Source organism: Drosophila sechellia, unplaced genomic scaffold, assembly GCF_004382195.2.
Source record: "Drosophila sechellia strain sech25 unplaced genomic scaffold, ASM438219v1 2R_2, whole genome shotgun sequence".
Lineage (NCBI taxonomy): Eukaryota > Metazoa > Arthropoda > Insecta > Diptera > Drosophilidae > Drosophila > Drosophila sechellia.
In genome coordinates, this window is record NW_022611043.1 from 1,308,790 (window position 1) to 1,597,147 (window position 288,358).

Genomic DNA, 288,358 nt, shown 5'->3' on the forward strand with positions numbered 1-288,358 from the left:
CTATACTAATACTAATACTAATACTAATACTAATACTAAAAAAACTAATACTAATACTAATACTAATACTAAACTAATACTAATACTAATACTAATACTAATACTAATACTAATACTATACTAATACTAATACTAATACTAATACTAATACTAATACTAATACTAATACTAAATTACTAATACTAATACTAATACTAATACTAATACTAATACTTACTAATACTAATACTAATACTAATACTAATACTAATACTTAATACTAATACTAATCTAACTAATACTAATACTAATACTAATTACTAATACTAATACTAATACTAATACTAATACTAATACTAATACTAATACTAAATACTAATACTAATACTAAATACTAATACTAATACTAATACTAATACTAATACTAATACTAATACTAATACTAATACTAATACTAATATAATACTAATATAATACTAATACTAATACTAATACTAATACTAATACTAAAAAAAATACTAAACTAATATAAACTAAAAAACTAATACTAATACTAATACTAATACTAATACTATACTAATACTAATACTAATACTAATACTAATACTAATACTAATACTAATACTAATACTAAAAATACTAATACTAATACTAATACTAATACTAATACTAAACTAATACTAATACAAAAATACTAAACTAATACAATATAATACTAATACTAATACTAATACTAATACTAATACTAATACTAATACTAATACTAATACTAATACTAATACTAATACTAATATAATACTAATACTAATACTAATACTAATACTAATACTAATACTAATACTAATACTAATACTAATACTAATACTAATACTAATACTAATACTAATACTAATTACTAATACTAATACTAATACTAATACTAATACTAATACTAATACTAATACTAATACTAATACTAATACTAAACTAATACTAATACTAATACTTAATACTAATACTAATACTAATACTAATACTATATACTAATACTAATATAATACTAATACTAATACTAATACTAATACTAATACTAATACTAATACTAATACTAATACTAATACACTAATACTAATACTAATACTAATACTAATACTAATACTAATACTAATACTAATACTAATACTATATTACTAATACTAATACTAATACTAATACTAATACTAATACTAATATACTAATACTTAATACTAATACTAATACTAATACTAATACTAATACTATACTAATACTAATACTAATACTAATACTAATACTTACTAATTACTAATACTAATACTAATACTAATACTATACTAATACTAATACTAATACTAATACTAATACTAATACTAATTTACTAATACTAATACTAATACTAATACTAATACCTAATACTAATACTTCAATACTAAATACTATACTAATACTAATTATTACTAATACTAATACTAATACTAATACTAATACTAATACTAATACTAATACTAATACTAATACTAATACTAATACTAATACTATAATACTAATACTAATATATCTAATACTAATTTACTAATTACTAATACTAATAACTAATACTAATTACTAATACTAATACTTATAATACTAATACTAATACTAATACTAATACTAATACTAATACTAATACTAATACTAATACTTTTTAATACTAATACTAATACTAATTACTAATATTACTAATACTAATACTAATTACTATAATACTAATATAATACTAATACTAATACTAATACTTAATACTAATACTAATACTAATACTAATTTACTAATACTAATACTTAATACTAATACTAATACTAATACTTAAATACTAATACTAATATTACCTAATACTAATACTTAATACTAATACTAATACTAATACTAATACTATATTACTAATTAAACTAATTTACTAATACTAATACTAATTACTAATACTAATACTAATACTAATACTAATACTAATACTAATACTAATACTAATACTAATACTAATACTAATACTATATAATAAATAAATATAATACTAATACTAATACTAATACTAATACTAATACTAATACTAATAATACTAATACTAATACTAATACTAATACTAATACTAATACTAATACTAATACTAATACTAATACTAATACTAATACTAATACTAATACTAATACTAATACTAATACTAATACTAATACTAATAATACTAATACTATACTAAAAAATAATACTAATACTAATACTAATACTAATACTAATACTAATACTAATACTAATACTAATACTAATACTAATACTAATACTAATACTAATACTAATACTAATACTAATACTAATACTAATACTAATACTAATACTAATACTAATACTAATACTAATACTAATACTAATTACTAATACTAATACTAATACTAATACTAATACTAATAACTAATACTAATACTAATTACTAATACTAATACTAATACTAATACTAATACTAATACTAATACTAATACTAATACTAATACTAATACTAATACTAATACTAATACTAATACTAATACTAATACTAATTTACTAATACTAATACTAATACTAATACTAATACTAATACTAATACTAATACTAAAATACTAATACTAATACTAATACTAATACTAATACTAATACTAATACTAATACTAATACTAATACTAATACTAATACTAAATACTAATACTAAATACTAATACTAATACTAATACTAATACTAATACTAATACTAATACTAATACTAATACTAATACTAATACTAATACTAATACTAATACTAATACTAATACTAATACTAATACTAATACTAATACTAAATTACTAATACTAATACTAATACTAATACTAATACTAATACTAATACTAATACTAATACTAATACTAACTTACTAATACTAATACTATTAATACTAATACTAATACTAATACTAATTACTAATACTAATACTATACTAATACTAATACTAATACTAATACTAATACTAATACTAATACTAATAATACTAATACTAATACTAATACTAATACTAATACTATACTAATACTAATACTAATACTAATACTAATACTAATACTAATACTAATACTAATACTAATACTAATACTAATACTAATACTAATACTTTAATACTAATACTAATACTAATACTAATACTAATACTAATTACTAATACTAATACTAATACTAATACTAATACTAATACTAATACTAATACTAATACTAATACTAATACTAATACTAATACTAATAATACTAAATACTAATTACTATAATACTAATACTAATTTACTAATACTAATACTAATACTAATACTAATACTAATACTAATACTAATACTAATTACTAATACTAATACTAATACTAATACTAATACTAATACTAATACTAATACTAATTACTAATACTTAATTACTATATACTAATACTAATACTAATACTAATACTAATACTAATACTAATACTAATACTAATTACTAATACTAATTACTAATACTAATACTAATTACTAATACTAATACTAATACTAATACTAATTACTAATACTAATACTACTAATACTAATACTAATACTAATACTAATACTAATACTAATACTAATACTAATACTAATACTAATACTAATACTAATACTAATACTAATACTAATACTAATACTAATACTAATACTAATACTAATACTAATACTAATACTAATACTAATACTAATACTAATACTAATACTAATACTAATACTAATACTAATACTAATACTAATACTAATACTAATACTAATACTAATACTAATACTAATACTAATACTAATACTAATACTAATACTAATACTTTAATACTAATACTAATACTAATACTAATACTAATACTAATACTAATACTAATACTAAATACTAATACTTAATACTAATACTAATACTAATACTAATACTAATACTAATTACTAATACTAATACTAATACTAATACTTAATACTAATACTATATATACTAATACTAATATTACTAATACTAATACTAATACTAATACTAATACTAAATAATACTAATACTAATACTTACTAATACTAATACTAATACTAATACTAATACTAATACTAATACTAATACTAATACTAATACTAATACTAATACTAATACTTAATACTAATACTAATACTAATACTAATAATACTAATACTAATACTAATACTAATACTAATACTAATACTAATACTAATACTAATACTAATACTAATACTAATACTATTAATACTAATACTAATACTAATACTAATACTAAATAAATACTAATACTAATACTAATACTAATACTAATACTAATACTAATACTAATACTAATACTAATACTAATACTAATACTAAATACTAATACTAATACTAATACTAATACTAATACTAAATACTAATACTAATACTAATACTAATACTAATACTAATACTAATACTAATACTAATACTAATACTAATACTAATACTAATACTAATACTAATACTAATACTAATACTAATACTAATACTAATACTAATACTAATACTAAATAACTAATACTAATACTAATACTAATACTAATACTAATACTAATACTAATACTAATACTAATACTAATACTAATACTAATACTAATACTAATACTAATACTAATACTAATACTAATACTAATACTAATACTAATACTAATACTAATACTAATACTAATACTAATACTAATATAAACTAATACTAATACTAATACTAATACTAATACTAATACTAATACTAATACTAATACTAATAATACTAATACTAATAAAAAAAAACTAATACTAATACTAATACTAATAACAAAATAATACTAATACTAATACTAATACTAATACTAAATAAACTAATACTAATACTAATACTAATACTAATACTAATACTAATACTAATACTAATACTAATACTAATACTAATACTAATACTAATACTAATACTAATACTAATACTAATACTAATTACTAATACTAATACTAATACTAATACTAATACTAATACTAATACTAATACTAATACTAATACTCCGAAAAAAACTGAGCTCTGCCTAGTTTGTCTAGGATTTCGTTGATGTGTGGCATTGATGTGGGTTTGATTGTCTTGTCATTTAGTTGTCTGAAATCTACAACCACTTTCTCTTATTTGAAGCGTCCAATTTTTGGGGACCAGAAAAACCGGAGCACTCCAAGGTGAATGGCTTGCTCTAGGAGTTTGTTAATTTGGTCGGTTATTTCTGTCTTTTCTGAAGGACTTTATCTGAAGGGTCTTTTGTGTACCGGGACTTCGTCAGTGGTAGTAATATTATGCTTAACTATATTGGTGAAAGTTAATTTGTCTCCTTCCTTGTAAAAGATATTTGGGAATTGTTTGCATAACCTCTTGAATACATTTATATCTTCTGTGTTTATGTGTTATAGTCTTAGCATACTGTTTCCTTCTTTTTCCTTGTCCGAGCATATGATCTTTAATGTCGTTTATTATTAAAAATTCGTCTGTGTTTTAAGTTGTGTTTCTTCTATTGGTGACTCTAGATAGACTCTTCTCCGAGTAGTTTGTCACTTCCATGCAACTATAATAGTTAAGGGCCGTGTATAGACCTCCAATAATAAACATGTTTTCTGAAATCTTTTGGTCTTCACATAAAAATGTAACTTTTTGAATTGTAACGGGTAGCATTACAAATTTCTTGGATGGATTGCATAATTCAGCTTTTTGTTTTACTTTCTGAAATAGTGTCATAGTGAAATTGGGTGTCGTTAGGGTTTTTCTTAGTATGCTTATCACTCCTGAAATTTTATTTAATGTGTTCATCCCTATAAGACCGTCAAAATAGTTATGGAATTTGAAGAGTAATAATGGAAAGGTATTGTTACAGTTGTATTTATCGAATAATTTGATTCTAGCCATTTTGTTTACTTCCTGAGAGCCTAGGGATGTGTTAATTAAAATAGGTGTTTCTAGCGTTTGTTGGTTATGTTCCTCAATAAGTTCTGGATTAATGAATGAAGAAGTGGCACCCGTGTTCACAAGAAATTTTAGTGCTCTATTTTGACCGAAGTTATTTAATATATAAAGTAAGTGTGGACGCCGAAAAATGAATATACGCACTATATCTTTTAAATAATCTCACAATTCCTTTATTCAACTTTACTCTTCAAGCGCACGCCACCGAATGACGCGTCTCGCCTATTCCTCTTTTTCCTATGCTCTCTCAAGTGTGTATGCGTTTTTGAGTGAGCTATGTATACATTCTTATCTCTTAATGCTAGCTTATAAGTAAGAGCGAGATCACAATAATATTCTTATTCCTAACGGGGATATGATCTGCCACTATGGGCTTCATACCTAAAACTATGCTATTACATGGTACAGTGGGCCTTATGAGTGTTCATCCTACCACAACTCGGCCGTCCTGACTAGCTGATCCCTGATCATGGTTTACATTGATTGCTTAGTTGTATGATGAATTCTTTTACCTTATTTATACATATTTACATACTATATTAATCTGTTATTATATTGTTATTATTGTTTAATTGTGTCTTCGTTTATTTTTCTTGTTGCCTATCCAATGCTTAATATTTTGGATGCTCCAGACACCTTGGTATGGGTTACGAGATATCTGAAAACCTTCTACGTCTTTTAACAAGAATCTGTCGTTTCTTAATACTTTAGATATCACATATGGGCCTTTACACTTTGGAATCAATTTTCTAGAGATGCCTGCTGTACTGTCGAAATTTTTTACCATCACATAATCTCCTTTTTTGTATTCTGATGGCTGTCTGGCGGTCTTGTCATAATGTGTTTTATTATACGCTTGAGCCTTTTTTTGATTATTCTCAACTTCACTTCTAATTTTTGCCAAATCCCTATCTTCTTCAGTATTTTCTAATTCCTCTAGTTTTTCTCTTAATTCGTCTACTATTTTTCCTCTTTGCTCTAACCCAAAAAGAACTCTGCTTGGAGTTTGCTTGATGCTGCGGTGCTGTGTATTATTTAAGACGTGCTCAACTTTATCTATTACTGTATCCCAATATATGCCTTTCTCTGGCTGTACCAGTTTCGCTATCATTGGACCTAGGCTTCTATTGACTCTTTCAACCTGTCCGTTTGCTTGGGGTGAACCAGTCGCAATCTTCATATGCTTAACATCGAACTCTAAGATAAAGTCATCAAATTCCTTGGATGTAAAACAACTTCCCCTATCTGAAATGATGCATTTAGGCTTGCTGTATGCTCTAAAATAGTCCTTCAGGGCTGTAATGACTTCCTTTGTATTAGTGGTTTTTGTGGCGTATAAACGTACGAACTTCGTGAAACCATCGATGACAACAAAAATATGTTTTTTGGATCTGCCTGAGTCGACTGGGCCGTAATGATCGATATGTATTAGTTCAAACGGTTTGCTGCCCTTCGGAATGCAGTGTAGAAATCCTTCCTTGCCTGTCTTAGGGGAGAACGCAGCGCAACGCTGGTGCTGGGATTCCCTCAATGATGTTTTCCAGGAGCTCCTCTAGATCGATGTTGATGTCGTTGGCCAGCATCACCTTGTCCTCGAAGTAAACAGCAAATTTCTCATCCGGATGCCATTCGCGTTTTTGAAATGCATTCCTCAGTTCCCCTTTTGACATCTTGACCTCGAATGTCAAGATTAACTGTTCGCACAGCTGGTCGGTAGATTCTAGGATGCGTGTGGCGCTTGCGTGCAGCCAGCGCTGTGCGTCTCCTTTTAGTTTGGCAATTAGCAGCATGTGCATGCATCCGTCGTCCAAATTGTAAATTTTTCCGATGTTCTGAAACTGCGTGACCCAGTTGCGCGCACATAAGCTGCCGTCAAACTCCATCGTTACCTCTTTAGCCAAGGCAAGGGATGTTGCAGGAGATTCCAGAAGCTTGTTTACAATTCGACTCTGGTGCTGAACAACACTACCAGCGGTTTCTTTTCCAACACTGGTATGTCCCATATCGATGTTGTCGGCGGCGATAGTCACCTTGGTGCTGTTAACCTTGGCGTCGATGCTGTTAACATTGACGTCGGTGCTATTAGCGCATATGTTAACATTGTCGCGGTCTCCGTTGCTATCTATCTCGTCCCGAAGCTTTTTTAGAGTGGCTCTCTCTGTATCCACCAACGATAGCTGATCCAGGTCGAGGTTCTCCAAAGATTCTGACAGCAATGACTGCTCGTCGAACGGGATCGCGCGCGTGTCTCCACCCTGTGGCTCTTTCTGCTTTGGCCAGGCTGCAGCTCCATCCAATTCCTCCACCTCTTCTGTTGCTGATCCGTTATTTGGCGGTGAATCGCCACGCGTTTCTGGGGAAATGGCCTGCAGACGCACTATTAATTCCGCTTTTGTGCCGGAAGTCTGGCGTCCCAGAGCTTCCAACCACTTCTTTAGTTGGGTCACTGAGAATTCATTCCATATAATGTCAGGCATAGTGGGTAATGACCACTTCTGATGTTGTGGACGCCGAAAAATGAATATACGCACTATATCTTTTAAATAATCTCACAATTCCTTTATTCAACTTTACTCTTCAAGCGCACGCCACCGAATGACGCGTCTCGCCTATTCCTCTTTTTCCTATGCTCTCTCAAGTGTGTATGCGTTTTTGAGTGAGCTATGTATACATTCTTATCTCTTAATGCTAGCTTATAAGTAAGAGCGAGATCACAATAATATTCTTATTCCTAACGGGGATATGATCTGCCACTATGGGCTTCATACCTAAAACTATGCTATTACATGGTACAGTGGGCCTTATGAGTGTTCATCCTACCACATAAGGAACCTCCAACTTAAAATTTTTCTAAATATCACGTCTGTCCGACTAGGCTTTTAATTGAAAATTTCCGTAATCAATATTGTGCAGTTCTTGATCATGTGTGGTTTCTATGTGGTTAAGGTGTGTTTGTCTTTGTTGTCCCGAACTTCCGTAATTTCGTGGGTATTGATTGCTTTTGTCATAGTGTTTCCTGTCCTCTTCTTTTGGCATAATAGCCTTTATTTTGGTATAACTTCTGTCGTTGTCTCTGAGGTTGAGTGATTTAATGTTTGATCCCTAGATCTGAAGTTTCTATTAAAGTCTGGTTTCCTATTAAATCTCTCGTCTCGAGGTCTGTCGTATCTACGAAATTCTCTCCCATTATAATTGGAACTGCTTGGTCTTGAACTCGGTGTTTGTTTAGACCATTTTTCTCTCATAAAGATATCCCTTTCCATAATAGCCACATCAAAGGCTTCCTGGAGACTTCTAGGTTTAAAAGTTCTGACAGTAGCCCCAAGTGGACCTTTAATGCCGTGTATAAATGTGTACTAGCAAGTCTTCTCAAACGATTCCTTTTTAAATTTTAGGGCTGCCCTTTCTATTTCTGTGTTTTCAATGATTCTATTGTATGTTGCTCTGATGTCTAAAATTCGTTCATAGAATTCCTGTAGTGGCAACCTTTTGTGAACCAGTTCGTGTAATTCGAAATTTAAATTTCTTCACTTCTTTTGTGAGCGAATTTCCCTATTAAGGTTTCTCTGATGTCATCCCAGTTTAATCCTATGCCTGCTGATATTAATAATTCATTTGCTTTTCCCTCTATTTTGTTTCTTATTGCTCTCAACAAAAACTGACCATACGGAGTTTTATCCGTGCCTCTTAAGAGAAGGAGGATTTCTTCGACATTGTTTATAAAATCATTTACGGTAGCTGGATTTCCGGATACCATCCGGAATATTCAGGTATAGACAAATGTCTTGAGGGGAAATCAGAGGTAGTGGCGGAGAAAACTGACTTGCCCCCGGTGAAGTATTCATTGTGCTTGGTGGACCACTAGAGGGAGGTCTAACAATAGATTGTAAGTTAATCTGATCTTCCCTAAAGTCTGATGTACTTGCACTCAAACGAGTCCTACTTCTAGTTGCAGGAATGAGGTTTTTAACCTTTGCTATCTTAGACATTTACTTCCTTTACAGAAATCTTTTAATCTTTAATATAGTGTTGTTTGTATGTTTATGTTTAAGAGTGTTTACATCTTAAATATATGTGTGTAATATTGGGTGTGATTTTGAGTTTCTAATTTGTTGTGCGGGTGTTTCTAGGTTGTTAATTAATTGTGTGTGTATGTGTACTCTCTCTTCTCATTCCTTTTCATCATCATTTATTTCCATAGCGAATACACAGAAAGACTTGTAATTAACAATTAATCTTATAAACCAAGTAAAAAAAAAAAAATTTTTTTTTGTTTTTTTTTTTTTTTAATTATTTAAGTTTGAAAGATAACTTTGTTGCCGCATTGGTTATTCGCCCTGAACAAGCAATTTTGGGTAAATCAATTTGTAATGATTGAGAGTCAACCACGTCACGAGTGCCAATTGCAACTTGTTCGAACATCAACCCAACCGCTCGACACGCCAGTGCATCGTAACTGCTGAGCTGCACTCGAACTTGTACTCGATCGTCGGCAATCTGTTCGAACATCAACCCAACCGCTCGACACGCCAGTGTATCGTAGCCGTTGAGCTGCTTTCGAAATTGTACTCGACCGTCGGCAATCCGTAATTTGGTTATATCGAACTCAATTTACATGCAGCCAAAAGGTCGAGGCCAACTTTCACACAGGTTTGACACGGTTCACTTATTATGCTCCAACCAACGAGCCTCAACCACACACTTGTTTGATCTACATTTTGATCTACAACATTAATGTTCATTTTTTAGATTCTTTGATTTAAATCATATCATATTTTAACATATACTGAACAATGTATTTGTTCTATTTGAACTCATACATTGGCAGACGCCTTCTTTTGTTTTTGATATATTCTGACCAATGTATTTGTTCTCTTTGAACTCCTACATGGTCAGAAACTTTTCATTTTTTTTTTATATTCTGACCAATGTATTTGTTCTATTTGAACTCCTACATAGTCAGACACTTGTTTTATTATTTTTTTTATATATTCCGACCAATGAATTTGTTCTATTTGAATTCCAACATGGTCAGAAACTCTTTGTTTTATTTTTAAAAAAATCTCTCGTGTAATTTCACTGTAGTATATTATTCCAACATGTCAATTCTTGCGGTGTATTTTTTGAACAATTAATTTTATTTGATAATTTTCTTTATTTTGTGTAACTTGTATGTGTATTGGCATTTTGTTCTCTTACTCTACTCACTTGAATACAACTATGATGAAGGGGAGTTGCATTAGTCTAGTTTCCGACTGCGCCAGTTACGATATGATAGTAGTGATACACCAGGTAAGCAATCAGACGACTACGGTTAATTCTTTTACCAGTTAGCTGCAGGTAAGACAATTTCCAGGTCTCCAAATAATACTCAGTTATGTAGTTTAATTATTCAATTCAATAGTTTAATTATTTAAGTAATTTAATTATACAGGTCAATGTCTAGAATGCTTTCTGTTCAGAAGTTTGCTTAAGACTGAATTCTAATATAAGAACATAATAATATATGTATACTATGCTTGGTGATCGCGAATCTGCTGATCCATCAGATTTGGGGAATGTCTCCGATTTGCTGAGCTGTTACCGCCGACAATGTTGCAACATGAGAGTGCGACGAACTAGCAGCTCTGGTGTGAGGGTTTTAGGGAGACGGCGGAGAAGAGTTGCTAGTAGTATCTCAAGTTTCTCCTTACTTCGTATAGAATAGAATGTATCCTCCGTACGTAGTGCCTGATTTGATTCTGGCACTCCTTTTGAGATTGCTCTGTGAAGCCTAGCGCATTCACATGTGTCTAGCTCTTTTCTTAAAAGCTTGTAATAATTTCTTCTTTCTCTTTATTTTATACCCGTTACTCGTAGAGTAAAAGGATATACTAGAATCGTAGAAAAGTATTTAACAGGCAGAAGAAAGCGTTTCCGACTATATAAAGTATATATATTCTAGATCAGGATCAATATCACGTCGATCTGGCCATGTCCGTCTGACAGTATAAACGAGATCTCAGGAACTATAAAAGCTAGAGGGTTGAGATTCAGCATACAGGTTCTAGGGACAACGACGCAGCGCAAGTTTTTTGTTATTTTTTAGTAGTATTAGAAATTGATACCGTTTCTTGAATCTTGTCCAGTTGGTTCTATAGGTTGTAAGCTCATAAATGCGCTCGATTTTCTGTGGCTGGTGCATAAGCATAAGAATGATTGGAAATCTTTAATGATAGCAAGATCACTTAAGTTTCGCAGCTTTTTGAGATCTGCTAGTCAGTATGGCCAGCTTATTTTGCGGCTTGATAATCACAATAACCAGCTGCTTTCCCGTTGTGGTTTCAAGACCAGGTGATTTACATTGTAGTTGCCAAATGCAGTTATTCTCTAACCTAGTGAATTAAAGAATTCCAAACAAATTCTCCATAAATATTGGGAAGCGAAGTGTGGAAACCGGGTGAGAAACCAGATTGCAGACTGGAGACTTATTGAGGTGGACTGCAAATATTATATTTTTTGAATCTGTTAAAAATGTGGTGTTTAATGCTAATCCCAATATACCGGTGCCTGCATGGGCCTTGCCATCCGGGTGATTTGTGGAGTAGAACTGATATCCTAGAACTTGTTTGTGAGGTGAGTCAACGTTATCATTCAAAAATTGTGCAAGTTCAGGCTTTTTCTGCAAAACGCCGTTAGCATTCCGCATATAAATTCATTATTTTCTGGTGCCGCAGGGGGTAAATCTCCCCAGTCACTCTGGTTGATTCGCTAGTTGGCCGGTGGATGAATATCCTTTTACTCTTCCGCGCGCAGAGGCGTAGGGTGGTGAGATCTAGAATGATTATGTCGGGAAGACATTTGGCTACTGGCCTAAAGACTCAGTAGTAGACTCAATAGCTAGCTATTGTAAAATAAAGTGATTAACGACAGGTAGTCGGAGTTATTGTTTCATGAGCTTGTGCTCTTTATTCATTGAATATCCAAAACGAACTGCTTAAAAGCTAACAAAGAAAAGGCTTCATAGCGGCCTCTGTCAATGTGCAGAGCCTTTGACGGCTATGTGCGAGCTTCCGGCCAAATGCTTGGTCAGCAATTTGACCGGTGCTAGAGCGAGGACGATCGGTCCGGTGAACACCATTATACATTGTTATGGAATCATGTTGACTAAGATGACACAAGCAACTGTATGAAAATAATTTGATTGTTCATGAGCACTTGCATAGTTTTGCATGGACGTTATGAACTCTAATTCTTTGCTGGTGCGAAATCTATGTCGGTTCTAGGCCGGTTGACTGTGGCTACAGGTAGTCATGCACATTTATATTTGTCGACTGAAGCACTGTATGAAAACCCTTGGGTTATCTGTGGCAGACGACTTAGCTCCTGATTTAAGAACGCTAGCAAAGGAAATGCTAGGGCTTATATTAAGGTTGGTAGAGAATGGCATACTATATGAAGTCTGAAACTGAGAAGAGACAACATCTCATAGGTAAGTAAACGTATCTACAATTTAGGTTTAGCATCTACTTGGGCATTAATTCAAGTCTTAAGCATGGACAAGTCTGTGACACTTTGTTTACCTGAATCGTGGATGATGTTTGTTCCTTTAAATGTTTGTCACCAGGTAGATATCGCAGGGGGATCAAAGATTGTGTCTCGTGTCTATAGCTTGACTTCTGTGCTCGTACCGTGACATCACCGTATACTTGTAAAAGGCTTTGAAATTGTTAATGCGAGAGTAATTTCTCACTGAAGTGCTTGCTGCTGTTTAGTAAAATGGCAAATAGTACAAAAGTAGCCCACAAATTCCTGAATTTTTCGCTATTTTGGACGAGTTTTTTAATCTCACTTTAAACACTTTAAAAGTAAACGCCAAATTATTGAGCCGAACTACTGTTTTGAAAACAATTGTATTAAACTGTTATACCAAGTTCTGCTTTTTCGATATAATTTAAATAAAAAATTTGGAAATTTAAAAACTTGATCTAGGTTTTATTTCTTCCGAAACCGCGGGCTGTCAAACATCACAACACTATTTTTATCTGTATTATGACAATTTATATTTTTTATTGTATTTCTAGTCATTAAGAACATGAAGTACTTTAAAAACATATGATTTCTTTTTAGGATAGTCTAGTAAAAGAGCCTTTGCAATTTCTGTAAGATTATAATTTAGCTCGCTTTGCTTTTGAGATAGCTGTTGAACTGTCAACTCTGAACGGAGCATTACTTGCTGTGATTTTAAAGTATTAAGCCTTTTATAAGCTTTTGCTCTCATCTGTTTTCGTATTATTTGTTCCAAGTTTGCATGCTTAGCTAATATTCCTTCTTCTATTCGATCCTGAATGTTGACATCCTCCTTAATGATATCGTTAAGATCTGACTGAATTCTACGGAGCATATAAATCATACGTTCAATTTTATTAATGTCATCAATTAATTGCTTTTCCGATAAAAACGTTATTTCATTACTTATGAGCTTAGTCCTATTGTGAACTTCATCAAGCCTAACCTGAATTTGAGAAGTATTTTTTAATTTCTTAAATTTGGCTTGTAAGTGCTCCTTGACCGATGCATTTACAAAGATTTGTTCACGATGCATAACGCAATGTTCTAGATCCAAAACAAGACTTTCCTGTGCTCGTTTAAGTTGACTATATCTTATATTCATGCGGTGTATTTCAGTTTTCATAAGACCGATTTCACCTTTTACAGAGCGCTCTAATTTCGCCCATTTAATAGTTTCTTCGATCATTTTGTATTTTGTTTCCCACGATAATGTTTCCCTATGGTTATCTATTACAAGATCTTTGTGAAGTTCAATTTCGTTTTGTAGCTCAACAATTTTTCCTTCCAATTTAAGTATTTCCAGCTCAGCAATCTACAAAAAAAAGGGATTTATACAACGAATTAATAAAGCGTAAAGTATACCTTTAGTTTTTGAGTTTGCTCAGCCTGTTCGTGGTCGAACTCACTCTCCTCTACATCATGGTGAATCCTTTTTTTATATATCTTGTCGTTAAGCAGTTCCAATTTCGATGTAAATTTTTTAATAAATATTTGTAATTCCTTTGCTTTTCTATGTGATATCTCCAGCTCTTGGTCACTTTTTAATGACTTTTGCCTAATAATGGATAGTTCTAAAGCAAAAGAAAATAATTTATTAGTTGGATTATTTAAAATTCAAAAATTACGGTAACCATCGAAACATAAATAAGAAAAACTTATTGTATTCAAGAAGTTGACGGTTTACGATTGCAGATCACTCAACACCTGGTATCTAGTCTTGAGGTTTATCGCGCTAGTTACGAGTGCCTCCGTTGGATCGGGGGTCCTCCTTTCTCTACTCTTTGTTAGTTGCTGCCCAGGCACTTTAAATAAATCAACTGCTCGGTTTGGTGTCAAGATCAAGAATGATGAAAGCTTTATTCTTAATGTATACGCACGGGCAAGCAGCAGTGCTTTTGATCCCGTTAGTTCTAGATAGCGAGTCTAGACGAGGACGTCGCGATTACGCAGTGTGTATGTGTGTGTGTAGTTTCATGTTAATTTCAACGTCGAGAGCGTCGCCACCACTCAGTATGTGTGAATATGTGTGTGTGTGTGTGTTCATGCCGATTTCATCATCGGGTGCAACAGAGTTTCAGGTAGCGGGGGACGAGGCTATGCTGGCATGGTAGCTCGTGATCAATATATATATATACAGCGTTGGCACTTTGCTGATGTCGCCTACCGGGCGGGCTTCATAGGCGGAGGTGGTTGTTGAGGGGGGTTAATGCTGGGCATGGTAACTCCTCCCCCCCTAGTGTGGAGAGATGGCCATAACGAAGGGATAGCCGACTCGACAACGTGAGGTGTGTGGGTGGGTTGCTGGGTAAAAATCGTTTTCTGCCTTTTACAGGTTCGGAGACAGATCACAAGTATTAGTACTATGCTCAATGCAAGGTACGTAGCGGTAAAGTATTGTTGAGTTATGTAGTCCATTTTCCCGGTTGTTGCCAATGCCTCCAGGTGCAGTTTCGGAATTCTCTTTGGCATGTAGGTGTTTTTGATTTGTGTAGTCTGTGTGTTGTACTTAAAAATATGGTATATGTGTTATTGTGCTTATATACTTTTGTATACGTGTACCTATATGTTGTGTATATGTTTAGTGTAATAATGTTTTAGCTTAAATAATAAGGTGTAATTAAGTAATTGTAATCTTATATATAGATAATCTTAAAATGTAGTGTGTATTTATAATATGAATCCGTTTGTTTCTTTCTAAGTAAGTGTTGGCTCCAATGTTTGACTGTAATATATTATGTACATTAGTAAGTATAAAAAATTTATATTCAGTTTGTATAAGTAAATGAACACATGGCAGTAACACAATCCGAAGTAGTAAGTTGAGTGTATTTGTAATTTGACAAATGTTTCTCAATTGGGAACATTCGCGAACAAGTATATGGCTTTTAAGGAAAGGTTCAACCTGACACACATAGTGATTTTATTACTGATTTATTGTTTAATTTCTTTCAATGTTGTGGTCCCGGTGCCTTTTCAGCGATTGATGTACACATATTCGGCCACAACATTGAACTAGATTTATTTGTTTTGCTTATTTATGTATGGTCCCGGTGTCTCATCAGCGATTGATGTACACATATTTGGCCATAGCACTGAATGATGTTAACTTTTTATGTATGTCATAAGTGATCCCGGTGCCCTTTCAGCGATTGATGTGCACATATTCGGTCACTTTGAATGTAAAGACATTTTTTTTTTATGTGTGATCCCGGTGCCCTTTCAGCGATTGATGTGCACATATTCGGTCACAATAGTTTGTAATTATACTGTATGTCACTGTTGAACTTGTTTGTGTGAAGTTTTTTCCTTTTCTTCTCTTTTTTTGAGAACCATATATTTACACTTGGCTCCTCAAACTTGTGTTTTTTTTTTTCTGCCACTTGTTCACTTACTTACCCGTTTACAGAAGTGGAACGAAGAACGTGAAAGGCGTTGTTAATCCTTTTAGTTCTAGTCCGGCTGCGCCAGTTACGAGTGCCTCCGTTGGATCGGGGGTCCTCCTTTCTCTACTCTTAGTTAGTTGCTGCCCAGGCACTTTAAATAAATCAACTGCTCGGTTTGGTGTCAAGATCAAGAATGATGAAAGCTTTATTCTTAATGTATACGCACGGGCAAGCAGCAGTGCTTTTGATCCCGTTAGTTCTAGATAGCGAGTCTAGACGAGGACGTCGCGATTACGCAGTGTGTATGTGTGTGTGTAGTTTCATGTTAATTTCAACGTCGAGAGCGTCGCCACCACTCAGTATGTGTGAATATGTGTGTGTGTGTGTGTTCATGCCGATTTCATCATCGGGTGCAACAGAGTTTCAGGTAGCGGGGGACGAGGCTATGCTGGCATGGTAGCTCGTGATCAATATATATATATACAGCGTTGGCACTTTGCTGATGTCGCCTACCGGGCGGGCTTCATAGGCGGAGGTGGTTGTTGAGGGGGGTTAATGCTGGGCATGGTAACTCGCTCGATCAATAAGTAGACAGAGATTTCTTGGATATTTTTTCATTTATGTTTTTTTCGATTTGCAAAAAAACATTTTGCCACGCCTACTCAGACGCCCACAAGCCGCCCAAAACTGCCACGACCACATTTTGAAAAATCTTTGTTCTTCTTTCATAATTTTATTGGTCTTTTAAATTTCTATCGATATGCCAAATAAAATTTGCCGTGCCAACATTTTTAAAAATGTTCCGACATTTCTTCGTTTTATTCATCGTCTTGCCAGTTTCTATCGGTATACCAAGGTTGAGATTGACCATACAGATTCTAAAGAAACAGCGCAAACATGGGCCATTCATGTTGCCCAATTTCGAAAATGATGGGTCTCACCTGGTCAAGGTGAGTAACGGCTTTCTGATAATCAGGGAAGATTCCCTTCCCTCTTATTCCCTCTTCCTGCCACTACTGGTCCGTAATTGTCGATGTTCAAACGGCTTCTCTTATTTTTTTGTTCACAACCGCCATTTCCCATTTCAAAAAGCTTGTGCTGATTTCTCTCTAATTCTTTCTTAATTTTCTGTATTTTTAAATCTATAGGAAGAATTAGAGAGAAATTTTTTATAAAACTTCTGGATTAGGAACATAATAATAAGAAATTTTGACATTGTGTACTTTTTTTAGGAATTGGGAAGTACGTAAAAGCATAAAAACCCTTGTTATCTGCTATAATTCATTTCTTAGTGATAAAAAATCGCAGGTACTTCTTGACTAGTCTTATAAACACAATGCCATAGGCATTCTTAAAAATTTTAATTGCACTAATGGATTCACAAAAATTAAAATTTATATTTTCCACTTCGTTTTCCTTATTAACTTCATTTAATTTTTTCATCAATTGTCTCACATTCTGCTAGCTTTTCCTTAATCGTTTTATTTTCTGGAACAGTTAAATTGTCGAATATTTTTTTCTGAACTTCCTCATATTCTATAACAGTTTCACTGGGAATCGCAATTGGCTACAACGGCAGTTGCTAGTTTTTGATTCTTTTACCAGATATTTTAACCATATTATACATGTTTTCATTAATGCCAAGGCTTGCTAGATTCATGCTCAAACCATATTGGTTCATAAAATGTCTCATTGATTCATTAGCGACGACAATCATCTCAAATTAAATTGTGTAGCCAAAGCTGTGCATCACTTTTCAGTTTGGCAAGGAACAACATTCGTAGGCAGTCATCATTTAGATTATGGATTTGGCCTTTGTTTTTAAGGTAGTCAACCCAGTTGCGTGCGCAAATATTCCCTTTGAAATCGGTAGCTTCCTTGGCATAAGATAATGAAACTGCTGATCCGGCCCTGGTAAATTGCCTCTCTCCATGATTGCCGTCAGCGTTGCCACTCGATAAATTATTTATTGGGCTCTCAGTGTTGCCTTAATTGTAACCGTTGCCAACTATCTGCTTTTGTTGTATACGTCTTGCTGCTGTTGTTATTGTATTGCGCCAAGCGCTTTCGCCCGTTGCAACTTGTTTTGCTGGGTATTAAGTGCTGCCCTCAGTTGTGTGATGATTCTGAGAAGTTAATTTCGATCTGGAATATTCTCGACAACGCCTTCCTGTGCCGATTGTTTTGTGGTTTTTTTTTCTCTGTAGCTTGGTCCCTTTGTTCAGGCAATATTTGCCTAGATGAGCCATAAATTCAGCTTTAATACCTCGGCTTGGTAAGCCAAACTGTGAAAGCGACCTTTTTAATTGGGTGACTGCAAATTTTTTGAGATCAGCCGGGTTCATTTTGTAGGTTTGACCATTTCTGACCTTGAAGTACTTCTACTTTATTTGACAGTCTAGTCCAGAATGCCCCTTTCAGAACGAACCTAGATTATATTACATAGGCGTACCATAGTCATCGTGCTGTATAATAATATTTTACCGAATATATCGAAGGCATTGAAATGGGTTCACAGCTAACAATTCTAGGAATACTATTTAATCCAAAACTTCTAAAGCACGACAACCTTGGTAACGTTAACTTTAGAAATTTAATGAACATAAACACTTCTGCCTGGTATAACACCGCTACTAACGAAATATTCCTAATGTCTCATATTCCAACAAATACACTTGAACAGCTGACTTTCCTTATCTCCCCTTACCACAACAATAATGGACAAATTATTTATGAAAATATAGAGGGCAGATTTTATCTACACAATAATAATGTTTTAAAAACCCAAACAAAGAGTATTATAAAAGACTATTGCATAGTCTTTCTTTAACACGAACATGCAACTTGTACTTTCCAGAAATAACGTATGCCATTTTACATTCAATACGTAACCTAATATACTTGTCGCGGATCGAATATTGTTATCGATAGGCTAGTTAGTATTTTTGAGAAGTCCGAATGTGGAAGGATTTGTATAAGCCCATATGTGTCTGTGCACATTGATTTTCGCCATTGTAAATTGCCGGGAAAATTTAGCTTTTCATTGTCGTGTAAGAGTTGGAGGACACACTGCGGTGAGCTAATAAGTTAAGTTAGTTGCAATTGTGAATCATTGAATTCTTCCAGAATAAAACGTGTTCTACTACCACGGATTAGTCTGCCCTTTCTTTCGGGAACCAATGCGTGGGGTAGCCGTTTAAGGCAACTCCATGTGACGCACGACGACAACCTTTTATTCGCAGTCCTAGGCCGACTGCAGGGGCAACTCGCGCTGGAATGACGGTTTAGACGGCCAGCTAGAGAGTTGCCGGAGCTGGAGTGACGGTTTAGACGGCCAGCCAGGATTTGTGTGAGCGCAGCCAGCGCTACGTACCGGCAGAGGAGTTGCAGCCAGCGACAGTGGCGTCGCAGTCAGCGACATAGAGGGACGCAGCCAGCGTCGAACGCCGGTACGAACGAGTCGCAGCCAGCGACAAGGAGACGCAAGAAGCGTCATTTGTGGAGACCGCAGCCAGCGGTCAGAAGGCGCAAGGAGCGCCAAGCATCCGTGGCCGCAGCCAGAGGCACGAGGCGTCAGAGACGCCATTTTGGACGCGCAGAGGCGCCGCCATTTTGGAGCTGGGGAAGATGCAGCATTCCCCCAGGAGGAGTGCCCGGCTGAACGGAGGGGAAGCCACCCCTATAACAACAGTGAGTCAGCAGCCAGCCAGTAGTAGAGCAGGAACTCGGACGCGGGTGAACATCACGGCTGCGTCGATTCCTTGCCCGGCCACTATGGTGACTACAGTAGCTTCCCAACCTAAAAGTACTGCTGTCACAGCTGCGAGTTCAGTACCGGAGGTGAACCAGCCCCTCGTGTTGGAACTCATGGGAAAGGATCGCAGCGTTGGAGAGGGAGCTGGAGAAGGCTAGATCCCTGGAAAGTGTGAGCACCGCCAATTGCGGTGCCCAAGCGCAGTTGGCGCCAACAGTGGAGCGTCGGGGCGGCCGCCATTTTGGAGCGGCCAGCCAATACCCACATCTAACGGAGAGACCTTACATAACGGGGTCGGGTCGGTGCCATACAACGGTGACGGTGCGAGCGGTGCGGCCTGCACGCTGCCGCCATCTTCGAGTGGACCGCCATTGCTAACGACTACCAACTATTTTGTGGAGCCACTGTGTGCAACAGGCACTGCGCAGCCAGTGCATGGACTCGTGCTACCGGGCGTGAGCATCCACAATGCGGCAACAGCATCGCCACTTGTCGGATCCTACGCCGCGACGACGCCGAGTGGAATCCGGGGAGCATATGGGCCAAGGAAGCTTCCGGACTTGCCTATATTTGGAGGGCAGCCCGAGGAGTGGCCGATCTTCAGCTGTGCGTTCGTGGAGACGACCCGAGCGTACAACTGCACGGACCTGGAGAAGAACCAGAGGTTGTTGAAGGCGCTGAAGGACGAAGCGCGCGAGGCAGTGAAGGCGCTATTGATTCACCCAGGGAATGTCAGCGCCGTGATGGAGCAGCTGCGCTTTAGGTTCGGCCGACCGGAGCAGCTTATACGCAGCCAGCTCAACAACGTGCGAGAGGTGCAGCCAATTTCGGAGCACAATTTGGCGAAGATCATTCCCTTCGCAACCCGAATGAGTAACCTCGCGGCCTTCTTGCAGTCAGGGAAGGCAGAGCAACACCTGGGGAACCCAACCCTCATGGAGGAGCTTGTGGCCAAGCTGCCAACGAGCAAGCGAGTGGACTAGGCCAGGCATGCTGCAACGATTGCGCCCTTTCCCACTGTAGTCCACTTCAGCGCGTGGTTACAGGAGTACGCGAACGTGGTGTGCACGGTTTTGGACGTCGAGGGAAAGGAGCCGAGGCGTCGACTTCTACATGCAAGCGTCGACCATAATGAATGCGATCAACAGGATGATCGGCATGGAGGTTGTCCCATCTGTGGAGGACAGCATGGAATATTGAAGTGCAGAAAATTTATTGGAGCTTCGCCACAGGAAAGGTGGCGCAATGTGAAGAGGCATCGGCTCTGCTTCAATTGCCTGCGAAGCGGGCACACGGCTAGATCCTGCTATACGCAAGGTGAGTGCCAGATTAATGGATGCCGAAGCGAGCATCACCGTCTGCTACATGGTGCGGACGAGGAGCGAAGGCCGCTGCAGCGAGGTGGCTTCAGACGCCACGAAGGGAACCAGCAGCCAGCAGTTTCCAGACGCAGCCCGGCCAGGAGGCCTTCGCTACGAGATGGTCACAGGGACCAGGAGAGGAACCGGCAGCCAGCCGTTCCCAGCAACAGCCTGGAGAGAGGAGCTCCGCGTGAAGCGGGAGCGCCCATGCAGAGGAATTTGAGCTGCGTTGACGCCGAAGGAGGCCATCTACTGTTCCGTATACTGCCGGTTACGCTGTACGGAGCGGGGCGAAAGGTGGATACGTATGCGCTCCTAGATGAGGGATCCTCCGTCACGATGATCGATGACGAACTACGAAGGGATCTTGGAGTGCAAGGAGAGCGTCGGCAGCTAAATATCCAATGGTTTGGAGGTAAGTCAACCAGAGAGCCTACCAACGTGGTGAGTCTGAAGATAAGTGGAGTTGGAAAGCCCACTCGCCATGTATTGAGAAACGTTTATGCCGTTTCGAGTTTGAGTTTGCCGATGCAGACATTGAGCCGACGAGATGACCAGGGCGTGCACAGGGATGCGCGTCTGCCGATGAAGCCTTACAGCAACGTGGTGCCGAAGCTGCTCATCGGCCTGGATCACGGACATCTGGGGTTGCCACTTAGGACGAGGCGGTTCGCTCGAGAGGGACCGTATGCGGCCGCAACCGAGCTGGGCTGGGTTGTGTTTGGGCCTGTAAGTGGGCAACCGACCACGCCGTCACCGAGGTCCTGCCTACTTGCCGTGTCAGTGGATGACGCGATGGAGAAGATGGTGGAGGACTATTTCGACATGGAGAACTTTGGAGTGAAGACCGCGCCGCCGGTCGCAGCCAGCGACGATGTTCGGGCCCAAAGGATACTCGAAGACACCACGGTGAAAGTGGGGCGTCGCTACCAGACGGGATTACTCTGGAAGGACGACCACGTTGTGCTGCCACCGAGCTATGAGATGGCGTACAGGAGGCTGGTCAACGTCGAGAAGAAGATGAAGCGCAACAAGCCGTTGGCGCAGGAATACGATCGGATTATAAAGGATTACGTGTCTAAAGGATACGCGAGGAGGCTGCAGCCGGAGGAGGTCGCGGTAAGGAGCGATCGCCTATGGTATTTGCCACATTTTGGTGTCGAAAACCCAAACAAGCCCGGCAAGGTACGGCTTGTGTTTGATGCTGCAGCCAAAGTTGGAGGAACCTCGCTAAACTCGGAGCTGGACAAACGGCCTCAGCACTATAAGCCTTTGCCAGCTGTGCTCTTTCATTTCAGAGAGGGAGCCGTCGGAGTCTGCGGTGTCATTAAGGAGATGTTCCACCATTGCTGATCCGACCCGAGGATAGATGTTCCCAACGATTCCTCTGGAGAGATGGCGACGACGAGAGAGATCCGGATGTCTATGAGATGAACGTAATGACGTTTGGAGCAGCCTGCTCGCCGAGCGCTGCGCATTACGTGAAGACTATGAATGCCCTGAAGTATCGGGATTCGGATCCGAGAGCGGTCAAGGCCATCACCGACTACCATTATGTCGATGACTATGTGGACAGTTTCGCTACAGAGAGCGAGGCTATCAGCGTATCTACCCGAGTGAAGGAGATACACAAGGATGCTGGATTCGAATTATGCCAGTTTTCATCCAGCTCATCCACCGTGGAGACGGCTTTAGGACCTGGTCGAGTCAAGAGCGTCGGATGGGGTGAGGCTGAAGAGAAGATCCTCGGAATGCGTTGGCAAGTAGCAACAGATGACTTCAGATTCAACGTGGAGTATCATCGAGTGTCAAGCAGCGTCCTGAGTGGAGATCGAGTCCCTACGAAGAGGGAATTTTTGAGCCTGGTGATGTCAACGTTTGATCCCCTGGGATTCCTGTGCTGCCTCATGGTTACAGCGAAGCTGCTGCTGCGAGAGATTTGGAGGCAGAAGATCCAGTGGGACGAACCACTACCGGAGGAGTTAAGCAAAGCCTTTGCGCTTTGGCGCAAAGAGATGGACGCCGTGGGACAGTTCCGATGTCCGCGCCATTATTTTGGGCGTGGAGCAGTCCGGGCCGTAGAGTTGCACGTCTTCGTGGATGCTAGTCAGGCAGCATTCGCGGCGGTGGCCTATTGGAGGGTCACATATGAGGACGACGACGTGCAGGTGAGCTTCGTGAGTGCGAAGACGAAGTGTGCCCCAATGAGAACGATGACGATCCCACGGCTGGAGCTACAGGCAGCAGTTCTTGGAACCAGGCTGATGAACACTGTCAAGGAGGAGCACAGTGTGGTCATCACGGACCTGGTGTTATGGACGGATTCTAAGACGGTGCTGAGATGAATCGGCAGCACCCACCGCCGGTATAAGCAGCCAGCTGGCCGGGGCCTGAGGAAGGAACTGAGCGTGTTCCAGATGCCCCTGATGAAGAAGAGATGCCCAGTGAGTTTGCATTAGTTGCGGCAGACGATTTTGTTATTCCGTTTCAGAGATTCTCGAGCTTCAGTCGCCTGCTGAGGACCACAGCCTGGGTCCTACGGTTTGCGCGCTGGTGCCGCAAACAGCGAAACGAGCTCGAGGAATACGGCCTTACTGCAGCAGAATGTAAGGCCGCGGAGAACCTGTTGGTCAGACAGGCACAATTGGAGTCGTTCCCCGACGAGATGAGGTCGGCGGAAACTGGACAGGACGTCGGTAGATCAAGCGACATTCGAGGTTTGGTGCCCTACCTAGACAAGGACGGGATTCTGCGAGCTTACGGCAGGATTGATGCCGCACTGTGCATGCCGTACAGTGCGAGGAGGCCTGTCACTGTCACACAGGCACAGTCTGACAGAGCTGATTGTGAGAGACTTCCACGCCAGGATGAAACATCAAAATGTGGATGCTACGATTGCGGAGATCCGGACAAAGTTCTGGGTCACAAAGATGAGGCGTGTGATGCGGAGAGTCATCTCATCGTGCAACGAGTGCAAGTTGCAGCGAGCGCGGCCGATGCCGCCGATAATGGGACCCCATCCGGAAGACAGACTGGATGCGAGTGGATGTCCATTCAAATACACAGGACTGGACTATTTTGGGCCACTGCTGGTGACTGTTTCCCGTCACAAGGAGAAGCGTTGGGTCGCCTTGTTTACGTGTTTGACGACAAGGGCGATTCACTTGGAGCTGGCGCATGACCTGTCGACGGATTCCTGCATAATTGCGATCAGGAACTTCGTCTGCCGTAGAGGGCCAGTATATAGACTGCGCAGCGATAACGGCAAGAACTTCGTGGGAGCTGACAGGGAAGCCAGGCGCTTTGGTGACGTATTCGAGATGGAGAAGCTTCAGAGTGAGTTGTCAAGCAGAAGCATTGAATGGGTTTTTAATTGTCCAGCGAACCCGTCTGAGGGCGGAGTTTGGGAGCGCCTGGTGCAGTGCGTCAAGAGAGTACTGCGTCATACCCTGAAGGAAGTTGCGCCGAGGGACCATGTATTGGACAGTTTCCTGATTGAGGCTGAGAATATTGTAAACTCGCGTCCGCTCACCCACTTGCCTGTGGATGCGGACCAGGAGGCGCCGTTGACGCCAAACGATCTACTCAAGGGAGTAGCCAATCTGCCGGATACGCCTGGATTGGATGCGTAGCTGCCCAAGGAGGGTTCTACGAGGACGCAGTGGAGGGTTGCTCGCCTGCTACGAGACCGTTTCTGGAGGAGGTGGGTCATGGAGTACCTGCCTACGCTTGTGCGCCGCGAGAAGTGGTGCCGCCGAACGGAGCCCATCCACCAGGGTGATATGGTCTTCGTCTGCGATCCTGCCTTGGCCCGACGAGAGTGGCGCAAGGGCATCGTGGAGGAGATCTACAGCGGAGCTGATGGAGTCGTCAGACGCGCTAAGGTGCGCGTGAACGACAACGGCCTATCTAGGACAATGATGCGACCCGTCTCTAAACTTGCAGTTTTGGATTTGAGTGAAGCGGTTCTTCACGGGGTCGGGAATGTCGCGGATCGAATATTGTTATCGATAGGCTAGTTAGTATTTTTGAGAAGTCCGAATGTGGAAGGATTTGTAAGCCCATATGTGTCTGGGCACATTGTTTTTCGCCATTGAAAATTGCCGGGAAAATTTAGCTTTTCATTGTCGTGTAAGAGTTGGAGGACACACTGCGGTGAGCTAATAAGTTAAGTTAGTTGCAATTGTGAATCATTGAATTCTTCCAGAATAAAACGTGTTCTACTACCACGGATTAGTCTGCCCTTTCTTTCGGGAACCAATGCGTGGGGTAGCCGTTTAAGGCAACTACATGTGACGCACGACGACAATACTTGTAACGTTGTATATGACTCGAAAAATCATAAAAATCAAGACATTTTTATTGAAAATAACAAAATTATAAAAGTATTCAATTGTGCAGCCTTTCAATATCAAATAATATTCAACAATACATTAACCTAATATTCACCAAACACACTGTAACAAAAGATAAGGATATATCACACCTAGAAATAAAAAAAAATAAAATGTTTAATAATAAGAGCTATACAAAAATTATAGATATATATTAATAATCCTATTGTATGTCTTTGCTAAAATTGCAATATTTTATTTTTATATGAAACAACAAACAACATTACAATAACCTATAACAAAACCGAAAATATATAAAAAAAATAAACCAAAATATTGAAATAGTTTAAGAAAAAAATACTGAATTAGTAAACAATGAAAATACAGTACCACAAATATACCCAGAAATAAACGCTTGACGACAAGGAAAAATATAAAAGGCGGAGAGTTTCATTCTCCATATAAAAAGCTTAAACCGATCTTTGAAAAGCATCACTTTGTTTGTTAAAATCGCCGCTCGAATTAGCTTCCGTTTACATATTTATATTTATGTTTATAATTAATTATGTGTAATATATATAACATTCATTATTTACATGAAACCATAATGAGAAAGCACTACTTTCATTTGTGCACTTAATCAACAATACATTTTTTTATACACATTTGTTTTTTATTATTTTTTAACCATATTTCAAAACTTTAGTGTGTTTTACAAATATTAAAAAAAAGATAAGATGGTGCCTTTAGTTTCCCAAAGTCCGAGTCTATTGAGTAATAAAAATTTATAAAATAAATTAAAATATGAAAACTGTTTATTGCAATAGTCATATCTTGAGGCAGAAAGTGCGGTCATAAGCACTCAACAATCATTGCCTTATTAATTTTTCACACGTCGCACGCAAATATTCTAATATAAAGTAATTTTAGACATGTATTTTGGTATATTGTGTACATAGATTAGAGTATTACTATTTCTACGCTATATTTAAATAATAATAATGTTAAGGCAATGCAAAACTATGGTTATTTATTAATATTATTGTGGAATACAATTATTAAATATTGTCAGAAAATATTGCATGAAATAAATAGGAACGTGGTTGTTTTCCTTTTATTTCTCTTTACGGTAAGAACAACTACACACTCTCGCTTTCATAAATCATCTGACGCTGCGTAGATCAAGTTTCTACATGGTGCGTCACATGATTCTACAGATTGTAGAGCCTCATACTTTGGTTGGGAGAGGTGTACTAACTGCATTGCAATCTTCCGTATTAAACTTTCTCAAGGCATTCATTATATATGCAGATTGACTGAGACATATCTGACATTAATTTCTATCAATTTTGATTCCGATAAAACATCGAACTTCTTTCAAATCAGTCATTTTAAATTTAGTTAGAAGTATGATTTAAATTCAGACATAGTTTCGGATTTACTAGTGACAATTATTACATCGTCCACATAAATAAAACATAGATATTATCTGAGAAATTTCCTTTATCTAAAATATAGATACAACGATCAACATTTAGATTTTCAAATCTAACATCTTTCAGCACATTTTCAAAAACTTCAAACCAGAATCTTGCAGCTTGTTTAAGGCCATAAATAGTTTTATTAAGATACAAGCTTAATAATGCATTCTCATCGCAATATGGCTACCCTTTTGGAACCTTAATGTTGATTTCATCTTTTAGTGTTCCATTCAAGAATGCTGTTTTAACATCCATATGATGGACTTGTAAATTGTATTGGTTTGAAAGAGCCAACAAAAACGGAAATCTGGAAATTCGTGCAACTGGTGCAAATGTCTTATCATAATCAGTCATATATTCTTGTGTAAAACCTCGTGCTACTAGCCTTGCTTTATACTTTACTAAGTTTCCAAACTCATCTTGCTTAATACTAAAATCCCATTTACAATCTACTATGTTTTTATTATTAGGCTTCTGCAACAAACTCCATTTTTTTTCTGAATGTGAATCAAGTTCTTGTATGGCTTTTTCCCAAAAAGATCACGAAATTCAATTTAATCAAATGTACTGGAAATATCATTTAAACAGACTTGAGTATTCATTAGACATTTTTTTAAAAATCTATACGATAGTTTAGGTTTATCTTTGTTTCTTTCACTGCGTCTGATTTCTTGCAGAAATCACCAGTTTCTATAACTGGATCGGCATTCTTTAGGCATGTGGAATTTTCACTATGTTGTACATTTATTCTTGAATCAACAGATTCATCATTTACCCCCATTGGTAAATCTGACTCCAGATTTTCTTCATTTGAGGAATCATCAACACTTTCAAGTTGAAAGTGTGTTCTTCATGTACCAACATTGACTTTAACATGTTTATATCATCCACGACAACATCCCTAGCTGTCATAAATTTTCTCGATTTCTCATTCCACAATTTGTACCCATTTGGTTCATAACCGACCAGTATTCTTTTAATTGACTTTTCGTCCAATTTTCTTTTCTGCTCTTTATTAAGTGCATATACTGTTGAACCAGATATTTTAAGATGTGCTAGAAAATGCAAAATAAAAATACACCAATTAAATGATATCCAGCAAGTGGTGTTGAATTTTTAGCAAATGACAAATTAATTTGATATTTAACTCTCGCTAGGAAATACAACAAAAACCTATAATTAATATTCTACAAACTCTTGACTTAATTCTATAACACCTGCAAACTTTTTTTATACATAAAAAACTGTCTCATGTATAGGGATACTGGGAATATTTCCTCACACGAAGAAGTCCTAGAACTTTTACACGGAAAGTGCCAAAAGTAAAAAAAAAAAAGTGGCAGTAAAAAATAGAATTGAGATACCGTCAACCAGTAGGGCAACAGAAATGCAGGCGGAACAAATTGCGAATATGGAGGCCGCCATAGCCTGCGCACTTCAAAGGCAGGAAGAACTGTTCGAAGCAAAACTAGCCACAATTATGGAGGAGTTAAGTTTACTTAAGGATAAAAAACCGAAAATCCAGACATTCCAGGAAATAGAATTGAATCCAAACATTGAGTGTAATGAGCCCCTTGATATGGTCCAGTCTGTTCCAGAATTTGACGGTAAACAGGAAATTTACGTTTCCTGGAGACAGACTGCAGCCTACAAAATACTTGCGCCTTACGAAGGTAGCAGCCGACATTATCAGGCCGTCCTCCGGCACACGTAATAAAACAAGAATTTGTCAAGACAGGGAGAATTACCCCTACTCAAATACTATGATGAGATAGAACGGAAGCTAACGCTTCTTACAAGCAAAACAATAATGACACACGACGCAGCCGCAGCGGCCGTCCTTAATGAGCAGCACAGGGATGACGCTCTACACGCGTTCATATCTGGCTTACAAAAATCAATAAAAATTGCCGTTTTTCCGGCACAACCGCGGGACTTGCCATCAGCATTGGCGTTAGCTCAAGAAGCTGAGTCAAGTAACGACAGAAGTATTTTCTCGGCCACGTTCGCCCGACATAACGAAAAAAGAGCCTATAGGCCAAACAACCAGAAACAGGCAGGTTGGAAAAGTTAGCAGTCATACGGCGAACCGAACCGAAATTCGGGGGTGATTAAAAACATCCCCCATTTTGTTAGAACTTTAAAGAGAACAAACAATCAAAGCGGTTCCTTTAAGCATAGGCCACACAATAGTGCAGGTAATGTCCAAAACCAACCGGCGCTAGATCCAATGGAAGTTGACCCTTCCTTCCGGTTCGAACAAACCACAACATGGCAATACCGACGAAGAAGATTATGACTCCGTTGCCCAGGCAAGCGCCATAGAAATACATTACACGTACGGTGGCAGGAGGAGAATTAAAACTATTACTAGATACAGGCACCTCAAAAAACTATATTACTCCACTCCTGAAAGGCGTCGTGGCAGCAGAAAAACCCTTTACTGTAAAGTCAATTCATGGATTTAAATGTTCTAAATACTAGTAACGGAAAAAATCAAGTTTGCTAGGGCGGAAAACGTTAACTTCATTAAAATTGATTATGAAAATCAAAATCACAAAGCCTTCGATGACCCAGACGAGGCATTACCATTCCATATAAATACTATCGCCACAATTAAATCAAATGGGGAGCCGGTATATTCAAAATCATACCCGCATCCCATGGGTGTGACCGAATTCGTCAACGCAGAGGTTAAACAACTTCTAGCGGACGGTGTAATAAGCCCATCCGAATCTCCCTACAACAACCCGACCTGGGTTGTAGATAAAAAGGGAACAGACCAAAATGGGGTAAAAAAGAAATGACTAGTTATCGATTTTAGGAAACTAAACCACAGAACAGTCGACGATAAATACCCTATCCCAACAATTGCGACAATACTGTCAAATATGGGAGAGTCAAAATTTTTTACGACACTTGATCTTAAGTCAGGCTTTCACCAGATAGAGCTGGCAGAAAAAGACAGAGAAAAGACGGCATTTTCAATAAACAACGGCAAGTACGAATTTTGTAGATTACCATTTGGGCTTAAAAATGCCCCAAGCATTTTCCAAAGGGCCATTGACGACGTCCTAAGAGATGTAATTTCAAAAATATGCTACGTGTACGTCGATGACGTCATAATATTCTCCAAAACAAAGGAAGACCACGTTAAGGACGTGGATTGGGTTTTAAGAAAACTCTTGGAGGCAGGCATGAGAGTATCCCAGGAGAAATCAAAGTTCTTCAAAAAGAGCGTTGAATACTTGGGGTTCATAATGTCGCAAGGGGGTCTACGAACCTCACCTGAAAAGGTCAAAGCCATAAAAGAATTCCCTTTACCTAAAACGCTTTTCGAACTCAGATCATTTCTGGGGCTAGCAAGCTACTATAGGTGCTTTATAAAAGACTTTGCGACAATCGCAAGGCCTTTAACGAATATCCTAAAGGGAGAAAATGGAAAAGCAAGCAAATATCAGTCAAGGAAAATCGACATCGATATGACCAAAGAACAGAAAGAAACGTTCAACAGGTTGAGAGAAATCTTGGCATCGGAAAACGTTCTGCTTTCATACCCAGACTTTAAGAGACCATTTGATTTGACAACGGATGCGTCAGGTTTTGGTCTAGGAGCGGTACTATCTCAAGACGGCCGCCCGATCACAATGATATCACGCGCCCTTAGAGATAGTGAAAAAAATTATGCAACCAACGAGCGAGAGCTCCTCGCCATAGTTTGGGCACTGAAAAACCTCCGAAACTACTTATACGGTGTAAAAGGGTTGCGGATCTTCACCGATCACCAACCACTTACCTTTGCCATCTCGGATAAAAACCATAACGCGAAACTAAAACGCTGGAAGGAAATTATCGATGATCACGGCGCCAAATTGGTCTACAAACCAGGCAAAGAAAATCTTGTTGCAGACGCGCTGTCTCGCCAAAAGATAAACGTTCTAAATGACGAACAGTCGGATGTAGCAACGATACACAGCGAACAGTCGCTAACTTACACTATTGACACAACGGACAACCCGGTAAACTGTTTCAGAAATCAAATAATAATCGAAGAAGGAAACAGTTTTTCGGTAGACACATTCATCTTGTTTAAAAGCAAGGTGAGACACATAATAAGGATTTCTAAACGAGAAAATCTTCTTAATGCATTACAAGACGTGGTAAATGCTGAAGTAGTTAACGCAATACATTGCTCCCTACCGATCTTGGCATTTATCCAGCACCGATTAGTTGAATTGTTCCCAAGCACCACTTTCAAGCATGCGAAAAGCTTTGTGCAGGACATAACGGATGCAACTGAGCAGAGAGAAATTGTTATAACAGAGCACAACAGAGCTCACCGAGCAGAACAAGAAAACGTAAAACAAATCTTGAGGGACTATTTTTTTCCTAAGATGCTACGGTTAGCAACAGAAACCACTTTGAACTGCAAGACCTGCTCAATGGCTAAATACAATCGTCATCCATCCAAACAAGCGGTAGCAGAAACACCTATACCTTCCTATGTGGGGGAAATCCTCCACATCGACATCTTTACAACAGATGGAACCCTTTTTCTTACGTGCATTGATAAATTTTCGAAATTTGCCACAGTGCAAACCATCGCATCGAGGGCTATTGTGGACGTAAAATCTCCCCTATTACACATAATAAATTTCTTTCCAAAAATAAGAACCATTTACTGCGATAACGAAAGATCCTTAAATTCCGAGACCATTAAGACAATGTTGCTAAATCATTTTAATATCACCATTTCCAACGCCCCTCCTCTGCACAGCACCTCAAACGGTCAGGTAGAAAGGTTTCACAGTACCCTGGCAGAAATAGCAAGATGCTTAAAGCTGGAAACTGGCCTAAATGACACAACCGAATTGATTCTGTTGGCAACCAACAAGTACAACAATTCAATTCACTCAGTAACTAATGAAAAACCGATAGAAATTATCCACTCGAAGTCTGCGGTATTCGAAGGAAAAATCAGCAGAAAAATTAAACAAGCACAGGAAAAGACCCTTGATCAAGTAAATAAAAATAGAACCTACAAGGACTATCAAGTTGGCGAAAAGGTGTTCTTAAAAACCAACAAACGATTAGGGAACAAGCTTTCCCCACTATGTTCAGAAGAAACCATAGAGGCAGACCTTGGAACCACGGTCCTAATAAAGGGGAGGGTGGTCCACAAGGACAATCTACGATAAACATCTTTGCAAGAGTCCTTACCCCGTTTCCAATCTTTTTATATCTTTTTAGGTTACGGTATTCCATTCTAATTCTTATACTAATAGCTGTTAAGACAGACGCGACGGTACGACTTAACGACTATACGAACGCAGACTACATCCCAATAGAGGACAATGAAATCGTCATCTGGGAATCGTACGGTCCCAACTTTCACCAAGCGGAAAATTCTTAACCAAATAGAGAGGCAGAAGCGGCATCGGCAGCGACGACAGCAGCAGCAACTGGTGGCGAAGGAAAGCCGTCGGCAAAACACCTCGACAATAAAATTAATTTAATAACATGTGAGTAGGCTTTTTGTCCAAAAGTTCGCTAATAAATACAGTCTCATGTGTTAGAAAATTTAAATAAAGAATAGTAAATAAAAATACACCAACCAACTAAATGATATCCAGCAAGTTGTGGAGTTGAAATTTTAGCGAACCACAAATTAATTTGATATTCAACTCTTGCTAAGAAATACAACAAATACGTATAATTAATATTCTACAAACTCTTGATTTAGTTCTATAACACGCGCAAAATTTTTTACATAAAGAACTGTCTCATGTATAGGGATACTGGGAACATTTCCTCAGACGAAGAAGTCCTAGAACTTTTACATAGAAAAGTGCCAGAAATAAATAGAATTGAAATTTCGTCAAACAGTAGGGCAACAGAAATGCAGGCGGAACAAATTGCGAATATGGAGGCCGCCATAGCCTGCGCACTTCAAAGGCAGGAAGAACTATTCGAAGCAAAACTGACCGCAATTATGGGGGAGTTAAGTTTACTTAAAAATAAAAAACCGAAAATCCAGACATTCCAAGAAATCGAATTGAATCCAAACATTGAGTGTAGTGAGCCCCTTGATATGGTCAAGTCTGTTCCAGAATTTGACGGCAAGCAGGAAAATTATGTTTCCTGGAGACAGGCCGCCACTGCAGCCTACAAAATATTTGCGCCTTACGAAGGTAGCAGCCGACATTATCAGGCCGTCGGAATCCTAAAAATAAAGTAAGAGGTCCAGCGTCTGCTGTATTAGCCTCATTTAACACGGTATTTAATTTTCACGCCATAATAGCGCGCTTAGACTTCACGTATGCGGACAAAACTCCGGCACACGTAATAAAACAAGAATTAAGTTTGTCAAGGCAGGGAGAGTTACCCCTACTCAAATACTATGATGAGATAGAACGGAAGCTAACGCTTCTTACAAACAAAACAATAATGACACACGACGCAGCCGCAGCGGCCGTCCTTAATGAGCAGCACAGGGATGACGCTTTACACGCGTTCATATCTGGCTTAAAGAAATCATTAAAAATTGCCGTTTTTCCGGCACAACCGCGGGACTTGCCATCAGCATTGGCGTTAACTCAAGAAGCTGAGTCAAGTAACGACAGAAGTATTTTCGCGGCCACGTTCGCCCGACATAACGAGGAAAGAGCCTATAGGCCGAACAACCAGAAACAAGCAGGTTGGAAAAGTTCGCAGTCATACGGAGAACCCAACAAAAATTCGGGGGCGATTAAAAAGAACCCCCATTTTGTTAGAACTCTAAAGGGAACAAACAATCAAAGCGGTTCCTTTAAGCAAGGGCCACACAACAGTGCAGGTAATGGCCAACCGGCGATAGAGCCAATGGAAGTTGACCCTTCCTCCCGGTCCAAACAAACCACAACATGGCAAAGAGGGCGGTCGGCACGGTCTCAGCAAAAAATCAACTTCATGCCGGAGGAAAACACCGACAAAGAAGATTATGACTCCGTTGCTCAGGCAAGCGCCTTAGAAATACAGGACGAGCTGGATGCAGAGGACTCCTGCAATTTTTTAGGGTAAAGTCCCTGCTCCCTTACATTACACGTACGGTGGCAGGAGGAGAAATAAAACTATTACTAGATACAGGAACCTCAAAAAATTATATTACTCCACTCCCGGGGCTGAAAGGCGTCGTGGCAGCGGAAAAACCCTTTACTGTAAAGTCAATTCATGGCTTTACCAAAATCGATAAAAAATGTATGGTTTCGGTGTTTAACGTAAAGACACCCTTCTTTATTCTGAACAATCTTAAAGACTTTGACGGTATTATTGGTCTCGACTTACTTAAACAAGTAAATGCGAAACTTGATTTTACTGGAAATGTTTTAAATACTAGTAACGGAACTGAAAAGATCCAGTTTGCTAGTGCGGAAAACGTTAACTTCATTAAAATCGACGATGGAGACGTTCCTCTTGCTATTAAAAACTCGTTCGATCAAATGATAGTTAAAAATCACAAAGCCTTCGCTGACCCAGACGAGGCATTACCATTCATTATAAATACTATCGCCACAATTAAAACAGATGGGGAGCCGGTATACTCAAAATCATACCCGCATCCCATGGGTGTGACCGAATTCGTCAATGCGGAGGTTAGACAACTTCTAGCGGACGGCGTAATAAGGCCATCCGAATCTCCCTACAACAACCCGACCTGGGTTGTAGATAAAAAGGGAACAGACCAAAATGGGGTAAAAAAGAAACGACTAGTTATCGATTTTAGGAAACTAAACCAGAGAACGGTTGACGATAAATACCCTATCCCAACAATTTCGACAATACTGTCAAATATGGGAGAGTCAAAATTTTTTACGACACTTGATCTTAAGTCAGGCTTTCACCAGATAGAGCTGGCAGAAAAAGACAGAGAAAAGACGGCATTTTCAATAAACAACGGCAAATACGATTTTTGTAGATTACCATTTGGGCTTAAAAATGCCCCAAGCATTTTCCAAAAGGGCCATTGGTGATGTCCTAAGAGATGGAATTTCAAAGATATGCTACGTGTACGTCGATGACGTCATAATATTCTCCAAAACAAAGGAAGACCACGTTAAGGACGTGGATTGGGTTTTAAGAAAACTCTTGGAGGCAGGCATGAGAGTATCCCAGGAGAAATCAAAGTTCTTCAAAAAGAGCGTTGAATACTTGGGGTTCATAATGTCGCAAGGGGGTCTACGAACCTCACCTGAAAAGGTCAAAGCCATAAAAGAATTCCCTTTACCTAAAACGCTTTTCGAACTCAGATCATTTCTGGGGCTAGCAAGCTACTATAGGTGCTTTATAAAAGACTTTGCGACAATCGCAAGGCCTTTAACGAATATCCTAAAGGGAGAAAATGGAAAAGCAAGCAAATATCAGTCAAGGAAAATCGACATCGATATGACCAAAGAACAGAAAGAAACGTTCAACAGGTTGAGAGAAATCTTGGCATCGGAAGACGTTCTGCTTTCATACCCAGACTTTAAGAGACCATTTGATTTGACAACGGATGCGTCAGGTTTTGGTCTAGGAGCAGTACTATCTCAGGACCAGGAGATAGTGAAAAAAATTATGCAACCAACGAGCGAGAGCTCCTCGCCATAGTTTGGGCACTGAAAACCCTCCGAAACTACTTATACGGTGTAAAAGGGTTGCGGATCTTCACCGATCACCAACCACTTACCTTTGCCAACTCTGATAAAAACCATAACGCGAAACTAAAGCGCAGGAAGGGAATTATCGATGATCACGGCGCCAAATTGGTTTAAAAACCAGGCAAAGAAAATCTTCTGCCAGAACCGTTGTCTCGCCAAAAAATAAACGTCATAAATGACGAACAGTCAGATGTAGCAACAATACCCAGCGAACAGTCGCTAACTTACACTATTGACACAACGGACAACACGGTAAACTGTTTCAGGAATCAAATCATAATCGAAGAAGAAACAGTTTTTCGGTAGACACATTCATCTTGTTTAATAGCAAGGTGAGACACATAATAAAGATTTCCAAACGAGAAAATCTTCTTAATGCATTACAAGACGTGGTAAATGCTGAAGTAGTTAACGCAATACATTTTCCCTACCGATCTTGGCATTTATCCAGCACCGATTAGTTGAATTGTTCCCAAGCACCACTTTCAAGCATGCGAAAAGCTTTGTGCAGGACATAACGGATGCAACTGAGCAGAGAGAAATTTTTATAACAGAGCACAACAGAGCTCACCGAGCAGCACAAGAAAACGTAAAGCAAATCTTGAGGGACTATTTTTTCCCTAAGATGCTACGGTTAGCAACAGAAACCACTTTGAACTGCAAGACCTGCTCAATGGCTAAATACAATCGTCATCCATCCAAACAAGCGGTAGCAGAAACACCTATACCTTCCTATGTGGGGGAAATCCTCCACATCGACATCTTTACCACAGATGGAACCCTTTTTCTTATGTGGATTGATAAATTTTCGAAATTTGCCACAGTGCAAGCCATCGTATCGAGGGCTATTGTGGACGTAAAATGTCCCCTATTACACATAATAAATTTCTTTGCAAAAAAAAATTTACTGCGATAACGAAAGATCCTTAAATTTCGAAACCATTAAAACAATGTTACTAAATCATTTTAATATCACCATTTCCAACGCCCCTCCTCTGCACAGCACCTCAAACGGTCAGGTAGAAAGGTTTCACAGTACCCTGGCAGAAATAGCAAGATGCTTAAAGCTGGAAACTGGCCTAAATGACACAACCGAATTGATTCTGTTGGCAACCAACAAGTACAACAATTCAATTCACTCAGTAACTAATGAAAAACCGATAGAAATTATCCACTCGAAGTCTGCGGGATTCGAAGGAAAAATCAGCAGAAAAATTAAACAAGCACAGAAAAAGTCCCTTGATCAAGTAAATAAAGATAGAACCTACAAGGACTATCAAGTTGGCGAAAAGGTGTTCTTAAAAACCCACAAGCGCTTAGGGAACAAGCTTTCCCCACTATGTTCAGAAGAAACCATAGAGGCAGACCTGGGGACCACGCTCCTAATAAAGGGGAGGGTGGTCCACAAGGACAATCTACGATAAACATCTTCACAAGAGTCCTTACCCCGTTTCCAATCTTTTTATATCTTTTTAGGTTACGGTATTCCATTCTAATTCTTATACTAATAGCTGTTAAGACAGACGCGACGGTACGACTTAACGACTATACGAACGCAGACTACATCCCAATAGAGGACAATGAAATCGTCATCTGGGAATCGTACGGATAATTGCAACACTCGATAAACATAACAACGTACGAGGACTACGCTGACCAGACAGAGACAATGACAAGGACATTTACAGACGACCAACGGACACCATTAATTATGACGGACTTGACACACATTCGCAAATTAAATTTGATCGGGACGACACTGAAGGTCATTGCCGGTACCCCCGACTTTAACGATTGGGAAGAAATAAAATTCAACCAAGACCAGTTAATAAAAACAGAAGAAAGCCAAACAGAATTAAATATCAAATTCCAAACACGATTGAATGAACTTGCAACAGCAGTTAAAAAAATTTCTAAAACTGAAACAGATAAAGAAACACACTTACTAGAGATCATTTTAGCTTAAAATAGAATTTTTATTACAGATTTAGAGAATAATCTTATGGGCTTAACCCTAAAACTAAACATTGTAAGTCCATCAATTTTAGACGAAACCGATATTGGCCAATTTAGAGACAGACTGCCTATTGACATTAGTCTAATAGAGCTACTAGAAGTATCTAGCATAAGTGTATTCCCAAATTCAGAAATTTTGCATTTTTTAATTAAATTCCCTAACCCTAAGATTAAATGTAAGAAAATTACAATCTTACCGGTCCAGCACAACAACAAGATCTTGAACTGTGAGGACGGAAATCTGGTAGCGGAATGCAGATACCGGAACATCAACATCGGGAACTACAAGACGACGGTCGGCGGCACTTTCTGCAAAGAACTGCTGATCGCGTACTCCAGGTGCAATTGCCCAGGTGCAATTGTCTCCCGCACGGAGCACGCGCGGAGCGAGTGATCGGCCTGACACAAAAGTGCTGACCTGGCCTTCTGCCAGCAGTTCTGCTGCGGAACAGAGGCCTAGAGTTGCACTGGGACCGGATTTTTAAGTTAGTTTTTAATCATACTCCGAGACTAACGCCTTGTAATTATAAATACGGGAATATTGTGACCCTCGCCCTAACGGGAGAGTCGTAAATAATTATAATTAAAATAAACCAACGACTTATTATTTATATACTATTATCAATAGTAGAGGGTGTGATTGGCCCACAGACATCGAAATGGACTACAAACAAAGGTCTCTGGATATTTTCTTTGTTTTTAAATTTATAAAAATTTAATCTAGATTGCTTTCCGTTTATACACATAGATCTTGATTTACTTCTATGCCTTTTGATATATTTATATCTTCAAATAGTACATTTTCTTTTATCTTTAAGGATTTGCACTTACATGACTCTATATTTAATGCTACAAGCGATACTCAGCACTATTTCTAACTTTTGATGAATATACTTTACTATTCATAGTAAATCTTATTATTGGTACATTGTACTCACATGTTCCACATGTGACTCTGATGCCATCAGGGTTGAACTCAACCGTTATTCCAGCATCTTGCATCTTCTTGACTGATAATAGATTATGTGGAATTTCTTTACAGTACAGCACATTCTTCAGCGTTATCTTCCTTCCACTACTGGTAAGGTTAACCACTCCTTTGGCAGTTGCATGTACCATATGTACTCCCCACGCTTTGCTTTCGATGGCAATATGATTTTGCACATTTTTATGTTCAGAAAACAACGACATGTCATTGATGAGATGATCTGATGCACCAGAGTCCAGGGTAAATTTTAATCAGGCCCATATTTTTGTTTATGTTTTCTTTTCTAATCATGAACGCAAAGGCTCGTTCAGAATTAGTTGTTGCGATTTGAGTCTGCGTCTTTTGTGCACTATTTTTCACTAATGTATTCAACAATTATGCTTTTTGCTTGTTTTTGTGCCTTTTTAATTTCAACAGTCACTATATTTTGTTCTTCAATTTCTTCTAGAAGCACTCTCACTCTATACTTCCAAATAGAGTATTTTTCCCCATCAAATGGTTTAATAATTCTTTTTGCCTTATCCATTTTTTTTATTAACCAATACACACAACTTCTAATCGATTTTGCTTTGGACTTGTCTTCTTAGAAATGCTAATGGTGACGGTAGAATAAGAAGAGAGAAAGAAGAAAAGTAACCCACGCCAGCTACGGCGCGACGTGGCGTCGTGGTTTTCGCGGGAAAGAACACTTCTGTGTATGTGACGAAAATCTTTTTCCATAAGTATTCAAATTATCCAACCCGTAAATATAGCAATCTGCCCCAGTTAATAAACAAATTTCAAACTCCAATCTCAGCAGCATTGACTTTGCCCTTGTATTTGTCTCCAACACTTAGGCTGCGACACTTAGGCTGCTCTTATCCTTGTAATTGTCTCCAACAATTAGGCTACCCTTACCATTGTTTTTGTCGCCAACACTTAGCCACCCGATAAATAACCAAAATTAAAGTAAACAGAATATCCACTTGGAGACCAAGCCATGATCAACTTATTCCGCTTCAATCAAACTGCATCAGTCAGCATATTTCAATTTCACAATGCTGTGAAATACTTTAAGCATAAACCTTTTATCCTAAACATAACTAAAAGTTCAAAAAGCTCGAATCAAAAGCTTCTGGCCAAAGATAAACTACCAATAAGTGTATTGTAATAGTATAAGTGAAAAAGTCTATCAAGTCTAGCTGCCGGCTTCACCAGGCAGCGAAGGTGCACTTCATAGCCTAAGAGGAATATTGTATTAGTTTTAAGAAGCAGTCGAGTTTTACAACTGATACGAGCTTCACGATAAAAATAAACGGAGCTATGCTCCAGAAAACCATCTAAAGGATTTTATCTATAACACTTTTCCTGATCCATACCATTATCACCCCATTCAATCACATTATCCACCCATGCGAACTCCACAACGAGGAATGTTCAACAGACCGTTAATGCAACAAACTATAACTAACAACCATAATCCCAACATTAAACAAACTATTAAACGTCCTAGACCAGCTGACAGCGATCAATCAAGAATGTCTATCGCCGAATTTAGACTATAAGATGCACTAGAATATGGACCACCAACTGATCCAAACTGTAATCAACACTTTTATGAATAAGAGTTCTTTGACTACAATTAATACCAAATCCAAGCTGACAGTAACGCCATCCGAACTAAATGAAAATATTTCTCAATCTAACCAGAATTTTCGGTTACCAGCCTCGGATAACACCAATACATAGAAATTACACACAAAGGCCATAAATACATACCATTAACATGATGAGAGAAAATATCTTTAGTGTCCAAATTCAAAACACTAAATGCGAAGTTTTTACATCTAACGGTGCCAAAATATTTAACAAGTCTATTACCTTACCTAGTAACAATATTGTTAACTAGCCTGAACAATTTTATCTACATGATTTCTCAGAAGATTATGATTTATTAATTGGCAGAAAATTACTCGGTGATGGACAATCCATTATTAATAATAAAAATTCAACAGTTTCAATTTATAATAAAATATACCCATTAGTTCATTCAGACCCAAATAAAAATCATAAAAAATGTAAAATACATTCAAAAACAAAAAATACCAATATCAGATGAGAAATTAATTCCGACTTTCATAAAAAAATTGATTTTAAATTGTTTCGATTAAATCATCTAAATGAGGATTAAAGTTCTAAATTAAAAATATTATTAAATAAATTTAAGAAACTTCAATATCAAGAAGGAGATTCTTTAACATTTACTAATATAATAAAACACGTAATAAACACAACACACAATTCTCCTATTTATTTAAAGCAATATCCACTTGCTCATATAAATGAAATAGAAGTAGAAAATCAGAAAAAAGAAAGGCTTAGGCAAGGATTTATTAGACAAAGTAATTCACCATATAATAGCCCAACTTGGGTAGTATCAAAAAAAAACTTGACGCTCAGAGTTGTAAATGAATTAAGGATGTTGAACGATATAACAATTCCAGATAGATCATTCCAGATCATCATAGATCCATGCCAAACATAGATGAAATACTTGGTAAACTAGGACAGTGACAATATTTTACCAGAATAGATCTAGCGAAAGGCTTCCACCAAATAGAGATGTACCCAGATTCAATTCAGAATTAAACCAAACCCTCTTAAAGTAAAATCTATAGTTTCATACCCAATTCCAACTAAAGTAAAGGAAATCACAGCATTCCTCGGACTAACCAGTTATTACCGCAAATTTATCCTTAATTACGCTGACATAGCAAAACCTCTGACACATTTTCTAAAAAAAGAAATGAAAATAGACACAAAAAAACAAAATTATTTAGATGGATTTGAGAAACTAAAAGCCTTGATAATAAGAGAACCAATTTTACAACTCCCCGAATTGGAAAAAAAATTTGTCCTTAGCACAAATTCGTTCTTTCCCAAAACGGTCATCCAATATCATTCATTAGCAGAAGACTTAATGAACACGAATTCAATTACAGTGCGATAGAAAAGGAGTTACTCGCCATAATGTGGGCAACTAAAACTTTTCGCCACTACTTACTTGGACGACAATTTGAAATAGCTAGCGACTATCAACCTCTTAGGCGGATACATACATTAAAAGAACCAAATGCTAAACTCCACAGATGAAGAACAAAATTACAAGAATCTCAGTTTACTATCTACTTAAGGGAACACAGAACGTAGTTGCTGATGCATTATCACGAATCAAAATTGAAGAGAATTATTATAGCAAAGACGATAGAAGTTAGAAGATAGAAGAAGAATAGAAGCTCACTCATTTAAGCTCATTCATTTAACAGAAAAACCAATAAATATTTTTAAAAAACAGATCATATTCGTTAAAACAGATCAAAATAAAGTAGAAAAGTCAACCTATTTCGGTAAATCAATTACTACAGTCATCTATGATAAAATGACAAGAGGAAGAGAAAAGCAATTTTTGCTTTACCATTTCATTTACAAATACATTACCATTTACATTATAAGTGATGAAGATTTTGAACTTATACAAACAGCACATAAATAAATCATTAATACCAACTACACAAAGATTAATCATAGTCTCGGTTTAATACAAAACGTGCATTAATATGCAGAATTCAAAGAAATCATATTGCAATCACATGAAAAACTCTTGCACCCAGGTATCCAAAAATGACAAAGTTATTTAAAGAAAGCCATATTATCCAAATTGTCAACCTTTAATTCAAAACATAATAAATGAATGCAACTTGTGTAACTTGACTATGACAGAACACAGAAATACGAAATTGCCTTTTAAAATCACATCGAATTCTGAACACTGTCGAACACTACATTGCACTACATTAGTTGTATTCACGTTTGCTCAAAATTCGTAACCCTTGAATTAAAACTAAGGATGAGGAACTAAGGAAAGAGTGTAGAAAAAAAAGTTTAAGAAAACGAAAAGTTTAATAAATAGAATAGAATCTGGCGTACAATGATGATGTTACTTGTAATATTTGGGAAGGCCCCCGCCCAACTAATTCAAATAAACAACATTGACACCAATCACGGCTATCTCCTTTTTTCAAGTAAACATATTCAAATACCATCAGCATTTGAACATCATTGCCTAAAAATTAATTTAACTGAAATAAACACTTTGACTACTTATTTTGGCAATAAAATACAAAACAACACAGACACACCCCGCATGTAATATCTGTATAATACATTACATAAAGAATTAAACTGAATAACTATTCACCAAAAACTATTCACCAAAAGCGTGGACTATTAAATGTAATAGGTTCATCTCTTAAATTCCTATTTGGTACACTTCATGAGAATAATCGAGCGGTGTTAACAGTGATAACATTTTAAGATACAGACGATAAAACACAATGACGTTGTAAAACTAATATCAAAAAATATTTTATATTATCATAACATTTATTATTATTGTACTTATTATACTATACGGATTATCAAAATATGTAACCTATAACCAATTTAAATTTTATATACGAAGATAAGAAAACAACCGAAAACAACAGAAAACAAATCAAGAACGGCCCCAAGAAATAGAAATTGAATGAAATCCATTATTATCCATTACAATCCCCCTTATTGTACCCAACAGCATCAGCCTATGCATAGTCTTCTCTTCTAGTAACGTAATCATGCCTTCCTCATAATTCACTTATACAAAAGATCGATCGCGGTGGTCCGCCGTATCGATTCCTAGTTAAATAAACAAACATTTCTCGATATTGCGCATCCACTCAAGCCGTAACCAAAACCCAGCCACTAGGCACGCACATAGCCACGTAGTACATAAGAGTTCTTTTTCCATATGTATGCACATAAGCAGAAGCAAGAAGCGCTCTCGCGCAGATCAAGTAAACAACCCACTAACCCAGTACATCTCAGATTTTCTGACACCAATTGTTTTAGTCTTAAGCCGACATTCAGTCAATAAAAACGCAAGGCGGATTCAATCTTAGTTCAAAGAAAGATAATTTATTATACATTACATTATACATTACTATATATTTGCAACTCAATGCATTTATGTGTGTACATGTATTATTATTGACTTTTTATTTTAGCTTGTTATTAACAATAAAATACCTATCCATTTCAATGCTATTTTGTGTCTGGGCCCATAACCTACGGTTATTTATTAATATTATTGTGGAATACAATTGTTAAATATTGTCAGACCAGCATGATATAAATAGGCACCTGGTTATTTTCCTTTTATGTCTCTTTATTGTAAGAACAACTGCACACTATCGCTTTCATTAATGCTCTGACGCTGCGTAGATCATACGTACACATGCGAGGCCACATACCACAAAGCTACAAATAGAATGTAGCTTAGCTGCAAATGAGCGACTCATCCTCTCTCTGTATATACTCTCTGCTATGCAGGACAGCGAGCGAGATTCAGCATAGATGCGCATGTGCATAGGTTCCGAAAGCGAATGATAATTAGCAACTTATTTACAGAGCGAACAGTAGAGCAATAGGCCACAAGTGAATGTGCGAGAGGGGAGGTTAGATAACGGAGACATTGCTGCACAGCTGTCTCCAAAGTTGGCATATTTACAAAGAACAAATTTCGGAATTGCTGGCTGTGTGACCCGATAATGTATATGAGTTGGTTTTTGTCTAATAATTTGAAATATTAATATTTTTGTCTTTATTTTTTGTACATATTCTAAAATTACTTTATTTTCTTTTTCTTGTATTCCATTCATGTTGTCCTTCCTCTGGGATCGTAGAGTTGTTCGATGAGCGACTACGCCAGTTACCTGGTGCGGACTTGCAGTTTGTATTTATAGTGTGTGCCGGGTCACGCAGTCGGCAGCATTAAACGAAACCAATTTTAATAGTTAAGATTAACGTATATCAATCATTGTTTTCGTTTTGAGCTTTTTTTTGTCATTTATCTAAAAAAAACGTTTGCATACAGTCATATCATTACGCTCATCGGTATACAGAGCGCTCGGAGAGACGAACTCTCAGCCTGCATACAAACGTTTTTCTCGCGCTGATGTGACCCTTTCGCTGTCAAAATAAACTACCAAGAACTAAGAACACGTTTTGAACAATAAGTGTTGTTATTTCAAAGGATAATTAAAAAGCGCATTGGCTAAACAGTGGGGTTGAATTGCAGGAACGGCTTGAGGTGTTCTTTTAAGATAAATACTGCATCTTAAGCTAAGCTAAATGTATCGAAGATTCGTTATCAACATGTGTAAACGATAGTGCCGTTGCAGCGGTTTTTCCCACTGTCTCAATTGTCATTTCGTCAAAGTGCTGCGCCGGCATTGCAACATAGTATTCCGGGAACAAAGTAGGGGTAACATGCATGTATTCGATACGGACCTGGTGACTTGCCACTTTTTAGGGAAGCGATCTTTTGCAATCTTCTGGTGCGACGGGCTGTATTGGCTCCTGATTATGGATGCCAGATGGATGGTTGGCATGGATCAAGTCATACCCTCTGATGTTAAAATGAGATCTGCGCCAAACTGGGATTCCGATACCATTCCAGATACTACCTCGAGATATTGTCAGTTTTTATAAGATCCTCAATTTTGGCTTAAGTTAACCAAAACCAGTGGTTCTTTGGATTTCCTCCCAATTTGAGTGTACAGATCCCTTACAGTGTGGCCCTGTTTGTTCAGTTCCTCTTTAATTTCAGCATTGTGCGAAGAGTGCTGAAGTCCCTCGATGAAGGGTGCGGTGTCTTAAAACTATTAGCTCACCATTCTGAATCGAGCGCGAAAGGAATGCCCTTAAGTGGCAAATGCAGATCAGATATCGGATGCCAGACAAGACCTCGCGTTTTTCGTGAAATCACCTTCATGGCCCCAGCTTCAATTAAGACTCCTTATAAGAAAAGACCAAGGTATGCTATAAAATGATGAAGTACGTAATGGTTTGGTTTCGGAAAGAAAGTTGTTCGTATATTGTTAAGTATATTGGAGTATTGGGTTGTGATTGTGCAGTGGCATCTGTGTTTTCTGCAAACATGAAGATGTGGCCATTATGTCGGAGAAAGGGATGCACCAGAGTATCTATTTTACTAAATATATGGTTTAGGTTGACGGTAGGGCCAATTTCCACAGGCACACTAAAAACACTTTATCCACCCCTCTGCAAACCGCCAAAATTGTCACGCCCACACATTTGCAAAATGTTTTCATATTTTTTTCATATTATGGTCGGAAACGCTTTCTTCGGCCTGTTAGATACTTTTCAGCGAATCTTGTATACCTTTTTACTCTACGAGTAACGGCCGGGGATCTGCATTAAAGTGGGTCGCGAGATCTTCGGATTTTGCAGAATGGAACGCCAGCCGATACGCTACGAGTAACGGGTATAAAAATTATATTATGCCCACAAATTAGAAGCGAGATTCCATTGTAAATAATTTCTGAGACCTAATTATAGTTTATTGACTTACGTTTCCGAGTGACTTGAATTTCATTTAGCTGATCGTTTCTTTTTTGGGACAGATTTACAAAATGATTCTGCAGCATTATCCAAAACTGCTGATGTTCACGAACTTGCAGTTCTCCTATGTGAATGGATTTTTCAAGCTGTTTAATCTGAAAAACATGTTAACCAATAAATAAAACACGATAAAAACTATAAATAGTCAACATAAAACGTATGAATAAAAAAACGGAAGTAAAAATACTTTAAAACAGGATAGAATGCTATACGGACGGACAGACATGACCAGATCGACTACACTATTGATTCTGATCAAGAATATAAAATAAATACGTGTTACAAACTTTTTAACGAATCTACTATATTTTCATACTCTAACGGGTAAAAAAAATATTACGTAGTGTGTGTTACTTAATCATTTAAGAAATTAATACAAGTGTTTGTGCCCGTTACTGGTAGGGTGAAATTGTATAATATATTCGTTAAAAACCGTGTATAGGTAGATGAAAACTCTTCCAGGTCGATATGATCACATCAAACGGTCTATATATTATTGTCAGCTTAAAATTATTCATGCCAATTTCCATTGACATGGACAAATAATTTGGCAAGACCCACTCAAGCTCTCCATAAATTAAGATATTAAGACCTGCCATGGCCAATGCAGTCAGAAAGTCTTAAGCAATAAATTTAATGGCCGATCTGAAAAACAGTCGCTTTCATACCGGCCGCTGCGTCCGAGATCTCGCCGTTCATACGGACGGATAATGCCGGATCTACTCAGATAATGGTGATTACGAGTAAGTCTAACTAATAAGACAGTTTTAGTAATTTACCTTTAAGTCTGTTGGATTTCCGGACGCATCGCCAAATAAATGATCCATTTCCTCAATTTTGCAGTTAATCTTTTCGTATAATTTCATTTTAATTTCAATTTGAATGTGTATCTTTTTTAAACCATTTTCCAACGTAGAAGATTTATTTTCTGCATTCTTTAATTTTGTTTTCGTACTATCATTATAGGCTCTTTCATTAAAAACTACGCATCTTAGTTTTTCAACCTCAAGCATTGATATTGACAATTGATTTTGAACTTTAGATAATGATAAATCGACATTTCGACGTTTTTCCTGAGATTTACCTAATAGCTTCAAACGGTAAGCGGTAGCCTTGTCTGTTATTAAGTGATCCTGCGCTAACCTTAAAATTGTTTCCTCAGTGCGAAACTTTTGCGTAAAAAATTTATCCAAGGCGATGTCTAGTTTTCGAATTTCTGTGAATAGATGAGTTCCCTCTCGTAAAGCATCTTGTAAATCAGCTTCTGTTGTATTCAAAAACTCTGGCAGGTCATCTAGCTTTGCTTGCATCTTCGAAAGAGATTCGCTTTCATCCTGACCTTAAAATAATATACAAGAAAACTGTTTAGAATAAAAACTTTTAAAGATAGTCTGTTTGTATAGATTCAGGAACTGTTAAAGATAGACGCTTGTATTTAATAATTGATGTTTAAATGCTTTCATGAATTGATAGATATTGGGAATATAATGAGAAACAAGTTAAAAACTGTTCAGAGTGTAGGCGTGACCGGTTTGGCGGCTTTAGGACGTTGTGTGGTGTGGTGTGGCAAAAAGTTTTTTGGCAAATCAATAGAAATTTGAACTGTGAACTGAACTTCAACCCCGACGCACGTGTTTTTGACAGAGCTCCAGTTAATATTAACGTTTAAGTGGAAAATTCAAGCCCAAGTGCAATCATCATATAAAAGCGAAAAAAAAGTGATAACAATAAACAAAACAAAAATATGAGCGCATCCGACGCTCAAGCTAAACAAAACCAAAACAACTCCTACCTCTCATTCACCCACATATCAAACTACACAAACAATTATCAAAGCTTACACCCTACGAGATGAAGGAGCGCGATCTTGCTTTCCAGCATTGGAGAGACCCAACAGTTACATTCAGCACAGGAGCGCAGAATGCGCGCCAAATTCATCTGCGAGTACACCAACAACAACTTCCGCTACACCAATAAACACACACTCAACTCTCCCGCTCACAGCAGTTACGCTCTCAGCTCTCCCACTCTCAACTCTTCCGCTCTCAGCAACTTCAGAAACCAACACCACAACTGCAGCAACTATAGCAGCAACAACTACAATTTGCTATGCTTCAAAGCCGATATGCTCTTCTTCAGCGAATATTATAACTCCTCTTTCCCATACCAACAAAACTTAAAACGTCACCGAGACAATCTGTCTCCAAACAGTTCCAAGGATCTCTTAAATAACAACAAGAAACACTCAAAGAGTACTGGCTAGCCGAGCCACACTCAAGCAACCGTTTTGAGCTGTTAGCACAAGATTATGAAAACGAAAACCAAACTGACAATGGGACAAGTGCAACTATAAATACGCAAATGCGAATTGAGCACAGAAAAGCAAAACCGCCCCCTATATATGTACAAAATTTTGAAAACATATACGCACTAACTACTGCTTTAAATTCATTGGAAGAAACACGATATGAACTAAAAGCACTGTCAACTAATGAAATAAAAATAAAGCCACTAGAAACTACTCACTATCACAACATATTAAGACTATTAAAAGATAAATCGACCAAATACTACACCTTCAGACCAAAAGACCAGAGAGGGTTTAAGGTAATTCTTCGTAACGTCCATCATGCTACAGACAAAGACGATATTATCAATGAACTAGCTCAGCAAGGGCATGAAGTTATAAATTTACACAACATCCAGACGACTCCAAACAACCATTGCCTTTATTCTCTATTGAACTCGAAATGAAAGACAATAATAAAGACATTTTTAAAATTGAGCACCTACTTCATTGCAAAGTAATCTTTGAGCCACCTCGACCAAAGCAAACACTTCCTCAATGTACAAACTGACAAAAATATGAACATACAAAAAATTACTGCACCAAAGACCCTACTTGCGTAAAGTGCGCTGGAAAACACAGCTTATCATTCTGTACTATTAACACAAGATCGTACAGAACAAGCATTAAATGTGCACTATGCAGTGAAAAGCACACTGCAAACTATAAAGGTTGTATGGTTTACAAAAGCACTTCAAATTCAAAAATACCCAACTCTTCGGAAAAAAGAAACGACACACATCAAACGACACAACACAGTACAAAAAATAACGTAGTAAGCTTAAATACGCCAGCTTTTTCCTATGCCGAAGTCTAAATAAAAACCAAGTAACTAGCCATCAAACCAACTCAACAACTCAACCTACTATTGTACCTGATAAACAGCCTTCAACTCAATTAGGCCAAACTGCACATAATGATTTTGACGAACTTAAACGAATGATGAAATAATTAATAGCCCAAATGACAAATATGATGAATATTTTCACGCTTTTATTATCTAAACTTGACAAATAGACATCTAACAAACGCCATCTGGAATGCTAACGGACTTTCACGCCATTTACTTGAACTAAAAACATTCTTAACTGAAAAGCTAATTAACATCACGCTCATTTCTGAAACACACTCAACTGAGAGAACCTATATAAACATACCTAACTATAATATTTTCTCTACTAATCACCCGGACGGTAAGGCCCATGGTGGTACTGCAGTATTAATTAAAAAAAGCATCAAGTGCATAGAGCTCGAGGGACTCAAAAAGGACTAAATACAGGCTACTACTATATCGACCTCAGACACAACGGGTCCAATAAATATATCTGAAGTTTATTGCCCACCTAAATTTAATAATACAAAAGACCAATACCTCGATTTTCTAAAATCACTGGGAAATCGGTACTTGGCAGGAGGTGACTAAAATGCCAAACACATTTTTGAACAGAACATGTAAATAAATATCTCTCTAAAGACAAACAACGAACTGGACTCTGCAATAGCATATTTAAATGACAACATCTGCAGGAACGCATATATTAGAGACAAAATCAGGCAAAAGCGTAAGCTTAGGAGGATATGGGAAAGGACTAGGCATACAGAAGATAAAAACAAACTTAATAGAGCAACACACGAGATCGAGAGAATTCTCAGGGAAGACAGAGATAATCGGCTTCAATACTACATTAGCAAACTAGGAACATCCTTATCTACAAATTATTCCCTGTGGAAAGCGACCAAAAAATTGACGAACTCAACTATACACAAGCCACCTATAAAAAGAAACAAAAACACATGCGCGTGATCAAACAAAGAAAAAGCAGACACTCTTAAAACATCATTTACCAATGACATGAACAACGCGTTGCAACGGCAATGCTGAGATTCCAACACAAATCACTAACTTAAATTGCGCAATTAAAACTATAACAAAGACAGAAATTAAATCTCACATAAAACAAATTAAAAACAAGAAAGTTCCCGGATATGATTTAATCGGAAGAAAAATTCTTAAAGAACTACCCGACGCTATAATCACCTATATTAGAAACTTGTTTAACGGAATCCTTCGATTGCAGTACTTTCCCAAAACTTGAAAGGTAGGCCAAATTAAAGCAATTCCAAAACCAAACAAAACCGCCAATACTGTAAGCTCGTACAGACCAATCATCTTATTACGTGTCCTCTTAAAAGTATTTGAAAAAGTCCTATTTAATAGAATCGAGACAATCGTAAAGCAAAAAAACCTAATACCTCCTCGCCAATTCGGCTTTCGGAAGCAGCACTACTACACAAAATAACAGACGATTTTGACAAAAAAAAATTTTGCTATGCTGTGCACTTGGACATTGCTAAAGCATTTAACAAAGTAAAGCACAGAGGACTGCTGCATAAGCTAAAAAATCTACTACCATATAACCTATATACCATACTTCAAAGCTATATAACGGACAGATATTTCTATATTAAATACGACAATGAATGCTCAGATATTATGCCAGTGTCAGCGGGTGTTCCCCAAGGTAGTGTGCTTGGGCCCATATTATACCTGATTTATCAATGATCAATGATTGCGACGTTCGCAGACGATACTGTGTTAATGTGGTCAATCGCGTGCAAAAAAACAGATGCAAATACACTACAACAAATCATGACACAAACAGTATCCTGGTTTGAGAGATGGGGTATAGAGATAAATAAAGACAAAACTCAACAAGTAATATACACAAAACGACAGCCCAAAAACTTTGCAATTAAAATCAATGACAATCAAATATTATTACACCCATATGCCAAGTACCTTGGACAAACTCAAAGCTATCATAGAAACAGCACATTCTAAATGAAATTAAATAAAAAACAAATTTCGACTACCTAACTGGCTAATAGGAAAACACTCAAAATTAGAATTACATAATAAAACTATACAATATACAAGCTGATAATAAATCCAAAATGGACCTATGGAATACAACTCTGGGGAACTGCCAGTAAATCCCACTTACAGCTAATTCAGAGAACGCAATCAAAAATGCTTAGAATAATCACAAATCCGAATGGTACATTAGAAACGAAGATATCCATAATGATTTAAACATAGAAACAGTCAACGAAACTATTAAAAAAAGAAGAGCAAAAAACACACAAATCAACTACTTAGCCATCAAAACTCAAACTTGAGACAAATATTTTTTTTTTTTTGTAAATGTTGGGTCATGCAGCCGCCAAAACTGTGCAGTAGACTAATCTCATACTTGTTAATATTTTAAGCCGAATTAGTCAGTGGTAGCAGTTGCGATGCCCATAGTGCAAACCGCTGTTCTCGCACGCATTTATCTGTTCGGCGCTCATTCCTTGTTGTTTGTTATCTACCTACGTTAAGCTTGGGCGCAGCGTTCTCGGCTGTCTGTCCCGCCAATTGCCAATTCGTCGTGTTTCGGAAAAGACTTAACTTAGGCCTTAGCTGCCTTAAACAATTCGAAAATAAACAGTGTCGTAATATAAACAAACTTTCTTCGGCTTTTTTATTATTCGCAACAGCTATTGAAAAAGCTCAATAGCTAAACAGTAAATGTAATTTTATTAATTGGAACTAAACAATGCCGATATTCCATTCCGTTGCCCACTTCTCGAAGGCCGTCACATATTCCTGTAGGCCCCTGGTTGCATCACTTATGCTTGTACTCCTGACAAATACCGATGACAGAGTTGGAACCAAGAAGATTAAAACGCAGAACTCCAACAGAATTAAATTATTAAATTATTAATGCGTATTCTTGCACTGGGAAGAGCCGCTGGTAATAAATTATAAAAAAATATCCAACAATTTATCAAAATGTAGGCGTGTCAGTTTCGTTCGGTTTTAGGGCGTTAGAGTGGGCGTTGCAAATAGTTTTTTTGCCAATCGCTAAAAGTTTACAAGACTAATAAAATTATGAAGTAATATCCATAGCGTGAGCGTGGCAAAAAGTCATTTGGCAAATCGATAGAAATTTAAAAGTCTAATTAAATTATGAAAAAATATCCATAAATTGTTGAAATATGTGGGCGTGGCAGTTGTGTGCGGTTTTAGGGCGTTGATGTGGGCGTGATAAAAAGTCTTTTCCAAAAAATGTGAAAAAATATGAACACAAAAAAAAAATGTAGGCGTGGTAGCTTTGTGCGGCTTTTGGGCGTTAGAGTGGACGTATCAACATAGCTCAACAAACTTGCGTTGCGTCTTTGTCTCTAAAATTTGTGTGCTGAATCTCAACTTTTAGCTTTTATAGTTCCTGAGATCTCGACGTTCATATGGACAATGGGCATTCGGACTTCGGACAGTCAGTGGCGCCCTCCCTTGGGAATTATCCCGGTTTGCTCTGGGATTACTCTTAAATGTCCGAAATATGTCCGATGGCCCAAGGCGGGAGAGGATTTGGAATATGTGTGAAATTATTAGAAACAGTGAGTTCAAACGTTAGTGAGTTAGAGTAGAGAGAGATCGATAAAAATTTACAATACTAATAAAAAATTTTAAAAAATATCTAACAATATTTCAAAAATGTGGGCGTGGCATTTTTGGTCGGTTTAGGGCGTTAGCGTTTTGGAAAACGATAGAAATTTACAAAATATCAACGCATTTTTTAAAAGTGTGAGCGTTGCACTTTTGTACGGCTTGTGGGGTGGCAACATAGGTCAACAAACTTGGGATGTGTCTTTGTCAAAATAATTGGAATGCTAAATCTCAACCTTCTAGCTTTTATAGTTAATAAAAGGAAACAAAGATTTTCAGCTAGAAATAGGAGATCAAGTCTTGCTAACAAACGAGACAGGTCACAAATTAGATTTTAAGTACACTGTACCAAATAAAATAGAAAGTGTAGAAAACAATGAAAATATAATAATATAAAAATAAAAACTAAAAACAAAAAGTACATTAAAATAGATTAATGCTTTTTTAATCATAATGCATAATATGACCATATATATATGATATATAATATATAAGAAATAACACACATATTTTTATTATTTCATTTTCAAAAATATACACAAAACAAAAAATAAATAAAATTTAACATTTATTCACGCATAATACAAATTATAAAGCATAATAATTAAATTCGTTAAAAAATGTTTATTTTTATTTATTTATTTATTATGATAGATAGAATAGTTTACAAAACTAGACTAACTTAGATAGTATAGCATTAGCTACGGGGCTTACAGCTATATTTATTTACAATGTTATTATATCTTAATTTAGTTAATATTTAATTTGGTAACTAATTGCTGGCTTGTTATGTACAAATGTCTTTTTTGTTTTTAGATTTTGTGGTATAATTTAGTTTTTTTGAGGAAAAGTATGAGTTTTTGTATGTTATCTGGATTGGGTTTGCTAAGAAGGTCTAGAGGGTTGGTGTTGTTAAATATATCTTGCTTGGTTTGTAGGAGGGAAGGGCATGAGTTTAATATGTGGTTTAAAGAAATATCACCTTGGCAAAACGGACAAGTTGGTATTGAATTGGGATTTAGGTAGTGTTGGTGGGTTATGTTTGTGTGTCCTAGTCGAAGTCGTATTATTTTTATTTGGTCGAGTCTGGTCCAATTTGGGTGGGATTGTTTAAGGTAATCGCATGTGTGTGAGGTATTCGTGTTAATAGATTGGTACCATGGACTGCAGTTTATTATGTGTTCTTTCTGTTTTGTCGCAAGGTCGGCTTTAAGGTGTTTTTTTATATCTGTGGTATTTATGTTTGGGGTGAGGATAAGTGGCATACTGCTTGCTGATTTTGCAGCTTGATCGGCTAGTTCATTTCCTTTTATTCCTGAATGGCCAGGAATCCACATTATTTTAATTTTAGGTGCGTGTTGCGTTATTAGCGATCGTATTCTGCTTGGGTAAAAGTTGTTATTATTTGTGTTTTGAATTGAATCTACTGCTGATAGGGAGTCGGAACAGATAATAAATTTGCCTCTTCGGTTTTTAGTAAGTTCTATTGCTTCTAGAATGGCGATTGTTTCGGAGGTGAGGACGGATGAATATGGGGGCAGTATGCCGTATTTCAAGACGTCTGTCTCCGTTGTAATGGCGAATGATATTGTGTAATTAATTTTTGAACCGTCAGTGAATATGAAATTATGTGTTTTGAGGTTATTCTTTGTGTGTTCGTATAATTTTCTGTATTGGTCTGGAGATGTTTGTTCTTTCTTATGGATTCTAAGTGACGTGTCTATTAGATTGGGGAGGGTCCATGATGGTCTGTTTTTGTGGAGTTTTATTGGTTTGTAGGGTAGATTAAGTTCTAGGCTAAGCTTAATTGTTCGGTCTATTGTTGATGTTTTTTTCTTATTAGTTTTTTTAGGCTTCAAAAACTTATGTATTGGTGTATTTTTGGAGAAGATTAGGTTTTGGGATAGTTTGGCTATTTGAAGGTCTCGTTTCATTTCTAAGGGGGGAGTATTCGATTCGTAAAGTAAGTTATTTATTGGGGTAGAGCGATAGGCGCCGAGAGCTAGACGGATAGCGGAGTTAAACGGTGTTTTTATTTTGTTTAAAATGCTTTTGGGAGCATGGCCGTACAGAAACAAACCATACTCTAGTTTGGCTATAATTGTTGCTTTTGCGACATTAAGTAGTGTATGCGTGTTGCAATTAAATTTAAGACTTGATAGGCATTTTATTATATTTAGCTTGTTGTGTAGTTTGGGTAGAAGTAGGTTTGTGTGTGTGTTCCATTTGTATTTGTTGTTTAAGGTCATTCCTAGAATTTTTAAGGACGTAACGCTAGGAATTTGGATGCTGTTGCAGCTTATCTTGCATGTGCAGTGGTGTTTTCTGCATATGTGGAGGTGTTGACATTTGGATAGGGAAAGCGATGCCCCTGAGTAGGAGCACCAATTTTCTATATTGTCGAATAGATTATCTAGGTTGAAATTTGTATTTGTGTTTTTGTTGAAATTTATTATAAGGAAGAAGTCGTCGGCATACGCGTTGAATTTAATTTCTTTATGTAGGGATATGATGTTGGATAATTTGTTGAATGCTATGAGAAAAAGTATTACGAATATGGGTGAACCTTGGGGGATTCCGTTGAATAGGGGTAATGGGTTTGATGTATGCGGACCGACGCGGACAATTATTTTTCTGTTGCTCATGAAGTTTTTAATGTATTTTATTATTTTGGGGCCCGTTTTCCATTCCTGCAATTGCTGGATTATGGAGTGCACACCTACTCGATCGAAGGCTCTTGAAAAATCAAGAGTGACGAGGGAGGTGTGCATTTTTGACTTCGTTATGAGATAGTCTACATAGAGTAGACAGTCCGAAGTCGATTTGCCTTTTTTGAATCCGAATTGTTTGTCGTTAATTAGGTTGTTATATGTCACTAGCCACCAGAGTCTTTTCGCAATTATTTTATCAAGTATCTTTGCTATACAGCAGTTGAGGGAGATGGGTCGGTATGAGGAAGTTTTCGTTTTATCGGTGTTTGGCTTGAGGATTGGGATGATTAGTCTTGTTTTGTAGGCTTGAGGTATGTGGCTATTGAATATTTCATTAAATAGTTTCGTTATTCTGTTTTTTGTTGTGTGGGAGCTATTTTTGATCATTTGATACGAGATTCTATTTAGTCCTGGAGCACATCCTTTTAATGTTTGTAGTGCTGAGTTAAGTTCTAGATACGTTATGTTCTCTTCTATGGTTTGGGCTATTGGAGAGGGGGTGTAGAGATGTAGGTTATTTCTATATTTATTGTTCCGGAACTCCTCTGAAAAGTTCCAGTCGCCGGAGAGGTCAGAAAAATGTTGTGCGAATATGTTAGCAATTTCGTTGCTAGCCAATGTAGTCTCATTATTTACTGGGTTTGTGATGGCATGAATTTGTTTTGTTGGGTTAAGTCCGCAGAAGCGTCTTATATTGGCCCATATTTTGGATGAGGGAGTAGTGGGATGGATGGTTGAGGTGAAAGAGCTGGAAGCTTCTTTTTTCCTCTTTTTTAGTTCGTATCTAAATATTGCGTTTTTGCGTCTATAGTCTAGAATGTTGTCAACAGTAATTGTGCGGTTTAATTTTTTCCAGGCAAGTTGTTTTTCTTTACGTAATTGGTCGAGATGTTTATTCCACCATGGAACCCTGTATGGATGTGTGTTAGGTGAGGTTTGTGGGATGGAGAGGTTTGCGCTATAAAGGATGATTCTATTGATTAGAGCGGCTTCTTTGTTTACGTTGTGGGAGGTGGGGTATTTCTTGTTGGTTTGGTGGGTAAGTGCGTTGAACTGTTCCCAGTTGGCTTCTTTGAGTTTAAAAAAGGGTCTGTAGAATTTTTGTGGATTGGTTGTTGGGAATAGTGTTGTGATAATAGGGAAATGGTCGCTACCGTGAAGATCGTTTAGTATTTTCCACTTGGCGTGGGGGCTAGGATTGGAGAGCAGAGTGTGAGGTCTATGTGTGTGTATGTATTGTGTGTTGAAAAGTGTGTGGGAGATTTGTCGTTTAACAGGATAAGGTGCATGTTGTCAATGAATCTATGAGTTATTTTTCCTCGTTTATTTGTTGTTGGGGAGCCCCAGGATGGGTGCCATCCATTAAAATCTCCCGTAATTAGAGAGGGTGTTTGTTGTATGTTAAATGTGTTATGGAGTGTCTGGTTAGTTATATTTTTGGTCGGAGAAATGTATGTGGAAAATATGTTTAATTTAAGTTTAGATTCTATATTTATGGCTATTGTTTCTATATCGATTGTTATGTTGAGGACAGTGTGATGTATTGACTTATGCACTAGTAGTGCTACGCCCCCAGATCTGTTGGTGGCAATATTTGTTAATAGTTTGTAGTTTATTGGGGTTGGAATGTTATTAGTGTATTGTATATGGGTTTCTTGGAGGGAAATTATGTGAGGGGAGTATTTTTTGATTAGAATAAGGAGATGGCTGTAGTTGTTTAGATATCCTTTTAGATTCCATTGTATTATAGTTAGTGACATTTGTGGGAAAATTAAAGCTTATAACTTACTTAAAGGTAGTGTTAACGGTTAGGGTTTTGTGTAGAGTTTAAGGTTCTATATGGATTCGCTGTCGCTGTTGTTAGTGTGCTTGTTTTTGTGGGCTTTGGCCTTTAGTTTTGATGCTTTAAGGTTTATGGATAGGTTATTGGACTTATCTTTCGGGAAGATTTTTATTTTTAGGTCTTCTGTGAGTTGTGATGAGTATGCCGTAGATGGTTTTCTGGTAGGTGTGTAGTCGGTATCCATGTCTTCTAGTTTGTCGTGGCTGTGGTGGTGGTGGTGTTGGTGTGGTTGGTTGGATAGTAAGGTTGTTTTGGCTGGTTCAGTTGTTGGTGTCTTAGATGAAGTGTTTTGTGCTGCTGATTTGGGTGTGTGGTGTGGATTTTGGTGTTGTGATTGGGTTGTGTTTGAGTTAATATTAGGTGACGGAGTGTTTGTTGTCCTCTGGGTTGTGCCGTTTGTAAGTGTTTTGGCATAGGTGTTTTTCGTTTGGAAGCCGTGACGTTCGAAATATATGTGCTGGGCAGTTTTATGGTCAACTTTTTGTGTGGTTTTGATGGCTGTTAGTTCCTGGTTTTTTATGAACGTAGGGCATTTTCGGTCTATTGGGCTGTGTTGATGGTCGATTTCTGGGTTGTTTCGGCAATTTAAGCAGTTCTTTTCGTTTGTGCATTTTTCTCCGTCGTTTGTGTGTTTTGCTTCTGAGCAATTGATGCAAGTTTCTACACTTTTGCATATGGGTGTTGGATGACCGAAGCGGAGGCATTTTTTGCATCGGAGTGGGAGTGGGATATAGTCTCGTACTCGGACTGTTTCGTAACCGATTCGTACTATCTCGGGGAGCTTATGCGATTCAAAGGTTATAATTATTAGTCCAGTTTCAACTAATGTGATGTTGTTGGTGTCGGAGTTAGAGTTGGGGTTTTGTCGTTTCATTATTTTTTTAACTTCAGTTACTTTTTGTGGTTTTAGTTCTTGTAGAATTGTTTCTTCGTCGATGTGTCTAAGGTCGTTACAGTAAATAACTCCCTTAGAGAAGTTTAATGTTTTATGTTCACTTGCTGTTACATTCACATCTGCAATTTTTGTTAGTTTTAGGAGTTTTCTGGCTTGTAATTCGTTTTTGGTTTTTATTAGCAGGTTGCCGTCTCTTGTACGTTTGCATCCCTCAACTTCTCCTCCACAGGCAAAGTCCACCGATTTTTTAATGATGAATGGTGAGGTTCTTTCGAAAGAGTTGTTGTCATTTCTTTTAATAATTATAAATAATAATTAAATTCGTTAAAAAATGTTTATAAAATGACAAAATTTATGTGGAGTGCAAGAGTCAGCAAATTCCCACAATCGAACCACATAAGCGATGCATGTGTATACAACGAAGGAAAGAGTTACGAACTCCTTTTTTTCCTTAGTGGCAGTGCCGCTAGCTCAGGCTTTTGTCAGGGCAGTGTTTTCTCCGTGCCACACAGCTCGCAACATAAACATTGATAACTACCGACGCTTCACGACTCTACATACAACAAACGAATTAAATTAACATAAACTATTATCCACACGTCGAAGTCGCTCAAGACGACTAAGACGTCTCCATCTCCCCTACAGAGAACACTCACTTAAACATTCTGGTATGCTTTCTTGTTTTATTACACATAAATGTAAGCAATGATAGTGATGGAAGCGCGATAGCACATGTGGCAACACTGCAGGAAACTATCGATAGGATTAGGAGAGCAGTTGGCTGAAATGATCGAAGAAGAAGTTGCAGATCGTGAAGGTAGAGGGGAGTCGTAGCCAAGAAGTCAAGTAGAAGAGTTGTGCAAAAGCGAATAAGTCGGTCGGTTCTTCAGAAACGATTAGCCAAGTCGGACAGTCGTTGAAAGTAGAAGTAGTGTTGCGTGAAGTTCAGTCGGTTAAATATTACATATTTGTAAATACTCTTAAACTTAACTTTTATATAATAAATAAATATTACACTAATATTACATAAATATCATTATTGACTAACTGTAAAATTCTTTCATTTTCTCTTAATCCCTCATCACGTAGCTATTACCCTGAATCGTCGACTGCTTTTTTTCACTATTGATGTATTCACGTATGTTGGGTCCCCTAACCCTGAGGAGCTCCAAGGGATCAGAAGGGATACGCAACTAAACGTGTGTGTTGTAGTTTCCCCTGTCAGGCTAACCAGCTTTTCGCGACCCAAAGTTGAATGGCACGACGCCGACAATTCGGACTCGCTATTGACTCTGGATTGAGTGACAAATTCAGGTAAGCGTTACAAAATAATTTACACAATAACTAAGCTTAATTGAATAAAATATCCTAGCACCAGCGGTTTATAGCCTCTGTAAACAATCGTGGCGGTCGGTTTGAACTCACTGTTTCTAATAATTTCACACACAGATATTTCGGGTCATTTAAGAGTAAGGCCGGAGCGAACCGGGATAATTCAAGCGGTCAAATCGCCCAACAGGATTCCCGAAGGAGGGCGCCCTATCGCGTTACGTTTCGGTAAGGCTCTATCATCCAACTGCAACACCAACCAAAGATTTTAAGAAGCGCTACACGAAGTTTTAGCAACAACATTTTTATACCCGTTACTCGTAGAGGATACTAGATTCGATAAAAAGTATGTAACAGGCTGAAAGAAGAGTTTTCGGCTATATAAAGTATATGTCGGAGCACAATTATTATTCTCCATTTCGCGCAGCGAGTTTCGAACGCACCGAAGGTCTACACTCAATTAATTTGTGTCACTCACTTCTTCTCCGTGCTATCCTTCGAACCACACTCGGCGACAGCGACCACATGCTGCCGCCGCGCTGTAACGGGAGATGCCAAAGCTACAAAAATACAGCCGACCAATAGCAACGCAGTATGCAATAAAGTAATATGATGAAATACCAATGATTTCCCCGAAATGATGAAATTTCTGTACTTCTGGAATATTCTAACACATAATACAATATGATGACATACCAATGATTTCCCCGAACTGATGGAATTATTATTCTTGTGAAATATTCTAGCACATCCACCAGCTTACAAAAGTATGCGCCGACACGGCCATCCTGACCTTTACACGTCCTCGTGAAATATTACCAAAATGATTCGTTCTCTATAATTTTATTGTAAAACTATTTTTACATCATTTTAAAAAAATATTAGCCAATTGACAAATCAAATTTTCAAATTTAAATTTCAAATAAAAATTTCTTTTCCTTAACATAATTAATTTTCTTCTTATTCATATGTAATGCGCAACACGCCATGATCAAGACATTTGCCTTGCACTTGTGCTTACATTATACTTAAAAAATTTCATTATTAGCCCTTCAGGCATCCATACTGTCTCTTTCAACAGCTTCAATAATTTCGCTACTGTCTCTTTCAACAGCTTCAATAATTTCGCTACTGTCTCTTTCAACAGCTTCAACAATTTCGCTACTGTCTCTTTCAACAGCTTCAACAATTTCGCTACTGTCTCTTTCAACAGCTTCAACAATTTCGCTACTGTCTCTTTCAACAGCTTCAACAATTTCGCTACTGTCTCTTTCAACAGCTTCAACAATTTCGATACTGTCTCTTTCAACAGCTTCGTTACAATTTTTAAATTCTGATGGTACTTGCCAATTTGGCATTTTCCTTATGTCATCGTGAGCATATTTATATTTTCTATTATTTGTCAGTGACCTGAGCATATACCTGTCTCCGTCTAACAATTCAGTTATTTGAAAAAGCCCTCTGAACTTCGGGCTTAGAGGGCTTGAAGAGAGGCATCTCTTCATTCTTTAACAATACAAAATCTCCGACTTGACATCTATCAACTTTAGCTTTGTTTTTATCAAATTGCGCCTTGTTATATGCTGCTGCAGCTGAAATACTCTGAACTGCACGCGCTCTTACTTCTTCTAGATCAACCTCATCTACCTCATCGCAAGGTGGAACCAACCCCAACGGCCGAGCAACTTTGCCAATAAACAATTCTAAAGGGCTTGCCTTTGTCACTCGACTAACCGTACAGTTTAATGCTAACTGAACCTCACCTAATGCGTCTTGCCAAGAGCGACTGCTAGTCTCGACTGCGGTTAGTAAGTTTTTTAAGGTGCTCATAATGCGTTCTACTTGACCATTTGCTCTACTTGCACCAGTCGCAATTAAGTGCAAATTTATTTTCTGTTGCTCACAGAAATCATTAAATCTACTGCTGGCAAAACACCTACCCTGATCTTGAAGAGAGGCATCTCTTCATTCTTTAACAATACAAAATCTCCGACTTGACATCTATCAACTTTAGCTTTGTTTTTATCAAATTGCGCCTTGTTATATGCTGCTGCAGCTGAAATACTCTGAACTGCACGCGCTCTTACTTCTTCTAGATCAACCTCATCTACCTCATCGCAAGGTGGAACCAACCCCAACGGCCGAGCAACTTTGCCAATAAACAATTCTAAAGGGCTTGCCTTTGTCACTCGACTAACCGTACAGTTTAATGCTAACTGAACCTCACCTAATGCGTCTTGCCAAGAGCGACTGCTAGTCTCGACTGCGGTTAGTAAGTTTTTTAAGGTGCTCATAATGCGTTCTACTTGACCATTTGCTCTACTTGCACCAGTCGCAATTAAGTGCAAATTTATTTTCTGTTGCTCACAGAAATCATTAAATCTACTGCTGGCAAAACACCTACCCTGATCTGCAATAATGCGATTTGGTACTCCAAACAGAGATATAGCCGACGTCACTGCACTTACGCAATTCTCTGCGTCAATTTTGATGGAGCATTTCTGAGCCCAAACGGCATTGCCAAGAATTCATATTGTCCATCTGGGGTGACAAAAGCTGTACACTCTACTGAATCTGGGTGTAATGGAATTTGATAATACCCACTTGCCATGTCCAGACATGAAAAATATTTCGCTCCATGAAGTCTCGCTATTTGGTCTGATATAAGGGGCAAGGGGTATCTGTCTGATACCGTATTAGAATTTAATTCTCTATAATCAACACACAAACGATGAGAGCCGTCCTTTTTGTTGACTAACATTATGGGACTTGCAAAAGGTGAACAGCTTGGTTTTATAATGTTACACTCTAATAATTCATTAATTTTGTCTCGCACGTATTCCCTTTCATTTGGGCTAAGTCTATATGGTCGTCTTTGAACAGTTCTTTTTGGGTCAACTAATTTAATTTTCATTTCTCCCGAGCTAACTCTGGTCAATGGAATTCCGGCAATAAAAGATTTTGAGTATTTTTCCACTAAGCTTTTTAGTTTATCTCTGTCTTCACCAACAATATCAGTATTTAACTCAGAAAATTTTTCATCATTAGAACAATAGTTTACAGTTTTTGCTCTGACAATTTCAAATTTACCAGGTGATATTATAACATTAAATTCTGGAAACAATACTTCACGACCAATAATTATGTCATTTTTCAAATATATGTCATTCAAGACATGAAACAATATTTCGATACATTGTTAATTATTACGTTACTAAGTATCTGCAATGTGCTACAAATACTACCATTGCCAATACCTTTCAACATCACTACATTGTTTATTCTTTTACCAACTAATTTGCTACTTAGCTTTTGTTTAATTAAAGAACATTCCGCTCCAGAGTCAAACGTTGTTGAAAATGTCTCGCCTTGATGAATCATCTCTCCCTTGGGTTCGACAACCTCGCATAGCTCCAACCTTTTCACTTGATGCGTGCCTTTGTCCTTTTTGGGCTTGCTGCAGTGTGTTGAAATATGACCGCGCTCGCCACAATTAAAACAAGTCACATCCGATTTTTGACGGTGACCAAAGGAACCCTGTCGTTGCTGTCCTTGGCATTACACGAAAATTGCTGCTGCTGTTTAGCTCTACATTCGATCATCTTGTGACCGAGTTTTCCACAGAAATGGCATCTCATTGTTGAAAGTCGCTGGCGCTTTATGTCAGCTGGAGGCATTTCTTCTTGCGGAGTTTTCATTCGTTTATTAAACGTAAATGCTTTAAGCTCAGTTTGTAATTCACTTCTTTTGCACTTCTATTGCTTCTGTTGCAGCCTGCTATCTACTTTTTTTTTTTTTTTTTTTTTTTTTTTACTTTGCTTTTTATTTATTGAATCTTCTTGTATAAGAACTAACAACAAGTTTAAAAATCTTAACTATAACAAGTATTTTTTGAACAGTTGTATTATTTTTCCAACTGTTCTATGATTAAACGGCCCTAATAATTTATTCGCTGGGTTGGTAGGTCCTTTCGCCGGAGACGGGAACGGCTGCTGAGCTGGATTAGACCTCGCGCTAGGTGGTTGGGGTGCGTGTAAAGCTTGCTATGGTATTTTTCCTTAAGTTCCGTGATTGCGTTGGTAACTGATGGGATATTTAAGTCTCTTTGGATGTTTTCACTCCGAACGTACCACGGTGCCCCAGTGATGGTTCTCAGGATCTTTGATTGTGCTCGCTGTATGATGTCAATATTGCTGTTGCTGTCATTGCCCCATAACTGTGAGCCATAGATCCAATTCAATATAGAATTGTAGAGCAAGACCTTGTGATCTAGGCTGAGCGGAGAACCAGAGTTGATGAGCCAGTGTAAGTTGTTGGCTTTGAGTTTAAGTTGGGTTTTTTTGGCTTCAATGTGCCTGCGCCATGTGAGTCTTCTGTCAAGGTGTACTCCTAGGTACGCTACCTCATCTGCTTTCGGGAGTGGTATGTTGTTCAACAAGAGCGGAGGACAGTCTTGTCTGTTTAGCCTAAACGTCACGTGCTTGCATTTTTGCTCGTTTACTTTTATTCGCCAGTCAGAGAGCCACTTCTCAATGTCGATGAGGTACAGTGCCAACTGTGCTGTAGCTTTGATAGGGGACCTTGAAGGATAGCTGTATCGTCGGCAAATGTGGATACTGTTAAGCGACTATTTGTAGGGATGTCGGCTGTATAGATGAGGTATAAGGTTGGCCCAAGAACGCTGCCTTGGGGGACTCCAGCCTCAATTGTATGATCAGTGGAAGTGGCAGTGTTGCACCGCACTGTAAACTTTCTGTCATAGAGGTAAGACTTTAGAAGTTTGTGTGTGCTTTCGGGTAGGGATGTTTTAATTTTAAACATTAGGCCGTCGAGCCAGACTCTGTCGAATGCTTGGGATACGTCTAAAAATACTGCTGTGCAGTATCGCGATATTCAAATGCAGTTCTTATTTCCGTTGTAATACGATTTACCTGTTCAATGGTTCCATGGCTTTCGCGAAATCCAAATTGGTGGGCTGGGATTATATTGTGGTATATCAGATGTTGATTAAGTCGGATCAGCAGGCATTTCGAATTACATGAGAGTAGACTTATTGGTCTGTAAGATGAAGCGACTGTGTGGTTCTTACCAGGTTTTGGAATCATTATGATAATCGACTTCTTCCATCGTTGTGGGAAGTAACCAAGTTTGGTGATTTTGGCATTAAAGAGCTTGGTTATGTAGCGAACTGCAGAATGTGGCAGCTGGATGATCATTTCCGGTGTTATAAGGTCGCAGCCGGCGGATTTTTTCGGGCTGAGATTGTCTTTGATTATTTTAGTTACTTCTTTAGCACGAAACACAATTGGGGTGTGTTGCTGGTGGCGGTTTACGGTTGCCTGGTTTGGCGTGAACACATTTTGTAGGTGAGCGGCAAATGTGGTGGCTCTGTCTTCATCACTACGGGCCCAACCACCTGAGGAATTCCTTATCGGCAAAACGGTTTCAGTCGGTGGGCGAAGAGTTGAGTGGGCTCGCCACAGTGACTTTTGTTTTGTGCCTGTTGGTGTGAGTTGCTCTATGTATCGGCGCTGATCGTCGTCCTCTTCTTGTTTCAGAGCGTTGGCCAGTTTCCGTGTGGCTACTTTTAGCTTTTGTTTTGCAGTTGGGGATCTGGAAATTGCCATTCTCTGCGTAAGCGTCGTTTTACGTGGACGAGTTGCTCGATTTGTACGTTGGTCTTTTTTAAATTAATTGTATTATTTGTTAATTTGGGTGTTGCAGTAAGAGCTGCTGCAGTAAGGATGGATTGCAATGCACACGTGCAGCTCTCTATATCAGATTCAGTATTAAGTTTTGGGCTTAGCTCAATATGTGAACTTATATATTTTTTATACCTGAGCCAGTTTGTTTTGTGAGAATTCAATCTGAATGGTGGTTTCACGTTTTCTGCGTACCGGCGAAGGTGAATTAGTACAGGCGAGTGATCAGATGACAGATCCGGCAGACATTCAGCTTTAACCAAACTGCGTGAAATATTTTTCGTAACTGCGAAGTCGATCAGGTCAGGCAGCTTATTGAGGTCTGATGGCCAGTATGTAGGACTCCCGGGGGAAACATGGTCAAGTTTATTAGTGGCTTTTATTATAGTCTTATAAAGCTGTTTTCCTTTTGGGTTCACAAGTCGCGATGCCCAGTGCGTATGTTTAGCGTTGTAGTCGCCTGCTGCAATGTAGTGTGGCCCTAGTGCTTGGAAGAAATCCAGGAATTGAGCTTCTAATACTGTGAAACGGGGGGGGGCAGTATACGGCCGCTAGTGTAAGGAGAGTGTTGTCATCCAGCTGAATGTTGATAGATGTGGGCTAAAGATTATTTTCCGCAAATTCTTTGTAAAAGTGGTGCTTCATACGGTTCCTTATGAGTATGGCGGTGCCACCGTGTGCTTTTCCGTCGGGATGATTTCTACCGTAGAAATGGTAGTCTCTTATTTGAAAATTGTATTTGCTTGTGAGATGAGTTTCCGAAAGAAGCATTACGTCGATATGCTTCTCATGTAGGAATTGAGCTAGCTCAAGTTTGCGCTGTGAAATGCCATTGGCGTTCCACGTAGCTATGCGTAAGGTAGCCATTATTTATTTGATTGTTGGGCTACAAGCATTTGTATCAAAAGGTTTTGATTACGCATCATGTCTTGAATGGTGGTCTTCATAAATGTCATAAATTCCATCATGCTCTGTTGTAAGGCTTGCATCATAGCTTCAGTTTTTGTTTCCTGCTGCGCAGCTGGGTTATAGTTTTGTTGTGTGTCTAATTTTGTGTGCACTTCATGTGGAGTTCGGGAATTTTGGGTTGGAGGCGTCATACCTGATTTTAAAACGTTTGCAAATGTTGTCTTGTTAGTGTTGGATGTAGGCCAGGGAGCGAAACTTGCTGCTTTCGAGAACATTACTTCAGGATTTGTCTCTGATGGTATCAGCGTAGCTGTTCCTTGGTGTGCCCGCGCCGTGTTCATTCTTTTGTGAAGACGGATTTTCAGCTCTTTGTAGATTGGACAGCCTCTGTAGTTTGCTGTGTGATTGCCCCCACAGTTATTGCATTTTTTCTCACATGCATTTTTTTTGTTGGTTTGACACTGTTTGGAGTCGTGGAGATCTGCACAGACTACGCACACCGGGCGAAGTGTGCAATACGACCTCGTGTGGCCATACTCTTGGCAGTTTGTACATTGTACAGGAGCGTTACGTTTGTGCGGCTCTTCTACCGTGATCCTACGGTGCAGGAGGAGCTGGAGTTTGTAAATTGGGTGAACCTCGTTTTTTCTAGGAGGCTTGTTTTCTGGTTCAAGCTCAATCTTGAAGAGTGGTTGGGGCTGCCTGTTTCTGTTTTTGATATTGAACACGCTTTTGGCGTAAAATCCCTTTTCCTTTAGCGCCTCAGTTATCTCTTCGGGCGTAACATCAGACTCAATGCCCTTCAGGACTACTTGCAGGCCCTTGCTGCTTTTAAGCTGGTAAGTGTAGAAGCCTATTTTTTGTGCGGTAAAATAGTTTGTGACTTTTCTGTAGTTGTCCTCCGTTTTCGTCTGAAGTTTGATTTCATTGATAGTACCTCTTACGAGGGGAATTATATGAAAGATATCTTTTCCAATAAGGCCAATCAAAGTATTTACAAAACCGCTTGTGCTCTTCTCGCGGATGTATATTGGCGGAGGTTTTGTTTTCTTCGGTTCGATATCAACGGATCCCAGCGGCACGTCCTCAGCGGTATCTACCAGCAAGGCAAATCTGTTGGTATTTGCAGGGGCTACATTTTTGATCAAGGTAGAGTTGTCGCGTGTATTTTTCGTCTTGTTTTCCAAATCTGAATTTTCCGGGCTGAGCTTTCGCTTTATTGTAATGTAGCGATCCATTCCAGTCTGCCAGGTCGTCCCAGCTTTTTTGTTTACGTTTTCGTTTTGTTTTGATGGTAGTGCAGCAGTACCGTTTATTGCTTGCGGTTTTGCTTTCGCTGACTCAGTCAGAGCGTGAGCGGGTGCAGCCGATGACGAGGTAGAGCGGGCTGTCGGTCTATCTCCAGCTGTTGTTGTTGGAGGCAGCGGGGCTTCTGTCGGAGCTAAGAGAGCGGGAGAGCAGGAGCGCGCTCTTTCTTGATTTGTTGGTAGAAGAAGGTTTCTTTGGCTATGGGTTATTGACCGCTCGATGTCTGCGTTTGGGGTTATCGGTGAGACGTAGGAGAAGTACGCGTTGTTGCGTTGAATTGAGAGCCGGCGTTCGTCTTGCTCGCGCTGTCGCTGAGCGCGAGTGTCGTTCTGACTCATAGTTTTATAATTTAAGATTACAAATCACTATATATTTAAGCGATCTTGCATCGCATAGAGCGTCTCTTTCGCTTTCGGATTTTTTTTTTTTTTTTTTTTTTTTGTTTAGTTCACTTTAGTTGGCGTTCACTTCACTCAAAACAACCGACCTTGTGCGGAGCTCGATAAAAAACGTCTTCACACTTCGGCGGTCACGCTTCTACATGAGCCAACTTAGCAAGCGTCACAGAAACAGCTATTTCCTCCACATCCATCTCACGCCACTTCGTAATAAGCGACGACATCATGCGACTAGCATAATTGGAGAGACATTGCTAAAAACATAGCCGCTGGAGTTTCCACACTAGCAAAACGTTGCACGAAAAGTTCCTTAAACTCGGCCAAAATTATTTCCGGATAGCATATTTGAGCAAACCACTGCGACGCGCTTCCTTCCATCGCTGCACTTAAAGCGCTGCCTTTTATAGTTGATTCAGCCAAGATAATATTTGCCGTAGAGCACCACGCCGTTGCGTCTGCGCCATCAAGGTCCGCGTTGAATTTAGGTAACACCACAGTATTTTTGTTAGTTGTTTCGGATGCCGTTGTATTGCTTTAACAAGTTCGATCAAGTTTTTATTTTGCATTTCCATTAAAACGCGCCACGGCCCATCTATGGTGTAAGGCAGCGAGCCAGATCCCACTTCTGATGTCGGAGCGCAATTATTATTCTCCATTTCGCGCAGCGAGTTTCGAACGCACCGAAGGTCTACACTCAATTAATTTGTGTCACTCACTTCTTCTCCGTGCTATCCTTCGAACCACACTCGGCGACAGCGACCACATGCTGCCGCCGCGCTGTAACGGGAGATGCCAAAGCTACAAAAATACAGCCGACCAATAGCAACGCAGTATGCAATAAAGTAATATGATGAAATACCAATGATTTCCCCGAAATGATGAAATTACTGTACTTCTGGAATATTCTAACACATAATACAATATGATGACATACCAATGATTTCCCCGAACTGATGGGAATTATTATTCTTGTGAAATATTCTAGCACATCCACCAGCTTACAAAAGTATGCGCCGACATATATATATTCTTGATCAGGATCAATAGCCGAGTTGATCTAGCCATGTCTGTCTGTCCTGCCACGCCCTCATTAGTAAAAAAAAAAAAAAAATTAAACGCATTGAAGAATCGCACAGTGCACAATTATTAATAGAGTTAGAGCGGCTTACATTAGGTGCAAAATTCAGAAAAAATTCGAAAGGTATTTAAGTTTGTCTTAGAATTATCGTTTTTATTTACACTTATTGAATAAAATCCATTTGTAATGTTTGAGTAGACAAAACAATTTTTAACTCCATTCTGACCGGAGAACTTCCGTAGACCAATTGTATAAAAGGGCAAACTCAGAATAAATTTGGAATCGCATAGGCCATGAAAAGGTGGGCAGGGTGATATCTGCGGGTGTGCACTAAAAGAAACTCCGTTTGTATCCATATATTCATTTTGCATAACTACCACTAGTGTCGAGTGAGCAAGCATAGAATCTTAATTCGTATATTCTGCAACCTCAGAAGGACACCACGACGTCGAGGACGAGGACTAAGTGCGTGCGAGCTTAGCGGCAGGGAATACCACCAGCTCAACGTTGTTCGTTACAGATTTAAGAAATATAACATTGATTTACCAAAAATGACATTAGAAAATGTAACAAATAAAGTAGAATCAACATATTGTTGCTAATACCTTTCATTAACTGGATATTTAATTGTTAAATATTTTATGATTCACAACAAATGTTTAACCAAAAGAAGAAACAAAAAGACGACTTACACAAGTTCTCAAAAAAATATGTGATTTGGTTAAAAATGAAATAACAAAAAAAATTCAAAGAAAAATATAAAATATAATAAATAATGGCACCATAATTTATGGTAAAAAAATATACAAAAAAGAACAGTCATATGTGAAGGACAATTGAGGAATCATTAGAAAAAGCAATAGATTTGTCTATATAACCTTACGTAACTATTAAAGAAATCACTGAGGATATTGGGTATCTCGCAGAAACAACAACATTGTTGGTTCCCTTACAAAGGTAATCTATATTACTTTAAAAGATATAAATGGACTGGTAAACCATAATAAAAGATCTTAAGGAGACTAAAACGACATTTGACAAATCGTATAAATGTCTCAGCAAGAATGGACAGATTCAACAGGTCACCATAAATAAACATGCCCGAATATTAGTAGACAGTTTTAAAGACAAATTTGAAAAGGTCTAAAGTATCAATATTTTTGATCAGACTTTTAATCAGAAAAATTCATATCTAAAATTGATATTTAAAAAAAGGAAACTTGAAGCATACTACGTAGATAAAGGTTTAACAGCCGAACATTCTGACAAATTCAGTACAAAGAAAGCCAATAACGCGATAAAGACAATCCTGACATCTGCCAATTTCGACTATGAACGAAGCGGTCACAAAATATATAGAGCAACGACATGACAGAAAATGACCAGTCAATTCTTTTTACCAGAAGGGTCAGCCCTATCGCGGTAATAACTATCTAAGTAATTATTGTGGTGATGAAACAATCGTAGTAACTACTACCAAAACAGCTATTACCAAAATAACTGACACTACAGAAGTCATAACCAGTTCAATAACTACAATAATGGACAAAGAAATTACAGAAGAACCAACCGACGTGAAGCCTATAATGGAAACACTAACAACTAACAACTATACCAATAACAGACAAAATAATAATATCCGACAGATACTTTATAAACAACAAGTAAATCATAAACTAAACAAGAATTTTCCACCACAACTCAAAAGAATTCGGAACGAAGTATGCACAAGTGCGTAGATATATTCGGAATTAAAACCGAACCGAAATCAACCAATAATTTTTACAAGTAAAAAACAAGTCATAAAGCTATACTCGAGTTCCCCAACTATCAGGTACCCCGTACTCAGCTAGAGTGAATGCGAACGCGAAATTGCAGTACTTTTACATTTTCGCGTTGAATCCATGTTTTTACAGATCGTGCAGTGTGGATTGGGGCATTGTCGTGCTGAACCGACGAAAATGATATTCTAGATTTCCAAAAACGTTTTTAAAGTATACAAATAAATATACAGACAAATACATTTTTTAATACACTATTTTAATCTTTCGCGATCATTTTTGGTGTTAAAAACTGCAATTCACAGGGGCAATAATAGGATACAGCGCCCCATACCATGACACTTCCAACCCAATGTGCTCCTCTTTACGCAAATCATTATAGTGATGACTATAGCCGTCTGGTTCCTCCAGGTAAATTTCTTCTGGTCCGAAAATACAACATAATGCCACCAGGTCATATGAGCTCGAGCAAAACTCAGTCGTACTTTTTTTCAAACTTTTCAATTTAAGAGCATACAACATTTTGTTGTCCTACATTTCAAATTATGGAAGATATTTAAAACTGTATTGGGGGCGCTAATCTGATGCTGCAAAATACGTGTTCCATTTTTCGCCGAAAATAAAACAAAGCAGAATTAAAAAGATAACGGTTCTTTTCAGGACCTCTTTTTTATCCTCAAAGAGAGAGAATGAGTTTTGAAAAAACTCATGGGAACACTTATATGAGCGATTATTATTCAAAGCTTCATGTTTATACAGATCACCCTGAAATGTTTCAACTACCAAGAATTCTTTTCCATTGCCATTGCTCTTACTACTGGGACATCAACAGTAGTTACTTTTTCAACAACAGGTACAAGACCAAATGGTCTTGCTTCTTTACCAATGAGTAACTCTAATAGGCTTACTTTAGTCACTCTGTTGGGCGTTCAATTAACAGCCAATTGAACATCACCCACAGCGTCCTGCCAAGACCACTGGCCTGTTTCAGCTAGACTTAACAATGATTTAAGTGTACTCATAACACGCTCCACTTACCATTGGCACAACTAGCGCCAGTTGCAAGTAAATGAAGATCTATTTTTTGAGCAGAGCATATATCTATAAACATAGAGCTCGAGAAACTACGGCCTGGATCAGCAACTTAACGAGAAGGGACACACAACGATTCTAGAGATGAACTATGCATCTATGCATCTATCATCACAATCATGTATTCCTTTTGGTAATTTTTACCGCTAAGCTTCCCTGTTAGTCAATATGTACGGTATGCCATGGTATAGCGATCTTTGGAATCGGATGCAATTCAGCTTGTATTTTACCAGATGATGGTTTCGACAGCCTACAAGTGATGCAGTTGTCTACAAATTTACAAACATTTTGACATATTTTTAAACCAATAGTACCCATACATTTTTTCAAGGGTTGTCTTCCAACACAGATGCATAATGGCTCCATGTACATTATTAACAGCCCACCTAAACGACTTTGGCATAATAGAAAGGAGAGGGGTTTTCCCGATCCTTTACATCTTTCGATATAATATTCCTGACCGCAACTCGTATGTTTTAGCCAATTCCTCACTAAGGTCGTTATTACGCAACTTAGAAACCATAGACGATACCTGTTCATCTTTTTGCTGTTCGGCTAGTAACCAATTGTCAGAGATCTCTGTCAAATTAACGTGTTTTTCAACTATATCGATAGGCTTTAAATTGCCTTCAGGTATAGGATTTCGGGAAAGAAAATCAACGTGAAATTGTTGTAATTACTTTCTTTCGTATTTGCTCGTGCTCTCTATTCCATGCAAATGATATGGCATTCGATGTTAAAGCATAAAGAGGTTTTAGCAACTGTGCGAGAACTTAGGCACAAACTGGCGAAAGTACGAAGCTAGCCCAATAAACTGTCTCAACTGTGTTAGGGATAATAAGTGTTTGCAAAACTACCTGTAATCTATCGAAAGCTTTTTCCTAAGTGCTGGCAGCTATTAGTACATAGTCCATAATATAAACAATGACATATTCATGGTTAAGATCACCTAAATCACAATTTAGCGCTCTTTGAAAAACAGAAGAGACATTTTTAAGCCCAAAAGGCATTGCCATAAATTCATATTGTCCCCCTGGAGTCTAAGAATGCTGTTTTCTCGATTGAATTTGGATAATTTGGAATCTGATTAAATCCATTTGACATATCTAAACACGAGAAAAACTTAGCGCCACTCAACCTAGCTCAGATCAAAATAAGTGGCAACGGATATTTATCGGAACCTGTGTTAGAATTTAATTCTCTGTAGTCGACACAGAGACGGTCTGTACCGTTTTTCTTTTTAACCAGTAGTATTGGACTCGTTAACGGAGAGGAACTGGGTCTTATAATGTTTGATGAGTGCTAATTGTTGAATCAAATATCTAACTTTCTTTTTCTCCTCCACACTCAATTTATATGGGCATATTTGAACTGTGTTGTTTGGATCAATTAAACGAATCTCTAATTGTCCCGTAGACACGCGGCTTTGTGGAATACCACTTAAGAATGAACTTCAGTAGTCTAGTAATAATGATAATAATTTATCTTTGTCTAATCCACGTAAATTAGTATCGACATTAGTCAAATCAAAGTTACATTCAGAAATCAAAACAGGCGAAACGGGTTTTTTATTAAATATAATTAGAGGGTTAGATGTTATTGAAACACCGATACCTCGGCTCAATATTTCTCTGCCACTTAAGATATCATACTTAATATAATCATCTAAAACTACATGGAATAAAATTTCGAATGTGTGTTCGCTTAATGTAACATTTGCCAATATCTGAGTAGTACTACAAACCGTACTGTTTCCAATGCCTCTTAATACAACTACGTTGCCTTTCCTAGTTCCGGGTAGACTCATTGTAGCAGCCTCCCTAATCAGCGAGCACTCTGCTTTAGAATCAAAATAAAATCGGAACGACTCACCATACTGCTTCAGCGTTCCCACAGGCTCCAGTACTTTGCATATATTGACGTCCTTCACAATATTATTTTTGGTTGTAGTTGGACGCACCTCATTATCCGGGGCATACGCTGGCCACATGTCCCAACTATTCCACATTTGAAACAGGTGAAGGTTGACAGGTGTTTACTTTCAGCATAGTCAGAACGTTGACCAGCAAAATGATGGCTTTGAGTTGAGTCCTTATTTAAACGACACTCAGCCTGTATATGACCAAGTTTTTGGCATTTGATGTGAGGGAATGTCTTGACTCTTTTCGCTGATGGTGCTGACGTGGTACCATAGGAATAGGCTTTTAATTCCTGATGCAGCTCGTTCCGAGTCGCTTATCAAAACAAGTTGCATGCGCCAGCACAACCGAAACTGCAATTTGTTTCACATCCAGTGGCTTCCAATCTTCTCGGTTTACTTTTGGAAGCACTAAAGCTACTGCGTCATTTGGCACTGTGTGTAGGATTTCCGCAAAGGTGTGATTTTGCTACTCCAAGAGTGTTTGCAGGTTGTCTCCACAGTTGTGAGGCTTGGGAGTCCCCACTTCTGATGTCGATCCAACGTCTGTAGACTCCTCGTTACAAGACTCCTCCTCTGTTTCCTCAACGAAACGCTTTCTGGCACGTGGCATGACTATCCCTCTTTATTTCATCACCAAGAATGACTAAAACCAAGCGAGTCATAAGACTCTGATTACCACCAACTTACATAATGTCGTGTAAATATTTATTAATTAAACAGTTGGAACTCAAGCTTGTACGGATACATAACAAAATAGTTTCGATATACTGCTCTTTCTTACTAGTCAATATTTCGTTTTTCTAGCTCACATAACAACATAACCGGCCAACTCATGTAGCACACAGTTATCATTAAGCCGGCCAACATATATGGCAAGTAACTTAAGTATAAATGTCAGTTAATGTCAGTTTTTTGTAAATCCAAAAAAAAAGTTTATAAAAGTTATAGAAGAATGTTATAATTAAATAGATATAGATAAAAGTAACCGATTCGGTTAGATTTTTCGGCTTAGATTTTTTTTCATATTTAATTGCCCACTTCCCCAATATCATTACGGTGCAATAAATTGTTCGCAGTGTATTCATTATCATTTTTTTAAATCATACGGGAGCAAATTCAAAAAATAAATTAAAAGAACATTTTTAAATTTATTTAATTTTGTTCATTTAGCTTTCATGATTTTTCCTGGTCTATAATTGGAAAACAAATTTTGTTGGTTATTAAGTTGATTTCTCTTCGTTAATTATATTAGTGTGTTTCGTGCGCCATTTCCAATATAAATTTATGTAACTAAAACTACCTCATATTCCTCGACTAAAGATCGATCAACCGCCGCAGATGAGCTGAAATTAATAGCGTGAAATTTTCCACGAATACTTTGAAAATATACGAATACACAGAAAATTTAAAAGCGCACAATAGTTAGTTAAGGTTAATTTAAATAAACTGTTCTTTTTTAAATTTAACCCGAAAGTTTAAACGCGCTGTCGCGGATCGAATATTGTTATCGATAGGCTAGTTAGTATTTTTGAGAAGTCCGAATGTGGAAGGATTTGTAAGCCCATATGTGTCTGGGCACATTGTTTTTCGCCATTGAAAATTGCCGGGAAAATTTAGCTTTTCATTGTCGTGTAAGAGTTGGAGGACACACTGCGGTGAGCTAATAAGTTAAGTTAGTTGCAATTGTAAAACATTGAATTCTTCCAGAATAAAACATGTTCTACTGCCACGGATTAGTCTGCCCTTTCTTTCGGGAACCAATGTGTGGGGTAGCCGTTTAAGGCAAATCCAAGTGACGCACGACGACAATCTTTTATTCGCAGTCCTAGGGCGAGTGCAGGGGCAACTTGCGCTGGAATGACGGTTTAGACGGCCAGCTAGAGAGTTGCCGGATCTGGAGTGACGGTTTAGACGGCCAGCCAGGATTTGTGTGAGCGCAGCCAGCGCTACGTACCGGCAGAGAAGTCGCAGCCAGCGACAGTGGCGTCGCAGTCAGCTACATAGAGGGACGCAGCCAGCGTCGAACGCCGGTACGAACGAGTCGCAGCCAGCGACAAGGAGACGCAAGAAGCGTCATTTGTGGAGACCGCAGCCAGCGGTCAGAAGGCGCAAGGAGGGCCAAGCATCCGTGGCCGCAGCCAGCGACACGAGCGTCAGAGACGCCATTTTGGACGCGCAGAGGCGCCGCCATTTTGGAGCTGGGGAAGATGCAGCATTCCCCCAGGAGGAGTGCCAGGCTGAACGGAGGGGAAGCCACCCCTATAACACCCCTAGCTGTCACAGCTGCGAGTTCAGTACCGGAGGTGAACCAGCCCCTCGTGTTGGAACTCATGGAGAGGATCGCAGCGTTGGAGAGGGAGCTGGAGAAGGCTAGATCCCTGGAAAGTGTGAGCACCGCCAATTGCGCGCCGATCGCAGTTGGCCCAAGCGCAGTTGGCGCCAACAGTGGAGCGTCGGGGCGGCCGCCATTTTGGAGCGGCCAGCCAATACCCACATCTAACGGAGAGACCTTACATAACGGGGTCCGGTCGGTGCCATACAACGGTGACGGTGCGAGCGGTGCGGCCTGCACGCTGCCGCCATCTTCGAGTGGACCGCCATTGCTAACGACTAGCAACTATTTTGTGGAGCCACTGTGTGCAACAGGAACTGCGCAGCCAGCGCATGGACTCGTGCTACCGGGCGTGAGCATCCACAATGCGGCAACAGCATCGCCACTTGTCGGATCCTACGCCGCGACGACGCCGAATCCAGGGAGCATATGGGCCAAGGAAGCTTCCGGACTTGCCTATATTTGGAGGGCAGCCCGAGGAGTGGCCGATCTTCAGCTGTGCGTTCGTTGTTGAATGCGCTGAAGGACGAAGCGCGCGAGGCAGCGAAGGCGCTATTGATTCACCCAGGGAATGTCAGCGCCGTGATGGAGCAGCTGCGCTTTAGGTTCGGCCGACCGGAGCAGCTTATACGCAGCCAGCTCAACAACGTGCGAGAGGTGCAGCCAATTTCGGAGCACAATTTGGCGAAGATCATTCCCTTCGCAACCCGAATGAGTAACCTCGCGGCCTTCTTGCAGTCAGGGAAGGCAGAGCAACACCTGGGGAACCCAACCCTCGTGGAGGAGCTTGTGGCCAAGCTGCCAACGAGCAAGCGAGTGGACTGGGCCAGGCATGTTGCAACGATTGCGCCCTTTCCCACTGTAGTCCACTTCAGCGCGTGGCTAAAGGAGTACGCAAACGTGGTGTGCACGGTTTTATTCGCAGTCCTAGGGCGAGTGCAGGGGCAACTTGCGCTGGAATGACGGTTTAGACGGCCAGCTAGAGAGTTGCCGGATCTGGAGTGACGGTTTAGACGGCCAGCCAGGATTTGTGTGAGCGCAGCCAGCGCTACGTACCGGCAGAGAAGTCGCAGCCAGCGACAGTGGCGTCGCAGTCAGCTACATAGAGGGACGCAGCCAGCGTCGAACGCCGGTACGAACGAGTCGCAGCCAGCGACAAGGAGACGCAAGAAGCGTCATTTGTGGAGACCGCAGCCAGCGGTCAGAAGGCGCAAGGAGGGCCAAGCATCCGTGGCCGCAGCCAGCGACACGAGCGTCAGAGACGCCATTTTGGACGCGCAGAGGCGCCGCCATTTTGGAGCTGGGGAAGATGCAGCATTCCCCCAGGAGGAGTGCCAGGCTGAACGGAGGGGAAGCCACCCCTATAACACCCCTAGCTGTCACAGCTGCGAGTTCAGTACCGGAGGTGAACCAGCCCCTCGTGTTGGAACTCATGGAGAGGATCGCAGCGTTGGAGAGGGAGCTGGAGAAGGCTAGATCCCTGGAAAGTGTGAGCACCGCCAATTGCGCGCCGATCGCAGTTGGCCCAAGCGCAGTTGGCGCCAACAGTGGAGCGTCGGGGCGGCCGCCATTTTGGAGCGGCCAGCCAATACCCACATCTAACGGAGAGACCTTACATAACGGGGTCCGGTCGGTGTCATACAACGGTGACGGTGCGAGCGGTGCGGCCTGCACGCTGCCGCCATCTTCGAGTGGACCGCCATTGCTAACGACTAGCAACTATTTTGTGGAGCCACTGTGTGCAACAGGAACTGCGCAGCCAGCGCATGGACTCGTGCTACCGGGCGTGAGCATCCACAATGCGGCCTACGCCGCGACGACGCCGAATCCAGGGAGCATATGGGCCAAGGAAGCTTCCGGACTTGCCTATATTTGGAGGGCAGCCCGAGGAGTGGCCGATCTTCAGCTGTGCGTTCGTTGTTGAATGCGCTGAAGGACGAAGCGCGCGAGGCAGCGAAGGCGCTATTGATTCACCCAGGGAATGTCAGCGCCGTGATGGAGCAGCTGCGCTTTAGGTTCGGCCGACCGGAGCAGCTTATACGCAGCCAGCTCAACAACGTGCGAGAGGTGCAGCCAATTTCGGAGCACAATTTGGCGAAGATCATTCCCTTCGCAACCCGAATGAGTAACCTCGCGGCCTTCTTGCAGTCAGGGAAGGCAGAGCAACACCTGGGGAACCCAACCCTCGTGGAGGAGCTTGTGGCCAAGCTGCCAACGAGCAAGCGAGTGGACTGGGCCAGGCATGTTGCAACGATTGCGCCCTTTCCCACTGTAGTCCACTTCAGCGCGTGGCTAAAGGAGTACGCAAACGTGGTGTGCACGGTTTTGGACGTCGAGGGAAAGGAGCCGAGGCGTCGACTTCTAAATGCAAGCGTCGACCATAATGAATACGATCAACAGGATGATCGGCATGGAGGTTGTCCCATCTGTGGAGGACAGCATGGAATATTGAATTGCAGAAAATTTATTGGAGCTTCGCCACAGGTAAGGTGGAACAATGTGAAGAGGCTCTGCTTCAATTGCCTGCCAAACGGACACACGGCTAGATCCTGCTATACACAAGGTGAGTGCCAGATTAATGGATGCCGAAGGAAGCATCACCGTCTGCTACATGGTGCGGACGAGGAGCGAAGGCCGCTGCAGCGAGGTGGCTTCAGACGCCACGAAGGGAACCAGCAGCCAGCAGTTTCCAGACGCAGCCCGGCCAGGAGGCCTTCGCTACGAGATGGTCAAAGGGACCAGGAGAGGAACCGGCAGCCAGCCGTTCCCAGCAACAGCCTGGAGAGAGGAGCTCCGCGTGAAGCGGGAGCGCCCATGCAGAGGAATTTGAGCTGTGTTGACGAAGGAGGCCATCTACTGTTCCGTATACTGCCGGTTACGCTGTACGGAGCGGGGCGAAAGGTGGATACGTATGCGCTCCTAGATGGGGGATCCTCCGTCACGATGATCGATGACGAACTACGAAGGGATCTTGGAGTGCAAGGAGAGCTAAATATCCAATGGTTTGGAGCTAAGGCAACCAGAGAGCCTACCAACGTGGTGAGTCTGAAGATAAGTGGAGTTGGAAAGCCCACTCGCCATGTATTGAGAAACGTTTATGCCGTTTCGAGTTTGAGTTTGCCGATGCAGACATTGAGCCGACGAGATGTCCAGGGCGTACACAGGGATGTGCGTCTGCCGATGAAGCCTTACAGCAACGCGGTGCCGAAGCTGCTCATCGGCCTGGATCACGGACATCTGGGGTTGCCACTTAGGACGAGGCGGTTCGCTCGAGAGGGACCGTATGCGGCCGCAACCGAGCTGGGCTGGGTTGTGTTTGGGCCTGTAAGTGGGCAACCGACCACGCCGTCACCGAGGTCCTGCCTACTTGCCGTGTCAGTGGATGACGCGATGGAGAAGATGGTGGAGGACTATTTCGACATGGAGAACTTTGGAGTGAAGACCGCGCCGCCGGTCGCAGCCAGCGCGATGTTCGGGTCCAAAGGATACTCGAAGACACCACGGTGAAAGTGGGGCGTCGTTACCAGACGGGATTACTCTGGAAGGACGACCACGTTGTGCTGCCACCGAGCTATGAGATGGCGTACAGGAGGCTGGTCAACGTCGAGAAGAAGATGAAGCGCAACAAGCCGTTGGCGCAGGAATACGATCGGATTATAAAGGATTACGTGTCTAAAGGATACGCGAGGAGGCTGCAGCCGGAGGAGGTCGCGGTAAGGAGCGATCGCCTATGGTATTTGCCACATTTTGGTGTCGAAAACCCAAACAAGCCCGGCAAGGTACGGCTTGTGTTTGATGCTGCAGCCAAAGTTGGAGAAACCTCGCTAAACTCGGAGCTGGACAAAGGGCCTCAGCACTATAAGCCTTTGCCAGCTGTGCTCTTTCATTTCAGAGAGGGAGACGTCGGAGTCTGCGGTGACATCAAGGAGATGTTCCACCAAGTGCTGATCCGACCCGAGGATAGATGTTCCCAACGATTCCTCTGGAGAGATGGCGACGACGAGAGAGATCCGGATGTCTATGAGATGAACGTAATGACGTTTGGAGCAGCCTGTTCGCCGAGCGCTGCGCATTACGTGAAGACTATGTATGCCCTGAAGTATCGGGATTCGTATCCCAGAGCGGTCAAGGCCATCACCGACTACCATTATGTCGATGACTATGTGGACAGTTTCGCTACAGAGAGCGAGGCTATCAGCGTATCTACCCGAGTGAAGGAGATACACAAGGATGCTGGATTCGAATTATGCCAGTTTTCATCCAGCTCACCCACCGTGGAGACGGCTTTAGGACCTGGTCGAGTCAAGAGCGTCGGATGGGGTGAGGCTGAAGAGAAGATCCTCGGAATGCGTTGGCAAGTAGCAACAGATGACTTCAGATTCAACGTGGAGTATCATCGAGTGCCAAGCAGCGTCCTGAGTGGAGATCGAGTCCCTACGAAGAGGGAATATTTGAGCCTGGTGATGTCAACGTTTGATCCCCTGGGATTCCTGTGCTGCCTCATGGTTACAGCGAAGCTGCTGCTGCGAGAGATTTGGAGGCAGAAGATCCAGTAGGACGAACCACTACCGGAGGAGTTAAGCAAAGCCTTTGCGATTTGGCGCAAAGAGATGGACGCCGTGGGACAGTTCCGATGTCCGCGCCATTATTTTGGGCGTGGAGCAGTCCGGGCCGTAGAGTTGCACGTCTTTGTGGATGCTAGTCAGGCAGCATTCGCGGCGGTGGCCTATTGGAGGGTCACATATGAGGACGACGACGTGCAGGTGAGCTTCGTGAGTGCGAAGACGAAGTGTGCCCCAATGAGAACGATGACGATCCCACGGATTATGCCAGTTTTCATCCAGCTCACCCACCGTGGAGACGGCTTTAGGACCTGGTCGAGTCAAGAGCGTCGGATGGGGTGAGGCTGAAGAGAAGATCCTCGGAATGCGTTGGCAAGTAGCAACAGATGACTTCAGATTCAACGTGGAGTATCATCGAGTGCCAAGCAGCGTCCTGAGTGGAGATCGAGTCCCTACGAAGAGGGAATATTTGAGCCTGGTGATGTCAACGTTTGATCCCCTGGGATTCCTGTGCTGCCTCATGGTTACAGCGAAGCTGCTGCTGCGAGAGATTTGGAGGCAGAAGATCCAGTAGGACGAACCACTACCGGAGGAGTTAAGCAAAGCCTTTGCGATTTGGCGCAAAGAGATGGACGCCGTGGGACAGTTCCGATGTCCGCGCCATTATTTTGGGCGTGGAGCAGTCCGGGCCGTAGAGTTGCACGTCTTTGTGGATGCTAGTCAGGCAGCATTCGCGGCGGTGGCCTATTGGAGGGTCACATATGAGGACGACGACGTGCAGGTGAGCTTCGTGAGTGCGAAGACGAAGTGTGCCCCAATGAGAACGATGACGATCCCACGGCTGGAGCTACAGGCAGCAGTTCTTGGAACCAGGCTGATGAACACTGTCAAGGAGGAGCACAGTGTGGTCATCACGGATCTGGTGTTATGGACGGACTCTAAGACGGTGCTGAGATGGATCGGCAGCACCCACCGCCGGTATAAGCAGTATAAGCAGCCAGCTGGCCGGGGCCTGAGGAAGGAACTGAGCGTGTTCCAGATGCCCCTGATGAAGAAGAGATGCCCAGTGAGTTTGCATTAGTTGCGGCAGACGATTTTGTTATTCCGTTTCAGAGATTCTCGAGCTTCAATCGCCTGCTGAGGACCACAGCCTGGGTCCTACGGTTTGCGCGCTGGTGCCGCAAACAGCGAAACGAGCTCGAGGAATACGGCCTTACTGCAGCAGAATGTAAGGCCGCGGAGAACCTGTTGGTCAGACAGGCACAATTGGAGTCGTTCCCCGACGAGATGAGGTCGGCGGAAACTGGACAGGACGTCGGTAGATCAAGCGACATTCGAGGGTTGGTGCCCTACCTAGACAAGGACGGGATTCTGCGAGCTTACGGCAGGATTGATGCCGCACTGTGCATGCCGTACAGTGCGAGGAGGCCTGTCACTGTCACACAGGCACAGTCTGACAGAGCTGATTGTGAGAGACTTCCACGCCAGGATGAAACATCAAAATGTGGATGCTACGATTGCGGAGATCCGGACAAAGTTCTGGGTCACAAAGATGAGGCGTGTGATGCGGAGAGTCATCTCATCGTGCAACGAGTGCAAGTTGCAGCGAGCGCGGCCGCTGCACCTCACCCACAGCGTCCTGCCAAGACCACTGGCCTGTTTCAGCTAGACTTAACAATGATTTAAGTGTACTCATAACACGCTCCACTTACCATTGGCACAACTAGCGCCAGTTGCAAGTAAGTGAAGATCTATTTTTTGAGCAGAGCATATATCTATAAACATAGAGCTCGAGAAACTACGGCCTGGATCAGCAACTTAACGAGAAGGGACACACAACGATTCTAGAGATGAACTATGCATCTATGCATCTATCATCACAATCATGTATTCCTTTTGGTAATTTTTACCGCTAAGCTTCCCTGTTAGTCAATATGTACGGTATGCCATGGTATAGCGATCTTTGGAATCGGATGCAATTCAGCTTGTATTTTACCAGATGATGGTTTCGACAGCCTACAAGTGATGCAGTTGTCTACAAATTTACAAACATTTTGACATATTTTTAAACCAATAGTACCCATACATTTTTTCAAGGGTTCTCTTCCAACACAGATGCATAATGGATGGCTCCATGTACATTATTAACAGCCCACCTAAACGACTTTGGCATAATAGAAAGGAGAGGGGTTTTCCCGATCCTTTACATCTTTCGATATAATATTCCTGACCGCAACTCGTATGTTTTAGCCAATTCCTCACTAAGGTCGTTATTACGCAACTTAGAAACCATAGACGATACCTGTTCATCTTTTTGCTGTTCGGCTAGTAACCAATTGTCAGAGATCTCTGTCAAATTAACGTGTTTTTCAACTATATCGATAGGCTTTAAATTGCCTTCAGGTATAGGATTTCGGGAAAGAAAATCAACGTGAAATTGTTGTAATTACTTTCTTTCGTATTTGCTCGTGCTCTCTATTCCATGCAAATGATATGGCATTCGATGTTAAAGCATAAAGAGGTTTTAGCAACTGTGCGAGAACTTAGGCACAAACTGGCGAAAGTACGAAGCTAGCCCAATAAACTGTCTCAACTGTGTTAGGGATAATAAGTGTTTGCAAAACTACCTGTAATCTATCGAAAGCTTTTTCCTTAGTGCTGGCAGCTATTAGTACATAGTCCATAATATAAACAATGACATATTCATGGTTAAGATCACCTAAATCACAATTTAGCGCTCTTTGAAAAACAGAAGAGACATTTTTAAGCCCAAAAGGCATTGCCATAAATTCATATTGTCCCCCTGGAGTCTAAGAATGCTGTTTTCTCGATTGAATTTGGATAATTTGGAATCTGATTAAATCCATTTGACATATCTAAACGCGAGAAAAACTTAGCGCCACTCAACCTAGCTCAGATCAAAATAAGTGGCAACGGATATTTATCGGAACCTGTGTTAGAATTTAATTCTCTGTAGTCGACACAGAGACGGTCTGTACCGTTTTTCTTTTTAACCAGTAGTATTGGACTCGTTAACGGAGAGGAACTGGGTCTTATAATGTTTGATGAGTGCTAATTGTTGAATCAAATATCTAACTTTCTTTTTCTCCTCCACACTCAATTTATATGGGCATATTTGAACTGAGTTGTTTGGATCAATTAAACGAATCTCTAATTGTCCCGTAGACACGCGGCTTTGTGGAATACCACTTAAGAATGAACTTCAGTAGTCTGGTAATAATGATAATAATTTATCTTTGTCTAATCCACGTAAATTAGTATCGACATTAGTCAAATCAAAGTTACATTCAGAAATCAAAACAGGCGAAACGGGTTTTTTATTAAATATAATTAGAGGGTTAGATGTTATTGAAACACAGATACCTCGGCTCAATATTTCTCTGCCACTTAAGATATCATACTTAATATAATCATCTAAAACTACATGGAATAAAATTTCGAATGTGTGTTCGCTTAATGTAACATTTGCCAATATCTGAGTAGTACTACAAACCGTACTGTTTCCAATGCCTCTTAATACAACTACGTTGCCTTTCCTAGTTCCGGGTAGACTCATTGTAGCAGCCTCCCTAATCAGCGAGCACTCTGCTTTAGAATCAAAATAAAATCGGAACGACTCACCATACTGCTTCAGCGTTCCCACAGGCTCCAGTACTTTGCATATATTGACGTCCTTCACAATATTATTTTTGGTTGTAGTTGGACGCACCTCATTATCCGGGGCATACGCTGGCCACATGTCCCAACTATTCCACATTTGAAACAGGTGAAGGTTGACAGGTGTTTACTTTCAGCATAGTCAGAACGTTGACCAGCAAAATGATGGCTTTGAGTTGAGTCCTTATTTAAACGACACTCAGCCTGTATATGACCAAGTTTTTGGCATTTGATGTGAGGGAATGTCTTGACTCTTTTCGCTGATGGTGCTGACGTGGTACCATAGGAATAGGCTTTTAATTCCTGATGCAGCTCGTTCCGAGTCGCTTATCAAAACAAGTTGCATGCGCCAGCACAACCGAAACTGCAATTTGTTTCACATCCAGTGGCTTCCAATCTTCTTATTTTTTGTGTCCATCCAGCAAATTCATAACTGTTGCGGCCAATGTCTCAGTTCCTGCATAATTGTGCAAAAACAATTTCCGAAACTGCATCCATTTGATTCCCGGAAAGCATGTTAGGGATAACCAACGAGACGCGCCTTGCTGAGAGCCATAACGAGAGAGCTGCCATGTAGTTGATTTTCAGATAGAATATAATCCATTGTTGAACGCCATGATGCTCCGTCTGAACCAGTGCGATCGGGGTTTACTTTTGGAAGCACTAAAGCTACTGCGTCATTTGGCACTGTGTGTAGGATTTCCGCAAAGGTGTGATTTTGCTACTCCAAGAGTGTTTGCAGGTTGTCTCCACAGTTGTGAGGCTTGGGAGTCCCCACTTCTGATGTCGATCCAACGTCTGTAGACTCCTCGTTACAAGACTCCTCCTCTGTTTCCTCAACGAAACGCTTTCTGGCACGTGGCATGACTATCCCTCTTTATTTCATCACCAAGAATGACTAAAACCAAGCGATTCCCATTCTTATTCATACGCCTATACACAGACACACTGTGGTGCGTCCCATTCATGCCCATGACAGGCTGCGTTGACAGAAACTATTTCTGCCTCGCTTTATGAATACAGAAGAAATACCCAAACAAAACAATATGTCCAACTTTTAGCAAATACAAAATGTACGTTATAATTTAAAATTAAAAAGGAATATACGTCACGGCCTTCCTAACCTACACACGTCCTCGTGCGTTTAGAGTTTGTAGATAACTCATAATACATTTTTGTTTTAGAACATCAACAAACATCTCTTATTTCCTTAACATTTCTATTTGTATCTATGTCATAAGACTCTGATTACCACCAACTTACATAATGTCGTGTAAATACTTATTAATTAAACAGTTGGAACTCAAGCTTGTACGGATACATAACAAAATAGTTTCGATATACTGCTCTTTCTTACTAGTCAATATTTCGTTTTTCTAACTCACATAACAACATAACCGGCCAACTCATGTAGCACACAGTTATCATTAAGCCGGCCAACATATATGGCAAGTAACTTAAGTATAAATGTCAGTTAATGTCAGTTTTTTGTAAATCCAAAAAAAAAGTTTATAAAAGTTATAGAAGAATGTTATAATTAAATAGATATAGATAAAAGTAACCGATTCGGTTAGATTTTTCGGCTTAGATTTTTTTTTCATATTTAATTGCCCACTTCCCCAATATCATTACGGTGCAATAAATTGTTCGCAGTGTATTCATTATCATTTTTTTAAATCATACGGGAGCAAATTCAAAAAATAAATTAAAAGAACATTTTTAAATTTATTTAATTTTGTTCATTTAGCTTTCATGATTTTTCCTGGTCTATAATTGGAAAACAAATTTTGTTGGTTATTAAGTTGATTTCTCTTCGTTAATTATATTAGTGTGTTTCGTGCGCCATTTCCAATATAAATTTATGTAACTAAAACTACCTCATATTCCTCGACTAAAGATCGATCAACCGCCGCAGATGAGCTGAAATTAATAGCGTGAAATTTTCCACGAATACTTTGAAAATATACGAATACACAGAAAATTTAAAAGCGCACAATAGTTAGTTAAGGTTAATTTAAATAAACTGTTCTTTTTTAAATTTAACCCGAAAGTTTAAACGCGCTGTCGCGGATCGAATATTGTTATCGATAGGCTAGTTAGTATTTTTGAGAAGTCCGAATGTGGAAGGATTTGTAAGCCCATATGTGTCTGGGCACATTGTTTTTCGCCATTGAAAATTGCCGGGAAAATTTAGCTTTTCATTGTCGTGTAAGAGTTGGAGGACACACTGCGGTGAGCTAATAAGTTAAGTTAGTTGCAATTGTAAAACATTGAATTCTTCCAGAATAAAACGTGTTCTACTGCCACGGATTAGTCTGCCCTTTCTTTCGGGAACCAATGTGTGGGGTAGCCGTTTAAGGCAACTCCAAGTGACGCACGGCGACAATCTTTTATTCGCAGTCCTAGGGCGAGTGCAGGGGCAACTTGCGCTGGAATGACGGTTTAGACGGCCAGCTAGAGAGTTGCCGGATCTGGAGTGACGGTTTAGACGGCCAGCCAGGATTTGTGTGAGCGCAGCCAGCGCTACGTACCGGCAGAGAAGTCGCAGCCAGCGACAGTGGCGTCGCAGTCAGCTACATAGAGGGACGCAGCCAGCGTCGAACGCCGGTACGAACGAGTCGCAGCCAGCGACAAGGAGACGCAAGAAGCGTCATTTGTGGAGACCGCAGCCAGCGGTCAGAAGGCGCAAGGAGGGCCAAGCATCCGTGGCCGCAGCCAGCGACACGAGCGTCAGAGACGCCATTTTGGACGCGCAGAGGCGCCGCCATTTTGGAGCTGGGGAAGATGCAGCATTCCCCCAGGAGGAGTGCCAGGCTGAACGGAGGGGAAGCCACCCCTATAACACCCCTAGCTGTCACAGCTGCGAGTTCAGTACCGGAGGTGAACCAGCCCCTCGTGTTGGAACTCATGGAGAGGATCGCAGCGTTGGAGAGGGAGCTGGAGAAGGCTAGATCCATGGAAAGTGTGAGCACCGCCAATTGCGCGCCGATCGCAGTTGGCCCAAGCGCAGTTGGCGCCAACAGTGGAGCGTCGGGGCGGCCGCCATTTTGGAGCGGCCAGCCAATACCCACATCTAACGGAGAGACCTTACATAACGGGGTCGGGTCGGTGCCATACAACGGTGACGGTGCGAGCGGTGCGGCCTGCACGCTGCCGCCATCTTCGAGTGGACCGCCATTGCTAACGACTAGCAACTATTTTGTGGAGCCACTGTGTGCAACAGGCACTGCGCAGCCAGCGCATGGACTCGTGCTACCGGGCGTGAGCATCCACAATGCGGCAACAGCATCGCCACTTGTCGGATCCTACGCCGCGACGACGCCGAATCCAGGGAGCATATGGGCCAAGGAAGCTTCCGGACTTGCCTATATTTGGAGGGCAGCCCGAGGAGTGGCCGATCTTCAGCTGTGCGTTCGTTGTTGAAGGCGCTGAAGGACGAAGCGCGCGAGGCAGTGAAGGCGCTATTGATTCACCCAGGGAATGTCAGCGCCGTGATAGAGCAGCTGCGCTTTAGGTTCGGCCGACCGGAGCAGCTTATACGCAGCCAGCTCAACAACGTGCGAGAGGTGCAGCCAATTTCGGAGCACAATTTGGCGAAGATCATTCCCTTCGCAACCCGAATGAGTAACCTCGCGGCCTTCTTGCAGTCAGGGAAGGCAGAGCAACACCTGGGGAACCCAACCCTCGTGGAGGAGCTTGTGGCCAAGCTGCCAACGAGCAAGCGAGTGGACTGGGCCAGGCATGTTGCAACGATTGCGCCCTTTCCCACTGTAGTCCACTTCAGCGCGTGGCTAAAGGAGTACGCAAACGTGGTGTGCACGGTTTTGGACGTCGAGGGAAAGGAGCCGAGGCGTCGACTTCTAAATGCAAGCGTCGACCATAATGAATGCGATCAACAGGATGATCGGCATGGAGTTTGTCCCATCTGTGGAGGACAGCATGGAATATTGAATTGCAGAAAATTTATTGGAGCTTCGCCACAGGTAAGGTGGAACAATGTGAAGAGGCATCGGCTCTGCTTCAATTGCCTGCCAAACGGACACACGGCTAGATCCTGCTATACACAAGGTGAGTGCCAGATTAATGGATGCCGAAGGAAGCATCACCGTCTGCTACATGGTGCGGACGAGGAGCGAAGGCCGCTGCAGCGAGGTGGCTTCAGACGCCACGAAGGAACCAGCAGCCAGCAGTTTCCAGACGCAGCCCGGCCAGGAGGCCTTCGCTACGAGATGGTCAAAGGGACCAGGAGAGGAACCGGCAGCCAGCCGTTCCCAGCAACAGCCTGGAGAGGGGAGCGCCCATGCAGAGGAATTTGAGCTGTGTTGACGAAGGAGGCCATCTACTGTTCCGTATACTGCCGGTTACGCTGTACGGAGCGGGGCGAAAGGTGGATACGTATGCGCTCCTAGATGAGGGATCCTCCGTCACGATGATCGATGACGAACTACGAAGGGATCTTGGAGTGCAAGGAGAGCTAAATATCCAATGGTTTGGAGGTAAGGCAACCAGAGAGCCTACCAACGTGTTGAGCCATCTACTGTTCCGTATACTGCCGGTTACGCTGTACGGAGCGGGGCGAAAGGTGGATACGTATGCGCTCCTAGATGAGGGATCCTCCGTCACGATGATCGATGACGAACTACGAAGGGATCTTGGAGTGCAAGGAGAGCTAAATATCCAATGGTTTGGAGGTAAGGCAACCAGAGAGCCTACCAACGTGTTGAGTCTGAAGATAAGTGGAGTTGGAAAGCCCACTCGCCATGTATTGAGAAACGTTTATGCCGTTTCGAGTTTGAGTTTGCCGATGCAGACATTGAGCCGACGAGATGTCCAGGGCGTACACAGGGATGTGCGTCTGCCGATGAAGCCTTACAGCAACGCGGTGCCGAAGCTGCTCATCGGCCTGGATCACGGACATCTGGGGTTGCCACTTAGGACGAGGCGGTTCGCTCGAGAGGGACCGTATGCGGCCGCAACCGAGCTGGGCTGGGTTGTGTTTGGGCCTGTAAGTGGGCAACCGACCACGCCGTCACCGAGGTCCTGCCTACTTGCCGTGTCAGTGGATGACGCGATGGAGAAGATGGTGGAGGACTATTTCGACATGGAGAACTTTGGAGTGAAGACCGCGCCGCCGGTCGCAGCCAGCGCGATGTTCGGGTCCAAAGGATACTCGAAGACACCACGGTGAAAGTGGGGCGTCGTTACCAGACGGGATTACTCTGGAAGGACGACCACGTTGTGCTGCCACCGAGCTATGAGATGGCGTACAGGAGGCTGGTCAACGTCGAGAAGAAGATGAAGCGCAACAAGCCGTTGGCGCAGGAATACGATCGGATTATAAAGGATTACGTGTCTAAAGGATACGCGAGGAGGCTGCAGCCGGAGGAGGTCGCGGTAAGGAGCGATCGCCTATGGTATTTGCCACATTTTGGTGTCGAAAACCCAAACAAGCCCGGCAAGGTACGGCTTGTGTTTGATGCTGCAGCCAAAGTTGGAGAAACCTCGCTAAACTCGGAGCTGGACAAAGGGCCTCAGCACTATAAGCCTTTGCCAGCTGTGCTCTTTCATTTCAGAGAGGGAGACGTCGGAGTCTGCGGTGACATCAAGGAGATGTTCCACCAAGTGCTGATCCGACCCGAGGATAGATGTTCCCAACGATTCCTCTGGAGAGATGGCGACGACGAGAGAGATCCGGATGTCTATGAGATGAACGTAATGACGTTTGGAGCAGCCTGTTCGCCGAGCGCTGCGCATTACGTGAAGACTATGTATGCCCTGAAGTATCGGGATTCGTATCCCAGAGCGGTCAAGGCCATCACCGACTACCATTATGTCGATGACTATGTGGACAGTTTCGCTACAGAGAGCGAGGCTATCAGCGTATCTACCCGAGTGAAGGAGATACACAAGGATGCTGGATTCGAATTATGCCAGTTTTCATCCAGCTCACCCACCGTGGAGACGGCTTTAGGACCTGGTCGAGTCAAGAGCGTCGGATGGGGTGAGGCTGAAGAGAAGATCCTCGGAATGCGTTGGCAAGTAGCAACAGATGACTTCAGATTCAACGTGGAGTATCATCGAGTGCCAAGCAGCGTCCTGAGTGGAGATCGAGTCCCTACGAAGAGGGAATATTTGAGCCTGGTGATGTCAACGTTTGATCCCCTGGGATTCCTGTGCTGCCTCATGGTTACAGCGAAGCTGCTGCTGCGAGAGATTTGGAGGCAGAAGATCCAGTAGGACGAACCACTACCGGAGGAGTTAAGCAAAGCCTTTGCGATTTGGCGCAAAGAGATGGACGCCGTGGGACAGTTCCGATGTCCGCGCCATTATTTTGGGCGTGGAGCAGTCCGGGCCGTAGAGTTGCACGTCTTTGTGGATGCTAGTCAGGCAGCATTCGCGGCGGTGGCCTATTGGAGGGTCACATATGAGGACGACGACGTGCAGGTGAGCTTCGTGAGCGCGAAGACGAAGTGTGCCCCAATGAGAACGATGACGATCCCACGGCTGGAGCTACAGGCAGCAGTTCTTGGAACCAGGCTGATGAACACTGTCAAGGAGGAGCACAGTGTGGTCATCACGGACCTGGTGTTATGGACGGACTCTAAGACGGTGCTGAGATGGATCGGCAGCACCCACCGCCGGTATAAGCAGTTTGTTGGCAACCGAGTGGCGGAGATTTTGGAGTCGTCGAAGGTTTCCCAATGGAGATGGGTGCCTACAGCCGACAATGTGGCTGATGATGCGACGCGGTCGCAGAAAGGAGTCGACCTTAGCCAGGAATCAAGGTGGCTAAGAGGACCTGCATTTTTGAGGCAGCCAGCAGCCAGCTGGCCGGGGCCTGAGGAAAAAACTGAGCGTGTTCCAGATGCCCCTGATGAAGAAGAGATGCCCAGTGAGTTTGCATTCGTTGCGGCAGGCGATTTTGTTATTCCGTTCCCACAGCCTGGGTCCTACGGTTTGCGCGCTGGTGCCGCAAACAGCGAAACGAGCTCGAGGAATACGGCCTTACTGCAGCAGAATGTAAGGCCGCGGAGAACCTGTTGGTCAGACAGGCACAATTGGAGTCGTTCCCCGACGAGATGAGGTCGGTGGAAACTGGACAGGACGTCGGTAGATCGAGCGATATTCGAGGGTTGGTGCCCTACCTAGATAAGGACGGGATTCTGCGAGCTTACGGCAGAATTGATGCCGCACTGTGCATGCCGTACAGTGCGAGGAGGCCCGTATTACTGTCACACAGGCACAGTCTGACAGAGCTGATTGTGAGAGACTTCCACGCCAGGATGAAGCATCAAAATGTGGATGCTACGATCGCGGAGATCCGGACAAAGTTCTGGGTCACAAAGATGAGGCGTGTGATGCGGAGAGTCATCTCATCGTGCAACGAGTGCAAGTTGCAGCGAGCGCGGCCGATGCCGCCGATAATGGGACCCCATCCGGAAGACAGACTGGATGCGAGTGGATGGCCATTCAAATACACAGGACTGGACTACTTTGGGCCACTGCTGGTGACTGTGTCCCGTCACAAGGAGAAGCGTTGGGTCGCCTTGTTTACGTGTTTGACGACAAGGGCGATTCACCTGGAGCTGGCGCATGACCTGTCGACGGATTCCTGCATAATTGCGATCAGGAACTTCGTCTGCCGTAGAGGGCCAGTATATAGACTGCGCAGCGATAACGGCAAGAACTTCGTGGGAGCTGACAGGGAAGCCAGGCGCTTTGGTGACGTGTTCGAGATGGAGAAGCTCCAGAGTGAGTTGTCAAGCAGAAGCATTGAATGGGTCTTTAATTGTCCAGCGAACCCGTCTGAGGGCGGAGTTTGGGAGCGCATGGTGCAGTGCGTCAAGAGAGTACTGCGTCATACCCTGAAGGAAGTTGCGCCGAGGGACCATGTATTGGAGAGTTTACTGATTGAGGCTGAGAATATTGTAAGCTCGCGTCCGCTCACCCACTTGCCTGTGGATGCGGAGCAGGAGGCGCCGTTGACGCCAAACGATCTACTCAAGGGAGTAGCCAATCTGCCGGATACGCCTGGATTGGATGCGGAGCTGCCCAAGGAGGGTTCTACGAGGACGCAGTGGAGGGTTGCTCGCCTGCTACGAGACCGTTTCTGGAGGAGGTGGGTTATGGAGTACCTGCCTACGCTTGTGCGCCGCGAGAAGTGGTGCCGCCGAACGGAGCCCATCCACCAGGGTGATATGGTCTTCGTCTGCGATCCTGCCTTGGCCCGACGAGAGTGGCGCAAGGGCATCGTGGAGGAGATCTACAGCGGAGCTGATGGAGTCGTCAGACGCGCTAAGGTGCGCGTGAACGACAACGGCCTATCTAGGACAATGATGCGACCCGTCTCTAAACTTGCAGTTTTGGATTTGAGTGAAGCGGTTCTTCACGGGGTCGGGAATGTCGCGGATCGAATATTGTTATCGATAGGCTAGTTAGTATTTTTGAGAAGTCCGAATGTGGAAGGATTTGTAAGCCCATATGTGTCTGGGCACATTGTTTTTCGCCATTGAAAATTGCCGGGAAAATTTAGCTTTTCATTGTCGTGTAAGAGTTGGAGGACACACTGCGGTGAGCTAATAAGTTAAGTTAGTTGCAATTGTGAATCATTGAATTCTTCCAGAATAAAACGTGTTCTACTACCACGGATTAGTCTGCCCTTTCTTTCGGGAACCAATGCGTGGGGTAGCCGTTTAAGGCAACTCCAAGTGACGCACGACGACACGCGCACTCTCTAAAAATGTATTCGTAGTTAGATTAAATAATATAAGAAAAAATTAAATACTAAAAAGTATTCAATTTAAATAAAATTAAAAATACAAAAGTGATGTACATATACATACATATATGTATATGTATGTATGTATAAAGCTGTGTTCAAAAAAATAGCAGTGCGACGGAAGCTAAAAAATTCAAAGGTATTTTTCCACATCCCTATTCGGAATCCACTTTTTAGTCCACTTATTTTTGTAAAATAGATAGGGAAAAAAGAAAACCCCGATAGTTTTTTATATTATTCTTTTTTTATTTGCATTCTTTAGCAAAATCACAACCTTTAGGCTGTTCATAAGAATAGCAGTGTCTGGTTTTGACCAACGTAAAGTCCCGAAATTATCAATATTTTCGAAAAAGTAAGTTTGGTTAAGTTAATTCGTATATTTAAAAGGGCAATAAATTAAAAAAAAATAAACAAATTATATTTTAGTAGGTAAACGACACCACTGTTCCCACGAGAAAAGAATGCCAATTTTTAAGCTTAGAAAGGAAGGAAAAACATATAAGGCCATTCAAAAAACCCTTGAATGTTCTGCCAAAATGGTATACAATGCCATTAAATATGAATGGATGCCCGCAAACCGTGGTACCATTGGTAAATTCACAGATATAGAGGATCGTCGCATAGTTCGTTACAGCAAAGTCTATCCTTTTGCAGCCTTTAGGAACATAAAGTCTGAGCTGAACTTGGGAATCAGCGACGTTACTATTCAGAGATGACTACTGAATCAAAATTTAAGTGCGAGGAGTCCACGAAAGGATCTCCTACTTAGCCCTAGGCATATTAAGGCAAGGTTAAGCTTCCCTAAAACCTGCCTAATCTGGCCAGTCTGCAAATGGCCTAATATCCTTTGGATTGATGGGTCAAAATTAGTGCTATTTGGTGGAACTGGTTCACTACAGTATATCTAATGACCTCCAAACACGGAGTACCACCCAAAACACCCACTTCAATCATGGTGGACCGAAAATTCTGGTATGGGCTTGTTTTTTTACAATGGTATGAGTCCATAACATCTGATTTATGGTATTATAGACCAAAACGCATATGCAAATATACTTAGTGATGTCTTACTGTCATATTCTGAATATAATATGCCCTTAAAATAGACATTCCAACAGGATAATGATACGAAACGCTGAATCAAATAGACTAAGAATAGGTTCACCCAAAATAGAATAGATGTAATGCCGTGGACAGCATCATCTTTCTATTTAAACCCGATCGAAAACCTGTGGGGGGACATTAAACAATATGTATCGAAAAACTTCACGATGTCTAAGGCTCAGATTTGACAAGTTGTGCAGGATACATGGTCAAAAATACCCCTCAAACGTTGCCAGGACCTGGTGTACTCCATTTCGCGTGGGTGTAAGGCTGTGCTGGCTAACAAAGGCTATCCAACCAAGTATAAGGCCCTAATTAACACATTAAAAAGAAAAACTAAGTTCGTTCTAAGTCAAGTTGATTTTTTTTACTATTTTTTCATAGCACTGCTATTTTAGTGAACACCTGAATTTCTGCCCATTATGTTGTTTTAATCTATATTTTCGAAAATATTGAAGAAATAAAAGTGAAACACTTGCTAAATTGTTTGAAATTAAATACCTAACGATATTAGCAAAAAAATTTGACCATTAAAATTGTAAATCATAGGAACTTTTTATCTTAAACTCGCAGGTCTCAAGCACTGCTATTTTTTTGAACACAGCTATATTATATATTTATTATTTGATTCTCAACAATATACACAAAAAAAAATACCAACTATCATTTATTCTCGCATAATTATAAACAATCATTCGATCGATACGTCAGTAAAGTTCGGTGATAAAAATCAAATAAAAATTTCGAAAATAAGTTTATAAATATCTTTAACTTTAGCCGCAAACCTGCAATCGTTGCTGTGCAAAACAGCACGCTTCCTAAACTTTGGAGTCTGCCTTGCAGAGTCGGCATATGGACAACAACAAACAACAGTGGATAAGATGCGTTAAACTTGCAATTTGTGCCCATTGGGCCCATCTCTCTGTCGACTTCTCAAAAACAGTAAACACCAGAGTGAAACTGAAAACGACCCTGCCCATTGGGCTAGTGACTTGTCTCTCACGCACAGGCCGGCGTGAGATAAGAAAATGATTTCTATTTTTTCCAAGTTGAAAATTTATTTATTTATTAAATGGATAAAAACATACCTTCTAGTCCACCGCTCTCGGAAGAGCTGAACCGATTCGAGAAGATGAAGAAAATCATTGGACATACTCCAGCAGAGATGCGAGCCATGATTGCCTCAAAGCAATACGATTCTTTTGGCCTTTCAAAAGGAAGTCTTGGTTAAACCAGCTCTGCTTCAACAGTAACTAATACAGTTACCAATTCTCTTGTTTTTTCAACAACAACAACGTACACTGTGGGAGTTTCGACAAGTACTGCTCAGACAAGTACTGTTTCGACAAGAACTGCTTCAGTTATGTCCACAGACGTCCTACTTCTCCAGACGTTTCCCGTATGTGGTGCTCGTTTCAGACCATCCCCCCTTCTAGACGCAGGAAGCGGAACCCTACCGATTCTGGAAAAGATCCTACAATATTGAAAAAAAGCAAAGAAACCATTTCCCGTGCGTCTAAGGGAAACACAAAACAAAAAAACCGTTTCGCACCTTTAAATGAAGAAATAACTCAACCGAAGATATGGATACTGATCAGGAATCTATTGAATTTAGCGCTGACAACTCAAATATTGACCAGCCGCATCAAACGGCAGCTCCAAAACCTCCTCCAATATGTGTTTCTAATATTAACAGTATCAGCAAGCTAGAAAGCACCCTCAACCAGGTAATCTCTGAAGAGAAATACGACATACGTACCTCCAGATCGGGAATATCTCGAATCTACACAGCAGATGCTACGTCATTCAGAAGTGTGATTCGTAACTTGACTGCCCTGAATTGCCAGTTTTGGCATCATCACCTCCGTGAGGAAAAACCATATGGGCTGGTGCTGAAGAACATTCACTCAACTGTCCCAAGAGAAGAAATAGAGCGCTGCTTCACAGACAAAGGCTTCGTTGTACTGAACATCTACTTCCCAAGGAAGCCTGGCTGGAATAAAATCTTGGCTGGTGGAAATGACGACGAAGAAGCCATTAATGCACAAACTAGACAAAATCTGTTCTTTGTCAAACTTAAGCCGACTCCAAATGTGGCCGAGTCTCTAAAAGTTAGCCGTATTGGAAGGCACAGGGTTACAGTGGAGAAGGCTACTCGCAACAAGGACATAGCTCAATGTTACAATTGCCAAAATTTTGGCCACACCCGCAATCGCTGTCATTTAAGCCCAGTTTGCAGAAATTGTGCGGCATCCTACCGGTTCTAAATAATGTGAGACACATCTAAACAATCAACACGTATGTGCAAACTGCATGGAGGATCACCCTGCCAGTTTTAAAGGCTGCAAAGTCAGAATAGAATTTAGTAAAAAATTAAAGACAGGGCCTAGACCACCCAAATACACCATTAACAGAAATAATGAAATCCGCCATGTACAATACGCGTCGTCGTCAGCTGTCAGAAATGGAGTCTCCTATGCTGACATAACAAGAACTACAGCTGAAAACAACTACAGCGTTCCTGCTAAGAACACAATCACTCTAAATACTGAAAAGCAATACAGCTCTAACAGGAACCTTGCCACTCTCGAGAAGGCAATCTTGGACATTAACGCCAGATTGGATCAACTTTTTAAATTAGTCATGGAAACAATTGAGTCCAACAAATCTTTTTGTGACCCAGTCCACGTTCTGATTTCTAAAAAATGATAGTTTTAAACTTAAAAATCGGATTATGGAACGCAAGAGGATTAGTACAGAAGAATGAAGAACTTCGACTTTTTCTTATTGCCCACTCTATAGACATCATGCTAATTACTGAAACTCATATGCGCCCTGGACTAAAAGTATACACTCCTGGCTATGAACAATATTATGCCAATCATCCAAGTAACACCGCAAAAGAGGGTTCTGCAATCTTCATCAAAGCCAATATTCGCCATAGTCAAAATATATCAACAATGCGCACTGATTTCCAAGACACCAGTCTCAATGTACCAACGAGTGGTGGTTGATAATACCATAGCTTATAGCTTCTCTATATCTTCCTCTAAATAAGCGTTGGACTAAAAACGACTTTGATCAGCTACTGTTCACATTGGACCCCAAGTGTACAGCAGGAGGGGATTACAAAGCTAAGCACCAATGGTGGGGCAACCTAAGGGCATGCAGTCGAGGAAAACGACTACACGAGGCCATCATAACTAGTTCTAGCGAAGTTCTAGCTACAGGTGAACCTACCTTATACTCATCTAACACTAGACTGACGCCAACAGCTTTGGACTTTTTTATTGTAAAAGGGGTGCCAATAAACAAACTTTCAATTGAAACAAAATACGATCTATCTTCTGATCACCTACCTTTAGTAGCAACATTAAGCCACTCTCACCAATATAAATCCAGAACGAAATTCTTACTAGCTCCCGGCTCCTCCGTCGAAACATCTAGGAATCTCCTAGACAGAAGCATTAACCTAAACATGGACATAAATTATCCAGAAGACATCGAAGATTCTATAGTGATGTTCATGGACAAAATTCACGTGGCTGCGACATTTGCTACACCATGAAGCAGAAATTCTCCCACCCAGAGTAGACGCAGTGTACTTCCACAAAACGCTTCAGTTCTCATACATCTCAAACGAAGAGCTAGACGAGAATTTTCCAGAACAGGAGACGCACGGGCCCACAACATTTACAAAAGGTTATCAAATCGTCTTAACAAAGTTCTGGTGAAAAACAAAAAAAGACCACTTTGACCAAATTCTGGAAAATGCAAGTCCTGATGCATCGACTAACTACTCGCTGTGGAGCTCATGAATAACCTTAAAAGACAAGTTATTCCAAAGGCTCCCATCAGAAATCCAGCTGGTGGTTGGTGCGGCTCCAGTCAGGAGAAGGCAGATTTCTTTGCAAGCAGCTTAGAGGATAGATTTAAGCCACTAAATCTTACTCCGGCAGAACACCGAAAAAGGGTGCAAACACTTTTGGACCAACCTTTTCTTCCAACCTCAAACTTCCAAGCGTGATCCTAGCTATTCCAAAGTGGCATTTCGGTTTCCGAAAAAGTCATGGCACTCCAGAACAGCTACACCGAGTGACAAACTTTGCTTTGGAGGCCATGGAGGACAAGATGTATACAACAGCTGTATTCATGGATATACAACAAGATAGATATAGATAGAGTTTGGCATGATGGTCTTCTAAGTAAGCTTAAAACCATTTTGACGCCACAGCTATTTCTTCTTATCAAAAGGTTTCTATCGAACAGATAGTTCAGTGTGGTTGTCGATGGCGACAAATCGTCTACGCGTACAATCTCAGCAGTCGTACCCCAAGGCACTGTTTTAGTCCCGACTCTTTATTCGCTGTATACTTCTGATATGCCGGATTCCTGGTGCTGTACAGAAGTTGAATGTTCTTATTGCAACCTACGCAGATGACACCGCGGTAATGGTCAGGAGTACAAGCATAAGTGATGCAACCAGGAGCCTACAGGAATATGTGACGGCCTTCGAGAAGTGGGCAACGGAATAAAATATCGGCATTAATTGCAGCAAATGTGCTTGCGTCACATTCACAAAAAGGCCTTTGAACTGCTCTGGAATTTCCATGCTCGGCTCCACACTTCGATACGAGTCCTTCTACAAATACCTCGGGGTGATTTTGGACAGAGGACTAACGTTTCAAAGACATACGACTATGATCAAGCAAGCAGTACTTTCAAAGGCTGCAAAAATGTCGTGGCTCTTATCGCCGAAGAAACAAACTCACATTGGCAAATAAAGTTCGCCTGTATAAATCCATCCTGACCCCAATTTGGAAGTATGCGTTGCAAATATACGGAATTACGGCCAGAACTAATAAGAATAAAATAAGAGTTGCTCAAAGTAAAGTAGTTAGATCACTATGTAACTCCCCCTGGTACATAAGAACCAGAGATATAGAAAGAGATCTTAATATTCCAAAGATAGTCGATGTATTGAGGACCCATGCGGAAAGTTATATGCGGCGACTAGGTTCCCACCCTGGCGAGAAGGCTTATCCATCCCCCGAAAAAAAGAAGGCTAAAATGATTCCACCCACATGATCTCGCATCGAGATTTGTGCATGGAAAAGAAACTAACTTAATATGTAAAGTAATGTATAAGTAATGTATATATTGGTATGCCTATGCTGTAAAATTTTATGTAAAACCTGGTAAAGCTGACACATAGGTAGCACTAAACTTGTTTAATTCCAATTAATAAAGTTTACAAACAAAAAAAAATAATAATTATAAACAGATCATATGCTAACCATTAAAACCATAGGAAAATGTTTATAAAATAACAAAATATATTTGAAGTGCAAGTGTCACCAAGTTCGCACAATCGAATCACACAAGCGATGCATGTACATACAAGTTATCATAAGTAAGGTCAATGATACTGAACTGAATGCTAAGTCAGTATCCGGTCGGAATCTATTGCGATAAGTCAGCGGAATTTGCGGTTACTGTGAACGGACACCCACAGGCGCAGCGTTAGCATTCTGAACGTGGTGGTGTGAGAAGTCACGAGGCGCAACGTTGACAGAAATAGCAGCAGAAGTGCCGCTATAAATATTTGAATATTTTTTTTTTTTTTTTTTTTTTTTTTTGGATATATTAATTTAAAACTGTCCTTCGCGGACAATCATTAAATTTGATGACTAAACTTAACGGTAGAGAATTAATTGATTACATAAATTGTTGCGAAACTATACAATAACTGTCGATATTGTATGTATGAAGTATATAATAATGTATGTGTATAATTTAATTTAATTTGCGTGTCTAATCCCAGAGAGGTCCAAAGGGTGTGATCGGTGCAGCCTCCTGGTGCGTTGACTGGTGTCCATCAGGTCTTGTGCCAGGTTGTTTGGGTGGTCTTGAAGCCTCTGCATGTACTGCCTGCTGCTTTTCTTAATCTCATCCTTCACCCAGGGGAAGCTGAGGACCTCGTGTATAGTGGCATTATCGTGGAAAGGGTGAGCGTTTGTGACTGTGCGGAGCGTTTTGTTTTCGAATGTCTGGATAATGTTGATGTTACTTTTCGATGCAGTGCCCCACAGTTGAATGCCATACGTCCAGAATATGAATATGAATATGAAATTGTACTTTAGTTTTAGACAGAGCTCAAAAGGGATCAGTCGTATTCTGATGCACTTAATAAAGAAGAATAATTATTATTTGGAATAACTTAATAATTGTTTAAATGGCGCCCAACCTAGCAGTAGAAGTGATCTGAAACCTGATCAAAAGAACTCGCGACGGAAAGGTGCAAAAAAAATTTATTAAAACGTACTAATAAAACGAAAAGGTTATATAAGGCGTGCAATAATATAATATAAACTCATTTAGTAAATGGCATACTACTTTTGAGCACGTAATAATCGACAATTGTTTAAATTAAAAATTTTTGATATTGAACTGTAATAAAAAACAAAAAAAAAGAAGAACACACAACTGCACTAAATAAAAAACCAGCCAAAGATGAGCACATGAGCGGATCAACACATAACGACACTATACAGCTGCACTAGAATAACAACAAAAAATGCAAGTGAGAGGTTCATTGACTTTTTTTTCAAAAACAAATTAAATAAAAATTGAATCTTTCGATTCATTGGCCTAGTGAGAGTAGTAGTAAACTAATATCAAAATTTTGTTCAGTACAATAAAAGCTATTGAATCGGAGTAATTCCAGTAGTGACGAAGACACAATACCTAGTTACAGGGGGGAAATTAAAAACGAACAAGTTACAATAATGAATACAGAACAATGGACAACAGGAAACCCCGCAGCAGCACAAGCTGCGCAGGGTAAACAGTTCGAAGCGATCTATCTAAATATGGTAGAAAAGGCGGTCAAGGCCGCGCTTGAACACCAGTCGGCGGTTTTCGAACAAAGATTAGCTGACGCGACACAGAATATGCTACTACAAATAGATACTCTATCTATAAAATCAGAAACTCCAAAGGTAAAGTAATGCCAGGGATTACGTGCGACGAACCCTTAGATATCGTAAAGTCCATCCCAGAATTCGATGGCAAACAGGAAAATTACGTTTCCTGGCGCCAAGCAGCAACGGTTGCTTACGAACTCTTTAGACCATATAATTGGAGTTCGAAACACTATCAGGCTGTTGCAATTATACGCAACAAAGTTAGAGAAACTGTCAATTCAGCACTATCCTCATTTAGTACGGTGTTGAATTTCGACGCGATTATAGCACGACTAGACTTCACATACGCAGATAAAACCACTGCATGTTATACAACAAGAACACGCAACACTTAGACAGGGCGATATGCCCCTGCTAAAGTATTATGACGACATAGAAAAGAAGCTAGCACTTATAACCAACAAGACAATAATGTCACACGAGGAAGCAGGCCTTCATTGGCTTCATTGATGACCTGAAAAAATCCATCAAATAGACAGTTTTTTCGGCACGTCCAAAGGATCTGCCAACAGCCTTTGCATTGGCACAAGAGGCAGAAACGTGCAATGAGAGCTCTGTATTCAAAGCCGTCTATGCTAAGCATAACTAAGAAAAATACCAGAAATCCTCGTCTCATAAGACCTAAGGGTGGCGAAACAACGCACAGGGTCAACAAAATTCAGACGGTTCCAACTATCACATTTTAATAGGGGCCAGGCCCCGAGAAGTCCAACAACGGACCAAATAATCAATCACAGGGTCAGAAGGCTGGTAGTTCAAAACAACGCCACGCCCTCCCAAATAATCAAGGCTTTGAGCCTATGGAGGTTGATACCTCAACATGTTCTGGGCAACAGACCCAGTTTAGGGGATATAATGACCAATCCAAGCAGACAAATGCTGCATCACACGTCCCAGGAATCACAGAGACAGAAAGATTCATCAGAATACGAATTGTTAGCACAATCAGAGGTATTAGCAGCCGATGACGATGGCGCATCCGACGACGAACAGTGCAATTTTTTAGGGGAAACATCCCTGTATATTACAAGAACAGTAGCAGGGCAGAATATTAAGCTCCTGATAGATACGGGAGCATCCAAAAATTATATAATCCCACTTCCCTTCCTGAAAGCCATTGCACCAGTTGACAACCCGTTTCAAGTCAATTCTATACACGGGCATACGAAGAGAGAGCAGAAATGCCTTATCTATCTATTGGGGACGAGGGCATACTTCTTCGTCCTAAACAGTTTAATAAATGTTGACGGCATAATAGGCCTCGATTTATTAAAAAAAGTTGATGCAACCATCAATCTTACAAGCAATTCAATTCCACACAAATTTTGCTCACAGCCGTTACAATTTATGAAGTGTCAAAATTGACGACAGTAACATTCCACTGGAGGTCAATGAAAATTTTAACAAAATGATCAAACAAAGATCAAAAGCATTCGCGGATCCTAACGATTACCTACCTTTCAACATAAACACCGTTTCTACAATACGCATGGACGGAGAACCGGTATATTCAAAATTATACCCGTATCCAATGGGCGTTGCTGATTTTGTCAACGCAGAGGTCAAACGACTTTTAGCGGATGGCATAATAAGGCCGTCTAGATCCCCATACAAAACCCAATCTGGGTTGTTGACAAAAAAGGCCGTGACGAAAATGGTCACAAGAAAAAACGTCTATAGAAAAGTATAGAAAATGAAATCAAAAAACAATAGACGACAAATACCCCATACCTGATATTTCCACCATACTGTCCAACATGGGTAAGGCTCAATATTTCACAAAATTTGACCTTACTTCGGGTTTCCACCAGATTGAGCTAACTGAAAGGGATCGAGAGAAAACAGCTTTCTCCGTTAAAACCGGTAAATACGAGTTCTGTAGACTTCCATTCATTCGGTTTAAAAAATGCTCCTTGCATTTTTCAAAGGTCAATAGATGACGTTCTTAGGGAACAAATAGGAAAAACATGTTACGTGTATGTTGATGACGTCATTATTTTTTCCGAAATAAAAGAAGAACACACCGATTGGGTTCTGAAAAGTTTATACGAAGCTGGCATGAGAATTTCTATGGAAAAATCTAAGTTCTTCAAACAGAGCGTGGAGTACCTGGGATTCATTGTGTCAAGTAATGGATTAAAAACTTCGCCTGAAAAAGTTCAGGCTATAAAAAATTTCAAACCCCCAAATACTCTTTTCGGCCTCGGATTCTTCTTAGGCTTATCCAGTTACTACAGGTGCTTCATTCATAAAGGCTTTGCAGGCATAGCCAGACCTTTTACAGATATCTTAAAAGGTGATTACGGGAAAATAAGTGCCAACCAATCCAGGAAAGTTAGAGTAAACCTGAACCAAAGCCAACAACAAGCAATCGAAAGGTTGAAAAACGTCCTGGCATCAGAAGATGTGCTCCTTACATTCCCATACGTCAACAGACCATTTGACCTCACAACTGATGCTGCGGCACATGGACTGGGGGCGGTTTTGGCCCATGACGGAAAACCGATCACAATGATCTTCAGGACGCTACGCGACAATGAGATAAACTTCGCGACTAACAAACGAGAACTTCTTGCGATAGTCTGGGCATAAAAAAACCTAAGAAGCTGGAAAAAATAAAACGCTGGAAAGCTTTTATCGACGAACACAACGCCAATATCATTTTTAAACCAGGCAAGGAAAATCATGTAGTTGATGCCCTGTCCCGTCAAAATGTTAACGCGCTAGACAACCACTCTGACTCGAACGAATCCGACAATGACTCCAACATTTCTACAATTCACAGCGAACAATCTCTTACACAATTGAGACATCCGACAAACCAGCAAATTGCTTTAGAAACCAAATTATTATTGAACACACAGACATACCATCAGTTAAAACCTTTATAATATTAAAGGACAAGCTCCGACATATAATCCAATTTAAGCCTATGGCACACTGTACTGGACTTAGTAAATGCAAACGTTGTGAATGCCATACAGTGCAAACTCCCAATACTAACCTTCCTACAACACAGACTAATAGACCCATTCTCCTCAACGACATTCAGGTATTGTAAATACTTGGTAACGGACATTACTGACAGGACAAAGCAAACTGAAATAATAACCACAGAACATGGCATCAAGCAGACCAAGAAAACTTCAACAGACATTGCGCGATTACTTCTTCCCGAAAATGAGCCGCTTAGCAGCTGAAGTGGCCATAAATTGTAAAACTTGTTCAAAGGCAAAGTACAAACGTCACCCTGTCAAGCAAACACTAGAAAAAACCCCAATACCATCCTACGCCGGAGAACTTTTGCACGTAGATATATTCTACATAGACAAGCAACACTTTCTAACGTGCATTGACAAGTTTTCCAAGTTCGCCATAGTTCAACCTTTAAGTACACGAGCAATCACTGATATCAAAGGCCCACTCTTGCAGATTATAGATTTCTTCCCTGGCACAAAGACCATTTACTGTGACAACGAGAAATCCCTTAATTCAGAAACAATTCGCACAATGATACTTAATAATTTTAACATAACAATAGCAAACGCCCCTCCTTTACATAGCATATCTAACGGGCAAGTGGAAAGATTTCATAGCACACTCGTGAAGATTGCCCGTTGCTTAAAAGTAGATAAATTAATCGATGACACAATCGATCTAATCCTTTTAGCAACAACCGCTTATAATAGAACCAGTTACAAACAAGAAACCAGTAGATATCAACACCAATCGAGCTAGAATCGAAAATCAAAAAAAGGATCCGGGAAACCCAAGACAAAACACGTGAACAAGCCAACAAGACAAAATCTCACCGAGAGTATCAAGTAGGCAACAAAGTTTGGTTAAAATCAAACAAACGGTTAGGTAACAAGCTAACACCATTATGCTCGGAAGAAACGATCGAAGCCGATTTAGGTACGACGGTTCTTATTAAGGGAAGGGTAGTCAACAAGGACACTCTCAAATAAAAAATACGAGCATTTCTTAATTACATTTTGCTTTTTACTAGGTTAAGAAATTCTGTCATAGAAATAAACGTAGTATTACCTTGTTAGGGAACAGCTTTGGTTCCGGCAAGAACAATTGTTAGAGGCAGAAAATAGACAGGTAGAAATAAACACCATATTATAAAACCAATTGACAAAAACCTTAAATGATATCAACAAAGCCGACGAAATAGACACTGAACATTTGTTTGAAACAATGCTAGCAAAAAATATAATAATCATTACTAGTTAAGAAAATATAGTAACTTCACTCACCTTTGATATAAAAGAAATTAAAAATGAACAACTCACGAATGCCAGCGTAGCTGACATTTCAGAAGTAGCCAAAGTTAAAGTTTTCCAAAACAATAATATGATATATTTTTTAATTAAATTTCCAAACCCTAAGTTAGTCAGTAAAAAGATCAAAATTTATCCTGTTCAACATAAAAATACAATAGTAAACTTAGAACACAACAATATAGTCGCAGATTGCGGCTCAAAGACCATTGCAATAAACCAATGCGAAGCCACGATCCAACACCCGATCCAGCCACCTAGATACAATAACCCAGGTCGACGAAGGTATCATCATCATTAATGACGCTTCCATAAGAGTCACTGATCAAAAAGGCCTCAACCGAACAATCACGGGGTCTTACCAATGTTCCTAAATGGGACATTATTCATCAACCAGTACAAGTCTTTGAAACAGAAACCAGCACCATCCGTCGTGACTCAAGTCAACGTCACGAGCTACAAAAATCACCTGCTCTACCTCCATGAGCTGAGCTTGAAGGTAGCCTAAAAGCCAAGTCAGTATTATCGAGACCGATCGTAAGCAGTGCCATCACTTTCGCCATCTCATTCGCCTGTTTCAGCATTGTTTACATCGCCTGTCGCTGGCTCGAACGACAACGCCTAATCGAACCAGAGACAGCTCTGCCAAGACCCGATGACGGCCCTCACTTAACTAAGGGAGGAGTTATGATAAGTAAGGTCAATGATACTGAACTGAATGCTAAGTCAGTATCCGGTCGGAATTTATTGCGATAAATCAGCGGAATTTGCGGTTACTGTGAACGGACACCCACAGGCGCAGCGTTAGCATTCTGGACGTGGTGGTGTGAGAAGTCACGAGGCGCAACGTTGACAGAAATAGCAGCAGAAGTGCCGCTATAAATATTTGAATATGAAATTGTACTTTAGTTTTAGACAGAGCTCAAAAGGGATCAGTCGAATTCTGATGCACTTAATAAAGAAGAATAATTATTATTTGAAAAACCTTAATAATTGTTTAATTTACATAAATACAACTTCTGGTGCGTTCACATTGTATGTATGCACATTTACACATTTATGTATGAGCATAGACGTTTTTCATTTAAGCAGTCTGGCCGCTTGCATCTTATGCGAGCAGCGCAGCCGTGACTGATTAAATATTCAAACATTTAACTTTTATCTTCGAAATAATAAAGAATAAATAAAACTCAAGTAAGAAATTTGTAAATTTGTAATGTGCATCGGAACATTAAAAGACTAATTATGTACATACATATGTACCAAAAGTGCCACAGTGTGTAAACTGGAATTTGTTGTTTATTTTCTTGTATATTTAATATTCTTAATTTGTTTTTCGATTTATAAGTAAAATAAATATTGTTTTATTATATTGTATAAAAAAATTGCGGTTATTTAAGCAAAGAACTCCTTATTTTTACCTTTAAAGTCAACAGTTTCTTGACATACTGTAAGTAGATAAAACATATTGTGTTTCTAAAAGACATGCCCTTTTTTCAGAAGCAGAAGCGATTTTAATTAAGTACCATTTTTAAGAATTTAATCCATTAATTATTCCAAGTAATTGATTTAATTTATTAACAACAATAAATACTACTCACAGAATCGATCAATTTAGGTAAAGTTGTAATTCATTTTTGCATACATTATACTAATATATTTTACTTTAAGGTTAATCGGACGGACATGTGGACCCAAGTTCCACAAAAGAAACTATCCCTAACTCCGTAGGACAACAAGACGCTCCAGATTTTGGAATTTAATATGTATTTTTTATTCTTAAATTTAAATCCTACGCATAGAAATAATAAATAACTAATAAGAAGTAATGTTTCATCGATGAAATGAGATGAAAAAACTGACATGAAAATTGCCAAAAAGGCAATACTCTTACACAATCGAAATTTCTGTCTCTTTAAAAATCATTGAGGATTTAGTGATTTGTTATGCTTTGTTTTAGCGATTCATACATAGATAGTTTTCATACAAATTGTGAGGTGTTTCACTGATGAAAACTTGTGTATTGAACTGTGGGAGTATATATGACAATTTTACATAGTCTAAATGGTTGGAAGGAATGGTTGAACATATACATATAGGGGTATATCTATCACGTAGTATATTGTTCTTGTAATATATATATATATTTGGGAGCATTGCAAAATATCAGCATTTGTGAGTAAATTAATCAGTATAAAACGGTTAGCATAACAAATTAAATCTGGCCCGAAATTGCGTTCATATAAGATTAATACATTTAAACTAATTTATTCAATTTTTGTCTATGACTTTTTAGGGACTATGAATGAATTGAAGATTGTGATTGATAAGCTGAAAATCTATTTATTGCCGTTGAGTATAATATATGACTGTAAGTTGAAAAAGAAGACTCATGGAACTAAATTAATTCTTCATCTATCAGACAAAAACGACAAAGTTATATATACATATAATATACATATGTACATATGTATATAATATACATACATACATGTACATATACATACAATAGATTTAATTATAATTATTATTAATTATAACTATAATTATATTATATAATACATATAACATACAATATACTATAATATATATATAGTGACATATCCATAAGTCCCTAAGACTTAAGCACATGCCTACACAGCATACCCAAATACCCCCTACACTACTCCGCATGTACCTAATGGATTCCAGATAAGAATAATATGATCCTCAAGATTGGGTTGAGTGGAAAATTCCGAACTCCAAATAAGTCACCCACTGGTAGACTAAACATCCGTCCCATAATTTAAACATTCCTTGCCTAAGCCCTCACCCCATCGTCATGTCCCCACGTTCAAAGCTCGGACTCGCAATCACGAAAACAAACGTATTCGATTTCAATAAACAAAACTATAAGAATCTAAGAGCACTTGTATCCAAGAGCGAATGCACTTGAATCCAAGAGAAATCCAAAGACGATTAAAGTCAGCAACTCCAAAGCTCTTTCTCTTCACTTGATCAGATCCCTTAAGTCCAAAGTCCATATCAGAAAAGCTCGATACCGAGGCTTGAACGTCAATCAAATCAGAATAATTAGACGAGTTCAGTTTGAGACCTAATTGTAATCGGTCGGTGTTCTTCAACAAAAATAAAAAGTTGTAATCATTCAGTGAAATAAAAATTATATTTTTTTCACATATGAGTATTTCAAGCATTTAATTGGCGCAGTCGGTAGGATCCAATAAAAATAAAGTCCTTTTAGTACGGTACTGATCCATTGAAGGATACGTTATACAACTAACTATCCAGGATTGGCGAATTAAAACAGTGATTCTAACATTATTTTGAGATCCGCAAAAGAATCTACGTGAAAGTGGAACTTAAATAAAATCCCGTGCGGTCGGAACCAAAGTTAATTAAAAACTTTCAATTCCGTAATCTAACCTTAAACTTATAGTTTAAAAACCAAATACCTAAAAACCTCAAAACTTAAAATTCAAAAACCAAATACCAAAAACCAAAAAAATAAATACACCATGTCGGTTCCACAATTATCGGAAATCCATTTAAACCAACTACATAATCAAATAAAAGAATTAAACTACTACGATGTCACACCTGGCAGACTATCTGGATTCGTGAATCATGTAGAACAACTACTTAATTTATACCCAACACAAGATCCGAGACAAGCACACGTCGTATATGGAGCAGTGAAGCGATTACTAGTGGATGCAGCATTAGAAGTCGTAAAATAATCCCCTAACTTCCAACCCTCGACTTCAAATAATTTTAATAATCAAAAACCGATAAAAAGACAACGCGAGAGTCAAAGTGACCAGTACAGAATAGATGTAAATTTTCATCAAGCTGCCTCGGACACACAAGTGACAGAGAAGGACACACCAGTCCCTATGTAGAAATAAGTTATCATAATAAAATTTACAAAGGAATGATCGACACAGGATCATCAATAAACATTATAAGGGAAAATTTTGAATATATAAAAGAAAACGAAGAAAATCTAACAGTATACACTATTAAAGGGCCAATTAAACTAAAGAAAAGTATAATAATAAAACCCACTTCAGTCTATCCGTCTGTTCAAAAATTCTATATCCAGAAATTTTCCGACAATTATGATTTCCTGTTAGGTCGAAAGTATTTAGAAGATACAAAAGCAAAGATAAACTATGATAATAATACAGTAATTTTAGGCTCGAAAACATTTAAATTTTTGTATGTAAAAAAGAAGGGCGAGACCGCATCCAAATGCCTCGACCCGCAGCAAAAGATTGATTCTGCCCCAGTGGAGAAAATCAATCCAAAGACGCAAAAGGTTAAGACCACATCTAAGGGCCTTAAACCAAAGCGTCAACAACAAAAGAAAGAGACCGCATCACCTAAATGCCTCATTTCAAATGTTGTTAGTGACACAGTGGACAATGATGTAACACATCTCGATTCCATGTCCGTTGACGACGATATAGTCAACTTCGCGATTAACAATGAGTTACGCGAATGTAACGAGTATAGAACAAGGGGTTGTTCGCAAATCAAAATCCCCTTACTGTTCTCCTATTTGGGTGGTCCCCAAGAAGCCAGACGCCTCTGGGAAACAAAAATTCAGGTTGGTAGTCGATTACAGGAATCTAGATAACTGTTAATGACAAATTTCCCATTCCCCGAATGGACGAAATATTGGACAAATTGGGTAGATGCCAATATTTTACAACAATAGATCTAGCTAAAGATTTTCACCAAATACAGATGGATGAAAATTCTATTGCAAAAACTGCTTTTTCCACTAAGCATGGGCACTATGAATATACTCGTATGCCCTTTGGTTTAAAAAATGCTCCAGCTACTTTTCAGAGATGTATGAATAATCTTCTGGAAGATTTGATCTACAAAGATTGTTTAGTCTATTTAGACGATATTATTGTTTATTCCACTTCATTGGAAGAACACATTTTATCTCTAAAGAAAGTCTTTGAAAAACTGAGAGAAGCCAATTTGAAATTGCAGCTAGATAAATGTGAATTCATGAAGAAACTGAATTCCTAGGACACATTGTCACAACAAACGGCATCAAACCTAACCCAAACAAAACCAAACCGATCAAAAACTTTCCATTACCAAAGACACCTAAACAAATAAAATCATTTTTGGGATTATGTGGATTCTATCACAAGTTTATTCCTAACTTTGCAAAAATAGTTAAACCCATGACCCTTAAACTAAAGAAAGGTGCTGTAATAGATATGAAATGCAAAGACTACATCGAATCATTTGAAAGACTAAAGGTTTTGATAACATCAGACCCGATATTAATCTACCCTGATTTTTCAAAGCCCTTTTCTCTAACAACTGACGCAAGTAATGTAGCTATTGGTGCAGTGTTATCACAGAACCATAAGCCCGTTTGTTATGCCAGAAGAACGCTAAACGAACACGAAATAAACTATGCTACTATTGAAAAAGAATTGTTAGCTATAGTTTGGGCGACAAAATATTTCAGGTCATACTTATTCGGAAGGCCATTTGAAATAATGAGTGATCACAAGCCATTGGTATAGCTCAATAATATCAAAGAACCGAACATGAAACTACATAGGTGGAAAATCAATCTTAATGAATTTGATTATAAAATAAAATATCTTCCAGGCAAAGAAAATTTTGTCGCGGATGCTCTTTCCCGCACAAAGATAGAAGAAGTCATGGTTGGCGAAGTCGCAAACTGCGCAAACGCAACTATACATAGTGCCAATGAAGATAATTTCAATTATATATCCATAACAGAGAGACCAATCAATTTCTTCTCTAGACAAATAGAGATAGAAAAAGGCGACAGTGACACAACAAGTGTAACTCACTTCTTTCAAAAATTAAAGATTAAAATAATTTATAAAGACATGACACTTGAATTCGCCAAAAACCTCATTAAGGAATATGTGTCCACCAAGAAAAGTGCAATTTACTTCCCTAATGATGAAGACTTTCTGATTTTTCAGAGGACATTTACTGAAATCATAAGCCCTAACAATTTCACAAAACTATTGAGATGTACAACCAAGCTCATTGACATACTAACTTATGCGGAATTTAAGGACTTAATCTTAAAGAAACATAAAGAACTTTTACATCCAGGTATTAAAAAAAACCGTTAATTGGTTTAAAGAAAAATACTATTACCCCGATAGTCAAAAGCTAATCCAAAACATTATCAATGAATCTATCTGTAATCTGGCAAAAACAGAACATCGAGACACAAAACTGGCATACGAAACAACACCCGAAATATTTAACACAAGGGAAAAATACGTGATAGATTTTTATCTCACAGAAAACCAGATCTTCCTATCTTGTATCTTGTAGAAGTAAAAAGTAGAGATTGGTTAGAAGCAAAAAGAGCCATTACCAAAATATTCAATGACATGGGAAAGCCACAGGAAATTAAAGCGGACAAAGACTCAGCTTTTATGTGCATAGCTTTGCAGAACTGGTTAAGATCCGAAGGTGTTGAAATTTCTGTAACAACAAGTAAAAATGGTGTATCCGATATAGAAAGATTCCATAAAACAGTAAACGAAAAACTAAGAATCATTGGAAACGAACAAAACATTGAAGATAGGTGCACAAAATTCGAAGCAATATTATACGTATACAATCACAAAACCAAACATAATAGTACCAAACGATATCCAGCGGACATTTTTCTATATGCAGGTAGTCCAGACTTTAACGTACAACAAAACAAAATTGATAAGATAGAATACCTTAATAAGAATAGACATAATTTTGAAGTTGACACAAAATATAGACAGGCTCCACTTGTAAAGAGTAAAATTACTAACCCATTTAAAAAGACAGGAAAAATTGAACAAGTGGATAGTAAACATTTTGAAGAGACAAATCGCGGCAGGAAAATCGTACATTATAAATCAAAGTTTAAGAAACAGAAAAAATTTAATAAGAATAAATACGATAATTCCAGACCAACCAATGGAGAGCAAGATACACAGCACATTCCTAATAATGCTTAGTTGCATATTATCATTTATCACCATGGTTAAATGCAGCAATATCGAAGTAAACCCAATAAGCGCGAAAAATGGATATCTTATATTCCAAACTGGAACAATGGAAATTCCAACCAGCTACGAATATCATTGAGTATTGTAGGGGTACTATAAACCCTCTTATTTAAATAAAACAGGAACGCAGGATTTAGCCTCTTAAGTTTATTCGGTACTTTGCATTTCCAACTTTAGCAATCGACGGACTCCCTCTCCGTTACTGATCTGCCTCTCTGCTTGTTGCTACAGAGCCGATGTTGCGAAACAGAGAGAATGCCACCCGAAAGCGAACCATGACTTAATGTTTATACACTTAATGTTTATATACTATGTTGCTATACTGAACTTATGTATGCGTACCTCTAGCCTTCTACAGTATAAACATAACAAAGACAATGCTAATGTTCGAAAACCTGGTAACTGAAGCAAATGATTATCCCAATGTACCACAGATACAATATTTAGTCGATAAACTAAAACGGGAAATAAATGGTTTAAGAATTATTCAGCGAAGCAAAAGAGGTCTTTTAAACGTAGTAGGAAAGCTTATAAATACTTATTCGGTACATTAGATGAAGACGACAGGGAAGAGCTAGAAGAAAAAATTAATAACATGTCAGAAGACTCTGTAAAAACCCATGATTTAAATATGATTGTCGACATAATCAACAGCGGTATTGACATAATTAATAAGCTCAAGTTAGATAAAGAACTAAACCAACAAATTGCGATACTTATATTCAACCTCCAACAGTTCACAGAATACATAGAAGATATAGAGTTAGGTATGCAATTAACCAGACTAGGAATCTTTAACCCAAAATTACTAAAACACGATTATTTGAAAAACGTAAATTCGGAGAAAATGCTAAAGATAAAAACATCAACTTGGCTCAAGACAGATACGAACGAAATTTTGATTATTTCCCAAGTTCCTAGCGAAGTCACTAAAGTTCCTATATTTCAAATAGTTCCGTACCCAGATGAACATAACTATATTCTAACCGAGCAAATTTTCGATAAATTTTATATATTCAACAATCAAGTATTTCATAAGGATACAGATACAGTAATATTCGACAAATGTATTGTTGGACTTATAAAACAAGAGCAAACTCATTGCAAATACACTAAAACCCATAGAAATTTTCAAATAAATTAAATAGAACCCAATATACTTTTACATGGAATATTCCTGAAACAATTGTCAACCAAGATTGTACAAATAACAAAATAGTAATCTCAGGAAACAACATTATTAAAATTAAAAATTGTACCATGCAAATAGATGAGTTCATAATTTCAAATAATCTAGCAGATTTTACAGAAACAATTTATAACACCAACAATGTTACACGCTTAGAACCAATAAATCACTTACAAACAAAAGAAATGATAAAATCCCATGTAAAACACTATAACTTCTTTCAAATTATATGCATTACAACATTTGTCATCATGACTCTGTATTTAGCATATAAGCTTAAAAATATACCTAAGAAAATTATTGTCAAATATTGTAAACAAAAAGAAGAACATCCGCACCTAGAAACTAATGTCAATGAAAATATTCAACTAGGAAACAATATTATGCTATATCCAAATCTAGCGACCTGAGGACAGGCCAAATTCAAAGGTTGGGGAGTGACATATCCATAAGTCCCTAAGACTTAAGCACATGCCTACACAGCATACCCAAATACCCCCTCCACTACTCCGCATGTACCTAATGGATTCCAGATAAGAATAATATGATCCTCAAGATTGGGTTGAGTGGAAAATTCCCAACTCCAAATAAGTCACCCACTGGTAGACTAAACATCCGTCCCATAATTTAAACATTCCTTGCCTAAGCCCTCACCCCATCGTCATGTCCCCACGTTCAAAGCTCGGACTCGCAATCACGAAAACAAACGTATTCGATTTCAATAAACAAAACTATAAGAATCTAAGAGCACTTGTATCCAAGAGCGAATGCACTTGAATCCAAGAGAAATCCAAAGACGATTAAAGTCAGCAACTCCAAAGCTCTTTCTCTTCACTTGATCAGATCCCTTAAGTCCAAAGTCCATATCAGAAAAGCTCGATACCGAGGCTTGAACGTCAATCAAATCAGAATAATTAGACGAGTTCAGTTTGAGACCTAATTGTAATCGGTCGGTGTTCTTCAACAAAAATAAAAAAATTTGTAATCATTCAGTGAAATAAAAATTATATTTTTTTCACATATGAGTATTGCAAGCATTTAATTATATATATGTGATGTATACGGTATAGACATGTAAGGGAACGGATGTACATATAAAAAAATGAAAATATATTATATTTCTTAAAGTGTGAGCATGTCAATATACATTTACAAGTCCAATAAAAAATTTAAAAATTTGAAAACATGTTACATTTTTACAGTTTTGGTCGGATTGATGGTGTGGCAACATCAGTTAACAGTTAACTTGGGCTGTGTCTTATTGGAATATGCATATCTTATCTAAACTTTTTAGCTTTAATTGTTCCAGTAATCCCGAAGTGTATGCTGACGGACAGACGGACATGTACAGATATGATCGGAAATCTGATATACCGCTTAACAGGTATTCACATAACTAGAAATATACAATGAAATACTTACATTCCCTTCTTAAGGAATTAGTTTCATCTGCCAGTCGTTGCTTAAATGAATCCAATTTTTTATTTAGTTCCATTTCCTTTCCAATTTGTTTTTTGATAGCTTCTATTCCCGCTATATTGTGTTTCATTGCCTCCCTGTGTTTTCTTAAAATCAATGTTAAAAAACTTAAATCCTTTTCATTTGCTTAGCTTACCTTGCTGCGCTTTGTACTTGAAATAAAATTTTATCTCTCAACTGAATGGCTATTATAACCTCGTTCCATGCCTGTGTGAGCCGTTTGTGTTCATTTTGCAAAACCTCTAAATCTGTATTTGCATTTGCTATGCTCATATTTAAAATATTAATCACTTCTTTCATTGTAGCTTCTTCTTCACAAATCGACAGTAACTCGTTTTCTCTCTTTTTTATTTCTATATCCAGCCGATAAAAGAGTATATCTGATTTTCGTTTTTCCTGTGATAGCTGGTCTTGCAACTGGGCGTCTCTACTAACAATGCGTTTAGCATTTTTTACTTCATCCTCAACGGAACAAGCCCATCTTTTGATGTTACTTCCTAAACTTTGCATGTCACCTAGTTCTGCCATTCTTTCATGGTAAAGAGTTTTTTGTGACTTAGTTAACTTAATTTTTTCTTCGTTTTCCGCTTTTAAGGTTTTTGTGTTAAATTCTTCATCTTGTCGATTTTTTAAATGTTTTTCTATAACAGCGGATAACTCCATAATTTGTTTTTCTTGAAATTTCATTTTTTGTTGCATATCATACAATGTCAATCCTTGCTCCTCTCGTCGCTGTTCTCTCAGTTTAACATGGTGTTTTATTTCTGCAATTTCATTTTCTATACCACGTTTAGTACGTATTAAGTGACCTTTTAAACAGTCCTGAAACTTGCTTAGTAGTGGGTGATTTGGGGGAAGAAGGCCCAATTCCTCTGGTTCAGGAGATGTCTCAGGATTAGGCTCAAAGCTAATGGGAAAATCACAATCAATATCTTCAGGATCAGACATTTTATAATATATGTAAAAATAGGTGTTGAAAACTAAATATATTTCGGCCTTCGTAATGTTGTATATTTTTCAAACGTCACTTATGTCTGTAAATAAACAAAGTGGTTGCTATGATCGATATATGTAGTTAAGGAACAGAAAGGTGTACTCCACCTTATATATTGATTTTTTGTAGAAAATACTATGTATTAACAAGCTGAAAGGTAAACTATAAAAGGTAAACTATTACAAGACTATTAAAACTACGAAAATATATCCAAAATTGTTGAAAATTCTGGGCTTGGCCGTTTTGGGCGGCTTACAAAAGAAAGATATATCCAATTATGTAGGAGTGGCAAGGCGCATGTAAGAGAAGAGAATAGAAGAGAAGAGAAGAATTCCTGATAGAAGTAAGCAGTATAGATTGACTTGAAACTAAAAGAGCTATTTACGGAGAGACTCCGCCTTTATGTGCATTGCACTTTAACAAAGACACTAGAATAACTAGAATAAATAAATATTCTAGTGTCTTTGCTATGACCCTCAACAAAATAAAGTAAACAAAATTGACAAACTCACTGAAAACAGACACGACATAAACTTCAAAGAATTCCCTCTACTTAAATCAAAAACGACTAACGAAGAAACAAATAGAGGTAGAAAAATAATACACTATAAATCTAATTTTAAAATAAAATAAGGAAATTAGTAAAAGTAAATCTAATAACGATAATTCCAGGCCTGCTCCCGAGCATGAAACTCATATTAAGCCTCCTATCGTCAATTAACACTCAATACCTAGAAGTAACTCCTATCCAGGCCAAAAACCTAATCTTTCAAACCAGATCAATAGATTTGCCGATAAACCACGAATATCATTACTTATCTATTAACTTTACTAAACCCGAAAATACTTATGAAGAACTTATTAAACAAACTCAACCTTTTAATAACTCACCACAAATACAGTATCTAGTAGTAAAACTTAACAGAGAAATGAACGGTATAATTTAATTTTAATTGTAAGCCGTAGTAAAAGCGGTCTTGTTAACTTTATGGGAACAATTAAAATTGTTCTTATTCGGTACTTTAGATTAAGAAGGCAAAGAAACTTTATTACAAAAATAGCCAACATTTCTAAAAATAATGTACAAATAAGCGAACTTAACCACGTAATAGAAGTCATTAACAAAAGAATCGAATTGAATAGTCATTTAAATCATAACTTTGAAAAAGAACATATGATAGATTTAAACATTTTTAATTTACAGCAATTTACTGAATACATTGAAACATAGAGCTTGGTTTGAAACTAACACGCTAAGGTACATATCTTTTAATGCAAAAATTATAAACACGATTCATTAGTCCACGTTAATTCTGAAAAACTTCTTAATATCAAAACGTCAGCTTGGCTTAAATCTGATACGAACGAAATTCTGATAATATCCCATATTCCAAGAGAAATAACCAAAACACCCGTTTTTAAAATAATACCCTACCCAGACGGAAAAAGTTACATACTAACCGAAACAATACATGACAAATATTTTTCACACAATAATCAAACATACACGGCAAGTTCTTAGTTGTAAATAAATGTATAATTGGTATACTAAACCAGGTCCCAACACAATGTAGATACAGTAAAACACATTCTGATTTTGAAATAAAATATGTAGAACCTAATATAATCACAACTTGGAACCTTCCCAAGACTATCTTAAACCAAAACTGTATCAATAGAGAAACTATAATAGAAGGCAATAACATGATAAAAGCATTGAATTGTTCGGTCCAATTAGAAGAAATATTAATCACCAACATAATTATAGACTATACTCATACTATCTATGTAAAAAACAATGTAACAAATCTTGAACCACTCGAATACATTCAGACAAAACATTATCCAGTGATTTTTTTCCATGTTTTGCTTATTTGTTGAATCTTCCCTTTTACTTATGAGACTAACAATAACTTTTCAAATTTTATTCTAAACTAACTAAATATCATTTTATGAAATGATTCGTGCTGTGTGGCCTAACAAATTTAACGCTGGGCTGGTTGGTCGTTCCAGTGCAGTCGGCTTTGGCTGCATACTCGAATAAGTTTTCTTGAAAGAGGATTTGGATGTGAGGCTAGTTTTTCATTGTATTTTACTTTCTTCTCTGCTATTGTCTCAATGACAAGTTTTATTTGTATGTCTCTGTGTATATTCTCGTTCCGAAGATACTGGAGCTCCAGCAATGATCCTCGGAATCTTAGACTGTGCTCGCTGTACTATGTCAATGTTGCTTCTCGATGCGTTGCATAGCTCGAAGCCATAGGTCCATATGGGTCTTAGAACGGAGTTATATAAGAGGACTTTGTACTCCAAGCTTAGGGGAGGGCGAACGTTTATAAGCCAGTGTACATCCCTTGCTTTTAGCCTGAGGTGTGTCGTCTTGGCCTCTATGTGTTTCCGCCAGGTGAGCAGGGCAAGCTTTGTTTGTTTAGGGTAAATGTTACCTGTTTGCACTTTTCTTAGTTTACTCGTATGCGCCAATCTGCAAGCCAATGTTCGACACACGTTAGATGGCGTGCTAGTTGCATCGTAGCTTTTACTGGGCATCTGGATCGACTTAGTATTGCAGTGTCATCAGCGAATGTGGATATCGTTAGCTGGTAGTTTGTTAGGATGTTCGCCGTGTATAGGGTGTATAGAATTGGGTCCAGAACACTTCCTTGAGGCACTCCGGCTTTTATAGTACAATCGCTTGAAGTGCTTGAACTGCATCTGACCGCAAACACTCTTTTATATAGGTAAGACTTTAGAAGTTTATGTATGTTTTGAGGCAGCAGTTTGATTATTTTAAGCATAAGTCCATCCAGCCATACTTTATCGAATGCTTGTGCAACGTCTAAGAAGAGAGCTGTGCAATATTCACGGTGTTCAAAGGCTGTTGAAAGCGAATTTCTGTTGTGATGCGGTTAACCTGTTAAATGGCTCCATGTTTTGCCCGAAAACCAAATTGGTGCAATGGGAGTGTGTTGTGTGTTTTGAGGTGGGGGCTGATGCGTAGCAGCAGCACTTTTTCAAATAACTTGGATAGACAAGTAAGTGAGCTTATTGGCCTGCATGATGATGGCTGTGTTTTGTCCTTCCCAGGCTTAGAGATCATAATTATAATTGATTTCTTTCACTTTTGAGGGAAGTATCCAATTTTAGTAATTGCGTTGAAGAGCAAGCAGATTCGTAGAACTGCACACATTGGGAGATCGATGATCATTTTCGGGGTTATTAAGTCGTAGCCAGGCGATTTTCCAGTCTTGAGTTGCTCTTTAATGACTTTCGTTAATTCGCTTGGTCGAAATTCTACAGGATCTAGTGGTGCTAAGTCAGATGCTGTTAAAGGCGGGAGACTAAATTAGTTAGTGGCTGGGTTTGATTGAAATACTTTTTTAAGATGATCAGCGAAGACTCTTGCTCTGTCCGTGTCACTGCGAGACCAGTTTCCGGTAGAGTAACGGAGAGGTACAACCGTTTCTGTTGGTGCTTGTAGGTTCTTGTGGTCCTTCCACAACGAGTTCTTTGTACCTGTGTGAGATTCTTGATATACCTTAGTTGTGCGCCCGCTTCTTCTTTCTTAAGCGGTTTGGTAATTCTGTGAGAAGTCCCTTCAAAGACGTAATTTTTCAAGCACAAGCAGTTCAGTATCTCTACTTGTCTTGTTAAACTTCATACTGCATACATGGTTGTCTTGTGGAGTTGACGCTTTTGCTGCTGATTCAAGTATTGATTCTATATCACCAGCAAACTGATCAATGTCTTGCTCGGCTTCGAGGAGGCTAGAAAACCCGGTATGGGAACAAATATTTTATGTACCTCGCCCAGTTGGTCCCATTGCTTGTAAGCCAACACGGTCGCTCCAGGTGTTGTAGCTGAAAGATGAAGGAGCACCGGACAGATGAGAGTTCTGGAAGTGCCTCAGCTGTAATCATTGATTGGGATATCCTTTTTGTGATGGCAAAGTCAATCAAATCTGAAAGCTTCATGGGATCTGCTGGCCAGTATGTAGGCGCTCCCGGGTAAAAATAGTTAAGATTGAGTTGCGGTTTGATGATTGCGTTGTACAGCTGTTTTCCTTTAGGGTTCCCTATCCGAGATCCCCAGTAAATGTGCTTGGCATTCCAATCGCCAGCTGCAACAAACCTTTCACCAAACGATTCAAAAAGTGTTGTGAGTTTTTTCTCTGAGATTCTGAAGCGACCTGGGCAATAGACAGCAGCCAGAGTGAGAGAACCGTTATGGCATTGGAGGTTTATAGAGGTACATTGTAAGCAGTCTTCTTGCCAATTACCAAGAAAGTGGTGCTTAATTCGCAATCGTATTAGTATGCCAGTGCCTACATGGGCCTTGCCATCCGGGTGATTCGTAAAGTAAAATTTATATCCTGGAATTTGGAAGTTGTACTTTTCGGTAAGGTGAGTCTCTGAGAGTAGCATAACGTCAATGTTTCTGTTGGCTAAAAACTGAGCAAGTTCTAGCTTGTGCAGGAGTTATTATCCTGTTTTAGATGAAACGAGCATTTGAATAAGGATGTTTTGGTTCCTCATAAGCTCTTGCATAGTTTCTTGCATGAAGGTCATAAAGTCTTTCATGCTTTGCTGCATCGAGAGCATAATCGCTTCAACTCCAATAGGCTGTTGTTGCATGTTCATTTGTGTTTATTTGGTGAATTTTATGCTGGATGCTGGAGGTGACTGCTGTCGGTACCTGGATTCCTGATTTTAATACACTTGCAAAGGAAGAATTTGGCATTGTTCGGTGGCTGACAGACGAAGGGATGTTAGTTGTAGTCGGTTCCATTACTTTGTGAGTTGTTGGTGTGATACGATCTCGAGATAGGATAGGATGGTTATATATAGGATATTGGCTTATATATAGGATGTACTTCATTTTTGTTGTTTTTCTGACTCGATGGCTCCAGTTCGACTTTAAAGAGTGGATGTGCTCAAAAAATGTATATTAGTTGAAATTTAATATTCTGTTTGTTGAGTTGGAGTTGACTTTACTTTATTTTTGTATAGCAGCGCTTGCATTCTCGTTCCTCTTTGTTTGTGTGTGTGTGGTGAAAGTTTCGCAAGTGGAAATTATGCAAAATACGTGGGGAGCTGCAAAATATTATTACACAGTTAGCAAATGCCATCGAAAACCCAGAAAACAATGAGACTACATTGGCTAGCAACGAAATTGCTAACATATTTGCACAACATTTTTCTGACCTCTCCGGCGACTGGAACTTTTTAGAGGAGTTCCGAAACAACCCACATCACTATACCCCCTCCCCAATAGCACAAAATGCAGATGAAAAACATATCTCGAACTTAGCTCAGCCCTACAAATAATATTAAGAATACAAAGAAAGTGTGTTACTGCATTTATGTTGTACAACGCAAAATGATGGCCAGCGCAGTCGCCAGAAAAAGGATAGCGTCTTCTAATTTTGTATAACGCTGAAATGATTTGTGCACGTTATATGGCGAATACGTTTTCAGACAGCGCCGAACCAAATCTCTTCATGGTTTCGTCTGCGTTATTTATTTGCACCTTTTGGTCAATCAATCTTTGATTTGGATTCTTAAGTAGCTAACGCCCTCACAGCGACATCAAAATAAACCCATACATATAGGTAAGTGTAAGTGGATCTGTGTTATATGTACAAGTTGCGTGCCGTCGCTCGTTTTTTCTTTTGTTTGTGGTCAGTAGATAAGCGCACACAGGACAAATATAAACTAAAGTCATAAAGTAAAATAGTAATAAGCATAGGGTTATAAAAACAAAAAAATGTACAAAGCAAGAGGCAGAAAAACAAAAATGGGGTAAAGTTTTGACTTAACTTTAGGACGATTAGTTTAGTATATATGTAAGTATATATAGCACTAGTGTGTAGCAAAATATATAACTGATCTCCACCAGGGAATCGATTTGTCGATTTGTTAAGTTCTTTTTGTGTATGCATATTTATGTTAAGACATTAGCTTTATAATACGACAAATCGAGCCGATCGCCGATTTATCCAATCTTTACTTAAAGTCATCCGATTCGAGTATCTCAAAATCGCTCTCGTCCGACGAATCCAGGGCGGTGACAATGCGCTGCTGGTCACGATCTCGACTTGCATCCGTGCCATCGCTGGTACCGACTGCAGCACCTGCTCCCCATTGCACCAGGCCGGAAACAAGGCTGGACAGGAGCTTCCAGCTGTTCGCAGGAGCGCCTGAGCCTGCGTTTTCACATCCGTGCCAGCGGTTATCTGACGCAACTGAGGATTGCCAGCGGTATCTACGGTGTTGTGATCGGGGAACTGCAGCCCCTTTGACAGGCTTTCCTCCGACGAGGAGGAGGTGGTGGACATCGACGAGTCATGCTTGAAGTGACCTTTTCGGCAGTTCATATCTTCGCTCTCTTTGGCCAGCTGCTCCTGTGGCTGCGGCTTCTCCTGCCTCTTGGGCGCCAGCGGAGCTAATTCCGCGTCTTCGTCTGTGGAATGCTCGTCAATCTCGGGTATTGCATCCGGAATGAGGTGCTCCGACGGTATATCGTCGCTGCGATCGTCATCGTCCTCGTCTTCCAAGTCTTTGTAGTTCAGCTTCTCCGACCACTGAAAGTCCCTGTGCTCGATCTTCAGCAGCTTGAGTGTGTACTTGGTGGAGACTAGTGCGGAGACGACCAGGATGGTCAGTACCAGCGTGGATCCGGAGATAAGGTGACCCCGAGCACTGCGAGAGTGCCAAAGCAACCGCTGCTGGGCAAGCAGAACATGCTGGGACTGCTGTGGCGCCAGTTGTCGATCCTCTGCCGCCAAGTGTTCATCTTGCCGCGCAGCTCGTCCGTAGGCACAACGCGGAAGCCTGGACAAGTAGTCCAGGAATAGTACGCCCAGCGGTCGGGCCCATGCCATTAAGACGACTGTGACCACGGATGACGCTATGCAGTGGAACGTGGACCTTAACGGACGGGGCAGGACTTGGAACATTTTGTATAAGAGTAGCACCAAGATAGTACTTTGCGAATCGCTTTTGTGGACTGTGATTTCGATTTTCGGCCCCCGCGGTTGGCGGACTGATTTCCTCTCTGCTCCGCGATTTTAGGCCACTTTCGATTCCGTTTCGCTGTCAAGTTTCCCTTGTTGTACGACACAATCACTTTACCGTTAGGCCAGGTTCTGGGTCAGCTGTGCGAGTGTTCTGAGTAACTGTTATCGGTTTGCTCTCTTTGCTTTCGTCCTTCCCCTCTTTTATGTCATCCCTATGCTTGCTCTTTGTTGAAAATGCGCGACTATAGCTGGTGGTATCCAAAAAGACTTTCGAAAATATTATGCTGACTCCCGAATTCCAAGCAAATTCGATTGCGCCACAACAAAAATCAGCGCAATGAGAAATAAAATTTAATGCATACGCCGACGACTTCTTCCTTATAAAAAATGTCAACAAAAACACAAATACAAACTTTAGCTTTGACAACCTATTTAACGATTTAGAAAATTGGGGTCCTAGTCTGGGGCATCGCTATCCCTATCCAAATGCCAACACCTCCACATATGCAGAAAACCCCACTGTACATGCAAGGTAAGCTGCAACAACATTCCTATCGTTACTTCCTTAAAAGTTCTAGGAATGACCTTAAATAACAAATACAAATGGAACACACGCATACACCTACTTCTACCCAAACTACACAATAAGCTAAATATAATAAAATGCCTATCTAGTCTTAAATTTAATTGCAACACGTATACACTACTTAATGTCGCAAAGGCAACAGTTATAGCCAAACTAGAGTATGGTTTGTTTCTGTATGGCCACACTCCCAAAAGCATTATAAACAAAATAAAAACACCGTTTAACTCCGCAATCCGTCTAGCTCTCGGAGCCTATCGCTCTACCCCAATAAATAACTTACTTTACGAATCAAATACTCTCTCTTTAGAAATGAAACGAGACCTTCAAATATCCAAACTATCCCAAAACACACCAATTCATAAGTTCGTCAAGCATAAAAAACTAAAAAGAAAAAACACCAATAATAGACCAAACAATCAATCTAAGCCTAGAACTTAATCTACCCTACAAACCACTAAAACTCCATAAATACAGGCCATCATGGACCCTCTCCAATCTAACAGACACATCACTCAGAATCCATAAGAAAGAACAAATATCTCCAGGTCAATACAGAAAATTATACGAACACACATATTCACTGACGGTTTAAAAATTAATTACACAATAACATTCGCCATTACAACGGAAACAAACTTGAAATACAGCATACTGCCTCCATATTCATCCGTCCTCACCTCCGAAACAATCGCCATTCTAGAAGCAATAGAACTTATTAAAAACCTAAGAGGCAAATTTATTATCTGTTCCGACTCCCTATCAGCAATAGATTCAATTCAAAACACAAATAATAACAACTTTTACCCAAGCAGAATACGATCGCTAATAACGCAACACGCACCTAAAATTAAAATAATGTGGATTCCTGGCCATTCACGAAGAAAAGGAAATGAAATAGCCGATCAAAATGCAAAAGGCCAATCTTCGATGTTCGGAAGCCCAAAAGATCGTTTAACCTGTCCGTCCAAGTTCCTTCGATGGCTCCCAGTAGAATCCTCTGTTGTCGGACATCATTGCTTTGGTAGAGCGAAATTAAGTAATCCACTCTGCTGACGAAGGAGTGAACGGTTTCTGGATCACTATTGAATAGAATAATGTCTTTAATCTGCCGACGGGCTTCGGCAAGCTTGTTGTCGCTCAGCGCAACGATTTGGGGTGCGGCAATAATTGTTTGTGATATTTTTATTGTAAAATTTTTAATTTTGTGTTTAATTTTTTTCTTTTTTGTTTTGGATTTAATGCTATTTTTTTAAGTTTTCTAGTTTCACTTTTTTTAATATAAATTTTTAATTTTGGTATTTTATTATAAAATTTCTGTATTGTTCTTTTTTCTTATTTTTATAAAAGTTTTTTTTTGTTTCGTATTTCACTTTTCCACTTTTTATTGGATAACCGAATTGGAATTATAATCCAAGTTGAAGAGTCTTCACGAATTTATTTTGGGAAATGTTTCGAGCACTGGATTATAAAATTTAACTTATTTTCCACTCGAAAGTTCTTTTTTCCGACTGCGCCAGTAACATTAGTTGTAATATTTTTTTATTTGAGTGGAATAACTGTCCCGTCAGTTGACTAAGGACAAAGCCGGGAAGAATTATTTAACGAAGGTTTTTATTGAACTTCTTTATTCGGATATCAGCTTAAGACTAAAAATCTAATGTAAATTGGATTGAGGAGAAGCTTCAGTATTTTAACAATATTTGTATTTCGGGAAAGCCTCGCTCTTGGATTCTTAAGATTGTAAAAAAAGATTCAAAGAGAGCAGTCAAATCTGTATAGGTCATGCTTTAGGATGTTTACAAGAACGGCTAAGTGCTGCTGCAAAAGAAGTTTTTAATAGCTATTTTTCCAGCTATTTTCTTTCATTTAATGTACAATTTTTTTTTTTTAATTTTTTTCAATTCCGATTTTTACTTGATTGGGTTAACTTTTATTTAATTGGCTAATGATTTCGAAAAATATTAATAGCTAGATTCAGCTATTTTTTGAAGCGATTTTTTTTCAAATTTTCCATTTCCTATTTTTATTTGTATTTCGACGGGCTTGTCCACCCAGAAACGGGTTGTTTGGTATTTCTTTTCCTTTTCCACTTTTTTGCGGTGTGCAGGCCTATTTGCCTCCTTTTCTCGACCATAACTGAGTATGCCCATAGAACCCAAACTAAGCCCACACTCTCAGATCCCCGCTCGCGCTAAGCCAGCCGCGAAGTCCGCTAGTTCAGCGGGCAGAACCGCAATTTCAACTCCCAAAGGAAGTGACCTACCATCGATCAGTTCGAGTGCAACTCCAAGAATTTAAAACCCCGAAAATCCCTCTGCAGTTCAGACTGAATTCCTAAGGGAAACCTGATCTAGCAAAATAAATGGAATCCTCAGAACAGACTACTGCAGTATACGAGTCATGCGCAGCACAAAATGGAGAAACAATAGACAGACAACGCGTCAAGTCACGCAAGCCCCTCCCAGCCGCAAATTTCGTCCTCTGCGCGAGAAAACTGCCAAAGCTAGCCCTCTCCTTATGGGAACCGTCCTTAACGCACAAATATCTTAAGATCCCAGCTTGAGAAGAAATGAACACCTTCCTGAGCGAAAGGTATCGGACATTGGAGGCCATCGAGGATATTAAACCGACTCAGGCAGTTCAGAAAAACTTTAATCCTTCGAGACAAAGGTCAGCGCCTTACCGCCCAGGCTAGCACCTCTTACTCAACCTGAAGATCAATATCATCCTACTTTCGAGGTGGAAATCGACTTAGGTACGGTATTAAAAGTAAATTCAGAGAAGTCAACAAAACGAATTCCCTGTTTTCGCAAGGCAAATTTTCGGAGGCTAAACAATTTTATAGCTGGCTTTAATTGGTCCGATCTTTACTCCTGCAACATAATGGCGGATGCGATTAATATGTTTTATACCGCAATTAAATCATTTTTTAACTCTTGTGTTCCGATGTACTATCCGTCAATCTCTAAACCTCCTTGGTTTAATAAAGAGTTGACACACCTAAGAAATGTAAAGTCCACACTCTATATGAAATTTAAAAATACCGGTTCTCAGTCCATCCTTTGTAAATATTTAAGCGCTCGGTTAAACTTTACCGTGCTTAATGCTCAGTGCTACAAAAATTATTTAAACCGTTGTAAGTTCCAGTTTGCACAGGATCCGAAACAGTTTTATAATTTCGTTAACACTAAGCGAAAAACAAGTTTTTACCCTTCCTCGCTATTTTTTGAAAACACTACGGTAACATCGGATCAGGCAATAGCCGATCTATTCGCCAAGTTTTTTTAAACAACATGTTCAACTTTACCTCATTCCGAACAGCCATACCCTTATGCGGTATCTAAGTCGAATATAATATTTTGCCCCACTATAAACGAAAGCTCACTGCTTAACGATCTTCAGCGTGTTAAACCGGTCTATTCGCAAGGTCCCGATGGAATCCCTGGCTGTGTGCTCTGTTTACCTTATCTCTGGAATCTTCACAATTCCCCCATATATGGAAGGAGTCCTTTGTGATTCTTCTGCATAATAAAGGTAGCAAACTGGATGCAAGCAATTACAGAAGAATCTCTAAATTGTCGGCTATCCCAAAACTTTTTGAAAATGTTATCACTCCTCATTTGCAGCACCTTTGTAGATCAATCATATCACCGTGTCAACACGGTTTTATGAAACGCAGATCTACAACCACTAACCTCTTGGAGCTAACTTCTTTCGTAATACAGGGTTTCAAAAATAATCTTCAAACAGATGTTATCTACACTGACTTTAGTAGATGCAAACCGTATATTACCTCCGTATTCCAGTAGACCTCTTCAAATTAATTTATCTTTCCTAGCTAACCGTAGAACTATGCTTGGAACAGTCTTTATTTGTAAGCTTATTCGTGGTGATGTTGAGAGTCCCGACTTGATTAGTCGGCTTAACTTCTCGGTTCCAATTAGATTCACTAGAAACTATATACCAATCATCTTAAATAGATCTACAATCAACTATGAGTTGCATAACCCTTACAGAGTATTATGTTCTGACTACAATAGACTTTATCCTATTATCTGTAATCTTGACTCTCTGCCGCTCTTAAAGCAATCAATTTTAACTTTTTTAGTACATAATTAGATCCTTATAACACTAATATTTATTAGAGTTATGTTATTATTTAGTTACATTATTAATTATTATTCATTACCCTATGTTAATTTCCTCGTCTCTGTTCTCTTTTCTATAACGCGTCTATCTTCTCGCGAATCGAGCCATAAGATACATAGCAGAGCCCCCCGGTCGGTTGGGCGGGAAGTGTGGACCGTGGGACCCGTGCGATAAAAAAAAAAACAGGGCGGGTGTGACTTATACCCCATGGTGAACGATCCGGTATGATTGTGCCCGAGTTACCACTTTCAGTGTTCCCCTGCAGACTTCCCGTACTACGCCTATGCCATCAACCGGGACTCTGAGCAGCACCAACACACACAACTTAAAGAAGTACAGAGACAGGGACAGAGCGATCTACTTGCGGAACTATGTAGCAAAACACACACATATATATATAAGAGCTGCCTGTGAGCAGCACAATTACCACTATCAATAAACAGTCGTTTTGTTCACTTCAACCAACGAGGACGTGTTTAATTGGAACAGTTTGAACATTCCATAACCAGTGCTACTATGAAACAGGGTTGCCCTAACCCACGACCGGTAACTGGCGCAGTCGGACTCGTCATTGGACTAGAAGAATAGCCGAGGACGAAGACCCCACGCAATGCAGATTGGAATAATACAAGTTAAGTGCATCGCATAAGAACCAACTAGGTTCCCGAGTGAAACAGGCGCCTATGCCCACTCGCAACGATCAACAAAGGGCCACCTAGGCTCACGGATGAAACAGGCGCCTATGCCCATCCGCAACGAAATGTTCAATCAGCAAGTGTATTCGTTAGCCGTGTTCTATTTGTTCACACGCTATCCTTTATATGGCAGTGTGAGGTGCCGAATTCATATCGGTCGAATAGTTCGCTTACATTACAGTAGCTGATCTGAACATACATACAAAACGTACAAAAAAATACATATATACAAACTTACATATAATACATACATACACATACATATAAGCATGTATATCAATTCGGCAGTTCTGCGCGACGACTCCGGCGCCTACCTAGCGTCGACGACGTCGCCTGGCTGGCGTTGCGAGTCGCCACCGCCGACTCACGACTAACAGCTAAATACAGCTAAGCCGAGAAACGGTAAATGTCGTCCGATCACGGGTATAACCCAACTACTACCACAGGGCTTGCAACGGAAAAAATTAAAAAAAATATAAAATAAAAATTTTCGCCGCGACATCTATGGCGCCTAAGCCAGCGTCGTCGACGTCGCTGCCACAGACCACAGCTATGGTAAGGCAATATTAAAATTCTTTAGATCATTCAAGAGTTGTCCTCCAGTGAAGCAAGATCGTTGTGAAATATCAATTTTGTATGCAAAAACGCAAATCAAATATAAAAATATATAGTAACATTAATTGTGACACAAACATCTATACGAAAAAGACGTGAAAGTGACATTTGTAAATGCATTTAAGTGTTTACGCTAACAGTGAAACAAAGTGCACAAAGAAACTAAATCGTAAAATCGATACAAAATTCTTTGCCATTTATCACAACCAAACAACAAACCATATTACAATAAGTTAAAATCAAAATATACCATATTCGTGAAAAGATATACATTTACTTGTCACACACAAAAATATATATATATTATAAAAGTAAGCACACGCATAAATCTATATATATATATATAACCCCATATATATAAATCCCTAAATATAATCATATATATATATCCACATGTATACACATACATACATATAAATTTAACGCACATATATAGATACAAATATTATATTAAGCATAGTACACTAAACACATACACTATTCAATCCAAACAACATACTTTAATACACACAAATAAAATAAATACACATTTACATATATACAAATATAGTAATACCCACATACACATTTATTTGAAAAACGCATATACATACACACATATATAAATTAATAAATCCTATCGTCCGGTGGTCCTCTCTTATAGGTGACTCCGTTGTATAGGTGTTATGCGTGTCGTCTCCTTTGGCTGGGCGAAGACGTCTTAGGAAGATTAGGATGGAGGGCGTGACTTTGCCCCCGTGGTCTTTCGATGGCCTTTTGGCTCAACGAGAATGTTTAATTAAAACAAGTGGTGTTTTACGGCCAAGTGCCGGAGTAGCTGGTCTTTATTCTTAAAGTGCAAGCTTAGAACTGAATACAAAAGAATATGAAAAATGTGGATCTACCCTAGCTTCAATGCGTCACGCCATAAACCCATGGTCGGCAAGCCGACTCAGCATTTATGCAACACAGCTTGGTACCCCGGATAAGGGGTGTCCAATTGCTGTTGCTGACCGTTCGCAGCGCAGAGCGCTGAACTCCGTTGGGGCGCGTCAGCATTGTTTATATGTGGCAACTTAGTTGTTAACTACCCCCCCCTAAGATTTTGACCGTCCTCGGTTATATTAAGTTTATCGATGGTATGTTGTATCTCAGCGGAAGCTCGCCTTCTCCTTAGTGCCAGAAAAAGGATGAGCGAACCAATCAGACCAACGTTAAGGACTACTCCAGCCACGAACCAAAGTTTGGGGGAACCCGCGGCATCAACCTCGTCTTTGAACCCTTGGATAAAGCGCAGGTTGTCGTTGTTCATGCGGTGTAGCAGAGGCATGCTCAGTGCCGGGTCATGGCCGACGATGTTCAGTAGTGGCGATCTTGCTACGCCAGGCTGCTTGTCTATTGTTTTCCGGAAGTTTACGAACTCCGATCCGTTGATGATAGCTGATCGTTCGAATGTAACAAGATGTGTTCCTTTGACGAGTACCTCTGGGCCGCCGTCCGTGCTGATGCGGGCTGTTGCCTCGTTGATGATGACTATGCCGTCATCTATAGGCATTACTGCCCTAAGGTGGCTGGATTGCGTGTGGCATTGGGCTGTATTTCCCGCATGGAGTGAGCGGGCGCAGGTTTCGCGTCGAGACCGCTCGCAGAAGGTGCTGTGCGTGGTCTCCATGCATTCGGTGACCGAAAAGGTGTCTTCCTCGCACTCTGCTAGGATGTCTTCATCGAGTCGCAGGATTGTCTGGTAATGTGATACTGGGTATACGAGAACCTTCTTACATCTGACCTTCACCCTAGGATAGGCTATTAGTATGTGAATAATGCTATCGGACTGAAGAACCCTAATCTTAGAGGCTTCTAATAAGCTAACTATTGGAGTGTCTTGTTCAATTAATGAGCTTAAATCGGCATGATTAAGGATTGTGGGATTTACTATGTTAGCTTTTGCCAAAGTTATTGTGAGAATTAAATTTTGGATCTCTGTTGTCAGCATTCTATTTCTCGCTAGTAGTGCCTCGTACAGATGCGGGGTGTCGACCAAGTCGTTGTTTCGGGCTTTAATAATTTTGTTCACGGTGTCGGTCAGTTTGTTTATTTGTATTTGGGTTTCGGAATTTATATTAATTTGTCTGGAGTTGGAATCCACTAGCTGAGCTTCGGTCATTTTGATCTTTAGAAAATCTGAGGCGTCGGGAGTTCCCGCAACTACCTTAAGAGCCGTACCTAAGAAGTCTAGGCTTCTAGCGATACGGTGATGTATTTTTAGAACGGACAACAAGTTTATAAGGTGATCTGTATCGACGTCTAACAACTTTCGCATATGCGACTGTGGAAAGGAAGCGGACAATTTCTTTGTTTCATCTACCATGTAAATATAATCAGACAGGTTGCTCGAATGTCTCAGGCAATTACGATGCTCAAACACCAGTACATCTCCGTCTACGACGGGAATGTAGTTGGCGTGGGAAAAGTCGGTAATCCGAGCACTTGCCACTGCCAGGGTGATGAGTGTTATGAGGGCGAACCTGCAAACCAAACGTAGAATAAGACCACGGCATATTAGCTTAAATCAGGCCTACTACTGGAAATTTATATAAATTTGCCTCCTCGCCCTCTAAGTTTAGTTACTATTTAAAGACGAATAAAAAAAACATAAGGAATATCTTAAAGCTAACTAAAAATGGGGGGACCTATTTTAGGTTGTCCTTATGGACCACCCTCCCCTTAATAAGAACAGACGTTCCTAGGTCTGCCTGCACTGTTTGTTCTGTGCACAATGGTGTCAGTTTGTTTCCAAGCCTTTTATTGTTTTTGACAAAAACCTCGTCTCCTACCTCAAAAACACGGTTTTGTCTAGCTGGGTTGCATCTTTCGATGTTGTTCTTCTGGGCCTTTATCAGCTTGTCTCTAACGCCTAGGCAGCGATCATCGGAACCCGAGTGGAGGATCTCGACCGGTTTCTCCTGAGTGACAGAATGTAGGGTCTTATTGTACTCTACCGTTGCCCTTAAGATTAACTCTGTCGTATCGCTGATTTTCTTGTCTAGTTTAAGACACCTGGCGATTTCTGTCAAGGTGCTGTGGAACCTTTCCACTTGGCCGTTTGACGAGCTGTGCAGAGGGGCCGCGTTCACAATGTCAATGTGGTAGCTATTCTTAAGTAGCGAGTTGACGGTTTCAGAGTTAAAGGCGGCTTCATTGTCGCAATATATTGTTCGGATTTTTGGGAACACATTTACGAGTTGAAGCAGGGGCCCCGTGACGTCCACTATTGTTCTGGACAGCACTGGTTGCACTATTGCAAACTTTGAGAATTTGTCAACGCATGTTAAGAATTGCTTCTTATCGGTTGAGAAAATATCAATGTGCAACATTTCGCCGGTATAGCTAGGTATGGGTGTCTCTCCGAGCTCCTGTTTTCTAGGGTGCCTGTCATATTTGGCCTTGGTGCATATTCTGCAATTTGCGACCACTTCCTTTGCTAGGCTGCTCATTTTGGGGAAATAATAGTCGCGCAGTACTTGCTTGGTATTTTCCTGAGCCGCCCTGTGTGCACGATTGTGTTCTGTCGTGATAATTTCCAACTGCTCATTTCTATTGGTAACGTCTATCACCATATTCTTACAGTATCGAAACTGCGTAGCCGGGAAATGAGAAATTAAATCGTGTTGAAAACTTGCCAGGGTGGGCAGATCGCAGTGTATCGCATTCACGACTTCGGGGTTTACTACCTCCTTCAGCGATTCTAAAATGGTGCTTTTGTCGGTAAAATTGATTAAGTGGCGAGTTTTACTACGAAACAATACCAAGCTTCGCTTCAGTCGGAAACGTGCTTCTTCTATAACAATCTGATTTCTGAAGCAGTTCACCGGTTGGTGTGTCGTTTCGACCGTGTATGTCAATGACAGTTCGCTGTGAATAGTCGCAGCGTCTGACTGAGGCTCATTTTGCAGGGCATTGATGTTCTGCCTAGAAAGAGCGTCAGCCACATGGTTGTCTTTACCCGGTTTGTAGTGGATTTTTGCGTTATGGTCATCAATGTACGCTTTCCATCTTTTTATCTTCGGGTTTGGGTTCCGATCGGACACCGCGAATGTCAACGGCTGATGGTCCGTATAAATATTTATATCGCGAGTGCCGTAGAGGTAGTGCTGTAACTTGCCTAAGGCCCACACTATGGCCAACAATTCTCTTTCATTTGTGGCGTAGTGTGACTCGCTTTCTTTTAGGGTCCTGGAGATCATAGTGATGGGTCTTTTATCTTGCGATAAAACCGCACCAATACCGTTAGCAGAAGCATCCGTCGTTAGATCGAATGGCTTCCTAAAATCGGGGTATCTGAGAATTACATCTTCAGAAGCCAAGACGTTTCTCAGCCTCTCAAATGCATCTCTCTGCAAATCACCGAACTCGATAGGAGTTTTCTTGGACATGTGTTTGCTGATAGAGCCGTTTACTCCTTTCAGCAAGTCCGTCAAGGGCCTCGCGATCGCCGCAAGGTCCTTCACGAAGCAACGGTAATAACTAGCCAAACCCAGAAACGACCTTAGCTCATACAAATTTGTAGGCTCTGGGTATTCCTTTATGGCCTTTACCTTTTCTGGGTCGGTTTTTGCACCTCCATTGGTAACAATGAACCCCAGATATTCAACACTCTGCTTAAAGAAGTGTGTCTTTTCGCTGGATACCTTCATGTTGGCATTGCACAGGCTTTTTAAAACCCAATCTATATGCTTGACGTGGTCATTTTCGTTTTCGGAAAAAATAATGACGTCATCTACGTAAACATAGCACGATTTGCCAATTTGCTCTCGTAGGACGTCGTCGATCGCTCTTTGGAAGATGCTTCCCGCATTCTTCAATCCGAACGGTAACCGACAAAACTCATACTTTCCGCCGTTTACCGAAAAGGAGGTCTTTTCACGGTCATGTTCGGCCAAGTATATCTGGTGGTAACCGGACTTTAGATCTAACGTCGTAAAGTACTTAGCTTTTCCTAAGTTCGCCAGTATCATGGGGATGTTTGGCATTGGGTACTTATCAGCGATGGTCTTTTCGTTAAGTTTCCTAAAGTCTATAACCAAACGCTTATTTTTGTTCCCCAATTCATCGTGGCCTTTTTTGTCCACAACCCAAGTTGGGTTGTTGTACGGCGACTTTGAAGTTCTAATGATGCCTTTCTGCAGTAAGTCTGCGATTTCTCGCTTGACGAACTCAGACACGCCCATGGGATGCGGGTATAGCTTGGAGTATACCGGCTTATCATCTGTAGTGCGAATTGTGGCAACAACAGAGGTGTTAAACGGAAGTGCCTCGTCAGAGGCTGAAAACGCCTTAGATCTGCTTTCGATCATACCTCGAAATTGCGTCTTTACAGGCTCTGGTACGGCGATGTCATTTACGTTAGTAAAATTAACATTATCGCAATTATGATGCTGAAGCTTCTCAGAAACAGAACCATAATTTATCGTACCTTTCTTTGCGTCGAGTTTTGCTCCCACCTGAGCTAGGAGGTCAAACCCTACAATACCATCGAATGGTGACAGTGCGTCCAAAAGGAAGAACGCAGATGTTTTTCCAAAAATATTCATTAAACATTTTTGGTGAACCCTGTTAGAGCCATGAATGGAACTAACCGTGAAAGGGGAATCGACGGGCACCACATGTTTAAGCTCCTTTACGGGCTTGATGTAGTTTTTTGCCGCCCCTGTGTCGATTAAAATTTTTAGTTGCCTCCCTTGCAGCTGTCGTTCAATGAACGGCAGTCGGGAGCGTTCCCTAAAAAATTGATCTGATCATTTTCGTCAGATTCGTCATCTATCTCGGTAATGGCCGCTGCGGCCGCGCCATCATATTCGCTGTCATTTTTATCGTCAGCCTGTTGCATGGTGTTCTGCAATCTCTGACGCCTCTGACCTGTCAAGCGTGCGGAACCGAATCTTTTCTGGCCCCGAGCACTCTCGGCCTTGGCGTTTGTAGGCTGACCGCTTCCAAACGAGATCGGTTGCCTACGTTGGATTACAGTGGAGCCTAACTCCATAGGCTCAGGTGACTGATTCCGAGAGGAGTTATTACTTTGGGCAGAATTATTTTGCTTACCCTGCTTCTTGTAAAAATGGGGGTTTCTGCCTTGGCTATCCTCGGCCCTGCTGTATCTTCCCTGCGGCTCCCTTGAGCGGTTCCGATCTTTTCGGTGCTCATAAGTGCTTGCCTTGTCCTCTAAAGCCCTCGCATATGTGGCGGCAAAATTAGTGCGCTCTATGGTAGCCTCGGATTCCCTAGCCAAGGCTAAAGCTGAGGGCAAATCCTTGGGCTGCGCCGGCAAGACTATGGCTCTCAAGGGCTTCCTAAGACCGGCAATGAACGCGTGGAGAGCATCCTCTCTAACTTCATTGTTAAACAGAATAGCACTACCCGGTTCGTGAGTCATAACGATCTTGTTTGTTATTAACGTCAACCGTTTTTCTACCTCGTCATAATACTGCATTAGGCTAAGGTCTCCTTGCCTAACTGTTTCAAGTCCCTGCCGAAGTACACGCAGCGACGTTTTGTCCGCGTAGGTGCAATCTAGTCGAGCAATAATAGCATCGAAATTTAAGACTGTGTTATGGGCAACTAGTAGCCCTCTCGCTGACCCCCTAATTTTGTTTCTGATAATCGAGACGGCCTGATAATGCGCCTCGCTACCCTCATATCGTTTGAAGATTTCGTACGCGTCTACGGCTGACTGCCGCCATGACACATAGTCGTCCTGCTCCCCCGAAAAATCTGGCAATGTCTTCACAATGTCCAGCTTGACTCCGCATGGTATGCTGGGGTCTGGTTGTATTTTCTGGTATGCCTCTATTTGTGGTGCTTCTACACGCAAGCTCTGCATTTGTTTTTTAACTTCATCTAACTGTGCCTGGAACCTTTGATTTAGTCTGCTTTCCTGTTCGGCCAAAGCCTGGTTAACAGCTCCAGCTATAATAGCTTGTAGCTGTGCGGCGTCCATGGCTGCAGGGCTATCTGTAGTATTCGGACAAAAACCTACTGATTCTAAATCAAACTCGTCGTCACTATCGCGCTCGACTTTAATGTCTCTATATGCCGCCCAACTCATTTACCATTGGTTGACACCTCGCACATATATTTCACTATCTAAGTGCGCGAGAAATGGAAATCGACAAAATTTTCTTTCAAAAGAACAGGCTTGCGCAAAGGAATAATTTATTTACTATTTATTATTTATTATTTATTCCTTTGGGCAGCAATAGCTCACAGTAACTTGGGGTATGCAACGGTAAATAACACTTTGGTAAAAGTATGCAACGGAAATTCAACTTCCTAAAAGCACGCAGCAATAGCTCACAATAACTTGGGGTATGCAACGGTAAATAACACTTTGGAAAAAGTATGCAACGGAAATTCAACTTCCTAAAAGCACGCAACAAATTGTTAGCTTTCTATTTTTTATTTATTTAATAATCGAAGACTGCCGAATTAAATTCACTCATTGAACTTACATATTTTCCTCTCTTAACTACCCTGTTAAGATACTCTAGGTCCGTAATAAACGTTGGGCGCCAATTAATAAATCCTATCGTCCGGTGGTCCTCTCTTATAGGTGACTCCGTTGTATAGGTGTTATGCGTGTCGTCTCCTTTGGCTGGGCGAAGACGTCTTAGGAAGATTAGGATGGAGGGCGTGACTTTGCCCCCGTGGTCTTTCGATGGCCTTTTGGCTCAACGAGAATGTTTAATTAAAACAAGTGGTGTTTTACGGCCAAGTGCCGGAGTAGCTGGTCTTTATTCTTAAAGTGCAAGCTTAGAACTGAATACAAAAGAATATGAAAAATGTGGATCTACCCTAGCTTCAATGCATCACGCCATAAACCCATGGTCGGCAAGCCGACTCAGCATTTATGCAACACAGCTTGGTACCCCGGATAAGGGGTGTCCAATTGCTGTTGCTGACCGTTCGCAGCGCAGAGCGCTGAACTCCGTTGGGGCGCGTCAGCATTGTTTATATGTGGCAACTTAGTTGTTAACTTATATCCACACGCGAAGTGGGAAAAGTTGTGCGCGCGCGAAGTGCATTGAATTGGCGCTCCTGGAAAATCTCGAAATTTTCCGGGTCGCGCCGACCCGTCAGTGAAAGGAGCGGCTGTCCCCAACGCACGAAGGTTGGGCCGTACTCACCAGCAGTAGGCACAGCTCCAAGGGTCCAGGGATCGCCCGCCGTCGACGATCTTCAGGGCCATGGGGCAGGACAGGGTGAGAGCAGGAAACCACTTTCTCTTCACTATTTTCTCTTCCTTCCGTGTTGTTGTGGTGGCTGCCAAGTGCCAGTCACGCCAGCTGATCACGCAGTCAGCTGGGATAGCAGTGCTGGTAAACGGCAAAAGCTCCCAGGTCAGGCAGCGCTGGCCGGCTGCACGAGCCCCCTGGCATAGGTGGCGCTTTCTACTCAGTGCACTCACTGACAAAAGCTAGCAGCTACGGAAGCCACCATACGATCTGTCCTCCGGACGTAGCATACATACATGGGCGGCCAACGGTCATCATTGGCAATATCCCATGGAATCCCGGAGACAGACCCATGAAACGAGCAGGAGAGGCAGAAGATGAGTGTAAAAAGTCAAGTCAAAGTCGGCTCTGGCGACCGAGCTGGAGCGGTATATCTCCCACCGCAGCAACTTTTTTTTGCCCTGCTCACAACAACACACCCCCCCACCCCCACCCAAAGCCCACGGCGCGTCTGACCCAAAATGGGCGGCTACGTGGCCTGTGCCGTCTCGTCAGCCGGGCATCAGCACAAAACCCATTCTGCGTCTGAGCCAAGTTGGCCGGCAGAATGGTCTGCGTCTGCGCCGCATCGGCCGGCAGTGAATCTAAAACCTGGCGATAGGTATAAAGCCGTAAACCTGGCAGTAGGAATAAAATGCAACACGAAAATAGAATGTCTGGAAATAACTGTATTACTCCAGGTGGCAGCCACATATGTGGAAAGCTGCACTAAGCTGCCGGAAGCGGAGAAAACGCAGGTCGGACGTACGCACGGCGCTGTCTGCGAAGAGAGCCCAGCGACCCGACCACCAGAAGGCTGCGGGACCCAAGCGCCAACCAAGGGCTCCGCCCCAAGCCACTGCAGCGGCAAAGAAGTCGCAACCAAGCTTGCAGCAACCGCCCGGACCGCGCAAGAAGAGACCGCCGAGGGAGAGACCAGATGCGCTGGTTATCACCCCCTCAGCTGGCTTACCTTACAGCGAAGTGTTGTCCCTGGTCACAAGAGGGCAGGACGCTAGGCTCAGGGCCATCGGGGAGAATATAGCAAGGGTGAAGAGGACGGCCAAAGGCGATCTGCTCCTCGAGCTACGTGCCTCTGCCCAAGACCTGACGCAGAAGCTTAAGATGGACATGGGAGCGGTGCTAGGAGACCGCGCCAGCCTTCGCGTGCTAACACAATCCAAGGTATTCGTGATTCGCGACCTCGACGAGCTCACTTCGGAAGACGAGTTGAAGAGTGCCTTGGAGGCCCAGGCAGAGATCCCTGCAGCAGTGGTGGCTATCAAGAGCCTCCGGCAAACGCAGTACGGAGGGAAGACTGCGGTGATAGCAGTCCCAGCCAATCTGACGGACCCGCTGATCAAGCGTGGCAAGCTGAGGGTAGGATGGTCCCAATGCTTGATCAAGGAACTGGAGCCACGCCAAAGATGCTTCAGATGCCTGGAAGAAGGCCACATAGCGGCCCACTGCAGAAGCACCGTTGACAGAAGCCAGTGCTGCTTCAGATGCGGGACCGCGGGACACAAAGCCGCCGAGTGCCCTAACGAAACTAAGTGCTTCTTGTGCGCAAGCAGAGGAAGCCAAGCGACCAACCACCAAATGGGCACCCGGAAGTGCACTTTGGCGGGTAAAGGAGCACCAAAGGCACTGCAATGATGCGGCTGATTCAGCTAAACCTGAATCACTGCACGGCAGCCCAAGACCTGCTGGTGCAGACGGTGCGTGAACGCAGAGTGGAGCTCGCGCTACTTAGCGAGCCCTACCGAACGGCGGCTAGCCCAGACTGGGCTTTCGACCGCACCAAGAAAGCAGCGATCTGGAGGTGCAGCAGGGAAACCCAGCAAATAACCGATGTACTTTCGGACACCGGATTCGTTAGGGCTAGGGTAGGCAGATGGTGGGTGTACAGCGTATACCTAGCTCCCAGCCTGACCCTAAGCGCATTCAGCCGGGCACGGGACAGACTGGCAGCGGATGCTAGAGGCCGCACCCAGGTTCTCATAGCGGGCGACTTCAACGCATGGTCAGAGAGCTGGGGCAGCTCAACCACCAACGCGAGGGGCAGGATGGTGCTGGAGGCATTCGCGACGTTGGACCTGGCTCTTCTTAACCATGGAAACCGGCACACGTTCAGGCGCGCCGGACTGGGCTCTGTGGTGGACCTCACCTTCACTAGCGGCTCGTCGTACAGGCTAGCGAGGTGGAGACTCAGCGAGGACTACACTGCCAGTGACCACTTGGCCATCATCTGCGACCTGGGATGCCCACCCTCGTCCCAAGCTCAGACACCAGCCCAGGCCAGGATTAAATACAAGACGGACTCTCTGGACACGCAGGTGTTCCGCGAGCAGTTCCTACCCATGGCGAGCAGACAAGGAGCCGAGCTGACGGCAGTGGAGCTGATGAGGCGGCTGAAGGCCGCGTGCGACGCCAGCATGCAATCGAGCAGGACGCATAGCCGACAAAGAGCCCCTGTCTACTGGTGGAACCAGGAGATAGAGACGGCTCGTCGAGAGTGCCTCTCCGCCAGACGTCGCTACCAACGCGCGAGAGGTGCGGAGTCCTTTGCCGAACGTCAATCCGAGTACAGAGCCCGCAGAAAAACGCTTAAAATAGCCATAAGGGAGAGCAAGCGCAAATGCTTCCTCGACCTATGCGATTCTGCCGACAGCGACCCATGGGGAAGTGCCTACAAGGTGGTGGTCAAGAAGGCGTACACAAAGACTCCTAAGCTACTGGACCCAGCGATGCTCCGCAGTGTAGCGGAACATCTGTTCCCTGTGATGGATGGGTTACGCCCAGCCGACCCAGCCACAGGGGACCACGTCGAACCCGACGCCACGGTCAGCAGTGATGAGATCCTAGAGCTGGCAAAACTGCTGAAGGACGGCAAGGCCCCCGGACCCGACGGCATCCCGATCAGGGCGCTTCGGCTTGCTCTCTACCTCCAGCCAGACTCGTTTGCGAAGGCATTCACCAAGTGCCTGGAGGAAGGAGTTTTCCCGAGTTGCTGGAAAATCCAAAAGCTGCTTCTCCTCCCAAAACCAGGGAAACCACCCGAGGAGCCTTCATCGTTCCGGCCAATATGCCTCATCGATGGAACCGGCAAGCTCCTGGAGAAACTGGTGTGCATTCGGCTAGAGAGGGCTATCGCCGACGCGGGTGACCTCTCACGGTCCCAGTTTGGATTCAGGAAAGCGCGGTCCACCGTCGACGCTGTCAACAGAGTGGTCGAAGTTGCGGCCCAAGCAATCGACGGCACCAGATGGAAGGGTGGTAGCAAAGAGTACTGCCTCATGGTCACTCTAGACATCAGGAACGCCTTCAATACAGCGAGATGGGACCGGATCCTAGAAGCATTAAATGGCTTCAGCGTCCCAGCCTACCTAGTCAGGATCATCCGCAGCTATTTTTCTGAGCGGGTACTACTGTGCGAGTCGTCGGAAGGCGTCTTTAGGCAGCAGGTCACCGGTGGAGTCCCGCAAGGCTCGGTCCTCGGCCCGCTTCTGTGGAACATCATGTACGACGGAATACTTCGCCTACCGCTGGTCGGGAGGAGCGAGATCGTAGGCTTCGCGGACGACGTGGCCTTGCTCGTTGTCGACAAGTACCCCGGCAAGGCCGAAGAAAGCTGTAACCAAAACATCAGGGCCATTGAACATTGGCTCGGTTCAATGGGGCTAGAGCTGGCGCCGGAGAAGACTGAGGCTGTCCTGATTAGCTCAAGGAAAGCGGTAGAGACGGCCACGGTCGTAGTAGGCTGTACCAAGGTGTCCTCCTCTCGGGCAATCAAGTACCTGGGAGTCATGATTGACACCAGGCTTTCGTTCCGAGAACACCTTGCCTACGCTAGCACGAAAGCAGCAGGAGTTAATCGGGCGCTATCAAACATAATGTTGAACACCCGAGGCCCAAAACAGGCGAGCAGAAGGCTCCTGACGAGCGTCACCCGAGCGACCATGCTATATGCCGCCCCGGTGTGGGCAAAAGCGCTTGGCACCGAAAGCTACGCCCAGGGCCTAGACCACCGAAGTGGTCTTCAACCAAACCCACGGTCGAAGACTCTCCCCCGGCGCCAAGAAAGCAATACGAGCTGAAGCAAGACAGCACACCCTGGAGACATGGCAGCTCAGGTGGACCAACGAGCCTAAGGGTCGCTGGACGCAGCAGCTGATACCCAACCTCAAGCCGTGGCTAGAGCGGAAGCATGGCGATATCACGTTCCACCTAACGCAGCTGATCAGCGGGCACGGTTGCTTTCGCAGCTACCTGAAGCGCTTTGGACACGAGGAAGCGGATGACTGTCCATGGTGCGGAGGTGGTCGGAGCGAATCAGCTGAGCACGTTCTCTTCTCGTGCGTTAAATACGCTAGGGAACGGAGCTCTCTGGAAGCCGTACTTGGCGGCAGACTGAATGCGGACAACCTAGTCGCATTCATGCTGCAGGGGGAGGCGGAATGGCAAGCGGTCAACAGCTTCGCCGCAGCGATAACCACCGAGCTCAGAAGAGCCGAGAGAGCCAGGAGGGTCCACGAGTGAGCAAATCCCGACAGTCCTCGCGAAGCAATGCTTCACGGCCATACCGCGGGGAGTCCTGGACTTGCCCTCCTAAACGTTATTATGTTTTTATTGTATATAGTTTACCATAAGGTTTCAATAAACGAATTAAAAAAAAAAAAAAAAAAAAAAAAACATATATATCCACACACATACACATATATAGTATTTCACTACATACGCATTACGATATCTACTTTTATCAATCTCATATAGTAATACATGTCAGCTAAACAAGGAAGAACCATACCTTTAACGAGAAACCTAGTTAGGGCAGCAGAAAGAGAAAGAGCAATTAGAAACTTGCAACTTACAGAACAAGAGGAAGAAGAAAACAATTTATCCCTAATAAACCAAACCACTATGACACAAAGAACCAATATAGACGTGATGGACGAACTACAAATACCCGACGCAATAAAACTATTACCCACTTATGACGGAGACAAAGAATTACTAAATAAATTCATTACAAGTGTAGAACGAGTATTGAAGCTGATCACGAATATAGACAAGACAGCATATGGGGAATTACTATTAGGAGTAATTAGAGACAAAGTTATTGGACATGCAGACAAAATATTAATTCGAGAGAGAGTGCCGTTAAACTGGGATGACATTAAACAAGCCTTAACGGATAATTTTGGGGAATCGAGAAGCGAGGAAAATTTAATGGATGATCTCCGCGAGATTCCTTATAAAAAACTAGCTATTAAGAATCTATATCAGGAGATTGCAGGAATAAGAGTCGCAATGTTAGAAGTTTTAGAGAGAGATGAAACTAATATTGAAATAAGAAAAATAAAAGAAAGTTCGTATGAAAAAACTTACATACAAAAATTCATCGCAGGCTTAAAGAATCCTTTGAGATGGACAGTAAAGGCACAAAACCCTAAGACTCTCAGACAGGCTAACGAAATAGCAAAGGAGTTGAGAGATGACTACATAAGAGACAGAAATAGAGATGAGTACCACAACCCTGGAGGACGGGGACGTGGACGAGGACAATATAATAATAGTAATAGATATAATTCAGAACAACAACAATACAATAACACAACTAATAACGATAAACAACGAAACAATAATTACAAGAGAGGACGGGACAGGTCAAATGACGATAGCAATAGTAACAGAGGACAACACCAAAAGAGAGGAAGGTTTTTAGGTTCTTCGGACAGAGGACGGAATTATCAAGGATCAACTAGATCTGGAAATGGTACTAATTCTGACAGGAGCCAACAATCTGGCAGTAGTGGACACAACAATATGTTTCACACAGAAGCTAGCAACACTAATCAAACTGAAAATTTTTCAGTAAATGCCTCGGAACCACAGACTATACCGAACAATCAAGATTCGGAAAGGAACTCCTTTATGTCCAGATAAATTCACCATTTGGTAGACAGGTGAGATTCTTGATTGATACGGGATCCACTATATCTATAATTAGCCCCAAATTCGTTCAGAAAGGTACTCAACAATCACTTAGAAACCCAGTACAAATTCGAACAGTACTGAATACACATGATATTCATAATAAAATTACGTATAAGATTTTTAATGAATTTAAACAAGAGGGAGACTTTACATTTCTTATATTTAAATTTCATCCATTTTTTGACGGAATATTAGGAATGGATTTCCTAACGAAAGTAGGAGCTAAAATCGATATTGAGGAAGAAAAGTTAGAAACGATAAACGCAACGATTAAGTTATTTAAAAAGGAGAAGAAATCACAAACGTCGACGTTAATACAGGGTCAAACAAAAACCTTGATAGAAATACCAGTAATAAATAAAGAAGGAGATATATACATAAACGAAATATATATACAAGACGGATTGTCCATTACGGAAGGAATTTATAGAGCAGAAAACTACAAGGCAAAAGTCGAAATAATTAACGCATCCGAACAAGATTTGACAATCACAATTAATAAACCAATAGATGCACAGCGGTATGACAGTGAAAACTTCTGTGAGTTTTTATTTATAAATGAGATAACTGAAAAGGAAGTAAATACAGAAAAAGCAACCAAGTTAAAATTAAGAATAGAACACCTAAATAAAGAAGAAAAATTCGCGGTGATAAAACTATGCAAACAATATAGGAATTTATTTTACCAAAAAGGGGACAAATTAACAGTAACAAAGGGCGCCAACCATACAATAAAACTAACGGACGAAAACCCAATTTATGTAAGACCATTTAGATATTCGCTGAAAGAAAATCAAGAAATCAAAAGACAGATTACAGACCTATTAGACCAGGATATTATAAAAAATAGTTATTCACCATGGAGTGCACCTGTATGGCTAGGTCCTAAAAAGGAAGACGCTTCCGGAGAAAGAAAATGTAGATTAGTTGTAGACTTCAGAAAATTCAATGAGAAAACTATTAAGGATAAGTATCCCTTACCACTTATCAGTGAGGTATTAGATTCTTTAGGCAAAGCTAAATATTTTTCTTCATTAGACTTAAAGAGCGGGTATCACCAGATAAAAATGAACCCGGGAGATATTCCAAAAACAGCTTTCACAGCGGTAGGGGGGCACTATGAGTTTATAAGAATGCCTTTCGGACTAACCAATGCCCCAGCCACCTTCCAAAGATTCATGAACAAGTTATTAGGCGAAATCATAGGAAAAAGTTGCTTAGTATATATGGACGATATCATCGTTTATTCAGCATCGTTGCAGCAACATATGCAGGATTTAAAAGTTGTGTTCAATAAATTAAAATCAGCTAATCTTAAAATACAACAAGATAAATCAGAGTTTTTAAAGAAAGAGTTAGAATTCTTGGTACACATAGTGACACCCGAGGGTACAAAACCTAATCCAAAAAAAATAGAGGCAATACAAAATTTTGTCTTACCGACAACTAGGAGACAAATAAAATCATTTATAGGGCTGTTGAGTTATTATAGGAAATTTATAAAAGACTTAGCAAAAATAATAAAGCCTTTGACAGTACAACTAAAAAAAAAAAAAGCGGTGGAGATAACCCAAGAATTTAGAGAAGCTTTTCAGTAAGCAAAAACATTACTATGCAACGACCCGATTTTACAATATCCAGATTATGACAAACCGTTCTTACTAACGACAGGCGCTAGTAACTACGCACTAGGAGCAGTGTTGTCACAAGGAAAAGTAGGAAATGACAAACCAGTAGCATATGCAAGTCGGACGCTAAATAGGGCTGAAGTTAATTATTCCGCTTCAGAAAAAGAAATGCTAGCCATAGTCTGGGCGGTTAAACAATTTCGACAATACTTATACGGGACAAAGTTTACGATTTATACAGATCACCAGCCCTTAATTTATTTAAATAATATAAAAAATAACGCTAAACTAATAAGGTGGAGACTACAGTTAACGGAGTACGAATATGATGTCGTTTATAAGAAAGGCAAATTTAATACTAACGCAGATGCATTAAGTAGAATGCAATTTGAAACATTTGTAAATGAAAGTGAGTCAGTAGAAGCAGTCAACGGGGATGACCCTGGGGATTCAGGAGAAATCGCGAAAATAACGGAAAAACCAATAAACGATTTTAAGATGCAATTAATTTTGAAAATAGGAGAAATTGTAGACAAGATAACTGAAACACCTTTTAAAAACAAAATAAGGATAACATTCGTACAGCCACAATTTACGGACGACAATATATTAAAAATACTTAAGGACACCTTAAAATCAGGAAGGCTTTGTGCGATTATGACAAGCAACGATATATTCAACAGAATATTTATGATATATAAGGATTACTTTGAAAAAAAGGGTTGTAAAATTATTCGTGCGACACTGTTCGTCAAAGAGGTGTTAAACCCTGAAGAACAAAATTCCATATTAATAAAAGATCACGAAAATAGTAATCACAGGGGAATAGATGAGACCACATTGCATGTAAGAAGATTGTATTATTTCTCAGAAACTTAAATTTCAAGTACCTCAAATACCAGCATTACCGCTACAGATAGTTCACATAGATTTGTATTTTATTAAGAGCGCAATTATGTTAACAATCATAGACAAGTTTTCTAAGTTTGCAGCAGCATACACAATCCAGAATAGAAATACCATTACTATTATTACGGAATTGAAAAAATTCGTTTTAAATTATGGGTTACCTCAACTAATTATTTGTGATCAGGGGGCAGAATTTAACTCTAAACTATTCAAAGATTTTTGTAAACAATATAACATGCAACTTCATTTTACTTCATTCCAGCAGTCTAGTAGTAATTCCACAGTAGAAAGACTACATTCCACTCTGACGGAAACGTACAGAATAATTTATAAAGTAAAAAAAGACCATAAAATAAACTGTGACCACGAAGAAATACTAACCGAAACCTTAATAACCTACAACAATGCAATACATTCGGCAACAAAATTGACACCATTCGAATTATTTACAGGAAAGACCCATGTATTCAATAGAACAGTAGAGTATTCAGATGAACACGATTATTTACAGAAACTTAACGAATTTAAGACTAAATTATACACCCAAGTTCAAACAGAAATGACAGCAAAGGCCATAGAGAAAAATCAGAAACAGAATGAAACAAGGACAGACCCACTACCACTAACAGCAGAAGATATAGTATTTAGAAAAGATAATAGAAGAAATAAGATAACGCCAAGATTTTCTAAGCATATAGTTAGAACAGACCACGGAATAACTTTTGAAACGAAAAAAGGACAGAAAGTTCATAAAGAAAAAATAAAAAGAAAATTTAAAGATAGACAAACAGTTTAGAACAGAAATAAAATAAATAAAATAAAGATATAAAATACAAGCAAAATAATAAAAAATAAAAAAAGGAAAAAAAAAAAAAAAACATCTCCCTGTTGCAAGAAGCAAATAGAACACACAACACGATAAGCATTATTAATGTAAATAATAATAATATTTATTACAAAAAACAAACACGAACATATATACATATAAGCACTACAATATTAATGTTAATTATAAGTACACTAGCTACACCGCAAGTCGTTCCGTCAAGCATTCCATCTCGCTGGCCGTCACGACATTCTAGGGGGGGAGGAGTTACCACTTTCAGTGTTCCCCTGCAGACTTCCCGTACTACGCCTATGCCATCAACCGGGACTCTGAGCAGCACCAACACACACAACTTACAGAAGTACAGAGACAGGGACAGAGCGATCTACTTGCGGAACTATGTAGCAAAACACACACATATATATATAAGAGCTGCCTGTGAGCAGCACAATTACCACTATCAATAAACAGTCGTTTTGTTCACTTCAACCAACGAGGACGTGTTTAATTGGAACAGTTTGAACATTCCATAACCAGTGCTACTATGAAACACGGTTGCCCTAACCCACGACCGGTAACTCCCGCGCTATCACTAAATGTAAGTTGACGCGCGTTCCGGCTACATCAAAAAGAAGCTGCTACGTCTAAGTTGCTTCGCGAGAGGCCATCAGCCACGTGACTGCACGAGCACACACAGTTGTTTTACCTATACACCATATAGGTAAACTATTTTCAGGTGGGTGGATCAAATAGGCGACACTTATTCGCTTGACACGTTGCTCAGCAAGTTATGGGCGGTGGAGAATCTACCAGTCAAGATGGTAAAAGATTCAGATTCCTATTGCGAAAGGAACTTTATCCAAACTACCAAGACCGACACGTGCGGGTGGTATTTGGATATCCAATTTAGGATATTCGAGGTCAATTGAGTTTAAACGATGTCGTTCAAGCTGGTCCAGTCTTACAATCCGATCTAACGATCCAGATCCTGAATTGGCGGTATTTTCAACACGTCTTCAGTGCGGACATTGCACAATTATATCGTCAGATCTGGGTCGACCCAAAGCATACCCCATTTCAAAGAATTCTGTTCCAAAAAAAGGAAGTAGATATCAGAAACTTCGAATTGTAAACTTTTACCTTCGGGTCAACTGCGCCCCGATCTTCACAATTCGAGTGCTGCGACAGCTGCAGAGGACGTCCAAATGCCATTTCCAAAAGCCAGCCGCAGTCGAGGCGTATACCTACATGAATTAGCAGGTAATCATCACCAGAGACTGAGCAGAGCTGAGCGCGGCGAAAGTGCATTTTGTCCTCGAACGTTTTTCCAAACTGGACAAGGCACTTCGAGTTCTGGCATATGTTTGACGTTTCCTTAAGCGCTGCGACAAGGGCTCGATCCCGCCCAATTCACGCCCAATAGTGAAGAGCAAAAGTACCTGGCAGATAAAATTCCCCTTCCAATGTCCAGTCCGATTCTGAATCTATTTCCATTCATGGACCAACTCGGTCTTTTAAGGGAATGCGGATGCCTCACTGCCTCCAGAGGCCAACAATATGATGAACTCCATCTCTTATACGATTGTAGACTGTCTCGGCTTCTAATCCAATTTTCTCACCAGATTACTCTTCACAGCGGTAGCACGCATATTTCAAATCGAAATCGGAAAATTCTTACGAATTCGATTACCGCAGCGTGCGTGCAATTCTCTCGAATTGCAACTGCTAGCTCAGTAGGGTTGTATGTTTGTCCGACAAAAGAGACATTGTTTCAGATTGGATTAGCTTAATTGGCAGCCAACTTCGATAATGGACTTCTCAAATATTCCGATTTAAAATAGTACATCGCCGAGGATCGCTTACCGTTGTCCGGGATGCTCCTTCCGGAGTCAAAGAGGTCGAATAAGCAGGTATTGGTGGGTCTCATGGATTGTTCCAGTCCTGAGTATTTAAGCTTCATACAAAGTATTACCGCCAAAAAATTTCAGACATAAGGGTTGTGGAGCATTTAGTTTACCGGCGCTCATAGCAGGTAGCTGGTGGGTCACTTCAAGATGTATACGGTTGGAATCTTTGTTCCAGTGCAGTTTAAGGGGACCCTCGGAGTAATGCGCATGATCAATCTCTGACCGCTCATGGTGTCGTGCACACGGCACTAGAACGGATTCGTCGGTACTAAATACTGCCTGGCTTAGCGGGTGATATAAAGTATATATGTATAAGGTAATGAGTGGCGACAATTTCGGGGCGACCGTTTAAAAATCCAAACATAACCAATTCAATACCAGCCCGGCTGTTTTCCAGAATGGTCGAGATTTATATGCACAATTTTTTGTTTAAATTTGAATAATTAAAAAAATAAATCAAGATTAATATATGAAAACGCAAAGTCTATTATTCCATAAAAATTTTGAATTACAACAATATTTACTCGAAGCTACTATAGTAAATCAAATGAATTAGCACTGGGAATTTGAAGTTAACAAGTGAACAATTATAATAAGATTGAAAACGATTTTGAAATTTATCTACAGAAGTTTAAAAATGAGAATAATTTGGACGTTTTCCTTAGTACCATTATTACACTTATTAAATAAATGCAAAGTATAATGTTAGATTAAAATCAATTTTAACTATATGCTGACCCAAGAAATACGAGAGACCAATAGCATTACAAGGGATCAAATGCATTATTTTGTGGAATCGCATTGACCATGGCAAGGTGTTTGTCTTGCCAATTTCTTTCTACCAACATTTTGGCTACGCCGCTTCTCACAGCATCAAAAAGCCCAAATACTTTTGAACAAGTTGTAAATTTTATTCCTCAAAATCTATTGATATTCCAGAAAAATTTTTCGCGTTCGCAATTACACTAGCTGAGTAACGGATATCTGATAGTCGGGGAACTCGACTATAGCATATTTTCCCCTCCATTTTTTTTTCTCCTTACCGAGAAAATTTGAATAGAAAATAAGAACATGCACGAGTATGTTTTATTGCTAAGGGAAGGTCGTTAATAAATAAACTAAAAGGGATCGGAACAAGGTGGCTCTATTGTGGAACACCAGATGTCACTCGGAAAATACAAGAAAGAGAACTGTTAAAGAGGACCAGTTGCGTCCTGTCGTTCAAATAACTTAAAATCCAATTTAGAAGATCAATAGGGAAACCTAATAAATCAAGTTTCCGTACTAAAGTCAGTGTAGGTGACATCTGATTGAAGATTATTTTTGGAGCACTGTATTCGATGGAAGTTAGCTCCAATAGTGGTTGTTGATCTGCGTTTCATAAGACCGTGCTGACATGGTGATATAATTGAACTACAGAAGTGCTGAAAATTAGCAGTGATAACATTTAGACAGGCTGAAGTTCGTAAAGCAATGAGCATTCTTTTAGAAAGGGGACAATATATTGAATTCGACTTTGACACTTTTTAAGAGTATGGATGTTCGTTCAAAAATAGCGAGGAAGGGTAAGAAATTGTTTTGCGAACTGGAACGTACAGTACAATAGTTCTTGTAACACTGAGCATTGACGCACAGTAACATTTAACCGAGCATTTTAAAATTGAAAAAGGATAGACTGGTATTTTTAATTTTTGTATGAAGGCTGAACTTAGAGCTAGAGATTGACAGAATTTAAATCGGAACACAATAGCTTAAAAACAAGAGGGAATGCTATATTTCAGTTCCCCGACTATCAGATCCCCGTTACTCAACTAGTGCGAATGCCGACGCGAAATTTCATAATTTTTTGGGAATCTATAAGATGAGAAATAATTTAAAAATTGTTAAAATGTGTGGGCGTGACCAGTTTGGCAGCTTTAGAGCGTTAGAGTGGGCGTGGCAAATCGTTTTTCGGTTAAAATTATGAAAATATATCAAAACATTTTGCAAAAGTGTGGGCGTAGCATGTTTGAGCGGTTTATCGGCGTAAGAGCGGGTGTAACATTTTTGAGGCGAAGTCTCTCAGGTGAAAGAGACTGCTCTGCTTTAGTCCACAGAAAAAGCAATAGTCAGAGGAGCACTGTCTTATCTAAAGACAAGTCACGAGGCAATTTATGAAAGTAAGTGTGAGTATTTTTGCTTCCTGAAGTCTATTTTCTGGGTTACGTTTTAAGGTGAAGTCCCACCTGGGGAAACGGCTGCGGATCCGCGGGGTCGCTCCCATGGGGCTCGAGAAGGAGGTAGAGCCCCACCCGGTGAGACAATTGCGGATCCACTGGGCCGCTCCCAGGGGGGGGTCGGGAGGAGGTGAAATCCCACCTTGTGAATCGGGAGGAGGTGAAGTCCCACCTGGGGAAACGGCTGCGTATCCGCGGGTCCGCTTCCAGGGTTCGGAAGGAGTGTGAAGAGGAGGGATCGTCTGGTACGGGGGAACTAAAAGAGTCGTGGTTTTTGTTGTGTATGTCAAAGGGACCGAACGCGCCAGCGCAGAAAGAATTTTCAACGTAAATCTCTGACGTTGATTACCTAAGCCCAGAGCAACCTTTTCGCGACCTTTTACGCACACAGAAGTCGACTTGGTGGGACCCTTTGATGTCAAGAACTAATCAGGTCGCGCCTGTCGAATTACCAAAGGCTATGTGTAGCGCTTGTGGCAGCTAGTGTCGGCAGCGTCATCTATGGGCGTAAGAAGGTTTGGGTCCGCCATCTATGTTCGGTTCCCAGAACTAAGATTGGGGCAGAATTCGGGTCAAGAATTTCGGACAGAGCTGATTGTCAGTTCCATGGGAATGGCGGCGTACTTAGAGAGAGAGAGATGGGTTCGGCCGGAATCCGAAGGCCAAAATGGTTTTCTTCCATTTCTAACGGTCCGACGGAGCAGTGGGGCGGAGGAGGCGCTGGATACGGAAGAAAGGGTAAGCGAGTGCCAGGGGAAGTCTTGGAAGTGAACAAAGTCGAAGTCGTTTGGAGTGAAGCATTGGATCACCAGGCGAAGATAGAAGTATAGAAGGACGGATAGAAAACCTAACTTTTGAGTGAAATACGGAAAACTGGCATGCATTTGTGAGGGTCGCTATTGGTTTTTCAGAAAATCTTAAGGTTCGAAAGAAATAGCGATCGAACCGCCAGTCTCCAAAGTTCGAGAAAAATTTGCGACCTACCGCAATTTTTAGGAGAATTTAAGAGCAGCGTGATATTCCCGGTTCCCGTCCGCGTTATAATTTTCCAAGCGGTTCGGGAAGAGAACACGGCGAACACGGTCGCGGCTTTTGCGGCATTATTTTTTCTTTGAGAATATCGTGGATGCGTCGACGTAAACCTTAAGGCCAAGTTGGCGGATTCCGTAACAAGGCAGAGAGCTCGGTCCGGAATAATGACCTAATTAAAGTTAGTAATAATTTCTTAGTGTTGTTTTTTTTTTTTTTTTTGAAGTTATATGTATCAGTGTAAGTGAAAGCGAGACACCGCATTAAATTTAGGGGTCGGCCAAGAATGAGAGTGTAGTTCAGCCCAAAATTGAAGGGCATTTTTAAGAAGAAAAATCGAATAAGCGAGAAGAGTAAAATAAAAAATGGAAGTGCCGCAGCATGTCTCCGCATTATTATGTTTTTTTTATTGTTAACCTTTTGTTTGCATAAGCCTTGAATTCCACACGAAGATCACCCGGAAGCGCTTTCGTCGGTGGATTCCCAAAAGTGGGTAAGTGAGCTTATTGACTGATTAATTTAATAAAAAAGAAGCATGCGATAAGAAGTGAAATTAAATTCATAAATCGCGGTCCTGGTCCCACGGTGCTAGAGGCGCCGCAACGTTTTTATCGCCTAAGTATTAGTGGAATCGGTATCGTTTTCAAGATCGGAATTGTTTTTCAAGGGCAGAATTTTTCTCTGCAATTTGTCTTTGCATTTTATGGATTGATACCGCTTATTTCTTTGTTTCTTTTTGATCCGTTTAATTATTGGCTGCTGGACGAGCACACGCACGTATGTCCGAAAGAAATGTATTTTATTTAATTTTAATTAATTTTTGATTTTTTTAATTAATTAATTTTTGAGTGCCAAAATGGTCTCTCCACTCTTAAATTATTTCATCTAGGTAAGGTATTTTAAGGGGAATCGGAAACGGCAAATTTCAGTATTATTATTGACGGACTGAATTTTATTAAGTTTCAATTAAAATGTATGATAGATAGCTGTAAGAAATTTATGGTAATATACCTTTTTTATAATGTTTTGGAAACCTAACTTGTTTGCCTATGACTAGGATGTATTCCCTGTGAGCCGCTGTTAGCGACCAAAAGGGGCCATTCAGGATGATAAATGTTTGTGTTTTTTCGTAAAGAATGGCCAAGGTAGGGCGGGCATTACACGATCCTGCACCACACCTGAGGATCGAGCGAGTTAACATACCCTCTCTCTCGGTCTACCCAGTACTGCAAAGAAAGACAACACCGACACAACAACAAGGGACTGAGAGCCGAGCGAAAGTTCAACGAAGATCGCCAATACGAACTCTGACGAAGACATTTGGGAGATACATACATATACATATTTCTAATAAAGAATTCATGTTTATTCTCATTTCATACCTCAAACTGCTTAGTTGTTTTTTTTTTTGGAAGCTTTCCTCCCTCGGCCACAGGATTGTAACTAGCTAGAAGAAAACTAGTAAAAGAATCTTTCTGTCCGTTGTCTGTTTCGTGGATGGCGATTTTGCAGCCCTTTTCCTAATTGCCGTAGCACGCAACCACATTCAGTAGAATGAAATTATGCTGAGATTCCAGGACACGACCACCACCCCACATAACGGACAAGGAGCAGCTGGACCTTCGCGCGTGCGTCCTGGAATATCTCATAACACTTGTATGCTACAGAAGGACATTCTTTTAGAGGCCACCTCTGACCATCTCTATTCCGACAACGGAAACACATTTGTGGGCGCGGAAAAGCCCCACAAGAGACTTTCTCGCTACAAATAAGGCACAGGTTACCTCGTCGCTTAGCCAGCAATTACTTGAAGATTCAATATTTGCTCCATCGACTTCTGCGATCTAACTTTACGAGTATGTATGATTATTAGCTGATATAAGGACAAGCCATTCCGGTCCACGTTCTGATTTCTAAAAAATGATGGTTTTAAACTTAAAAATCGGATTATGGAACGCAAGAGAATTAGTACAAAAGAATGAAGAAGTTCGACTTTTTCTTATTGCCAACTCTATAGACATCATGCTAATTACTGCGCCCTGGACTAAAAGTAAACACTCCTGGCTATGAACAATTTTATATATTTTTTATATAATATTATGCCAATCATCCAAGTAACACCGCAAATGACGGTTCTGCAATCTTTATCAAAGCCAATATTCGCTACAATCAAAATAAATCAACAATGCGCACTGATTTACAAGTCACCAGTCTCGATGTACCAACGAGTGGTGGTTGATAATACCATAGCTTATAGCTTCTCTGTATCTTCCTCCAAATATGCGTTGGACTAAAAACGACTTTGATCAGCTACTGATCACATTGGCCCCCAAGTGTACAGCAGGAGGGGATTACAAAGCTAAGCACCAATGGTGGGGTAACCTAAGGGCATGCAGTCGAGGAAAACGACTACACGAGGCCATCATAACTAGTTCTAGCAAAGTTCTAGCTACAGGTGAACCTACCTTTTACTCATCTAACACTAGACTGACGCCAACAGCTTTGTAATTTTTTATTGTAAAAGGGGTGCCAATAAATAAACTTTCAATTGAAACAAAATACGATCTATCTTCTGATCACCTACCTATAGTAGCAACATTAAGCCACTCTCGCCAATATAAATCCAGAAAGAATATGCCGATATGATATGCCGGATTCCTGGTGCTGTACAGAAATTGAATACGAAAATGTTCTTATTGCAACCTACGCAGATGACACCGTGGTAATGGTCAGGAGTACAAGCATAAGTGATGCAACCAGGAGCCTACAGGAATATGTGACGGCCTTCGAGAAGTGGGCAACGGAATGAAATATCGGCATTAATTGCAGCAAATGTGCTTGCGTCACATTCACAAAAAGGCCTTTGAACTGCTCTGGAATTTCCATGCTCAGCTCCACACTTCGACACGAGTTCTTCTACAAATACCTCGGGGTGATTTTGGACAGAGGACTAACGTTTCAAAGACATACGACTATGATCAAGCAAGCAGTACTTTCAAAGGCTGCAAAAATGTCGTGGCTCTTATCGCCGAAGAAACAAACTCACATTGGCAAATAAAGTTCGCCTGTATAAATCCATCCTGACCCCAATTTGGAAGTATGCGTTGCAAATATACGGAATTACGGCCAGAACTAATCTCAATAAAATAAGAGTTGCTCAAAGTAAAGTAGTTAGATCACTATGTAACTCCCCCTGGTACATAAGAACCAGAGATATAGAAAGAGATCTTAATATTCCAAAGATAGTCGATGTATTGAGGACCCATGCGGAAAGTTATATGCGGCGACTAGGTTCCCACCCCAACACCCTGGCGAGAAGGCTTATCCATCCCCCGAAAAAAGAAGGCTAAAAAGATTCCACCCACATGATCTCCCATTGAGATAATTATAATTATTTGTTAATGGAAAATGAATCAATTAAATATTGTTAGAATAACTTAATTTATAAAGTAATGTATAAGTAATGTATATATTGCCTTTGCTGTAAAATTTTATGTAAAACCTGGTCAAGCTGCCACATAGGTAGCAGTAAACTTGTTTAATTCCAATTAATAAAATTTACAACAAAAAAAAAAAAACAAAAAACAATATTTCATCCATTCTTGAAATGGGGAATTTGTCGTTGACAGTTACCTAATTGAGATTCCTGTAATCTACTACCCATCTAAGCTCTCGTTTCCCAAAAGCGTCTGCCTTTTTCGGGACCACCCTAATAGGATAACAATAAGGTGACTGAGACTTGCGATTTATACCTTGTTTAATCATATTCTTAATATCCTTGCTGACCTCCTGAACAAAGCTTGCACCCGCGTAATTCATTATTTATCGCGATGCTGACTATATCGTCGTCGACGGAGTTGCGATCTAAGACCTTTGCATCATTTTCCACTACGTCAATGTTTATTCTTGGAGTGAGGCATTTTGCTAATTTGCTCTTTTTTGCAAGTGCGGTCGTTACCTCCCGCTGTTTCGGATCGAATTGCTCCCCTGGTGCAAATTAATCCTTTTGTTTTAGGTCAAGGCATTTTGTAGATGCGGTCTCGCCCTTATTCTCGTATCTGAACTTGTAGGTCATCGATCCTTATATCACAGTTTCATTCTAATAATCAATCTTAGCTCTCGTTCCTTCGAGATATTTTTGATCTAACTGGAAATCATATGTTTCGGAAAATTTATGGACATAGAGTTTTTAGAATTATAATTTTAATTTTCTTTAATTTTATTGTCCCCTATTACCATTCACATTATCTTAGGTTGAAGGTTGAAAATTGAGAGGATTGTTTTGTCTACCTTTTTTATCCACGGTACATTTGTATACACTATAAATAGGGAACAGAATCCATAATATCTTTTAAACTGCACATTAGGTTAAGTTCAGAAGGAACTGAACGATTTATACTGACCAATGAATAATATTAAATGATTTAAACTCAAAAAAAAAGTATACCTTGAGTTAAGTCCCTTCTAAAGGTGTAGTAATTTCCTCACTTATTAACAGTTACAGGACGAGGCGAGTACTGATTTTGATTAGTCATATCTTTATTCGGACTTTGGGTTTGCATATTAGTTTTTTTATCTGTTATTATAGTTTCTTAGATTATTGCTTTTTTCGGTTATAGTTTCGTGACTATTAACTACTGTCAAGTAAAAAGTTCGAAACACAAAAAAAACGGGTCGCTAAACATTTAATCATCAACGGAAAATGGAAAATAATGATCCGCCACAAAAATCACTGGACTTTAATTTGATGAAGCAAATTGCTGGCGCAAGCCCAAGAGAGATTCGTGAGAACCTGCAGAATAGTGACTCTGCCTTTTCTACGACCAGTATTTCAAATACAATTTACAGTGCTACCTTCACAATAATAACATCAAGTTCAACCATCTCGTCCCCGTACATCTCCAATTTCTCGCTAAGTGGCAATGTACGTTCTACTTCTGCCAGCAAGACTCACAGTAGCTCTCTTGTCAGCTCAGTAGCGGATCCCCAACCTTATGCAAGATGGCAAGATGTCCCTTTTACACCAGGTAAATGAAGAAACAACAAGAGGTCAAGCACAGCCCTCCACACAAAGAAGGCAACATCTGATCAGGCTTCAATCAACTCCATAAATCGCTTCCAACCCCTAAGCAATGATGAAGATTTCGAAAACCTCAAGCAAGATGATACCAGACACTGCTATCACTGTGGAAAGCCCCATGCAGCTAACTTTGAAGGTTGCATTAAATACCTAAAAGAAGCTTCTACTCGTAAACATCATTTGAAGACCAACGAACCAACCGCTGCTGGTCCTATAAACGGATCACCGGCCCTTGGCGCTATAAGGCCGTCTTTTGCGACCGTTGTCAGAGGCAATCAGCCTGCTGTTCAGCCAATTCAACAGCCTGCCGCTACTTCTTCTAATGTAACTACCAAACTGGACTCCAAACTGAAACAGCATTTTTATTCTAGGCTTGACAGTATGATGTCGATAGTTGAAACCTTGATGCAACTACTTCTCCAGATCCGCCCCTCGCTCGCCCATTAAAAAATGGGTCCTCTTAAGATAGCAGCTTGGAATTCAAATGCGGCTTCCGCGATAACCAATGAGATCCTCACTTTTATAGAGCTTCACGACATTGATATCCTTCTGTTGTCAGAAACCCACTTCTCCTCCCGGTCCAACTTCAGGGTCGATGGCTTTACCCTACATACTGTCAACCCTCCGGATGCCAGACAACACGGTGGTGCGGAGATCCTCGTTAGATCAAATATCTCTCATCAACTATTCGCCACTCTATCGGAATTTGGCAGAAATTCCTTGCGGCAGGTGACTGGAACGCAAAACACAGATGGTGGGGAAGTTACAGTATGTGTACCAGAGGTTGGGTGCTGTGTTCTGCACTTGCAGAAAATCGAATCGACCTCGTTGCAACTGGAGAAGCTCTCCACGTGCCATCGACTTTGGGATTTCCAAAGGCTTTAGACAGCAACAAATCAGGGTGAAAGTGCTGACAGAACTATTATCTGATGAAGACGCCCAAAAGCACATCGAGCCTACTGTAGATCTCAACATTCGCATTGACACTTGCAGTAGGCTGGAAGCGTAAGCCGACTACTTCACATGTGCAATCATTGATGCTGCATTGTAGGCTACACCAACCCCTCACCAAGTTGGTCTCATGGCCATAAGGAGGCCTCCCATTTTAAGCTTGGAGGCTAAGGACTTTCTCAGCCACGAAAGACGCCTCACAAGACAATACATCGCGACAGGAGATCCTAGCACTTACCAGCAATATTCAAGTACTACTAATCGACTGCGCCGTCTGCTAGCCAATAACAGTAAAGCAAAGCTAAATACCTTATTGGAGAGTTCTGGTCCAGATAGTAATAGTGGATTCTCAATATGGAAACTAGAGGCATCAAGGGACAGCCATTGTTTCAATCACCGATTCAGGATCGAGGTGGCATCTGGCACAAGAATGATGATGAGAAAGCAAGTGCTTTTGCTTCGCACCTGTCCTCCACCTTCATGCCCTTCAATTTAACGGACGACACCAATCGTGAAACCATTGCTAATTTTTTGGATACTCCGACTGCTTAGACACGCCCTATTAGACATACCTCACCGCAGGAAGGAATAATGCAACTAAAGGCTTTGCAACCCAAAAAACCCCTGGTTACGATGGCATAGACAACCGGACTGCGAAATTTCTTCCACGCAAAGGAGTGCTTGCTCTTGTGATAATATTTAATGCCATGATTAGTTTAGGTTATTTCCCCAGGCAATGGAAGCGTGCGCGCATTGTAATACCTTCTTGCTGGGCACTTTGTCGTAATTTTTGAACAGTTGAAATGTCACGCCTTGCTAAGGTCATGATACCCATCAGGAAGTAAGCTTTGAATAGTATTTATATCCATTAATAGTAGTACTCCCGATGACCACGTTAAGTCCAGCATCGTGTTCGTTCCTTGTGTTGTTTCTTGTTCTTCGTGAACGATGAAAGGTACTACAGACATTATGCTCAAATTAGGCTTAACGAAATATTTTCATATGTTCTTTAAGAACATATAGGAAAAATAATGTGAATTTTCACAATGATATTAAATATCTAAATATTTTATTATATGTACACTTTCTTACACTGCCAGACGCTATATTTTTAATAGCCATAGTAAGAAAAACCGTAATTACGAAAAACAAGCGACGAAAAGGATTGAAGCAGGCAGAGATGGGCAAATCGTTGTTGTTGGTTAATTAGCGTCAGTGTCTTAAACAAAGGGTACCTACGAAAAGCAATTCCCGACATAAAAGCGCAAAGCACTTCAGTTGTTTTATTCCGTTTCTGTTCAGTTGCTCTTTCAATCTTTAATCGTTAAGATTTAAAAGATTTATTTAATTTAAATTTAATTATGCGTTCATCGTTTCGTTTTCTTTAATATTTTTTACTTTTCCTTCAATATTTCAGTTTGACAGCATTAAAAATTTATGTAAATATTTGCATCTTTGTATTTAATGACTATATTTTTATATTGTTATTTTACCCGTTACTCGTAGAGTAAAAGGGAAGCGTTTCCGACTGTATATATATATATGTATTCTTTATCAGGACCAAAAGCCGAGTCGATCTGGTCATGTCCGTCTGCCTGTTTTAAAGAGATTTCAGGAACTAAAAGGTTAAAATTAAGAATAAAGATTCCAGAGACAAAGACGCTGTGCAAGTTTGTTTGACAATAGTTGAAATATGGTCTAAAAATTTTTGTTTTGGGTCCAGAACACCTAGATCATAGACCCGTGTGATTCTGTCCACAGGGCACCCTTGGATTCATTTAAGTTTAGTAAGTTATCGCGGAACTATATTTGAAAGCTATTTAGATCGAATTGTAAGTCCAAATGGCAAGAAATCTCTTTATACTGGAGGCATAATATTACATCATCTGCGTACATAACTATACGCGAATGTTTTATTACTAAGGAGGGTCGTTATCGAATAATGTAAGGTGAGAAAGAAAGAGAACTGTTAAAGAGGGCCAGTTGCGTCCTGTCGTTCAAATAACTTAAAATCCAATTTAGAAGATCAACAGGGAGACCTAAGAAATCAAGTTTCCTTACTAAAAGGGAATGATTGACAGAGTAAAATTCTTTACTAAAATCAATGTAGATGACATCTCCAAAACCTCCAAAAGCTTAGTAATTTTTGATCTGCGTTTCATAAAACCGTGCTGCCATGGTGACTCAATTGGTCCTGCAAATGAGGAGTGATAACATTTTCAAAAAGTTTAGGAATAGCCGACCATTTAGAGATTTCTCTGTAATTGCTTGCATCCAATTTACTATCTTTTTTATGGAGAGGAATCACAATGCACCCCATTTCCATATATGGGGAAACTCTGAAGATTCCAGAGATAAGGTGACCAATATCAATAAAGGCTTGCCCAAGGCTTCCACACAGAATCTGAGCACACAGCCAGGGATTCCGTAGGGACCTGGCGAATAGACACGATTAACATGCTGACGATCGTAAAGCAGTGAGCTTGCGTTATAGTTGGACAAAATATTATAAAACTGTTTCGGATCCTGTGCGAATTGGAACTTACAAGAGCTTAGCCCATGTAACACTGAGCATTAAGAACGGTAACATTTAACTGAGCACATAAATATTTAGAAAGGATAGACTGACAATCGGTATTTCTTAAATTCTGTATAAAGTCTGGACTTCACATATTATAGGTGTGTCAACTCATTATTAAACCAAGGTTTGTTAGATATTAACGGATAGTATAAGGAACACAAGAGTTAAAAATGTTTTAATGGCGGCTTACACAATATATTAAACCTATGAATTCTACATTACAGGACTCATCGAAAAGTACCTCCTCTGACGTGAGGATAGACCTTACCGCAAATAAGACTCCACCTCCCCGTCTGAAGGAGGGACGATCATGACTGTATTTTGTTTATTGCTTATATTGAGTCCGGACTTCTAATTCCTTTTGGTAGTAAACTTATCGGGAAAGGTAAAATCACTGGTTGAAAAACTAGTGCATACAAATCAAAATCTTTAGAAATCCCAATCTGAACTCCCTCCACAACGGATTGATCGTATTGCTCAGAATCTTTTTAGCTGCCAATCTTAGCAACATTTGAGGATTTGTCGCGATCAACAGCTGTCCAGCTATGGAGTCCTGTTGATCATTTGCCAGTGCACACTGGTTGCGTCCATAGGCCAAAAATAAAAATCCATTGCCAACTGTCTCTAAAAAGTCCAAGCTTCTAAGTGGCTAACCGGTTTTTGCTAGATATGTAACGGGACTTTCAGAAAAATTCCTCAAAGTCGTGAATACGTGTTCATCGGCGCTATGCAGCTGCAGTCTGACAGCTATTTTCGAAATTAAATTGTACTTTGAAGTGGTCAAACGTTTGCTATTGAGCTCCGATCAAATTGATTTAAAATGGGTTTTAAAGTTGAAGGTATTGTTTTTTTTATGTTGTTATTTATAATAAACTTGCATGTCATTTTGTCCTGTGAAAATATTTTGATTGAACTAATTATTTTGTGTATTTTGTGAACGTCTTTTCTATGTTTAGCTAAAGTTTTAGTTATGTTCCCCACAAAACCCCCCAACGTGAGTATAATCTGTGTTTTCTTTATTGTTTTAAGATAATAAAATCGTTGAGTTTTGCTGCAGTAATTTGCCGTTTTGTGTATTGTCATGTATAAAGAAAAGGTTTCTTACTTTTTTTCAATATCAGATTTATGACGCCATCACTACTATTCCTTTATGTTTGTGCTTCTGGTGCGTTTTTGTCATTTGTGTTTTGTGTATAATTTTGTATATTCAATTTAAAGATTTTTTTATTTTTCGCGAATTTTTTTCGAATTTGTTTTCATAGGCGCTTCTTATAAGTGTGTGTTTTCACGCATGCATATTTTTTAGCTTTGGTGTACAAAAGAGGTCTCGTATGCAGAAAAAGCTCAGGCTGTGCTGAATTCAGTAATAATTAGCATTTAAAATAAGGGCTTTGCAGCCGAGTTGACCGAGGCTCTAAAATGTATTGGTTACATTTGCAAAAAAAAATTGCCACTTATTGGGTCAAAAACAATCGAACGAAGAATGCAGTTTTGAAAAATTAATCCAATTGGCTGACCACCATGGAAAAAATTACACTGAATTACCGACGATCGCGCACGCCGGTTGGAATTCGCTTCACTCGAAAAGTTTATTTGCCAACATGGAAGATCAGGCGCAAGAAAATGCCAACGCTGCGACATCAGAAGTGGGATCTGCTTTGCCTACAAATATCACCGATGCATACCTGGCAGCTTTACAAGTGCAAAAAAAAAACCTAATGGAGATCATCCAAAATATGCAGACACCAAAGGCATCGGCAACTGATGAAAAGGGAAAACATATAACTCTCCCAATGTTTCATCCTGAGGGAGCTGGTGCAGATGCCTCAGCTTGGTGTACAACAGTGGATCTCATTTTTGCTGATAAAATGCCCGAAGCTGCTACCTTCGGGTACCTGATGATAACTTTATGTAAGGCGCTAGAGGGAAGTGCATCACAATGGCTGTCACAAATATGCTTTGCTGGCATCACATGGCCACAATTTAAAGAACTCTTCGTTCAACGCTTCGTTGGCATCGAAACGTCTGCAGCCACACTGATGAAAATTTTGAACGGGCGACCAAAGGTCTGGAGAAAGTTACACCGAATATGGAAGCCGAATCGTCACCTTACTTATGTCCAAATTTAAATCTATTGATCTGGAGGAAATTGCGGTTTCACTTACTCTGGCTCACATGGCACAAATTGATGACAAATTTTCGCGCTGGGTTTTTACAAACAATATTAAAACTCGAAATGACATGCAACAACGCATCTACAACAGGCCCGGAGCGTAAAAAGTCTAAGTATCTCTCTCAAGAGAAATGCAATTATTGTGGAAAGACTGGACATAAATATGCTGAATGTCGTGCTCGGCAGAGGTCACAAAATCAAGGAAAAAGTCACAACGGAAGTTCAACGCAAGGATCAAAAGACCGGTCAACAGTCAAATGTTTCAAATGCGACGAGCTTGGGCACTTCGCATCCGCCTGTCCAAAAGGACTGCCACGAGGAAACGACCAAGTAACCGAGAAACGTGTTAACATCTGTACTGTAGCTCCACCATCAGGAATAGTAAGAAGTTCAACCGGTGAGTCTGTACCACTTTGCTTCGACTCTGGCGCTGAATGTTCCTTGGTTAAGGAAAGCGTCGCCGATAGATTTAGTGGCAAAAGAATTAATAACATTGTAAAATTGAACGACATATGTAATGATTCAATATGTAGCACTCAACAACTATTATGTAATATAAATATTGATCAATGTTATTTTGAGATTTTGATACATGTCATTGTGGATAAGTATTTGAAATATGACGTACTAATTGGTCGTGAAATTTTAGGCCAGGGCTTGTAACCATGGACGCTGACAAATTTCAAATTTACACAACCAAAAGAGTAGAATCATTAGTAACTATCAATTGTGAAGAAGTAATAGAATCAAATCGTGAACTTGATGATCTTGATAAGACAGCCTTGAAGAAAAATCCTAAAATGTTTTTCAGATTGGTTTATTGATGGAATACCAAAGACTAGGCTCACCACAGGGCAATTGGAAATTAGATTAATAGATCAGCAAAAGACAGTACAACGGCGGCCATATAGGCTTAGTGAAGAAGAGAAAAGCAAAGTGCGGGGTAAAATTGATGAATTACTAAAAGCTAAGATTATTCGGCCAAGCTGTTCACCTTTCGCTAGTCCCATGATGCTAGTCAAAAAAAAGGATGGCACCGATCGACTGTGTGTGGACTATCGCTTGCTAAATGAAAACACAGTGGCTGACAAGTATTCATTGCCCCTCATCTCAGACCAAATTGCTAGGCTTCGGGGTACTAAATATTTTTCGTGCATAGATATGGCAAGCGGCTTTTATCAAATTCCAGTCCATGAGTACTCAATTGAACGAACAGCGTTTGTAACGCGTTCTTGACAATGCCGTTTGGCTTTAAAAACGCACCATCTGTTTTCCAGCGGGCTATAATGAAGGCCCTAGGAGATTTAGCTTACACTAATGCAATGGTGTATATTGATGATGTTCTCATAATAGCAGAAAGCAAAGAAGATGCGCTAGTTAGATTGCAGAGAGTGTTGGAGACATTAAGTAAGGCTGAATTTTCATTTAATGTCACTAAGTGTTCCTTTCTCACCACAAAAATAGAGTATCTCGGATTTGAAATAAGCAACGGAGAAGTCAGGCCAAATTCACGAAAAATTCAAGCATTAAAATCATTACCATCACCCCAAAATGTCTCACAGCTAAGACAATTCATTGGTTTAGCCACATATTTTCGTCAATTTGTGTTAAATTTCTCCTCTGTATCTTCTCACATCTAAGAAAAACACTGACTTTGTTTTGTTACCAGTGCTTGAACAGGTGCGAATAAAAATAATAACTATATTGACCCAGACGCCAGTTTTAATCATATTCGATCCGCAATACCCAATAGAGCTGCATACTGACGCAAGTTGTATTGGGTATGGAGCGATCCTGTTACATAAAATTGACAACAATCCTCATGTTGTAGAGTATGACAGTAAGTGTACGTCTCCCGCCGAATCTAAATACCATTCATACGAACTGGAGACGTTAGCAGTGGTAAATGCTATAAAACACTTCCGACATTATTTGCAGGGACGTAAATTTGTAGTATATACTGACTGTAATTCTTTAAAGGCCAGCCGCATAAAACTAGATTTAACACCGAGGGTGCATAGATGGTGGGCGTTTTTACAGGCATTTGATTTCGAAATAGAGTATAGAAAAGGCGAGCGAATGGCGCATGTGGATTTTCTCTCTCGAAATCCAGTGCTTGAACAACAGAAAGGTAATGAATAAGATTTCAGAGTTATGAATCAATTTAACCGAGGTATCTGATAACTGGTTGGTTTCAGAACAACAGCGAGATACTGAGATACAAGATATAATTGTAAAGTTAAAGAATAATGAGTTACCAGGAAATCTGGATAAAACATATGAATTGCGAAAGGGAATACTACATAGAAAAATTCAGCGAAATAGTAAGACCAAATGTTTGCCGGTAATACCAAGGGGTTTTTGATGGGCCGTCATAAATCACGTCCATGAATCCATTATGCATCTTGGATGGGAAAAGAGGCTGGACAAAGTCTATTGTTATTACTGGTTCGAAAATATGCCTAAATATGTGCGTAGATTCGTAGAAAATTGCATTACATGTAAAGTTTCTAAGCCACTAGCGGGAAAAGTGCAGGCTGAGCTGCATCCTATTCCTAAAATAGAAATACCGTGGCATACGATACATATTGACATCACAGACAAATTGAGTGGCAAAAATGATTTGAAGGAATATGTCATCGTCCTTATAGATGCCTTTACAAAGTTTGTTTATTTTCATCACACACTAAATATTGATTCTGATAGCTGCATTAAGGCTGTAAAATCAGCCGTGTCCTTGTTTGGTTTACCCACTCGAATTATAGCAGATCAAGGACGTAGTTTCGCAAGTAAAAGCTTTCGAGATTTTTGCTCCTCTCAAAAAATTAATCTACATTTAATTGCTACGGGTGCAAGCTGAGCAAACGGTCAGGTAGAACGTGTCATGAGTACCCTGAAAGGTATGCTAACGGTTGTCGAGTCTAGTCAGAGATCATGGCAGGATGCGTTGGCTGAAGTGCAGCTAGCAATGAATTGCACGATTAATCGTGTGACTAAGTTTAGCCCTTTGGAATTATTTCAAATTATTGTTGCCGCTAAACGAAGATAGCGATGATGAGGTAGACAAAGAAAATTTGGGAAAGGAGGCTAAAAACAACATGAAAACTCAAGCAGAATACGATAAAGACAGGTTTGATAAAAATAAGGCTAATATAGTACATTTCAAAGTGGCTGATCACGTTTTGCTCAAAAACGAAGAACGTCATCAAATTAAACTCGATCCTAAATTTAAAGGGCCATTTGAGATAATTGAAGTATTGGATGGAGATAGATATACGCTAAAATCTTTAACATGTAAACGAACATATAAGTATTCTCATAAATGTTTAAGAGCAATTCCAAATAATCAGATACACGATGAGTTATGTAAATATGTTGCCCAATAGAGAAACTGAAGACCGCACCATAGCAGAAGAGACTTGTTGTGGCGCAGGTCGTTTGTGTAAAAGGAACTACACAAAATATAAGTTAATTATGTGTAAAAGGATCTACACTAAAGATAAGTTAATTATGTGTAAAAGGAACTACACTAAAGATAAGTTAGTTATTTGTAAAAGGAACTACAAAATTAGTTTGACTTAAAAGATTAAGAGAAAAATGTGTTAAAGGAATTACACGAATGGTATGATTTATTAAATTTAAATTATGTTACGAAAATTTAAATAATTTAGTCATGTAAGGATAAAGTTGAAACTAATTTGAATTAGAAATAGATTAAATGGAAATAATTCTTTGAAATATCCATAGAGTCTTTGAATCCTGAAGTATTATCACACAGGAAGGCCGTGTCGCATTACGAATGTATTTTGACCACTGTACGTGGCTGTCACATTATTAACATGGTTGACCACTGCGCTTGCAAGACGCAGCTGCGCAATGAGTTTGGTATATTGTGAGGTCATTCTTAGAATTTGACTACAACGTAGAATATGACTGGCGCCAAAGTACCGTTACGAGTGAGGCGACGGCGTTGTCGCGCTGTCGCCAAGTGTAGTCCAGCTAGCGTGTGTAAAGGATAGATCAATGCGTAGAAAATGCGAGCAGTTGCATGCAGACGATCGCGCACGCCGGTTGCAATTCGCTTCACTCGAAAAGTTTATTTGCCAACATGGAAGATCAGGCGCAAGGAAATGCCAACGCTGCGACACATATAATAATAATAATAATAATAATATTTCAAGTGGAAGGTTGGCCTTCTGTGGGCGTAAATATTATCGACCAAGAACTTTCAGTATCGAAATTTAAAACGCTATTACCACTAGAAGTATTTTTGCCCGCGACTCCATACCAGCGGGTTGCGCTTCGGTGAATCCTCTAGGTTCGGTTAGGCTATTAAACTGCGAATCTAGCGCGACCTTCGGCTCAACGAAAAGTAACGAAAACTGTTGATCAGTCCTTTCAAGCCACCTTTAGTTTGGCGCATAAACGATTTCATTACGTTTGCAACCCCTAGGCAAGTTTATTTGGGGCTCTTAGCTAGGTCGTCGCTTGTGCTGCACCAAGCAGCACTGTGGACAACGCACGAAAGCGAGAATAAACAAATCACAAAGACAGAAAAGCATAAGATTTAGTTTATTTGTTTTAGCTAGTGCACAAATTAAAAGATAAACTTGAGAAGCGAACGGAATTAAAAAATTTTGTTCACAAAATAGACAAAGGCCCAGATAAATTTCAATACAGAATTATAGAGTAAGTCTATTATAGAGTTGATGAGCCATTGATGAGCCAATGTAAGTTGATGGCTTTGAGTTCAAGTTGCGTTTTTTTGTTTCAAAGTTCCTGATCCATGTAAGTCTTCTGTTAAGGTGTACACCTAGGTACGTTACCTTATCTGCTTTCGGGAGTGGTATCTTGTTCACTTCTCAATTTCTATGAGCTTGTCTATAGCTTGGGACCTTAAACGGCTCAGTACAGCTGTATCGTCGGCATTTTTGGATATAGTAAGGATGCCGCCTGTAAAGATGAGTTATAAAGTATAGATGAGGTATCAAGTAGGACCAAGAACGCTGGCTTGGGGGACACAAACCTCAATTATACGCGAAATTTCATAATTTTTCTGTGATATCGATAGATATTGGGGAATAAAATGAGAACAAACTTAAAAATTGTTCAAAAGTGTGGGTGCGACCGGTTTGGCGGCTTTAGGGCGTTAGTGCGGGCGTGGCAAAAAGTTTTTTTTAGCAAATCTATATAAATTTACACTATTAATAAAATTATGAAAAAATTTCAAATCATTTTGCAAAACTTTCGGCGCGGTAAAAGTAAAAGTGTGGGCGTAACAGTTTTGTGTGGTTTGTTTGCGTTAGAGTGGGCGTGGCAACATGGGACAACAAACTTGGTCTTTGTCTCTAGAATCTCAACCTTCTAGCTTATAGTTCCTGAGATCTCGAAGTTCATAGGGACAGTCGGAGGTGGCCAGATCGACTCGGCTATTGATCCTGATCAAGAATATATATATGTCGGGAAGTTAAATGTTTCGGGGTCCTCTGTTGCCGCGCTCCGCCCGCGAGTCGTACACTTCCTCGGTTGCGACATATTCACGCGTCTGCTTTCTCAGAGTTTTCAAACATAAGTGACCCGTGTACATTTCAACATCGCTCTATCTCGCTTGATACATGCTGGTCCGAACCCAGCACAGGACAAGCATTTGTCTCACTCTAACGCATCGTCGAACCGAGGCTATGTAGAACAGAGCAAAATCCGTTAAACTCGCATAACGGAACACAGCGAACAGCGATCAAAAAGAAACGAAGACAAGAACAGCTCGATACGAATTTTATTTATTAGAGATGGAACATAGAAAATAAAAATAGGACTAATAATGATGCGACACGGCCTTCCTGACCAGCACACGTCCTCGTGTGTAATATAAGTTTTGAAATTAAACAAGCTTAATCTAGAAAGATAACATTAAACGTAATTCAGAGTATTAGTAAAGGTTCTCTTTTTTTTTTTTTTTTTGTTTTTCTTGTTATTGACCAACTTGAGTGACAGAAGTACCAAGAAGATCGTTTGTTATTATTAGCAACACACTAGGACAATTCAACCCGCCCCGCCGCCAGTCACCAGACATCAAATAAGTCAACACAGTAACACGTGTACCTACTAGCACTGGCAACTTGGCGACGTTGCATGTGTCCCCAATCTCGCATTGAAATCCATCAATGCCTCTCATTCACTTGAGTCTTCAAACAACTCAGTAACTTTTCGCTCACATTGGCATCCACCAACGGATTTTTAACGTCTCTTTCAACGTTTTCATCCACATTGGAATCCACCAAGGGATTTCTAACGTCTCTTTCAACGTTTTCATCCACATTGGAATCCACCAAGGGATTTCTAACGTCTCTTTCAACGTTTTCATCCACATTGGAATCCACCAAGGGATTTCTAACGTCTCTTTCAACGTTTTCTTGATCGTCACATAGATCTAACTCTTTGGGGATCTCCTCTGTTGGCATACTGCGCAAAGCTTCATGTGGGTACTTATAAGTCCGCTTATTAGTTAAAGATTTTAAAATATAACGATCTCCCTCAAGTACCTCTGTCACGAGGAAAGGTCCTTTATATTTTTGGTCTAATTTTGTTTGGTGCCTTTTTTCGTTCTTAAGTAAAACATAATCGCCAACACTAAAGTTATCAAATTTGGCTTTGTGCTTATCGAATCTAGTTTTTTCATACAAGGCGTTCTTCTTAATATTTTCTCTCGCGATATTTCTTATAATATTTACATCGACTTTATTAACTTGTTCACATATTGGTAACATATTAAATGGTCTACATTCTTTTCCGATTAGTAATTCAAGAGGACTGGCTTTCGTTATGCGATTTGTAGTACAATTTATAGCTAGTTGTATCTCTCCTAAGGCATCTTGCCAAGAACGATGGCTGCTCTCTACAGCCGTAAGCATGCGTTTAAGCACACTCATAACGCGTTCTACCTGTCCATTGGCACGACTAGCCCCTGTTGCAATTAAGTGTAGTTGAATTTTTTGCATGGAACAGAATTCACTGAAACAAGAGCCTGTAAAGCATTTACCCTGATCTGCAATGATTCGTGTTGGTACACCGAATACGGAGATTGACGCCTTCAAGGCGTCTATACAACTCTCACTATTAATGTTTATCGTGTGGTGCAAACAAACAAACTTTGTAAACGCGTCAATCAGAACGATAATATATTCCTTTTGATCCCTCTTGCCGCTTAACTTTCCCGTAATATCTATATGGATCGTGTGCCATGGAATTTCTACTTTTGGTATGGGGTGGAGTTCGATTTCCAATTTTCCTGACGGAGGCTTAGTTAACTTACACGTAATGCAATTATCAACGAACTTACGAACATATTTGGCCATGTTCTCAAACCAGTAAAATTCGTACATTTTGGCTAAAGTCTTTTCCCACCCAAGATGTACAACTGCTTCCTGGACATGGTACACTACTGACCATCTGAATGATCTGGGGACAACTGGCAGGCAACGAGTTTTACCGTTCCTTTGAATTTTGCGAAAAAGCATTTTGGAGCGTAATTCATAACTTTTTGCCAAGCTCTCACCCAATTCATTGTTCTGTATTTTAACAACAATCGTGGAAATCTCTGAATCCTTTTGTTGTTCTGCAAGTAACCAGTTGTCCGTTATTTTGGCCAATAGAACATGTTTTTCTTCCTCACCAGTAATAACCCGAGCAGTTGGCAGTGGATTGCGTGACAAGAAATCAACATGTGCCATTTTGGCACCAGGTCTATATTCTATGTCAAAGTCGAAGGACTGCATATATGCCCACCAACGGTGTACTCTCGGCGTTAGTTCAGTCTTGTTGCGAGTAGCTTTTAGGGAATTACAGTCTGTAAAAACAACAAATCGTCGCCCATGTAAATAGTGACGAAAGTGTCTCATGGAGTTATACACAGCTAAAGTTTCAAGCTCGTACGAATGATATCGAGATTCCGTCAAGGATGTTTGTTTGCTGTAATACTCAACTACACGACGTTTATTATCTATTTTGTGGAGTAGAATTGCTCCGTAGCCATCCATACTGGCATCTGTATGCAGTTCAATGGGATGCCGAGGATCGAAGATAACAAGGACGGGCTCATCTGTAAGCAATTTAGTGACTTTTTGACGAATTTGTTCGTGTTCAAGTTTCCATTCAAATATTTTGTTTTTGCAGGTCAGTCTATATAAGGGTTTCATGATTTCTGAAAACTTTGGCACAAACTGCCTAAAATAAGAGGCTAGGCCAATAAATTGTCTTACTTGGGTAACAGACTGCGGAGGCGGTAAAGCGACTAATGCTTTTATCTTAGATGGATTTCGTCTTATTTCGCCCTCTTTTACCACAAACCCCAGATATTCAACGCAAGATTTCAGGAATGATCATTTTCCGATATTAAAAGAAAACCCAGCCTGCGATAATATTTTCAAAACTGTCTTTAACCTTACAAAAGCTTCTTCTTTTGTTTCTGCGATAATCATTATATCGTCCATATAAACGATAACGTAAGAGTGGGCAAGCTCACCCAAAGCTTATATAACTGCACGCTGGAACACGGATGGGGCATTCTTTAATCCGAAGGGCATAGTTAGAAATTCGAATTGGCCGTCAGGTGTCACAAAAGCCGTGCGCTCAATTGAATTTGCGTGAATAGGTATCTGATGAAACCCGCTGGCCATATCCAAGCAACTAAAGAAACTTGCTCCACGCAACCTAGATATTTGGTCACAAATTAGTGGTAAGGGATATTTCTCTGCAACTGTGTTTGTATTTAGTTCGCGGTAATCCACGCAAAGACGATCAGAACCATTTTTCTTTTTAACGAGTAAAACTGGACTGGCGAACGGTGAGCTGCTAGGACGGATGATGTTAGCTAACAGCAGCTCATTAACCTTGTTTCGGACAATTTGTTTTTCCTCTATACTAAGTCGGTACGGTCGTCTGTGTACAGTTTTTATTGGATCAATTAAGCGTACTTCTAATTCGCCAGTTGTAACACGATTTTTGGGAAAACCGTCTATAAATGAGTCACAGAATTCATTCAAAAGATTTACCAAGATTTTCCTATCCTCGCCACACAATTCGGTATTAACATTTTCAAGACTAAAATTACTACTCAAAGCAGATAGGGTTTGCACATATCTTGTTTTACATAACTCTATTTTATCTATTGTTATAGTAGCACTAAATCCCTGACTTAAAATTTCGCGTCCAATTATAATATTATAATTAATGCAATCATTAAGAATTACGTGAAAAAGCACTTCGAGACAGTAACCACTTATTGTTACGTTTGACAGTATTATTTCCGATACCCTTTAAAACTACAATGTTGTTAATTCGTGTGCCCGAGAGTTGGGTGGACACAGATTTTCTTACAAGTGAGCATTCGGCTCCAGAGTCGAAATAAAATGGATACGACTCACCAGATGATATCAATGTCCCAATTGGCTCGACTACGTGACACACGTTGACACGCTTCTCGTCGGCTTTAGTTTGGTTTGACAACGATTGTCTTGCAGGGCAAGCTGACGCTATATGCCCCTGGTTTCCACATCTATAGCAAGTAATTGACCCAGGTTTAGAGTCAGATAAGCGCCCAATACTCGAACTAGATCCTTGTTGATTCTTTAAGTTGTTTTTCATGGAGCGGCAGTCAGCTATCTTGTGGCCAATTTTTCCACAAAAGTGGCACTTAACATTTGGGTGTAGGCGAGCTCTTTTGCTGGTAGAATTTTCTGGAACGGGATGGTCCTTCCTCTTGCCATACGAAAACGCTCTTAGCTCGTTCTGCAACTCGTTGCGTGTTTTGACAGTAGTTGTGAACACAGTGCGTTGCAGCCTACCATCTATATTTGCAGCATGTGCCAGGGCAACAGACACTGCAATTTCTTCTGCGGTCATAGACTTCCATTTTGCCATAAGTGTTGTTAGTAATCGGCTACCATACAGCGCAAGACATTCGCCGTCGTTTGGCCGCCCGTTTAATACATTAAAGACTGTTGCTGCTGGCGTCTCATTGCCTTCATACTGCTGAAGGAACATTTCTTGGAATTGGCTCCAAGTCATTCCGGCGAAACAAATTTGTGACAGCCAATTAGAAGCACTGCCCTCCAATGATTTGGTTAAGGCCATGAGCAAAGCACTGCCATCCAGAGGATTTTCTCCTACAATAAGGTCCACTGTAGAGCACCAAGTGGCTGCACTTGAACCAGCGGACTCAGGGTTGAACTTGGGTAGTACAACTACTTGTGTAGTCTGCGAGCCCCTCACGGCATTTACAATTTCCAATAGATTACGATGCTGCATTTCTAAAATTGTGGACAGGCGATCATCAGTGATGGCTTGGGGCTGAGGCGATCCCACTTCTGATGTCGGGAAGTTAACTGTTTCGGGGTCCTCTGTTGCCGCGCTCCGCCCGCGATTCGTACACTTCCTCGGTTGCGACATATTCACGCGTCTGCTTTCTCAGAGTTTTCAAACATAAGTGACCCGTGTACATTTCAACATCGCTCTATCTCGCTTGATACATGCTGGTCCGAACCCACCACAGGACAAGCATTTGTCTCACTCTAACGCATCGTCGAACCGAGGCTATGTAGAACAGAGCAAAATCCGTTAAACTCGCATAACGGAACACAGCGAACAGCGATCAAAAAGAAACGAAGACAAGAACAGCTCGATACGAATTTTATTTATTAGAGATGGAACATAGAAAATAAAAATAAGACTAATAATGATGCGACATATACTTTATATGGTTGAAAACGCTTCTGTTCTGGCTGTTACATACTTTTCAATGAATCCAGTTTACCCTTTTACTCTACGATTAACAGGTATGTAACGTGTAACGAAATAAAGAGATGGAAGGCGAGAGTACCTGTACTTGCGGGTGCACGCTTTAGAGGCCGGCTCTAGCTCATGGCGTTGGATGTGGTGGTCTTGCTTGTACAGAAATCTTTTCGTTACATACAACAATGAATAAGACCAAGAAATTGAGCGTTTTTACAACAACAACAAAATGAAGGAGCTAGTATCAAAATCGGAGGAAGCAAATTAATATCTTCTGAAGGGGACAGTCCTAGAACAGGAGGAAAAGCTTGAGAACTTTGTCGCCTGCGAAGCACAGGTGGAATCGTGTTCGCGTATTGTCCTACCCTACCTAAGACCACTTTCCTTAAGAGCATGGCTCTAGTGGCCCCTTAAGCACCCTACGTCCGGAGAAACATTAGCCAAGTCAGTATTTAAGTTTTTTTTTTAGAAATTCATATTTTTAATATTAATCGTTGCTTAATAATTAATAACAATACTTGTAGCTGAAAAGTAAGTACATAATAAAACAAATAAATATGTAAATACAAAATAAAGTAAGTCGAGGGAATCTAAAGCAAAGGTTTTGTTTTCTTTGTTGCGAAATCAGAAGAAGAAAGGTTCAAGCCGTTATTCAAGAAAGTTATAATTAAAGAGTTAAAGGGTAAAGGGTGCTAAATATATATTTAAGAGAAGGAACAAGGAATTTATTTAAATCTCCCATTAATTTTTAATTTTTTTTTTCTCTATCAAGTTCAATGAATTATCTTTTTTTTTTTATTATTATAATGAATTATTAAAGAGAAGAAGAAAAACTATTTTTTTTTAGAGAGGGCCGCGAGTAAATTCGGTTAGATATTTCTTTTTTTTCTTTTTATAATTCACTCGGCTACTTTCGCCACTCCATTAGGAACAAATAATTTATTAGCAGTGTGTATAAAAATAAATGAAATTTTGTACGCCATCAATATGATGACCTCCCGTAAAATTTTATCGGTGTATTTTACAGAATATTTTCAATAATAAAAAAAATTTTGTAACACTCCTCGGCGAAAGATCGATCTCCCGGCGCAGAAGAGCTGAAACGAAAGTGTGTCATTTTCCACAAACACTTTAAGAAGGCATAATTTCGGATTACACGACTACGAACAAACTTTTATAAATCCTTACTCGAAAATTTAAACGAGAACGACCGAAAATGAACTCTTTTTAAAAAAAAATTAATTAGCTTAGGTTAGCTAAGGTTAGCTTACATACTATATACAAATTTTAATTACTAATGGGTATTCAATTTAAATGCAAGCAAAATTACAAAACGGCATGACTGAGTCTCCTACTCGAGTACACATTTTTATAGCTTATTGTTAAACTTAAAATACATAAAAAAAAATTTAACTTCTTTCTCTCTACGTTCAAGATGGCGATTCGGCTGGATTAATACATTTGAGTAAAGGTTAGGTCTGACATTTGGCGTTTTTACGTATAATTTAGAATTTTGATCAATTTAAACTCGATTTAATATAATTTTAATGTCCACTTCCTCAGGAACTTGCACAGCATTCTGGACTACCAATCACGCTAAAATTTTCAGTAACTCTAACCTCACTTTAGACACTACTTAGTTGTTGCATTTTTTTAATTAATTTAAATAACCCTCCTGGTGGTCCCGGCTTATTGCCGGTTGCTATCCCGCTGCTGCTGCTTGTCCTCCTCTGCCCTCGCTGGAAAGGCGCTCCACTAGACGGCCTGGCTTAGTTATCCCCTCTCCTTCTGCCCGCCGGTGGCGGCCCCCGTCGAACCTTGGGGTCAGGACAATGATGCGGATGAGTAAAAGCGGCCAAGCGAAGACTCTCCTGCCTTCAATTTCTGCTATAATGATATTTACCGCATCAACCAACAGTTCACCTTTTCTTTGAAGTTTACTGACCTGCGGTTGCCCCAGTCGAAACTTGGGGTCTGGCGTCAAGGCTGCTGCGCGATGGCTGCGCCAAGCGACGACCTTTCCGGTTAAAAATTGCTTTTTTTTGCCGGGAAAACACACGCCGGCCTTATATTGCGCACCGATAATGTCGAAGAAAACTCCGTTCGATAATATTTCCCTCGACAAGAAAATCCTCACGCCCGCAGGTTACAACTTTTCGAAACGCACTTTTCACAACTAGACTCGTCAACTGTTCTATTCGAAAGAAAGCAAACAGGAAACCCAAGCCGAGGTGTAGGCCATCGGCGGAAATCACGATCAGCTGAAACCTACTTTTTTCCCGATTACCGAATTATCCCAAACTTTCCGGGTGCAACTGATAAGGGTAGCATCCCGTCTGGTATATTCCAGCTCCTTCATACTGCATCTGGTATAACCTTAAATTGGTGTGTCCCAGCTGACCGCAAGCCCACTATCGATTATTTATCGAGAAATTTAATATCCACTGCTTCAGTCGCCTCTACAAAACCCCCCCGCTACACTCAGACTAGGGTACTCACGAAGACACCCTAGGCTGAGACCGACTGAAGGCACCTTACTGCCGAATGTCCTTGGCATGATAGGTTCCCACAACTCTTCCTTGGAGGTCTTCCAGCTCGTAATACGCGTTGCCGATCTTCCTAAGAACTCGAGATTTTACGAACGTAGGTCCGAACTTGGCGTTATAACCAGTTTGAAAGCAGCTTTGCTTGAAATTACGCCGATAAACTTCTTGTCCTTCGACAAACGATACCATACGAGAACGAAGATTATATCGCTTCTCGTTCTCGTTGTGCTTAATTCTCATATGGTCAGCAGCTTGCTTCCGCATTATCTCGAAAGAATCGTGCCGGTCGAGCTTCAGAGAACGATCGTCCAAAAGATTTAATCGTCTAATCAACGAGCACGTCGACCCTAAAGTGATCATGTGTTGCCCAAATACCATATAATACGGACTGGTACCAATGCTAGAATGCACAGCCGACCTCAACGCACAACATATTCGGCTGAGGAATTCGTCCCAATCCTTCTGGTCGAGGCGCAGATATGCCTTGATTGCAGCAATTACTGATCGGTTTACGCGCTCAGAAGCAGTTGCCTAAAGCGAGTGAACAGCGGTCAGCGTGTGCTTAACGCCGTACTGCTCCATCAGTTTCTGGAACGTTCTAGCTCGAAATTGAGAACCATTGTCTGACAGTATCACTTCGGGGAACGTCATGAACAATTCGTTCCACAGATACTTTATGACGACACTAGAATCGATCTTTGTTACTGGTTTCCAGAACACGTACTTTGAAAAATGATCCAGGACAATGAAGATACCTATCTTACCTTGACCTAGTATACGGTCCGAGAAAATCAATGAATAAGCCCTGGAAGAATCGCTGAGACTCAGGCGCTTTTCCTATCGGCGGTCTGAGAGTGAAATTTGGAGATTTAGTACTCTTACAAACCTCGCATGCATTAATATAAACCCTGACGTCCGAAACGAGACCGGGCCAGAAATAGTATCGTCGTATGCGCAGCTAACGGACTATCGTGCGCGAGTTACCGACCCATCGGTACAATACACCACCCCTCCCTCTAAACCTCCACGCCTTCACAAGTGAAGACATCGAACCGGGAAGCGTTGCGATACAAAGTCGTAACATTAACATCAACGACGAGTCAGCCGCAGACATCCGCCAAAAAGCTGACACCGCATTCCCTTCGTAACTGTAACTGGCGCAGCCGGACAGTTACAGTACAGAAGTGCAGTAAAAGTGATTACAACAAAAGTCCTACTACAATACATAAACCGCCTTAATTAACATACAAAACACTTATATAAAACTTAAAAATGCCGTAATCGCGAAAAATTATATGTAATGTACTTGTGTGAAATCAATCGCTGATAATCACTGCCGAAGCTTAGTAAGGCCAAGTACCACATCAGTACTCTCATGTGCACATATATAGTGACGTATTCACGCCAAGTCATCACGCTCAGTTAATTGAATATTTGCGGCACCCGAACTGGGCCGCTCTTGTAAACAAATTCCCAAGCCTGACCTAGCAGTTTCGTCTGCTCTCTCTGAGGCTCTCCTCAACGTAAAAATCCAAGAACATCTCCCAAGATTAAACTAACATAACATGATTTTATCAGTTGCTGATCTACCGTTTAAAGCTATTTTCTGCGTTATCTACGTGTCGATCGTCTATTGCTTCAGTTCACAGCCTTGGGAGATATTCCGTTATTCCTATTCTTTATTTCTGTAACCCATAGAGGCCCCTCCTCAATCTCACTCATATTCGAAATTAGTCTTAAGTTGAAAGATATACCGTAAAGTTCAATAAGTCTTAAACCGATATTCAATAAAACCAAAAACGAATTTATTCAGTGTTTAATTTATTTCGGAGTTGATCCTAGTTTAAATACGGATCATTTGTTCGGCTCAATTAAAAACTATATAACTGGCGCAGTCGGTAGGATAACTCAAAGATTGCTTGATGCGAAAATATAAAATTTTTAATTCCTGTAATCTGTGTTATCCACCAAAGAACTTACGTAGTGTTACTGTGAAAGTGAAGTGTTGGCCATTAATACGCCTACACTTAAAACAACAGTGAACTTCCAACATTTACCGGAGCTATAAATCCAAAAATTTTTTTTGGTTACTCCGAACAAGTGAATTGCTGGAAAATAAAAAAAATAAAACAAAAAGAACCTAAAACTAAATATATTAAGGAATTACCAAATAAGTGAAAAATTAAAATCTAAGTGAAACAAAACATAAGGAAGTAAACACAAATCAATCAGTAAAAAAAAAATCTTTAATACGAACTATTAAATAAGTGCATATAAAACAAAACTATATACACTCAAAGAAAATATATATCTAAATAAACTCTATCTAAGCTCAACGGAAAATAACAAAAGAAATAAATCTTAACGTGTTTTCAAGAGAGGAGAGTAATAGACTTCAAACGGAACATAAGTGAAAAATCAATAAGAGTGAATAAAATTTAAATGAAGACACAAAAAAAATTGAAGATATAAAGTTTGAATAAATTAAAAATAAACTAAAACTATACAATACAAAATTAAAAATAACAATAATAAAATTATGAAATAACCGCTACTCCCAAAACATCAGCAACTATAAACATTTAAAAACAAAAAAAAAAAAGAAACCAACAATTTTGTACTCTAATAAAAAAAAAAAATGGCAGTAGCAGCACCAAGCCCAATAATGCTGTCCGACTCGAACATGATTCAAGTTGAACGACAAATAAATGGAGTCGAACACTTCAACGGGGACCCACAGACACTGTATACGTTCATCATCGATTTCATCCTGGCACTATATCAAACGACCGACGAACGGCAGAAGCTCACCATCTTCGGACACATTGAGCGCAACATCGCGGGAGAGGTCATCCGCACACTAGGAGTTACGAACCTCACCACCTGGACGGAACTCAGGACTCATCTGATCCTAAGCTGCAAACCCCAGAGAACAAATCATCTACTATTGGAGGACTTCCGGAATACCCAATTCCGAGGTAACGTTCGTGAATTTTTAGAAGACGCCGAACGTAGACGGCAGATATTAACAAATAAGTTAGACTTAGAAAGCGACACTGCAGAAACTACCCTGTATAACCAACTAATACGAACCAGTATAGAAACATTAATTTTAAGATTACCAACTCACATACAGTTAAGAATAATTAAATGCGAAATTCCGAATTTAAGATCATTAATAAATATATTGCAAGAAAAGGGAATTTATGAAATAGCAACTACATACAAGAACAATACAAAGCCAGTCTCAAATCCCATTAAATCACCTAACAATGCAACTCACAGACAAAAAACTAACTACTATAATCATACAACACCATTCAAACCATCATACAACGCCATGTATCAACCAATTCGCCAACCAATTTCATATATACCACCTCAATTACCCAGAACTAACCCTAATCCGTTTTCCCAATACCAATACCGTCAACTTCACCCTCAACCTAACGTATCTGTTATAGCTCAACCTAGACCATTGAATCGTCAACATACATTTGACCAGAACCGACCAGGACTTAGTTATTCAAACGCACTAAATACAAGAGAAAATATAACGACCGGTGGACCAGCACTAAAGAGACAACGACCGTCTGACAGTGGACAATCACGTATGAGTTTTGATGAGGCTCGTTACCAAGAAGAATTAGACCAAACTCATCAACAGTTCAATCCTTACATGCATTACGGGAATCATCCCCAATATCCTTTCGATCTTTACATGCCTTACGGGCCGCCCCCCAACAATATCCCGATTTATTACATGCCTTACGACCCCCCACAACAACATCCGGTTGGCATACAAGAGATGGCAGAGGCACGAGAAGAGCCAACTGAACCTCCTATGGAATTAATAACAGAAGCTGAAACGGCTGAGAATTTTCGGCCCCAAGCCTCGGAACAAGCCAATTCATAATTATTAAACACAAAGGACTCAATTTAAAATGCTTAATAGACACAGGCTCAACAGTAAATATGGCCACTCAAAATTTTTTCAAATTACCAATCCAAGAGATAGCAAAGAAAATAAACTCAAGTAATGGCCAGTTCATTGCACAAAAGAAAGTAACGTTACCCAAAAATAATCTTTTCCCTAAACCATACGATTTTTTGATATATCCTTTTTCAACTAAATACGACTTGATTTTAGGACGACAATTACTTGACGAGGGAACTACATCAGTAAATTACGGACCCCGTACAGTTACAATATACGGACACGTGCACGAAATGATCGATGCCTTCCTTCCTTCAGAAGAAATACATATTCAAGATACACAGAATAATTCCTTTAGGCTAGACCACTTAAATTCCGAAGAAAACGCAAAATTGATAACCCTCCTAAAAGAATTCCAGGACCTTCAATATAAGAAGGGAGACCAGCTCACATTCACTAATAACGTAAAACACACTATTAGAACATCCCATAATGACCCAGTATACAGAAAGCCTTACGGATACGCACCCGGACTAGATACGGAAGTAGAAAACCAAATAAAAGAAATGTTAGATCAGGGAATAATCCGAGAAAGCAATTCCCCTTATTGTAGCCCCATTGTAGTAGTACCCAAGAAAACAGACACCTCCGGACAGAAGAAATACAGAATAGCCATAGACTACCGTAACTTCAATGAAATAACAATAGCAGACAAATACCCAATACCAAATATGGATGAAATCTTAAGCAAGTTAGGAGGATGCAACTATTTTACTACAATTGACTTAATCAAAGGGTTTCACCAAATAGAAATGGACCCCGAGCCTATCCCCAAAACAGCCTTCACAACTAAGACAGGGCATTACGAGTATACCCGTATGCCATTTGGACTGAAAAACGCCCCAGCTACCTTGCAACGATGTATGAACGATGTACTTCGTCCACTATTAAATAAAATCTGTATGGTATACATGGACGACATTATTATAGTATATTTTCAGCTTCCTTAGAGGAACATCTTCAATCCCTTAGAGCAGTCTTTCAAGCATTATCTAATGCTAATCTAAAACTCCAATTAGATAAATGCGAGTTTTTAAAACACGACACATATTTCTTAGGACATATGGTTTCTCCAGAAGGTATAAGACCTAACCCGGAAAAACTACGAGCAATAGAAAATTACCCCCTTCCTACTAAGCCGAAGGAGATAAAATCATTTTTAGGACTCACAGGTTTTTATAGAAAGTTCATACCCCATTTCGCACAGATTGCAAAACCCCTAACAACATGTCTTAAAAAGGACAAAAAAGTAGATAGTAAAAACCCGGAATATATTGAGGCATTCAAAAGGTTAAAACTCCTTATTTCTAACGATCCCATACTTCGATCACCAGACTTCAAGAAAAAATTTGTACTCACAACAGACGCTAGTAATGTAGCTCTAGGAGCAGTACTTTCTCAAGATGGTCACCCCATAAGTTATATTAGCAGAACACTTAACGACCATGTAACAAACTACAGTACGATTGAAAAAGAACTACTAGCTATTGTTTGGGCAACGAAAACGTTTAGACACTATTTGCTAGGTCGACATTTTGAAATAGCAAGTGATCACCAACCGTTGTGCTGGTTGCACAAGATGAAGGAGCCCAACGCTAAATTAACAAGGTGGAAATTCAGACTAGCAGAATACGACTTCGATATTAAATACGTCAAAGGCAAAGAAAATCATGTAGCCGATGCCCTATCCAGGATTACTATAGAGGAAGCGTTCTTTACTGAAGCTACACAGCACAGCGCCCAAGAAGACAACCAGAATTTAATTTTCCTAACAGAAAAAGCGGTAAATAATTACAATAGACAAGTCATTTTCACTAAGGGACCAGAAAAAGTAAAACAGGAGAATTATTATAAGAAAAAGATCATTCATATTTCGTACGAAACACTCACTCATAAAAAAGCCAAACAGTATTTGATAGATTACTTCGTAAACAACCACAGCGCTTTATACATAGACAGCGACGCTGATTTTGAAACAATACAGGCAGCCCATAAAGAAATTATCAACCCAAGCACCACAAAGGTAATTAGAAGCCTAACTTTACTAAAAAACATTAATTCATATGCAGAATTTAAGGAATTAATCCTTCAATCCCATGAAAAGTTATTGCACCCAGGAATCCAGAAAAGTAAGAAATTATTTAGTGAAAACTACTTTTTTCCAAATAGCCAACTACACATCCAAAACATTATAAACGAATGTCAAGTTTGTAATCTAGCAAAGTTAGAGCATAGAAATACCAAAGTCCCATTTAAACTCACGCCAAGTATAGAATTCTGTAGAGACAAATTCGTTATAGATATTTATTCAGCCGAAGGCAAACACTATTTGAGCTGCATAGACACTTATTAGAAATTCGCTACACTAGAGCAGATAAAAACTAAGGACTGGATAGAATGCAAGAACGCCCTGATGCGCATATTTAATCAATTGGGAAAACCGAAGCTATTAAAAGCAGACAGAGATGGTGCATTTTCAAGTCTAGCATTAAAAGAATGGTTAGAAACAGAAGGAGTAGAACTACAGCTAAATACCACAAAAACAGGAGTAGCAGATATAGAACGTTTTCATAAGACCATTAACGAAAAAATAAGAATAATCAATATGAAAAATACTGAAACAGACCTGAGTAAAATATAAACTATACTTTATACTTACAATCACAAAACAAAACATGACACCACGGGACAAACGCCCGCTCACATATTTTTATACGCAGGACAACCTACCTTGAACACGCAGGAACTAAAGAAAACTAAAATAGACAAATTAAACAAAGGTAGAGAAGACCACGATATCGACACAAGATACAGAAAAGGACCATTACAAAAAGGCAAATTGGACAACCCATATAAACCAACAAAAACGTAGAACAAAAAGACCCTGACCATTACAAAATTACTAATAGAAACAGAGCTATGCATTACTACAAAACACAATTCAAAAAACGAAAGAAAATTAATCAAACCCATACTCCAACTCAAATGGCTACACAATTATATTTTGAAAAAGAAAACAAAGTGTATAGTAATGAAAATAAAGAAATAAACAATGAATGTGTCATAATTAAGCACCTAAATCCAATCTGTAATTTTAAGCCAATACCCACAAATGAATTAATGAAATATATAGAATAATGATGTATACAAAACTAAAATTAAGAAAAAACCAAAATCAGGACACACCACCACAAACTGGAATGGAAGAAGTTCCACTACCCTTACTATATCCATCAGTCCCAGCCCAAGTATAGGCTTCTCTTTAAGGGAAGGGAAGTGACGTATTCACGCCAAGTCATCACGCTCAGTTAATTGAATATTTGCGCCACCCGAACTGGGCCGCTCTTGTAAACAGATTCCCAAGCCTGACCTAGCAGTTTCGTCTGCTCTCTCTGAGGCTCTCCTCAACGTAAAAATCCAAGAACATCTCCCAAGATTAAACTAACATAACATGATTTTATCAGTTGCTGATCTACCGTTTAAAGCTATTTTCTGCGTTATCTACGTGTCGATCGTCTATTGCTTCAGTTCACAGCCTTGGGAGATATTCCGTTATTCCTATTCTTTATTTCTGTAACCCATAGAGGCCCCTCCTCAATCTCACTCATATTCGAAATTAGTCTTAAGTTGAAAGATATACCGTAAAGTTCAATAAGTCTTAAACCGATATTCAATAAAACCAAAAACGAATTTATTCAGTGTTTAATTTATTTCGGAGTTGATCCTAGTTTAAATACGGATCATTTGTTCGACTTGAAAAATAAAAACTATTTAACTTTCAGCGTTGATCTTAGTTTAAATACGGATCATTTGTTCGGCTCAATTAAAAACTATATAACTATATATATGCAAACCAGCAAAACAAATACATACACACATACAACATTCCAAATACGAATTTATATGAACGGTGAAGTGTATGATTTCTAAGACTGGGTACAGAACCACAAAATCACATATAAACTGCTCACCTTAATAAAAAGAAAAATCTTTGAAACATGCACCCATATCCTCACTCTCTCAACATGAAGTATTCAAATATTACATACATACACTAATACCACTATATTACAGAAATTAACACAAACTATAAAACAAACAACTCGTTCCGTATTAGGATCACACACACTTCCAAAAAGAGTCACACGTTCAGTTACTAAAACAACTGACAATCATAGACAAGTTCTCAAAATTCGCAGCTGTCTACCCCATTCCAAATAGAAACGGTATCAATTGCACCAAAGCAATCAAAAACTTTTTCAGTCAATTCGGACTACCCAAAAAACTAATACACGACCAAGGAGTAGAATTCTGCAACGACATATTCCGCAAGTTTTGCCCTCAATATAATATACTTCTCCATGTCACATCCTTCCAGCAATCTTCAAGTAATTCTCCAGTAGAACGCTTACACTCCTCTTTGACAGAGATTTACAGAATAATACTAGACACACGAAAAAAACACAAACTACCTGCAGACCACGAAGAAATAATGTCAGAAACTGTAATAACCTATAATAACGCAATCCACTCCACCACTAAACACACCCCTTTTGAACTTTTTAATGGTAGGACCCATTTATTTGACAAAACAATAATACCCAATAATGAGCATGACTATTTAAATAAACTAAATATGTTCCAAGATAAACTCTACTCCGAAATAAAGGAAAAATTGTCCACAAACGCCCAACAAAGAACAGAAAAGCTAAACACAAGCAGAGTAGAACCAACAACACTACAACCTAACAGCACAATTTTCAGAAAAGAAAACAGGAGAAATAAACTAACACCACGGTTCTCCTTACACAGAACAGCAAAAGACAAAGGAAAAACCTTAGTAACCACAAAAAATCAAAAAATCCACAAATCAAAAGTTAGGAAAACATTCAAACCTCCAAATGACTTAAGCCTTTCCACCTGCATTCCAGATCTTGCCATGGGGCATACCAATCTATCTTCATCCACAACTTCAATAGCACCAACCTCTTAGCAAAAGTGCCGCTAGGGAAGACACTCGTGATAGGAAACTATAAGAAAATTAGCCATATAATCGATCTGTCTGAATACACCAACTGTATTGAAAAATTATACCACACCATCGATACCCTAAGACACGATGAAACACTCACCGACTCTATATCAATACTAAACGCTAAACTTGCCCAAACTCAAAGTAAAATAGACGCACTAACACCCTTTTCACGCCACAAAAGAGGTCTTATTAACGGGTTAGGTAGTTTAGTCAAAGTCGTCACTGGCAACATGGACGCCAATGATGCAAAGAATATAGAAAGTCACCACCATCTCAGATAACTTCGAAATACAGAACACGCTCAATGATGAAATTCAACTACGGTTCAAAAACTTAACAAGACACATTAACAATGAACAAGATTTGATTAAAAACTTCTTCGAAAACACTCAAAATACAATCTACAAAAAAATATATAACTACGAAGGAGAACTAAAGAAACTACAATATATAAATAGGCTTAACTATAATATAGACTTATTACTTAGTCACCTAAGCGACATTATAGAAAGTACACTGCTTGCCAAAATTAATGTTATCCCAAAACTCATTTTAGATAAGACAGAAATAAACAAAATCAAACAAATTTTTGAAACCCAAAACTACACAATAAAATCCGAGCAACACATTTATAATCTGTTAAAAATGAACACACTCAATTACCAAGACAAAATAATTTTCAGTGTCAAAATTCCTATTTTTCTAAATCCTAACTACGAAATGGCAAGATTAATTCCACTCCCAATAAATTCCACACAATTTGTAATAGCACCTAAGTACTTAATATATAATAACAAAAATAATAGTATGTTTTCAACTATGTATAAATGCCCTGTAATAGAAGAACAATTCGTCTGTGAAATCGATTCTATCAATAATCTTAAAAATAATACTTGCCTGGGACCCCTTATCCAGAATAAGACCAGCTACTGCGACATAAAGGAAACGGGACTCACGACCGATGTGTTCGAGCCGGAAAAAGGCTTCATATTTGTATTTAACGGGAACAACCTCCCAATCATATCCTCCAACCAGACCATAACTAATATCAATGGATCAGCTATAATAAAGTATAACAATTGCACATTACAAATCAATAAAATAAACTACGACAACACGGCGGTATCAACAGAAGAGCACCCCGACTTCTTCCTACCACCAATACGGAAATTAATAAAAAATGCCACTATTAACATACTCACCTTGGAAAGACTTCACCTGGATACACTCACAACATCCAACAAGCTACGGGTCGTCACGGCAGGAAACTTTCGACACTCGACAACCTTATACATTCTCTTCACCGTATCCCTAGTCGCCGTAATACTCACCTGGGCACATCTTCCATACCGGGCCCGACCACATTCTTCCAATCGTCGCTCCACCAATTCCTCCGCTATGGCCGTCGCTCCAAACTGGGGGGGAGGAGTTACCGACCCATCGGTACAATACACCACCCCTCCCTCTAAACCTCCACGCCTTCACAAGTGAAGACATCGAACCGGGAAGCGTTGCGATACAAAGTCGCAACATAATCATCAACGACGAGTCAGCCGCCGACAACGCAGCGCATACAATCCCATTTACATACTTGTTAACATACTTTCTGCTGCGTCAGATACTTTATTTCTAAGAACTCCAACATTGTAATACACACTGTTAGCTTATTTAAGACCAAAAAATAAAGACGACGGGCAGTAGAGATCTAGCAGCAAACACTTGTAGACGTATCCAATATTCAATCCGATCGAATTCCCTGACAGCCGTAGCTACTTTCAAGATCGGCTCCTCTCTTCTCTGCATCTGAATATCCCACGAAGCTCTCCGGAGATCACTGTGGCTACCTTCTGGATCAGCTCCTCTCTTTTCTGCATTTGAATACCCCGCGAAGCTCCCCCGGAGGTAACTCGCGCGAGCCAGAATCTTTCTGGAACATTTCTGCTCTGTGACTGTGTAATTGCGCAGAGCTTTGTTCAGTTTTTTTGAGACGAAGGCGATAGGACGCTCGTCACCATCTTCAGATACTTGGACCAGCACTGCCCCTACGCCTGATTTACTAGCGTCGCAATGTATTGCAAACGGCTTCGCAAAATCCGGACTACACAGGACCGGAGCTTTACTAAGACACTCTTTGAGCTTGTTGAACGCTTCGATTGCCTCCTTCGTTAAAACAAACTCCCGCTTCGTAGTCATTAAGTCAGTCAATGGTGCATACCATCCACACAATCCCATGAAACTGCGCAAACTTTTCAAAGTATTCGGAAATGGAAAATCGGTAATCGCGGCTACCTTGTCAGGGTCCGTGCGTATTCCCCCGTCTCCGATAATGTGGTCCAAATAGCGTACTCGTCGCATACAAAAATGACTTTTAGCGACATTTAGCGTTAAGCCAGCGCGCTTTATGTGCAGGGCTAACTCCCTCAGTACATTCAAATGGCCCTCAAAACTGGAAGATACTATCAGCAGGTCGTTTAAATAGATAAAAACTTCGTTTCTCAAATGAGCAGGCACTACTTTGACCATTAATCACGACATGGTGCCCTTGACGTTACAAAACCCAATAGGCATGACTGTAAATTGATATAACGGCCCACCTGGGACGGTAAAAGCTGTTTTGTCCCGAGATTGAGGATCCAAAGGATCGCTTTCCATCGCTTTCCATCGCAGCTTGTACTAACTCTCCTCCAATACAACTAATCGACGCGCCTGAATCCAACAATCCATAAACCATTCAATAAGCGAATCGGTAAGAACGGTCGAGGGTCTCGAGGTCCTGTCGGGATAGAACTTATGTAATCCAAACTGGCTTTACACATTTTGACGTTCTTCCAAAACAATTTCAATCGCCGAGAACTCCGAGATTTCCGTTTAAGTATTGCAGGAGATTCTCTGAGATCGGGGATGCTGACATTCCGAAACTCCGAAATTTTGCTGTGCAGCGGTCTACAAGCAGGTTTAATTGGTACGTCAGGGAGGGGTAGAGACACACTTTTATTGGTGTTCTCTAGTGATCGGTCATTGATGATCGATTTCGTCGGCATTCGAAGTCTTCGGTTTGACTGGCAACATCGACATGCCGACCTTGAAGTTATTTGAGCACTTTTTGCAACTTGGTTTATAGGTGTTTGCTGCACCACACACATAACAAAAAACTCGTCTTTCGGCTAGACATTCTTGACAGCGGTGTCCTTCGACTCGGCAATTCCAACACACTAGAGAAAAAGCTTCAAAGCTATGTTGACCTCACCTCATCTTCAATCTCCTGACAGACCTCGGATATCTCACGTTTCAGCGGTGAATCTTTCGCGTAGCCACTACATCTTCTGACGTCAGCCAGGAATGCCTCACGTCGCTTACAGATTTCTCTCAACTCCGACACCGTTCTACCATCTAAGTTTACAATTTCGTGGCGAATCTCAGGACGAAGGTTACTTCTCAACACTCTGACAAGTTTTTTGGTTGTCCAGGCTGCTCTAGCTGATCGACTAACTCGGATACCTTATCGTAGAAACTATCAAAATTTCATTTGGTTTTTGTTTAGAATTCCTAATCAACTCTTCTATGTCACCATCGTCGCGACTCTGTCGAAATTGCAGTCGTAGGGCTGTACAAAACCTTCCCCACAGAATTTCACCGTTGGCTTTATGATAGCGCCAAAAGAAGTCATTAGCCTTGCCTTCAAACAATACGCTTATGTTCCTACATAACAAGTTTAAATTTCCATTCAACGTCTGTCTTGTAAGTGCTTCGACTCTGTATATAAAATTTTCCACTGACACTCCTACACCGGAATATTATATTTTCCAACCATTTAGTATGTGGACGACTTTATCCGGCCGATCAAACAAATCGGAAGAAGCGCTTCGTGGAGAAGGAATAGGATTTGCCGTTGTTAAATATAAAATTTGGCGTTGCTGTTATATAAAATCAAATTTTTAAGAAAACGAGCCAAAATAGGCAAAAGATATTACTTTACCGTCAAAGACAATAGTTAAAGGTAAAAACTGACGTTTTTAACTTTTGTCAGAAATTGTCAGAAAATTAGTTATACTCCACGAAACACAGGGGACACGTTAGAATTTTCTGATAAAATACACATAAATTGGACGTTACACAACACAAAAACAGTAAAACTACACATATACTACCTACATACGTTAAAAACATCATACCTTGGCTTTTATTTTCCATATTTTACTATAATTTATGGATGCGTATTAACGATCAACGATGCAAAAGTAAGCAAGTAATTTTTCGGAAAGTGCATTCTCTCAATCAGCTGTTTAACACTTCACCTTTAAAAGCTCATAAAACGATTTAGTGAAGCTTTCGGTCAATTTTGTTTTTGGTTTTAATTTATATGATTAATTTTTAATTAGAAAATAATTGCGATATCTTTACATAAAAATGTAGACTTTATGCCAAAAAAAAACGAATTCTGGACCATAGTGCACTGCTTCAGTCGCCTTTACAGGTATAATTAAGATAGAATAAGAAAGCAGGCTTATTGGTTTGTAAGATGAAGGATCTGTGTGGTCCTTACGAGGATTTGGAAACATTATGATGATCGATATTCTCCATGTGGGAAGTAACCAAGTTTGGTGATGGCATTAAAGAGCTGCGTTATGCAGAACTGCAGAATGTGCCAGCTCGGTGGTCATTTCCGAAGTTATACGGTCGCATCCAAGGGACTTTTTTGGCTTGAGATTGTCTTTAATTATTTTAGCTATTTCTTTTGGAAGAAACACAATTGTGTGTTTGTGTTTCTTTTGGACAAAGGTGTGTTGCTGGTGGCAGTGCCAGAGAATACGGCAACGCGAATGTGCTATTCCTCCTCATGTTTCAGAGCGTTGGCCAGAGACCGTGTGGCTATTTTTACCTTTTGTTTAGCAAATGGATCTGCGTCTACATAAGCGTCGATTTTCGTGGACGAGTTGCTCGACTTGTACCTTGTCTTGTTCTGATCAATTTTACCGCTTGTGATTTTTGGTGTAGCTGTACGAGATGCTGCCGTAAGAATGGATTCTAGTAAACCTGCCAAGATCTTTTTATCAGATTCAGTGTTGAGTTTTAAGATTAGCTCAATGCGTGAACTTATATATTTTGTATACCTGAGCAAGTTTGTTTGGTGTGAAATCAATTTTTAATATGGTTTTAAGTTTTCTGTGTACCGGCGGGGGTGAATTAATACATACGAGTGATCAAATGACAGATCAAGCAGTCATGTAATTCTAACCTAGCTGGAAGAAATATTTTTTTTGTAACTGTAAAGTCAATCAAGTAAGGAAGCTCTTTAAGATATCATGGCCAGTACGTAGGACTTCCAGGAGAATAGTCTTATAGTCTTATAAAGCTGTTTTCATTTTAAATTCACATGTCGCGATCTCCAGTGACTATGTATGAGTATGGGTATCCTGACGGCTTGACCATCGCTTAGGAGATTGACTGCCAGGTGGTTTTGGGTGGTTTTCCAGCCTGCTCGCGGATCTCGTACTTAGTCTACTTACTACTGTTGGGATGATCAGTTCCTGGTGGATAATGGAACTCTCGTGGTTGAGCGTCGGATACATTTCTCAAGCTTTTGTTCTGGAACCGCTGTATTTTTAGGCGGTTGGATGCACTTGCCGTGCCCCGTATCCAGATCGGCTTGAGGATTGCCTTGTAGCACAATTTGGCGAAGATCATTCCCTTCACTTTCCTTGCACACAGCGAGGGCGGAGCAACACCTGTGGAACCCAATCCTAATAGAGAAGCTTGTGGCCAAGTTTCCTACGAGCAGGAAAGTGGACTGGGCCAGGCATGCTGCAACGAGTGCTCCCTTTCGGCTTACGGCTTTGGCGTTGCGAGTTCTACATGCGAGCATTGGCCGTAATGTCAACTCAAAAAATATTACAACCAATTTTACTATATATATACTTAGCCATTAAAATTGTGGCCCGCCTTATTGCACTAAGAACAACTCAAGTCGGAAACAAAAATGTAAGTACAGATGGCGTTTAAAAAATAAAATCACATATTTTATACGTGAAAAACTGCTACACTTATACAGGTTGTACAGCTGTCAGCGAAAATTTGATTTAAGCAATTGTCCTTTGCAAATCTCTGTTGAATGCAGGATGATTTTAACTATAGCTACATGGACGTTTTATATTTGGGGGTTTTCTTTACATACGAAGGGTATATGTTTACATTTATATTATACGTTACTTAATGGACCGTCCTAATAAAACAAGCCCAAGCTGAAATTTAATCTTTGACAAATAAAAGAAACCGGATTTGATTTAAATTCTTTATTCTTTAACGTTCAGCCTATCAAAAGTAAGTAACATTAAAGAAAACTCAGTGCTTTAAGAATGATTTACGGTATTTCGGGAGCGCATTGTTTACGGATAGCTCCTTTTAGCTACAGAGAAGGCAGGCAAAACTGCTTAGCTCAGGCTTTAGGATTTGTTTACAAGAATGGCTAAGTGTCGTTGCCAATGAATTTGTATACGAACGCTTACAGCGCAGATGGCATGCAGTATGGAAATCAATTAAGTGCTTTACTGTTTGTTGTTCTGTAAAATAATTGAATTGGCCGGTTTGGGTGGCGTAAATTCGCCAGTATATGTAACTTAATAAGTCCTATAGTCCGGTGGTCCTCTTTTACAGATGGCTCCGTGGTATAGGGTTGATGTGCGTTGTCTCCTTGGGCTGGGTGTTATCCAGGCGCAACGTCGACTCTCCTGAGTCCTCAGTAAGTCCGGCTATTATGCCAGAGGTGAAGACGTCTTAGGAAGATTAGGATGGAGGGCGTGACTTTGCCCCCGTGGTCTTTCGATGGCCTTTTGGCTCAACGAGAATGTTCAATTAAAATTGGTATTGGTATTTTACGGCTAAGTGCCGGAGTAGCTGATCTTTATTGTTAAGGTGCAAGCTTAGAACTGAATACAAACGAATATGAAAAGTGTGGATCTACCCTGGCTCCAATGCATCACGCCATAAACCCATGGTCGGCAAGCCGACTCAGCATTTATGCAACATAGCTTGGTACCCCGGATAAGGGGTGTCCAATTGCTGTTGCTGACCGTTCGTAGCGCAGAGCGCTGAACTCCGTTGGGGCGCGTCAGCATTGTTTATATGTGGTAACTTAGTGTTTATGTATTGTTGACATGAATGTCTGTGCTCTTAGTTGTTAACTTGTATATGGTTCTGGTAATTGGATTTCGTAAGTCGTCGTTGTATCAACAGTTCGCCCTCTTCTTAGTCCTACTTACCTACTACGGATTTCTTTTGTTTTTAATTGGTTTGTCTAGCTCAGTTCCAGTTTTCAACTATGTCGTTTTTTCCTATGTGTCCTATGTTCCTCGCTTTGGGATCTTTACTTCCTTTAACTACCTACGCCCGCTCCTGTTCTATCACCATGTGTCCCCCATCAGGGGATGGATGGCGTAAATTCGCCAGTATATGTATATGGTTCCGGTAATTGTATTTTGTAACTCGTCAATCTGCCTCCAATTCTATCGATCTGCTTCAAATACATAAGCTGTTCGATAGGTGCTTTCACTAAGAGTTTCCAGTGTGGGAAGATGAATTCTACTATCTGCCCCCTCCTGGCTGATGGCCTGGCGACGCCCTTGGCAACAGGCCCACGCATGTCACGCAGAAGGTGGCCGATAAAATGGCCCCAGGATGGCCGCTGTCGAAGCCCGGGACGTGGTGCTGCTGGTACTGCTGGTGCCACTGCTCGTCAAACCATTGGTCTCAAAATTCTGCGGCGTCACGCCGAAAGATAGGAACTCGCAGATTGCTGGTCGCCCGAGATGCTGCTGCTGCCTCGGTCTGATTGCTGCGTATCAAACGGATATCGTGCCTTCCCGACCGCAACTAAGAGACTCGTGTGTGAATACTCCGTCATCGCCTTTCGATGCATTCCACAAATGTTTACCGACATATTCGTTTCATCGTTGTAACAAGCTCCGCCATTTTCCTGGCAAAGCGCCCCAGCATGTGCGTACACTGCAATTGTATAGTTCTTGCAGTTAAGCAATGACCGAGCAGTTTTAACAGCTCATTTGTGGAGGTGAAGGCCGTGCACGGTTTGAGATCAGTACAGGCCAAAGGCGTTGAAGTGGTAGGTGAACGAATCGGCTCCCAGACTTGTCGCATCTAAAGTAAATCGCACTTTTTTGTCGTTTTTTGAATAGTGACTTTTTGTTCAAATAGACACACGCTGCTGCCTGCCAGCTTAGAAAGAAGGCTCCCTGATCGTCAGGCACACTTACTGGGATTTTTCGCAACGCAGAGTGGTTTTGTTTCAAAGCTTCACGATCACACGGTCATATTCGAGCTCTAAATGGAATGTGCTTAACAGCACAAATCGGTGGATGAGGCATCGTCCATCGCTGGACCCGGCGAGTTAGTCAACAACCGCACATTATACCATGTCGTTCCGTAAATGAATATACGTGGATTAATAATAATCATAATAATTAATAATATTAATATTACCGAATGACAGCCCTTCTTAAACAGATTCTTATCGTACTCAGCGTATAGATGCACTGATTGACGACGATCTCTTATGCGAACTGCTGTCCGTGGTCAAGTCAAGCTTGTGCCGGGAATGCCCATGATTTACACCGCATTAACAAGGAAACCAATACTCGATCTTCGCCTTGATAATTCTGCGAACACTAAAGGAATAGAACAGCCTTCATTTTATTGACTAAGTTGAACTTCTTCAAGTGGACGTTCTGCTGCAGAACTTTTCGTTGGATTTTATTGACAGTTACCCAATCACCGTACCGAAGGATCACATCATTATGGTTATTATATCTAACACTCGTATCAGCATAGATGCTTCCTGAAAAAGTTGGTGTCGCCCGAATTTCCGTACTAAGGACAGTAGCTGAATATAAACCACTTCAAGTAAGTCATTTATTTAGATATTTGATTCTTTATCAGCATCATCAGCATCTTACATACTTCTTAAGGAATCTTGTATTCCCTTCACCCTACTAGTAACGGATATAACAAAAAAGAATGATAGATAACCGATACGCATTGAAAATGGTATAAAGAAATTTAAAAATTTTTTTTGCATAGCGAAAAAAAATCAAACAAAAATCTGAAAATTTTCGAAAATGTGCGCGTGACAGGTTTGCTTTTTCAGCTTGCGGGAACAAAACTGGACACGGATAAAGTGATTTTCTTATTTCATTAGATATTTACAAGACAAATAATAAAACTGAAAAAAAAAAAAAATGTTTCTCCAGATTACATCATTTGTAACATACACTAGTCGGCATAAATATGTTGAAAAAATCGTCTGCTTCATTTAAAACCCGCTTGCGTTTGATGCCGTTAACAAACAGTGCGAAGGCGATGAGCAATGAAAAAATGAATATTTAGCACACAAAATGCCAATTTTTAAATGGCTCACCCATTGCATTTTCATTCTACTTACAACAATACACGCAGATAATAAATTTTTGTTTGGCACAAGCATTTAGACAAGCTCTTTTAGTAAATGGTATCCTGGTTTTGAGCACGTATAAATCAAAAATTAAATTTAACTTTTTTGGATATTAAACGTTATCAACAAACGTTAACACAACAAAATAACACTTAACTTAATGATTTTAAAAACTTAAAAAGAACGGGGCATAAACCTTCCGAAACCCCAAGCCGTTGCAACTCAGTGGAGTCTGACCGCACAGCCTGGAGACATATAAGGGAACTGGAGGACAAATATATTGCTATGGATGTGCCATATATTTCAAAAATTAATTTATGGATAGTTGAAAGCTTTTTCGATAATAACTCGTCAAAACAAAAAAATTTGGTCAGATTGACAACTCAAAAAAAGCAAAAAATACGACCCGTATCTTAGAAAGTGAACCATGAGGAAAGCTCTGTCATGGTGCAGGGATGTGTTGCCTAGAATGGGTCGGGCGACTTGTATCCTATCTCCGGCTCGATGAACCAAAGGCCATATTTGACGACTCTAAACGAAAATGCATTTCCTTCTGGAGATAGACTGCTCGGGGATCATTTATCCTGCAGAAAGATTATGCTCCATGCCACAAAGCACGAATAATAACGTACTTTTTTAAGGATGTTGGAGTCACCGTCTTGAACTGGCCACCTGAAAGTCCAGATTTAAGTATTAATTGGAACATCTAGTCTCTTTCAAGACTCAAAAGAACAATTTAGTTACACAAAACTCGAGAGGAAACGATTTCTGAGATCAGTTCCCTTTGGAACTCCTTCACAATTTGGTGGATTCCGTAACGGACCGACTCCAAAAAGTTATTTATGCCAAAGGAGGATATGTTTTATTAATTGTTCCCATACTCAGCAACATTTAACCTTTTATTTGGTATTAAGGATTCTCAAAATACTTATGCCGATACAAAAAATCATATTTTGTTAAATTGCTTATATCCTTTTAAGTTTCAATGAATAAATATTCGTTTGTTAATTCTTAAGTTTATAGTTCTTACTTTAAAAAAAATAGTCATATCAAGTCATTTAATAGATTCACTGACAAAATGTTTAGTGTTTATTTTGTCAAAATACTTATGTCGACTAGGTACTTTTTGAAACGAAACCAATATAACTTATTACTCTACGGTAATAAATTATTTAAAACAACTATCCGAACACTGAGTGTAAAGGATATGAATGTACATACCGAAACATTATCATTGATATATGCAAAACTTTTCTATTAAAACATGTTTTATTGTTCAATGTCAATATTTACGTTATGGATGGATATATATTCTTCTGGTATGTCATCGCATTTTATAGAAACTGTAATTTTTTTTACTAGGCAACAATTTGAGAGGCATAAATTTAATACGAATTCGATGGTAAATATTTGACTGCTTTCACACATAAAATCAGGCCTAGTTGCCTGCACCTGCATGTGGCACATCCCATCAACTAGAGTTCCAGACGATGGATTTACTATTACAGATTGACATACAGTTTTCAGTATCCATTTTTGAGGAGCTTCCTTCGTAAAGTTAAATATGGGCGAAAGTCGTAGATTAAAAAAAATTTTACTTGGTTTAATTAAATCAAGAGGCAATGTTTTAATTATATTATTTTCTGTAGCCTTTTGTATATCTTGTGGCGCATCAATTTCACTAGCGGACGCTATTTGTCTGAAATCTAAACCAAACGGTTGTGCTATAAGCGTTACCAAATCTATTATATGTATTAAATGGTTATTGGTATCAGCTACCAACAAGTTTTTTCCGCTGGCATCCAAGCACAGTCCGGCGGGCTCGTTTAAAATCAGGTTAGTATTTTCTTGGCTCTTAATTTGTAGAGTAGATATATCATTTGAATCGATGTCTATAATTTTGATTTTATGATTATAGGTATCAGCAACATAGAGTCTGTTATTGGCATCATTGAAAGTCACTCCTAACGGATGTTGGAGTTTCGCGCTGAATAGTCTACCGTCAATGTCGCCAAATGCAAATAAATTCTAGAAAAATCATACATTAATTTTAAAGACTATATAAATGAAATTCATGACATGGAACATACAAGAGGGTTTCGATCTCCTCCGACGACGGGCATCACCTTTCCATCTATCATAGAAGCTTTGCGTATGCTAGAGCTTTCGCTGTCAGCTATATATAAAACGTCTCCCGCTATAGCCAGGCCAGATGGCTGTGCGAATGCAGCGTTCTGTGGGTAAGAATTATTACGGTTTTCTTCCAAACCGTTTCCTATTAGTGAGACACAGCAGCAAGGCTCAAATTTACGAAATTTCCACCAAATAATTCCTTCAGGAAAATAGCCCCAAATCTGGTGGGTGCCTGCCATGGATATAAGGATAATTGTTTTTTCTGGTATGTTACGTTCATCAAGATGAAAGGACATATCCATGTCCCTCGTTCGAAATATGGCAACATCCCACGGTGACGACAGTGGCTGCAATGGACCTAGACGTCCACCTATTCGTTCATTTCCCTGAATTCCTGTGCCGGCAAGAGTTTCCACTATTGCATTTGTTAGAGAGATCTGCCGAACGGCGTGGTTTTTAGTGTCAGCTACAATCAAAACGTTTTCATTAAGAAATGCAATGCCTTGAGGATTATTAAACCGTGCTACTGTAAGGTTTCCATCCACGAAACCAGGCTGGTGTCCTCCAATTCTGTGCTGTACCACACCGCCTGCTGTAAGCACAAGCACCCTGTTGTTCCCCGTATCAGCAATAGCATACTGGCCATTAGGGCTTCGAACGATCTTTGCGGGAAAACGCAAGTTAGATGCTGGTTGAAAATCACGAAATAATTTTATAGGTAAACCCCTATGGTCAATTATACCCTGACGGCTAAAAAACGATAGGGCAGAAGAAAAAAAATCCTGTAGGAATTTTCCATGCCCTTCGCCCATTAATAACATCATGGGAACACCAGACGGGCTTAGAATCAACAGAGAAGGCCAGCAACGAATGCCAATAGCGCGCCACATTCCAGATCGTGAATCATTAACAATCGGATGTGATATTCCATATCGTTGTACAGCGGACATAATGTTTGCCGCATTGCGTTCATTTTCAAACTTAGGACTGTGAACACCGATTACTACAACACCACTTTCTATTGGAAAGCGTTCTTCCAATAAGTGCAACTCTTGCAATACATGCATACAATTAATGCAGCAATATGTGAAAAAGTCTAGTATGATAACTTTTCCTTGCAATCCTGTTATCGATAAGGGACAACTTACATTGAACCACTCTAAATCTGAAGTAAAGAATTAATAATATGAAGGATTGATAAGTAGAATTTCCTTTTACCTGATTCAAATTCAACAGTGAGACCCTTGAGTTTCGCAATGGAGATATCGTCATTCCATCGCTCAAGGAACTTGACAATTGTCCTAGCCTTTTCATTTTCTCCACTACTGCTTTTGTATGCTTGCAGCAGTTCATCTGTTATAAATGTCAAAATATCAATAGGCGATAAGTCATTATTAAAATCCATTCTAGCATAAGTTGTATATATAAAACTGTATATATTCAGATAAAGTTAATGTGACCAGACGTCCGAAATGGAAACTATATACATGTACACAAGCTTGTCGTCAAATTTAATATTATTATTATTAGGAACAGTGATGAACGGAACATGTATAAAATTCAAAAATGTTCGATTTTACTTTGATTGAGAAATTGTCCGCCCGCAGAACAAACAGAGCTTATTCCATAATGAACGATAGATGAGTTTTAGAGAATTATAAAGATATATATATTGTGAAATGTTTGTATTTTATAGAGTCGAACTAAAGTCCCGTCAGTTACCTAAGAATAATGCTAAGATATAAAAAATTATCGGAGAAATACGTCACGTCTTTATTCATTTGATTTCAGCTTAAGACTAAATGTTAGTGACAAAAATCTTTCTTATACTGCCCTTATGTTTACATTGATTGGTTAAATAAGTTAACTGGAGTCACTTACATATTGCTTATGCCCGCCTTGATGTAAGAGTATCGCAACTTTCGGGAGGAGAGCTAAGCTCTGCTGATATTTTGAGATAAGACGCGTCGGTCATCATCACGCACAAACATACGAATTCGCCTAATTAAGTGCAGACCGCAAAAATTCAATTATAATTTTTATACCTACACAAATAAATATGGTCAAATATATTAACCAAAATTGGCTCCCAATTAAACCTAAAACCTACGGTATCTAAAGGAGACAACTAAATCTAAAACGCACAATATAACAAGCGGACAACCAAATCTAAAACACACGATATTAAAAGGAGAAACACAACAGCTATAGCAGACCTAGTCAAGCGGAGAATACAATAAAATATCATAAAAAAAACTAGATATTGCAAAACGTCACACATATTGTAAGTACAACGCCCCTTGATTATTGTTCATACACACGTGAAGGTTATTGAAGCTTATGAATAACACATTGATGAGTGACGGTAATAAAGAGATACACGACTGACTTAATATGATGTTGGAATAGAATATTAAAAGGGACTAGAAAATTAGAAACCGCAAGCCAAAGAAACGCGAAATCAGAAAACAAAACTAGTGAAATGGAGTTATCAGCAAATCAACTGAAAGCCGTAATAGAGGCGCTTGAAAGTCAAAAAGAATTATTTGACGAAGAATTACAAGCGAATAATGAGCGCATATTTAAATATACAGTGAACACCCCAGAAGTTGAAACTTACACAGATGCTGAAAATTATACTAGGTGTAGTGTGTAATGAATCTCTAGACATTGACATTGTCGCTGCCAGACTTTGACGGCGAAAGTGAAACCTATGTGTCGTGGAGAAAAGCGGCTCATGTCGCTTTTTTTTTTTCGCACGGGTCCCACGGCCACACCTCCCGCCCAACCGACCGAGGGGCGCTGCCGTGTATCGTACGGCTCGATTCGCGAGAAGATATAGACGCGATATAAAAAATAGAATTGGAACGAGAAAATGAATATAATGTGGAATAACTATGTTAAATATTAGTGTTAGTAGGATCTAATTATGTAATAGAAAAGATAAAATCGATTGCTTTAATAGCGGCAGAGAGTCAAGATTACAGATAATAGGATAAAGTCTATTATAGTCAGAACATAAAACTCTGTAAGGGTCATGCAACTCATAATTAGATCTACAATGATTTAAGATAAGGGGTATATAGTTTCTAGTGAATCTACTTGGAACCGAGAAGTTAAGCCGACTAATCAAGTCGGGACTCTCAACATCCCCACGAATAAGCTTACAAATAAAGACTGTTCCAAGCATAGTTCTACGGTTAGCTAGGGATGGTAAATTAATTAAAAGTAGTGTACTGGAATAAGGAGGTAATATACGGTTTGCATCCCAATTAAGGCGCCGCAAGGCAAAAAGTAAGAAGTTTTTTTGGACCGATTCAATGCGGTCCGAGTGGACTGCGTATTGTGGACTCCAAATAGGTGATCCGTACTCGAGAATCGGACGGACTAACGAAATAAATAAGGTTTTAGTCAAGTAAGGATCATCAAATTTCTTAGACCACCTTTTTATAAAACCAAGCACACCCCTGACCTTATTGACAATAGACGAAATATGGTCAGAAAATTTTAGTTTTGGGTCCAGAAGAACACCAAGATCATCGACTCGTGTTATTCTGTCCAGAGAGCACCCACTTAGAGTGTAAGTCGTGCGTATTGGGTTGGCACGACAAAAGGTCATAACTTTACACTTGGAGCCATTTAAGTCTAATATGTTATCAAGGCACCATATTTGAAATCGGTCTAGATCGGATTGTAAGTACAAATGGCAAGAAGTGTCCTTGTACTGGAGGCATAATTTAACATCGTCTGCGTACATAAGTACACGCGAATATTTTATTATTAAGGGGAGGTCGTTAATGCATAAAGTAAAAAGAAGCGGACCAAAATGGCTCCCTTGTGGGACACCGGATGTGACTCGGAGAATAGAAGATAAAGAATTTTTAAAGAGGACTTGTTGTGTCCTGCCATTCAGATAGCTTGAAATCCAATATAGAAGATCAACAGGGAAACCTATAAGATCAAGTTTTCTTATTAGAAGGTAATGATTAACAGAGTCAAATGCTTTACTAAAATCAGTGTAGATGACATCTGTTTGAAGATTATTTTTGAAACCCTGTATTACGAAAGAAGTTAGCTCCAAGAGGTTAGTGGTTGTAGATCTGTGTTTTATAAAACCGTGTTGACACGGTGGTATGATTGATCTACAAAGGTGCTGCAAATGAGGAGTGATAACATTTTCGAAAAAGTAAGGGTAAGAACTTGTTTTTCGCTTAGTGCTAACGAAATTATAAAACTGTTTCGGATCCTGTGCAAACTGGAACTTACAACGGTTTAAATAATTTTTGTAGCACTGAGCATTAAGCACGGTAAAGTTTAACCGAGCGCTTAAATATTTACAAAGGATTGACTGAGAACCGGTATTTTTAAATTTCATATAGAGTCTGGACTTTACATTTCTTAGGTGTGTCAACTCTTTATTAAACCAAGGAGGTTTAGAGATTGACGGATAGTACATCGGAACACAAGAGTCAAAAAATGATTTAATTGCGGTATAAAACATATTAATCGCATCCGCCATTATGTTGCAGGAGTAAAGATCGGACCAATTAAAGCCAGCTATAAAATTGTTTAGCCTCCGAAAATTTGCCTTGCGAAAACAGCGAATTCGCTTTGTTGACTTCTCTGAATTTACTTTTAATACCGTACCTAAGTCGATTTCCACCTCGAAAGTAGGATGATATTGATCTTCAGGTTGAGTAAGAGGTACTACCCTGGACAGAAACACACTTTCAGGACTTGTTACAAAACAGATCCAAAAGTCGACCAAGAGAATTTGGAATATAATTAACTTGCGACGGCGATAAGTCGAGCAAGCCGTCAATAAAGTTATGTTGTGCTAAAGGGAGAAGGATATTCGATTGTTTTTCTGGGGACCACATTGTGCCAGGTATATTAAAATCACCTAGAACTACCAATTGGTCCCTGTCAGAAAGTTTATTCAAGATGGACTGGATAGCGGACAGATGATTCTGATATTCTGGGAATTCAGAAGATGGCGGAATATAGGAGCACGTAATATAAACTGATCTGTCGGAAAAAGACATCTTTACACATACGAATTCCGAGTTACGGGAATCGTCCAAAAGTAACTCCTCCGACGCGAGGGTAGATCTAACCGCAATTAAAACTCCACCTCCCCGTCTGGAGGGACGGTCAAACCTATATATAGTGTACAAACCTGGGAAGACTTCGGAGTTAAGTATCTCCGGCTTTAACCAAGTTTCTGTGAGCACTATTATATGGGATGCAAATGAAAGACTATCACAATACAATTTTATTAATTTGCTACTCAAGCCTCTAACATTTTGATAGGAAATAGTAAGTTTTGTAGTTAGTTTTTTGAAGAGGAAGAAGATGAAGAGGCGGATGGTGCAGTGGTCTGGCCACGTGAGGGAAGTTTAATTCCCACGGGCACCTTTTTCTTATTTTTTATCTTAGCTTCAAACTCTTTTACCACCATACTATCCGGCCAAAAATCACCCGAACATATGGTCGAAAACAGCTCGTTTGGGACAGTTATCTTGAAAGATTATATGTCCCTAGCGTAAGAGAAGTTAAATTTTTCCACTTTTATATTATCGGTTTTTGTTTTGTCTTGTATATAAGACAATACATCCGACGATGTTTGATCAGGGGAAAGCCGAGAAACAAAAATTTGTTTCTTTAGTGGAACCACCGCGAGGGGTTTTGGCGCTGCAGATTGTATTTCTGAAGCGCCAACTTGTGCCGGTAGTCCGGACTCAATGTTCCCTTGTGGTGGTAAACTAATCGAGACAGGTGGAATCACTGGTTGAGAAACCAGAGCAGACAATTCGGAATTTTTACCAATCACAGGGTGGGGTCCATCCACAGCTGATTGATCGGATTGCTCCGAATCTTTTATAGCTGTCGATCTAAGCAGCATATGTGGATTTGCTGCGATTGACATCTGATCAGTTGTGGAGTCCTGTTGATCATTTGCATGTAATGTATATGAATCAAACGAGGGGAATTAATAAGTCAGCAAAGAACGTGCTAGATTTGATCAGCACACCGTTGAATTTTAAGGCTATAATTAATCGCCTTGACTTAACTTACGCTGACAAAAGGCCCATCTACATTATCGAGCAAGAGTTGTCGACGTTGAGACAGGGTGATATGGCACTCACCGAATTTAATGATGAGGTCGAGAAAAAATTGACTCTGTTTAGAAATAAGACTATAATGACGTTCGATAAACCGTTGGCGATGTCACTCAATGAAATGTATAAGGCTGACGCGTTACGTGTATTTATAACAGGCACAAAGAAGTCATTGAGTGATATCCTGTTTGCCAAAGGAGCCAAGGACTTACCAACTGCCTTTGCTCAAGCACAGGAGGTTGAGTCAAATATCAATTGGTTCTGAACCACTCAACAAATTTTCAGGACAAAGTTCCAAAGCTGGGAAAAAATTAATAGCGGTAGAAGCACTAATATGCAAGTTAAAACCCATATTTAGCAAGCGCCAGCTTGTGCTCAGTTTTGACAGTCAAGCAAGTCAAATACCAGTCCAGGCACCGACTCAGCTGTTTGATAGGTATCCATGCGAACCATTCGATCAAACCAACTTAGGCAAGCACCAATTTTGGACCAGTGTAACTTACCTCAATTTCAAAATGTTTGGCCAACTCGACATCAAAAACAACATGAACATACAACAAAGAGACCAAATAGTGGGACTGCTAGTTTTACAGGACCGAAACATCAAATAGTGAACCATTTAGCCCAAGAAGAAGATCTAGAGGTGTCAGATGAAAATAATTATAAACATGGGGCAACAGTAGCTGTTGAGGATATTGACCAAAACCTTAAAAAGTTTTTTGCCACAGGTCATTGCTACCGTTTATAGAAAGAAAGGTAGCAGGGAAAACCATAAAAATCTTTATCGACACCGGCTCTTCAAAACACTATATACAGCCCCTCACCGAACTTAAGTACATAACGCCGGTACAAAATAAATTTTCTGTTAAGTCTCTTCATGGTTGCAACACGGTGAAATATAAATGCATTGTTGAACTTTCCAACAAGACTGTTTCCTTCTTCATTCTAACGGACCTCTCAAGCTTTGGCGCTATATTAGGATTAGACACACTATCGCAGACGAATGCAAAATTGGACTTGAAAAATGAAATATTAAAAATCAAAAACTCAGTCGAACCAATTAAATTTGTAAAATGTAATAGCGTTAATTTCTCTGATATAAAAGATATCATAGTACCAAACCAGATAGCCGACAAATTCCACACAATGTTAGAAGACCGATTGGGTGTCTTTGCAGACCCAGAAGAGGCACTGCCATTTAACAGCAATATTATTGCTACCATACGGACGGAAGGTGACCAACAGGTATACTCAAGACTTTCTCCATACCCCAAGACGGGGTAAAAGACGGAATTATTCGACATTCGCGCTCAGCAATCCCGTTTGAGTAGTCGACAAAAAGGGTACAGATGAAAAGGAAAATAAGAAAAAACGGATAATTATAGACTTTCGGAAGCTAAACTCAAAAACATTGGGTGACAAATACCCGGTGCCTATCAAATCAAATTTGAGAAAAGCCAGATTTTTCACCACACAGATAAAAACACAAATGCTAAAATCAAAAGGTGGAAGGCATTTATATATGAGCAGAACGAAAAAATTTTGTATCAGCCAGGGAAAGGTATGCACTATCCAGGCAGGCCATCCACGCCACCTTCATTCAGAAATGGCAACCATACATAGTGAAATTTCGCTTTCATACACAATCGAAAGAGTCAACAAGCCGTTTAATTGCTTTAGAAACCAAATAATAATAGAAGAAATCACAGTGAACAATACTCGCACTTTTTTTATATTTAGTAACAAGTCAAGGCACTTAATACAATTCGTAAATAGGGAATCGTTAGTAGGCAGAATTCGCGACGTAGTAAAACAGGATGTAGTGAATGGAATATACTGCGAATTGCCCATACTGTCATTCATACAGAACAGACGTATAGAAGAGTTCCCCGCAACGACTTTACGGCATACAAAAATGCTGGTGACGTACATTTATAACAACGAGGAATAAAAAGAAATAATAACCATTGAACACGTCAGCGCAAGAAAATGTTAAACATATTCTACAAGATTATTTTTTCCCAAAAATGTCGCAGCTGGCAAACAGACAGACTCAAAGTCAATATTTTGCGACAATAAGTCATCTATTAACTCTTAGCCAATCAATCACTCTTATCAAATCTTTCCAATGTTCAAGTGGAAAACTCACCACCCTATCATAGTACCTCAAATGAACAGGTGTAAATGTTCCACAGCACATCGTTAGAAATAGCAGCACCAAAGCAGAAACTAGAAAAAGGCATAGTTCATACGGTAAATCTCATACTTCAAGCAACCGTGGAATAAAATAAAACAGTACATTCAGTCACCAATAAAAAGTCGATCGACATAATTCATACAATGCCCCCAGAATTTTAATTTTTTATATGCGTTTATTGAAGCTTCTCATTATGAGACTAACAATAAGTTTACAAATCTTAAAAAGTACTTAACTAAAAGTCACTATTGCAACTGAAATGAGTTGGTGTGGCCCTAATAATTATCGTTGGGTTGGCATATCATTACGACGAAGTCGGGTTCGGCTAGATAGCCGTGTTAAGTCTCTCGCAAGCCTGTTCGGATGGGCACGAAGTTTGTTGAGATATTTTTCCATTTGTTTGGCTATTTCATTTCTGACCGGAAGTATAAATAAATCCCTATGTATGTTATCCGGCGATGGTTCTCAGGATATGGAAATCATAGCTGGAAGCCATAGGTCCAGTTCGGTTTTAGGACGGAGTTGTAGAGTAAGACCTTATATTCTAGTCTTAGGGGAGAGCGTATACTGAGAAGCTAATGTAGACTATTGGCTTTTAGTTTGAGGTGTGTTCTTTTTGCCTCGATGTGTCTACGCCAAGTGAGTCGTCTGTCAAGATGAATACCTAGATACGTAATTTCATTTGATTTTGGAATAACAGTGTTATTTAGTATGAGCGAAGGGCAATCTTGTCTGTTGAGGGTAAAATTACGTGTTTACATTTCTGTTCATTGACTTTTATTTGCCAGTCAGAAATCCATTTCTCAATATGGGCCAGGTAGAGAACAAGTTGTGCAGTAGCTTGCCGTGGACATTTAGAACGGCTCAAGATTGCAGTATCATCGGCAAATGTAGATATTGTTAGCTGTCTCGATGTTGGTATATCGGCTATATATATTGTAGATATAGTGTTGGGCCAAGTACGCTGCCTTGAGGAACCCCAGCCTCTATGATGTGGTCCTCAGACGTAACAGTGCCGCATCTAACTGAGAACACTCTATCGTGCAGGTACGACTTTAAAAGGGTTTAATAATTAATATTATTAGATCGCTGCCGGGGCTCTTATAGGTTTTAATTCCTTAACGATTTTAGCAATTTCAGTTGGTCGAAATTCAATTGGATCCTGTGTCGTTTGGCTTACAACTGCTTGCTCTTGTAATACGAAATTATTCGTTTCTGGGTTTGGTTGAAACACGTTTTGAAGGTGCTCCGCGAGAGTAGAAGCTCTATGTTTATCGCTTCGGACCCATTCACCTGCAGAATTTCTTATTGGCACAACAGATTCTACCGGGGTGCTTAGATATGGGTGTGCTCTCCATAGTGGGTATTGTGTGCTAAAAAGTGATAATTGCTCTATGTAGCGTCGTTGTGCGCATTCCTGCTCGTTGATTAGCTCCTTTCTTAATATAAGAGTATCGTTTTTGGGGCCTTTGTTTTGCAAATGACGCTTTTCCAAGAAGCTGCGCAAGTTGAACATTTGTCTTACGTTGCATGTACTGTAAAGTTTGTTTTTTGGGGTTGAGGCATGGGCAACAACAAGGACAACAAGGACAAACTCAAAAAGTTTAGTGGTGCATTCTATGTCAGCCTTATTGATGATTCTTGGGTTCAGTTTAATGTGCGAACTTACGAATTTCTTGTATTTTTGCCAGTTAGTTCTATTGGATGTGGTATAATATATAACCATTTATTTGAAACTTGTACTTGTTTGTAAGATGTGTTTCAGAAAGGAGCATTACATCGATAAGCTTGTCTTGGAGAAATTGAACCATTTCAAGCTTGTGTCGCGGAACGCCGTCGGCATTCCATAGTGTTATACGTAAGGGAGCCATTTATTATTTTGACTGCTGCGATACCAGCAACTGTATTAATAGATCCTGATTTCGCATAAGATTTTCCATGGCTGTTCTCATAAATGTCATGAATTCGGTCATGCTTTGTTGCAAGTTAAAGATCATTGTTTCAATATTGCCTTGTGGCTGTCCTGTTGGCTGATCAGCATTTACCTGGTTTTGTACAGCGAGTAGGAATGGAGTTGTAGGATTTGTAGGAATGGAGTTGTAGATGCAAGACCTGATTTAAGAGCGCTTGCAAATGTTACGTTCCTGCTGGTCAGACTGTTTAAGTGGACATCAGGTTTTTGTTTTGAGGGTATAATTGTACTCGGCGTGCTTTGCACACGCATCATAAGTCACTTTTTGGTGGAGCCGAATTTTTAGATCCTTATATACAGGGCGACCTCTGTAGTTTGCTGTGTGGTAACCTCCGCAGTTACTACACTTTTTCATACCGTGGTCAGCTTTGTTTAATGGGCAGTTAACAGAGCTGCGAAGCTCACCACAAGCTACACATACAGTGCGAAGGGTACAATAAGTTTTTGTGTGACCATATTCTTGGCAATTTGCACATGGTACGGGTCCTTTGCGCTTATGCGGCTCTTCAGAGATTCTACGGAGTAAGAGATATTGCAGCTTATAAATGGAGTGACTATCGTTTTTCTTTAATGCCCAAGACTCTGGTTCAAGTTCGACATTGAAAAGAGGTTTGTGGCTTTTTATCTTTGTTAAATATGTTGGTAACTGATTTCGGCTTAAAACCTTGTTCTATTAAGGCTCCTGATATTTCCTCAGGATTTATTTCAGCCTCAAGGCCTTTAATAACATTTGTAGTCCCTTGCTGCTTTTTAGCTGGTACGTATACAATTTTTTCTTGGAATCGTTGAGGTATTTGGTAAGCGCTCTAAAGTTTACTTCCGTTTGACTTGCACTTTTGTTTTATGAATGCTGCCCTTCGTCAGGGGAATTATGTGGAAACTGTCTTTTCCAATAAGGTCCATTATTTTGTTTACGAAGGCGCTGGAACTTTTTTCTCTGATATAGATTTGAGGCGGCTTAGGGGTCTCTTAATGTCTTTGTCAGAATTTGGCAGATCGTCTAAGTCATCGGCCAAAATGGCAAATCGGTTATCATTGTTGGGCATGTTAGTTTTCCGTCTTCTTATGTCACAATTTATTTTTGATTTATTACCCATTGAAGAATTTTACGGGCTTAGTTTTCGCTTTATTTCTATGTATCGATCTATACCAGTCTGTATGGTCCATGAACTTTTTTTTTTTGCTGAGGGTGCAGAACTTGCCCCCAAAAATTGCAGAGGAAATCTCTGTAGCATATTGGACTAATCTACCCTAACAATACAATAAATGATTGGGTATAACATAACGTCAATACATTGTGACACTTTGTCATAATAAATATAAATATACAAATATACAAAAAGACCACCAAAAACTACGTAAGCACTCCAGCGCCCCAGTAATACGATCTAACGCTTATACATAAGCCGATGGCGGAGCGTGGGAATGCTGAGCATGCACTTTGCAGCTCAAGTGGTCAATGCCTTCTGCATACATATGTATATGTATAAATGTAAGTAAGAATACATAGATATAAGCAATGTATATGCGGGTTACACTTTGATCATGAAAATAAAGAACTTCAAACGGAGCAGAAGCTCTTCTTTTCTTAAACAATAAAATAGCACCCTTCACATGGCGACCGTGACAGGTCGCAAACAAAGTGTTTAAAGTGTTGTGCTAATAATTACAGTCGACTGATCTCAGTTCCACTATAAATTAAATAAATTAATAAATACAAATGACATTATAAAACATAATAATTGATGGCGGAAGAGCCACAATTCTCAAACGCACAGCCCACGACACAAAGGGACTTGCCAACGTTGGAAGAAGCTCGGCAGCAAAATCCTGCAGATGGACCACGCCCACTCACAATAGCTGAGTACCGGTCAAGGCAGGAACGGAAGGAACCAAAGAAGCACAAACGCTCCGGAAAACATTTAATCATCGTCTATTAGCTTTCAAAGCGAACGGTCGTGTTTTTTTTGCGCCCGGTTTTTATTTTGTGTTTGTCAAACCAGCCGTGGTTTTTAAATAACCTTTTTTAATTATCATATATTTAAACATAATTATTAAAGATCCGTTCGCTTCGCGAGTGATTCTTTTGTGATTTGTGCAGTAGTTTAAACAAATATACAAAGTAGTTTGCATTTTTCGTCTCTGTGTTTTGTTTACTCTCCCTTTTTGTGCTCTCTCCTAACTTGTTGGCTATGTGATAGAATGGTGCATACTAAGTGCGCTGGTTTTAATGGCCGTACAAGTGATGACCTAGCAAAGGGTAATAATCTAAATTACTCTTGTGATGCTTGCCTTGTGGTTGCGAACGAGATGAAATCGTTTATGCGCCAAACTAAAGGTGGCTTGAAAGAACTGATCAACAGTTTTGGCGTAGCTAGAGATAGTTTTCGTCGAGCCGATGATCTTCTTTCCGCGCTTAAGTCACAGTTTAATGGCCTTAAGCTATTAGATGAATCTTCAAAGCGCAAAAAAGCCGCTGGTGGTAGGCTGCCTAAGGCCCCGCAACCACGGTCAAATGATCAACAGGACTTCACAACTGATCAGCTGACAATCGCAGCAAATCCACATATGCTGCTAAGATCGACAGCTATAAAAGATTCGGAGCAATCCGATCAATCAGCTGTGGATGGACCCCACCCTGTGATTGGTAAAAATTCCGAATTGTCTGCTCTGGTTTCTCAACCAGTGATTCCACCTGTCTCGATTAGTTTACCACCACAAGGGAACATTGAGTCCGGACTACCGGCACAAGTTGGCGCTTCAGAAATACAATCTGCAGCGCCAAAACCCCTCTCGGTGGTTCCACTAAAGAAACAAATTTTTGTTTCTCGGCTTTCCCCTGATCAAACATCGTCGGATGTATTGTCTTATATACAATACAAAACAAAAACCGATAATATAAAAGTGGAAAAATTTAACTTCTCTTACGCTAGGGACATATAATCTTTCAAGATATGTCCCACAAGGGAGCCATTTTGGTCCGCTTCTTTTTACTTTATGCATTAACGACCTCCCCTTAATAATAAAATATTCGCGTGTACGTATGTACGCAGACGATGTTAAATTATGCCTCCAGTACAAGGACACTTCTTGCCATTTGTACTTACAATCCGATCTAGACCGATTTCAAATATGGTGCCTTGATAACATATTAGACTTAAATGGCTCCAAGTGTAAAGTTATGACCTTTTGTCGTGCCAGCCCAATACGCACGACTTACACTCTAAGTGGGTGCTCTCTGGACAGAATAACACGAGTTGATGATCTTGGTGTTCTTCTGGACCCAAAACTAAAATTTTCTGACCATATTTCGTCTATTGTCAATAAGGTCAGGGGTGTGCTTGGTTTTATAAAAAGGTGGTCTAAGAAATTTGATGATCCTTACTTGACTAAAACCTTATTTATTTCGTTAGTCCGTCCGATTCTCGAGTACGGATCACCTATTTGGAGTCCACAATACGCAGTCCACTCGGACCGCATTGAATCGGTCCAAAAAAACTTCTTACTTTTTGCCTTGCGGCGCCTTAATTGGGATGCAAACCGTATATTACCTCCTTATTCCAGTACACTACTTTTAATTAATTTACCATCCCTAGCTAACCGTAGAACTATGCTTGGAACAGTCTTTATTTGTAAGCTTATTCGTGGGGATGTTGAGAGTCCCGACTTGATTAGTCGGCTTAACTTCTCGGTTCCAAGTAGATTCACTAGAAACTATATACCCCTTATCTTAAATCATTGTAGATCTAATTATGAGTTGCATGACCCTTACAGAGTTTTATGTTCTGACTATAATAGACTTTATCCTATTATCTGTAATCTTGACTCTCTGCCGCTATTAAAGCAATCGATTTTATCTTTTCTATTACATAATTAGATCCTACTAACACTAATATTTAACATAGTTATTCCACATTATATTCATTTCCTCGTTCCAATTCTATTTTTTATATCGCGTCTATATCTTCTCGCGAATCGAGCCGTACGATACACGGCAGCGCCCCTCGGTCGGTTGGGCGGGAGGTGTGGCCGTGGGACCCGTGCGAAAAAAAAAAAGCGACATGAGCCGCTTTTCTCCACGACACATAGGTTTCACTTTCGCCCTCAAAGTCTGGCAGCGACAATGTCAATGTCTAGAGATTCATTACACACTACACCTAGTATAATTTTCAGCATCTGTGTAAGTTTCAACTTCTGGGGTGTTCACTGTATATTTAAATATGCGCTCATTATTCGCTTGTAATTCTTCGTCAAATAATTCTTTTTGACTTTCAAGCGCCTCTATTACGGCACTTTTTACTAAAGCTTTCAGTTGATTTGCTGATAACTCCATTTCACTAGTTTTGTTTTCTGATTTCGCGTTTTTTTCGTTTGCGGTTTCTAATTGTCTAATCCCTTTTAATATTCTATTCCAACATCATATTATGTCAGTCGTGTATCTCTTTATTACGGTCACTCATCAATGTGTTATTCATAAGCTTCAATAACCTTCACGTGTGTATGAACAATAATCAAGGGGCGTTGTACTTACAATATGTGTGATGTTTTGCAATATCTAGTTTTTTTATGATTTTTTATTGTATTCTCCGCTTGAGTAGGTCTGCTCCAGCTGTTGTGTTTCTCCTTTTAATATCGTGGACTTTACATTTGGTTGTCCGCCTGTGATATTGTGCGTTTTAGATTTAGTTGTCTCCCTTAGATATCGTAGGTTTTAGGTTTAGTTGGGAGCCAATTTTGGTTAATATATTTGACCATATTTATATGTGTAAGTATAAAAATTATAATATAATAATTAGGCGAATTTGTATGTTTGTGCACGGTGATGACCGACGCTTCTTATCTCCAATTATCGGCTGATGATTGGTAGTTAATAATAGTGATAATATATAATAATGTACAACGCTCGTTGATTAACCTTTTTTTTATTATAATATAAAAATAGGGTAAAGAAGGTTATTCATAACACTAATGGGTTTTTGTTTTTAATTCTGAGCTATTGTTCTGTGCTTTATAATTGCAATGTCTATTGCTGTTTTGCTGCTTAATTTTTCGTTTCTGTTGCTTGAATTTAATGTTTTTGAAATTATTAGAGGCGATCGTTCAAGATTTACTTCTAGGGAGTTGACGATTCTTGATATTGTACTGAAAGTCTGTAGTAGTTGTCTAAATTTAATAAGTGTTTAGATAAATAAATTTGTTCCTACACTACTAAAATATAATTGACGGACTTAAACAAAGCAAATAATAATCCTTTTTTTTTTTATCTTTATATACTAGCCCCCTTTATTAAGACACTGTTCCCTATGTCTGCTCTTTTTTTCTGCTTTGTAGCGTGGGGTAAGTTTATTTCCGAAACGTTTGTTTGGCTTTACAAAGACAATGTCCCCGACCCGTAAAGTTCTGTCCCATCTTGATTAATTATTTCTTCTTAGTTGTATGTCTTGTCCTCTGTCAATTTTTTCTGAGTTGTGAAGGGTGCTATTTTATTGTTTAAGAAAAGAAGAGCTTCTGCTCCGTTTGAAGTTCTTTATTTTCATGATCAAAGTGTGATGAAGTTGAGTTCAGCTAACCCGCACATACATTGCTTATATCTATGTATTCTTACTTACATTTATACATATACATATGTATGCAGAAGGCATTGACCACTTGAGCTGCAAAGTGCATGCTCAGCTTTCCCACGCTCCGCCATCGGCTTATGTAAATTAGAATAAGACTGTTATTTATTAATTTTATTTATTTGTTTTTATTTATTGTTTGTGACAATTGGAGAACAAAATTAAAACTGAAACTTAGGGCCGGACCACGAAGCCGCCGCTGCCGCAGGAAAGTCGGCTGAATGTTGCGTCAGCGTCTGCAAGGGGCGGTCAGGAAGCTTGTGCGTGCGGGTTTCTGGTTTCGGCTGCAACTTTGTCGCGACGGCATCCGGAGTAGCTGCGTTGTCAGCAAACTTAAGCTTGCGCGTGTTAACTTGTATAAGCGTTAGATCGTATTACTGGGGCGCTGGAGTGCTTACGTAGTTTTTGGTGGTCTTTTTGTATATTTGTATATTTATATTTATTATGACAAAGTGTCACAATGTATTGACGCTAAGTTATACCCAATCATTTATTGTTTTGTTAGGGTAGATTAGTCCAATATGCTACACGTCCCTTTTTAAAGAAATGACGTAATATATGTAGTCATTTAGTTCTCAATATTAATATTGTGTTTAGAAAGGAAAATTTTTTTTTTTTAATGATATTGATTTTTCTTATTAATTATTAGCAATGTTTTGTCTCAAAGCATTTTTGTACAATGACAGAATAATACAAAAAATTTATGTTGAATTACGATATTTTTGGATTTATGTTTAACTTTCTTAGAAGGAAAAATAATTAATATTTTTTGTGTTTTTTTTTTTTTTTTTTTTTTTGAGGTTGATCAGACCCTTTCTTAAGTGAAATGAAACGTTTCATTGATTATATACTTTTAGTCTATCCTTATGTACTTTTTGTTTCTTTTGTTTTGTATCTCTAATTACTATGTTATCTCTGTTTTCAATGGTTTCTACAGTATAAGGGCCTGGATATACTGGACTCTAACTCTAAATTATGACCCGATTCGTTCCTTAGTATAACTTTATCTCCTATTTTTAATTGAAAATCTGAAGTTTTCTTATCATAAAGTTGTTTTCTATAAGACTTAGCTTTTTTTAACATAAGTCTAGCTCTTTTATATGCTATTTCTAATCTAAATTTTATTTCCTTCGAGTAATCTTTTATATTATACAGTGGTTCTATTCTATCTGTTTTATTAAAATTTGCGAACTGCCTTGGTAATCTTCCAAAGACTAGTTCATATGGACAGTAATTATGCATGACTGATGGTGTTGTGTTGAAACAATATGTAAAGTATTATATCCAAACGCCCCAATCAGTTTTATCTGCAGAGATGTATGAACGAATGTATTCATTGAATGTTCTATGACTTCGTTCGATTGTCCCTAAGGCTGGTGGTGATATGCGGTGGATGTAAGATTTTCAATCTTCATATATTTACACATATCTTGAATTACATTGTTTTTATACTCGGTACCCATGTCCGAAATGAACGTCTTCATTGGACCGTACTTTAGTATAAAATTTTCGAATACAGCTTTTGCGACAGTATTTGCGCTCTTGTTCGCAACAGGTACGGTTACTAGATACTTCGTCAAATCACATATTAGTGTGACGATGTATTCGTTGCCATATCTGATTTCGGTAGTGGACCAACTGTGTCCACTATCACTATATCAAAAGCATTTGTTGGGGTTTCTGTGTGAGTCATTGGGGTCTTTGTATGTGTCGTTGTTTTTGACATTTGGCATTTATGACATCTACGTATGTACTCTTTTATATGACGAGTCATATTTTTCCAATAATAGTGTCTTTTTATTTTCGCTAGCGTTCTTGTAATGCCTGTATGATCTCCTTGAATTGGATCGTCATGATATGTAGACAGTATCGATTGTATCTCTTTTTCAGTTTTTATAATGGTCACCGGCTGGAGTAGCGCTACTCTTAATGATTTCAATTTTATATTGCCCATATTTTTGAAATTATCTATTAAAATGGTTTCAAAGATTTTTTCACTCGGTGCCAATTTGAGTTGGCTGATTTTTAGTATAGCGGCTTGCATTTCAAGCCTTTGGAAGAAATGACATAAATCAAAAATTCCATTGGTATATAAATCGTCAACATCAATTCTTGCAATAACTTTATTTTCTCGTTTTAGTAAACAAATAGATTCAGAGTTATTCGCAAGGTCACTACTTTTCGTACTTCATCATTTGTTATGACTTCGTGTACGTTGGGCTTTGGATACTTTGCCTAGGCAATAGTTCCTTATTTGTTACTGTACAGTTTTCTTGTCTACTTTGTTGCCTGGTAGTGACTTTCAGGACTTTATGTTGCATGTCTTTGAGTTCTTTTATATTTATACGTGAGAGTGCGTCTGCTACAAAATTATCTTTCCCCTTTAGGTATTCTACTGTGAAGTCGTATTCTTCAAGCTCTAGCCGCATGCGAGTTAATTTAGAACTGGGATTAGTCATAGAAAATAGGTACGTTAATGGTCTGTGGTCCGTTTTAATGGTGAAATGTTTGCCATAAATGTATGGTCTAAAATGGGTAATTGCCCAATGAATTGCCGCTAGTTCTTGTTCCGTTGTACTCTTATTGCTTTCTCCTTTTGTAAATGAACGTGATGCATAAGCTATTGGGAGCTGAATCCCGTTACGGTTCTGAGTTAGAACCGCTCCGCAAGCTTGTTTACTAGCATCCGTTATAATGCAAAATTCTTTGCGAAAATCAGGATATTGTAATAGTGTGGGGTGCATACAATTTTCTTATAGGTATTCGAATGCGTTCTGGCATTCGCTTGACCATTCAAAAGGGACATTCTTTTTACATAATCTAGTTATGTGCCGTGAATAGTCGGCGAAGTTCCTTATAAATCGACGATAATAGTTGCAGAATGCTACAAATCGTCTTGCACTGTCAGCATCATGAGGGACAGGATAATTTTTGATGACGTCATATTTCTTGTCATCTGGCAATACTCCTTTGTCTGTGCATTTGTGACCTAGGAATGTCACTTCGTGCACGTAAAATGAACATTTTTCTGGATGCAACTTTAGGTTATATTTCCTACATACATTAAAAACGTCAGTTAAGTTTTTAATCATGTATTTTTCGGAACATCCTATCACCATGAAGTCATCCATGTAAAGGTATGCCTGAGAGGGTTTTAATCCCGTGAATGATATAGTCATCATTTTGTGCTATTTTAAGACCAAATGGTAATCGCGTGAAGCGATATGACCCATTGCTCGTTGAAAAGGATCTTATATTCCTAGAGTTTTCCTCAACTTCTATTTGGTGGAAACCTGACATCAAGTCAAGGCATGAAAAGTGTTTAGCTCGACCTAGTTGATCTAAAATGTCATCAATTCTAGGGAGTGGAAATTTGTCAGAAAGTAGTCTTTTGTTTATTTGACGATAGTCAATTACTAATCGCCATTTCTTCTCTTTTGAATTTGGTAATGATTTTTAAGGAACTAGCAAGAATGGGCTGTTATACTCAGATACAGACGGTTCGACGATTTTGTCGCTTATTAATTTCCCTACATGTTTTTGAATTTCCTCAATATGGCTATGCGGGCTTCTGTAGTTTTTTTATATAAATAGGTTCATCATCTTTAAGTCTTAATGTTTGTTTATAAAAATTGTTTGTCGATATTGGTTCGGTTTCCAGTCCGAACACATCACTATACTGTGTGCATAATTCTGTTAATTGATTTTTAAATTGGTCTGGAAAATTTTTCTTTAGTTTTGAAAGTATTTGTTCGCTTCTATTTCCAGTGTCGGTATTATGAATGTCATAGTCTTTTAGATTTTCATATTGTATTTTATTTACTTTGACCACTTGGTCGAAATTAGTTGTATTTAGAAGTCGAACGTATACATGTTTGGATGCTGCTATTGTATTTGCAACATAAATCCCGTTGTGTATTTCTTGATTAGGAACAAATATGAAATCATTTACAACATTAATGTCTATTTTCCGAATAACTTGTGAAGAACTGTATTGTTGCCAGGGCTATATGTTATCGGAATATATATTGGATAATTTAAATTTTGGGGTCTAATTATAAACCAGTCTTCACTTGGTTTGAAATCTAGTTGACAATGAATTTCCTTATAAAATCAATGCCTATTATTCCATCACATGGTATTGCAAGATTTGGGTTTACCAAATGGAATTCATGTGGAATAATATATTTTGTTGATTGGAGTTCTATTGAGGTTGTTCCTTGAGACTTTATCACACCTTGGCCTATGCCTTCGATGTTTATTATTTTTTCATTTTGAATTATGAAGTTATCAGAATTTACTTTCAAAAGTGAGATATCTGCACCAGTATCTACGAGAAATGTTAGTTTATTTTCAGTTGAATGATTATAGAAGGTTACGAATATATTAAGACTATAATTGATGGAATGAACTGTTACATTTATTGGTTGTTTCCTAAAGGGTTCTGTTAGTTTTCCGACGTATTTTGCGCGATTCTCATACTGCTATTATTATTATTACCATGGTTGTAGTTTCAGCGGCCTCTCCCTTGGTTTTGGCCTCGCCTACCTCCACGGTTATTATAGTTATTATTATTGTTCTTATTGCTGCCTCGGTTGTAATTGTTGTGGTAGTTATTTCTTCCACGATTATAGCCCCGGGCGCCTCTATTATAATTATTTGCACCTCGTCGATAATAGAGTACAGTGTTACTTTGACCTGTTATCTCTGTGCAACTGTTTACAAATTTGGAGATGGCATCATTCATGTTTGTGAATGTGCCTTGCTTGCATGATAAGTTTTACCTTATCAATGGAGCAATTCTGTGTCATTGCTTTTACAGCTGTTGTAGTGCTGTATTTATTTGCTAAGGATTGGCTGAGACCTTCACTGATATAGGCACCTTCAAGGGCCTTTGTCAGTTTCTCCACCTCTTGGGTGTATTGGTAGCCGTTTTATTCCTCTGTTGTAGATTCAGAAGCTGGGCAGATATCACTTCTACCGATTCTCCTTTTACTGCACTTGACAGTTGGGTAATGATTGCAGCAATTATCTGCTCATTACTTATAAGGTTTCTTACATGGCCTTTAAGTTTAGTTTTTATTAGGCTTATTGCTGCCGTTTCATGTGTGCTCTTTAAGCTATCTAGTAGACCTAGAGCATCCAAAAAACTTTGTAGATTTTCTGGTTTACCATCAAACTCTGGATTCAGAGATGTGGTATCAATGTCTGTGCCATTTCAGAAATTGTTATTGGTTCAGATTTAAATTCAATTCGGTCGCTTCCTTCTAGCGTTTCAATGTCACTATCGGACTCAGCGCCGCTTGATTGAACAGATTCGTCTAGTTCTTTGAACTGGTCTGTGTTGAAATCAACCAATTGACTTAGACTTTCTGGTACATCTATCATAATATGCCTTCTTTTTCTGATGTTATTTAATCTTGTGTTTAGGGATTTTATAACCCTTAAACATTTGTTATTATGTTCAGATGTGAGCCTATTTGCATATTTATTTACTAATGTAACTATATTATTATATTCTCCTACATTATATTTTTCAAAGTTTCGTATTTTATTACTGCGTCTCTATTGATACATTTATAAGACTTATCAAACCTGAAGCGAAATTCGCCTATTCGTATCGCTATTTCGCTCCATTCCATTCTTGTCGTAAAAAAAAAGTTTTTATTAAGCTTTCTTCTAATCCATATATATTTTTTTTTTTAAACAACGCATTTATATCGTCTGTGTGATCTATAATTTTTACGTTATTAACTACGTTGGCAGTATTGTCCTTTGCCTCACTAGAATCGCTAAACCATCCCATTTTTTTGTTTATTTTCAATGAAACGTTTTTTTTTTTGAAGGAGAAAACAAAATGAGATTTTCTATTTATGAGTTTTTTCTCATTATTATGATATTAATTTATTCTTCTAGAAAATCAAAAATAAAAAAATGTTTGCGTTTTGTTGGGTCATGCAGCCGAAAAAACTGTGCAGTAGACTAAATTATATTCTTTAATATTGTAAGCCGAATTAGTTAGTGGTAGCAGTTGCGATGCCCATAGTGCAAACCGCTGTTCTCGCACGCATTTATCTGTACGGCGCTCATTCCTTGTTCCTTTTGTATCTACCAACGTTAAGCTTGGGCGCTGCATTTCGGCTCCCTGCCCGCCAATTGCCATTTCGTCGTGTTTCGGAAAAGACTTAGCTTAGGCCTTAGCTGCCTTAAACAATTCGCAAATAAAAGCTGTCGTCATAAAAACAAACTTTCTTCGCTTTTTTATTATTCGCAACAGCTATTGAAAAAGCTCAATAGCTAAACATTGGTGACCCCGACGTGATCGTGTTAATTTGCATGCATTAATTAATGCACTTATCCCGTTTATAAATAAATATAAATACATTAAATCGCAATCGGTTGGACAAGTGAGTGGAGATTTCGGTGATAGTGGCTGTGTTTAAGCGAGCTAGCATTGCATATATACATACATTGCTTGCGTGCATTGACCCCGCTTCCATTTTCGGCATCTATTTTGTGCTCATCTTCCCGCTGAAGGTGGCAAAAACAGGGTGACCTTTTTAAAGCGCAAAACCAATGCGCTGTTCAGCAGGTTGCACAGGCTACAAACGTCGCTGTCTAATGAGACGCTAAGCGGATACGACGAATCCACTCTTACGGTGAGGCTGGAGCAGATTGATGAGCTGCAAAGTGTCTTCAATGTTCTGCATACAGAACTGGAGGAATTGGACTTCGACGAAATTGGCAGTGAAATGAGCGAGTCTTTCGATGAATTCATCGTTGAATTCAAGGCTAGTGTGCGCGCGGAAATAGCCAAACGCAATGTGCACTCCGCGCCGCACTCAACGCTTGCGGAAGGTGTTGTGCCCCACCAGTGTAGTGGTCCTCAAACGCAGCCGCGGCCGATGCCGTTGCCGCCCGTGCAGCTGCCAACGTTTGGCGGAGGCTACGCAAACTGGGCTGATTTTTACTCCGTGTTCACGAGCATAATCGACAGCCATCCGGACCTCTCCAACATTGAGAAATTTCTACATCTGCGGTCATGTTTGAGGGATTCAGCGCTGGAAACTATCCGATCATTGGAGATTTCAAACAGCAATTACGAAGCGGCTTTAGAGTTGCTTCAAAAAAGGTTTGATAATCGGCGTCTCGTTTTTTAGGCGCACATTACCGAGATTCTCAGTTTAAAGGTAGTACGGATTGATTCAGTGGCATCGCTTCGGGAATTGTCGGACAAGTTTAACGCTCACATTCGTGCGTTGAAGGGTTTGGGCACCACTGAGCAAATCGCTGGCTGCATCATAATGCAAGTGCTGCTGCAAAAGCTGGATGCGGCGAGCCAAGATAAGTGGGAGGAGCGCTTGGAGGATCCGGTCTTTGCCAACCTTATTCCGTCGTGGGAATCGATGGCTGCATTCCTGGAACAGCGATGTAGGATTTTGGAGGCCGTGGATTACGCCATGGCAACCTATGCGCCAGGCGTTCAGGTGGGCAGAAATCGTTCGACGCTAGTTGCTACCACCCAAAATTCTCTTGGTTGCATGCTTTGCCATAGTGCAGAGCATGCCATGTATTATTGCCAGCAATTTAGAGACTTAGCGCCAGTAGATCGTCTGCGCGAGGCAAAGAGACTAGCACTTTGCTTAAATTGGCTAAAGGCAGGTCATCAGCTACGGCAATGCAGCTCGAGACGCTGCCGCACCTGTGGAATCAGGCATCCTACGCTGCTCCATCTAGATGGTCCGCCTTCCTCGCAGCCACATGTTCCGGTGTCTTCAAGATCCCACACTGAGCCTTCTGCCCCGCTTTCGACTTCTTCTACTCTGATTGCCCAGGATCTCGGTAGTGACATCGTGCTGCTAGCCACTGCAACCGTTCTAGTGCAGAATCGATCGGGACTGTTCGTTCCCTGCAGGGCCTTGTTAGATTCTGGCTCTCAACTGCACTTGTTTACCTCTCGGTTTGCAAATCAACTGCAACTTAAGAGGTCGAGGTCGTCCGGCTCCGTCACTGGAATCGGGGATTCCAATTTCGCGACTGATGGATTCTCGGTAGGAATTGCGATTCGGTCTGTCACTTCGGATTTCTCAAAGAGCATAACAGCAGTTATCGCTCCCAATATCACGGATCGCCGCCATCGTCGCTTGACGAGCCAAATTTAACGGGCCTAAACTATAATCGGCTTGACTCGCGATGGAAGGAAGAGTACTTGACGTTGCTCCAGCAGCGCTCCAAGTGGCGCACCTTAAAGCCTGGCGTAGCCGTGGACAACGTCGTTCTTGTTAAGGACAAGAATATACCCCCAATGAGATAGCCTTTGGCGAGAGTCATGCAGTTGATTCCTGGCAGAGACGGCGTCGTTCGAGTTGCAGAATTGAGGACCGCGTCTGGAGTAATAAGGCGGGCAAGCTGTGTCTGCTTCCCCTTGAGGACTCTGTTGGAAGCCAAGCTTCCAACGGGGGGAGGATGTTGGGTCATGCAGCCGCCAAAACTGTGCAGTAGTCTAATCTCATTCTCTTTAATATTGTAAGCCGAATTAGTCAGTGGTAGCAGTTGCGATGCCCATAGTGAAAACCGCTGTTCTCGGACGCATTTATCTGTACGGTGCTCATTCCTTGTTCTTTTTGTTATATACCTACGTTAAGCTTGGGCGCTGAATTTCGGCTGTCTGTCCCGCCAATTGCCACTTCTTCGTTTTTCGGAAAAGACTAAACTTGTGCATTCGATATAGCTCTTTGTCGGCCCTAGCTGCCGTAAACAATTCGCAAAATAAACAGTATCGTAAAATAAACAAACTCTCTTGGGCTATTTATTATTCGCAACAACTATTGAAAAAGCTCAATAGCTAAACAATCACTATGGCATCTTCGATGTCTTCTGGATAATTTAAAAGAAAAAGTCGAAGTTCTTCATTCTTCTGTACTAATCATCTTGCGTTCCATAATCCGATTTTTAGGTTTAAGACTATCATTTTTTAAAAATCAGAACGTGAGTTCTGATTGTTCTGACTATCCCCAGTTCTGACTATCCCCAGTATTTAGAGTGATTGTGTTCCTAGCTGGAACGCTGTAGTTGTTTTCAGTTTTAGTTCTTGTTATGTCAGCATAGGAGACTCCATTTCTGACAGCTGACGACGACGAGTATTGTACATGGCGGATCTCATTATTTCTGTTAATGGTGTATTTGGGTGGTCTAGGCCCTGGCTTTAATTTTTTACTCAATTCTATTCTGACTTTGCAGCCTTTAAAACTGGCAGGGTGATTTTCCATGCAGTTTGCACATTCGTATTGATTGTTTAGGTGTGTCTCACATGATTTAGAACCGGTAGGATGCTCACCCGCACAATTCCCGCAAACTGGGCTTAAATGACAGCGATTGCGGTTGTGGCCAAAATTTTGGCAATTGTAACATTGGGCTATGTCCATGTCTCTAAATTGAATATAGAAATGATTATGTCAAAATTTAAATACTGAACTCGGCTGATGTTTCTCCGGACATAAGGGGCCACTAGAGCCATGCTCTTAAGGAAAGTTGTCATAGGTATGGTAGGGAAATCCTCGAACACAAATACACATGTGTTTCGCTAGCAAAAATTTTTTCATTCTTTTCTTCCTCTTTTAGAACTATCTTCTTCCTCTGATGTTGTATACCAGCTCCCATATTCTTTTGTCGCAAGCACGCTCATTTCTCTATAATATTCATTAATTTTTGTAGCGAAACGGTATCTGAATCACCACCCCCAACGCCAACGAGCCAGAACCGGATTCTAAGGCGTGCACCCTCCAGTACAGGTTCTCTTTCCTTCCATCAATTTATTACGTTACACGATACACGATGCAGGGTGATTTCAAAGTCCGTCCGTTTCATATTCCATATGTTTCGTAAGTGAATCTGTTTTGATTTGTGCAAAATAAAAAAAAAATAGGTGATTTGGGACAATATGTTGCGACAAAGTACACAATATTGCGCTGAAATATTTAATTCAATCCCGTACAGCGTGGGCCCCACGTAAGGCGCCGTTCGAACTGCTTGACTACATCAGTGCCGCTTTGATTCCTACCGCCCTTTAAGCTACCAATTTCTTCATCATTCTGCCAAAACTTCGTGTAGTGCTTTTGGAAATCTTTGGTTGGTGTTTCAGTTGGAGTCGATGATGGGGCAGAACGATAGCGTAGTCGATAGGGAGCACGATAGGGCGATGGTTCTGGTTTTTGGGAATCCTGTTAGGCGATCTGGCCGTATTAATAATTCGGTTCCCTGAGTAAGTTTGAAAGTTTAGTTTTGCGCAAAAAAATTTATTTTTACATTTGCCCATAGAATAACCAGGGTGCCAACATAAATTAAATTTATGTTGGAAGTCTTAAAATCATATTTCTTCAGGCAATTCCGCTCTAAACTCACCACTGAAGAATCAGTGAGTCATGAGTCAAGAGTCAAGATCTCAATGGATACTTTTCCCCGAGGCGGTCCCGATATCGCCGGTGAGTGTATTCCAAACATATAATTGAGCGCAGGGAGGGCCACGTTCGTTGAATTAGGAGTCTTACGGGGCAACCTCCTTTGACTCCCGTAGATTCTTTGGCAATTCCGAAGGCGTCGACCACCAATATTGTTTTCAAAAGCAGTCAACTGCTACCGCTAGTCTTTGCGCTGAAATATTTAATTCCATTAGGCTTAGTTTTCTTGGTAATAGTTTGTTAAGCTTACCTCAATTTTGTCAATCAATCCGGAGTCAATCGCGGGTCCGAATCGTCGTCGTGCCGAACTGCCGCTAAGTTCGGATCGCGAAAAGTTAGTGTGTGGGTGCACTTGGTCACAACATCAGTTAAAAGAAACTAGGTTCGGAAAAAATGAATTTTTGAAATTTGAAAACTAGAATCGTTTTCGCATATTTTCCCACCAATTAGTTTTTTTTTTTTTGCCCACGTCCAGGTTTTGAAATATGATTTTTCGAAAAAGTTCAAAAATGTTCGAAATTTTTTTTTTAAATTGCAATAACATCGTTTGAAACCCTCTAGAATGTTGAAAAAATGTGTATATTCGACATTCACGTAAATCTCGGTCTACTCAGAGAAGAAAGCTTTTGTCCATCTCTTAAAACTAAATATTAATAAAAAAAAAAAAACGTTTTCCCAACCATTACTATTATTTTTTATCGTTTGCTCACCATTAAAAAACATTTAACAATTATTTTTTTTATTGCCCACACTTAAAAAATAACCAATTCCGTTAGCCCACCTCTTAAAAATAAACATTTTCAATATAAAACATTTGTGCACCCTTGAAGAATAAATTATTTCGTTTGCACAGTCTTCAAAATAAATAATTTTGTTTGCCGATCCTTTTAAATTTGTTTATTAATTGGTTATTATGATAGATAGAATAGTTTACAAAAGTAGACTAACTTAAATCTTCAACATGCACCTGCATGTGCAACATAGCATTGGCTACGGGGCTTACAGCTATATTTATTTACAATGTTATTATATCTTAATTTAGTTAATATCTAATGTAATGGACAAGTGGGTATTGAATTGGGATTTAGGTAGTGTTGGTCGGTTATGTTTGTGTGGCCTAGTCGAAGTCGTATTATTTTTATTTGGTCGAGTCTGTTCCAATTAGGGTGAGATTGTTTGAGGTAATCGGATGTGTGTGAGGTGTTCGTATTAATAGATTGGTACCATGTACTGCAGTTTATTATGTTTTCTTTCTTTTTTGTCGCAAGGTCGGCTTTAAGCTGTTTTTTAAGGGATAATTTATTGAATGCTATGAGGAATAGTATCACGGAAATGGGTGAACCTTGGGAGATTTTGTTGAATTACAAATTCAACCCATTACTCTAATGGGTTTGATCAAAGACACTAGAATAACAAGATGCGTAACGGCCATTCATTGGTTTGGCACTATGCAGCCACTTTTTTGGTGAAGGCCAAATTTGCTCTCTTTCCGCTCGCTCGAAGAAATTAGTTGTGAGTTGAGGAGTTGTGGCCAATTTCGAAGCAATATGATTAACTAAAATAATAATTAAAAATTCACGCCCTGACTATTATAATTTTAAAGTTTTTTAAATTCGTTTGTTAAAATGGCCGCTCAAATTAGCTACCGTTTACATATTTATATTTATTTATTTATATTATGTTATGTTAATTAATTATGTGTAATATATGTACTAATCGGTACTCAGGAAACACCACGGGGAGGCCATTACAATTGTAATGGGGTCCTATATTTTTTAGACCTTTTTCTTCCCACCCAAAAGTACGCACTTTTTAAAAATATCAAATTCGATAGACCAAAAAAACAACATGAAACTGAAAAACAATTGAATATAATGCGTATTTTAAATAATAAAAATGGATCATTTACATCCATCATATTAAGTCATATGACTTAATAAATATACTAAATAATTAAAGCAAATACAACGGAAATTAAACAGAAATAAATAAATAAAAATAAATAAATATTTCATAAAAATAATATGAAGTAGAAAATAAAAATTAATAAAATAAATAAAAATATGAAAACTGTTTATTGCAAAAGTCATATCTAGAGGCACGAAGTGCGGACACAAGCACTCAAAAATCATTGCCTTATTAATTTTTCACACGTCGCACGCTGAATACTCTAATGACAAATATTCTACTATAGTCATTTTTTAAATTTATTTTGTGATATTATGATTCGGCTATTACTATTTCTAAGCTATATTTAAATAATAATAACGTTAAGGCAATGCAAAACAAGAATTTTTCACATGGTGCCAATTGATAAAAAATAATATAGATTTAAAGTCAACGAACTTCTAAGGTGAAGGGCATATTTTGTCAAATTTACAATGCTTGGTTACGTGTGCAAACAGTTGTCTGCTATCACTGTATGCGTAGAAAAGAGCTGTTTGCTGTAGCGCTCTCCGCTCTTTCCCTCTCGAACAATAACTTGAGAGAGCCTGGAGCCACCTCTAGAGCCACGGCCAAAAAATCGCGTGCCAAAAAATTGTATGGCGTTACGCATCTTGTTATTCTAGTGTCTTTGATGTTGCCTTTTTAGCGATCGTATTCTGCTGGGGTAAAATTTGTTATTATTTGTGTTTTGGATTAAATATATATCTATATATCTATTTAAATCGCCTTGGCCTTCGACCTTTAACTCGGGCTAAGCCGTGGAAAGCACCGACCAGAGAACTGCAGCCCGCCACTGGCACTCTACGTCCACCCGCTAAACACTGGGTCTCTAGGCACCCGTGTGTTTTTTGACACCCTACTTGCGGCAATACAAAACATTCGAGTGTTTTGACAACGTGGTGTTATTGTTACGAGTAAAAAAAACCACTCGGTGCCTGCTGCGCACTACCCGTTTGGGTGAGTGGACGCACAGTCAACGATCGGTCGCAAGTCAATTTTTGTACGCCAAAAATTTGTATGGGTGGAAGGTAGCGTGACGGGTCTAAGGGTAAAAGCGAATACCCAAGAAAAATTTCGTGCTCATGTCTTTGCTATTTGATGGACTCAGTGGGTGCCACCCGTTTCGAATCATTGCCTTATTAATTTTTCACACGTCGCTAGCTGAATCCTCTAATGACAATTATTCTACTATAAAGTCGCTATCCCTATCCAAATGCCAACACCTCCACATATGCAGAAAACCCCACTGTACATGCAAGATAAGCTGCAACAACATTCCTATCGTTACTTCCTTAAAAGTTCTAGGAATGACCTTAAACAACAAATACAAATGGAACACACGCATACACCTACTTCTACCCAAACTACACAATAAGCTAAATATAATAAAATGCCTATCTAGTCTTAAATTTAATTGCAACACGTATACACTACTTAATGTGGCAAAGGCAACAGTTATAGCCAAACTAGAGTATGGTTTGTTTCTGTATGGCCACACTCCCAAAAGCATTATAAACACCGTTTAACTCCGCAATCCGTCTAGCTCTCGGAGCTTATCGCTCTACCCCAATAAATAACTTACTTTACGAATCGAATACTCCCTCTTTAGAAATGAAACGAGACCTTCAAATAGCCGAACGATCTCAAAACATAATCTTCTCCAAAAACACACCAATACCTAAGTTCGTTGAGAATAAAAATAACTAAAACGAAAAAACACCAATAATAGACCGAACAATCCAGCTTAGCCTAGAACTTAATCTACCCTACAAACCAGTAAAACAAAACTCCATAAATACAGGCCATCATGGACCCTCTCCAATCTAATAGACACATCACTCAGAATCCATAAGAAAGAACAAATATCTCCAGGTCAATACAGAAAATTATACGAACACATCACAACATCTGTTCCGACTCCCTATCAGCAATAGATTTAATCCAAAACACAAATAATAACAAGTTTTACCCCAGCAGAATACGATCGCTAAAAAGGCAACATCAAAGACACTAGAATAACAAGATGCGTAACGCCATACAATTTTTTGGCACGCGATTTTTTGGCCGTGGCTCTAGAGGTGGCTCCAGGCTCTCTCAAGTTATTGTTCGAGAGGGAAAGAGCGGAGAGCGCTACAGCAAACAGCTCTTTTCTACGCATACAGTGATAGCAGACAACTGTATGTTTGCACACGTAACCAAGCATTGTAAATTTGACAAAATATGCCCTTCACCTTAGAAGTTCGTTGACTTTAAATCTATATTATTTTTTATCAATTGGCACCATGTGAAAAATTCTTGTTTTGCATTGCCTTAACGTTATTATTATTTAAATATAGCTTAGAAATAGTAATAGCCGAATCATAATATCACAAAATAAATTTTAAAAATGACTATAGTAGAATATTTGTCATTAGAGTATTCAGCGTGCGACGTGTGAAAAATTAATAAGGCAATGATTTTCGAGTGCTTGTGTCCGCACTTCGTGCCTCCAGATATGACTTTTGCAATAAACAGTTTTCATATTTTTATTTTCATTATATTCAGCTTTCAGTTTAATTTATATTATATCTATATTAATTATTATTTTAGTTCATCACATTGCTACGAAATTGGCCACAACTCCAAATATGTAAATTAGTTTCTTCGATCAGAATTGATTTCGGTCCGAAAATCGTGTTCTAGCACAACACGCACACATATACGCGTTCTCGTCTCTTGTTTTTACTCACACAAGCAAGCAAATTCTATTTTTAGATTTCTTACGCTCCCAGATTAAGAGAGCGGAAAGAGAGCAAATTTGGCCTTCACCAAGATGCCGTTACGCATCTTGTTATTCTAGTGTCTTTGCTATTACCGTCAATGATTCAAAATTTAAGTACATAAGGGTTGTGGACAATTTGTTTTACCGGCGCTCAAAGCATGTAACTGATGAGTAACTTCATGATGTATACGCTTGGAAACTTTGGGTTCCAGTGCAGTTAAAACGCAATGTTCTGAGAAATGCGCATGATCAACCTTTGGCCGCTCATGGTGTCATTCACATTTTTTTTTTTTTTTTATTACTTTGCTTTTTATTTATTGAATCTTCTTGTATAAGAACTAACAATAAGTTTAAAAATCTTGTATTATTTTTCCAACTGTTCTATGATTAAACGGCCCTAATAATTTATTGGCTGGGTTGGTAGGTCCTTTCGCCGGAGACGGGAACGGCTGCTGAGCTGGATTAGACCTCGCGCTAGGTGGTTGGGGTGCGTGTAAAGCTTGCTATGGTATTTTTCCTTAAGTTCCGTGATTGCGTTGGTAACTGATGGGATATTTAAGTCTCTTTGGATGTTTTCACTCCGAACGTACCACGGTGCCCCAGTGATGGTTCTCAGGATCTTTGATTGTGCTCGCTGTATGATGTCAATATTGCTGTTGCTGTCATTGCCCCATAACTGTGAGCCATAGATCCAATTCAATATAGAATTGTAGAGCAAGACCTTGTGATCTAGGCTGAGCGGAGAACCAGAGTTGATGAGCCAGTGTAAGTTGTTGGCTTTGAGTTTAAGTTGGGTTTTTTTGGCTTCAATGTGCCTGCGCCATGTGAGTCTTCTGTCAAGGTGTACTCCTAGGTACGCTACCTCATCTGCTTTCGGGAGTGGTATGTTGTTCAACAAGAGCGGAGGACAGTCTTGTCTGTTTAGCGTAAACGTCACGTGCTTGCATTTTTGCTCGTTTACTCTTATTCGCCAGTCAGAGAGCCACTTCTCAATGTCGATGAGATACAGTGCCAACTGTGCTGTAGCTTGGATATGGGACCTTGAACGGCTAAGGATAGCTGTATCGTCGGCAAATGTGGATACCGTTAAGCGACTATTTGTAGGGATGTAGGCTGTATAGATGAGGTATAAGGTTGGCCCAAGAACGCTGCCTTGGGGGACTCCAGCCTCAATTGTATGATCAGTGGAAGTGGCAGTGTTGCACCGCACTGTAAACTTTCTGTCATAGAGGTAAGACTTTAGAAGTTTGTGTGTGCTTTCGGGTAGGGATGTTTTAATTTTAATCATTAGGCCGTCGAGCCAGACTCTGTGGAATGCTTGGGATACGTCTAAAAATACTGCTGTGCAGTATTCGCGATATTCAAATGCAGTTCTTATTTCCGTTGTAATACGATTCACCTGTTCAATGGTTCCATGGCTTTCGCGAAATCCAAATTGGTGGGCTGGGATTATGTTGTGGTGTATCAGATGTTGATTAAGTCGGATCAGCAGGCATTTTTCGAATAGTTTCGAAATACATGAGAGTGGACTTATTGGTCTGTAAGATGAAGCGACTGTGTGGTTCTTACCAGGTTTTGGAATCATTATGATAATCGACCTCTTCCATCGTTGTGGAAAGTACCCAAGTTTGGTGATGGCATTAAAAAGCTTGGTTATGTAGCGAACTGCAGAATGTGGCAGCTGGATGATCATTTCCGGTGTTATAGGGTCGCAGCCGGGGGATTTTTTCGGGCTGAGATTGTCTTTGATTATTTTAGTTACTTCTTTAGTACGAAACACAATTGGGGTGTGTTGCTGGTGGCGGTTTGCGGGATAGGACGGTAGTGCGAATGTGCTAGTAGCCTGGTTTGGCGTGAACACATTTTGTAGGTGAGCGGCAAATGTGGTGGCTCTGTCTTTATCACTACGGGCCCAACCACCTGAGGAATTCCTTATCGGCAAAACGGTTTCAGTCGGTGGGCGAAGAGTTGAGTGGGCTCGCCACAGTGACTTTTGTTTTGTGCCTGTTGGTGTGAGTTGCTCTATGTATCGGCGCTGATCGTCGTCCTCTTCTTGTTTCAGAGCGTTGGCCAGTTTCCGTGTGGCTACTTTTAGCTTTTGTTTTGCAGTTGGGGATCTGGAAGATTGCCATTCTCTGCGTAAGCGTCGTTTTACGTGGACGAGTTGCTCGATTTGTACGTTGGTCTTTTTTGAATTAATTGTATTATTTGTTATTTTGGGTGTTGCAGTAAGAGCTGCTGCAGTAAGGATGGATTGCAATGCACACGTGCAGCTCTCTATATCAGATTCAGTATTAAGTTTTGGGCTTAGCTCAATATGTGAACTTATATATTTTTTATACCTGAGCCAGTTTGTTTTGTGAGAAGTCAATCTGAATGGTGGTTTCACGTTTTCTGCGTACCGGCGGAGGTGAATTAGTACAGGCGAGTGATCAGATGACAGATCCGGCAGACATTCAGCTTTAACCAAACTGCGGGAAATATTTTTCGTAACTGCGAAGTCGATCAGGTCAGGCAGCTTACTGAAGTCTGATGGCCAGTATGTAGGACTCCCGGCGGAAACATGGTCAAGTTTATTAGTGGATTTTATTATAGTCTTATAAAGCTGCTTTCCTTTTGGGTTCACAAGTCGCGATCCCCAGTGAGTATGTTTAGCGTTGTAGTCGCCTGCTGCAATGAAGTGTGGCCCTAGTGCTTGGAAGAAATCCAGGAATTGAGCTTCTAATACTGTGAAACGGGGGGGGCAGTATACGGCCGCTAGTGTAAGAAGAGTGTTGTCATCTAGCTGAATGTTGATAGATGTGGCCTGAAGATTATTTTCCGCAAATTCTTTGTAAAAGTGGTGCTTCATACGGTTCCTTATGAGTATGGCGGTGCCACCGTGTGCTTTTCCATCGGGATGATTTGTACCGTAGAAATGATAGTATCTTATTTGAAAATTGTATTTGCTTGTGAGATGAGTTTCCGAAAGAAGCATTACGTCGATATGCTTCTCATGTAGGAATTGTGCTAGCTCAAGTTTGCGCTGTGAAACGCCATTGGCGTTCCACGTAGCTATGCGTAAGGTAGCCATTATTTATTTGATTGTTGGGCTACAAGCATTTGTATCAAAAGGTTTTGATTACGCATCATGTCTTGAATGGTGGTCTTCATAAATGTCATAAATTCCATCATGCTCTGTTGTAAGGCTTGCATCATAGCTTCAGTTTTTGTTTCCTGCTGCGCAGCTGGGTTATAGTTTTGTTGTGTGTCTAATTTTGTGTGCACTTCATGTGGAGTTCGGGAATTTTGGGTTGGAGGCGTCATACCTGATTTTAAAACGTTTGCAAATGTTGTCTTGTTAGTGTTGGATGTAGGCCAGGGAGCGAAACTTGCTGCTTTCGAGAAAATTACTTCAGGATTTGTCTCTGATGGTATCAGCGTAGCTGTTCCTTGGTGTGCCCGCGCCGTGTTCATTCTTTTGTGAAGTCGGATTTTCAGCTCTTTGTAGATTGGGCAGCCTCTGTAGTTTGCTGTGTGATTGCCCCCACAGTTATTGTTTTGACACTGTTTGGAGTCGTGGAGATCGCCACCGACTACGCACACCGGGCGAAGTGTACAATACGACCTCGTGTGGCCATACTCTTGGCAGTTTGTACATTGTACAGGAGCGTTACGTTTGTGCGGCTCTTCTACCGTGATCCTACGGTGCAGAAGGAGCTGGAGTTTGTAAATTGGGTGAACCTCGTTTTTTCTAGGAGGCTTGTTTTCTGGTTCAAGCTCAATCTTGAAGAGTGGTTGGGGCTGCCTGTTTCTGTTTTTGATATTGAACACGCTCTTAACGTAAAATCCCTTTTCCTTTAGCGCCTCAGTTATCTCTTCGGGCGTAACATCAGACTCAATGCCCTTCAGGACTACTTGCAGGCCCTTGCTGCTTTTAAGCTGGTAAGTGTAGAAGCCTATTTTTTGTGCGGTAAAATAGTTTGTGACTTTTCTGTAGTTGTCCTCCGTTTTCGTCTGAAGTTTGATTTCATTGATAGTACCTCTTACGAGGGGAATTATATGAAAGCTATCTTTTCCAATAAGGCCAATCAAAGTATTTACAAAACCGCTTGTGCTCTTCTCGCGGATGTATATTGGCGGAGGTTTTGTTTTCTTCGGTTCGATATCAACGGATCCCAGCGGCACGTCCTCAGCGGTATCTACCAGCAAGGCAAATCTGTTGGTATTTGCAGGGGCTACATTTTTGATCAAGGTAGAGTTGTCGCGTGTATTTTTCGGCTTGTTTTCCAAATCTGAATTTTCCGGGCTGAGCTTTCGCTTTATTGTAATGTAGCTCCATTCCAGTCTGCCAGGTCGACCCAGCTTTTTTGTTTACGTTTTCGTTTTGTTTTGCTGGTAGTGCAGCAGTACCGTTTATTGCTTGCGGTTTTGCTTTCGCTGACTCAGTCAGAGCGTGAGCGCGTGCAGCCGATGACGAGGTAGAGCGGGCTGTCGGTCTATCTCCAGCTGTTGTTGTTGGAGGCAGCGGGGCTTCTGTCGGAGCTAAGAGAGCGGGAGAGCAGGAGCGCGCTCTTTCTTGATTTGTTGGTAGAAGAAGGTTTCTTTGGCTATGGGTTATTGACCGCTCGTTCGCGTTGTTGCGTTGAATTGAGAGCCGGCGTTCGTCTTGCTCGCGCTGTCGCTGAGCGCGCGTGTCGTTCTGACTCATAGTTTTATAATTTAAGATAACAAATCACTATATATTTAAGCGATCTTGCATCGCATAGAGCGTCTCTTTCGCTTTCGGATTTTTTTTTTTTTTTTTTGTGTAGTTTACTTTATTTGGCGTTTACTCCCCTCAAAACAACCGATTTTGTGCGGAGCTCGATAAAAAACGTCTTCACACTTCGGCGGTCGGATTATTATCATTCACATGGCACTAGAACGGATTCGACGGTACTATAACCTGCCTGGCTTAGCGTGTGATATTTGTATTTTATATATTCGTAAGTCCACCAAGGCACCCAATAGCCCTTTAAGACCTCCTTTGGGACCAGCTCCAAAACCGCAGAGATTCTTTCAGCGTGTATACATATATGGACTTCTTGAGCGATAACCCAAGACCGCGCAGTAGTAACACCCCAATATTTATAGAGCTACCCACTTTTCAAAGTGGAGTCGTCTGTTTGAGTAGAAAATTTCATTTATGCGGAGTTCCTGCGACTATAGTTTATGATAATGGATTAGGATAGTGTTAAATAATCACGAGGTTATAAAGATACAGACTCTCGGTCAGTCATCCTAAACTTCTGGCTCTAGTAATTTTGGCCAGAACCTGGCCTTAAATGATCGGATCCAGCCCTTAAGATCTGTAGACATTAACGTGCACCTTCGTCGATGGGAGTACCTCAGCCGCTAATCCGTAAGCAGCAAGTGGATCTCCGTTGGAATTTATTTAGCATTCCAGGACGACGTAGCGCTACGAAGAAAGGCCAGCGCAGCGAGGAAAATGTCATGAAATACACCTAAATCGACGCAATGAAAGAGGGGGTGATCCATTTCTGATCGGAATACCCATGTCGCCAATCGTCAGTCGCCAATAGTTTTGCGAATGTATTAATCAGAGCGCATTGAGTTTTATTTACTATCAATAAAAAAACATATAGGTTAAAGTAGAAAACATGGGGATACGTTAAAGCAATTGGCATCAGACACAGCATATTGCTATTGAAATAATAATGTAAGAACCAGTAAAACATTAAAATGTAAGCCGCATACGAAAGATAAAATGAGATGATAAGGTAATGAGTGGCGACTATTTCGGGGCGGCCGTTTAAAAATCCAAAAATAACCAATTCATTACCAGCACGCCTGTTTTAAAGAATGGTCGAGATTTAAATGCACAATTTTTTGTTTAAATTTAAATAATTAACAAAATAAATGAAGATTAATATATGAAAACGCAAAGTTTATTATTCCATAAAAGCTTTGAATTACAACAATATTTACTCGAAGCTACTATAGTAAATCAAATTAAATAGCACTGGGAATTTGAAGTTAACAAGTGAACAATTATAATAAGATTGAAAACGATTTTTAAATTTAGCTAAAGAAGTTAAAAAAAATGGGTATAATATGGACGTTTTTCTTAGTACTATTATTACACTTATTAAATAAATGCGAAGTATAATGTTAGATTAAAATCAATTTTAACTACAGCTGACCCACCGATAGGTCGCTGACGTGTGAAGACGTGTTTTCATCGAGCTCCGTATAAAATCGGTTGTTTTTAGCGAAGTGAATGGTTATTAATATAATACAAACAAATAAATCGAAAGCGAAAAAGACGCTCTGTGCGATGCACCATCGCTCGAATACATATTCTGTGTTTGAAATAGTATAAGCAAGTAGTTTTACACTATGAGCCAGAACGACACTCGCGTTCAGCGACAACGCGAGCAAGACGATCGCCGGCTCTCATTGGAACGAAACAATTCGTACTTCTCTTACGTCTCCGCGACTTCTGCAGACAGCGAGCGGTCAATCACCCATAACCCGACAAGTTTACCATTGCCAACAACTCAAGAAAGAGCGCGTTCTTGCTCTCCCTCACTACTGTCACAAAACCCCCAATCTACAAACACTTGCGAAATTTCTTTACGCTTACCTACGGTGACTAGTACTGTGACAACAACAACCACTGCAACTGCAATCACAACAACAACTGGAACGGTATAGTCAGCTCGCTCAAGCATTTGCTCCTACTGAGCCAGCGATCAAAACAAAAACCCAATTTAACGGTTCTGCTGCGCTATCAGCAAGCCAAAACGTAAACAAGAACGCCGGCTCCATCATACAGACTGGAATGGATCGCTACATAACAATAAAAAGAAAACTTAGCCCTCAAAATTACAAAAGTCAACAAACAGAAAACAAACAATCAAAAATTACGCGCGACAATGCTAACATGCTCACAAAAAAAACGCCAGAAAACACCAACAGATTTGAGCTGCTGGCAAATTCTACTGATGAAAGTATACAACCGGCAAAGTCACCTAAGAAAGTCAAGCCTCCTCCAATATACATTCGCGAAAAAAGCTCAAGTGCATTAGTGAACAAAATAGTCACACTTATAGGAGAAAACTCATTTTACGTAATACCCTTAAGAAAAGGGAACATAAATGAAACAAAGGTTCAAACTGAAACCGAGGATAGCCATCGTCTACTAACCAAATTCTTGGATGAAGCAGGAAAAAACTTTTATACATACCAACTAAAAAGCGCAAGGGGCCTACAGGTTGTTCTCAAAGGGATTGAGGCAACTGTTTCGACCACTGAAATCGTAGAAGCGCTCAAGGAAAAGAACTTTAGTGCAAAAATGGTCATGAACATATTAAACAAAAATAAGGAACCACAACCAATGTTCAAAATCGAGTTGGAGCCAGAGCGCCAGACACTGAAAAAAAATGAAGTTCATCCAATCTACAAGTTACAGCTCCTACTGCATCGGCGTATCACAGTGGAAGAGCCACACAAGCGCAATCGCCCAGTGCAGTGCACTAACTGCCAAGAATATGGCCACACTAAGGCGTACTCTACGCTGAAATCTATTTGCGTAGTCTGTAGTGAAGCTCATAGCACAGCGAACTGCCATAAGAACAAGGAAGACATCTCTGTTAAAATGTGCAGCAACTGCGGTGAAAGTCACACAGCGAACTGGCGTGGCTGTGTAGTATACAAGGAACTAAAGAACCGCCTTAACAAACGAGGAGAATCAATACGCGCTCAGACCACCCACATCGCTCACACCCCGCCACAATCGGGGCCCGTCCTACACTGCTCACCTCGTTTTGTAGTTTCTGAGGACCAATTCTCGGAATTTTTCAACTCACTCGGTGAGCGATTCATAGCGGCCGGTGACTACAATGCCAAGCATACGCACTGGGGATCACGTCTTCTGACCCCAAAGGGCTAACAACTTTACAACACGCTCATTAAGCCGCGAAACAAGCTCGATCATGTGACTCCGGGTAGGCCTACATACTGGCCAGCAGATCCAAATAAGCTACCGGATCTCATTGACTTCGCAATAACAAGAAAGATTCCAAGAAATAATATTACGGCCGAGTCACTTGCAGAACTATCATCTGATCACTCTCCAGTTCTACTTACTCTCTGGCACCGACCACATATAACTGAGCGGCCCTACAGGCTGACAGGCAACAGGACCAACTGGGCAAGGTACGCGAAATATGTTTGTACTCACATGGAACCAACTCAAACAGTAATCACCGACGAGGATGTTGATCGCCTGGTCAAATCGATAGAGGAAACACTTGTTGCTGCAGCCAAGGCCTCTACACCTCCAGACACACACAAAATGACAAATCATAGCAAGACAAATCGTGAAATCGAACAGCTAGTACTTGAAAAACGAAGACTAAGAAGAGAATGGCAGAATCATAGATCCCCAACGGCTAAAGAACATCTAAAAATAGCAACACGTAAACTAACCAGGGCACTTAAGCTTGAGGAAGCCAACGCCCAGCATCTATATATCAAGCAACTATCGCCCACCAGCAAAAGGAACCCTATGTGGAAAGCACACAAAAGCATACAGCCACCGTCAGAAACAGTCGTTCCACTGCGAGGTCCCTCTGGAAGCTGGATACGCAGCGACGAAGATAGAGCTAATGCGTTCGCCGATCACCTTCAGAAAGTATTCCAACCAAATCCTGCTAGCAACTCATTTGTCCTCCCTGTAGTAACTAAAAGCTTGCCCCCTATAAATCCAGTAATATTCAGCCAAAGTGAGATAGCATCTATCATAAAAGACCTTAATCCCAAAAAATCACCTGGACATGACTTGGTGGCATCAAAAATGATCACCGTGTGCGGTTCTGACCTTATGCCATCTCTTCAACGCTATTACGAAACTTGGATACTATCCCCAAAGGTGGAAAAAGGCGGTTATAGTAATGATTCCCAAGCCAGGCAAAGACAAAACGCAACCCTCATCCTACAGACCAATCAGTCTCCTAACGTGTCTCTCGAAACTTATTGAAAAGGAATTTTTAAAACAACTAACTCCCTACTTAAGAAGGCGAAATACAATACCATCGCATCAGTTTTGCTTTCGCAAAAATCACGGAACGATCGAACAGGTCAATCGCATCACAAACGAAATTCGTACCGCTTTTGAGCACCGGGAATACTGTTCAGCTATATTCTTAGATGTTGCACAAGCATTCGACCGAGTCTGGCTGGAAGGACTAATGAACAAGATAACAAAACTGCTTCCCCAGAACACGCACAAAGTGTTCGAATCTTATCTCTTCAAAAGAGTGTTCTCAACCAGGTGTAACAGTTCGACTTCACACGACCGCGTTATCAATGCTGTAGTCCCCCAAGGTAGTGTACTGGGCCCCGTTCTTTACACCCTATTCACAGCAGACATGCCTACAAACTATCCGCTCACAACCTCTACGTTTGCTGACGATACCGCAATACTTAGCCGATCTAGATGCCCAGCAAAGGCAACAGAGCAACTTGCCTGCCATCTTAAAATAGTGGAAAGATGGTTTGCGGACTGGCGCATTAAGATAAACGAGACCAAAAGCAGACATGTAACCTTCACACTGAACAGACAAACCTGCCCACCCTGTACTCTGAACAATACATTTATCCCACAAGCAGACATTGTAACATATCTCGGCGTTCACCTAGATAGACGCCTCACCTGGCGGCGACATATAGAATCTAAGAGGACTCATATGAAGCTTAAAGCAGCCAATCTTCACTGGCTTATTAATTACAACTCTCTCTCTCTTCTCTGGAATACAAAGTACTCCTCTACAATACCGTGCTGAAACCCATCTGGACATACGGGTGTGAACTATGGGGAAACGCTTCAAAAACCAACATTGAAATCATACAGCGAGCTCAGTCCACGATTCTGCGAACTATCACTGGGGCACCATGGTACCTACGCAGCGAAAGCATCCATAGAGACCTCCACATAAACCTTGTCAATGAGGAAATTCAGATGAAAAAAAGTAAACATCAAGCAAAGCTCGCCGCACACGAAAATCCTCTCGAGAAGTCGCTTACGCGAGTCTACAGTCAGAGCCGACTGAAGCGCAAAGATTCTCCAGCCCAGCAAAGAAATCCTAGGGCAGTCTCTAACTAATACAATTACTTCACATTGTAATTAATATAAGTTATATAATAAGATTTGAATAATTATTGTTAGTCTCACAAAAAGAGAAGATCCAATAAATAACGCAATAAGTTTAAAAAAAAAAAAAAACTACAGCTGACCCAACAAATACGAGAGACCAATAGCATTACAAGCGGTCAAATGCATTATTTTGTGGAATCGCATTGACCATGGCAGGGTCTTTGTCTGGCCAATTTCTTTCTACCAAAAACATTGCGGCCACACTTTCAAAAAGCCCAAAGACGATCCCGACCACACTTTTAAACCATTTTAAATACTGTCTTATTTTATTCCTCAATATCTATCGATATCCCAGAATATCGAGGTATCTGATAGTCGGGATACTCGACTATAGCATTCTTTCTTATTTTTATGTTCAATCCCTTTAATTCGAATAATTCGTTTTACCGTGGAAACACTAGCATATACTCCGTATTCTTCCCTAATTTTATCAGCCGAATAGGTGGAATTTGAAGAAGTTCGTAAGATAATTCGCCTTTCAGCTGTTGCATATTTTTCCCTCCATTGTTTTTTTTTCATAGTCGTTCTCCGTACTGAGAAAATTTGAATAAGAAAAAGAAATGTTGAGCGTCACTAAATTTGTAGTTTGCATTTAACATTTTTTCAATTTAATATATAATACAACTTAATCAACGTTAGCAACCGTTTGTTCAAATAACAAATGGATGTAAATGCTTTAAATTGGTTGAGTATTTATTTATAACTGAAGAGTCGTGTCCAACGCCAACATTGCTCGCCTTTCCGCTTGGTTTTGCAATAATTTCATTTGAATTTCGATGCCGATGCCATCCTTTCTTACCCTATAGAAACATATATATTTACGGTCAATTAATAACTCAAGAATAACACATACCATCATTGTTTTCTGTGATTCCATAATTAAATTGTTTGGTACTTGGAAAAGTTTTTCGCCGCGTAGGATTAAAATATTCGTCAAACGGCAACACTGAGCGGCCATTCTTACTTGTTCTGCAATGCTGTTTTTGTCACTCGGGTGTATATAACGTGGTGGAAACAGTGACGGTGCAATTATTGTTGCTACGTTATGCACATTCATTTTGTTTATATCTTTTAAATTAATTATATAATTAAAAAAGCTTAATAAAGAACGTAATGTGTTTCTATTTTCAGGCGGAAGCAGGTGACATAAAATCGATAGTGCATTCATTTGATCTATTGATGGAAGTGTGTGACATTGATAAAACAGTTGTATAAGCTCATTAGTAAGCAAAGGTTGAGGAAGTTCACGCAGCCATCGTTTTAGCAACGAACTAAGTTCATGAACAGTAGCTGTGCAAAAAAGGTTAGCTAGATTATCTGGATTTTGATAAAATGTTGATTCTAATTCATTATAAAGTAATTCAGTCTGAAAATAAAAAATTTTTAAAATTGAATTGCCAAACTAATATAATTATTAACACTATTTTAACCTTTTGTTTGTGACCACCTATTCGAAGTAATCCTTCTTCTCTAGAGCCACGTCGCAGAAGTTCGCCAATAAGCTTTTCCAAAAATAGTGGGACCAAAGATGAGTCAGTGCCAGTAACTTGCTGATCCCGACGAATAAGAGCGTTTATAGATACCCCAAAAAGATTACCCTCTTCTTTGCGACGACGCTTAAACGGCTTTCTTTTATCTAAAGAAACTTTGTTGCGATCAAATATTGTGGCTAACTCTAACCAAAGTTTTGTCTGTAAACGTTTCATGTCAATTTCGCTTATTAATACGACATCTGTGAATAGCGTTGAAGGGGTATCACAGGTATCTAGGACTTCGAAGCTATCAAGACTAGAAGAATCTCGACAAATACTTTCAAAGCTTAGGACATTGTAGGGCATAGGTAAAAGGCGAACGCATTCATTCTCTGAGGCTGACAACACTTCACTCGATTTTTTCTCTTGTGATGGTGCATCATTTTCACTTCTTGAATCCTTCGATCGACTGAAAAGACATAACTTTAAACTCCTCAGGAGTCCTCAAAATTTAAAAATAACATACCCAATAGAACAAAATGGATCAGAGACGGATCTGTTCCTTGGAAATTGTATGGTGCCAATCCGTGAATATCCAAGCAATTCTACACCATCCGCCGAGTACAAAGGTATATCACATCGCACTTGCGAACCACGAAATATATCCGCAGAGGTGCCGCTTTTAGGCGGGGCGCTAGGGGTTCGTCGCAGGTTTTGCTTTAAATATATTTCATTTGATTGTTCTACACATCGTGTGTGAGTTTCGGTATTTTTTTCATATAAATTTACAAAAGTCGGTCTATTAAATAAATTTAAAGTTAAGAAACGGTCCTCAGGCAATTGGATTGAAAAATTTAAAAATACATACGAAGAATTGTTGGTCCAAGCTTCATCCATTTGTAGAGAGTCCAGGGAATCTGGAGTGGCACTTCGTGAGCGTGTAACTGTGCCTCGTTCCTTTTAGTAAACAAATTAAATTTTGCATAATTTAAGTATCATTAAATAACAATAGTTATTGTACATAAAAAAACCTCAAAAATTAATGATCAAAAGCAATTAAGTTATGAATTATATTTGATTATTATCCTCTAGTCTCCCGACTTTCTCTTTTGCAGCATATTAATAAACTCTTTAATTTGTATAAATTAATGCCGAAAGTAAATATTGTATTGTATATATTTTCAAAAACTTGGCTAGACCGGATATATTATTAAGAACCAAAGATAAAGCTATATTGGAGTTCCCCGACTATCAGATATCAGTTACTCAGCTAGTGAAACTGCGAACGCGAAACTCTATAACTAACAGTTACTCGTTGAAAAGTATGTAAAAGGCAGAAAGAAGCATTTCCGAACTATAAAAGCTAGAAGGTTGAGATTTATCATACAGTAACAACAGTATTTTAGGTATTAGGTATTTGGGCCCCTAGCTAGGTCATCACTTGTTCGGACGCTAAAACCAAGCACTTAGTGAGCACCAATTTATCACATAGCCAAATCATTTTTGCGTGATCAGGTTTTATAACCCGGGGGAAAATATTTTGAAAGCAGACAACATTAGTAACCATATTTTCTGAATTCGGACCACTGTACAAAAACACAAAATCAAAACTTGCAAGCGAGCTGTTAAAAGTACCGCAAGAGAGCAGTCTGTACGCTTAGAACTTTAGATTTTGTGTTACTGATCGAGAGAGTGGGTACACAGTGCAGTTTATGTGCATACAGAAACCACACCAAACAAAACACAAATACAGAAAACCAAGTGAATTAGTTTATTTGTTTAAAATATTGCACAAATCAAAAAAGAATCCCTCGTGAAGCGAACGTAGTTTTAATAATTATTTTAAAAAATATAATTATAAAAGAAATTATTAAAAATCCTTTGGTGGTTTTACAAACAAACAGTAAGCACAGGTTTACCGAAAAAATCAACGTTCTGCACAGCGTTGGGGTCACTAGAATTTGCATGCTTAATTTATTTTATATTTATACAGTCGGGCACAAGAACGGACTTTACTCTAGGAGTAAAGGGTATACTAAAAGAATACAATCTACTTACATCAAATTCGCGAAATACATCCCTTATATCAGGTTTCCGTTTTGGCCGACTTTTTGTGCGCACCCGTACTGTTTTGTTTAAAGTCCTTACCAGTTGTACAATCGCTTCAGCATGGGGCTTTGATAAAGTAGTCAGAATGGGTTCCAAGTCGTTTTTAGAAACCTCTAACCCCTAAAAGATAAATAAATAGTATTATTTTTAATAATAAAGTCTGTAACCCTAATTTTCTAACTATTTGGCCCACAGTATTAAGTAACAGATATTTCAAATTGTTTTAAGCTTATCTGTTAGTAATTTTAAATTTGCTCATCAATTAGAGCCCAAAAAGCCAAAGTTGTCAATTTTGCAGAACAAGTTATTGGATAACCGAGGTACCCGTTAACTAAGTACAAAAAAAAACTGGTTCAGCAGTGACAATAATGCTAAAAAATGCCAATGCAGTTAAGGTTTTAGTAAGAGACAACACGGTGGTACCTTTAGAACCCTTGTTGGTTCAATATTAAAAACAAATTGGTTTCTAAAATAAAAGGGAATCAAAGATGCCGTTTAAATTACACTCCAAGCAATGCGTATCGAATGTATTGACGGCAATCTGAAAACCAGCAGAAAAAATATGAATGTGCTGATGGAATCAATTTGTAATGTCACTGCATAAGAATTGGAAGCCTTTTTGATACCGCACATCAAAACGGATCATTTCGGACTATTGAAAATAAATTTGATTTCTGAAAAAATGGAATCAAGGATGTCTACTGAACTGCGTATCAAAGATATTGAAGGCAATCTGAAAACCAGCAAAGAAAATATGAATATGCTTATGAAATCAATTTATATTGTCTTAGTATAAGAATGGGAAGGCTTTGTGTTACCGCACATCTTAACGGATCAGCTCATCAGATTGGATAGACTTCAGACACTTGAGAATCTAGAGAAAATCAAGAGAAATATAGAACACATGCTCATTGTAAGAGGCATTTTAAAAGAAATCTCCAAGTTAAAGCATGTGACAACTTTATTGTAAAAATGCCATTTTCTGAATAGGGTTCAGCCAAAGACATAAGAATAACAAGATGCGTAACACCTTCGGGGCATTATATGCTCTCGAACGTATGCCCGATATACGGAGCGGTGCTAGGAAGGTTGCAAGCTAGACATTAATGTTTAGCTTCATCAAAGCGAACTGTGGCCGAGACTGAGCTGCGACCATCAAGCTCGGTGTCCGACTCAGGAGATCGGAGTCAATGCAAAGCGATGTATCTTTTTTTTTTTTCTTCTTTTCTGACATTTTGGTGTTGAAGAAGAAAATGTCAGGAAACGATTGGGAGGGTACCATCAATTTTTTGTTATTATTAGTACTACGAGCCGAAGCAATTCGTTTGTTAATGCGACTTTTGAGATCTTTGTAGACAGGGCATCCCCGTAATTAGCTGCGTGGTTTTCACCACAATTGTCACATTTTTTTTTTAATTTGGATCACGTTTATTAGCCGGGCAAGTGCCAGATTCGTGCAGATCCCCGCAGGCGACGCAAACGGAAGGAAGGGTACAATATGTCTTGGTGTGGCCATACTCTTGGCAGTTGGAGCATTGTACTGGACCATTACGCTTATATGGTTCTTCTACAGTAATTTTACGGTGAAATAAGAATTGGAGATTGTAAATTTGGTGCACTTCTTTTCTCTTTAGTGTTTGGCTAGTTGGTAATATTTTTTGGCGTTTTCGTTTAATCTTCGAAACCGCATGAAACTGGTCTTCGGTTTTAACCTGACGCTTAGTTTCTTGAATTTTTCCTCTTCTTAGAGGTATAACGTAAAAATTATTATTTCCGATAAGGTGGACTATTTTATAAACCAGTGCGTTCGTAGTAATTTCTCGGGCTTTGGTTTTTGAGATTCACTATTTGTAGTTTTATTAGCTTCCTCGCTTGTGTTTTCTGCTAGCAGTCCAAACACGTTTTTATTGTTGGTAGTAGTAGTTTTTGTTTCGCTACCACAATTTAATTTGGTTCATTACCTGTTGTGCGTTGCGGACACCGTTTACGTTTTACAAAAACGTAGCGATCCATACCAGTCTGGATGACCGAATTCGGGCGGCCACTTGGATTGCTCTTTGACTCACATAAATCTTGACAGAATCGTTTGAGTTGAAGAGACTGTTGCGGTTGTTGTCGATGCGATTGCAGTTGTGAGAGAGGCAACCGTGCTGGAAGTTACTGCAGCTAGGCTTAAGAGAGTAGGCTTGCCTACAATGGTTAACGGAGTATGTGTGTAATTTGTTGTTGGTTTGGGGAAGCGCATTACAGTTTAATTTTACTGATTTTATGATTTATTTATTAGTTTATTATACATTAGTTGGAGAGCAGCACATAATGTCTAATGCAATGTATCTCAAGTGCAATTTTTGTTTAGTTGTGTAGGAGGAGGAGCATTTAGCCAAAGTTCTTCGCACAGTCCGCTGTTGCTTGCTGTATGAGACGACTAATACGGCAGGAGGATTCTCTAACCATGCTTGTCGGAGCAAAAGGAGGAGGCCGACCGAGCCTCTTTTTTCGGCACAACGGGTTGAGCAGCTATCCCAGACTGCTCATTGAGGTAGGCCCCCTGTTGGGAGCCTTCGTGTTCGACGTTCAAGTTACGGTGTTGGTCAATAGAGATTTTGGGTAGATCTCGCTCCTCAGCAAGGGGGAGTGCTTGCCCAGCAAGCAAGTACTCGAATTGCTACCCGGTACGCTTGTCTGGCGTATCCATCATCATATGCTTATGATGTGTGTATAGGGTGTCGTTGTTGTAATCTCTTCAGTGTGGAACACGATACGTAAAACAAGGTCAAAAGGATCCGAAAGTCAAACATTGTCTCAAAGTACTCATGTCTTGTTCAAAAACATGCATTGGATATTTTTAATATTTTTTCATGTTTTTCTTAGTTTTGCAAATTGTTAATCGATTTGCCAAAATAATTTTTGCCGCGCCCATTCTAACGCAAACAACTGCCTCGCCCATATTTTGAAAAATGTTTAGATTTTGGTTTGGTTTATTGTTTGATTCGTCAATTTTTATTGGTATACCAAACACTGTGACCACGCCCTTCACCTATGTATACGTGGGTGTATAGGGTGTCGTGTTTGTAATGCCTTTAATGTAAAACAAGGTCGGAGGAATCCGATAGTCATACATTTTCCGTATGAACGTCGAGCCCTCAGGAGCTATAAAAAGCTAGACGGATCCAGCATAAAGATTCTAGAGACAAGGACGCAGCGCAAGTTTGTTGACTCATGGTGCCACGCCCAATCTAACGCCCACATAACGCATAAAACTGCCACGCCCACACTTTAAAAAAATTTGTTGATTTCTATCGATTTGATTTTTGCCCACTATAATACCCTAAAACCGCCCAAAACTGCCACAATTTTTAGAAATTTTTTCGTAATTTATTAGTCTTCTAAATTTCGGCGGTCAAATCCAGAACCCCCGCGGTATCCCCGTAATTCTTTGTTTCCATTCCACCTCCCCCTGCAGAATGAATGGGACTACATTATCCGCACTCAGTCTGCTACCAAGTAGGGCTTCCAGGGATCACCTCTCGCAAGTATAATTATCGCACGAGAAGAGAACCTGGACATTTCTCCGACTCCAAGCGTCCAAAGCGCTTCAGATTGCTGCGAAAGCCGCTAATCAGCTCCTCGGCTTTAGGTTGGGTATCACTTGCTGCGTCCAGCAACCCTTTAGTCTATTGCTCCACCTGGTGTCGTTTACTTCGACGTCCTCGTGAATGCCTTCTTGTCCACCACCTTGTCGGCACATTCCCATCACTGTCATCTGCATCGCACAGGTCGAGGAAGCATTTCCGTTTGCTCTCCCGTATGGCTAGCTTGAGTGTTTTCCTGTGGGCTTTATACTCGGCTTGGCGTTCAGCAAATGACTGCGCACCTCTGGAGCGTTGATAGCGAGGAGGAGAGTCATTCACCAGCCTTCTCTATCTCCTTGTTCCAATAGTAGATTGGAGCCCTTTGTTCCTCAGTCGGAATAACTGCGTGTCCAGGGTGTCCGCGTTGTATTTCATTCTAGCTTGGGCTGCTGACGGGGCTTGGGTCGAGGAAGGGCGTCCCAGATCACAAATGATGGCCAAATGGTCATTGCCAGTGTGGTCCTCGATGACTGAACGTGTGCCGGTTCCCTTGGTTTAATAGAGCCAGGTCCAGCGTCGCAAATGCACAGAGCACCATCCTACTTCTCACGTTGGTGGATGAACTGCCCCAGCTCTCTGACCATGCGTTGAAGTCGCCAGCTATAAGTGTTCGGGATGTGGCATCCGATGCCAGTCTGTCCAATGCCCGACTGAATTCGTTTAAGGTCAGGCTGGGAACTAGGTATACGCTGTACACCCACCATCTGCCCACCTTTGCCCTAACAAACCCGTTGACCGCTATAACATGGGTTAATTGTTGGGCTACGCTGCTGCACCTCTAGATCGCTGCTTTCCTGGTGCGGTCGAAAGCCGATAGGGCTCTATAAGAAACGCAAGCTCCACTCTGCGTTCTCGCACGGTCTGAACTAACATACTGCTGTGCAGTGATTCAGATTGAGCTGAATCAAACGCATCATTGTGGTGCCTTTGGTGCTCCTTTGCCCGCTAGTGGGGACTTCCGTGTGCCTGCTTGGTGGTTGGTCGCTTGGCTTCCTCTGCTTGCGCACTAAAAGTACTTGTGTGGAGCGGACCTGCATCTGAAGTAGCACTGGCTTCTGTCTACGTGCTTCTACAATGGGCCGCCATGTGGCCTTTCTTCAGACATTTGAAGCATCTTTCGCGCGGCTGCAGTGCCTTGTTCAGACATTGTGACCGAAATACGGGTCCGCCAATATGATTTGCTGGAACTGCTTGGGCGGAGGCGCGAAGCTCGAGGAGCAGTTCACCTTTGGCCGTCCTCTTGACCCTGGATACATTTTCTCCTATAGGCTCTTGTGACCAGCGACAGCACTTCGCTGTACGGTAACCCAGCTAATGGGGTGAAGGGCCGTGCAATACTTTGGTTTGGCACCGTCTTTGCCCTTACTCGGTTCTTCATATCTGGAGGGGACTGCTCTGTTGGCTAGCATCGGTTCTTGCGGCGGTGCGTGAATTCTCAGCCTTACGCGCAGCTTCAGTTGGAGCTCCTACAATCTGGCAAATGCGTTCTTCATTAGCAGATTAATGCTCCTCACCCCTTTGTGGTTGACCCTCGCCAGAAGGTCGCCCAGAATTGCTCCCATCTCCTCGATTTCTACCAAAGGGGTCTTTACTGTTGTGGGGTCCTTAGGACTTTGGACCTTTTACCGAACACCAAGCGCTCTTCATCCGTTGTGGGTGCACTTGTTGCATTGCTTGTTACGACGGCTTATTGTGCCGCCGTCGGGGCGGGTTTGTGGAGAATGTTTGGAAGGGCCTCCAGAATACGTGCCCTGGCCTCGGGATTAGCCGAAGATGGATTTCCACATATGTGGCTGCCACCTGGAGTATTAATTTTTTTTTTCAGATATTCCAGTTAGGTGGTGCCTTTTTTTACCTCCTGCCAGGTGTTTGGCTTTACACCTTTCGCCAGGTGATCGTTATGCTGCCGGCCGTTGCGGCTCAGACGCAATACAATTTTACAATATTATTCAGCTTCTCCTGCTCTTTGTGGTAGTGTCTCTGAGATTCTATGGGATGTTGCCAAGAATACCCGTCAGCAGCTCGTGAGTATATGCTACGACCGGTGAACCAATTTTTTGGCTGGTAGCGCCACCTGTGCCTGTGGACTCATGCATCCGACCAGCACTGCCAGATAGGGGTGCTTTAGCAGCTGACTGCGAGATCAGTTAACGTTTTTTTTTTTTTTTTTTTTTTTGTTTGGGTGTATTTATTTAAAACTGTCCTTCGCGGACAATCATTAAATTTGAGGACTAAACTTAACTTAAACTTAAACTTAAACTTAAACTTAAGAATTAATGGATTACATTAATTTGTCGTGAAAACTTTACAATAACTGTCGATATGCATGCATGATGTATATAATTATGTATGTATATAATTTAATTTTAATGTGCGTGTCTAATCCCAGAGAGGTCCAAAGGGTGGGATCGGTGCAGCCTGCTGGTGCGTTGACTGGAGTCCAGCAGGTCTTGTGCCAGGTTGTTTGGGTGGTCTTGAAGCCTCTGCATGTACTGCCTGCTGCTTTTCTTAATCTCATCCTTCACCCAGGGGAAGCTGAGGACCTTGTGGATAGTGGCATTATCGTGGAAAGGGTGAGCGTTTGTGACGGTGCGGAGCGTTTTGTTTTCGAAGGTCTGGATAATGTTGATGTTACATTTCGATGCAGTGCCCCACAGTTGAATGCCATACGTCCAGATTGGCCTTATGATGGCTTTGTAGATAAGGAGCTGCCATAATGTACTGGCTCGGTATCACTGGCAGGTCGGCCGTATACGCATTGTAGAGGAGCGGACCGAGAACGCTTCCTTGGGGAACTCCTGCACGGGCTTCTTTGACGCCTGAGCGCGCTTCTCCACACCTGACGGCGAACCTTCTGCCCTCGAAGAACGACTTCAAGAACTTGAAATATGGCTGGGGCAGGCCATTTTTGAGCTTCAGGAGGAGACCGGGGTGCCAAACACGATCAAAGGCTTGCTTAATGTCCAGCATTACTGCTAGGCAGTATTTCTTATTCTCAAAGGTGTCCAGGATATATTGCGCTACTCGGTGGCCTTGCTCTGGTGTCCCGTGGCGGCGCCTAAAGCCAAACTGGTGATCAGGGATCAGACCAGCCTCCTCAATCACCGGCAATACTCTGCACAAAAATACTCTTTCGAGTATCTTGGAGAGTACTGCCAGTAAGCTGATCGGGCGGTAGGAGGCGAGATTGGCTTCATGTTTACCAGGCTTCAGGATCATAACTACTTCGGCGCGTTTCCATGATGAAGGGAAGTGCCCCAATTGCAAGGACCTATTTATTATGGTCGTGATTAGTGACTTGCTATTAGGGGGTAGGAGCTTTATAGCAATGGCATTGATGGCATCATCGCCTGGAGCCTTGTGGTTACCCATTGCCGCTATTAAATTGCTGATCTCCTCTTCCGTGGCCTGGGGTATCGACTCGAAGTCAGAGAGAGGTTCTGTCAGGAGCCTGGCTGTTTCGGCTGCTTCATTTGGGGAACATCGATTGGCTGGTGTGAAGACTTCCTCCAAGTGCTCGGCGAATGCGTTCGGTCTCAGTTCTGCACCATGAGTTGTCTTGTCTTCTGATGGGCGGGATCCTCTTCAGTGGCCTCTTGATGCGCTTGGTAACATTCCACATATTGTGGTGGGGATCACCCGGCGCGAGATTACCAACAAAGCTGTCGAGGGCCTCCTTCCTCAGCCTGACCACAGTTTCCTTCAGCCACCAAGGAGGCTCTGTTGAGAGCTGTTTTGTCTCTAGGGTTCCTGGAGAGGAACCAAACCCGTCGGAGACGGACGTGGACGTCTCTACTACTGTCCCTCGTTTGGTTAGAGAACCTTGGAGCAGCATGAGTTGCTGCCTCCTGAATTTGCGAGGTGAGGTTCACAACGGCCGCATCTATAAGTTCATGGGTATCCAATGGTGGATTAGTGACTGTCGTGTTGTTCAGCCAGTGGTGGTATTTGCTGATGTCGGACGTTTTGAAGGTTAACTTTTTACCCGCGGATCTCAACATGGCTGAGGCGTAGACCGAAACGGCAATGGCGCTATGGTCCGAGAGAAGGTCTTCCACCTCCCTGGTCTGGATTCTTGCCGGGTCCAGGCCGCCAGAGATCGCAAAGTCCAAGATGTCTGGAGTTTTTGCAGGGTCAGTGGGCCAGTATGTTGGCGTCCCAGTTCCGTGGCAATTGAGGTTGCGGGAGAGAACCTGCCTGCATAGCGCGCGTCCTTTTGGATTGCATACTCTGGAACCACAACAAGGATGGCGGCGCCGCCGCGTGCTAAACCATTAGGGTGGATGCCTGACACGAGGTCATACCCCCTTAAGGTGAAGTAGGACCTGTCTGAAAAATGGGTTTCGGATATGAGGAGAATATCCGCTTGGTTGGTCTTGCAATAAAGCTCGACCTCGGGCCTGTTGTTGATCAGGCCGTTTGCGTTCCAGATGGTGATGTCTAGATGCATAGGGACTTGCAGACGGTTGCCATCATCTGATTCATTTGACTCATTACCTTCTCCATCATCTGATTCGTTTGACTCATCGCCTTCTCCATCATTTTTTCAAACATGGCTTCCATTCTGCCCATTATTGTTTCCATCAGGTTGTCAATATTGGCCTGTGTTTGAGGGATGGCATGAGTCTCATCAGTTGCCTGCTTGGCTGCGTTGGCAAAACTAACGTTAGGAGTAACCTTACTGCTGCTCACAGTGTAATGGGCGCGTGGAGCTGAAGCCAGCTTTGGAGCGAGCATGCTTTTGGACTTCTTATATGCGGGGCAACCTGTATATGAGGCTGCATGTGGTCCTTCGCAGTGCAAGCAATGGGCCGGCTTATTATTATTTTTACACTCAGGTGGCTGTCTCCGCACTTGACGCACCTGTGTTCTAGGTGGCAGTACCGTTGGGTATGTCCAAATCCCTGACAGCGATAGCATTGCGGCACATCATTAAACTTTATCGGTGGCTCGATTGTCACCACTGATCTGCAAAGTCGCGTAACTTTATAGGCCTCCTTGTTGTTCTTGGCCGGCTCGAGATTGGCGAAAAATATATTAAGAGGCTTTTTGGTACTTCTTTGGGTGGGGTTGTAGAGGTCTCTGACCTTGTGTCCGTGACGGTTTAGCCCATCCCGAATTTCCTCTGGGTCCGTTGAGTAGTGAAGACCTTTGATGACTACTCTATAGGCACGTTCGTTTCGGGGCTGGAAGGTTTGAAACCTTTTATTGGACTTGGTCAAGAAGTCCTTCAGGGCGGAGAAGCTTTCCTTGTTCGGGGTCATCACGCGAACGTTGTTGTTGCTTGTCATTTTCAATGTGAACTCCACGTCATTGCCAAGTACTCCAGCAATGCTATTAGTGAGAGCCTTGATATTGGTCACATCCGGTATGAATATTGGGGGTAGCTTGAAGGGGGAGGGTGTCTGGGTACAGTTGGTCGGTGTACCAACCACTGCCGTGGGTGCTGCTTTGTTAAATTGCTAAAATGCTGGCTCTATGTGAACAACACAGAAAACACGCGGCCCGCAGGCACGTCTGCACTCGTTGAGTGTTCGATCGCGACGATATGCTAAGGTGAACACAAAATTAACTTCGTAAAAAAGTAAAGTACGACAGTAGACGCTATGACTAACGCTAACGTTACCGGCAACTATGTGTGGTGGCAGCCACGACGCAAAGAGCAAACAAAAAGCGACAAAAGAGACAACATGTCTGGCCCATGTCCCTGCAGATCGGAGCCGGCGATCCATGAACATCCGGGACTTTGCCTTCACCTGGTGAGTACTCGGGTGGACACTGAGTGTTAGAGACAACCACTATGTCGCGAGTGGGGGATTGACGCGATTTACGAGGCAACTCTGCTATATTTAAAAACGTAATTTTATAAATTATTTGTAATAAATGAAATGTACCTTAATCTGAATAAATAGAACAATTAAAGGGATATGCAGTTTTAAATTTAATAATAAGGAAGAATGCTATATTCAAGTTTCCCGACTGTCGGATACCCGTTACTCAGCTACTGTAAATGCGAAGCAAAAATGTTATAAGCGTGGAAATTTTGGGCAGTTTTTGGGCGTTGGACATGGCAACGATTTTTTTTGCCAAACCAGTAGAAATTAAATAATGAAAAAATATTAACACATTTCTTAGACGTGACAGTTTTGGGCGGTTTATGGGCTTTACAACAAATGTCCCTGTATGCATAATCTTAACCTTCTAGTTTTCATAGTTTCGAGATCTCATCGTCATACGGACGGAGAGGTCCAGATCGATTAATAATATATATAATTTATCTATAATTATAATACTAATCTATCTATACTTCCTTCTGCCTGTTACATGCTTTCCAATGAATCTAGTATTCCCTTTTACTCTACTATTAACGTGTATAATAAAGTATTGAGATATTTTTTATTTGATTTAATTTACCAAAAGTCAGTAAACATATATGGCATTTAAAAATCCACGGGGGTCAAAGGCAATATACAATTTACTTATTCGTAGATATATATATATTTTACACTTTGACCGCTCTTGTCTTAATGATTTATTTGATTTAAAAGATTACAGATAATAGAATCTAATGAAGGAAGGGAAGCAATAGTGTCCGAGATTGCACACTAGCGCCGCAAAGTGTTGCTTATTTTAATAACTCTACTTTAGAGAGACTTTATATATCTAATTTAGAGAGACTTTATATATCTCCTTTATATATCTAATTTATAGTGAAAGTAATAATAAATATTAATATATTGTAAAATGTGAGCTTACTTGTTTAAAGGGTTTTGTCAATTCTGGATAACCAGCGGAAACCAGCCACTCTGCTTCCATTTCTCCATCTAAATTAAATTGCAAAAGAAAATACTATTGACTTTCACAACATTTTTGTTATACAAACCTTCGTAACTTGCTTCAGGTTCGATACTTTGGGAATTGCTTTGCAGGTAATACTCGTTGAGAAATTCCGAAAAGTCCTGATCATCTGACTGATGAAGATCTGTATTGCTGTTCATTTTAAATGTCTCTATATATCAAATTTTCTCGTATTCATGGGAGAAAATATCTGTAAAAATGTGATTATCCATGTATTTTCGATAGGCTCTATGGAAACTATTATTTTTGTCAAACATTTTTATACTTTTTATAAAAATTCTTTAAAAAAAAAAAAAAAGAGAGAGCGTAAAAGTAGAGATCCCCGACTTTCAAATACACATGCCTCAGCTAGAATGTCGGGTCTCGCAACCGCAAGCAATTTCTAAATTTGTTATTTGTAAACATGCCAACTTTGGAGACACAATTAAGCTTTACGATACCTCATCTGTGCCATTATCTTTCGTTATTTAAGCTCTCACTCCTCGCGCTCTCACAATCTTGTACTTTCGCACTTGCACCTTTGGCTTAGCGTTCTTTTAGCTCTGCAATCAAGTCGCTCATTATCATCCTCTTTCTTATCCTCTATGTTAAATTTCGCTTATTTATTCAATACAGTAATATTACCATATTTCTTGAAATAGAAAAAAAAATAATATATAAAAAAAAGTTATCAATTTTGATAAAGTGACCGCCGAAGTGTGAAGACGTTTTTTATCGAGCTCCGCACAAAATCGGTTGTTTTGAGTGAAGTGAACGCCAAATAAAGTAAACTAAACAAAAAAAAAAAAAAAAATATCCGAAAGCGAAAGAGACGCTCTATGCGATGCAAGATCGCTTAAATATATAGTGATTTGTTATCTTAAATTATAAAACTATGAGTCAGAACGACACTCGCGCTCAGCGACAGCGCGAGCAAGACGAACGCCGGCTCTCAATTCAACGCAACAACGCGTACTTCTCCTACGTCTCACCGATAACCCCAAACGCAGACATCGAGCGGTCGTTAACCCATAGCCAAAGAAACCTTCTTCTACCAACAAATCAAGAAAGAGCGCTCCTGCTCTCCCGCTCTCTTAGCTCCGACAGAAGCCCCGCTACCTCCAACAACAACAGCTGGAGATAGACCGACAGCCCGCTCTACCTCGTCATCGGCTGCACGCGCTCACGCTCTGACTGAGTCAGCGAAAGCAAAACCGCAAGCAATAAACGGTACTGCTGCACTACCAGCAAAACAAAACGAAAACGTAAACAAAAAAGCTGGGTCGACCTGGCAGACTGGAATGGATCGCTACATTACAATAAAGCGAAAGCTCAGCCCGGAAAATTCAGATTTGGAAAACAAGCCGAAAAATACACGCGACAACTCTACCTTGATCAAAAATGTAGCCCCTGCAAATACCAACAGATTTGCCTTGCTGGTAGATACCGCTGAGGACGTGCCGCTGGGATCCGTTGATATCGAACCGAAGAAAACAAAACCTCCGCCAATATACATCCGCGAGAAGAGCACAAGCGGTTTTGTAAATACTTTGATTGGCCTTATTGGAAAAGATAGCTTTCATATAATTCCCCTCGTAAGAGGTACTATCAATGAAATCAAACTTCAGACGAAAACGGAGGACAACTACAGAAAAGTCACAAACTATTTTACCGCACAAAAAATAGGCTTCTACACTTACCAGCTTAAAAGCAGCAAGGGCCTGCAAGTAGTCCTGAAGGGCATTGAGTCTGATGTTACGCCCGAAGAGATAACTGAGGCGCTAAAGGAAAAGGGATTTTACGTTAAGAGCGTGTTCAATATCAAAAACAGAAACAGGCAGCCCCAACCACTCTTCAAGATTGAGCTTGAACCAGAAAACAAGCCTCCTAGAAAAAACGAGGTTCACCCAATTTACAAACTCCAGCTCCTTCTGCACCGTAGGATCACGGTAGAAGAGCCGCACAAACGTAACGCTCCTGTACAATGTACAAACTGCCAAGAGTATGGCCACACGAGGTCGTATTGTACACTTCGCCCGGTGTGCGTAGTCGGTGGCGATCTCCACGACTCCAAACAGTGTCAAAACAATAACTGTGGGGGCAATCACACAGCAAACTACAGAGGCTGCCCAATCTACAAAGAGCTGAAAATCCGACTTCACAAAAGAATGAACACGGCGCGGGCACACCAAGGAACAGCTACGCTGATACCATCAGAGACAAATCCTGAAGTAATTTTCTCGAAAGCAGCAAGTTTCGCTCCCTGGCCTACATCCAACACTAACAAGACAACATTTGCAAACGTTTTAAAATCAGGTATGACGCCTCCAACCCAAAATTCCCGAACTCCACATGAAGTGCACACAAAATTAGACACACAACAAAACTATAACCCAGCTGCGCAGCAGGAAACAAAAACTGAAGCTATGATGCAAGCCTTACAACAGAGCATGATGGAATTTATGACATTTATGAAGACCACCATTCAAGACATGATGCGTAATCAAAACCTTTTGATACAAATGCTTGTAGCCCAACAATCAAATAAATAATGGCTACCTTACGCATAGCTACGTGGAACGCCAATGGCGTTTCACAGCGCAAACTTGAGCTAGCTCAATTCCTACATGAGAAGCATATCGACGTAATGCTTCTTTCGGAAACTCATCTCACAAGCAAATACAATTTTCAAATAAGATACTATCATTTCTACGGTACAAATCATCCCGATGGAAAAGCACACGGTGGCACCGCCATACTCATAAGGAACCGTATGAAGCACCACTTTTACAAAGAATTTGCGGAAAATAATCTTCAGGCCACATCTATCAACATTCAGCTGGATGACAACACTCTCCTTACACTAGCGGCCGTATACTGCCCCCCCCGTTTCACAGTATTAGAAGCTCAATTCCTGGATTTCTTTCAAGCACTAGGGCCACACTTCATTGCAGCAGGCGACTACAACGCTAAACATACTCACTGGGGATCGCGACTTGTGAACCCAAAAGGAAAACAGCTTTATAAGATATAATAAAAGCCACTAATAAACTTGACCATGTTTCCCCCGGGAGTCCTACATACTGGCCATCAGACCTCAATAAGCTGCCTGACCTGATCGACTTCGCAGTTACGAAAAATATTTCCCGCAGTTTGGTTAAAGCTGAATGTCTGCCGGATCTGTCATCTGATCACTCGCCTGTACTAATTCACCTCCGCCGGTACGCAGAAAACGTGAAACCACCATTCAGATTGACTTCTCACAAAACAAACTGGCTCAGGTATAAAAAATATATAAGTTCACATATTGAGCTAAGCCCAAAACTTAATACTGAATCTGATATAGAGAGCTGCAAGGGTGCATTGCAATCCATCCTTACTGCAGCAGCTCTTACTGCAACACCCAAAATAACAAATAATACAATTAATTCAAAAAAGACCAACGTACGACGCTTACGCAGAGAATGGCAATCTTCCAGATCCCCAACTGCAAAACAAAAGCTAAAAGTAGCCACACGGAAACTGGCCAACGCTCTGAAACAAGAAGAGGACGACGATCAGCGCCGATACATAGAGCAACTCACACCAACAGGCACAAAACAAAAGTCACTGTGGCGAGCCCACTCAACTCTTCGCCCACCGACTGAAACCGTTTTGCCGATAAGGAATTCCTCAGGTGGTTGGGCCCGTAGTGATGAAGACAGAGCCACCACATTTGCCGCTCACCTACAAAATGTGTTCACGCCAAACCAGGCTACTAGCACATTCGCGCTACCGTCCTATCCCGTAAACCGCCACCAGCAACACACCCCAATTGTGTTTCGTCCTAAAGAAGTAACTAAAATAATCAAAGACAATCTCAGCCCGAAAAAATCCCCCGGCTGCGACCTTATAACACCGGAAATGATCATCCAGCTGCCACATTCTGCAGTTCGCTACATAACCAAGCTCTTTAATGCCATCACCAAACTTGGTTACTTCCCACAACGATGGAAGAGGTCGATTATCATAATGATTCCAAAACCTGGTAAGAACCACACAGTCGCTTCATCTTACAGACCAATAAGTCCACTCTCATGTATTTCGAAACTATTCGAAAAATGCCTGCTGATCCGACTTAATCAACATCTGATACACCACAACATAATCCCAGCCCACCAATTTGGATTTCGCGAAAGCCATGGAACCATTGAACAGGTGAATCGTATTACAACGGAAATAAGAACTGCATTTGAATATCGCGAATACTGCACAGCAGTATTTTTAGACGTATCCCAAGCATTCCACAGAGTCTGGCTCGACGGCCTAATGATTAAAATTAAAACATCCCTACCCGAAAGCACACACAAACTTCTAAAGTCTTACCTCTATGACAGAAAGTTTACAGTGCGGTGCAACACTGCCACTTCCACTGATCATACAATTGAGGCTGGAGTCCCCCAAGGCAGCGTTCTTGGGCCAACCTTATACCTTATCTATACAGCCGACATCCCTACAAATAGTCGCTTAACAGTATCCACATTTGCCGACGATACAGCTATCCTTAGCCGTTCAAGGTCCCCTATCCAAGCTACAGCACAGTTGGCACTGTACCCCATCGACATTGAGAAGTGGCTCTCTGACTGGCGAATAAAAGTAAACGAGCAAAAATGCAAGCACGTGACGTTTACGCTAAACAGACAAGACTGTCCTCCGCTCTTGTTGAACAACATACAACTCCCGAAAGCAGATAAGGTAACGTACCTAGGAGTACACCTTGACAGAAGACTCACATGGCGCAGGCACATTGAAGCCAAAAAAACCCAACTTAAACTCAAAGCCAACAACTTAAGTTAACAGTCTAGCTTTTACAGGTCCTGAGATCGATCGACGCGGCCATACGGACAGACGGACGGACAATTGGAATTTTTTCTTCATTGATTGAAGCTATGTCATTATAACAGTAGATTAAGCCGTTATAATAAACTCGTTTAAAAGTAAGTTACTCACTATGTATGTAGAAGAAAGGGTTTCGGACCCTATGAAGTACACATATTCCTGATCAGGATCGCTTGCTGAGTCAACCTGAGTATACCTGCATATTAGTATGAACCTTGTGATTGTGGGATCTCAAATTTCTATCGCTGATTTTTTCTTTTGACTAGCTAGACTGTAATTTCTTGTGTTTTCGCTAGAATATTTTTTTATGACCCAAAGAGTTGGCAAACACTGACCGCGATGACCGTACAATTATTTATAATGTCGGTTGAGCCAAAGCCATTCTAATAACAATGTAAAAAAATAAAAGCAATCCTTTTGCGCTGACATTCCAGGATCTCTCGAATTTTTGTTCAAAAGCCGGACAGTGAAACTGTCTGAAGTTCGAGAACGTGTCGAGGAAAAAAAGGTATTACAGGGAGCTTCTTTTTGTACAGAAACAGAATGGAAGGCTTTCCAGAGCGATCTACTACAATGCATGTATTTACATGTAGAAAACGATATGAGCTGTCTGCTCGCGCGAAGCCTTTCTGTTGTTATATATTTACAGAATATATAATTGAACAGAATCGCTGTTCAATTTTAAATCGTCAAGATCGTCAGTGCGCGCGAGATGCGGAGCGATAATATTGGGCGAAAACGAGCGATAAACCATTGCATGCATTTTTAAGTGCAATCGCTCGAAAGATGTCAGAGTAAGAGAGAAGCAAGTTGCGAGCTCAAGAGAGAGACCAGTTTGCAACCTGCTTAATCGCTTTAACTCGCTCAGAGCGTACGATTGTTTTTTTGTATTCTGTGCTTTAATTACCGTTTTTTTTTAAACACACGTTTTTTTTTTGTTTTGTTCCATTCTGTTCTTGTTTTTAATTATGTTATTAATTATAAAATAATTATAATAATAATATTATATAATAATTATAATTAAAAATGTTATTATTAATTTTTGGCAAGGCAGTATAGGGTGTATAACAAAATTTGGCTAATTCTTCGTCAAACGACTACTAATTTTATTTAAAATATAATAATATAAAAGTCCAATTAGACATCCGCGCACAGTGAATAAACGTTTCTGTGTGGTTTCGTAAGTCATAATCTAAATTATTTAATTCGCCTTTTTCATTTCTACTGCAGTTAAGGGGTGGACGCCAGTTTTTTTTCAACAGAAAGTCTATAGTTGCCTTTAATGCAAAAATTCCTCGTCCGAATCCATTACGTTCGCACTAATAACTAAAAGATAGCAATGTGGATCGCTCCTCGCAAAGCTCTCACTCTGACATCTTCTCGCTTTGCTCAGCGCTTCTCGCTTCGCTACTCGTGCGCACTCTGCCGTCAGACTTTGGTTTGTATTTTGCAAGTAGCACCGATTAATAGTAAATATTATTAATACTGTTATTTCCTATTAACTTATTTAATAAATATTACATTTGAGTTTTTTTTCGTTTCTTCTTATTCCCCTTACCCAAAGATTAAAATGGTATACTAGGTTCCTTGAAAAGTATGTAACAGGAATAACGAATACCATATAAGCTATATATATTCCTTATCAGGGTCAATAGTCAATTTGTTTGTTTGTTTTAACAAACAAATGTTTTAAATTTTTGTCCGTTTAATTGTTTGGCTTACCAATTTCTATAGGTATACCGAAAACACTTTGGTGACTCCTACACCTACAAAACGACAACATCCTAAAGCCTGACCTAAGCAGATTTGACTGCTCTCTTTGACCACTTCCTAATCTTAAGAGCCCAAGAGCGATGCTTTCCCGAAATACAAATATTGTTTATATAATGAGGCTTTTCTCAATCTATTTTGCATTTGATTTTTAGTCTTAAGCTGAGATCAAAAGAATAAAGACGTGAAAACTATTTCTCCGATAATTTTTTATTTCTTAGCGTTGTCCTTAGTCAACTGTCGGGACATTAGTTCGACTCAAAAATATAACAATTTTACTGGCGCAGTCGGTAGGATACAAAAAGTATCCGAAAAAAGAACCTTCGAGTGGAAAATAAGTTATATTTTATAATCCACTGCTTGAAATATTTCCAAAAAATAAATTCGTGAAAACTCTTCAACTTGGATTATAATTCCAAGTGGAAGTGAAATACGAAACAAAAACATTAAGTACAAAGGCAACTAAGTTTTAAAACCAACATATAAAATTAGAATAAAAAGTAAAGTAAAAAAAAAAAAAAAAAATTTATGTAAATAAAAATGGACAATAAAGCAATTTAATAATGCAACACCAAAATTAAAAATTTACAATAAAAAAAAGTGAAACTAGAAAACATAAAACTAAATCCGAAACGAAAAAAAAACAAAATTTAAAATTTTACAATTAAAATGTCACAACACCAATTATTGCCGCACCCCAAGTCGTTGCGCTGAGCGACAACAACCTTGCCGAAGACCGTCGGCAGCTTAATGGCATTATGCCATTCAAGGGTGATCCAGAAACCCTTCACACTTTCGTCAGCAGAGTGAATTACGTAATTTCGCACTACCAAACCAATGATTTTCGAAAACAGAGGGTTCTACTGGGAGCCATCGAAAGGAACTTTGACGGACCGGTTGCACGTTCTTTGGGACTTCCGAATCGAAGATTGGCCTACGCTCAAAGCAAGACTCATCGCGGAATTTAAAACTCAAACTCCAAACTACAAACTCAAATTCTAATCAGAATTCGAAAGCACATAAATTCAATACGATTGTTACCCACAATATTCCCAACCCTTCCAACATAATTTTAATCAATACATGCAACCATTTAGACCTAGCTATTCACAACACAAATCTGGCACTCACCTAATTATTTCAGACCGAACCAATACACACAACCCATTATTCAAAAAAAAAAATTTCCAACAACATCCTAACAAAGCCCAAAATCCCCAAACAACACATTTTAGAGGAAATACATACCCTCAACTACATCAACCCTCTACATCTAAAAATACTAACTTCCCGATTACTAAACGACTAAGACCGTCGGACAGTGAACAAACTAAAATGTCTATTGAAGAAACGAGATTCCAAGATGCGCATGAATTCGAACAAGTCCCACCTAATTATTACGAACAACAGTATTATGACCAAAATCAATACAATCCGTATCAAAATCATGGCTTCATTAATGAAGGGCAACAACAAGTCCAATCTGTACAAATTAATAACAAACAAAACCAAAATAATTCTGAACTAAACGAAAATTTTCGGTTAACAGCCCCGGACAACACGAATACATAAAAATAGTATACAAAGGGTGCTCATACAAATGCATTCTAGACACAGGATCCACAATTAATATGATCAATGAAAATATACTTTGTCTTTCTATTCAAAATAGTAGATGTGAAGTTTTAACATCAAATGGCCCTATTACCTTGAACGACTTGATTATGTTACCCAGAAATAGTATTTTCAGAAAAACCGAACCATTTTATGTGCACAGATTTTCTAATAATTACGATATGCTAATTGGCAGAAAATTGTTGAAAAATGCTCAATCATTTATTAATTAAAAAAATGATACAGTTACCCTTTTTGATCAAACTTACAAATTATTTACTTCAGAATCCGAAAGAAATCAAAATTTGTATATCAAAAGGTCACCAGAATCAATTGCAAGCTCAGATCACAAATCAATAAAAAAATTATATTTTTTACAGTTTCGATTAGATCACCTAAATCAGGAGGAAACTTTAGAGTTAAAAGGCCTATTAAATAAATTTAGAAATCTCTAATATAAGGAAGGAGACAAATTAACATTTAAAAACACCCCAATTTATTCGAAGCAATACCCACTTGCGCAAACACACGAAATTGAAGTTGAAAACCAAGTACAGGAAATGCTAAATCAGGGATTAATTAGGGAAAGTAATTCGCCATACAATAGTCCTACTTGGGTCGTACCAAAAAACCAGATGCTTCTGGCATAATGAAGTACAGGGTAATAGTAATTGATTATAGAAAGCTAAATGAAATAACCATACCTGACAGATATCCAATTCCAAATATGTACGAAATTCTTGGCAATCTGGGTAAATGACAATATTTTACAACAATCGATCTGGCAAAAGGATTTCACCAAATAGAAATGGACGAGGAATCAATTCCTAAAACTTCATTCTCCACCAAAAGCAGTCAATACGAATACCTTCGAATGCCATTTGGTCTTAGGAATGCACTATTCAACATTTTAATATTTTCATTTTTAATTTTTTCAACATCCCCTACAGAACATTTAAATTCAATACAATTATTTTTTCAAAGCTTGCAGAAGCAAATTTAAAATTGCAACTAGACAAATGAGTTCTTAAAAAAGGAAGGTAACTTTCTTTGCCACATAGTAACTCCAGATCGTATTTAATCAAATCCTATTGGAGCTAAAGTAGTTTCATACCCAATTCTGACAAAAGTAAAAGAGATTGGAGCTTTCCTCGAATTAACAGGATATTTTCGAAAAATGTATTCCAAATTACGCAGACATAGCAAAACCCATGACCAGCTGCTTAAAAAAAGGAGCAAAAATAGATACGCTAGTAACTTGGCCCTCGGGGCTGTCCTTTCTCAAAACGGTCATCCTATATCTTTTATTAGTAGAACGAACACTTAACGATCACGAATTAAATTGCAGTGCAATCGAAAAGGAATTACTCGCCATAGTTTGGGCCACAAAAACTTTTCTACATTATTTAGTTAGATTATATTAAAGGGAAGGAAAATTCAGCTGCCGATGTATTATCAAGAATTAAAATTAAAGAAAATCATCATAGTGAAGCTACTCAACATAGTGCAGAAGAAGACAATAGCAACCTTATTCATTTAACAGCAAAACCAATCAATTATTTCAAAAAACAAATAATCTTTATTAAATCCGATAAAACTAAAGTAGAGCATTCAATAATATTTGGTAACTCCGAATAACTCCGAATTCTTTATCCATAGAAACATTACCATTTATATTGAGAGTGATGTAGATTTTGAAATTATTCAAAGAGCACACATAGAAATTATTAATACCACATACACAAAAGTAATTCGGAGTCTTTTCCTATTAAAACGTTGGTTCATACGCCGAATTCAAAGAAATCATACTTCAATCACATGAAAAACTTTTACATCCTGGTATACAGAAAATGACAAAATTATTTAAAAAAAATAACTTCTTTCCAAATAGCCAACTATTAATTCAAAATATATAATAAACGAATGCAACATATGCAATTTGGCCAAAACAGAACATAGAAACACCAAAATGCCTTTAAAAATCACACCCAACCCGGAACATTGCCGAGAAAAATTTGTAGTAGATATTTATTCATCTGAGGGAAAACATTACAACAGTTGCATTGATATTTATTCTAAATTCGCTACACTTGAGCAAATTAAAACTAAGGATTGGATAGAATGCAGAGACGCATTAATGCGCATTTTTAATCAATTAGGTAAACCCAAATTACTAAAGGCAGACAGAGACGGAGCTTTCTCCAGTTTAGCTTTCAAGCGATGGCTTGAAGGAGAAGAAATCAAATTACAGCTCAATACAGCAAAAAACGGGGTAGCAGACGTCAAAAGATTACACAAAACCATAAATGAAAAAATTCGTATAATCAATTCATCTGATGATGAAGAAGTCAAATTAAGGAAGATAGAAACAATCCTCTACACATACAACCAAAAAATTAAACATGACACTACTGGACCTGCTCAAATTTTCTTATACGCTGGGCATCCAATATTAGACACTCAAAAACTTAAAGAGAAGAGAATAGATAAAATAAATTAAGACATACAGGAATTTAATATTGACACTAATTACAGAAAAGGTCCACTACAACAAGGCAAATTTGAAAACCCATTTAAACCAACCAAAAATGTGGAACAGATAAACCCTGACCATTACAAAATCACTAATAGAAATAGAGTTACGCACTACTACAAAACTTTAACCCCAAATACTAAACTATGACACACGTGAGAATGTGAACAGCCAAAACATTTTAAACATTAAAACATTCACTTGGATTAAATACAATAATAACCAATTATTAATAATATCCCACAAATAATAACCAAATAATAATAATCCTACAATAATAACCAATTATTAATAATATCCCACATACCAATTTACTTTTCACTAATAAAGACAATTAAAATAATTAATAATAAAATTATTAATCACTTAAATCCAATTTGTAATTTTAAGCCAGTGCACAGGAACGAAATAATAAAATACATAAAACCAAACACAATTGTAACCTGGAACTTAACCCAAACAATTATTAACCAAATTTGCCAAAATTCAATTAATAATATAAAAACAGAAGGAAACAAAATGATTAGAGTAACGCAATGCAAAATAGAAATCAATAGTATATTTTAAGTCAAAATCTGTTAAAACCAGAAATATATTTGATACCACTATACACACTACTTAATATACATAACAAAAATAAAAATTGTAAAACACAACGACATTGTTGAGATGATTTCAGAGAACAATATTGCACTTTACATACTAATGATTATTGTAATAATTGCACTAATTTTGTTGTACCTATTTTTAAGATATGTATCATTAAAACCATTTATGATGCTATATGCAAAACTTAAAATAAGAAAAAATCAAAATCAAAACACACCACAACAAACAGAAATAGAAGAAACTCCATTTCCCACACTATATCCATCAATCCCAGCCCAAGTATAGGCTTCTCTTTAAGGGAAGGGGAGTGACGTATTTTGGTGGTCAAAGAACCATAATGTATCCCAGCTGCGCAGCATCCATTTCTAATAAAGAATTCTTTGGCAGCGGCACTCAGCCGTTCGTGAAAACATCCTAAAGGCTGACCTTTAGGATTTGACTGCTTTACTTGTTTACTTTTATATATATAGGGGCGTAATCACATAATTAGCACTGTCTAAAGAAATAAGAATATGCTGAGTGGCAAAAACCACACAATCCACATCCACTCATTGTTTTCAGTCAATATCCCAAGTGGGCGATCTCGCATCCGAAATAATATAAACAAATGGGCAATATGTCACATATTCACATAAACAGCACTTTCGGAAGAAATACAGAGTGGCAACTTCACGCAATGTATACAATCCACATCCGCTAGCTGTATACAATCAATATCCTAAGCGGGCGATCTCGCTCCAGAAATAATGTTAACATAAGGGCAGTATAAGAAAGATTTTTGTCACTAACATTTAGTCTTAAGCTGATATCCGAAAAAAGAAAAAAAAACTCGTCAAATATTTCTTTTCAGCGTTGTCCTTAGTCAGCTGACGGGACATTTATTTGATTCAATACAAATTTTTATATTTTTTATGTTATATTTTATTTTTGTTTATGTTTATGTTATATATTTTTATTGAATCAAATAAATGTCCGATCAGTTGACGGGATATATACAGTGTGTTTTACGGAATGCCGTACTTATATGCCTTTATAGGCCTAATTAAGTGATGATCCTGTCATGTATAATACCATAATTATGGTATTATGTATAATACCATAATACCATAATTATATTTCCCAATGTAAACAGAATAAATCACCATGGTTAGTACACCCAATACCACAGAGTTATTATCATGAATTTAGTTTATATTCGTGCGTGCTCCGGTGATCGAATTCAAACTGTCAAACGTACGTCGACAAAAGTTATCGGGTCGACCCCCATAATTATAAAATATAAAAAATTCATTGATTATTTTAAAGAAGGTCCAAAAGTATTGTTCGTAAATAATGTTATCTGAATTATCTGAATTAAAACTGTGGAAAAAGTGGACTGGAGAACAGTTTAAACAGCTGTTTACTGTTTACGAAACATTATAATAGCAAAAATTTAGAGAAAACCAGCGCACCTAAAAACGAAATCGATAATTTTGCCTAAATCGAAATCGACAAAAATTACGATTATGTGTTTGCTGATCCTTAATTATTTAGATTGGATATTGTTTCAGTTATAAGATCGGGAAAGCTTAGTTCTTTTAATAGCAACTATGTCGCCGACTTTGTACGTTTAGGCTGGTCTTCGTCGTAGATTGTATCTCTTTTTGTTCTCGTTCTCGTTTTGAATCTGGAGAATATGTCTCTTTTCTTGAATTCTAAGTTGATCACACTCGTCGTTAGAATTCTGAATCATTTTATCGTCTAGCATCTGCTGAATCCTTGAATTCAATTTCAGGCGCATCTTCGTGCCCGTTAATAGATCGAATGGTTTAGTGCTTCTAGCAAAAGTTGAGTTGATGACTTGTTGTACGCAACTGACGAATTTATGCCATTGTAGTGGGTAGTCAATTGAAAGTTTTGAAAGGATTGAAACCATTGTATAGTTCAACCTGTCAACCTGGCTATTATCCAAAATGTTGCTTTGATCTTGAAGACTTGCAACGGCATCTTTTGTAGATGTTGATTTGGATAGAGCCAGCAGAATTTTATGAAATTGTCGATTACTGGTAATACTGCTTATACTGCTTTTGCGTTTGCTCTAGAAGTCCAAGAAAATTTATATATTGCGTTTGAAGCGGTTACTTATCTTTACTGAGTGGATGAAGTTCCACGTAATGTAGCTGCCTTTGCTGGTTAAGTCCCTGAAGATAGCGTTTACATGACGCTGGAATACACTTGGCAAATTGGAAAGACCGGAAGGTACCCGCAGAAACTCAATTTGTCAGTTGTAAGTGACGAACAATGCCGTTTCGCTGATGCCGTCTTCAATCGGTTTTATTGTCAAAAATGTAACGTTCGGCATAAGAAAATCTTCGGGACCGTGAGTATATCGGTATATCGTCGTTCAGAATCAAAGCATTTTAATGTTGGTTTACTTTGTGCTTACCAGATTGTAGGATTTCATAATATTGTGGACTGTTCCTTTAGATTTATTGCTTTCTGTTGGTTTAATGTCTGTCGGTTGTCGGTTTCGTGATCTTCAATATACATTTTGAGATTTGAACTTATTTCAAGTTCTGATGTGATAGGTTTTGTAACTTTTACTCCTTCACTGTTTACTGTAAATTGAGCTTGTTTACAAAACTCGTCACCCAACGCCATTTCTTAGTCGAAGAGGCGCGATTCTACGACGAGAAAATATGTTAAAAATTCTGCCTCCTATTGACGATTTGACCTTATTTTTCTCTGATACATTTTGCAGTCCCTTAGCTTTAGCTCGTTAAGTTTCTTATAAGTATCATGTGTTATTAAATTATATTTGCTTCCGGTGTTTATCAGAACAGTGTACTTTTCGTTATATATTTCCACTGCACATAAAAGAATGAGTAAATCACAGCTTGCACATGTTGAAAATACTTTCTACCCTTGCTCTTGTTTTCACAAGTTGCCACTTGGGTATAAAGTATGTGCAAAAAGTATTCCTGTAAACTTTTGCCTTTCCTAATCTTACTCTCCGATATGAGCTTATTTAGCTGAGCAGTGTTGGTTGCGGTTTTAAATTCATCTAAAAGGGGGATTTTCAGCTTTGCCCAACTTGTTAATTGACGCTCACTGTTGGAAAACATCTTTACGAAGCCGTGCAACGACCGCTTTGAAAAATTAAATTTCAGTGAGTCATTCCATAACATTATAGTCGACATGTCTTTAAATTCATTCACCCACACTTCTAATGACAGATTGTCTTTGCCACTGAAAGATCGAGCTGAGTCCTCTATATCTCGAAAGCTTAAAGCTAACTTCATTTTTCTGATTACTTTTGTTACTTCTGCCGCTGATATTGATACAGTCAGTCTCTTCCTGAGTTACTTCGCCGATTTTATTGTCTGTTTCATACTCTTCGCTGTTAGTCATTTTCCTCGCAAAAATCTGCTTCGACTTTCTTATGTTGCAAAATACATATGTGTTTTGCCAAGTCGGTCCTATCGTGTTGCAGTTTTAGCGAATTGCAAATTGTAGCAAGATCCATATCATTGTCTGCGATGTAATTCATTTCTTTTCGATTTGACTCGTCGTAATCATAGCCTCGAAATTCTCGCAAACGTTTTCTGTTATTTCTGTCTCCCTATATTTCCATTACGAATATATGCCGGAGCAAAGCCTTTCAAGTATGTTCACACAATCCCACTGAGTTATTTTTATTTTGATGTGTTTACTGATCATTGATTGGCTATTGTTTAAGGGGTTTCGCCGAGATCGTCGTTCGCCGGCACGTCTTCTACTTCCTCGTCGTAAAAACCTCATCTTTCCACCGTTTTTTCTGTCCTCCTCCCGAAATAGAAGTCTTTTAAAGGCTCGCCACGTCGTTAGCTTCTCCTAGTCATCGTTATATAAGCTAGGATGACCAGTCATTCTGCGTTCCCGGACCATTCCCTCATATCTAAACATTCTCAAATACTCGATATACATGCAAAACCAAGGAATGCGTCCATAGGTCTTTCACGGGGTGCTTACAGATTCATTGCTCAGGAAGCAGGAAAGAGACCAAAAGGACAAGTATCTTTAATACCTCTGGAAGTTATGTGGAGTTATGCAATAATGTTCCACTCGAATTCCACTTCGTACTAGGGACCTCTCTGGAGCGCATACAGCGACAGTCGACCGCTGTATGTGTGCAGACGTAGTATAAGCTTATGCATTGTGAATTTGACAAAATGTAACATTTATATTTTGGTAAATAGTAATAATAAAATAATGACAACAAAAACATATTGTAATTGTGCTAAATATTGCCAAAATAGGGAAATAGTAATTATTTAGGTATTTTTGTAATTTGATGTGCTCATTTTAATTTTATGCTGGTAGGTCTGTTTTTTGTTATACAAGGTTGAGTTTTAATTGATCATTTTATATACAAAATTTGATTGTCCCACTTGATTGACCTTATTTATGCAAAACTCTTAAAATCTCTTAATTTTTTAAATCAAAATTGATATCGGCTTGAAAATCGTCTTCTCCCACAAATATGCACACATAAACAATTTCTTGCGTATGCCTTAACTTACTCAAGGAAATGCGTAAAAATATTAGATTTGATTCTAACTGAACGAAATAAGCTGCAAGCCACTGTATGAGTATACGTTGAACTGCAAAGAAATGCCGATGTTAAATTAATCATAATCCACGTCAATATAAATATTATATATCAATTTACATTACAGGTCTGGGGACATATGTATGTAAGTTAATGGATAAACATATATACAAGCATACTATGTACATACCTAAGAACCCATGACATCACGTATATCTAGTTGCCTTTTTATATGAAAATTAATAAATAACACTTTTAAATTATAAAAAGTTAAGTAATTTAGACACAACTTATGTACAAAACTACTAGTTTCAGCAACGAAAAATCGACATCAACTGGATAGCAGATGGTACCTCCTCTTCTTAATGATTTTACTTTTCCATATATATATGTATTACATATGTATGTATTACACAGAATTCAGTATATTTGACCTATACACTAAAGATTTACTAAGCCATATATCAAGATGTTTGTGTAAACTGCTGAAGGAATCGAGATGTATTCACATTAACTTCAACCTTACACAATTTTCAAATTCAATTTGTGAACTTATGCGTATATATGCAAACTAAAATTGATACCATATGATTATTTCAAAAAATAATTTTTATATATTATTATCTAATATTTATTCGGTAATAGACTTTTTCACTTATACTATTACAAGAGACTTTATTAACATTTAATCTTTGTTCACGATCTCGTCCCGATTCAGACTGATCTTCTAATTCATCATCCTTGTCCAATCAACCTCGCCCAGAAGCTTTTTATTCGAAACATTTTGAACTTTCAATTATGTTTGGCCGTTTTTGTTTGGATACAAATATAATATGTATGAATTTTATTATTAATGTAGAAATCGAATACAAAATGATTAAAATTAATAATATAAATGAAATTGATATTTTCCAATTGAAAATTTTAATAAATTGGTTTAAAATATTAATGTTGACAAGGGTACGTTCTGAGTTGTTGGATTTTATATAATCTGCCATTTCCAGTTTCTTACAGTGGTTAGTGGATATGTACTCAAGAATTTTGTTTTTCCAAATTGATGAATGAAATATTATTTATTGTAGTTGTGCCGTTATTGTTTACATTATTATTTCCATTTATAAGAATGGAATGATATCTATATTCATATTTTTTCTCTTATTTTAGAGCAAATTGATTTTTCTTCATTTAGTCAGCGGGTAAAACAAGTTTTATCTTTACTTAAAATATCATATACCATTACAATTATTAAAAAGTTCGTTCTTAAAATTAGATATTTCATAGAAAGTATTTTCGCATTTTGCGACCTGATTACATATTTGTCAATATAATAAATTTCGCATCCATTTGTTATTACAGGTATTTGATATAAAAGTAAACACGCGGCTGATGCATCGATTTCATTATTAACGAAATCTGAGCCTGACACAGCCATAACACAGCATATTGTTTGCTATAAACTGTAAGTATTTATTTCTCCTCGAATATCTGTTCAAACAGGAAGTTGCATATTTATTTTAGAATACTCCTTTTCAATTTTATTCATAATCTTATTTTCGTAATTTTTTATTTGATTTAAATTATCCTTAGATTATGAATTTTTTCTTTATCGGAAAATTCAACGACGGCGTGTTCAGGATTTGTGCTTTATAAACTTCCTTCGCTCATTACCGTTTCGGTTTTAAATACCTTTTGTTCATCAAAGTATTTTTTTATAATATATTTTAATGGATTCACATTTTTTTCCTCAATTAAACACAAATCGTTTTTTTCGCATTGTCACAATATTCGAGCTTTTTTTCGATTGCACCCAATTAATTAATTAATTAATTTGTTTCAAATATTGTTAATATATGATAATATTTTATAATTGAGTATCCATGAACTGCAGATATTCTCTTGTAAGTTGGCAATTCTTTTTTATTTTCATAAATTCCCTTTTTGATATAGAAAGATGTGGCTCCTGTGTCAACTTATATTTTTAATTGTTTTTTATTTCTGTCTATTCTTGTTATATGAGGCATTATGGTTCGGATCTAAAAAATAATCTTCATTGATGTTACTTATTCTTATTCTGGGCTGGTTGACTTACGGTCCCAGTTGCTTCCCTTTTTAATGGGATATGAGATTCAGTTTTTTGTGCTAGGTATCGATTAAAATTATTTCTTGGCGAAAAGTTATTTTAATTCTCTCTGTTAATTCTTATACCTCCGTTTATTATTTTTAGGCCGACGATAGTAGCTAGTATTCGGACGATTTTCATACCTTATTGAACTATCTACATTGGTTCTGGTAGGGGTTGTACCTTAGAATTGTTATTTTAATTCCAATTATTATTATGTCCAAAGTTCTCGCTTGGCGGCCAATTATTATTCCCATTATTATTCTTATTATTATTCCAATTATTATTCATTCTATTTGATGTATTATTATGCTGTCTGGGATCTAATGGATTAAATCTTATGTTGTTTCCCTGATTTTTGTTTTCATTCCAAAACTCATAATACCTATTTGCGAATTGGGCTCGTTGTTGTTGACTCTAATTCCTGACACTTTGCCAGAGCATTTGGCAAGTCTGGTGGGCTTAGGGAAAAGAGTGTTTCTAAGATTGACCCGCTCAATCCAGAAATAAAAATTCTAAGAGCGTTGCTCCTAATTGTTTTATTAGTTTCTTTGGTTATTTTACTGTCTTTTCCATAAGTCATAATTATATTTATGAGTAATGTCATTTTCTTGTTTACTTCGTTGTAGAATTCTGTAATGCTTAAGCGTCCCTGTCTAAGGATGCTAAATTCTGATTCGAGAATATGGATTGGTCTTTTATCGTTATAATTAAAATCCAATCTGGAAAGAATTGCTTGGAAGTTTAAAACCGTACCATGGTTAATTAGAGCATCATGTGCTGCTCCCATGATATTATTACGTAGAATTGTTAAAGCGATAAAAAATTGCTTTGAATTTTTATAGACTCATGGCAGTTTCTGGCGTTTCTCTCCAGCCTACATATTGGGTTATTTCACCTGTGAACTTTTGTAAGGATTTAACTACTTCTAGGGTAGTTTCGCATTTTATACTTGGGTCAATTGTTTGGATTTTATAATCCTCCACTACATTTCTGCTAGCGCTTAACAGCCCTTCTATCTCTTCAAATTTTCTGGTCACTTCACCGAATTGTACATTTATTAATCGGTTAAATAATTCAATTGTCAGTTTGGTGGCGCTGGATCCTCCGCCCGCAGATAAGGTTGGTTCTGACCCTCCGGTTGCCAAATTTTCCAGATTATTTTCTTTAATAAATTGTTAAAATTGATGTTGTAATGTTTACTTTTAAATTTGTATAGTATTCCCAGTATCTTGCTCTTATTTTATTAATTTCTTTTAAAGACTTAATAGTATTTTCCGCTCACAATACTTTCCGTTTGAGTCTTCTTTCCGTTTAGTTGTCTTTACTTTCTGTTGGGGTCTTCCTCCAGTTTAATTGTCATTAAATATTAAATTCTTCGTTGGATTATTGCATTAATTTATTTCAATTAAGTTTTTACAGGATCATTATCACAGTTGTCGTTGGATTAATGTGGATTTTTTCTACTAAAAATGTGAGTTGTTTTCGCAATCGAAAAATGGACTGCCAAATGGAATATGGCCATTAACTCCTCAAAGTCAGCCTGTGTAACTTTTTCCCTGCGACCCGGAACCTGCACAGATCTGACCTTCGATGGAAGCCCTATCACCAATGCTAGATCGCACTGCTACCTAGGAGTTCATCTAGATCGGAGACTGACCTGGAGGGCCCACATCACGTCGGTCAAATCTAAGTCACTGGCGAAGCTAAAAAAGCTCGACTGGCTCTTCCACTCCAGCAAACTTCAAATGAGCTCCAAGGCTCTTTTAATCAAAGCTATTCTCTCTCCAAGGTGAAGTTATGCCATCCAGGTATGGGGAACTGCCGCCAAATCCCAGCTTAATAGGCTCCGTGTGGTCCACTCGAGAGCTGCACGTCACGCATCTGGGCTCCCCTGGTACGTGACGAACTTGGTCATCGAAAGAGATCTGAAAGTTACCCTTCTTGGGGATCAGATTAATTTCCACAGCAGCCGTTATGCCGACAGGCTTATGGCCCACCCGAACCGACTAGCAACTATCCTAGCTAATCCCATCTCCCTCCGAAGACTGAAGAGGGTACACCCCAGCGATCTCCTTACCCGGAGGATAATTTAACATATTACATTTTAAGTAATTGATAACTAGACTAGATTTTTCTTTCTTTTGTACTTTATAATTAAGATACCACTTGGTCTCATTTATCTTTATCACACATTAGGTTAAGTTCAGAGGAATTACTGAACGATTCCTTTTGAAACCTTAATAAATAGAATTAGTTACTAAAAAAAGATGTTAGATGTCGTTTGATTAATGTGTAATTTTTTTCCAAAAAATGTGAGTTGTTGGCGGCGCGAGTTTCGTTTTATATTTTATTTATCATTCATTTTTTAAAACCTTTTTAGAACTCTTGAAGTAGACCGCCCCACGACGGGCGACAATTAAAATTATTACTATTTAATCATTTATAAAAATAATTTGAATTTTTTATTATTTAATATTTATTCGGTAATAGACTTTTTCACTTATAGTATTACAAGACACTTTTTTATAGCTTATCTTTGACTTGAAGCTGTTCACGATCTCGTTCCGATTCAGATAGATCTTCTAATTCTTCAACTTGATCCAATCAACCTCAGCCAGAAGGTTTTCATTCGCAACTTTTTGAACTTTCAATTATGTTTAGGATAAAAGCTTTATGTTTAAATTATTTCACTTCATTGTGAAATTGAAATTTGCTGACTGATGCAGTTTGATTAGAGCGCAATAAGTTGATCATGGCTTGGTCTCCAAGCGGAAGTTGTGTTTACTTTAAGTTTGGTTATTTATTGTTGGCGACAACGGGTGGCGACAAAAACAAGGGCAAAGGCAATGCTGCTGAGATTGGAGTTTGAAATTTGTTTATCAATTGGGGTAGAGTGCTATATTTACGGCTTGGATAATTGAGAAGCTGCTGAGATTGGAGTTTGAAATTTGTTTATAAACTAGGACAGAGTGCTGTATTTACGGGTTGGATAAATTACACAATATTGCAATTTTTTAAATCCTTAGATGGAAATGTATTTATATAAAAAGCGTACAACGAACGTCTATGCAACTTAAAATAATGAGAAATTTTAATTATAGGATTATTTAAATATTTATATATATTTAAATTATGTTGGGGCTTTAGATAACATAAATAATATTAGTGACGCCTTGAGGGTGGAGACGTTTGAGTCTCCTTTTCTTTCTTGATCTGGGATCTGCACTGCGAAGTGCCTTTTGTCCTTGTGATTTTTCTACGCTGTAAATCCTATTTTGGTGAGCTTAAGGTCACGTTCAGTGCAACTTTTATACCACCGGTGATTTTGCGCAAAGTTTTTTACTTAAGTACTCGCAATACTTTCAGGTGGGTTTTGGCAGCAAACTTCGAAAACATAAAATGGGCCAGGAGCTAATATTATTTTCTAAGGCCAGTTTGAGTCTTGGTGGCATTAGCCAGTACAATTTCGCAATCTTAGACTGCTAGAAATTTTTAAATTGTTAGTTTAGGTCTTAGGTCAGATCATAGAAAAAGTAGATCGGTGAAAATATATCACAAATAAACGGCGATAAAAAACAAATGTTTTTTAAGTTTGGTCATGGCAGTTTTGTCAGGTTTCCGGAAATTAAATTTAAAAGAACCGAAACATATTTTAATTTTTGTTGAGCGTCTTGTGACTTTTCGAATGGACGTGACAACGTTCTGTTGTCTAGCTTTTATAACTCTCCAGATCACGAAGTTTACACGGACTGACTAGATCATGAATACATATAATTTACTTGGGAAGGCTTTTATTTACTTATTTTCTTGACGTTACTTAAGGTGAATTCTGAAAAAATGACCAACTTAAAGGACTTTGCAGGAAAATTACAAAAAATTATCCACAGTTTTTGAGATATTTGCATAACAGTGGGTCCAGCTATAAATCAGCCCATACATAATACGGGTTGGTGGGGGTTGGTGTACACTTAAGAGGTGTAACTTGGTGTAACTTAAGAGATTACATAGATGCATGGCCAGATAGCTTGGGTGGTTCAGTCTTTTACTGTATCTTCCACTGAGGCGGGAGATCTCCTCTGCTACCCATGGCATTCCATGCTCCTTGTGTATTGTGGAGTTCTCGTCTGCGACTAACCTCAGGCACTTGTTTTGGAAGCGCTGGATACGTATGTCCATATTGGCTTCAGTATGGCCTTGTAAAGGAGAAGTTATAGGATATCCCTCAGTTTGGACCTTTTCGCGATGAGCCAGTGCAGTTGCTTTAGGCGCAGGTCAGCCTGGTGTCGCTTGGAGATCAGGTGAGGGAGTTAGAGAGGGGGTCTCTCGGTCTACCCAGTACTGCAAAGAAAGACAACACCGACCCAACAACAAGGGACTGAGAGCCGAGCGAAAGTTCAAAGAAGATCGCCAATACGAACTCGGACGAAGACGCATTTATGAGAAGCATGCAACTTTTGTAATAAAGAGATTTATTCTTATTTCATACCTCAAACTTCTCAGTTGTTTATTTTGGAAGCTTTCCTCCTCGTTTTAACCATGGATCGAGGGCATCCAGTTGGCTTTGAATGATGGCTGATGCTTCTTGGGGTTCTGAGGCGGAGGCTAGGAAGGCGGTGTCATCAGCGTATGTGGCCACTATAAGGCTCCGGGAGGGTGTGATGTGAAGGTCTGCTGTGTACAGCGTGTAGAGGATTGGTCCAAGAACGCTGCCTTGAGGTACTCCGGCTCTTATTGGTCTAGGCGTGCTGTTTGTTGATTCACATCTGACTTGGTACTCTCTACCCTCCATAAAAGATTTGAGGAAGGCGAAGTGGGAACTGGGAAGGTGCATCTTTATTTTGAAGTGGAGTCCATTGTCACAGACTTTTTCAAACGCCTGTTTGATGTCCAGCATTATGGCGCAGCAGTATTGCTTCCTTTCGAACGCTTTTAGTATGCGCTCAACAAGCCGGTGGCATTGCTCTAGTGATCGGGGATCAGACCGGCCTCATCCAGTACTGGCAACACTCTGCGCTATAAACGATAAGAGGCTAGATTGGCTTCAGGTTCACCAGGTTTGAGGATAGTGATCACTTCGGCGCGTTTCCTGTGTTTCCAGTGTTGGCCAGCAACTGGGAGCAAAATACGGGCAAATTCATAGTTGTTGCGTCGATGCGATCAGGGAGGGAGACTTCCCGTTTCTCAGTGAAGCAATTTCCTGCGCGATCTCTTTTGGGGCGCCTTTTTTCGGCCACGATGGCAGCGATTTCTGGGGACCACAGGTGCAAGTCTCTTTCGGGAGTTCTCGGGGTCGTAGCGGGAGGAGGGTTTGCAAACTCAGCGGCACTGTGCATCTCCTTGTTGAGTTTTTCTATGGCCGCATCTATGTGGCTTGGTGTGGAGATGTTGGGTCTAGGTTTAGGGAGGAGAGCATCCAGAACGTGAACTTAGGGGCGTTTGTGTTCCCCGTGAGTCTTCTGACCGTCGTTTTCCTGAGGACGGGGATATTGAGGAGTAGGTTGACGGCGCTGTGATCCGAGAGGAGCTTGTCATAGGTGGTGCATGATAGTCTTGTGCGACCTATGACTTTGGAGATGGCAATGTCCAGCAGATCCGGCGGCTTTGAAGGGTCTGAGGGCCAGTGTGTGGGCTCTCCAGTTGAGAGACAGTCCAGATTTTTGCGCTGCAGGTATTTGTGGAGCGTTTTACCTTTGGGGTTGCTTTTGCGGGACCCCCACCAGGATGGGTGGTTGGCTGTGATCGCATCCGCGGATGTTGAAGTGGGATCTGGGGCAAAAATGGGATTCATAAACCAAAAGTACGTCGATGTTGTCAGTTTTGATGAGGTGCTCAACTTCGCCTTTGCTTCCCTGCAAGGCGAAGTGTGTCCGAACCCCTGGCATCTGAAGCCCTGCGGTACATCGTAGAACTTCAGTGGAGGCTTAACGGTGACGACCGACCTACAAATCCTCTTAATTTTGTAAATCTCGGTATTGTTGCTCGCTGGTTCCAGATTTACAAAGAAGATCCCCAGGGGTTCTTTGGATTTTCTGCCAATAGGATTATGCAGATCTCTTTCAGTTTGGTCGTGTCTCTTTAGCTCCTCTTTAATCTCTGTCTGGTCCGTTGTATGATGAAGTACTTTTATGACCATAACGTTGGGAAAACCTCATTTATGTTATGCATGTGCTCCTGTAGGGTCCGTCCAGTCCCTATAAAATCGTCCTGATATGCGAAGGCGTGTGGAATCATCTCGGGTCCTATCACTTGGTCCAGCGCGGAGTGCATTCCGAATGGCATAATTATACCCGTTACTCATACAGTAAAAGTATATAAGTAAGCTGAGATATACTCAACTTAGAGCTCTATTATTATAGTAAATTATAGTTAACAATTGTTAACCACATTTAGGTTTTCTTTTAACAACTTTCTGCTTTACTTCACGCTTGCGGCTGTCTCTGCGGAATTCCACACACCGAATGCCGTCTTTTATGTTCTCCTTTGTCGCTCTGCTTTTATTCTGCTGTCGCTTCTACTGCTGTTCTGCTGTCGCTTCTCTTGCCGCGCTCTTATTTGGACCCTTCTTTTCATCCATGACCGCAATAATCTCAAGCATCTGTCCCAGATTATCAATCATCCTCATTGTCCTGGACATGTCGCTACATCTTCATATAATCACAAATGGTGGAAGTGTTAGATGGGCCTTCAAAATCTGCTGCATTTCGAACGTCGGATTTGTCATTATATGTATATATATTCTTCAGTCAACTTCTTTTCGCGCGCCTTTTTTGCCTTCCTTATTAGATTTCTCATACTTCTGTCTCCAACCTAGAGCCTCCTTCTCAAATTTCTTGATGTGCTTGGAAATCTGCTCAAGCTCCATCGTGTAGACGACGCATGCCTCATTGAACTGCTGGACGGTAAGATCCTTGGATGAACATGGATGAAATTTTAGGCAAGTTGTAGGAAATGTAAATACTTATACAACAATTGTTTTATCGAAAGGCCTCACCAAATCGAAATGGATCCTAAGTCCATACCAAAAACTGCATTTTCTACTTTATTTGCATTTGCGAGCTCTCACCCTATTTCTAATAAAAGCGCAGGATTACAACGTTGAAGAATAAAACCAAGTGAGTACAAAATAAAATATTTGGAATGAAGAGGAAAATATGTAGCAGAGGCTTTATACTTCGTTGAAAATGAAGAAAAAATGATAAGTAAAGAAGAAGAAGAAGATATTTGAACATCAGCAACAATACATAATGCATTAAAAAGTAACGGAAATTATATTAAAATCACTGAAAACCCTATAAATCATTTTAATACACAAATAGAATTTATAAAAGAATCCATAAACCAAGAACTAAAACTAAAAGCATCATAAAATACTTCGAAACGACTCTACCATAGGCAAAAGCCTTCTAAATAAAATATTTTCTAAATCAACCTAGCGTAATTTACATATATAATGTCAGTGACTTTTCAATTTTTCAAAATGCGTATTATGAAATTATTAACCCAAACAGTTGCATTACAATTTTACAAAGTATAAATAAACTAAAGGTCACAAACTCTTGTAGGGGTACTATAAACCCTATTATTTAAATAAAACTGGAACGCAGGATTTAGCCTCTTAAGTTTATTCGGTACTTTGCATTTCCAACTTTAGCAATCGACTGACTCCCTCTCCGTTACTGATCTGCCTCTCTGCTTGTTGCTACAGAGCCGATGTTGCGAAACAGAGAGAATGCCACCCGAAAGCGAACCATGACTTAATATTTATACACTTAATGTTTATATACTATGTTGCTATACTGAACTTATGTATGCGTACTTCTAGCCTACTACAATTCGACCATCCTGACATTTAAGATCACCTGATCTTGTCGAAATTTTCAACTTATACTTATTACATTGTTCTTATTCGCTATTTGCTTAAAATATTTTTTTTTTTTATTTTTATTTTTCTTATCTTTAGTTATACAAATTTATTTTCTACTCCCTATCCAATGTTTAATATTTTGACTACTCCAGACACCTTGATATGGATTTCGCGCCAACTGAAAATCTTCAACATCTTTAATTAAAAACCTATCATTTTTCAATACCTTCTCTATTACATATGGACCCTTATGTTTAGGTATTAGCTTTCTAGCAACTCCTCCTGTACCATCGAAATTCTTAACCATAATGTAATCTCCTACTTTGTACTGCGTACTTTCTTTTTTCTTATTATTATATCTTTTTTCATTATACCTCTGTGCTTTTAATTGCGATTCCGATCCTTTTCTTATAATTTCTTTCAGGTCTCTAATTTCACTAACATTATCTAACTCTTCTAATTTTTGTCTTAATTCATCAAAAACTTTTCCTTTTTGTTCAATTCCAAACAACATCTTGCTGGGAGATTCCGCTACACTTCTTTGTTTGGTATTATTCAGAGAAAATTCTACGTCTTCAATAACTGCATCCCAATGCAATCCCTTTTCAATGTCTGTTAATTTAGCTATCATAGGCCCTACTATTCTATTGACTCTTTCTACCTGTCCATTGGCCTGGGGTGAACCTGTCGCTATCTTTATGTGTTTAATATTATACTCTTCCATACATTTTGCAAAATCTTCGGATGTAAAACAGGTCCCCCTATCTATATACTATAAAGCTAGAATTACTTCCTTTGTGTTCGTTGTTTTTGTTGCGTATAACCTAACATATTTAGTGAATCCATCTATTATTACAAACAGATGTTTTTTTATTCTACCATTATCTACCGGTCCATAATGATCGATATGTATTATCTCAAACGGCACGGTTCCCCTTTGGGATGCTATGCAGCATTCCTTCTTCTTTTCCCGACTTCTGTGAAAATGCCACACATCTCAAACAATTTCCTATATGCCTAACAACTTTTTCTTTCATATTCGAAAACCAATAAGTCTTAACAATAGCATCTATAACCTTATCTCTCCCTAAGTGACCTAATTCATTGTGATATTTATATAAAATTTTTTCTTCCATTTCTTCTGGTACACAAAACAACAATCTTCCACCATTTGCCTTCCTATAAAGGAAGGCATTCCTCTCATTTCAAAAATTTTATCTTCCGTTTTCTCTAACTTTTTCCTAATATCTTTCAACTTTTCATCTTTTGCTTGACAAATAATTAAATTATCTTCAAAACTATTAGTTTCTATCACTAATATGTTCGTATTTCTGCTCAATGCATCCACATGCTGCATATGCTTTCCTGCTTTATGAACTAACTCAAAATCGTACTCTAATAGTTCTAATGCCCACCTTGCAATCCTAGGATTTAATTCCACTCTATTTAACGTTAGAGTTAATGCGTTGCAATCCGTAACAATTTTAAATCTGTTTCCCTGTACATAGATTCTAAATCTTCTTAATGCATACAGGATAGCCAATGTTTCAAGTTCAAAACTATGATATTTGGCCTCATCCTTTGTTGTGGCTTTCGAGTAATAAAATATAGGGTGCCATTTCATATCCTCTTTCTTTTGCAATAACACTGCACCGAAGCCTTGTGCACTTGCATCTGTATGTAACTCTATTTCATCCTTATAACAATGTAACCCTAACACTGGAGCTTTCACTAACTTTTTCTTAAGTGTCTCAAAACATTCTACTCTTTTTCTTCAAACGAAAATTCTTTGTCTTTCTTCAATAAGTCATATAAAGGTTTTGCAATCGTTGAAAAACCCTCAATGAATCTTCTAAAATATGAACACAATCCTAAAAAGCTTCTGACATCATGCACCTTATCTGGTATTGGAAAATCTCTAATTGCTTCTATTCCCTTGTCATTGGCCTGTATTCCCTTACTTGTTATTAAAAATCCTAAATATTGTACACTCGATTGCAGAAACTCACATTTATCCATTCTCAGCTCTAATTTGTTTCTCGTCAACCTGTCAAAAACTTCCCTAAGTACTTCCATATGTTCCTTAATTCCTTTGCTAGCTATCATAATGTCATCCATATATACAATAACTTATCCTGCCTTATCATATCCTCGAAAATTCTATTAATAAATCTCTGAAAGACCGCCGGTGCATTTTTCAGCCCCATTGGCATCCTTAAAAATTCAAACTGTCCTAAAGGCGTCATAAAAGATGTATATTTCATTGATTCCTTATTAACAAAAACATGAAAGTAGCCATGTTTAAGATCTAACTTCGAGAATATCGTTTTATTTACTAATCTATCCAACAGATCATCAATCAATGGTAAAGGATATGTTACCATATGTTGATTTGTTAAGTTTTCTGTAATCAACACATAATCTTAGGTCTCCTGTTTTCTTTTTCACTAACACTATCGGAGATGCATACTCTGAATCACTCGGTTTAATAATTCCGTTTTTTAGATACTCATCTAAGATAATCTGCAGCTTTTCCTTTTCAGTATATGCTAATCTTCTAGGAGAACAACTAAACGGTTTCGGGTCATTTAATCTTAATTGTATTTCACACCGAATCTCCGGTTCATTCGGTCTTTCTTTATTAACATAACAGTTTTCTACCAACTCAATAAATTGACATTTCATATTATGATCCACCTGATCACCTATTTTGTAATCAATTGAGTCATCTATTACATTAATTTCAAGCAATTCCCTCTCATCTGTACTTATTTCAGCATTGACAGCTTTCTCTAATTTATTTTTAACCTTGTCACTAATCATTTGACTTTTACTACTACCTTGACTAACACTATCGCTAACTGTTTTACTATTGTTGTACATATTTGTTTCTTCTAACATTTTATCGCTTTTCTTGTTACATCGACTTTCAATTTTATCCACTGTAATCATTTTCAAGGTGTCCAGATTCAAGCATAAGTTGCATGCTTTCATAAAGTCTCTTCCCAATACTACATCATGACTCATAGACTCGTTTGCCACTATTATTAAATTAAAATGTATTTTATTCAAATTTTTCATAATGTAACACAATATTTTTCCATATGTTTTCAAGTAACTTTTGTTTAATCCGTAAAATGAACTTAAAACTGGTACTTCAATAACATCTTTAGGTACTTTACTAATTTTTATGAACGAAATGGGGCTTTCCGTGTCTATGAGGCATGCTGTAATAAATTTTGATTTAGAATTGTTCATAAAATTAATTTCAAAATATCTTACGTAATTGTTTTCATCCCCATTCTTGTTTTTCAGGCACTTTGCTGCAAAGTGCCCCATCTCACCACAGGCATAGCATGACCCTTTTTCGCGCTTTGGCTTCCTGCACTCTTTGGCCCAGTGTCCCTTCGAATTGCAATTGAAACAACGCAAGAGTGTGCTGCCATTATTGTTCACCGATGCCACCTTCTTGTCTGCTTCATCCATTTTCGGTAGTTTCACTTCCGCAAATGCCCGCTTTAAGTGCTGGATATCTTCAAAGCATTGGATACGGGCTTGGTTACGTAGCATTTGATTCGGAATACCTTCAATGAGGAGCGCCACCAATTCTTCATCATCCATTTTTATTCCATGTGCAAGCATCACCTTATCGTCTACATAAGCAACAAAGCTTTCGCCAGCTGTCCATTTTCGTTCCTCAAATTTTCGCCTTGTTTCTAACTTTGACTTCCTCTCACCAAACATTGATATAAACTCTGCCGCCAACTGCTCTGTTGGTAGTAATACACGTTCTGGATCTGCATGCAACCACATGCATGCTTTTCCTTTTGTCTTACTGACGATCAACATCTTTATATATGGTTCATGTATTCCATAAACGCTGGCTATTTTTTTCACCTGTAGGATCCATTTGCGTGCACATGTATCTCCCGAAAATTCATTCACTGCATCGGTTGCCATACGCAATGATAAATACATATTTTGCCCAGCATGTCCCACTGTATTTCGTTTATTCCCGCCAAATTCTTTGTCACTTTTCTCACCGCTGCCATCTTCGTCGCCGTCTTCGTTGCCGCAAACTTCGTTTTCGTAGCTATTCCCGTCGCCGCTGTTTTTGTTGCGGGCGTCGTCTGCACTGTTGTTACTGTCGTCATGTTCGCCGTTACTTTTGTTGTTGCGCACAGTGCTCTTCTCATCGCCGTCTTCGTTGCTACCTCCAGCTTCGCCGTCACTTTCGTCCTCTTTATGCTCTCCGTCTTTTGCATTATTTCTTTTTCCTTTTTGAACATTATTATTGCTGCTTCCGTAGAAATCTTCTTCCCACTTTTTAATAATAATTTCAATTGATTTCGCTTTTCGTTTGTTAAATTATTCAAACGCAAAATCAATTCTCTTTTTGTTCCACCCTTTTAACTTAACTTTTAGCTTACATTCATTTTTTTTCTTTGGCTCGTGATCGGCCCACTTCTGATATTGTAGGGGTACTATAAACCCTCTTATTTAAATAAAACAGGAACGCAGGATTTAGCCTCTTAAGTTTATTCGGTACTTTGCATTTCCAACTTTAGCAATCGACTGACTCCCTCTCCGTTACTGATCTGCCTCTCTGCTTGTTGCTACAGAGCCGATGTTGCGAAACAGAGAGAATGCCAGCCGAAAGCGAACCATGACTTAATGTTTATACACTTAATGTTTATATACTATGTTGCTATACTGAACTTATGTATGCATACCTCTAGCCTACTACACTCTTACGCTGAATTCAAGGAATATATCATTAATCAACACATAAAATTATTACACCCTGATATTTACTTTCCTTTCATTACTTTCCCGACTGTTGCTTAATAAGCTTTTAAAATAGCCTTGTTTGCTAAAATAACGACGATTTTGTGTTATCGAATTTGAACGATTTATTCTTTTGGTTTTTCATGAAAATTTGGCAGCGATGCGTATGCTTTGGGTACGAAAATAACATCGATTCGGCAGGTCTTTCTAAATTAGATACTAAAGATACCAAGTAGTTGCTACGTCGGACCAAATTTGTTGTGCAATTGTGGAAAGATCTTTAATGAGCTCAAAGTGTATCCCCTTGGTTGCAAAGCAAATAAAATCACAAACGCATTATTTTACGGGAGCCTTATTGTGCGCCGCAGGCTTGTAGAAAAATGGTCCACGGAAGTCGGTGCCAGAGACTTCAAACGCATGAGATTCATCCAGACCTCCTTTGAAGGATCCGACATTATGTGGTATCGTTAGGAAGTACCTAAGGCCCAGTCCGTAGGATGCGCTCATGAGTGTGATTTATAATGGCCATTGTAACTGGGTGATCGCTTGGTAGGATGATTGGGTGACGGCCATTGAAATCCAACGAAGAGTTCTACGACCGACCATCTACTCGAAGAAGTCAAACTTGGTCAATGAAGGGTGACAGCGAGGACTAGACGGCGGAACTACACCATTGGTCTGCAAAGATTTAATGTCACTCCATAAATGAGCACGCTGAATCAGAGGCAGCAACAGAATAGTCCCACCTTAACTTCAGTCACAGCAAGCTCAAAATGTCGAATGCGCTTGCAAAACTAATTTAGGGCATGCAATAATATCAGTTTACGGATATTTTATAAGCAAGACCTTTCGACGAAGTTCCAGCACTGGCTTCTCCGTTACTACTGATTGTGGCCAATCAGTTATGGGAGTGCTAAGAAAGGGCGCTCTATGGGCCCACAAAGGGGACTTGTTAAGCTCACTGGGAAGAGGTCCTCGCGAAAGAATATCTGCTGGACTTAAAGAAGTGCAGCCACTCGGTTTGCTACAAATACGTTGAATATTGATCCTGCCGGATCCACTAAAGCACCACAGTTGAGTCGCACCAGAAGTAGAATTTATGGATCAATTTATGGACTTCAGCTATAAGCCGAGCTAGGAGTTCAGCTTCGCAAAGTTAAAGTTTTGGCACGGTTAGGATTTTCAAAGGAGCCACTCGAGACTTTGAACAAAGTAAATGGCTTCTGTGCGATTGCCCCCTAAAAACGACATATACACAGGGTCATAAGCATAAGCATCAAAGGATCGCAAAAGCCATGAATCTTTAAATCAGAGCTTGGAGACAGGCCCAATCGTGGGAATAAAGCATGCCGAATTTGCGCAAAACTACAGCATATATATTTCTATATCTGGTGCCAAAGGAAGGCTTTCGCTCCAGGACAACTTTTCCTTGCACAGCAGCTGAAGAAAAATCTTAGACTTTGTAATTACTGGGCAACAAAATCAAGAGGGACGTAGAATCGAGAGATTGCAGATAAAACCTTGCTGTTGATTGAAGGGTAGAAAATGAGAAAAGTAGCTGGTCACACTGAGCGGTTGTTTATAGTAATCGCAAACCTGATTCGTAACTGTGCAAAACAGCACACATTCTAAACTTCGGACTCTGCCTTGCAGAGTCGGCATATGGACAACAACAACAACAGTGGGTAAGGTGCGACAAACTTGCATTCTCTGCCCATTGGGCCCCACTCCACGTGGCATCCGCCAAGAGGGGCAAGCTTGCGAAGTTGTTTACAGTGCGTTATTTAGAAATAAACAATATCAATTGTAAAAATGGATAATAAACCAGTGACTCGCTCCTTATCCAGAAAAAAGCTAGAGGAGATGAGAAAAATAGCTGGAACAACCCCTGCAACAATTCGCACGCAGATACTAAACGGCGCAACTTCATCTAATGATAGATTACCTGCAAACAATGCTCATTCTCCCATCGGTGACAACTAGTAGTAACAAAAATGTTACCAACACCATAACCACGTCCCAAGCTAGCTGTTCGACTACAAACTCATATACTATGGTAGTATCAGCTAGTTGCTATACGTCCCCAACAATGGCTCTTTGAATGCCTACGTTCTACGAATCAGCACTTCCCAGCGCTCAAAAAGGGAATGATACGAACAAGTGCTTGTTCCAATCAGTCATAGGCAGTAAACGTAAGGGAAATTCAAGTGCGTTTAAAAAAAAATGAAAACTAAGAAACAGGCTTCTTAGCTGCAAAAGATGCCATCTAATGTTGAGACACCTTCAATGTAGAACTGCCTGAAAATAGTTCTGATGAAGATGACGCAACTCCATCTGCTGATAATAGAAGCAGACAATCATCAAACACGCTTAAGCCTTCAGCCATTTGTGTCCCAAACATTAGTAATCCTTACTCACTGGAACTAGAACTGAATTCGTGTGCTGGTGAGAGCAACTACACTTTACGAACATCGAAATTTGGAGTGTCAAGGATATACACGGTCAACTCGGTTAACTTCTATTAATTGTAAGTTTTGGCATCATCAATTAAAAGGGGACAAACCCTACAGAGTCGTGCTCAAGGGAATGCATGCAAGTGTTCCCAAGGAACAAATAAAGAAAGCACTTGCTGATCTGGGTTACGAAACTCTCAACATATATTGCCCGAGAAAGGGAGACTGGTGGAACGAACCAATTTGTGATGGGGATGACGAAGCGGCTATCAACCACAAGACCAGGCAAAACCTGTTCTTCTTTAATCTAAAACACTGATTAAAAATTTCCGATGTTCTAAAGGTAACGCAATTTGGTAGACACAGAGTCACCATAGAACGTGCTCGTCGCAGGCAAGAATTGCTGCAATGTCTGAGATGCCACATTTTTGGGCACTCCAAAAACTACTGTCTCCAGGATCCAATCTGTGGCAAGTGTGCTGGGCCCCACGCAACAGGCTCTACGCTATGCACGAGGAACAATTATTCGTGCATCAACTGCGGTGGTGATCAACTGCGGTGGTGCTGCAACTGATAAAAACTGCCCTGTCAGAATTGAAAAAGTGAAGAAGCTCAAGCCCAACCCAAGGCTCCCTACCTTTGTTGCTCATGGCAACACTGTCAATTCTAAAAGTGGTGAAAGCTTTACTCAAGGATTCATTCCGGCTGAGGCCATCAGAAGCAATATTTCATACGCTGATATCGCAAGGCCCAAAGGACCTCAATTAAGTTCACTTGCGACTCACCAACAACACAGCGAACTAGACTCACCACAAGATTCAGGCCCTGAAAAAAAGTTTCGGGCGCTGGAAAGCGCCACTCGAGAATGGATAAAATGTTCAAACTCATTGCGGAGATTGTAGAATCCAAAAAGGCTTTTAGAGAGCTATTTCAGATCCTCATATCACGGACGTCAAAATTACGCAACCAATAATAAAAATCGGATTGTGGAACGCACGAGGACTAGCTAGGAACTCCGAGGAGCTTCAGCTTTTCCTCAGAATGCAAAATATTGATGTCATGCTTGCCACTGAAACACACATGCGGGAAGGACAACGCATCTCCCTACCTGGTTACTTCACCTACCACGCCATCCACCCCAGTGGAAACAGTAGAGGTGGGGCCACTGTCATAGTGCGCTCTTCCTTGAATCATTGTCTTCAACCTCCAATCTCAACCAACGACCGGCAGATAGCGAGCGTGCAGACTTCAGAGGGCACGGTCACTTTAGCATCGGTGTATCTCCCACCCAGAGAGCGGTTGATAAATGCTTATATTGAGGCACTGTTTCTCTTGGTAGTAAATTTATAGCAGGAGGAGACTACAATGCCAAACATCATTGGTGGGGAAACTCAAGAGCCTGCGCTAGAGGCAAACTCATACAGGAAATAGTCGCAAACGGCCACTTCTGGAGAGCCAACATTTTTCTCTTCCAACACACAGGTAGCTCTATCTGCATTAGATTTTTTTGTAACCAAGGGCTACTCCATGAACAGATTTAACATCCGAACTCTGCACGATCTTTCGTCTCTCTCCTGGCTGATCTACAAGCCATGCCACTGAAGAAGCCTCTACGCTCCCATTTCCTAGCTCCTGGTACTCATGTCGACACCTTCAAGGATCACCTGTCTGAACTAATTGACTGAAACATGCAAATTCAAGGGACAGAAGGTTTTGACAACGCCATAAGCTTATTATGGGAAAACTTAAAGAAGCAGCAGCACATGCTGCTCCGAGTGCTCCACGCAATACACAAGCCTTTGTCCAGTCGCTCCTACCTTCTGCAATAGTTGATCTCCTTCGCCTCAAACGGAATGTCAGAAAGGAATTTGGAAGAACAGGAGATGTCCGAATCCAGCAGATCTACAGGTTATCAAATCGGCTCCATAAAGTGCTGACCCAAAGGAAACAGCAACAGATAGACAACCTCTTGGAGAACTTG

The 288,358-nt window shown here is 39.7% G+C and overlaps 6 protein-coding genes, 4 long non-coding RNA genes and 1 pseudogene across 20 annotated transcripts; 6 read left to right on the plus strand and 5 right to left on the minus strand.

The window, feature by feature from the left end:
• Positions 1–12,900: 12,900 nt before the first annotated feature.
• On the minus strand, positions 12,901–117,331 carry LOC116802437 (coiled-coil domain-containing protein 40). Of its 7 annotated transcripts, XR_004362737.1 has the most exons (7): positions 116,435–117,331; positions 116,242–116,384; positions 47,801–48,360; positions 46,972–47,116; positions 14,892–15,100; positions 13,541–14,841; positions 12,901–13,425 (listed from the first exon to the last, which is right to left on the minus strand). XR_004362737.1 is itself a non-coding variant. In XM_032726914.1 (6 exons), the coding sequence occupies exons 1-6, from the start codon at positions 117,244–117,246 to the stop codon at positions 14,038–14,040; spliced, it is 2,664 nt and encodes an 887-aa protein (XP_032582805.1). In that variant the 5' UTR covers positions 117,247–117,331; the 3' UTR covers positions 12,901–14,037. The 7 variants fall into 7 exon arrangements, 4 of the variants coding, with proteins under 4 accessions (XP_032582805.1, XP_032582804.1, XP_032582806.1 ...); XM_032726914.1 differs by having other exon boundaries at positions 12,901–14,841; positions 116,242–116,375; XM_032726913.1 differs by having other exon boundaries at positions 12,901–14,841.
• On the plus strand, positions 19,024–23,457 carry LOC116802439. Its single transcript, XM_032726918.1, has 3 exons — positions 19,024–20,429; positions 20,476–21,280; positions 21,331–23,457. Exon 3 carries the CDS (start codon positions 22,235–22,237, stop codon positions 23,378–23,380), a length of 1,146 nt encoding a protein of 381 aa, XP_032582809.1. The 5' UTR covers positions 19,024–20,429; positions 20,476–21,280; positions 21,331–22,234; the 3' UTR covers positions 23,381–23,457.
• On the plus strand, positions 24,390–26,516 carry LOC116802440. Its single transcript, XM_032726919.1, has 2 exons — positions 24,390–26,182; positions 26,235–26,516. The coding sequence occupies exon 1, from the start codon at positions 24,799–24,801 to the stop codon at positions 25,657–25,659; it is 861 nt and encodes a 286-aa protein (XP_032582810.1). The 5' UTR covers positions 24,390–24,798; the 3' UTR covers positions 25,660–26,182; positions 26,235–26,516.
• On the plus strand, positions 91,655–94,131 carry LOC116802438. The gene is made up of 2 exons (XM_032726917.1): positions 91,655–93,970; positions 94,023–94,131. Exon 1 carries the CDS (start codon positions 92,479–92,481, stop codon positions 93,832–93,834), a length of 1,356 nt encoding a protein of 451 aa, XP_032582808.1. The 5' UTR covers positions 91,655–92,478; the 3' UTR covers positions 93,835–93,970; positions 94,023–94,131.
• Positions 106,357–108,458, plus strand: LOC116802441. Of its 3 annotated transcripts, XR_004362741.1 has the most exons (4): positions 106,357–107,069; positions 107,136–107,748; positions 108,055–108,172; positions 108,226–108,458. It is a non-coding gene; the product is annotated as an uncharacterized LOC116802441 (long non-coding RNA). The 3 variants fall into 3 exon arrangements; XR_004362740.1 differs by lacking the exon at positions 106,357–107,069 and having other exon boundaries at positions 107,101–107,748; XR_004362742.1 differs by lacking the exon at positions 106,357–107,069 and having other exon boundaries at positions 107,102–107,748; positions 108,158–108,172.
• LOC116802442 lies at positions 117,322–119,136 on the plus strand. The gene is made up of 2 exons (XR_004362743.1): positions 117,322–117,463; positions 117,965–119,136. It is a non-coding gene; the product is annotated as an uncharacterized LOC116802442 (long non-coding RNA).
• A 4,100-nt stretch (positions 119,137–123,236) lies between these two features.
• Positions 123,237–124,274, minus strand: LOC6620434 (annotated as a pseudogene).
• A 70,892-nt stretch (positions 124,275–195,166) lies between these two features.
• LOC6620275 (NHL repeat-containing protein 2) lies at positions 195,167–200,208 on the minus strand. 2 transcript variants are annotated; one of them, XM_032726885.1, is made up of 3 exons: positions 199,733–200,208; positions 197,809–199,204; positions 195,167–197,746 (listed from the first exon to the last, which is right to left on the minus strand). In XM_032726885.1, exons 2-3 carry the CDS (start codon positions 198,916–198,918, stop codon positions 196,988–196,990), a joined length of 1,869 nt encoding a protein of 622 aa, XP_032582776.1. In that variant the 5' UTR covers positions 198,919–199,204; positions 199,733–200,208; the 3' UTR covers positions 195,167–196,987. The 2 variants fall into 2 exon arrangements, with proteins under 2 accessions (XP_032582776.1, XP_032582775.1); XM_032726884.1 differs by lacking the exon at positions 199,733–200,208 and having other exon boundaries at positions 197,809–199,016; positions 199,070–199,303.
• A 12,614-nt stretch (positions 200,209–212,822) lies between these two features.
• LOC116802434 lies at positions 212,823–272,832 on the plus strand. Of its 2 annotated transcripts, none has more exons than XR_004362733.1 (3): positions 212,823–212,907; positions 270,507–270,609; positions 272,683–272,832. It is a non-coding gene; the product is annotated as an uncharacterized LOC116802434 (long non-coding RNA). The 2 variants fall into 2 exon arrangements; XR_004362734.1 differs by lacking the exon at positions 212,823–212,907 and adding an exon at positions 268,300–268,789.
• Positions 224,035–225,811, minus strand: LOC116802435. Its single transcript, XR_004362735.1, has 2 exons — positions 224,468–225,811; positions 224,035–224,410 (listed from the first exon to the last, which is right to left on the minus strand). It is a non-coding gene; the product is annotated as an uncharacterized LOC116802435 (long non-coding RNA).
• Positions 239,690–269,572, minus strand: LOC116802433 (rho GTPase-activating protein conundrum). Its single transcript, XM_032726912.1, has 10 exons — positions 269,341–269,572; positions 269,122–269,202; positions 253,223–253,387; positions 253,096–253,163; positions 242,657–242,827; positions 241,467–241,555; positions 241,125–241,397; positions 240,557–241,067; positions 239,980–240,492; positions 239,690–239,926 (listed from the first exon to the last, which is right to left on the minus strand). The coding sequence occupies exons 3-10, from the start codon at positions 253,335–253,337 to the stop codon at positions 239,777–239,779; spliced, it is 1,890 nt and encodes a 629-aa protein (XP_032582803.1). The 5' UTR covers positions 253,338–253,387; positions 269,122–269,202; positions 269,341–269,572; the 3' UTR covers positions 239,690–239,776.
• Positions 272,833–288,358: the final 15,526 nt, after the last annotated feature.

Excerpts from the sequence above, each read along its gene's own strand:
- LOC116802438 (XM_032726917.1), top strand. The coding sequence starts at position 92,479 with ATGAGGTCGGTGGAAACTGGACAGGACGTCGGTAGATCGAGCGATATT.
- LOC116802440 (XM_032726919.1), top strand. The coding sequence starts at position 24,799 with ATGCCGCACTGTGCATGCCGTACAGTGCGAGGAGGCCTGTCACTGTCA.
- LOC116802437 (XM_032726913.1), bottom strand. The coding sequence starts at position 117,246 with ATGTCTGATCCTGAAGATATTGATTGTGATTTTCCCATTAGCTTTGAG. Across the intron at positions 116,385-116,434 it reads CAAGTACAAAGCGCAGCAAG|AAAACACAGGGAGGCAATGA; the intron begins GTAAGCTAAGCA and ends ATTGATTTTAAG. Across the intron at positions 15,101-46,971 it reads AATTCAAGTCACTCGGAAAC|AACTATCCATTATTAGGCAA; the intron begins GTAAGTCAATAA and ends CTTTTGCTTTAG.
- LOC116802439 (XM_032726918.1), top strand. The coding sequence starts at position 22,235 with ATGCAGAGGAATTTGAGCTGCGTTGACGCCGAAGGAGGCCATCTACTG.
- LOC116802433 (XM_032726912.1), bottom strand. The coding sequence starts at position 253,337 with ATGAACAGCAATACAGATCTTCATCAGTCAGATGATCAGGACTTTTCG. Across the intron at positions 241,398-241,466 it reads GCTTGGACCAACAATTCTTC|ACCGACTTTTGTAAATTTAT; the intron begins GTATGTATTTTT and ends TTTATTTAATAG. Across the intron at positions 240,493-240,556 it reads TAGGTGGTCACAAACAAAAG|ACTGAATTACTTTATAATGA; the intron begins GTTAAAATAGTG and ends TTTTATTTTCAG.
- LOC6620275 (XM_032726884.1), bottom strand. The coding sequence starts at position 199,256 with ATGGATTTTAATAATGACTTATCGCCTATTGATATTTTGACATTTATA. Across the intron at positions 199,017-199,069 it reads CACTGTTGAATTTGAATCAG|ATTTAGAGTGGTTCAATGTA; the intron begins GTAAAAGGAAAT and ends TCTTTACTTCAG. Across the intron at positions 197,747-197,808 it reads GAGGAGATCGAAACCCTCTT|AATTTATTTGCATTTGGCGA; the intron begins GTATGTTCCATG and ends TGATTTTTCTAG.